We start from the raw sequence: 279,323 nt of genomic DNA, 5'->3' as shown, positions 1-279,323 counted from the left end.
ATCATTTGTTCATGTTTTTGTTTGTTGTGGTTGCACCCGATTCAATAGCCGCCTGGCTCACAGGGCTGTACGTAATAAATGAACTGAATGAAAGGACCTCCACAACCTTTTACCGTCTTAACCTAGTGTCCTTTCCCCCTCTGTTCTGTAGCCACATCACTTTACCTCTTCTAAAAATAACCTCCATTTATTTAGACGCTACAGAATTCCAATATGTATCATACATTTAATTGATATGATAATCACGAGCCCCACCACCAGTCTCACCACCAGACCCGTTCGTCAATCCACTGCTGGATGAGGGCCTTCCCACACCGTGCTGGTCTTGGCAGTCGTCGGAACAAACTTCCCGTGCTGGTTGGTGAAGGTGGTGAACACAGACCTGGAAAGAGCAGCACAGCACAATGGGTGCACTACCCACTGCTACCCACAACGCAGCAGCGCCGCGGCTGCCCTGCGACGACGCGTGCACGTGCTCGCCCATCCGAGCGCTGTCCAGGATCAGCACCGCTTCGCTTGCGAGCTGTGATGAGGCCGGGCGCGTTCCGGGTAATGAATTCAGATTCAAATGTGGGCTGACGGCGCCCATCATTGCGTGATTACTGTGGGCACGGCCAGGGGATTGGCACTGCAGTTGGCGTCTTCACCACGACCTTAAACGGGGAATGGCGGTGACAGGGTTAAGTCGAGGGGAAAGAGCCCTCGTGCACTCATGCAATACAATTGGCTGCTGCGGTATTTTTCAGAGCTGGCGGTGTTTTCGCGCGGCAGCCCACGGGGACAGTGCGGCCCCACTAAACACAGCGTTATTTTCGTGCAGTCGCCTTAATTGGTGTGCGCTAATTAATTATTAAACCAGAGTTGACAGGGTGTGAGGGTGAGGAATACGGCGAGGCATACGGGGGGTGGTTCCAATGAGTAATCGGACTGTGCGTGGCTATCGAGTGCTGCGCAGGCGGTGCAACTGCGCCGAGACCCACGGGTCGGAGGGGCCGAGGCGCGGGTCGACGGACAGACAAGGGGGAGGAGTGGTGGGGAAATTGGACAGCGCCACTCCAATTCCTTGCTCCAGGAGCCGTGCACCAACCACGCAATTCCACTGGTGAGGGGTGAGGGTTAGGTGAGTAGTGTGAGAGGGTAAGTGGAGTTATTGGTGAGGAGTATGGTTAGGAATATGATGATACATTGGCTTAGGGTGATGAATGTGAGCCAGGCGTAGTCGTAAGGGTGAGGGGCAGGCTTAGCACAAGGACTCGGGGTGAGTTGTATTTAATTAAATATAGCCAGCAGGGTCAAGGGTTATGTGTTAAGGTTCGGGGTAAGAAGTGACAGTGAGTTTCGTTGTGAGGCGTAGGAGCATGATGCGGGTTAGGGTTAGTGGTTAGGGTAAGGAGTAGAAGGCAAGGGTGAGTAGAGTTTGTGGTGAGCATGATCACTGGTGACCGTGGGGTTTTAGAGCAGACGTGTACTACCAGGGTGAGGGTTATGTTGAGGGTTTAGGGTGATCGGCCAGGCTGTTCAATATCAGTGCTGCACCAGCCGTCTGTGCAGACAAGAAACTCATTCCATCAGAGGCGGCAATGATCCCTGTCGTGCCAGACCCAAGGCGCTGAATATGTTGACTCGGAGATAAAACCCCAAAGCGGGCGTCTGTATCACTCGGCATTCCTCCACGCCAGGGTTAATGATTCCGCGAGTCGAGCAAGCAAAGTCCGATGACCCCGCATTCCTTCCGCCTCCACGGACGTTGGGAGGGCGGCACGGTGATCGGTGCCAATTCACCTCGGCGCCGCGTCGTGTCACAAACCGCGAGTTGCGTCATCGCAGCAGCGGCAGGAGCGCAGCGAGGAAGTAACGCAACTCACGTCGCAAGCCGGTGGCAAGATACTGTGGTGGGCCGGCGATATCCTTACACAAGACACTTCGCGAAGATCCGACCCAAGAATTAACCTGTTTCTGCTGCTGCTGCCGGACCGCCCTCGACCGCGGTGGAAACCCACAACTCACGGGAGCAAATACTCAACCAGGACCGTAACTCAGAGAACAACCATGTCCACCTTCGTCATCACCCCCTCGGGTGATGACGTTTTCTTTTACATGAATTCACTCATGACTGGAAAGGGTCAAATATATCAACAATGCAGGACCTTCCTAAACATGAGTCTTGAGCCTCAGTAAGAGCCGGCATGAGTATGAGTATTGATTATTATTGTTGTTCTGGCCCCACTGTTGACTTGCCGCAGAGTGGCTCTCGTGCTGCTGATCCCGGAGCTCACACCGCCGGCTGCCTCGCTCTGGCCGCCCTCTCGACGCTGCGTGACGCCATCCCCATCCACTTCACAATTCTCCGCGTCCTTCTCCACGTCACATGTCCTCGTGTCGCTTTCTCCATTCCTCTCTGCGTCTCGCCATAGCTTTCGCACTCCGTGTGTATGGCGTTCAAGCAGCAGGCGGCAGTGGTGTGTTGGATGTTGGAAGCCATTCCACGACACCCGGGGGTGGTAGCCGAGTAAGTCCGCTTGCTGCACCAGAGTGCGCGTGTGTTTGGCAGTCGCCGGCAATAGATGCGCCTGATGGTTTGCACCTCATCGCATTCGCAGTTTGGTGGAGTCCTTGATCTTCCATCAATCGAGGAAATATCCCACAACTTCTTCCTCCACGTGTTGTTGTTGGGACGCGGTCGACAGCGGTCTCCACTGTCATCGGGGCAGCAGAGAGAAGCCAGGGCTGTCTCCGCGTCAGCTCTTCCGTAACGTTCTTGTTCGGGACACCGCTGGTGTGCCATTAACTGCCATCATGGCATCTTCGTGGCGTGTGCTATGCTGCAGAGGCGTCGCGTGGTTGGCATGAGCCTTCACCCGTGGACACCTGTGCAGTTGCACCACCTGCACACTCGATCGCCACGCCACTGCGCTCCACTGCCGTGCGCAAAGTACAGCCGACGTCCACGCGACTCCGACCTGGACGGCCGATTGCCAGAACCGACTCGGCTGAAGGTCGTGGGCCATCGGACACGGGCCCAGGAATTACATCATCATCACGATCCATGGGCAGATAGTCCGTAGGTGTCCTCTGCACATTTCGTCATTCTTTCCACTTTTCTCTGTCAGGAATTACGTAACAAAATATTTAACTTGCGACGCGATCCCAAGTCCCGCATGGGTGAGTTTCACGCTCGCTCGCGTCAGCCCGCGCCGCCGACGCGGCGTGGCCGGTGGCACCGCGGTCCGGGCCCTTGAGTTGCACGCTCAGCCGGTTCCGCCGAGGCCCCCTCTGCTCACCGTTACCCGCTCGCCCCGAAGCCGCTTCTGACTGGCTTGAGGAATGGGATGATTGCGTTTGTGAGTAGAAGCGAGTTTTCTGCTTGCGAGCTGCATTTTTTTTACCCGGATGAGGGCAGCTCCCCGCGCAGCGCTTCGCTGAAGTGCGATGATTCAACGATTCCAGGATTACACAACAATGTGTCTCACGCTCCACCGCGCAGCGTCCCTCCGCGCGGATTATCACTCTTGTTCGCTTCCATCCTGCGCTTACCTTTCTGTCTGTGGATCTTCTCATCATGCACAGAGCGGTGCATGTTGGTTTATTGTGGCCCTGAGGCAGTGGCCACACTTGCCCAGGGATCATGGGGGGGGGGGGGGGGGCTTGGGCACGCGAAGCCCAAAAGTTGTGATGCGCTGTCTCTGCAACTCCATTCCAGGTCGCATCGGGAATTTCTGGCACAATCAAATCTGTTCAGTAAAATGCGAGACTATATGAGCTTGTGTCGGCTCATGTCTGAGCTGGATTGATTCACCAATGGCTTGCAGGTGTTTTTGTACAGCACCCTCGGCGTTGGAGAAAAGCCAACCACCTTGTATGTCAGTGACAAAGTCGCGTTTTTCCTCCTGCGATTCACGACTGCTGTTAAAAGTGCACGCTTGCGTGTGCAGAGCCGCGGCCACAATTGGCAGGAGCTGCCAGCGCTCATCTCGGTCAGAGACCCAAAAGTGCGGTTATCCGGTTGATCATGTTTCTCCCCCCATGCACCTCGTCACCCCAACCACTGTCGTAATATCAGCCGACTCATGTCGCACTTTTATCGCTCCACCACCACCGCGATTACTGTTCTCATGAACTTCACGCATTGTTACCTGTCCACAGCCTGTTCTACCAGTTTTAACGGTTTCCTCTACAGTGCTTTCATACTGCACTCAACCTCCATTGATGGTGCAGGAAATAAAGTTCGTCTCTCTCATTTTCTCACACACGTCAACTTTAGATCTCCCTGCCATCGTCCTCCATCCCGAGTTCATACAACCCCGCCTAATTGAGAAGACGTGCTGGTTCATTGCTGGTCGCTCAGCACTAGAGCAATCGCAAACTGTTTAACATGGCTGCTAGAAGCATCTGCCAATCCGCTGCCTGCAGCAAGACCCACACAGCGGTGACACTCGACAGCAGGACTGACATCACATCCTCACCCTGCAGGTTTCGTGAGTGAAATGTTGGGCCGACCCAAGTACAAAACATTGGCTTGGGGTCCCCACAATGTAAATACAAACTCATATTGTATGCAATTTGATGCGGGGGGTGGGGGGCTACGGAGTTTGGGGCCCCAGTAAAGTTGAACCCCTTTTAACCCCTCCCCCCCGAACCTTTCGTCAGGCACATCCAGACCCGACAACAAGCCACAACCATCAACCACGCTCTCGAAAAGTCTCAGCCAAGGCTTGGGTTTGTGTCCTGCAAGCAGCCTGAATTTAGCCTCGTCGACGATCTAGTTACAAGCCACCAGAGACGAACAATCAACCAGCACAGCAGGGTTTGCTCGTCTGGCTTCGTGCAATACACGTCATGCAACAGGCCCGAGAGATTCAGCGCCATGCCCTTACACAGGAGAGGCCACGCTCTCATTAAGGACACGCTCATGCCCTTAGGGAGCAGCTTTGCCCCATGAAGTAGAATACACACGTGTGTGCTCGGTGCCCTTTAAGAACGGGGACACTTACATCACACTGGGCCACAGGGCTTGCATTTCTGACCGAATCGTTTATGCGTCGCCAGCCGACTGGAGTAGGTGACACGTGATAAATAGTAGCCACGGATATCGCGAGGTATACTCGATGTGGTATGCCGGGTGTAAAAATAAGCCCTGCCTGAACATCCTGTATCACTGTGTGGAAGACTGCTTCCCTACATCTGCAGGAGTGTGCAACAGCGAGGAGGTACAGTATATTGTTAATTTTATTGAAATATTAAAACTCACAAAGCAAACTGGAATAAGGCTGGTGGCGTTTGTGTGTGGGCTGTATTGCATCCTGTGTGGTGATGGTGGGTTGGTGATGGTGGGTTGTTGATATCACTGTCACATTCCTGTACAGGTGAGAGACATTACGTACAGGTGAGGCATCACGTACAGGTGAGGCATCACGTACAGGTGAGAGACATTGCGTATAGGTGAGGCATCACGTGCGGGTGAGAGAGGCACCAGGTACAGGATTGTGCGGGATTGACAGCCTGGCTGGGCGCACCTGCATCGTCCGGTGGCACCTTGCACCTCAAGCGAACAGCAGTGAGAATTCTAAGGAGCGAGGCGCATGCAGCAGCTGCTGAATAGTCTGGCGGGGCTCCTCAAGGTGACGCCACGTGGACCAGGCGAGTCGGCAGCGTCTTCACGGCGGATAAAGGTGGCGAGGGCAGTCGGCGAGACGAGCCTGAGTTGCGGGGTGAGAAGCTAAAAGTGGTGAATGGAGTGATGATACGGGTGAGGTGGGGGTGAGGTGGAGGTGATGAGGGTGAGTGGTGGGTGAGTGGAGGTGAGGAAGAACGTTTAGAGTGAGTAGGGGGGTGAGTTGTAAATTCAGTACAAGGTGGTGAGGAGAGGTGAGGGTGTGTGGGCTGATGAGTGTGCGTGGAGATGAGTGGGGACGAGAAGAGAGTGAGTGGAGAAAGATGGCGATATGGTGATGGTTGCGATGGAGGCGCTGGGAGTCATGACGGATGAGTAAAGAGAGCGAATGAGAGGGCTGCGGTGAGAGGGAGTGAGGAAACAGGTGGCGTGGCAACGCGACGAGATAGATGGAGACGAGTCGAGGGTATTACAGTACAATGAGATGGGTGAGCGCCAAGTCGTGCTAGCCGACCCCGATCCGCTACTCCGCAAAAACGTCTCCATCCGCGTGGAGTTCATGATCCACACAATCCGGGCAGTGCTCCATGGCCACCGCGCTCCTTCACGATCCCATCTCTGGAGATCCACGCGGCATCAGCCCTCGCCTCACGCCGCGGCCACTTGGTGCCCCACTCGCACCTCGGGTGGGCCGACCGCGCGTCCCGCTACCGCCAACGGCCCGTGGAGGCGATGGTTGCGGCGTTGTTGTTGCTGTTGGACGACGACGATGTGGATGACGCGGTGCTGGTGGGGGCCGTCATTTCGTGGAGGCATCGCTGCCTGCCGAGGCGCTCGAGTCTCCGCTTCTCCAGCACCAGGTCCTCCAGGCTGTGGAACTGCAGCGCGTGGCTCTCGGCGCCGCGCAGGTGAAGGCGCAGGGCGTAGGGGCCGCGGCCGTCGCTGCGGCGCTCGCTGCCGCTCTTGAACTGCCGCCTCCCGTAGCGGCACCAGGCGGCGAAGCACTCCGAGTTGGCCCAGCACAGCAGCTGCCCGGCGGCGCCCACTTGCTCCACGGCGCAGCGCACGATCGCGTCCGCGGCCAGAGCCTCAAACTGGTAGCAGGAGGACACGAGGCGCACGGAGCGACCGCCGCCCGCGGCCTCCACCGTCTCGTTCCTCACCGCCTCATCCCTCAGGCTCACGCAGTAGCCGTCTCCCACGAACACCACCCACAGGGACACCTCGCCCGGTGCCGAGAACTCCAGCAGGTCCCCTGGCAGGCAGCGCGGCAGCAGTTCGGACAGGGCTCCCAGCGGCTCCACGGTGCCCCGCGAATTCCGTGGCCCCGCCAGGGTCTTGTTCAGGATGCACTCGTCAATGTGGAAGGCGGACAGCTCCACCTCGTTTGTGCTCAATTGTCCACCTCTCTCCTCTTCCTCTTCTTCTCCTCCACTTGCTCGCCCGCGCGCCTTGGGGGGCCCCTTTCCTCCATGACTTTTACCACCATCGCCACCTCCTCCCGCACTTCGCCTTCCTCCGCCTCGTCCTCCATCTTTGCCGTCGTCGCCCTCGTCCTCCTCGTCGTCCGTGAAGATGTAGGCCACCGCGGAGCCGGGCACGCCGTCCCCGTCGTGGTTCGCCGCGTCCGCCGTGGGTACCTCGAGGTAGTGAGCGTGCGTGAGCCGCTCCACCTGGTTCCCCATCACCATGGCTCCCGGGCCCGGAGCTCGAGCTGCGGGGATGAAAGGGGCTCGGCGCAGGTGGAGTGGCGGGAGGAAGCAGGAGACGCACGAAGGTCGGCTCCGGTCACCCCCCGTTGGTGTTAGAGAGGGGGTCCAGAGGGATCCCCGACTCGGCAGGGTCTCGCCTCAGCGGGGGGTCGCCTCAATGACGAACTTCGCGAGCCGAGGCAGATACTGGCGAGATAGTCTAATGGTGGAGGAGCGGCGCTCCCTCCAGGTACGACTCCTGCTTGCCTCTCCCCTCTCCCCTCCAGGTGAAGCTCCTCCCAGTGAAGCCACGCCCCTCCGGGTGAGACTCCACCTTGCCCCTCCCCTCCAGGTGAAGCCCCTCCCCTCCAGGTGAAGCTCCTCCCGGTCAGGCCACGCCCCTCCGGGTGAGACTCCTCCTCTTGCCCCTCCTGTGCCAGGAATATTCCTCTCGCCCGGCAGGTGAAGCCGCCACGTGCTGCAGGTGTAGAGGAGGAGGAGGCGGCGCTGCTGCTGCTGCGGCAGCTGCAGCTGAGCGCCGCGAGTGGGAAGCGCTGCCCGGGTCTCGCGTTTCGCCTCGTCACGGAAAAATGCGTGGGCCCCCTCCGTGGTGGCGAGAGGGGAGGGAGTGGGACGGAGGGGGCGGGAGAGAGGAGGGGGAGGGGATATTTGGAGGATTCATTGGCGTGGCGGGAGGGAAGTCGTGGCACCTGGATTGCTCGAGTGCCGTGCGATGAGATGGAGTCCAGTGTCCTGTGGAACGCTGGGACTGTGAGATAGTTCTATGCCGCGTGTGGTGCTCTTCTACATGGGGGTGTATTCCCCGAGTTGTGATGTTGTGTTTACGTTGGGTGTGACCGATATGGGTGTGCTTTATCGGCTCTGATCATTCTCCAGACGATGTGTGCCGTCCAGCGTTGTGAGATGCCGTGTGCGAAGGGCCTGCGTTGTTCTCTGGACCCCGGGGTGCCCGGGCAGAGCAGATGGCGCCTCTTGGTGCCCCCGTGTCTCTGTGTCCCGAGTGCGCAAAGCTTCGGCGGTGCTGTGTGACAGCCTCTGGCTCTTGTCCAGACACCGTCTCCGCGACTCACAAATCGCTCAGCGATGCAATGAAACCCCTCATTGCTATTTCACTTGATATAAATGCAACGCAGTTTATAATGAAGTCATCGCGTATTCTCATTACACTGTAATTGCAAATGCGTTGAGTTATTTGTGGTTATGCACTAATGTCAACGAAGAATCGAAATTATAATTTTTTAAAATCTATAAATGGTTAATCCCGTGCAAGATTCGCATCGGGGGCAAGACGCAACGCGCGCGCGTGCGAGTGTCGGCATGGAACGCGCCAGGCGATATCGTCCCCCCCGCTACGGACAGACGCGCGCATTGGCGAGGACGGCTGCCCCGGAAACAGCGCGAGGAGAAGAGACCGATTGAGCTCTCGTGACGTGGCAGCTGAGTGACTTGGGGATTAACCTGCGATAGCAGCACTCAGAGACCCAGTCCCAAACGTGCCTCTCTCTGTTCAACTGGGAAATGGGGCCTTGAGCCACTTAAGAGACATTCCACATTGCTATGACGGAGGTCAATATAGTCAACTCTCGATTACTCCAGGGTAAACAGTGGGAGGGATTTACCCCGACAATACAAATACATGTTCCTACCTACCTGCCTATGTCAGCTGTTATTTACGACTCTGTGTCTCTCTCTTAGATCTCCCATGCTCACATGCCCTTTGGATTGCGCTCTCATACTCACATGCCCTTTGGATTGCACCCGTTGGGTTACATACTAATTTCTTACATTGACATCACTAGCCCCGACCACTTCTTTATGATCCTTGGGCTACACCCATTTCAAACCTTATAAAAGTCTGCCTCAGCAGCAGACCAATGCTTCCCCATCTGATGACGGACACTTGTGTTGCGCCCGAAACGTCGTGATTTATTTTCTACCTACGTGACTTTACCGAAAGAACCAAAGAGTATGAATTACTGCAGTCACGAAAGCTTCAAATCAAGATTAATACAAATACAGATTATGCAAAAGCTTTGCAAATGAGGGTATAAATCCACATTTGCATGGAATGGAGGTGAAAGTACAAAATTGTCATCTGTCCTTCTTGGCTTCTTGAAGTCATCTCTCACCAGGTCACGGGCAAGGAGGAGCAGTCGCAGTCAAATAATCCATGGCACGGTGGATTGCGACTTTTAGATATTTTCCTCTTTGTATCATAAGCACAGTTAATCCACACGGATAATCGAGAGGACAACCTATGTGTTGACTTCTCACAAAGGGGTACTCATGTTATCAGCTCAGGAGGGATGGTCGAATTGACCCAGAGATTTTCTGCATCCTGGCCACTTCACTTGAATGCATGTGGTCGGGGGCTTAGGCGAGTTGAGTTGGGAGGGGGAGGAGGGCAAACCTCTGTGGCGAGCGGCACAATTGGCACGGACGCTAACCGGGGCTGACAGACGCACATCTTGCCAGGGATCGCCCGCCTAATCAGGCGTGCCCGGAGCCCGCAGGACATCGGGGAAAAGGTCGTGCGCAAGGGGCATAGCCACGCCAGGGTTTTCACCGGATCGGCTGTAAGATTCAAACCCATGAGGAGGTGGCCCCCGCGCCCAACACATCTTCACGCAGCCGTCACGTCGGACACAAACAGGAGCCGCGTGTCGCTCGCCCAAACCTCTCGTATTTCCCGAGGCCCCACGAGTCTATGGGCCCTGTAGACGCAGGTTCTGCTGGCAGAGGCTGCTCCTACGCTCTGTAGCGACTCGGTCGAGTGATCTTTATTCCTGCGGAAAATCGAGTTTTGCGGTGTGCCGCACCGCGGCTTGTGCCGATGTCAACACATAAGCTCTGCTGATGCGAGCAGTAGCAGAATTTCACAAAGACAACAAATATGAAATTGCCCGACCCAAGCCCGTGTTCTGGGCTGGTACAAAAACTCACCGGCCACACACGTTGCTGTTCTGTCGGATAAACACGTACAGTATATTTTATTTTAACAGTGGCACACGATTCAGCCAACATTACACATTGTCTTCAAGTGTCCACATTTCATGCCATTACGTGTACTTACGCATAGACATGCGCATCCGCTTTACAAAATAACTAACACTGGATCCATTTATGTTATTCAAGATTAAACACATGCCGACCATATCACACGGCTGGCTCATTATAAATTCTGTTAACATTACATTAGATTACTCCACTTTTCGATAATAGCTAACTCGTCACACGCGAGCCAACGCCATTGCTCCCTGCGCTTCCTGGTACCAGGACAGCGACACCACCAGAGCTCTGGCATGAAGAACTTCGATTTGACAACTTCATTTGCCACGGGATCACTATCTCCGTCAGTCGTCTGGGTATCACTCGCTCCGCTTGAAGTCGTCAGCCCTGGAGCCACTGCTTGAGGAAGCTGGCGGCGGCGTTGAATGTGCCAAGCGCCGGCGGCGTGCGTCTGTGCGCCATCACGAGCGAGGCGGCCTCCATCCCATGCCCAGCGGCCTTCAGCTCTGCCGCCACCTCCTCCACGTCCCAGCTCTCTGTCTCCCAGTTGGACAGGAGGTGGCCAATCAGGTGCGGGTACAGGGTGGTGGGCAGGCAGGCAACGGCCAGGCCCTGTGTCAGCAGCAGGCCGAGCAGCTCGGGGTCACAGTTGGAATGGTCGACCTTCGGAGGACACAATAGAGGGAGTGGAGTGTTGCACAGCGCACATGGCATGACACACAGGACACGCACTAAAAAACGTAACTGGCAAAACATCAGAAATAAGCATCCTGAAAAAAGTCCATGACTGCACGGTGCTCAGTATTGACCGGTCTGCAGTTGCGCTTGAGCTGGGCTACCAGATTATTTAAGGAATTGATAACTCTACCGATTATCGGTTTAATTGTTCGACTCATCGTGTAACACGGAAAAGGTTGAGACTTTCTTTCTCAGATTTGTTTCCAAGTGTATCGCTGAATGGGATGTGATGGGCGGGGCTTCATGACAACATGGCCATCATCAGCTGAGTCGCACTCGGTGTGGCTTGGAGGGGGTTTCCCACCTTCAGGAAGCAGGATGTCAGGATGGCTGCCATGTTTAGAGGAGGTCATGTAATCGACCACAAATAAAATTAGCCGATTACAATTTGTGGTCGATTGAGTAACTTAACCACGTCGCGGAGACCGTGACGGTGAAACGGCCTTGCCTTGCAAGTGCAGACGGACTCGTGATCTGCTAAAGTTGTAATTGCGTAACTCGTAATAATTGTATGTATGTTGAACTTCGTACCGTACGTAGCCAACTGTGCTCATCGGAGTTGCAGGGGGGGAAGGACAACAAACTAAACACAAGAAGCAGTTCTAAAGAAATGAGTAATCACAATATAATTGCGATTTGGGCCATCAATGTTGCTGTTATTAATATAACCGATGATTTGAGGCTGGGGTGGCTGGGCCAGCCACGCGCACCTCAGTGACCGCGGTGGTAATGAGGCCGATCGCGCGCTCGTGCAGCTGCACATCTCCACCGTCCAGCGCCAGCTTCAGCGCCGGCAGCAACAGGGAGCGCTCCAGCAGCAGATCCAGCAGTTGCTCCACGCACTGCAGCCAGGTGCACACACACACACAAGAGGCAGACACACACAGGGGCAGACACACACACACACAAGGTGCACACACACACACAAGGTGCACACACACACACAAGGTGCACACACACACAAGGGGGAGACACACACACACAGCAGCACACACACACACGGTGCACACACACAGCGGCACACACACAAGGGGCACACACACACAAGGGGCACACACACACAAGGGGCAGACACACACACACACAAAAGGTGCAAACACGCACACAAGGGGCACACACACACAAGGGGCAGACACACACACACACAAGGTGCAAACACGCACACAAGGGGTACACACACACAAGGGGCAGACACACACACACACAAGGTGCAAACACGCACACAAGGGGGAGACACACACACACAAGGGGGAGACGCACACAAGGGGGAGACGCACACACACACACACAAGGTGCAAACACACACACACAAGGGGGGGACGCATACACACACACAAGGGGGAGACACACACACACACACACAAGGGGGAGACACACACACACACAAGGGGCACACACACACAGGGGCACACACACACAGGGGCACACACACACACAGGGGCAGACACACACAGGGGCAGATGCACACACACAAGGTGCAAACACACACAAGAGGCAGACACACACAAGGGGGAGACACACACACACACACAAGGGGGAGATGCACACACACAAGGGGGAGACACACACACACACACAAGGTGCAAACACACACACAAGAGGGAGACGCACACACACACAGCGGCAGACACATACAAGGGGCACACACACACAAGGGGGAGACACACACACACAGCGGCAGACACACACAAGGGGGAGACGCACGCACACACACAAGGGGGAGACACACACACAAGGGGGAGACACACAGAAGCGGCAGACACACACAAGGGGGAGCCACACACACAGAAGGGGCACACACACACAAGGGGGAGACACACACACAAGGGGGAGACACACAAGGGGGCAGACACACACAAGGCCAGAGAGGCTCAAAGTTGTCACCATGGACGGTGAGATCTGTGCTGCTACGTGCTAATGCCGGACAAGGGCAAAGAGCCTTCAATCCCATGACAGGCCATTCAGGCTGAACAGATCTCAAATAGTTTCTCAAGTCGATCTTTGAACGCTTTATGACCTACTCTTTGGTTCTTTCGGTAAAGTCACGTAGAAAGAAAATAAATTAAATAATAGAATACGACGTTTCGATTGCAACACAAGCAGTCGGCATCAGGTAGAACTAAATTTGAGAGAGAGACAAAACACAGACATGGAGACACACAGACAGACACACAAGCAGAGAGAGACAACACAGAGACACAGAGAGAGACACACACAACATAGACACACAGAGACACAATGCCTCTGTGCTTTATGACCTGAACGTGGGTGTGAGCCAGACCGACACCAGGACCAGGAGGGATTTCCACCTGGGTAAATTAATCTCCCAATGCGTGTATTGTTACACTCATTTGTGTGCAGCTTGCGCTCGGCTTTCTCGCCGTTCATTGTCGCCCCCAGGCAGTGGCCACGCTCTCCCCACAGTGGGACTGGCAAAGGAGGTCCCATGATGTCGATGCTCACCCCGAGCTCTCATTACTCTGATAGTGCGTTGTCTTTGTGCTGTACGCCTTTTGGCGTCCTCTGGTCTAACACCGTTTGAGACGAGGAAAGCTGTCTCTGGTGTGGACCAATCAGTTTCAAAGACAATGCATATATTAGAGTATTTTTTTGTTTGCATTTTGACCACAAGTATTGTGGTTAATGCAGACAAGATTCCTTGTAAAAGGTTTCAGTTAGGTGTTTTAACAACTTAACACCTGTTTTGTTGCCAGATAAAAGGGGAAAAATCTATTCTCATATTTTGGTACTGGCAAAGGAGGTGCCATGATGATAATGATAATCATCGGTGCTTTTTCATTTATTGTCATGCCAACACACCTCATCTCACAACGCCGCACCATCCGCAGCACGCGGAGGTGAGCCCCGGAGGCACAAGGCGGCAGCAGAGGCAATGATGGCCGAACTGTGCTGATGATTCCTAACAGGGACAAACCCAGAGTGCATAGATCCCCTTGTCTTGCGCTGATGCTGCTCTCTAAATTAACACGGCCACAATTTGTACCCTTTACAGTTGGTCTAAAACACAGCAGTGCGGTGATGTCACATGAGACACAAGGCACGCTGGAAGGACCGGTACTATGTTCACAATGGTGACTTTCCAACAACACAGCTGTAACTCCCAGTGTTGGTGGCGACGTGAAGGATTGGCCGCTGGTGGCACCGTAAGCGCCGCGTGGCGTGCCGTGCACAGCCCAGCCCCGTACCGGCGTTGGCAGCGCGTGCCGCGTGCCACGCAGCGACCGCGAGATTCCCAGGACCGTGGCACCGGCCTCGACTGTCCCGGCAGGAGAGGAGCTCGCCGACAGCACCGCCGCCGCCAGATGCAGCCAGGGGCAAGCGTCACGGCTTGCTCTGCACGCAGCAACCAACATCACACGTGGATGTATTTGCACTGCATAGTTTACTTCCAGTTTACTTGCCAAAATAGATAATCGCTTGCAAATAAAGTGAAAATCTTTCTTGGTTTGGCTGCACATATCCAAATGTCCAACAATAAAATAGCAAATCCAGCCCAGTGTAGTTGTGTTTTTCTTTGTCTGTCTGAACATACTGTGCTTTCCAGGTGTTATTTGCAATTTACGTGCAAATCATTTTCATAAATGAAAACAAATTCTTCCATGCAGGATTCAATGCACATATCGTGAGCATACATATAGATTTTGATCACCGAATCGATGAATCATTTAACTCGGTGGGTCCGTTGTCTATTCAGTCGTGCCTGAGAATGCAGTTTCCCAGCAACACGGTTGCAAGGTTGCCGAGCTGCCACTCACAGTGCGGTGTCGGACATCGGCGGCCAGGCCTGCAGCAGCAGCATGAGGTGCGTCACGAGGGGCGGCGTCACGCCGGCGCCGAGCAGCTCCTCAAAGAGACGCAGCCGCCCCTCCTCGTCACGCACCTCTGCCATGTCCAGCTGCAACAGACGCCATCGATCAGCACCAATACAATGGCAGAAGAGCAGCGATACTGCTTTTCCACCGTAGACCAAAGCTGCGCCAGCGCCTGACGCAGCTCAGGAGGCGCTAGGCTGTTTTTCAACTGTGAAAGGAAAGACTGTTGATGTCACACGCGATGCATGTCGGTGACGCTGTGTCCTCACGGTTTGGTATGACAAACAGCCGGTGGAAAACCAGCCACGCTCGTGCAGCTCTGGTGTGCCAGTGGAAAAGGGGTATAAGTGATCCGCCAGCACTAGAAGCCACGTATTGTGAATACCATCGGATCAGCAGCCCGACCAGAATAGCAGTAATACATCCAGCAGCACTGCCAAAATAGAACCACTGGTCCCTTAGCCGGAACCCAGCAGGGACAGCGACATCACTCACCGTCCGGTGGGGCCAGGCGTCCGTCAGCACGGCCTGCGTGCGGTAGAAGGCAAGGAGGTGGCCCTCCTCGTCCCCAAGCCGGAACGCCTGCTCCAGGATCTGCAGCACGGCGACGCGAGGACGCACCGGCAGCGCCGCGTCGGTGCAGAAGGGGCGCAGCCACGAAAGCAGGTTGTCGGCGCTCACCAGCTTCCCCCTGCACACAGCGAGACACCAGCAGGGATCAAGAAACTAGTGGCGACAGCCACACTGCTACTTCTCGATTATCAGTCGGCGAATTATCCAAGTTGTATCGCTTTGCCTGACGTAACCATCCAGTAATTTAGAAGAGTCCAGTGCGACTGCCAACATCGTAATGCCACTGCCCACTTTGATTATTTGCCGACGGCATTTTAGAAGTTCACCAGGCCACTCCTGAAGCCGTCCACCGGCTCACTCGCCAACCACCATATTGACGTAGAAGCATTCTGATGAACTGGCCAACGCGCAAATGAGGAAGGGCCAACCGGCTCCCAGGCCCGACCTAAAATACCAGGGGGCAGCTCTCATGGGCTCCCTGTGTCACGGCGCCTTACCCGTCCTCGGAGTGGGAGCGCACGGCCGACACGATCCCCTCCAGCGCCTCCAGCGGCGCCTTCCCGCCCAGCGGCTCCACGGCCTCCGGCCGCTCCCTGCAGAGAAGGAGGCACGGGTGAGCGGCTCAGCGCGACCTCATGGCGCTCTCCGTCACAATTCCCAAGTGTGACTCTTGCGCGTAGGGCGGCTCGGCCGCTTGTATTCCGAATGCGGTGCTCCTGGTTAGGCTGCGCGGCGAGAGTGTTTCTGTCAGGTTGTCGCCACGCACTGCTGCGGGTATCTGCAGACGTTGACTCTTTGACATACGTTGACTTTGACTACTCTTCAACTTCTCCTTAAATTCCTGACGATGCCTGGAGTCGTGCGTGGTGGAGAAAGCTTGAGAGAAGCAACGCTCAAAACACGATCCAACTCAGAAGATCACACTTGGTACAGTAGCCATGACTTGTGGTAAAAAAGAAAGTTTCCTGTAAAGAACTCTCGCTACGTGCGACATTGATACAGACAACTGGGAGAGGGCACTGAGAGACCGTGGTACACATTGTCGCAGACAGTTTGTATCAGCCTTGGATTCGAGGCCAAGCCGGGGCCAAAGCCAGGTGCATCTTAGTTTGAGACCAGTCAAAGCCAGCCAAGGTCTGGTGCTCTCGGCCAAAGCCATGTTAAGGATCGCAGCTCTCAGCCAAGTCCTGGGACCGAGGCCAAGGTCAAGCCCCGAGGGAATGAGACCTCTAGCCGGCCTTGAGGCTGAGGGGCAGTCTCGAGGAACCAAGACTGAGGGCTCGCCCCTTGCAGCCCCTCCGACTACGTCATCGGCGCCGTACGACGTGGCAAAGGGAGGGTGGTGGCAGTTACTGGAGCGCGTCGACGATTGTGAGGACAGCTCGGTGAATGGCGTCGCGCACGCGGTCGCGACGCTCGCCCAGCGCCGCGCGCAGCACGCCGTGCACGCAGGGCAGCGGCCGCCCGTCCAGCGCCAAGCGCAGAGCCAGCTGCAGCACCGCCTTCTCCTCCGAGCACGCCAGGTCGAAGGCGCGCGCGTAGGCGCGCTCTTGCTCCTGTGAGGGTGAGCACGTGTGAGTGCATTGTACACAAATGTACCGACGCGTGCGTGGCTACGTTGCCCATTAAACACGCTTGTTTTCCTGCATCAACTAGAGTAAGCCTGGAAGCGCAGTGAAGCACAAAAATAGCAAGATACAAATTCAAAAAGATACTAAGTCACGAAAATGTTTTATTGCAGCAAACCGAGCAGAGAAAGGCAAACTTATGAACTTGCATACAAGTGCTCCAAGGTGCCACCACTTCAGCGCTGATGTAACTGGGCGCAGGAGGAGCAAATTGAGCTACTGTAACTTTACATCGCGGCAGCCGTACCGCGTGCCCAGGAAAGAGAGATCTCGTACCTGCTCGCTGTGTCGAAGCGCCGCGATGGCATCGTCCCGCAGGGACTGCAGGTGCTTCCGCACAGCGTGCAGTCGACTCACGACGTCGTCCAGCGTGCGCGCGCCGTCCTCGCACGCGGCATCTGCCGCCGCCGCCTCCTCGCCATCGCCCACGGAGCCCCCGCCGCCCCCCCCTTTCTTGCGGGAGGCGGGCCGCCCCTTGAGCTTCTCCACGAACGCGGCGGCGCGCTCCGCCGTGTCCACCCGCGCCTTGATCGGCAGCTGAAAGGGAGGACAGCTCCTTGGCGACACGGGCCGGGGGCTTGCTCGAGGGGCACTCACACAGAGCGACCACTGCGCTTATCTCATCGTCCGCCTTCTGGCTCGTGCACCAAGCTGGGGGGAACCTTTCCCATCAGGTGACTGAATAGGACTTAAACATACCTTTGAAAATCCAAAGACACACACCGAAGTGGAACGCAATAACAACACCAAAAACCACGTGCTTGTCAACCGTGTGTGAAGAGGCTCTTGGAGTGACATAAGGAACTGAGCGCGGTGCTAAAATTAGAAATGGTGTTGTTGCCAGGTCTACAATACCCCCTTCTAGGGGTGCAGCTAATTTTCTTGCAGTGACAGATAAATATTGGTCACAGGCCATATCCGAGTGGTAAGTCACGAAGTGTAGCCTTGGTACAAATGCTGCACACATCACCAATGGACTCAAACGAGAGGGTAACCGTCCAAAAGAACCACAAACATAAACACGGCGAGAACAACACACACAGCGGGACAGGGTCGAGAGTAGTGGCCTTGCCTGATCGACGGCGTCTGCGGAGACGGTGACCTCCTGAAGAAAGGCGTCCAGGTCAGGCGGGGAGAGTCTGCCCAGGAGCTGCTCACAGTCGCGGTAGCGCCTGCCCCAGTCCACCTCGTCGCCATCTTTTCCGGTGCCGTTCCAGAACAGCCGGCGCAGCCACGTGGCAAACACGGCGCTCTGTGTCAGCCCGCCCGCCGTGGGCAGTTTGGGCACCAGCTTGGCCACCGTGGTGACGTTCTGGGACGTGAGCACGGGCCGCAGCGCGTCCAGCGGGTTGGCGCTCGTGTCCATCAGCTTCTTGTAGTCGAGGTCTGGTGTGGCACAGAGTGGGATAAGAGTTACTGCCAGCGATCGCCACATGCGGCCGCGCACCAGGGCTTCATCTTCTCACCGAATATTTTTGCTGGTGAGACCGGGAGGAGGCATGCGACTAGAATCCATAGTCAGAGGTACTGCTTGGTTTGTGCTCTGGTGCAACCAAAAGGGCCCCCCTTTCTGTCTGCATTCCCTCTCTCTGCATAGCCCGGCACATTGGGCGCCTCCGGTCCATGGGCTAGGTTCAGTCGAACCGCCTGCACACTCGGTAGCGAACACCGCCGCTGGGTCACGTACGGGTGAGCAATATCATCATTTAAGGCACCATGGGAACACCGCGTCCCGCTTGGCCCGCGCTTGGCCTTGCGCGACACTGACCAGGCGTGGTGGACCGCAGCTTCTTGAGCAGCTGCAGGTGGGCGCCTGGCTTGCCAGGATGGGCGCCGTCGTCGCCGCAGCCGCAGCTCTCCAGCAGGCCAAAGTAGCAGAGCAGTCGTGCGTGGTCACCGCCCGGCACGCCGGGGTACACGTATTTGGTCATGTGATCGAGCACGCCGGCCGGGTCGGCCTTCAACTCCGACACGAGCCCCAACGCCGCCACGCGCTGCTCCACCTGCCGCGTCGCCAACCTGGGCACGCGCACGGGGTGCCAGCAGCGTGGGGGAGTCGGTGGCGCGCGGACTCCAAGAGTGTTTCAATCGATGTGGGGCGCAGACACTGAAACGCACAGTTGTGGTATCGCTATTCTACATCCGTGCCACGTTTTTATTAATGCCTATTGCACAATTATTTCTATTTCATTTACAACTTTTACATGAAAAATACGACAATTTTAGAGTAATTTTGATTTTTCAAAATATGTTATTGGCGATACACGCTGGGGTGGGTAGCCACTGTAAGACATCCGTGGGTGTTGTGGCACGCAACGAGATGGGGCGCTGTGTTTGGTGCTTCACCCGCTATCCGTGAACAGGAACTCGAGGTGCGTCATGTAGAGCTCCCACAGCGGCATCTCGTAGCGCCGCGCCAGCGACATGGACAGCTCGTAGGTGGCGTCGTCCAGGGTCCTAAGGCAGCACAACAACGGCACAACATGCACTAGTCGACACGTACGGACGGCGTCACCCGTGACATCAAACACGACTCACATGCATGACATGTCACCCACGGTGACACACGACATCACATGTGATAGCAAAGGCACGGCATTACAGACAAAATGGTACGCACGTTGCCACACATGGTGTCAAGCATGACAGCATCGCATAAGGGAGACAGAAGACGCAACACGAGCAGACAGAAAACGCACGACGGGACACACAAAACGACACGACACGTACACAATGTTAGACGGCAAATGCGGGGAGACACCAAGACAGCACGCGGGGTGCCATGCGGTGCCACGCACAATGGCGCACACGCAGTGCGACAGACGAGACGTCACGCGCACCCGGGTGCGAGACCCGTGAGTGTGACCCGTCAGAGAGGCCCGTGTGCGTGCGAACGCCCGAACGCGTCTCCCGCGTCGCGTGCCGCACTCGACTAGGCCGAGGATGGTCCCGCGCTTGTACTGGGCGTCCACGGCGAAGCGCTGCACGTCCACACCGGCGCCAAGGCTGCGCAACGTCTGCGCCTGCGTTAGGTCGGCGAGCCGCTCGCCGTAGAGGCGCAGCCGCCCCTCCAGCACGGCCAGCTCCTCGGGGCGCGCGGCCACAGCCGGCGCCGAGCCTCCTGCCTCCGCCATCCACTCACTCGCACGGGCCACCACCTCGCCCGGGTCGGCCTGGGGGGACGCACAGCGCCAGCCACTCACGTCTAGCAGCTGCAGCAAGGCAGCTCGATCTTCATGAAGACAAAGTTCATTGCATTATGCTTGGTCTGCATGTGTGCGTGCTGGCCACGTGTGTGTTCTGCTTAACGTGTGCGAGTGTGTATACTGCTCACGTGTAAGTGGAGCCTGGTGTGTTACCAGCCCTGTGCATTACCTATTGGTGTTTGTGTGCGAGTAGCCTGTGCCTCAGTGTGTGTGTGTATGTACGTCTGAGAATGTCCCAGTGTGCATTAGACGAGCCTGGTTTTCACTTGTGAGGGTGACTATCCTGATGTGTGTGTGCACGACTAGTTTTGAGCCTGTTGTGAGCGTATGCGCGAGCGGGTAGCCTCGAGCCCGGTGCGAGACTTGCCCAGTAGACTGAGTCGGGCCGGCCGCTGCTGGGCTGCAGGCGCACGTGGATCTGCAGCGCGTAGTAGTAGACCGCAAGCTGCAGCGACAGTGCCGTCGCACTCTGCCTCTCAAAGCAGACGTCCGCTTCCAGGGGCTGCACGGACACGACGGGCGACAGGAGCGTTACGCACACAGGCCCTCGCTCAGGCTGCCATGCCCTCCAACGCTCCCATAATCGTTGACACAATCACATTTTCATCACATAGAAACCCCACGTTCACGGTCCCTAACACTCTCCCTCATCCCCTTAACACTCCCCGTCACTTCTTCACGAACCGACTCTCCGTAAAACCCCAAGTAAACATTCCCCACATGTACATGCCAGCCGCTTGTCAATCCACTGCTGGACGGGGCTTCCCCGTGCCTGTGCGGCTGACGGTTATTTGATCATACTTCACCAACCTGCTCTGTGCGGGTTGGTGAAGGCAGCAAGTACAGATGTGGGAGTGTAGAGGTACAGCACAACATTATATTTGGCTGCTCTGCCTCCAAAGAGGGTGGTTTCTCTACTGCGGTTTCATAGAAATCTCCAAGCCCTCGCTGCACAAGCGACTGAGCGTCGGTGCTTACGTCGGACAGTGCCAGCAGGTAGGCGAGCGCCAGCGTTGTGTCGGTGGACATTGTCTCGCTTGCCAATTCCAGCAAGACTGCGCACGGTGACACGAGGAGACAGGAGGTGATGAGAGGTGATGCAAGGAGACGTGGGATACATGGGGGGCCACACTGATACACGAGGGACACAGGGAGACACAGAGAGAAACAGGGACACCCAGGGCGCAAGTTGGCAAGACGCAGTGAGGAACGCCACCATACGGCAAACGAATCGGAAGCGCAGGATACGTGGCTCCGAAATGTGCACAATACAAATTGTGACCAGATGTGAGATCGCACACGGAGCGGACGTCTCGAGCCGCACGGAGGAGCTGCCTGGAGGTGCTGATCTAGCGATGGGCATTGGTCTCTTGAAACTTTTTCTGGACGTGCGGCCCTCGTTATCGTGCGTGCGGCACGTACCCTGAGAAGCCGGGAAGGGGTGGAGCCCCCCTCCGCTCGTCTCCAGCAGCTTCCCGGCCTGCAGGTGCAGCTCCGCCTGCCGCACCGGCGCCACTGCCCAGTCCGGGTAGAGCTCCCCTCCCTGCAGCACGCACGCCCAGTGCAAACGTTGCATCAATACAGTCCTCTCCAAAGTGGAATGGTGCATGATGGGACACCGAGAGCCGGTGCATCTTTGAGTGCTCTGGCACTTTTTGGAGTTGTTGTTTTTGGTGGTGCTGCTTGATCCTGGGCTTGTGCCGTGGTGTTGCAGTCTACCCCGACGACTCCTTTCTCCCCTGCTATCCACGAGTTTGACTCCCTGGCTCCGTTCACGTCCACGTTGTTGACCTTCCTTTTCTCCTTGGTCTACGGCTTCCTGTCTCTCTCTTATAAAACAATTATTTCCACTTTTTCTGCACGGTGCCTTGACATGCAGTTGCATTTAGGTGCAGGTGCTGTAAAAAAACTAATCTCGTTGTTGCTTTTGTTGTGTGGAGGTGTAGACGGGTGAACGTGTTCCCGCCATCGAGCGCCTGCTTGCCTTGTGTCCCGCGCCGTCCGCACCCAGCGAGGCGTAGAAAGGGTGCCACGCTTGTCTCTCTGGGGCCGCCCTGCCCCGGGCCTCGGGAGCCTCGTCATTCTCTGCGGCCGTCTGCCAAATCACCGACGGCACGCAAGGTCACGGCGTGGACGCACGGCGCCCCGGCAACGGCTCACCGAGGCACGCGCAGCAGGGCACACGACGGGATGGCAGCTCACGCGAATGCCGGCCAAAGCGTCTTTTCCACGCGTCACCGTGTTAGGAGTGAACGTTTGCGAACGGAGATGGACAGAAAGAGAAAAGAGGATGTTCTAGAGCGGGTTCAGGGGGAGAGAAGGGTAATGATCCAGAAAAGGCAAAGGATGTGGATTGGGCAACATTCTCAGTTGTTGGAGAGCTCGATGAAGTTCTTCTCAAACGAAGGAAGTTGGGAAAGAGGCAGAAAAAGAAAGATGCTGCTTGGTGTCTTAAATGAAGAAAGGTGGGTAGAGTGAATTGAGTGAGAAAACTCAATATGAGATCAAGTGGAGGGAGTTTGAGGCAAAGATCTGCCACTGAGCAGAGGACTAAACGTGACCATGTCAGGACCGGGGGCTTGGTGGGGATAGGGGTCAAGGGCACCTGCAGTGGGCGCAGGTACGAGAGGGACTTGGCCCAGAGGTGCGGCTGGGCGATGGCATGCAGGGCGACGCGCGTGCCGTGCGTGGTGCTCGCGATGACGCCGGCGGTCAGCGCCGACGTCTTCTGCAGGAGGCCTCCCCTGTCCAGCTCCTCCAGCTGGATTCGACGTGGTGACGAGTGGGAGCACGTGGCGGCACGCGCATGACACACGCGCAAGGGACGTGGCACGCGTCGTGAGCGCACGGTACACGCGCGGCGACTCGTGCGTGTGTGTGCGGGCGTGTATGCGGGCGTGTATGCGGGCGTGTGTGCGTGTGTGCGTGTGTGCGTGCGTGCGTGTGAGTGAGTGACGGCGGCGAGCAGAGCGAGTGCAGCCCGCGTTGTTGTGTTGGTGCTGCGGCCACACCTGGACGTGCTGCTCACTCGAGTTGTTCCTCATGGTCTCCCCGTGCCCATCCACACTCTCGTACAGCATCTATGAGGAGTTAAAGACAGGCACCGTATTCTAGAGGCTCACACATGGGTATGGGGAGGGTGCAAGGCAGGGAGGGAGGGACAGACCTGAGCTCGCAGGCTGCAGCTGGCCGCCAGCAGGGATTGGATGGTGTCGGCGGGGCAGTGCGTGAGCGCGAACGCCAGCAGCTCCTGACGCTCGGGGAGCTCGAGCGCTCCGTGACACTGCGCCAACGAGCTGCACACGGACCAGCCGCCTCCGTAGGCTGCACACCCATAGCACCGTATGAGTACCCATGGCGCGGTAACCGCACGCAGCAGCACAGCGCCTGCACAAAGCCTCCTTGTGCGTGCACAGAGCGCATGATGATATCGCTGCCACCTGTAGACTGAAGTCACCTTGAAAAGGAGACTCGTTCTCTCAATGGGTTATTGCTTGGTTATGAATCAATAACATATCCCGACTCACAAAAAATGTAATCTATGCACCCACCCCGATTTTTATAGACGTTCGTAGGAGAACTTTTGTGTAAGAGGTGGGTGGGCTGCGTGCATTGCGGTGGGTCCGGTACCCTCGGAGATGATCTGGTGGCACAGCCGGGCGGTCGATCGGTAATCGTGCGCCTGCAGCGCCTGCTCCGCCAGCAGCGTGAGCACCTGGCCACTCCGCTCCGTGCGGTCCGAGCCTGCACGCGGACAGAACGCGGCAGCACGCGGTCGACAGGTTGCCGCGTCAACACCAAACTCGCCCGTTCCGACACGGAGCCCGACGGCGAGGGGAGGCCACAGCGGTGACCCCAAAGGGAGCCGCTGAGCTTGTGAAACGAGAGGGAGCTGGAACGGGAGATGAAAAAGCGAAGTGCGAGAAAGACGAGGCACCTCTCTGACCATTTAAGCCAGGGTGCTTCAAGTGACGGCACCTCCTGCAGTGGCCTGCCAAACTACGTCCCGCTAAGAGAGGTGTAGATGAGAGAGCTGTATGAAACAGATACAGATAGTGAGATGAGATGAGAGAGCTGAATAGAAGAGATCTAGATTAGCAGTTAAATTAACAGATTCTGTGATGTCAAAATAACATGTGACATCTGCTCGCACACGCTACGTAAGTAAGTTGAGTAGCCAACCGTGCTAATTGGAGGCGCTACGATAATGGTGCCACAGTGACGACAGCCACCAGAACCATACGCGGCTCCACCACCACTGGCCAGAAGTCGCCCTTCTGATTCTTGGGGTGAGGAGCGAGCCTGTGGGTGACCTGCGAGGCAGCTGGGAGGACGTACCGGCCACACGCAGCAAGCTGGCCAGGTGCAGCATCTTGCTGGGGTACTTGTATGCCCAGGAAGACTGCTCCATCACCTTCTTGATGAGGGACAGCCGGTCCTGGCACAAGCGTACTGCACGGGCAAGGAAGGGAGTTACACAGCCGCGGCCGCCTGTACATGTGCCATGCCACTTGTGCGCTGCTTGCCGAGCGAGGGGTGACGATGATAGTGGCCTCTGAATGCGGATTCCTTGCAGGATATGTACAGCAGAATGCGGCTTACACAGCGTCCTATGCGACGGCATCCCAAGATGCTGTATAAACAGAGGATCACTATTAAAGAAACAAGGCAATTTGAATGAGGTCAATTATTGAGATTATTTTCAGATGGGGGAGGAAACTAGAGCAGGGCGGGAAATCAGGTATCTCAGAGACAGCCTTTGGGAGAAAAGATAGACGTTGTGGTGGTGTAATCATGAAGATGATTGTGGTAGAGACAGTGGTGGGTGTAATGACGATAACAGTGGCGGCAACAATGGTGGTGGTGACGATGATTGCAATGGTGATAAAGATGTTGGCGGTGGTACCAATGATGCTGGTGGTAGTCACGACGATGGTGGTGGTGATGGGAAGGAGGAAGCAACCGATTTTACACTGCTCTCTCACCCTCCAGGGAGATTTAACAACACATGAAGGAAGGCACTACTCTCATCATGCCATGCATATCATGTGACCACCACACTGCATGTCCAGCACTCTCATCCTACCCTCCAGGGGCAGCATCTCCAACTTAAACTCTTCCAGCAGTGCAAGCGCCGACATGAGATCCAGCTCCTCCTGCACTCTGGGGGGTGCGTCCGTGATCAGCTTCAGACACTCCCTACACACACACAGACAAAGACAACCCCCCCCCCCCCATAGCTTTAAGAGACAGGTGGGGCAAGTATTGTTAGCCAGCATCTATAAAAGCCAACACAGCACACGAGGGGGAGGTGTGGCTAGTGCCACAGCTGATCACCTAATATAAATAAAAACATAAAAACGAGACAAAAATAACAGGATCGTTGAACGTGACCTCAATTTACAACAATCCACCAAATCACTCAGAAGACGGCGGCAAGCGAATCGCTGCAGGCCTCGTGGTCAAGGTCTTGTGAGGTCACGGCCACCCACCTGGCTACGTCCATGCTGTCGTCCGCCAGCGACTTGGAGGCGTTGAAGTACTCGCGTGCGGCGCCCAGCACCAGCTCCAGGCTGCGGGCGTACGCCAGGCGCTGGCCGGGCTGCAGGCGTCCCGGCCCGGCGGCCGTGAGAGGCCGCACCGGCTGCACGGCGCTACACTGCACCATGCGAGCGGCCAGCTGCAGCGTCTCGGTCCGGCCCGAGCACAGCAGGCTCTCGGTGAAGACCTGCGGGCGCGGGCACATGCTCTCCTCCGCTCGTGCCATCGCAAAGCGACGTTTCAACTATGCCAACTGAAAATCTGAAGTGAGCTGGCACCACTGAGATGCTGGGCTTGAGTCTAGGCAGCCACCTGCGAGTGCACTGGGTTCTCAAGTGAAGTAAGTTGATGTGCTGAGTCTGGACCTGAACTGGCAGAGTCTATGGGTCTCTATGTGAATCTACTGTTCTCTGCGAGTCAATACAACTAAATTCGGATGTATGCATCTCAATGTGACTGCATCTAAAGAGGCTATAGAGCAACAGTGGCTACGTGTTTCATAGCAGAGACAGAAACGTGCAGTCATTCATAGGTTTAGGAGAAGAGGAAAGTCTTGAGCCTGGCCTTCAACAGGGGCAGGAGGCCAACAGCACAGATGGCTGGGAGAAGGGAGGTCCACACGATTTGGGCAGGAGAGGAGAACGAGCGACCTCTCCCTGAGCAAAGGTCGCAGCAGCACCAGCAGCCTTGCGACACACGGAGAGTCCTGACATTGGTGCGCGTGCTCGAGCCCAAGGTGGCTTTGACAACCACGCTACACCGCGGGCCATCGCTAGCGCAGGAGACGCCACACACCTCGTAGCATGTCTCCTCGTCCAGGCACTTGTACACGGTCTTCTGCATCTCCAGAATGTCCTCCAGCAAGCTCTTCCACTTCTCCTCCGACAACGGCGGAACCCTACGCACAGCGGGACGGCGACTTCGCTAGTCTCGACCGCGCGGCCGCTTCGCGAACGGCACTGCCGGCGTGTGCCGTGCGGCGCAGATCCTGCCGGGCTGGCCGTCGCCGCGGTTACCTGCGTCCGGCTTGGCGTGTGAGTCGCGTGAGGAGTTTCACCGCCTCCTCGCGACTGCCCTGTGAGTCGCGAACGAAGCTGATGGGCTTCGGCACGCCGTGCTTCTCCAGGATCTCTGCCACGCTGGACACATGGGCAGCTCGTTCGCTCTGGCGACAAGACTCGTGCACAACAATCTGTCTCTCATTCACTACAATCTGTGTCTCATTCACCACAATCTGTCTCTCATTCACCACAATCTGTCTCATTCACTACAATCTGGTTTCTCATTCACAACAATCTGTGTCTCATTCACTACAATCTGTCTCTCATTCACTACAATCTCATTCACTACAATCTGTCTCTCATTCACTACAATTCACAACAATCTGTCTATCATTCACTACAATCTGTCTCATTCACAACAATCTGTCTCTCATTCACAACAATCTGTCTCTCATTTCATTAAAAACAATCTGATGATTCATGCACTCCGTTGGATTTCATTGCGACTTGGTCAGCATCGCTCACCTCAGGTGCTGCTCCATGACATCTACTTGGTCATGCAGGTCCCTAGTCACATCAGTTTCTTGCCTGAAGGATGGCAGACACATCAATACACACGCACGCACGCAGATACAGATCCCCATGCAGCCATAACAGACTGCTGGAGCAAGTGCTGTCATCGCAGCAGGAGGTAGCCAGCAACATGCACAGCAGACATTGTCTCCCGAGTGGCGACATTTGCACTTCATAGCAGGTGTCCATTTAAGGCTGAGTTAACCTAGGGGATGCCCAGGACCAATTGGCGTATTCGTAACCCGTGTTGGTTCCGAGCGGGAAGTGAACTGGGGTTTGTCACCAGGCTCGTTGACGTAGTGTGCTAACCACTGCGCCACCGCTCCCCACAACACGTGGGCAAACGCACGAAACATCTCGACCCATCTCTCTCGTGAGAATCACGGCAGATCATGAATCCTTGCCCCTCCCTTCACCCCTGTGCCAGACGACTTGGGATGGCCCAATTCGCTGCTGTAGTCATGGTGATGCCCCTCAGTAGGTTTCTTAACGGCACTTGCTGCGAGTGTGCAGTGTCGTTACCCAGATCCCCGCTGAGGCAGACACTCCAGGATGTCGTAGCAGAGCGACAGCTGGTCGTCGCGCGTGCAGCTGTAGGTGCACTCCAGGGCGACCCTCATGAGCTCGTCGTTGTCTGGAATGATGCGCTGGGAAAGCTGCACACATCACCATCATCACCAACATCGTCAGCCTCAGCATGGTCATCGAGCATAGCCATTACCGTAGGTACCATCATCATCGTCATCACCATTATCGTTGTTGTCACTATCGTCTTGGCAATCATCAATCTCCCCATTGTACAATCACAATCATCATAGCCACTATCACGGCTACCATCGCAATTATCGTTTCATTGTTATCCTTGTTATTACCATCTTCAGCTGCACCGATTTCACCATTATCATCACCACAACCATCACCAATGGTGGTTACCAATGTAATCACTACCTCCCCCCTAATTATAATCAGCCTAATCGCCACCATTACCATCATTAACATCACCATTGTCACGTTAAGAGAATTACCATAACTGCACAGGTCACCACTACAATTGATGTCATCAGGCATTCACCATCATCATCATCATCAAAAACACCGCCATTGGGAACGTAGTCACCATCATCATGATATCACCACCAGGACGGACACAGCAGCATGCTCGCTCATCTGCCTGCGGTTACCGACATTTAAACAACTTTACTGCAGACCCATTTCACAGCAACAATTGCATCAAATTGCAAACTGTTTACACGAAGTGTACGACTATCTTTGAATATCGGCGTGCGGTAAAGGGTTCAACTACAGGGAGCCTGCCGCGTACGTCAGCAGCACTGCTGTGAGCCTGTGGTGGCGCGCGGACTGCCGCGGGAGCGCCTGGGGGCATCGCGTGGCGTGCTGCCCGTGCGGGCTGCTCGCCTGCGGCTTGGAATGCTGGAAGATCTGCAGCGGAGGCGCGAGGTCGCTCTGGGCCAGGCCCACGAGGTACTCGCGGAGCAGCGGTGCCGCCGCAGAACCGCCGCAAGCCGTCTCCAGGCGCTGCAGGAACGGCACAAGCCAGCGCAGGGCATCCTGCACGTACCGCTCCGCTGGGGACTGGCGCCCGAGCCCACGCACAAACGGGGAAGGAGATAGATCGCACGCACACGTGGATTCGTAACAATTTCCGACGCGCGTTTGTCCTCGGAAGTGTTTAATCGGCAACGTTCGTGACATATCGCGACCTGCACTAAGAGACGACGTCACACGCGCGCACACGCTCTCGCTCGTGCACGGCTCAACTAAATGATACTAATAGTAGAACGACAACAATCTAAATTAAAAGGGGAAGCAGAAGACCACTTGTGTTGCGATCGAAACGTCGTGGGTTTTTTGCTTTTAATTTAGATTTTAGTTTTCTATCTACGTGACTTTAACGAAAGAACCAAAAATATGAATTCCTGCAGTCACGAAAGTTTTAAGTCTAAATTTAATCGTAGAACATAACTCCATATGTTGGGTTAGTTGATGTGGTTGGTTAAAGAGTAGGTCCTTCTGCCTCTTCAAAGTTGTTTGGCCAGCGTGGAAGAGTAGGCCAAATACTCTCTAAAGAACAGGACTCTAGAGCTCGCTTCAAGTATGGAGCAAGAAAACCCTGGCGGACAGCCCCGGCTCCTCCCGCAAGCGCCCACCTTGCTCATGAGCAGGCGTAGGCGGGCCAGGCTGTGCATGGCCTGCAGGTCGTGCAGGGTCAGCGTGGGGTCGATGTTGGCCTCGTACACCAGCGTGTCCAGCAGCATCAGGTCATCCAGCAGGGGCTCCAGCCCCGGCACCAGCTTCTCCTGGCCCAGCCGCACGAGCGACAGCGCGCTGTCCACCTGGCACGCGCGCACAGGCAGCTCGTGACGACCTTCTATCCCTTTACCTGCACCATCACCTCTTGTGTCCTCTCATCTACACAGACTTGTACGGATTCACCTGTCTGTGCCCTCACCTGTACAAGTCCATTTGTATAATAACCCCGGTCTCTCCTCCCACCTGTACAGAGGCTTAATTGGTCCCACTCACCTGTACCCACCTGCCTGTCCTTTCACCTGTGCAGACATGCTCACTCTCCCCTCTCCCACGCGTGTAAAGTAAAGGTGTATTTGCGCGTGTCCTCCCTCACCTGGCGGGAGAGGCTCTCAATGTCGTGCGCTCGCTGCTGGTACCACTGGGACAGCAGGGCCACGGAGGGATCGCGCGTGCGGAATCGCCGCAGCTCCGGCTGCTCCTCGTACAGGAAGTCGCCCAAGTCCACGCGGCCCACGTCCGCCCCGCTCCTGTCGCCACCATCGAGACCTCAACGTACGCCCCGCGGCTCCACCCGCACGCTTGCCCGTGGCGCCAGACAAGGCGGCGGGAACGTAGACGTGCGTCGCGGGCTGCCGGCAGCGCTGGCTTCAACGGAGCTGCGCTGATGACAGCCGCTTCCCCGCCATGCCTGCACCATCTCTACCCGTGTCCCCTCGCTTGCCCCGCTTCGTCCCGCGTCCTAGTACCTGCACTGCGGGTCCTCGCACCAGTCCGTGTCCCGGTGCCGGCTCTCGTGCAGCGGAACGACGACCAGCTCCCCCTTGTCGTTCTGCCTGTGTGGTGGAACAGCACGAGATGATGTGACACAGGATGTGGTGGTGCCGTGTAGCGGTGTTGGGGGATACAAAGTGGTGTGTGGTGGGTGTTGGTTAGCGTGCAATTGTATTGAGTCAAATGTGGTTGCATAACAGAGTGTGGGTAGCTGTTGCGGTGGGCTATGGGCTCTGCGGTGCTGCTCGGATGCTGTATAAAAGAGCTGCCACATGAGTGGAGGAATTGAATTATTCAACGAAGAATTGTATTGGACTGTTTTCTTCTGTGGCTGCCCTCACTTCCTGCCTCGCAAAGGTGGGAAAACCCTGACAAGCCACACTCTGGTTGATCACGATGTCACCAAACCCCGCTATTTGGACTTCTCCTAGGTCAATTCAGCCTTAAATGAGTACCTGGTGCTGTGTGTAAACATCGGCACTGCGGCCGGGCATGGTGCTCGCCACCACACCACCCCTTTTGTGCGCTTTGTCGGCCTTCATAGGCGCTCGCTAACCACACTTCGGTCTGTTAAGGCTGCATGGGTGACCGTTGCCTTTGTGTTCGTGTATAGACACGCGTACGTGTCTTCGTGTTGGCATGAAGTGCATCGTACTGGGCCTCGGGCAGCAGGTAGCGGTACTCGTGAGGCGACGTGGTCTCCAGGAAATTGGAGAGGATGGGCAGGCGGTGAGTGAGCAGGTCCTCGCTGTGGTAGCGGAAGAGGATCTCGAGGGCCTGCCAGTCACTTTCCTGCACGACCACACGCAGTGGGCGCCCCCTTCCCGTCATCACCGCAACACTTCCACTGGCCACTCAGGTTGCTGCGATGTGGCAATACTAGGATATCGCGCATGATGTTGGCAAGCTTCCACGCTGTCATGGCGAGCAAACTGAACTTGCAACCCCGATGTCGCCGGTTCGGTTCGATTCAGGATCAACTTTGCTCGTTTTATTTCCTTAAAATAAAGTTATCACTTAACAAACATGAAAATCAAAGGCATTATGTTATGGAAAAGCGATATCACGATGATAATCATCACAACAGATTTAATATCGTGAAAAAATATACCACAGCAACCGCAATGGACACCAAATTAGAGGCCGGAACACAAACTGCGAGCTGGTTACCCGAGCGTAGTTCCTGGCCGACAGCACGAGGTTCTGGCTCCTGAAGCTCTTGAAGAACTCGGTGTTGTACCTCTGCTCTGCTGCGTGGGGGCCCCCCAGGATTTCCTGTACGAGATCAGACAGAAGATAACGCTGGGGGCATGGTAAAGGCAATGCGAGGCACACAGAACATGTGGCCATGAGGACACGAGACAGATACCTAATAATTATAATTACAATACTTATTTACCCTGAAAAGCCACACCGAGACAAAATACTTTTTTCAGGAGGGTCCTGCTACATTGCGATGTTGGGCCAACAGTGATGACATTGTATGTTTTTAGAGGTGGGAAACAGAACGGTGGCCAAATGCAGACCAAGGTAAGCCACCACAGAGGCCCAAGAAGGGGCAGCGTCACCATTCGCCCCGATGACGGGAAGTGGCGGTGCCCGTACCTCGTAGGTGGCGAGGCGGTCCAGGTACGTCAGCAGGCGCAGGCGGCTGCGGCACAAGTCTTTCTGCTCCACCGTCAGCCTGGAACCGCGCAGGGCCGGCGAGAGGGTCAGGCTTGGGGTTCACGTCGGGGTGAGAGAGCGCGTGCAAGGACCAGCGCAGCGTTCTCTTCATCAGCGGTTTAGATCTCAGTCGTAGTCTCAGTATCGTCAACAACAGGCTCTAGAGTTTTCAACAAAGCTTAGTCTGGGTATTGTTTTTGGTTGCAGTCTACGTCTTGGCGACTGAAGCAGTCAATCGTTCGTAAACTCTTTTGGTAGAGAAACGTTGATGTGCAGTTTCCCCCACCCCAATATTATCAGCTAATCAGTGAATGTCGTCAATCTGTGTATATACAGATGCAGTGACATAGAATGGGTCACTAGGGCGTGTAGCGCTGGTTACTGGCTGAGAGGGGGATGTGTGGGTGTAGCAGCCCGGTCTGCCAGCAGGGCACGTGATAGGCCGGAGAAAGGCATGTAGGGCAAGGTGACGGAGGGGACACGTGAGGTGAAGCCCAGACCCTTCTGGTAGGTTCCAGGAGCCATGGCCGAGGGCGGAGCCCGGCCACGCTGGAGGGATAAAAGGGAGGCCCCGACTCTGGGTCGGGGCTGTTTTCTGGAATGGAACCCGTCGTGCTTCGTCTTCACCTCCTCGGCGTTGTTGGTCAGGCAGTGTGCCGGCTGTCCTGACCAAGTATAGAGTTATCCCCTGTGATGGCTGGAATAAACGAGAGTGCCTCCTACTGCTGAAGTGATTCACTACACATATACAGCCAATGACCATATTTGGTCTTCCTCGGTGCACTGCAGTCTTTAATAATGTTCCCTAATTCAGATCAGTTTGCATCGTCAGTCAGACTCGGTAACTCCATCTCATCACAGTCACGGCTCGTCACAGTTATTGCCGCGCTGGATGATTTTTGTTCACCCATGGTCATCGGCGACTGAGATAAAAAAAAAAATGCTTTGTTGGAGAATTTCCATCACAGATTTTACAGACGAAATGAACACGGGAGGTCGATCAACCGCACCTAGTGAAGTTCACCAGCTCCTGCAGCTCCTTCCTGCGCTGCTCCTCCTTCTCCGTCCTCCTCTCGAGCTCCTCCTCAGGGCTCATGTCTTCGTACGGAAACTCCTCGATGTCCACGTCTCCGGCCTCGATGAATCTGCGACATTGGGAGGCACGGTCAATCATAACCATTACCTGCTGCTCTACGAAAGGAGAAGTCGGGACCTGGTGCTTATCGAGGGCCGAATTCGACTCTCAGACGCCACTGGTGTGCCACACATCAATGCACATGAGTGATAGAATGCACTAAAATTAGAAACATAGTGTTGCTGCCAGGTCAGAAATATTCTCCACTAGTTCCCGATTCGTGCGGTGCAGATGCTTTCAGTGCTGAATACGTATCGGTACAGGACCGTTCTTAAAGTGGCGAGCATCCTGTGGTCACGGTCCGTACGAAACGAGGCTGCTGGTCATGCACCTTCCTGCCCGTGGTCTAAATCGTCACTTACAAAACCTACTGAGCATATCCGTAGGAGTGAGTCCTGAGAGTGTGCAATGTAGGATTTCACAGCCACTCGTAATCCACATGTGGTTTTCCGAGCTGGACCGCGGCTTGAGCACTACCCTTCCATGATTCAAGCTTTCGCCACGTACTCCTGGGGCACCTTCACTTCAGCTTCTTTACCTCTCGAAGCTCAATGGTATATGAGCTGCACGTTACGGCACCTTCTTGCGCGAGGTTGCAGGATCATCATACCGGCCAGCGAGTAGAGAGGAGCAAGCGGCCGACGTACGTACATATGTTCAACTTCTCTCGCACTGTACATAGCCAACCATGCAAATCGGGATGTGCGGACATTCAAGAAGCGTCCGCACGTACCTTCCGTCGTCCCCGCGGCCGATGGCCAGCAGGGCCTCCAGGCCGGTGCCCTTGAGGCCGTATTGCAGCAGCTCCTTGGCGGCATCCACGCTGTCCGCCAGCCGCTCCAGACACTCGTGCAGAACCCACGAGCGCTTCTTGATCTTGCTCTGTGGCGTGGCCACACAACGGAGTCTGTTGTCAGGGTCTCGGTTTCTCGGGCACCGAGGTGAGGTGAGCAGTGGTGATGCTGGGTGAGCAACCGTGGGGGTGCAAGTGGAGGTACCAGGTAGTCCTGGATGGAGGCGATGTTGACCGGGGACTTCCTCCACTGTCGTTGGTAAACCAGGTCCGTGTCCAGCCCGTACGCCTGCGCCAGCAGCAGCGCCTCCCCGTACTCCTCGCTGTCAATCTTGGCACGTGGACACGGGGGATACCGGAGGTTGAGCAGACATGCACAGGGGCTCCGAGGCGGCGGTGCGTTGGTGTGGGTTTGGTGTGGTGGTAGGTGATGGCTTGTAGTGGTGCGGTTGATGCGGCGTAGTGTTTCATAGTGTGTGCTGGTGTGGAACAGCATGCGTGTGGTGGTGTGGTGTTGGGTGGTATGCAGTGGGATGTGGTCATGAGTGCAATTGTATAAGGCGGTGTAGGTAAGTGTGCAACACTGTGGCCCTGTGTGGTGATTTGGTGGTGCGAGGTGACTTGCTTGGTTGATGCCGGTTCTGGCCTGCGGTGGAATGTGAATATTTTGTGTTGCTGTAGGTGGCATGAGCTGTGTTTAGCACTGTGGTGTGGAGTAGTATGTGGCGATATTTGTACATAATGTTGTAATGTCGGTGGTAATGGCTGTTGATGTGTGTAACCTGTAGGATTGTGCTAACGGCGAGAATACAACAACATAGATAAGAGGCCAAATGTCTCTTCCATACATCTGCCCTTCATAGATTTCCGCATAAAAATAAAAGCATTTTTTACGCAATTCATGAGCCACACGGCCTTCTGGGAGCACATGATTTCAGCAGCATTGGTTCAATACAAGAAAACTCTGGACAGATGCACGGGGCGGACAAATCGTCTGCTGCTCAATTTTGTAGCAGTGCGGGGTCGCGTGCGGTGCTGAACGGACGCCGCACGAATTGCGCAGAGCAGCGCTGCCGTTAGTACAGGGCGATATTGGGCGCACACGGCACTCGCGGCACGGGCGGCACGACCCCCACCTTCCGCTGGTAGAGCTCCTCCGGCGTGGTGGAGCGCAGGCTCACGAGCCGGTACGTCTTGACGAGGTTGCGCGGACGCTTGCGGGGCGGCGCGAAGCGCTCCGACTCGGTGAGGAGGTAGAGGCCGCGGCGGACGACGCGGCCCGAGCGGCCCAGGAGCGAGGCCTCGCCGTCGGCCTCCTCCTCGTCGTTGCTCTCGTCGCCCCCCTCGTCGCGCGCCGGCCCCACCTCGTCCGCGCGTGGCCTCTTCAGGGACACCTGCTTTACTTCGCACTGGCGGCGCGACGGGACACGAATTCCCGTCATCGGCAGTGGAGGTAACAGTGGCAGAAGCCGTGTCTAAGTTAGCAAATAAACAACATCGGCCGGCCTACATCGGAGAACAAGAGCAGCCAGTAAAGCCGTAGAGAGGGAAACGTGAGCTGCACATTTAAGCTGCTGAAGAAGCTCCCAGCACGTGGAGCGAAATGTCAGACAAAGTAGTGAACAGAACAGGGCGCAACTCGAAAACACATTAGGAAGTGCTACGCAGCACCATTTCGAAAACTGCGCAGCGATATGTCTTCTGCGTTGATAATCTGAACAGAGTGAGTATTGATGGAAGGGTTAGGGATGGAAGCTGCACCTCGAGCGCCAATAAGCCTCCGTTGTGTGCGGCCGTGACGAGTGGCGCCGGCTCGAACCACTCGGCCGACGGGCCCAGGAGGTTGCTGAGGGTGCGCGCCGACGAGACGGTGAGCGAGCCCGAGCAGCGGGCCAGGATCAGAGCGCCGTCCGCCCACCAGTTCACATCGGCCAGCGAGCAGAGCCACCACTTGTCTACAGCGGCAGCACACGCATGCTCACGTTGGTACACACACACACACACACTTACACAGGCTCACACAAATACAAAGGCTGTTGGGGCAAGTGCTGTTCGAGAGTAGCACCTATGAAGGCTGGCACGACACACGAGGGGGTGGGTGGCCAGCACCACGCCCGGCCGCCTTTGTAAACCACAACAGGTACTCATTTTAGGCTGAGTCAATCAAAATAAATCCCAAAACGGTTTCAAATATCATCCGTGACGAATATTAGCTATGGCCAAGAATCGAACTCAAGTCACCAGGATCATAGCGCAGTATGTGAACCACGGCTCCCCATACTTGTACACAGACGGGTACACACACACGGGAATACACGTGTTACAACAAGCACATTCATAAAGTTTCACTTAAACAATCTCACACACTCACAAATACATGTGCTCGCATTATCAAATGCACAAACCGACCTAGGTTTGCAAGCACTCACATCATCGCATTCTCACAGGAACACGTGCGGACACTCGCTGACTCTCACACACGACTCTTGTTTAATGCAAAGGAACCCTTCGGATGCTACAGATGCAGCTGCACCCACATCGCATGCTCACCCTTCATCTTCCTCTTCCTGTCCACAGAGGTCACCCACTGTGGATTCACCTCGTCGTACCCGGGCTGGAACGACACACGGCGGGCCCACGTTTACACACTGCGACCGGAAAACACCGGCTCACCGCTCCATGCCGTGGAGACCAAGGTTCACCCGGGGCCCGCGAGCACCGTGACGTCGCGTTCACGAACGTGACGTCACATTCGCCGAGTTTCCACGCGACTCTCTTGGCTTGCGGGGAACCACGAGATTGTCGATGCCGGAAAAAGCAAATGCGGAACCGCACGTGATTTTCCACGCCAGGCCTGTGGCCAGCACCACCAGCGGCGACGTGCAGACTGACCTGCTGCTCCTGACTCCACGCCTGCTTCAGGCTAAGCGATGGGACCTCCCAGATCGACAGCTTCCCCGAGAAGTGCACGGCCGCCAGCACGGATGCATCCGGAGATAGCGAGAGCTTATAGATTCCGTCCTGTGTCCACGCATGCACACACAAACGCACGCACACACGATTAGCATGGAGAGGTCGCTGAGAGCGCGGCGAGCTGGGTGTAAGGGGGATGAGCGATCCACATCGCGGAGTGTGAAACGGGTTTATTTTTTGAAAACCACGTTGCATTACTTAACCCCGAGAAGTCCCATCATTCCCAAGGTCCACGTGCAACATTTGACCAATTTAATCGAGTCACGTCACGGTGCTGCTTCAGGGGGCTAAGACCAGGTCAGAGCACTGAGCCAGCGCCGCTGAGAACCTGGGCTTAAATCTCGGATTAGTCACCTGTGATTAAAGCGAACTGAGAAACGTAGCGACTTGATGTCTAGTAACCAATGGTTGCACGCAAAACACAACGTATAAAGTTTAGTTCTGAATTTATTTTATTTAGGCTCTGAGAATTAAACATGACAGATGACTGCCATATGACCATCACTTTTTGCAGTGCACTTATAACAAACCACTGGTGCTCCCTGTGAGTGTGAGTGGGACCCCGGAGGTCACGCGAGCGACTACCTGGTCACGCCCCACCCTGCCCCACCGAGGGAGACCAGGCAGCCGGGTCAGCAGACGGCTCCGTTGCAGGCCCTGCATCACGCGTCACGCGGCACGCACGATTCACGCGCACAGACCTTCACGTCACAACGTTGCTTCGTAGGTCAATGGGTCACAGGGTGAGTGGCGGCAGTGAAGCTCGTACGGCGGCAGCAGCGTTGGCTCACCATGCCCAGGTCGTCGCTGATGCTGGTGACCTGCTTGTAGTGGGGGCTGCTCGACAGCACGCGCCACGCCGTGAGCCCGTTCGCTGCCGCCGAGCCAGCCTCGAAATCTCCGCTCTCGCAGCCGCCCACCAGCAGCAGCCTACGGCGTCGCGGCGGTACACGGGTAGGTATGGCCACACGTGGAAACCGTCATGCATCATGCAACTAATAGCTACACAAGTGTGCGTGGAACTGCCACTCGTATATCCACCCCAAAGGCAGCAGCCAGCAGTATGTTCGTGTGCGTCACTGGTAGCCCCGGAGGCATGCTGTCGCACCTGTGCGTGTGCTGGTACACCACCGCCGTGATGCCGTGGGGGTAGTGCGGGGTGAAGCTGAACTTGTGGTTTTCTTGGTAGCCCTGGTTCGTGTTGAGGCTGCCAAAGGTCACACACGGCACGGCCGTCACCTTCGCCGCGGAGTCACGGGGATGGCTGCGCCATGGGGCAAAACAGCTACGTGCAGAGGGTGGAGCGCCCAGGGGGCGAGCGGGCGGCTCACCTAACGAGGTAGCTGGTGAGGTGTCCGGCGTAGTTGATGACGAGCAGCTCAGCCGACCACTGCGCACTCGCCGTGTACTCCAGGAAGACGAGCCCTGCCACCGCCAGGCCCAGGTCCCCGGAGCTGCCCGCCGCCTGTGAATGCGGCCACACTCAAGACGTTCACAACCAACTACAAGCAGTTCACGACCAACTACACCTACCTGTGCTATGGCGGGGGTAGTGCACTGCGATAGGCAGCAGGGCGATGGCTTCAAGGGTACAGAGCTACGTTCCATCAAGCCATTGGTTTTGGTTAAGGTTATGTTTTTACACATTTGCTGCGCACTGGCCTGATAGGCCCAAAACATCAACAGCGCTAATTGAGTTGGAATAGATAACAGTTAACACATCTCTTGAATAGAGCAAGGTTACAAGAGCTTGGGAAAATAAATGACAAGGGGGGGCACAGAAGTGATTATACTCCGGTGCAGGTTGTGATGGTCATACAATGTCGTGGATATGAAGGAGGTAAACTTAGAGGTAGAGACTAGTTTAATAATAACGATGATGATAATACTATCTGGTGATTACAAAGCAGAGTCTCGTCGAGTCTCAATATTCTTTTCATGCAGGGGGCACAGAGGTTATGACAGCACGGGTAGAGAACGATGTTAAAGCCCACTGCTGTGGACACTGAGGTCACAATATGACCGGTGCCAGCTGGTGTGGCACAGTGCAACGGGTAAGGCGGTGGCGGAGCGAGAGGTGGCACGGACCTGTGAGATGGTGAACAGGTGGGTGCCCATGAGGTCAAAGACATGCACGGTCCCAGAGCTCTCGGCGATCGCCAGCAGTGTGCAGTCGTGGCTCCACGCCACGCGGCGCCACTGCGGGAACGCGTCCCGCGAAACTAGAAGGGGCACGCACACGGGGTCGCGAGCGAGGTCACGGCCAAAGCGCATTCGTTCACATCACATCGCGACGGTGCAGCGCCTTCGACTTCCCATGCAGCAGCAGCCGTCGTCAATTGGTTTGGGGTGGGGACCCCAGGTCCAATTCAGATATCAGTCGCCACTGATGTTAGCCGTCTTCCATCCCAATTCCCGAACTCTGATGTGATGCTTAGGCCCCTCCCTATGGTGTAAGAACACGACACGCAGCTCGTTTGCTCTCGGCCACTCGACCTCTCTTGCGTCCATGCGGCGTGAAGAAGGGCTACTGCCCAAAACACAGTTTTGAGGTTTTTTTGCAAATTGTAAATTTAGGGTGAAGTAAACAAAACTGTCCAATCGAGACTGTGCGATGAAATATACAACACAAATGCAGACGAGGAGAGAATGGGACAATAAATAATCGCTTCTTGAATTGAATCGCAACAAGCTCATGCTAAGCTACCTTTCTAGATCAACACAGTCGGTCCAGATAAAGACAGAACTGCTCTTGAATTGAATCGCCACTTCAATTTATGAAACATTCATCATTTTTCAAGGGGAGTGAATGTTTATATAACTCAAGTCATCATCATCTTATTTTCTATTTATAGAACACCTTTGATCAAGGCACTTAACATAACTTAAAAACAGTATAAACAAATTATTAATTTGATGGCAGGGCAATGCAAGGGATGAGGAATGGGTGACCAGGATAAAGGGTAATTAGGGGTTAGGGAAAGGAAGGGGAGGAGAGGGAAGACATGGAGGGGCGGGGCAGGGTAGAGATTGGGCAGAGTCAATCCACTACTGAGTACAATGCTATGGAGAGCTCACAATGCACACACGTGCCGGAGTGCAAGTGTGTGCAGACAGACGCATCAGCGTGTGGCATGTCCCCCCGCACGTACTTGTACATTTTCCGATCGTTGCTGAAAAGTCATCCTTTGCCGACCTGCACACACCGAGTACCGACTTAGTATCCGAGTCTGTTTATATTTTAGAGGCGACAATGACAGGAGCCCATTACTTGGGTTTTTGCTCGAGTGCTTTCACAGCAAGACCTGGCTCCAACCTCACACAACATGCTGAGGCATCTGCCCTCTTCACAATTATATTCACACACCAAGCCAAAAAGGCTTTATTTCTTAGTTGAATAAACTCATCACATTTAGGTCATCATTGTTAAAATGTGACTTGAAAATATGCAAAGCAAGTTTAATCGTGGTTATGAAGGTTTATATAACCAGATAATAAATTCGGCCGACATGGGTTCTTGTGGAAGATCAACCTGCTCACGCTGGCCATGCAAAGTGTTCACAAGTCACGAGGAGCATGAACACAAGTGCCATGACAGGGTGACACCTGTCGGCCGGGAGTGGTAATTACGGTCACGGCTGCATTACATAATAATGCCGGAGATGGGGCCACGTGTAAGGATCGCCTATGTGTAGCTGCGTTACACAATGTATCGCCCAGTGTGCTCTTAATAAAAAAGAAACCTTCTACTCGACGTGTCTCAGAAGTTGCTCATTACACAAGCAAAGAAGGCATTTAAAATTATCATTAACACAGATGTACAATCTTCTTCTTTCGTATGGCTGATGTGTATGCGGAGCAACAACTAAGGCATAATAAGGGTCCTGCATTGGGATGTGTCGTTGTTTCTCTTGTGAAAATGAGTGTTTTACATTTGGGAGGAAACAGGAGTACTCGGAGAAAACACAGGAGGGAAGAGCACTCACGGACAGACAACAAAGATCCCCCGTATGGTCTTAACAGATTGTTAGGGCATGTGCTGTTCACGAGCTCCTATGAAGGCTGACACATGCCCGGCCGCCTTAGTCTCCCCAGTGGTGATGTTTACACATCACACCAGGTACTCGTTTGAGGCTGAGTCGACCTACGGGAGGTCCAGAATCGATTCAGATGATTGTCACTGGTGTTGGCCGTGAGCGGGAAGGGAACTCGGGTCACCATGTTGGTAGCGCAGCGCGCTAACAGCTGCACTACCACTCACCAAAGACAGACAACACACGCAGTGAAACCCACCGGATCTCGATGCACGCGTCTTGCACGACTGCCAGGAGATTCCCATTGCTGCGGCCAAAATACAGCACACGTGAGGTTCCAATAACACAACACAAGCCCAACGCCTCGCACACTTAGTTAACTCAGCGCTATGTCACCGGTAACTCGGGGTGACGGGTGACATGGCACTGGTGCTGTATCCTCAGCTGGCAGGAATGGCCTGGTTGCCATTGCTCATGAGACACACAAGGCACAGCTGACTGCCGTAAGTCAGGATGAAGTCCTCTGTTTGGGAGGTGCCGAGCGACGTGATCATGATGTGTAACATGTTGCTCCATGTGCTGGGAGCTTCTTTATGCAGTTCCTCAAGAAGCTTCCAGCCCATAGAGCGAAACGTCAGACATCATGCCAACCCACACGCAGTACAACCCGAAAACCCAATGGACAGCTATGAATCACGACCACAAAAACCGACGTTGAAGTTCTCTCTGCTAGCGCCGCTGAGTTGTGCGTGTGCCCTGATCAACATAACAACAGCCCACGCACCTGGAGAGCACAACCTGCCAGTTGACCTGCCGGCTCAGCAGCTGCACCAGCCCCGGCGGCAAGGAGCAGCATGGGGAGGAGCTGGAGGCACCGGGCAGGGAGACGCCACGGTTACGGGATGCTCGGGGTTAACAAACCGCAGTATTCATTTGTGCAGGTGCCGTGCATGCGTTGAAACTTACCTGCAGCGGGCGTACTGCACAACAAGCCAGAGGGGAGCTGTGGAGGGAAATGTTACAAAGTCACTCGATGCCCAAATCCCGTGAATGTGTCGTATCGTGAGGGTTCGCGAGCACGAGTCGTGCCGTACCCGTAAGAGCCGAGGCTGCCTTCTTCGCGAAGCTTTTGTGAGCGATATCCAAGTCCCTGGATCCACGAGGCTGAATAAGGAAAATGACAGAAGCGGCTACGTTTAAACTTTTATATTTTGAAAAACAGTGCTCACTCGCGTTTGAACGTGCACACTTGCGGTGAGGATTAAGATTTAAAAACAAAATACAAATGAATGCAAATAGGACGGGACCGCACTGTATCGAAACGTGCAGGCAGCATCACAGTCAGGATGTACAATCTGAGCATGCAAGGGATCTTTCCACGATGATTGACACAATAAAGGGTTAAGTCCATTGACGGATGCATTTGTTGCACCATTTCTCCTGTCTTGTTCTATCTCGTGTGTATTATTAGCCACAGATGCATTGACACATCCACAGGAAGCTCTGCAGCCCTTTCGCCAATCCACTGCTGGACGAGGTTATGTGACCACACTTCACCACGCTGCTCGGTCTGGGCGGAGGGCCGGGAGCAGAGAGTGGGGTGCACGAACAGCGAGCGCCACTGGCCCCTGCTGCACGGCCCTCTGCTGTCTGCGACGTAGCCCTGCAAGTAGCCAACATCGCCTGTTGCTGAGATGGGTCTCCCATCTCAGCAACAGGCTGCTCAAGCCACTGCAGTCTGATTACAATGGGCGCATTACGAGTGATTTGGCCGAAGGAAATCAACAAGTAACTGGCATAAACCTTGAAAACTGTAACCGATGGTGACGAATGAATGCAATGTAAACATCTGTAACTGAGTCACTGTTATTTGCTTAGTAACAGAACACGGTTGTCAACACGGCTATAACGCGGGATTTACTTAGAGGCAGATGGTACCGCATTGAGACACGGATCTCTTGAGTTTGGAGTGTGTCGCGAGCCATCAGGTGCTCGATAACAGCACTTGCCCCAAAAGTCTGTTCAGGATATTCGTGGATTTGTGTCTTTGTGGTGTGAGGTGTTTAGGTGACGACTGTACGTTGCCTGGTGAGTGGTTTTTGGTGAGCGTTTGGTGTGTATTGTGGTGTGAGGCGTTTGGCCAGTGTGAGGAGAGGTCGTATGTGGTCTGAGATGACCGGTGCCTGAGGCGTTGTGCCTGGTGTCGTGCGAGGTGAGTGTGGCGAGTGAGGTGTGTGATGAGTGCAGAGTGTTTAATGAGTTGTGGAGTCGCGTGTCTGGCGAGTGTGTTGTTTGGTTGAACGTGCAGTGTTGAGTCAAGTGAGGTGAGTGTGGTGAGGAGTGGTGAGGGTGGGTGGTGACGTGTCTGCTCAATGTGGTGGTATGCGGCGAGTGGGGTCTTTGCATGAGGTCTCATGACAGCCGAGTGAGACGAGTTCGAGCTGAGCCTCACTCACCTCTCACTCACCACCACACTCACCACCACACTCACGACCACACTCACCTCTCACTCACCTCTCACTCACCTCTCACTCACCTCTCACTCACCTCTCACTCACTCACCATCACACTCACCACCACACTCACCTCTCACTCACCACCACACTCACCTCTCACTCACTCACTCACCACCACACTCACCACCACACTCACCTCTCACTCACTCACCATCACACTCACCATCACACTCACCACCACACTCACCTCTCACTCACCACCACACTCACCACCACACTCACCACCACACTCACCACCACACTCACCACCACACTCACCTCTCACTCACCACCACACTCACCTCTCACTCACTCACTCACCACCACACTCACCACCACACTCACCTCTCACTCACTCACCATCACACTCACCACCACACTCACCTCTCACTCACCACCACACTCACCACCACACTCACCACCACACTCACCTCTCACTCACTCACCATCACACTCACCACCACACTCACCTCTCACTCACCACCACACTCACTACCACACTCACCACCACACTCACCTCTCACTCACTCACCATCACACTCACCTCTCACTTACCACCACGCTCACCACCACACTCACCACCACACTCACCTCTCACTCACCACCACACTCACCACCACACTCACCTCTCACTCACTCACCATCACACTCACCACCACACTCACCTCTCACTCACCACCACACTCACTACCACACTCACCACCACACTCACCTCTCACTCACTCACCATCACACTCACCTCTCACTTACCACCACGCTCACCACCACACTCACCACCACACTCACCTCTCACTCACTCACCATCACACTCACCTCTCACTCACCACCACACTCACCACCACACTCACCTCTCACTCACCTCTCACTCACCACCACACTCACCACCACACTCACCTCTTACTCACCACCACACTCACCTCTCACTCACCACCACACTCACCTCTCACTCACCACCACATTCACCACCACACTCACCACCACACTCACTCACCACCTACTCACCACCACACTCACCTCTCACTCACCACCACACTCACCTCTCACTCACCACCACACTGACCACCACACTCACCTCTCACTCACCACCACACTCACCACCACACTCACCACCATACTCACTTCTCACTCACCACCACACTCACCACCACACTCCCCTCTCACTCACCACCACACTCACCACCACACTCACCTCTCATTCACCACCACACTCACCACCACACTCACCACCACACTCACCTCTCACTCACCACCACACTCACCACCACTCACCACCACACTCACCACCACACTCACCATCACACTCACCACCACACTCACCATCACACTCACCTCTCACTCACCACCACCACACTCACCACCACACTCACCACCACACTCACTACTACACTCACCACCACACTCACCACCACACTCACCTCTCACTCACCACCACACTCACCTCTCACTCACCACCACACTCACCACCACACTTACCTCTCACTCACCACCACACTCACCTCTCACTCACCACCACACTCACTTCTCACTCACCACCACACTCACCACCACACTCACCACCACACTCACCACCACACTCACCTCTCACTCACCACCACACTCACCACCACACTCACCTCTAACTCACCACCACACTCACCTCTCAATCACCACCACACTCACCACCACACTCACCTCTCACTCACCACCACGCTCACCACCACACTTACCACCACACTCACCACCACACTCACCTCTCACTCACCACCACACTCACTACCACACTCATCTCTCACTCACCACCACACTCACCACCACACTCATCTCTCACTCACCACCACACTCACCACCACACTCACCACCACACTCACCACCACACTCACCTCTCACTCACCACCACACTCACTTCTCACTCACCACCACACTCACTCACCACCACACTCACCACCACACTCACCACCACACTCACCACCACACTCACCACAACACTCACCACAACACTCACCACCACACTCACCACCACACTCACCTCTCACTCACCACCACAGTCACCTCTCAATCACCACCACACTCACCTCTCACTCACCACCACACTCACCACCACACTCACCACCACACTCACCACCACACTCACCTCTCACTCACCACCACACTCACTCACCACCACACTCACCACCACACTCACCACCACACTCACCACAACACTCACCACCACACTCACCTCTCACTCACCACCACACTCACTCACCACCACACTCACCACCACACTCACCACCACACTCACCACCACACTCACCACCACACTCACCTCTCACTCACCACCACACTCACCACCACACTCACCACCACACTCACCACCACACTCACCACCACACTCACCACCACACTCACCTCTCACTCACCACCACACTCACCACCTCACTCACCACCACACTCACCACCACACTCACCACCACACTCACCACCACACTCACCACCACACTCACCACCACACTCACCTCTCACTCACCACCACACTCACCACCACACTCACCACCACACTCACCACCACACTCACCTCTCACTCACCACCACACTCACCACCACACTCACCACCACACTCACCACCACACTCACCACCACACTCACCTCTCACTCACCACCACACTCACCACCACACTCACCACCACACTCACCACCACACTCACCTCTCACTCACCACCACACTCACCCCCACACTCACCACCACACTCACCACCACACTCACCACTCACTCACCACCACACTCACCACCACACTCACCACCACACTCACCACCCACTCCACCACCACACTCACCACCACACTCACCACCACACTCACCACCACACTCACCACCACACTCACCTCTCACTCACCACCACACTCACCACCACACTCACCACCACACTCACCACCACACTCACCACCACACTCACCACCACACTCACCTCTCACTCACCACCACACTCACCACCACACTCACCACCACACTCACCACCACACTCACCACCACACTCACCACAACACTCACCACCACACTCACCACCACACTCACCTCTCACTCACCACCACACTCACTCACCACCACACTCACCACCACACTCACCACCACACTCACCACCACACTCACCACCACACTCACCACCACACTCACCTCTCACTCACCACCACACTCACCACCACACTCACCACCACACTCACCACCACACTCACCTCTCACTCACCACCTCACTCACCACCACACTCACCACCACACTCACCACCACACTCACCACCACACTCACCACCACACTCACCTCTCACTCACCACCACACTCACCACCACACTCACCACCACACTCACCACCACACTCACCACCACACTCACCTCTCACTCACCACCACACTCACCACCACACTCACCACCACACTCACCACCACACTCACCACCACACTCACCTCTCACTCACCACCACACTCACCACCACACTCACCACCACACTCACCACCACACTCACCACCACACTCACCACCACACTCACCACCACACTCACCACCACACTCACCACCACACTCACCTCTCACTCACCACCACACTCACCACCACACTCACCACCACACTCACCACCACACTCACCTCTCACTCACCACCACACTCACCACCACACTCACCACCACACTCACCTCTCACTCACCACCACACTCACCACCACACTCACCACCACACTCACCACCACACTCACCACCACACTCACCTCTCACTCACCACCACACTCACCACCACACTCACCACCACACTCACCACCACACTCACCACCACACTCACCACCACACTCACCACCACACTCACCACCACACTCACCTCTCACTCACCACCACACTCACCACCACACTCACCACCACACTCACCACCACACTCACCACCACACTCACCACCACACTCACCACCACACTCACCTCTCACTCACCACCACACTCACCACCACACTCACCACCACACTCACCACCACACTCACCACCACACTCACCTCTCACTCACCACCACACTCACCACCACACTCACCACCACACTCACCACCACACTCACCACCACACTCACCTCTCACTCACCACCACACTCACCACCACACTCACCACCACACTCACCACCACACTCACCACCACACTCACCTCTCACTCACCACCACACTCACCACCACACTCACCACCACACTCACCACCACACTCACCACCACACTCACCACCACACTCACCTCTCACTCACCTCTCACTCACCACCACACTCACCACCACACTCACCACCACACTCACCACCACACTCACCACCACACTCACCACCACACTCACCTCTCACTCACCACCACACTCACCACCACACTCACCACCACACTCACCACCACACTCACCACCACACTCACCTCTCACTCACCACCACACTCACCACCACACTCACCACCACACTCACCACCACACTCACCTCTCACTCACCACCACACTCACCACCACACTCACCACCACACTCACCACTCACTCACCACCACACTCACCACCACACTCACCACGACACTCACCACCACACTCACCACCACACTCACCACCACACTCACCACCACACTCACCACCACACTCACCACCACACTCACCACCACACTCACCACCACACTCACCACCACACTCACCACCACACTCACCACCACACTCACCTCTCACTCACCACCACACTCACCACCACACTCACCACCACACTCACCACCACACTCACCTCTCACTCACCACCACACTCACCACCACACTCACCACCACACTCACCACCACACTCACCTCTCACTCACCACCACACTCACCACCACACTCACCACCAAACTTCACAATCCCCATACTTCACTATTGACGTGTCAGGAACCGCTCTTTACATTTCCCAGCGCCCTTGGGCTCCGAGGTGGTCGAGGCCGCGTACGATTGGTCAAGACGAACGGCGCGCGGCCTTTAAAGGCGACCACGTGACGGAACCAACCAATCAGAGCGCGCGCTCGGAGACTGCTCGCCTAATCGGTCTATGAACTCAAATGCGGATCTGCAAACGTCCCTGAAAGCGAGTCGCCTCGCGTGACAGCACGGACGAGGGGCCGTGAGGGGGCGAGGGGTACCGAGGGGATCGAGGGGGTACGAGAGGGGGTACGAGAGGGGGCGAGGGCACTCACGGCGAGCTCGCTCTCGGGCGGCCACTCGGCGTGGACGAGCAAGTCGTACAGGATGACGTCCTCCCCGGCCTCCATGCTGGCGGCTCTGTCGCGCCTACGGGAGCCGAGACGCACCTTGGCCATAAGGGATTTACCAAACGCGAAAACGCGTGGTCGTGACAGCCACGCGTCTTAGAATGGGTCGTAATGTCGACTACTTAATCGATTGTTGTCGATTGTTTCGTCGCTGGGTTGTGGCGCTATTTCTCTAATGCTGTCCTCTAGCTCCTTCACTCTTTTAAACAAATTATTCCTTGTAAAAGGTTTCAGTTTGGTGTTTTAACATCTTAACACAGCTGTTTTGTTCCCAGAAAAGGGGAAAACCTATTATCATATGTTGGTACTGGCAAAAGGAGGTCCCATGACGCTCATAACTTGCTGACTAATATAATTAATTATAGATTATTATGCGTGCGAATTGATAAATGCGCGAGACGCCAGTTAATCGATGAGCTGATGCAACAATGTATTGGTGACACATTGCGGCATTGTGCTTATACATGTGTCTTGAGGATGCTCCATCGAGCAGTGGATTGACGCCGACTCGCAAATGCTCGAGCAGCCGACAGATGGCGCCAGACAACCCTTGGCCCTTGACACTCCTTAAATAAAGTCTCAGGACTTTAAATGTATTGTGCCCGATGTCCACTCAACCCCCAATCAACACGCAAGACGAGGTCAGGAGGGTGACGATGCTGTGGTCTCACATCTCCTGGGTTAAATCTTGACTTAGAGCTTTCGTGACTGCAGGGATTATTTGGGTCTTTAGGCAAAGTCAGGTAGCGGTCGTTGTGTTGCGATCGAAACGTAGTTTTTTTGGTTATTTTCTTTGAACCGATCTACGCGACTTTACCGAAAGACCCAAAGCTTATTTCCTGGGTTTACGAATCAATTTACACAATTAAATAAAATCTCACAATGCGGCCCGTACGGGGATCGAACCCTTGACGTCACCACGCTCTGACCAGCTGAGCTCAGCGGCCCCACGGGGGCTTCGTCGCCTCGCGTGTCAGGGGCGGGCAGATCAGAGCCTGGACAATGCTGGGATTGGCGAGAACTATTTCTCGTCGTACTGTTCGTTGTCACATGCTGACCCTCCAGACTGGATATCTGTGAAAAAGAGCTTCACAGCTCATCGGATTTCTCCTGCCTAAATGAAGATCACGATTCTATACTGTGGGCTTCGTGGTCGGCAGGTGGCAGTGCAGCAAACTCAGCAATGTTGACTCCACCGCACTTCGTCAAGCGCATGTTGATGTAGAGCAACAGCGGTAATTGCACATTGAGGTCAGACTATTGCATCAGGAGTAGGGGAGTGGTGTGTGGACATGGTGACGCCTCCTCCTGCTGCTGCGCATTTGTGAGTCGGACACTTGAGTCGTTGTGTGTCCCGTGGCTCTGTTCTGGGTGGTGACCACAGTCTCGCACACTGACGGGGGAGTTTGTGATATTCTATTTGTGCATCAGCATCATCATCATCACTCAGTTTCAGTATCTGCCATGGTTTGTGCGGCGGATCAGGTTTCGGGTTGCCCATAGGGTTGACCAGCGTGGTGAAGTACAGAGTCTAACACCCCTACGGGCCTTGCACCGTGACCCCGGGAGGTTCTCATCCGAGCCGTGGACCGCACATTGACGCCACTGCCCGCCACGATCGATATCCGGCAGCGTGACAGGTATGATCAGTGTGTGAGCCTGTGGATGGCTGATATCCACCGGCTCACACACTCGCCAACCTCCACCGTGGTGGGCAGATGCCCACATCGCGGATCCCAACTCGCCGGGACATTCTGCGACAGGAGAGTCTCGGGCCAGGCAGCAGGAGGCGCCGTCGCCTCAAGGGCGAAGCGAGCGGCGCTCCTGATGATCTGCGCCCGGCGGTGGGGCGCGAGAAACCAACGAGTGGCTGGTGGCACGTGGCGCCTCCGTGTCACGAGGGGACACGTGTCTGCTGCTGCTGCTGAGCTGCCAAGTTGACCTTGACTTTCACGGCCCCCGTCTCCCTCCCTCTCTCCCGGGGTGGTGGAAACACGCGGCGAGGTGACTGTATCGTGGTCGTCACCTGACCCCCCTCCACGCTCCCCCCGTCACGAGACTCGCAGTGGGGCCCTCCTGCTGCCCAAGGGTGTTGATGGGGTCACGGGCAACGGGAGCCGAGGCCGCGCTCCAGACGGCGGCGGTGGAGTCAGCCCGGTGACCAAACCGAGATGGCATTACGACGAATTTTATATTATTCGTGAAACAAAAACAATCGTGACACCCCCCCCCCCGGCAGTAGACAACAACTCCACACGTTTGGCAAAAACCCAACAAGCATAGAACGTTGCTCCAACGTTGCTCCAACGGTTCCAGCCATGGGCCAACGTTGGCTCAACGTCGCATGTTGACTGGGAACACCGCCCTTGGTTCACTGACATGCAGGGGGATTCGTCCGTCTTGAGTGTGTTTGTTGAACTTTTTTCGCGCCGTACACAGCCAACCGTGATAATCGGGAGCGCGGTGGAAGGACAGCAAAGTAAGCACCTGAAGTTTGATGAACATGACCGCGATGCCGGGATTACTTGTGACCACCTCACCAGGAGTGAGCACGATATCGGAAGCTGAGCACAGTGACAACTGGGTCGAGTGTGACGTGGATAAGTTGGTGGAGGCAGCTGTCGCAGTAGCGACGCTTGTCAGCAGAGGGCGGTGCAGCAAACCCCATGGTTGTACTGCACGTGTATGCTCCCACATACAGTATATGCCCCCTCCCTGCCTTTAACAACCCGCACTAACGAGTGTGACACACTCTGTTCAAGTAGCCGGTTCAAGCGGCTCCCTAGAGATTCTTCCACCAGCAGTGGACTGCGAAAGTAATTTTTGGGATCCACACGTGTGGAGTTTAAGTTGTGTTGGTGTTTCACCAACGTCGAGTGGTTCATGATCCGGACCGGCCAAGAGGGAGACCCTCGTGATATCCCTGGATGGCGGTGGGGAGTGCCTCTCGACCCACCTGGTTGGTTGGCAAAGACATTCCCGTGAGATGACAGAGGGACATGAGCAGATCATTAACAATGCAAATCCACAGCTCTGCTTATTGCCCGCAGATTCCTTTTAAATGACGTATTTTGATTTCCGCTAAAATGTACTTTTACGTAATGTATGTGTCTTTTCCCCTGCTAAAATATGTTTTAAATATTTTTCATCTGTCTTTGATCACTTGAATCAGGATGTCGCGCTACCACAACTGGGTCAGCTCCATACGCTTTGTCATATCTCTCACTTTGATCCACTCCGGATTTTTTATTCTTCAAAAAATCGGATCCGATTTCGATTTTGAACCAATTCGATGTTCCACACCGCATGGTCACGGATTCAGGCGAAGAAAGCGAAACGCACGAGGCAGAGATCTTTCCCAGAGACCACAGAAATTTTGTCACCCACGCCACATCACACTTTTGTTCCCATCTCATTTTAGACCAACAACAACAGCAGCCACGGTCATTCCACTGCTGGACGAAGGCCTCATTCTCCAGTCCGCCGCTACCTCTCACGACCTTGCAACGTAATAATCCACCAAGCGACTTCAACATAATCACGGATTGCTAAGCATATGCCCAACATGCTGAGCAGCCAGCAACAATCAGCACCATTGATGTAATCGCTGCCCCATCTCCTATTATGGACCGACTCTCGTCACGATATACTAGATATAAATACATACGTCGCGTGGCTGTGTGTGTGTGTTTCCTTCCAAGGTCTGCTGGGAGGCGACCCACTGGGATGTTGCCGATCGACCGCGTTCCCCGCGGCGCACCGTGGATCGGGAATCAGGGCCCCACAGTGGACCAGCCCCACCACCACTGCCCCACCTCGCTGCTCCTCCCACGAGACAAACCTTTCCTGGGACCACAGACGCGGCCGTCGCGACTCCTCACGCCTGGCTCAGGTCTGGGGCCGCTAATGACAGAAGCGGCCGCGAGTTATTACAGGGCTCGGCGTCGACTGTCCTCGCTAATTGCGGGGATGTTTCCGTGACCCGAGGAGCGTCTCTGTTTTCGCGTGCGTGGGAAGCGCCCCCATTAACCTGCAAATGAGCGGCGGTTGCGGCGAGAGTGTGGGATAAGCCGATCCTACGTAGCAGAGGCCGCGTCTCTCCCGCGCCACTTCTACAGAAGCCAAAATACAATTGACCTCGCCCCCTGGCCTCCCTCACTGACTGGGTCGCTCCACTGCCCTTGGGGACCCTTGACATGGCAGCTCAGCGGACGCGCGGCGAGACGGTGGCGGCGTGCGCTTGCGATGCTGCGCGTCGGAGGCGAGGGTTGGTGGAACCCGTAAAGAGAATGCGCGACTTGCCAATCAAACCTCACAGTGCCAGCAAGTGTGGGTGGCCTGCCAGCGAATGGCCCGCGGTGGTCGCTGGGCAGATGACAGAAGGAATTCTTGAAGTTCCCCTCCCAATGTACTGAGAAGAGGAGCTGCACTGTGGTTATACTGACTCTACATCACGACTGCAGGCGACTGAATCAGAAGCTTTGTAGATAATCCTCCGACGCTATCTAGACCCCTAACCCGGGACACATTAACGGGAGAAGTGATTCTAAAATCCTGGCCACGCAGGTCGTGACGGCAGTCCAGTGATGGCGCTGCAATGCCACTCACACTCCCGTCGAAGCAGCGGCAGCACAAGCCCACTCGAGGACTAGAATCCGCTTGGCTTCCAGTGGAGCCCCTGGCAGTGGTTTTAAAGTCTTTTTTGTTACTCTTTCCAATACAGTTTTTGTTTTTGTTAAGATTAATTTTCATGTAATTTCTGTACTTAATTGTAATTAACTTTTATCCTTTCGGTGACCCAGGTCGCTGTTGAACGAGCCTTCGGGCTGGCGAAACGAAGGGAATTTGGTAGACAGAGTGAAGAAGGCCTGAGCCGTGTCCGTCCCTCTCGAGCTGGGGGCCACGGCCAGTGTCACGTGACCTTGACCCCACGACAATGACCCAAACCAGAGCAATAGAGGACAATTTGCGACTTGAGAGCCGTCGGCTTCCGTACGGCTAAATGTGATGATTCGTAAGACCGCGGGTATTGATAAGCCCTGCGTGATCCATGAGAGTGATTGATCTACTGCCGAACTCCCTCCTCACGAACACCATCCACACCCGCGCGGGACAGCCCTGGACACGCACGGCCCCGTATCTCTCCCGCGATAGCTGCTGGATTTTATTTCGTCTTTAAGTCAGTGGTGCCGCAGGACCAGAATGTGTCCAAGACGGACATGCACCGTGGAGACGGAGCAATGAAATCAGCCCGTGTGCGGATGCTGGTAGATCAGGATGACATCGCGGGATCGTACGAGATGGCGGAGCCTTGGGGAGGCTTTCATCCAGCAGTAGACTGAACATGGCTGTTAATGATGGCTGTGGCCACTCGTCACGTGCCACCTTCTCAAGTCGACCAGAGGACCCGGGACATATTCAGTGTGAAATGAAGCCCTCCGACTCGCTCCATGGAGCAAACGCAATGCCCTCAATGAAGTTGCTTTACTGATCTCAGGAGAGAGCCAAGGGGTTTCGAGTACTCGAGTGGTTTTATGAAACCTGGCCCTGGGTCACTACCCAGAGACGTTCCCACAACAAGAGCTGCTCGGGATTTGTGTCGATTGGACGCTGCGACGGACTCTACATTTCTGGAGGAAGGGGCCATGAGCAAAGAGGGGTGAGTTCTCAATGACTCTGGGGCAGCAGCGGCAGCAGCAGTCGGCAGCCGTTGCATAACCCCGAACTTTGCCCGAAATCTCCAAGGAGACAGGAATTCCGGCTATGCCACTCGAGCGGCGCTGGAGGCGCAGTGCGTGGGTGGCTCGACCGCGCTGGGGCACGAGGCGGCTCGGGCCAAGCTCCCCTCCCGTCCCGACACCGCTCCCCTGCGCCCGTCCCAGCTCACAACACCACCCCGTGTCCTCACGCCACTCTCGCTCAGCACCTCCGTAATCATCACACGAATGCTGATGTGGCGACTGCTGCTATTGCTTTGGCAGTGGGGCACACAACTGCGCTATCGTGTTCGTCAACCACCTTGCGGCGCTGTAGGAAAGTTAATTATAGATTTGAAGTTTTCGTGACTGCAAGGGTTCATACTCTTTGGGTTTTCGGTAAAGTCACGTAGGTAAAAAATGTATATAAATTAAATCACGACGTTTCGGAGGCAACACAAGCTTCCGTCTTCAGGTGGAACCGTCACAGCAAAATTACTGTATCATACTGTATCACTTCATACAGTAATTTTGCTGTGACGGTTCCACATGAAGACGGAAACTTGTGTTGCCTCCGAAACGTCGTGATGACATTTATTTTCCTTTTTTTATTTACGTGACTTTACCAAAAAAACAAAGAGTATGTAGAAAAGTTGTTAAGAGGCAAAGCTTCGTGTCATGCTCCCTCCTCCTCTGCTATGAAAGACCATTGCGTGAGACGTCACCTGTCACAGACATGTTCCTTACTGCTCCGTATGTGACCGGGCGTGGTAGCGATGGTGGCACGCGCCTGGCCACCCGGCGCTTGGGAGGCAAGGGTTGGTGAATCACGCCGAGACTTGTGAAACTCATAAACGCTGCTGGGCTGTGAGGCGGTGCCCAAGGGAATGGCAGTGCAGCAGGTGGGTTGTGAACCCGCGGATGTGGAGCAGATTTGAGTAACATCCCCTCGTACGCATCGGGGGATCTACGCGCAACCCGGTTTCTTTCCGCAAGCTGAACGCGCATTACCAATCAATTCGCCAAACATCCCAAGTTAGCAGAACCCTCCTGACAGACAGGAGTCTTGAGGCCCATTGATGAATCCATCTCACGGCCATTGTTACGAGCAGGGGGGGAGAGTACGAGTGTGGTGCCAGGCCTCGCGGCTGGTTCGGCTTTGGAGCTCCATCCGCCAATCGCTTTCCCCCCTCCATCCTCTCACCCCCTCGTCGGCTCGTGGCCGATATTCGCCGACGCGTCGCATCGCTGGCTGACAGGTTATTTTCCTCCCCGGCCGAGCGAGGCTGCACGGGTCCACGTGGATTTGACACGCGTGAAGGTGACACGTGTGGGGGTGGCACGCGCGGGGGGTGGCACGCGCGGGGGGTGGCGCGCGTGGAATTTCAATATTTTCTTCCCCGGCCACACGCTGGCACAGAGATGAGAGCCCGGATGGGGCCCATGCCGCACGGCCGTCTCGGTCGGTGGCCGCGCGCGTGCTCCCACGGAGGCCACGCCGCTCGCTGGAACGTGTGGAGCGGTGGGACGGGGGCCGCTGAGCGGGTTGCCCACTCTGGCGTCTCGCAGCGTGGAGTTGGTTGGGGTTGGAGAGGTGGCGTGCGGCTTTCCCTGGAGGGCCTGGTGCGTGTACGTCGTTGAGTGCGGCGAGCGGTGGTGCAATGGTTTGCGCGCTGCGCTACGAACCCGGCGACCCGAGTACGAATCCTACTCACGACCAACACCAGTGGCGATAATCTGAATCGTTCCTGGGCCTCCCCTAGGTTGACTCAACCTCAAATAACTAACTGGTGCGACGTGTAAACATCGCCACTGGAGAGATAAAGGCGGCCGGGCGTGGTGCTAGCCACCTCGTATGCCGTGACGGCCTTCATAGGTGCTCGCTAACAAGAACTTGTCTTCAGCCTGTTAAAGACTCGACGGGGGAACTTTGCCTGTTTTTTTTATTGAACATTAAATTACTCGTGTACATTTCGTAACAAAGAATCCGTGACTCACTCTCCGGGAAACATTCGCCAGGGGAAATTGGCTACATGAAGTTTTTTCAGTTACCAAACGCGCGTGCGTTTTTGAATTCCGTGCCATGATTAATGCGCAAATCGCGACTGCCTTGCTGCCCAATAGGGCCCCCCACTCTGTCTACCAGCGCGACTGCCTAATCGGGCCCCCCACTCTGTCTGCCAGCGCGACTGCCTTGTTGCCCAAGAGGGCCCCCCACTCTGTCTGCCAGCGCGATGAGACGCGAGCCTCCCACGTGGCCATGCTCGGCTCGTTTCTCCAACTCGGCGAGCGCACGTGGCCGAGAAACTTCTCCGTTGTGCAGACTCGCAGAGGAGCTATCGAGAGTCGGTGGACTGCCGTGGAAATGCGGCGAGGAGCAAAACCCCCAACGCCCCTCCCCCATGGCGTGCCTCCCCACACGATCCCCTCTGTGTTCACGGTTGCATAGAGGTGCTTCCTTCCACAAGGACAAGGTCACTTGGTCAATCGAAGTTGCGAATGTTTAATCCCTGCCTGGGAAAATGTTTGTGTCTCATCCTTAAAATCTGCACTCGTTCACAGGACACTGCAACTCAGTGTCCGGTGAAATTTGGTTCTGCACTTACCTTGAGCGCATTCCAGCCCTGAGAATTATACAATGGGTTGATTGTCCCGTGACGGACATGACTCTCATATGGCAGAGCTGGTGGGAAAGTGCTGCCATCTACTCTGCGGAACAGAGGTCACTTTAAGGGTCTCTCAGAGCTACTTCTGTGATATCCTCTTCCGTGGGTCCAGGCAGCATATCCCCGCGAGAGCTCCGTGTCGAGACGTTTTCTCAAGACACCGACAGCACAGTCGGAAGGTAACTGCAGAAAGTACGACAAATGGAGCAATCGTGGCATCGTAATCAGCCATGCCCCGTGGCCCCCAGACCGAGCGCTGTCGGTCACGGGGAATTTGGGCCCGATCATTCGCGGCGATTGCCCCACGTCCCGGCCCGCAGAGGCCAATGCGGCCGCCGTTTCCCAAACCGCGACCGCCCAGGCAGCCCCTATCGCGCCGTGGCCTTGCCACATCGCGCCCCGTTTCCACGGAACGCGAGGCTGCCGCTGTCAGTCAGAGAGCCGGGCCCGGCCCCCGATAACCCCGCGCCGCCGCCGCCTCTCACAGAATTCGCGACGGCTTCCGAGAAGCGGCCCGAGCGCGACAGCGTGCGGCGAGACGATAGCCGCAGCCCCCACCGAGATACTGCCCACGAAGAGCCAAGCCACCCGGCACGGGCCCCATCTCGTCAGAACCCTGACGAGCAGCAGGGCCGAGCCTGCGCATTGTTTGCGTGGAGGGGCGACCGCTACGCAAGGCGGGGTTGACGTGCGGGCTCACCGATCATTTTAATTCTCAGCCGGAATTCATAAAATTTGTTATATTTCGTGTGCGGTCACACGGCGACTTTGCTGCACTCACTCCACCGGAGAACTCAACTCCGCCTGTGTGAAAGGCGCAGATACGTGTCCGTGCAACGGGTCTCGAAGCGAGTCTGTCGAGAAGTCGTTGATGGTCGGGCTGAGTTCATCAACTCGCTACACGTGAGAATCCGGTTAAATCACAAGCAATGGCTGGAGCTGGACTCAATCTCAGGGCATCAGTGGTGCCGCTCCGCGCTCTGACCTCGTAGCCACCGGGTCACCTCGGGTACTTTGGCTCACGCCGTGAGCGATATGACCGCTGCGATCCGGGCACGAACCTTGACCCCCAGCACAGCAACTCGGCCACCCCTCCTCTGACTTGCATTTCTCTTCTCGTCGCTGGGGTTCCCACTGCCCACTCAAGGAGTGTCACTGCAGCTGGGCCGGCTCACGAGTTCAACTCTGGGCCCTGGGTATCAGGGGAGTGGCGTTACGGGCCCTAATCCCTCTCCGCCTGAGCCAGGACAAGCAGCTGGCCGTGAGAGACCCCAGCTCCCAAGGCACCAAGGTGGCTCCTGCTCCTGGGCGCCGTGACACACACACACCGCCGTGTCTCAACTCAAAAAGGGGCATTGCCTGAAACGTCAGCCTACGACTGCCGCGGGCTATGATAACGATGCGTCGATTCTTCAAATCACCGCGATGGTGTGCGTGAGAATTTATCCCGTGGTCTATCCTCAGCTCGGGTTCGATCCGAGTACCGGTTCTGTCTCGCGCTGTTACCGTTTCACTCGTGTTGTTGATATTGACTTCTCATTTGCATATACATAAAAAAACATACAAATTCTGCCTTTTGTCGCACTACTGTTGGATGAAGGCCTCCCCATGCCGCGTAGACCATGGCGGTTGCGTGACCATGCTTCATCACTCGCCACGAATGTGAGCCGTGGCTGGATATCAAACTCGGGGCACGGAGTTCAGAGCGCAATGCTCCACCATCCATCCATTCAGTTGATAAATCGACGATTGCATCGCGAGTTGAACAATCAGGTCCATTGCAATCGCCGAGTCTCTGTGCAGTGTGAGGGAGCTCAAGGCACTCACCGCATCGCGGCGTTACGGTGCGACCCGCGTCTGTGAATCAACGGGGGAGCTGACAGGCGGTGAGGCCAGGGCAGCAGCCGAGACAGCCGCGTCAGCACGACGCCGACCGTGGCACACGGAAAGCAGTTCAACATACAGGAGGTGCGTGCAAGCGAGGAGGAGGGCCTGGAGTAGTGAAGAGGGGGATTGGGGGAGTAATGAGGTGCAGGGAGGAGTGAGGAGATGGAAGGAGCAGGCGCGAGGAGGTGGAGGGAGGAGGGAGGTTGCGAGGAGGCGCAGGAGGCAGGAGGAGTGAGGAACAGAAGGGAGGATCAGGAGTGAATTCACGAGGTCACGAGGGAGGCTGCAGAGCTGAGAGTTTCCCTGCTATTCCAGTCAAAGGAATTCACTCCACTGGCACCAACTCCAATCATATTCGCCTTCTGATCCACTGCGTCCTCGCATGATGGAACACGCCACGAAGGAACCGTTCCATCGCCGAGTGGGAATCCCGCGTAGAGGATGCGCGCTCATGAACGTCCCTCCACCGATTACACGCGCGGTGATTTAATCAAAGCCACCCACCAGATGGGGACTGCAGCAGCAGCATCATCACTTCCTCCCCCTCCCTCTCCCCACTGTCCTCCTTTCCCATTCTCCCCCTGTCGCTCTCTCCTTCCTCTCTCACGTCTCACTCTCTTCTCCATCCTCCCCACCCCCTCCCAGCTCACATTCTCTCCCCCCGTCCCACTCCCCGCCTACTCACCCTCTCCCTGCTCTCTCACTCAAACCTTTCATTCCTCTCATTTCTCCGCTCCAATCTACAGTAATTCCCTTTCCCCTCCCCCTCACTCAGTGTCGCGGCCCCAGCTGCTGCTCAGCTGTGCGCGGCTGGGATGGGATGGGTGCCGTTGGGGTTCGGCTTGGCCCTCTGACCCCCTTACTCACGGGGGCCCCGCAGGGTCCACGAGCAGACCCGCTTCCTGGCATGGCAAGGATGCGTGTCGCTGGTCCCCGCCGACTCAGCGATCGCGCATCCCCACGAGCCGAAGAATGCCGCACGAGGGAAATGTTTGTCACGTTACAGTCAAACTGATCATTCTCAGGGCTGGGATTTAGTGCAGAACCAAACGTAAAGTGATGTTGTTCAGACATTGGCGACCGCACTGAGACCAACTCGCGACACCATGAGAACCCAACTTAATCGCAGGTGGCTGGCACCTGGACTCGAACTCAGGCCTCAGTGGTTCGAGCTCAGCGGCAACTCAGCTGCAGGGAGCACGCGACCGCGGTTTCCGAGGCTCTGGATTCTCACGAATTCTGTGGAAATGCCCAAGGCCCTGGGGCCCAACGAATGCACTCTGTGTGGCGTGACAGCAGCTTCGACACCACGGGAGATCCACCAGGTGACGGGAACACCACGGGGAGATCACCAGGTGACGGGAACACCACAGGGAGATCCACCAGGTGATGGGAACACCACGGGGAGATCCAGCAGGTGACGGGAACACCACGGGGAGATCCACCAGGTGACGGGAACACCACAGGGAGATCCACCAGGTGACGGGAACACCACGGGGAGATCCACCAGGTCACAGGAACACCACGGGGAGATCCACCAGGTAACGGGGACACCACGGGGAGATCCACCAGGTGACGGTAACACCACAGGGAGATCCACCAGGTAACAGGAACACCACAGGGAGATCCACCAGGTAACAGGAACACCACGGGGAGATCCACCAGGTGACAGGAACACCACGGGGAGATCCACCAGGTGACGGGAACACCACAGGGAGATCCACCAGGTGACGGGAACACCACGGGGAGATCCACCAGGTGACGGGAACACCACAGGGAGATCCACCAGGTGACGGGAACACCACAGGGAGATCCACCAGGTGACGGGAACACCACGGGGAGATCACCAGGTGACGGGAACACCACAGGGAGATCCACCAGGTGATGGGAACACCACGGGGAGATCCACCAGGTGACGGGAACACCACGGGGAGATCCAGCAGGTGACGGGAACACCACGGGGAGATCCACCAGGTGACGGGAACACCACAGGGAGATCCACCAGGTGACGGGAACACCACGGGGAGATCCACCAGGTCACAGGAACACCACGGGGAGATCCACCAGGTAACGGGGACACCACGGGGAGATCCACCAGGTGACGGTAACACCACAGGGAGATCCACCAGGTAACAGGAACACCACAGGGAGATCCACCAGGTGACGGGAACACCACGAGGAGATCCACCAGGTGACGGGAACACCACAGGGAGATCCACCAGGTGACGGGAACACCACAGGGAGATCCACCAGGTGACAGGAACACCACAGGGAGATCCACCAGGTAACAGGAACACCACGGGGAGATCCACCAGGTGACGGGAACACCACAGGGAGATCCACCAGGTGACGGGAACACCACGGGGAGATCCACCAGGTGACGGGAACACCACAGGGAGATCCACCAGGTGACGGGAACACCACAGGGAGATCCACCAGGTGACGGGAACACCACAGGGAGATCCACCAGGTGACGGGAACACCACGGGGAGATCCACCAGGTAACAGGAACACCACGGGGAGATCCACCAGGTGACGGGAACACCACGGGGAGATCCACCAGGTGACGGGAACACCACGGGGAGATCCACCAGGCGACGGGAACACCACGGGGAGATCCACCAGGTGACGGGGACACCACGGGGAGATCCACCAGGTGACGGGAACACCACGGGGAGATCCACCAGGCGACGGGAACACCACGGGGAGATCCACCAGGTGACAGGAACCCCACGGGGTGATCCACCAGGTGACGGGAACACCACGGGGTGATCCACCAGGTGACGGGAACACCACGGGGAGATCCACCAGGTGACAGGAACACCACGGGGAGATCCACCAGGTGATGGGAACACCACGGGGAGATCCACCAGGTGATGGGAACTGGCGAGTGCCGCGTTCCTCTCCCACGCGCCAGCGACTCTCACCCCGTGGTCAAAGTTCACAATAGCAGGAACCCGCGACGCATCGGGACCAACGTGGGCCCTCCTCGACAACTTTGCGAGGGCGCTTCGAGACCAGCGCCGGGGTTGAGGTGCTGCCCGGTCGAGCCCAACGCAGGTGTCCAGCCATCTGCCCAACAGCTTCCACACGCGCGGCCAGATTCCAAGCGAGCAATTCTCCTTATTCTTTCTGCGGTTGCGGTCACAGGCTCGAGGACGCCTCGTCCTCAGGTCTCCGTCGTCGGCCTTGGCCCTCGCAGCGTAGACGACATCCGCGGACCCGGCTTCCCGCCCCGGCCTCGACACCGGCCGCGTGTGGCTGCTGCCGGTATTCACCTCCACCTCGGCCCTCACAGCATTCGGCCGTAAACCCAAGTCTGCGTCGACAGGCACGATTTAGCTCGCTAATCGGATCGCGGTGCTCGAACCCCAAGCAGCAGCAGCAGCCGTCTGCTGCTCCACCCGCCCCACGGACGGCGCGAGGAGCCACACCGAGCCCGCTCGGCTGACTCCCCAACCCCCCCCCCGTACGCCACTGCAATTAGCGGCGCTCCACGCACTTCGTATTGATTGGTGGTGGGGGGGGGAGCTGGGGTCCTGACCCGCGTCGCCCCCGCCGCCGTCCCACTCCCGTGACATTTAAAATGCCACTCACGCGGACCCTGCTCGGATTTATAAGAATTATAATAACCATCACGATACGAGGGCTTTTTTCCTTCAAAATTTAATCTCGCAAAATCCGTATATACACAGCATATATATACAGTATATATATAAATTGCTTCCTCGCATTATTATTCTTCGCCGGTCTCCACGGAAACCCCGCGTCTGTCTTCCCGACACCTTCAACGTGAATGCGTCTCGACGTCTAGACGTCGAGACGCATTCACAATCGCCCGGCCCTCTCTGACGCCATCGAGGCCGGCCAGGAGAGCGGACGGCCCGCAGGACGCGGGGTGGGGGACAGCGTAACCATTATGATGATGATGAGTACAATGCCTTATTATTCCCTGCATTCGCACAAGAGCGATACCCGAGCAGATTCTCTTTCGGGAGGGTCCTGCATTATTGGGATGTTTGTACAATTAATTTTATTAAGATAATAAGTTAATGTAATTTGCCCGGGAGAGCATCGCTGTGCCCTGCGACTCCACAATGAGGCTGCGTAACTGGAATGTTTGGCCGATTCCACGACTGAGAGTGACGTATCGGATGTAACGTGCAGCCCTTTGTCAATCCACTGCTGGATGAAGGCCTCCCCATGCCGGCCGAGTTCTTTCACCATAATTCACCACAATGGTCGCCAGTGCGACGGTAGCCGTGGATGCGAACCGGGACGCTTTTCAAATCCCACGAACGCGGCCGCAGAGAGAACCGCAGCACCGGGGACCCCGTGCATATGTGGGCGTAACACTTAAAGCTCCGCACGGAAGGATTCAAGAATCCGTGTACTGTGCTCCCATCTCCTTACAAGCCCAGCAGGTGTTGGGAGTTTCACGACCCTCTGGTGCACAAAGCCCCGTCTCGATTGGTGGACCACAGCCACGTGCTGCTTGTGCTGTGCGAGGGGTAAGGAGACGTTCCTGTCAAGAGGGGGGGAGTGGCGAGGTTCGTGAATGGGTGGCGAGGGTGCGTGTTGAGTGAGGAGTGAATGTGCGTTGTGTGCCATGTCTGGCGAGTGCGGCGAGTCTCCAGGGCAGGTGTGGCGAGTGTTGGTTTAGTGAACATGCGGTGAGGGTGTGGCAATATTGCTTGATGTGCCAAGTGTGGTGAGCGTGGTGGTGATGTCGCACACGAATATCCCGATGCAGCCTTCATACTGCTGGGACAAGTGCTGTTAGCGAGCACCTATTAAGACCGGCACACGAGGGGGTGCTGTTGTCCACCGCACCAGGTGCTTATTTGACACAAGGAGCAGGCCACACCGGTTCAGCTCGTCGGGTTCGTAGCGCAGCACGCGAACCGCTGCACTCCCGCTCACCACGCAGCATCACACACAGTGGCACCACGCAGCCTCAGCACGCAGCCTCACCACGCTGCCGCACACAGTGCCACCACGCAGCCTCACCACGCTGCCGCACACAGTGCCACCACGCAGCCTCACCACGCTGCCGCACACAGTGCCACCACGCAGCCTCACCACGCTGCCGCACACGCAGCTGCACACACAGACGTCACCCCCCAGCTCCGGGTGGCAGTCTCACCCAAGCACACCCCACTCCCACCTCGTGCACTAATCGGGGATTTTCTGGCAGAGCGGCCTAATTAGTGGGGATTTCCTCCCCAGGGGGCGGCGCCCGCAACCTCTCCAGGTCTTGCTCGAGTGACCCGGCAGCCTCCGTCAACCGCGACCTCCAGCCGGACGTCCCGTCTAAGCATAACGACACCGACCACAAATGGCTAAAAATGTAACTGGCGCTTTATTTTTAGCCGGCAGGGATAACGGGGAGCCGGCGTTAAAAACGAATGTAGGTTTTTCCACGGTAACCCTCCTCACACGCACGTGCTTCCCGAGTGGCGTCGACAGCAATCACGTCATCTCTACCGAGGACAAACACAGGTCTCCAGCAAGCACTGGTCGGTAGCACCCCCACTGCACAAAGCTCCAGCAACGAGCCCAGCAGATCCGCAGAAGCTTCACCAAGTGACGTGCCCCCTGCCCCCGTGAACCCTGTGCATCGGACATCTCTCGCGAGGCACGGCATGGACCGGGTGGGGTGGGGCTCCACGTTGCAGGCGGCTGTACCGGGTGCTCAGTGCCGTGTCGGCGACTCCGTCGTGCCGCGTTCCCGCGCCGTGCGGGAGTACGGCTCCACCCGCCGAGCTTCCTCAATTCCTTCGTGCCGAGCGTGCGGGACGTGTGCCCGTGTGTGGTTTCATTTACAAGACCTCGGCTCATCCTTAACTTCGCGGTCGCGAGCCAGGCCCATCGTAAAACCACCATTTAATCGGCTCTCGCGGCCGCAAGGCTTTCAACGCGCTCCAAAATAAAAGGCACACCGTGTGAACGCGGTCTAAAATGTCAAGGAGACCTCGACAAGTCTGGAACGGAGAGCGGTGCACGTGGTCGCGTGAACTCGTCTCGGGTTTTGTCTCCGGTGAAGCGGCATGGCGTGGTGCGGAAGTCGGCGCTAGGAGGTAGCCGTGACCTCGGTGAGCGGCGTCACAGGGGGAGTCGCCGCGCTGTCGTGCGCTCGCCCGCGATCACCGTGAGGGTTCCTCTCTCGCCGCAAGTGGTGCTGGTGGCCCTTGGACTTGAGGTGCGCTGGACAGAGATGGGGGGGGAGGGGGGACATTAACGTCACGAAGCACCGCGGTGCAGAAGGAACGACGCCACCCGTGAGAAATGCCCTGGCGTGGCACCGATAATATCAATTAGCACCACCGGTTTATAAAAGAACAGCATATAGTCTTAATCTTTGCAACGTGGCGCAGGGATAACATCACGTATCGCGACGATTCAGCGAGAAAACAACACTGCTTTCAACTTTCTGACGTGGGGCACACCGATAAAATCACCAAGCCACATGGTAGAGAGAAAACAACAAAAGCAACACCAATGTCTTAAACCTTCAGACACGATAGCACCTAGAGAATACATGGAGCAGTTGGTTTAATGGAGCAGGTGGTTTAATGTCGACGTGACGTCACGAATCGCCCTTCTGCGACCGTGTCCGACTTTGGTTTTTGAGCCGTTCCGTCCGTTCGTCGTGGCAGGGGTGGCACGATAAATTGTAAGAAGTTGATCCAATATCACCTAAACTCAAGAGTGGAGTTGTGTAGCGATGTGGGACTCACCGCAAAAAACCAGCCACGGTGACCATAATCGGCCAAAGCCGAGCGATTTAAGAGAGCACTCAAAGGGAAAAGCCTTGTCGACCAACGCGGTGAGATCACGCGCGTGACGTCACCTCGCTGTGCGGCCCAGAACGAGTCGTCATCACAGCCAATTGGTGCTTCCGCCGACCAACGCACGTTGGAAGCCGTGACAGAATCTGTGCGTGCGAGTCGTCGTCCTTGTTAGTTTGGGCGGAGTGGCCGTTGGGAACGATGTGGGGGGGGGGGGGGATGGGGGTGCCTCACCTCGCCACGGCTCGTCCCCCATCACCACGCGGCCGCACGCAGAGCAATCGTGGCGTCGTCGTTTGGAGCCCGGCTCCACCGGCTCCCGGCAAAGGGGCTCCACCGGCGGTGTCTCACTCTACAGCGCCGCGCGTGCACACACACACAAAGGTCCCCTGTATAGCCTCAATGGACTGTTGGGGCAAGTGCCGTTAGCGAGCACCTATGAAGGCCGGCATGGGGCGCGAAGGGGTGGTGTGAAAAGCACCGCACTGTGCCATCTTTGTCTCCCCAGGTTCTCATTGAAGTCTAATTCAACCAAGGCAAGGCCCATGACCGCTTCAGATAATCACCGCTGACACGAGTCATGGCCAGGAATTGCACTTGGGATGTTGGGTTCATAGCGTGGCGCGCAACCACAAAAAGACATTCGCATGCCCACGAGGGTTTTCCTCAGACGGAGCAGCGTTCGTCAAGACGGCGCAAGTCGTGGGGTCCGAGAGGTCGTGGGCGCCGACCTTCACGATGCTGCTCAGCATGCGCAGCGCAGGCTCCAGCACCGTGTCCTCCCAGCGAGACACGTCCGTTACGTCCACCCCGTACACGGGCGGCACCGCGGGGCCGGGCCCTACGGGGTCGGGGGTCGCGAGGAGAGGGCGAGGTCAGCGGCCTCGTCGGTGATGCAACGGGGCTCAACAACAACGGTCGCTTCTGCTCGAGAGGGAGACGCAATCCAAATACGAGGAAGAAAAATCGAGCACTTGCACGGACTCTGTCACGCTTTCCAAACGAGAGCGGTAATGACGTTACCTTCAGAGCCGCGTTGACAAGACGACGTGCGATGACGTCACAGGGAGGCGATGCGTGCACGCGATATCGTCACTCTGCCAGCCGATTCGTTTCACGCTGGATTTGCATTGCCAAATTTTGGCAGATAACCCTTTGATCAATGCGGCTGGCATTCTACAGGGTAAGTCTTTATGGCGATGCAACTTTATACTAAAAGGTAATTGATATCGGGTCATCTTTTCCAAAGTTATTGTGAGCCTGCACTACATATAGACAGAGCTAATGCATGAGCACTCTTTTGACCTTGGTTGTAAAACAGAAAAAAAAACACGTAATTTATTTATTATATAAGCTTTACCAAGTCTCAAGATTGTTTCCGGAAAGGTTCTGCCATGCTTGTGAAAATCAACTAAATCGTCCGGAGAAAACCGACAAAACCAGAGGAGATAATTCAGAGCTCCGCACGGATGACTTTCCTGAAGGGTATGTGTACATACAGCTAACGTTTACATAAAAACACCAAAGTCATGTTTACGTGCAAGTACTCGACACACGATATGTATGCACGTACACACACTGCTATACATATGTAATGCAGGGGAAACCGGTCCACACACACGCCAACTTGCATGTGGCACTGTGTATATGTAAACACAGAGGCACTCCTTTCTCTACACGCGATGGCAGCAGCAGCAGCGAGGATGCGGGCACCCTCCTCACCGACGAGCGAGAATGCAGCGCGCGTGGACACGCCCGCACGGCAACACACGCGGCACTGTTTACATGTAAACACAGCAGCGCGTTCGAGCAACGGAGCGCGACCGACACGCGTGCAGGGGGAAGTCTCGGGACGATGCTGGTCCCCCGCCCCCTTGCGCTCGCCTTCCGCGGCGCTACAAGACACTGTGCGTGTCTACGCGACGCGGACCCACACGGCGCGTAAACGCGACTGTGCGAAGATCGGTGGGCGTATTTATTCTTTAGAGGAAGAAGCGATGGAGTTGTATTTCTCCACGTAAATCTATGTATGGGTTCCTGTAAAACCGTACGAGTATACAGCACAGTACACACTGCGCTGGTTCTTGAATTTAATTGTCACCCCGAATCGTGGCAATTCATAATATAGCCGGGAGAGGGAGGGCGTGAATTATTCAATCCCTACTTGAAACCACACCAAGAACTACTGCAGAGTAACAAAGGCCCCTGATCTGAAGAGAGACAGAGGCGACCCCAGGCACCCGGCGCCCAGGACAAACCCCGACGTACGCACGTCGGGAGAACATTTTGAGCAACGCCGTAGGTTGAAAAGCACCGTAACGCACTCCACACTCGGAGGCGAGGGGGCGGCACGTCGATATCCCTGCCAATCAAAGTCTGCCTTGCCGTATTGGAATTACACGGAGCGACAGGAGGAGGGGCGTGCGGATCCGAAAACATACGCAAGTTAGAGAGACGCCATTGCCTGTTAAGGACAAGTAGGGGGGGCTAGGGTGGGACACGTCACCCTACAAGGGACGGATGATGGCCGGTGGTCGAGGCCAAGGATGGAATGGCAGCCAAAGGCAAGAACACGGATGAGACTACATCCACGAAGCGGTGAAATCAGCTTGTCTGCAGGAGCTAGATTGTTGCATTGTGAGATGGACATGGGCGATGGCTTGGGTAGGCTTTCATCCAGCAGTCGGTTAATCATGGCTAATGATGACTAATACAAATCGGTTTAAAGCAACCGTTTTAATCGATAAAAGAAAGAACTGTCCCTTGAAACAGGTAAAAACTGGCAACGTTGTAAGAAACTAAATCCGATAAATGAATTGGAGCAGTCAAACAGTGATGACTGCATGACACTATTAACCTGTCGACATGAGCCCGATTCTCAACTCCGGCTCGCACAATTAGTGGCGAGTGACATCTTAATTGGGCCTGGCTCCCTTACCGGCATGATGAAGTACAGTCAACAAAACCCATAACTCAGCAGGCGGTGTGGGGCTTAACTCAATAGCGGAGTGACCGTGGCCAGTAAGTCAACACCTCTTTCCGAATAGTTTTTGTCCTGATTCAACAAGAGCGGGTTGGTCAAGCGAGTCGCACTACTATTTCCCTTGGTGCAAAACCAGTGAGGGAGGCAGGAGGAGCGATGGAACCAGGCCAGCAGGCGCTCCTCCCACCTGCGACACGTACACACAAACTATGACCGCCCCTTCGGTCGCGCCGGCACGGAGACGTCGTTGTGAGCAACGCACAGCTCTAAGCCACGAGCAGATCTCATCACGAGAAGTGCCGTCAACTCTCGATTGTCTGGGGCTATGGGATGGGGGGTCAGGGGGGTGGCCCAGAAATATAGAGACGACGCAAAAACGGGAATTGGGCTAAAACGCGCAATGGTTTACGTTCACAGGACAGAGCTGAAGACGTACAATATTTTGTCCGCCTTTAGTGAACTTGAACAACAGTAAGGACATAAAAAGAATATATAGAAGAGTGATGGCGCAGTGGATAGCGCACCACGCTAAGAAGCCGGCGACGCGAGTTCGATTCCCATTGACGGCTCACGTCCGCGGCGAGCGTGGGGTAACCGAACCGGTGGTGGGGGTCCTCGCGCCCCGGGCACCCGCGTGTAACGTGCAGGCAGCGTACGTTTGAGGAAGCGGTTCTTCACCCACTTGTTCTGCTTGCGCGCGTAGCGCCGTGTCGCCAGTTTGAGCGCCTCAACACCTGCAAGGGACAGGGGGTGGGGGTGATGGGTGGGAGAGAAGGAAGAACGCTTAGTGTCAATCCAGCCGGAACCTCGCACTTTCACTGAGCCAATCTCCCTCCGTAGGCCGATTCCTTTGGGCCCAGCACACAGCCAGATTGAGTGGGGCATAACACGGAGGCAGCTTGAAAGGGGCCCAGGAGGGAGTTGGCTTCACCGAGGCCCATGACGGAGCTCTTGGGAGTCCAGGACAGAGCCAGCTCCGTTGGGGTCCACAATGAGGCGTATTCCACTGGGACCCAGGATGAAGGAGACTCCCGTGAGATTAACACAGACGTGATTCACCTGGAGTCCAGGATGAGGTAGCGCTGATGGGGCCCAGGATGGGGCTAATTCTCATGCACACAGGATGCGGCCAGCTTCCCTTTGGCCCAGGACAGAGCTGACTCCAAGTTTTCTTGGGGGCCAGAACACGGGAGTCTAAACTGGTGACCAAGAATTACAAGGCGATGCTCGTGGGGGCCAGGTCAGCGTCTCCATGGCTGCACGTAATCGCCAGGAGGCAAATCACGGCGTGACAGCCAGCCGAGCCGGTTCGGAAGGCGGCGACCGCACCCCCCCACCCTTCTTCTCATCAGGCGGCGCGAGTCGGTGACACGACTTGTGACTGCGAAGCTGCAGAACGAAATTTCTGATTTCCCTGCCTCATTTGAAAACCCCCAAGGCACTTCTGCTTATGCGATGGGGGGAAGAATCAAACGATTGTATTCCTAACAGAGGTCGAGACTCTGGCCGAGTGCAGCGTGGGGTGGAGGCGGGGTGAGGAGAGCGACTACAAAAACCTCAACTCGATCGCACACGAACAGAATGTGGAAAGCTTTCCCGTGTCGCAATAAAACCACTTCTGCCTGCCGAGACCACAACACTCGCAAAAAAAAACCACATTGGGGCGTGAATCTGATACACATCCCGATGCGAGAATGGTTTTGCTCAACCGCATAAACCGTTCCAGAAAGCTCCCTCACGCGTGCAACAACTTGGTTTTTCAAGAGACCAATCATTGTAAAGGCGCATCGACAAAGATCACCATTCAGCCTTTCAGACTACAGGGCAGCTGGTGGCCAGCGGGTACCTACAAAGGCTGGCACGGCACACAAACAAGCGGTGTGGTCAGCACCACATTTCCGACATTTACACACTGCACCAGGTACTCATTTAAGGCTGAACCGACTCAGGAGAGGCCCACGACCACATCAGATAACCTCCACTGATCTTAGCCGCACCCGGCAATGAAACCCGGGTCACTGGGCTCGCATGCAACAAACCACTGCCTCAATAATTCCCACACAAGCTTTTATTGTACCTAAAATATGCCTTCCTAATTAACGATGGAAAGACATTCACAGCCACCTTGACCCGGAGCCATCCGCACCTCCCCCCCCATTGCGTGATGCACGAGCACGCTCCCACTGGCTCCCACTGGCTCCCACTGGCTCCTGCTGGCTCCCGCTGGCTCCCACAGGCTCCCACTGGGCCCCACTGGGCCCCACTGGCTCCCACTGGCTCCCACTGGCTCCCACTGGCTCCCACTGGCTCCCACTGGCTCCCACTGGGCCCCACTGGGCCCCACTGGGCCCCACTGGCTCCCACTGGCTCCCACTGGCTCCCACTGGCTCCCACTGGCTCCCACTGGGCCCCACTGGCTCCCACTGCGCTGCTGCGAGGCAGCCATGCGAGCTGCCCGCAGAGAGCGCTGGGGTGGAGACGCCTCCCACGTGCCTTCCCACACGGGGCACCCGGCCGGGCGTGGCATCGGCCACCCGGCCCCACCGCCTCCGCACCTCCTGCTTGATCAAACCCTCGTGCCGTTGGTAGCTCCTGTCCTCCCTGCTACGCTCAGTAAGTTGTAAATGGGTCCCCACTATCATCATCAACCTCAATAATTTCACTGCTAGATCAAGGCCTCCCCAGCCGCCACGAACCTGCGACGTCGTGAGGCCAAAATCATCTCCAGAGGTGCTCCCGAGAGCTCCCTTTAGCGGAGGCTCATTCACAAACTGTGGCTCGAGCTGTTGCAGGCCTGTAATGTAAATAACAATGCAACGATGCGCATTGTTGTTCACGCAATAATGCATTAGCGATGATGAACTTTATTCAGTGAACGCATGTGCGCACTTAGGCTCCCGTTTTATTGTTGGTTAATGGAGATAAACGGTCACCGTTTATGAGCGCCGGGAGCAGCGCAGTCTGCAACGTTGGGCTGCTGGGACCTGCGCCACAGTCGCCGTCGCAGGGGTGGAAAATCATCGTTGATGCGAACACCGTGCAGATGTTCCGGCTCTGAGTCAGCTTGACCCTGCTAGGACTGGCAGCCTCCAAATGTCAGTGGCTCCCAAGCAACTCGAGCGAGTGCACCCCTCCCCCCCACTCCTCCCTCCCTCCCCCCTCTTCCTCCCTCCGCTTCACCATATCCATCCGCAGTCACCGCTCATTTCCAGATAAGTCTTCTGCCCCCGTTGATGTCACCGCGACTCTTGCGCAATTCACGGCATTGCTTAGCTATCGTAAAATGACTAATTTTTATTTTCAGCTGCTCTGTCAATGAAATTCTAAACGATGGCATCCATCACACCAGGTCAGTCGTACTCCACCACACTTGCCGATGTGAGTCGGCGAAGGCGGGGAGCAGAGTCGTTGAAGCAAAGCACAGTACAATAATAGATCTTGCCGCACTGCCGCCTTGACAACGTAGCTCACGGTAGCCCACGACACTCATTTTACGCACGGCGGTCACTCATCCGAGCGCTGTCCAGGCAAGTTGGTCACGGGAGTTGTTTGACCATACTTCGCCGCGCCGGTCAATGCGGGCTGGTGAAGTGGTTCAGGTGTCACTCGTCACGGGCAGACAGCGCGGCGGTCACTGCACCACCACTCCACCCGCAGTAACACGCCGCGATTCCCTCGATTTTGTGCTGATGTGCATCTGCATCCCACATCCGGTCGTGCCCGGTGACATAGGAGACTGAAAGTTTCTCAGATGGACCCCCCCCGTCTTCCCCTTGGTCCACCGATCTTGGACTGCCCATCCCTGTGTCGCTCCACTGCCTCCACCCCCTCTCCCTCCCCTCCCCTCCCTCCCCCTCCTCCACCTAACAATCGCCACGTTGTTATTATGCTCGTTTAAACTGATCCCAAGGATGCGAAATGCAATGGAAGGTGCGAGAGCTGGAGATCACCTTGCTGCAGTAGGACCGCCTCCTGCTCGGGCCTGCACTCCGCTGGCCGCGTCAGAAATCCGTGGAACTCCTTGAAGCCGATCGACTGGAAGAGGCCGTGTTCATAGTCGTGGCTGCGGGGACACGCGGGCGCCATCACGGTCTCGGTCACATCGCAGTGAGGCGCGTGGCGCGACACGAACCGGCGGCCAAGCGAGGGGGGAGGGAGCGGGCCGGGTGGGTGGGGGGGGTGGCGGTAAAGGAAGTGGCAGGGCAAGTGGGCGCAAGGGTGGCTGGGATACAGCGATGTTACGATACGTCGTGCGTTATAAGGCCTACAATAATCGTGCTCCGAACCCGAAGATCCGAGTTCGAGTTCACTTTATGGCTAACGTCAGTGGCGAGTGATATTTGGGCACTCGGTGAGGTGAGGTGCGATCAAACACCCCCACTCGGAAAACATAGCGACGACATCAACGCGTGTGCAGGTGCTACATGGATTATTACAGACTACATCGCGGGTTCCTCATGATGACGGCCGCTTGGAGAGGCCTTCATCCAGCAGTAGACTGAACAAGGCTGATAATGATGGTCAAAAATGAAATCTCGGGAACCTTGGCAGGCACGAGACCATGCGCTCATGGTGGGTGACACTTGGCCTGGGTGGCACGCGGCATGGTTTACACGCGTGTTCCACGTTTCACCATTTTCGAGCGCGCACACGCGGTCGAGCAGAGTAGAGACGCCGCGCGAGCGGAGCACACGTTCCTGCTTTGCGTGGTCACTGCTCACGCGCAGCTCGGAGAGGACTGTTGAGAAGCGGCGGTCACCGCTTCCTGGTGGCACGAGGTGAACCCAGGCGAAAGTGTGCAGTTTCAAAACAAGTCTTGCTGACCGCGGCTTCAGAAGCGTGTGACTCACCTCCCCTGAGCAAGATGTCCTTGTTCTGCTATAGTTCAACAACCAAGGCTCAACTACAACAGCACCTGTGTTTGTTTAAGTGCAGTCGCTTTAGCGAACTCCTGCACAGGAAAGCTGAACTTTTGTTAGCGCCTAATGATGCTCAGCGTAATCTCCAGCCAAACTTTGTTTCGAAAAAAGTTGTCAAATATTTTATTCGGATTTTCAACATTACACCGGTTTTCCTGATAAACCAAATAAAATGTGATATTTGCCCTAAGATGTGACAACCTGATTTCATTGGCTCTGTCGGGTGGTGGAGATTTAGTTAAACATTAGCATGATACCTACACAATCAAATAAAAAAATAAACCAATTATGAATCGTACAGGAGAGCAACTGCTTGCAGGAGAGCAAATATCACTGTGGGAAAGGCTGCAGGGATGTAGGAAGAGAGTTCACAACGCCGCCACGATGCCGCCACGACCCCGGAGCGGAACAGGCGCTCGCACGCTGTGGCCAAGCACAATCACAGCTCACGAGCGGAAGCCACGCGTGGTGGCGGAGCGACGCCACCAGCCCTTTTTATTACAGCTGCAAAGCCAGAGGCAAGCGTCGCGCGCCGTGCACGGGTACCGCGTCCTCGCAGCTGGCTGGCGCGACTCCCACCGAGGTCTCGGGGCGAGGCAGGCGACGAGTCACAACGAGCCGCTAGCGACGTTTTCAATGTAACTTAGTTTACTGCACAAGCGTTGGTTTGGTTTTTCAAGTCAAACAGGTTTCCTGCATAAATTAATATTGAGGCAGTGGTGTTCATCTCCTGTTTGCGGTGGAAATTCCACAAACTTATGGATAGGGTCAGGTCTAACCATAGGACAACCACTGTTGACTTCGCCACAAAGTAGTTCCAATTTTATCGACACCAGGAGGGAGGGATGATGGGCCGAGTCAACCCCAGCCAGGAATGGAACTCGCAACCATCCTATTCAGAGCCGCTCGCTCTACCGCCGAGCCACCGATGTGCAACGCGTGCGCCGGTGCATGCAATGTTATCACCGGTGGTCTAGAAAACGTGTTGCGCTTCGAGCTTCATGCGTGCTGCTACCTGTGCTACCTGTGCTACCTGTGCCCAGTGCTCTCCTCACTTGTGCTGATTGAATTAGCAACAGTCTGGGACTTGCTTTACACCCATGTGAGGTATGAAATAAATTAATAAAAGATGCTGCTGCTGGTCCTGCTGCTGCACCAAGCAGCTGCTGCCAAGGCTGACACGCACCTGCCTGGCGCTGCACAGGCAAGCTGATGCGGCCGGCTGTTGCCATGGCGACCGAGTAAACATGCCAACGCACCGCACTCCCCACACCAACCCCCATCCCACCCACATCTCATTCAAATATCGCAATTACGGAATATAAATGAATTAAACAATTTGTCCGAAGGTGCACAAAACAGACGGCACGCGAGGGGGCCGTAGAGAAGCGGCGCCATCGTCGCTCGGCGGTGTAAACATCTTCGACCGGTCCAACGCCCGGGTTCCCAGAACCATCCTCTCATTGAGGCGACCATTGTAGGAAATCTGTCAGTCTTCCCAGGACGTCAAAAATCCCAGTTTTATTGCGTTGCGTAGTAACAATAACGCACCGCTGGAGACCATTCATTTACGTGTACAGGAGTTATCCCCTATCCTGGTATTGTGAGAAATTCTTCTTCGTGCCACATGTCCTCGTTTATTTTGCACCATAGAGGCAGCGACCCTCCGTGATACTGCCGGTCGTCAGTGAATCCGCAGCGGCGTGGCTTGAGACACCTTCCGTAGGCGGCGGGAACAATCGGAGCGGTGGGGCGCGGAAGCCCACAGACGGCCCGCTCGGCTCCACGTGGTCGCGTAAAGACGCGGGCCGGGTGGCCGCGTCCCCGTGACGGGCGCGGGAATGTGGGTGCAGCGCGGATCAGTGGCCAAGTAACGCACTCAGCGCACGCCTCCTACGCTTCTCCCCCTGCCAAGTTTACTATGCGGGTGTTGCACAACCCCTTTGCTCACTGGGGAAGAAATGCAAATTAGATTTTGCTTCCTTTGGATTGACTTTCATAACAAAATGGTGATTGTGACGAGGAGGAAGAGGGGAGGAGGAGTGGAGGAGCAACGATTGTTATCGAGACAGAGTATGGAGTGGTGGAAGATGCAATAGCAGATATAGAATTATACAAACATTGGCACTGGACTGACCCTTGCACTCGATAATGAACTCATTAGACAGAAAGGTGAGTGCAACCTGGATATGAATAAGAGTAACAGCATCGCACACAAACAGGGATTCCTACACAGTAAATGGTGCGATTGTGACCACTGCATCAGTCCTCCTATCATGCCTTGCATGCCACGTGACATCACGACACCGCATGTATAATGCACACAGCCTTGTTTTGTACCACCAACTCATAAGCAAAAGTTGACCGTGAAGAAAAGTGTGCGGCCAATGGTCAAATATAATAACGGAGTGGCAGGCAAGGAACGGAATGAATCTGAGAGAATGACCACCGGGGAGATGGAGCGATGAGATCAGTTTGATAGTGCAGTTTATTGCTGGCTGCTTGAGGTTGTGTGTTAATGAACAAAGGTGTACACAAACAATAACGCAACGATGCGTATAAAGCCTCTGCCCGAATAACAAATTGCAGACGTGAATGTTAACTTTTTATCGTTTCATGAAAAAGTATATCATGGAAACCCTAGCCACGGTGTCATCCGTCCCGGCCGGCTCTGATTACCGAGCTGTGCGTGTGCACGCGCGTGCCCCGGGCTTGGCCTACCTGCCACTGGCGAGTCGCTGCTGGTTGTGGCGCTGGTGGAAGAGCGACAGCTCCGATAAGAGGCCCTGGGACATCATCTGCTCCACGCGCGCATCCAGACGTTCTCCGAGCACTGCCCAAGCACCCCGCGAGGGATGTGTGTGTGTTTGTGTGCACAAGCACACAAAGGCAAAGGTTCCCCATACAGCCTTAAAAAACTGTTTGGGCAAGTTCTGTTAGCAAGCACCTATAACAGCCAGCATGGCACACGAAGAGGTGGCTGGACAGCATCACGCCCGGTTTCCTTTGCCCCCTCATTCTGATGTTTTTAAACCACAGAAGGTATTTATTTAAGATTGAGTAGACCTAGGGGTGGCACTCATGCCAACACACACCCGTGGCATTGAGATGCTCCTCGCATTGAGCTGCTGAGCGAATGCGGACAAATAGCTCTTGGAGAGGTGCATGTGTGTGGTGCGTCTCACTCCTCTCCCCCTCTGTCCATACTCGTGGGATGTGGCAGGCATGGTTGAACCCTTGAAACATTGTCTTAATTAGAGCGCAAGATAACAGCATCAATTCAATCCAATTAAAAGCGGTCTCGTCGTAATACTCAATAATTAAAACCGATTAAGCGAGCATCTATTAGCACGGGCGATTACTCATTAAAGCATCATTGTTCCATAGGGCGGGTGATTATTTATTTAAGAGCAAGGCCCCGATGACAATTAGCCGGGATTACAGGCGGTCCCATCACAGGCGTGGCTGGAGGCGTCCTCCACAAGCGGCGGTGTTTCTGGGGACAGCTGGGAGGCCCCGGGGCTAGAGATGCCTGGAGCTTCTTTCTCTTGGTAACATTCTTCTTTCACTTTCCCCAATATTATCGAGATTGCACAATCAGCCTCGCATGATGAGATCAAGAGTCCATTCAGATCTCTTGAACAGCAGCGCAGCCCTTCGTGTTGACAACATCCCACAGAAGCAGATATCACAGAGCTACCTCCAAGTGCCCACTTTCCCACCAGCTATGCCACCAATATTAACATTCATCGCAAGAGTCAAAAGCAATGTGTTTAATTCTCAGACTTGGAATTTAGCCAAGTTAAGTACTGAACCATTTTTTGTGAAGCGCTTTTTGCATACAGTCAGTCATGTGTGAGCCGGCTGAAACGATGAACTCACTACACCTGAAAACCTGGTTTAATCAGAGATCTCTACGAGTCTATCGGTCTCTCTGTAATTCTATAGCTCTCTGCAAATCCATCCAAGTCTATGAAAGTCAAAGGTTCTCGATAGAAGTCACTGGTGACCGGGTTGCAACCAACATCTCACTGCACTTGAGAATCCGATTTCAATTAGGATTTGTACCTTGGTATAAACTGCCGTTTGTAGTTGGTGTCGCCGTCCACTCGACTTGTTTGTTATCATTATGCACATTAGCGATCCCCGAAGGGCCGTGGGACGCACGCTTTCTGCACCGCGCTGCGCGGCCAGGAGGGAATTGCTAATGGTAATTATATTCTATTCCTGTCCATGGCGATATGTTAAGAAGTTAGATGGCAACGTTGAGGTCTGCTAGCCACAAAACAGCTTCAGGAGAGAGTTTATGTAGTTCTGCTATTCCTCCGTTGAAGGAGCGCAGACTACAGCAGTTTACTATGTGGTGGATAGTTTGGGTTACATGGCCACAGTTGCACGACTGTGGCTTGTGCCTTCAACCCAGGATCTCAGAAATGCTGGTTCGGCACCTCTCATCTCAGAGCAAATCAACTCCCCCCCCCCCCCCCGTGCTCCCCTCTTACCATCCTGCTGCGCATGCAGCCACAGGATGCAGGTGAGGGGGAACCTCAGCGGCCCACCGAGTGGGCCCCCTCCCTCCTCCAGCTGCTGTCTGAGCAGCAGCTCACTGTGCGGGACTCCCAGCTCCTCGTACACCTGCAGGCTCCTGCACAATCGCACGAGCAATGTCACTTGGGTGTCCAATTAAAATGTTTTTGTTCGAATCAGTGGTTTCATCACCATAATCATCAGCCACGACCAATCCACGGCTGAATGATGAGCTCCTAAAACCGCTGCCGTCTCTCTCGATCTTGCGGTGCAACAATCCACCCAACACCTGCGCTGCACTCTCTAGAGGCTGCCACTCAGTCACTACTCTTGACCCATTGGCCCGCTCACTTTTATTAACAGTTTGAATGATGTCACCAACTTGCGTGTCATCTCTCATCCACATGTTTCTTTGTGCTTCTCAATGTCATTCCAGGCGAGTATCTTATTACGCTTATTTGTGCCCTTCTCACTTTTGGTTCCTGTTTCTGTGATACCGCTGCTCTACTTTGCATGAAAAATATTAATCATTTCCCAAAACGTGTCAGCAGAGCTGCCCTGGACGAGCGGAAGAGCCACGGTGCAAACATCCCAAGCGGAAAAACGACCGGTGAAATATTAACAACCGGCCCCACGGCTTAAGTGGAGTGCTCTGCCGGATAACAGTCGCAACACAGAAGCAGCAGCAGCATTTGTTTTAAGTTGATTTTGTTTAACCAGGTGAGCGCACAAGAGACAAGTAGGAGTCAAATATTAGTGACCAAGGATTTTAAACAGGCCTGATTGCCGATTATTATTTTATTATTATGTTTGTTTACCCAGGAAAGCCTCACAGAGTTTCAATACCCTTTTGCTGAAGGGTCCTCCCAAGTTTTAACAGAAGGGGCTGTTGTTGCTATATTCAATCCCATTTTAATGAGTAATTTCTCAGCGCTGTGATGTTTGGCCAAATACCAGTTACATTGTACTGGGTTCTTTTATCCATGGGAGGAAACCAAAAAACCCAGAGGAAGCCCATGCACAGCACAGAAAGAGAACTTAGAAACTCCGCACAGAAAGGTGCCCGAGTCGGGAATTGAACCCCGACGCTTCTTGCCGAGGCATGAATGTTATCACTGGGCCACCCTGATGCTGATGCGACCCTGAAGGTCGACACCCATCTAGTTTGTCGCTGCTTAAATTCATGCTTGTCATCTGTCTGGAAGACCAGTAGGTACATGGACTGATACATTTACTTCACGTGCAGATGGATTTTCACCCGCTTGCTTATTTATTACTTAGAACCTGACATGACTGCTCACAATGAACTTTTATGCCCAGGATGTCTGCCTTTTAAGAGTGATAAAGAGTCATAAAGGGTCTGCTGCCAAGACAAATGAAAATGTATGCAATATGGAACAAGGACCCTAACAAAGAACCGTTCAACAAGAAATGAGCGCGACCTACTGAAGTAAAAGTGTAAAATTAATCAGCCATTTATTTAATTTTAACGCAGCAATTTCAACGTGCAGCTCATGTATTAGCGAGAGCCCTGTGAGCCATTCGGCTCTTGACTCGGGTGCAACCGCAACAAACAAAAACACGAACAAGAAACATCTTAAAGTGACTACGCGCAACAGAAAAATCCTGGAAAAAACAGCAAAGTCTTCCAGAAAAAGCACCGTAATATCAACGCTGTTTGCAAAAAATCCCAGTGGGAATCATCGTGGGACATCGGCACGTGACAAATGATGCATCCTCAAAGTCCAGCGTGTAGCATCACATGACTGACAACGTGTGTGCGTATCAAGGTGAAGGCGATTATGCAATTTTAAAAAACATGGTTAATTCGTGCAATAAGCCAACTACGTGGCACGTGCCTGAAAGACAACGCACCACCAGCATCCCGGCACTAGAAGAAACAAATCGAAGATGGAGCATCCAACACCATGGCGTTTTGTGAGCAATTTTCCCTCTTACAAAGAGAGGTGAAAAAAGGCGTTATCCAATTGCAGGCCTGGTTGGTTGTTTGTGCACTGTGATTCTCAGCACCCCTGCGCTCCTTCACCGGCCTGGCCGATGCCCTGGCTGGTCGATCCAGAGCTGCTGCGGGACTGAGGACTGTGATTTAGGTGCGTCGGTCATGGGCGGTGGGGGGAATGTGAGCATATTTAACCGCGCTGGTTGTTTTTTCTCGCCTCTATTGAGTACCTGACCCGTATGGTATGGATCCTGTGGGCGACCCACGTCCACATGGCACTCAAACGTCTTTGCCACAGCATGGCAGCGCTATGTTACAGGATATACTATACCCAAGTAAAAATACACTTTATGATTATACCAATCAATACCCACACCTTTAAAGTGTCCGACATGTACTGCAAAATTAGTTCTGTAGAGTAATTGACAACGACTGAGGAAACGCTCTACGAGGCAGCTAGACCTCTCTGCACGCCGGCACGGGTACAAAGATGTGAATAGTGGGTCATGGGTCCGAGAGGAGATGGGTGGCAAAGGTGGGCTCTCTGTGCCCTTCTCAAAAGCACTCTCTGCGCATGGTTCCCATGCCCGTGGGGAACTCTTTATGCATAGGAACAGGAAGAGTCTTGTGGGTGCCAACACCCATAAATAGAACCGTGGAACTGCCCCGGCCAGGTTTCTATGCCAGGGCGCGTGGAGTACGGCGAGTTGGCAGGCCCGGGGTGGACAGTGAGCAACACGAGGGAGCGCGTGGGGAGACTCGCACCGTGCCAACTTGCGCACATCGTGGGGGTGGATGCGGGCGGCCATGGCGGGGTCGACCTTAGACAGCATCCGATGGAGTTCCGTGGGGTCGCTCCTCTCCAGAGCCTCCTTCCGGTCTTCGCGCCAACCATCGCTGCCACCCTCCTCCGCCGTGGCTCGGTCGACCTGCAACAAGGGTTGGCGCACCGCTCACAACCGTGATCGCAACAAACGGGAGCGATGCTACATCTGCGTGGCACTTGTATGTTGAACTTATTTCGCACCGTACGTAGACGACCATGCTAAACATCCCTGGCGTCTGGGTGAACTTTAATTATGATTTATTACATTGGTGGAGTGGTGGCGCAGTCCTGCCCCACTCCCGCCATGCGACTTCACCAACCCGAACTGACCAGTGTGGTAAGGTATGCTCCAACAATCCCCCAGCAGCTGTGTGGCAGCTGCGGTTGTTAGGTGCCTACATTTCAGCTTTGCGAATTAAAAATATCGATGTAACAAACATTACTCTCTGTAGCAGGGCAGGTGGAAAAGTGCTGACCCCGAGTATGTCAACCAGACGTAACTTGAAGGGATCTCTCCAGTAGCTCTGATATGCGCTTTGGTGGACGTTCCCACACTAAACAGTAAGTTTGGATTCGTGACATATTGGGCAACAATTATACTTGAAAATAATGATGCTTATTTAAGACAGGTGCGTTCCCATCACCTGCACGCCCGACTGGTGCAGTGCCTTACCTTCGAGTCAAGCAGCACCTTCCACAGCAGGGCCTCGATGTAGTAGTTGGTTCCTCCCACCACGATGGGCAGCTTCCTCTTTGCAAAGAGGCCTTCAATGTGGCAGAGTCAAGGAGTCTTGATTGTTTGTAAAATGTTACGGTTTGCTCAGGTAGGACAGAACGTTTTTTTTGCATTTCAAGAATGGGAGGTGATCACGGCTGAAGCCGTGATGCCACATTGCACCTCGCCAGCGCTTTCTCCCCTCCATCAGACCCCGCAGCTGCTGCAGGGTCGGGCATGCGACTTCCAAGACCTGCCCTCTTACCATCTGCTCTGAATTCCGTTTGTCCATTTGTCCATCAACAAAATTATAAGAGGCTTGCAGAAGTCCAAAAAGTTATAGAAAGTGGGGGGTAAATAGGTGATTAAAAGGTTTCTGAAAATTGTCGACCCACCCCCTCTCAAAAAATGTTTTTATCCCCGCATAGGCATATACACCTACACACCCCACATACAATAGAGTGAGTAGTATCTACTGACTCCATAGTCGTATCTGCTGACTCTGTAGTTGTAGCTGACTGTACAGTAGTATATCCTGAGCCCAGTAGTAGCTACTGACTGGATTATAGTATCTACTGACTATAGTCATAACTACTAATTCGAAATCAGTATCTACCGATTCTATAACAGTAACTACTGACTCTACAGTAGTATCTACTGAATCTATAGTAGTATCTACTGACTATAATCGTAACTACTAATTCTATATCAGTATCTGCTGACTCTATAGCAGAATCTACTGACTCTACAGTAGCATCTACCGAATATTCAGTAGTATCTACCGATTCTATAATAGGATATACCAACTCTAGAATAGGATCTAGTAAGTATACAAAGTGTCATTGTGAGGCCTAGTCCCGTGCAGAGCCCCCGGCCTCGCCTAGATTGCCCAGCCGGCCGAGGTGGCACCTTGGCAAGTTGCGTCCACAGACGCACAGACCCACAAACAGACGCACAGACAGACAAAACATTACTTTTATAGGTAATATTCTGCTTATGGGACGCATGGCGTGTAGGCAGCCCCTCTCTCCGTCCTTCTACATGGCCACGCCCACTCAGCCACTAGCACCGTCCTCACTGTGAATGGCCGCCTCATGGATCTTCCCGATGTCAGCCTCACGCGATGTCAGCCTCACGCGATGTCAGCTTCATCCACTACTCAGATAGCTCTCTACCCTTTGCTCATATTATGAGTCAAGCACAAGGACTGTACATTTTAAACTGGGGACAAAATCCCAATTTTCATAAAAGTTGATGTTCTGGAACCACTTGGACCCATGCTGGCCAATCCTGTAGGTTTGGCAGCTTAAGACGTACGGCACGACGGATATGATGGGCAGCGCTTTGTTGCGGAAGTCGGTGACGGTGTAGTTGGTGACGAGGGGATCCACGAAGCTGATCATGTGGTGAGGACACATCTTCTGCTCCTCTTCCGTCACCTTGTTAGTGATGATGTCCAGGCCTCGGTAAACCTGCAGTGACCAAAACCCGGCAAAGGGGACTTAATGGCGGCAGCAGAGAATCCCCCCGGAGCAGGTCGCGTGTGCGGGAGACAACAAACACCTTTCCACTGCTGGCAGATGTGCCTCCATCACAGAGCTCTGCAGAGCCCCTCGAGAGGGTATTTGACCTACTCGTCAACGCTGGCCACACACGGCTTGGCCATCAGTAATAACAACAATGACAATTCCCTTCGTGTACCCAGGATAGTCTTGGCGGGTTCGTCCCATTGATGCACATCTTATCCAAATATTAGCCGAGAAGGAACACTGGTCAAGAACACTTGAAAATGACAATACATCTTCGGTTAAAATTCACATTGTGTTTTAAATTATGAAGTTAAGGCCGTCAAATGAATCCCTTTGCTTATTGAGAAAAGGCTCACCGAGTCTCAGCTTCCCACCACTGTGTCTCTTCACGCGATACATTTCCCGTACCTCCGATTAGGACGGTTGGCTACGTATGGCGAAATAAGTTGAACATAAATACAATTGTGAGCTCTGCATTGCGTCAATGACCGATGAGCAAGGATTTTTAGTTTGTGGTGACATTCTCAATCAGGGAGGTGGCCAGGTGGCTCAGAGGTCGAGCGTTTAGCTGGTGGTGGCGCCGCCTCGAACTCAGCACTGTGGAGGTAGTGAGGGTCGGTGGATCACGTAAACGACAAATGTCTTGCAAGACTCCTTTCCCACGGGCATGGAGCTGCCATAACCCTGGCTTGCCAGCAAGATACAGTCCGATATCATCCATCACTTCTGCATGGGATAGAGTGTTGTCTCTTGGCATGTGTCGTTCTTTTACGGGTGCTCTGGTTTCCTCTCACGTGCATAATAAAACACTAACTAATTATCTGAAAAGAACTTAATATATAATGAACTGCAGAGAAATTGTTGGTAGCGCTGGCTCACTGCCTGGCAGCCTTCCAGCTTGTCTGTGGTCCCAGCTTGTCTGTGAGACACAATTTGCATGAACATTGTTATATAAAAGATATCATTATACATTTTTTGTACTGCTGAGATCCCAGATTCAAATCCAGACAGCTGCCTATGCTTAAAGTGGGTTTTCGGAAGACAGATCAATGAGACCGTGCGTTTGAATCCAGGTTTTAGCCACAGGTTTATTCACAAGTACCAGATTGCTTGACCATTCTAAGGAGTTTAACACGTAGGATTTAATGACCAATGTTATTCATAATAAAGGTTTTTGGGTTAGATCGCGTGAGTATAACACGTAAGGACTTTATATATCCATACACTTGACACACTTTCAACACGGTCTCATGCTAACATTAGGGTTGACAACGTAGTTTAAATATAACCCAAGCGGGTAGCGATGGAGCTCGGAAACTTTTCCAGGGTTCGGCATTCGTCTGGTCATGGTGACCCACCCGCTGGAACTTCAAACGTCGCGACTGCGCCAAATCCACGCACCTCCCACAGGGCGTTCCCTGCCCCCACGTAGACCGACGGATCCCCTGTGCCCGCCACGGTACCCCCACGGCGATTCCTAGCACTGCGGTCGTGTGCCATGGATGCTTTTCACGGTGAGCGGAGCACAGGTGTCAAGTTAAGGTGGCACACGGGATGGGCAGCATCTTAACTTTGTGACAACTTTTTAAAGACTGCAAGGATCATGTGACACGAACGTAACGCTCACATGGCACTCGCTAAGCATTCGCCACTCGTCTAATCCTCACCAGTTTAAACAATGAGATTAAACTGCTCACCTAGCCACCCGCACACGTATGTCGAACTTCTTTCGCACTGTACGTAGCCAACCTATCTGTTGTACGAGTTGTATAGGGGGATTACGTCAAGTGCCAAGTTACTGTAAATGGTAGAGCAGTTACATATCACCTGTTCCTTCAAATGTGCACACTGCAGTGAGAACGCCAGTCAGTGTTGTTACGAGTGGACCCACTCACTCATTCACGCATGCCAATGAACGCCTCATATCTCAGTCTCAACAAAGCAGAAAGAAACAATTAAGGCAGGTTTACTGTAATTATGCAACGGGCGCTACAGTCACACTGTCAGATTGACATCTTGATCGATTGGCCAAGATGCAGCGTCATCGCCCGGGTGCTTTGTCTGTATTGATGACAATGATGAAATAGGGGCATTTTTACCTGAAGTGGGAGATTTAAGTGTATACGCTCCGAGGCTCACTCGAGCAATCGGCCGAGGGCTGAGAAGACTGCCAATTGTTATGGCAGGAACGGCTCCACTCGTGAGACGTCCACCATTGATTTTTCAGGTTATTTTTTGGCAATGGGCTAATCGATAACCTAGAATGCACCCGATCATCAGATATTGGAAGCTAAGTAGGTCTGAACCTGGATAGTGCTTGGATGGGTGACAACCTTGCAAGATGGGATTTTAATGGCTGTGTATAAAAAATAAATCTATCATTGTACTGTACTTCTCTGTACCCACTCTCATCTCCTTTCTTTGACAATCCCAAACTGACCAGTGCTGTGAAGCACGGTCACACAACCCCCAGAAATTAGAGAATCCCCATGACCCGCACGGCATGGGGAAGCCCGAATCCAGCAGTGGAGTGACAAAATGACTTTGCGTTTACTGACTATCACTCTGCCAACTTACAAGACGTTCAAGAAGATGCATATTGATTGTACAACTGCCGCACATTTTATGCTCTTCATCAGAAGGAATGAATTTCAGACGGGTGTCTGATTTGGTGACCCGGAAAATATTTCTGTGCCCTGCACACCACATCCATAATACCTCTCACTTTGGCTAGATGGCTACTCTGGTCCATTCTACCAGCGATCCATAAAATATTAAGTGAGAAATGAAGCCCCTAACATTGTCATCGATCATAATCAACGTTATTGGGTTTAGATCGCGTTATTTATAAATGTGTCGTAACCCTCCACCACCCGACACGGCCAATCAGTAAAAAAGTGTCACGTTGACAAAAGACAAATAGTTCACTGCTTTAGCCCACCGGTGTGTTGAAGCGTGAAACCACAACATTTACAATTTGAGTACGACGTTTCGCTGGTAATTGCATCCAGCATCATCGGGCAATCACCATTCTGGCGAATTGCCCGATGATGCTGGATGCAATTACCAGCGAAACGTCGTGCTACTCAAATTGTAAATGTTGTGGTTTCACGCTTCAACACACCGGTGGGCTAAAGCAGTGAACTATTTGTCTTTTGTCAACGTGACACTTTTTTACTGATTGGCCGTGTCGGGTGGTGGAGGGTTACGACACATTTATAAATAACGCGATCTAAACCCAAAAACGTTGATTATGAATATTGGTCGCGAAAGCCTACGTGTTAAATTGTCATCGATGGTGGTTGTTCTTCACGTCAAGCCCTGAGAGCTCAGGAGTGCTTCCATCGCTCACACCCAGGTACAGCCACGCAGACCACACAACTACAGTGCCAACAGCACCATAAACGAGCGGGAATGCATCACACGCATAATCCGCTGGGCTCTCAGCTAATTGACGAGACTGTGTGCGTGTCTATGTATGCGACTTAGTGTGTGTAGCTGTGTGGGTGTGCACACGTGTTCATGCGTGTGGTGTTTGGTGGATTGGTGATGTATCGGTTAGCCAAGTCGACCTAAAGGAGGTCCAGAACTGCTTCAGTTATCACTTGCCACTGATGTTAGCCGTGGTCGGCAATTTTAATTAAAATATTCTTTGGTTCTTTCGGTAAAGTCACGTAGATAGAAGAAAAAAAAAACTAACGACGTTTCGATCGCAACACGCCCATTTTAAACCTTTATAAACAGTTGCATTAAGAGGCTTAACCCCCCTTTTCTCTCCGCCTGATGTCGACCGCTTGTGTTGAGATCGAAACGTCTACGTGACTTTACTGAAAGAACCAAAGAGTATTAATTTCTGCAGTCACGAAAGTTTTAAGTAATTTTTTTATTAAAATGTCAACAGTTTTGTAGCACGCCAACTACTGCACCACTGTTCCACACCACTCCTCATTTATACAAACATACACAAAGACAAACACAGGCACACATGTTAATGCAGATCCCACGCACACAAAAATTGTCATTGCAAACAATCCCTATTTAATTATAACTGATTAATGATGACTACCGTGTGAAATGCATTTTTAAGTTCATGCCATGAAAACAATTGCAACCTGGTGCATTGTCATAACAGCCTATTGTGCGCAACTCGACACAATATTGGTCGTGAAGTCGTGTGGACACTTGTAAGCATTGCTCACACACAGCAGATCGGCCCTCTGTTCTTCACGCCGACTATGGAGAAAAGCTCCCTGCGGCCCGACGCTCATAAAGAACCGCAGAACCCCCCCCACCCCGCGTTGCGCGCGCCACATGCACCGTACAATGCGTCATCATTGACTTTTCACTTTCTAGCATTTGGTGGTGCAACTGCGCTGTCACATCCCTCGGAGGGATTTAAAGCGGCGCTCCTGGCTTTATTCAGCCACCATCTTTGACGAGCAAAGCAGCGTGGGTAGCGGCACAGTGGTGGCTTTTAAAGCAGGGACAGGGCCCTTACGGTGACAGGGCCCTTACGGTGACAGGGCCCTTACGGTGCCCGATGGCCGAGCCCTGGGCCTGTGGGCTGCAGTAAGCCACGTCGCATTTCAAGAGTCGGCCAGGGAAACCCGGGTATGCGGTTGGGCTGCCCACACATTCCCCGACACGGCAAGGTGTTCCTCAGCACTGTTTACAATCAACTCCTGCCAACTGCTTTAAAGACATTTAAATACATCTGTCACGATTCAGCGATTATGAGTTAAAAACTGACTTTTACACTCGCGCAATGGGAAAGGTGGAAAGAGAAAGACAAAACAAACGAGAGATCCAACTGAAATGAGTCGTAAAAACAAAACCGACAATGCGAGATTTTCACGTACATGAGACAAACACAGTACCAATGATACAGACAGCAAAGCTCAGAGAAATCAGGTAGTACAAACAACACAATGCAAACAAGACACACACACTGAATCAACGCTGGAATTGAACTAACCACAAAAGCTGACAATTGCTCCAGGGTGGGAGGATGGATGCCTAAACGGAACTACCGCTGGATGGAACGCCCGTGCCAGCATTGTCGCCCCTCCGGTGAGCGTGCGGCCCTCCCTGCTCCTCCGCGAGAATCCACCCTGAGCGTCACCTGTCAAGCCCGACAGCCCCGGCAGCTTTATGCAACCGACATTATGGCAGCGTTTGAACAGCATGTTCCGCCGCGCCCAAAACCAGTTCATTTTTTTGGCAACGAGCTCGGCTCGTTATTGCACGGCAAGTCTGGACAGAGAAGGTTGTTCGCTCTGGCACTTACGTCAGATGCCATCACCTGAGCTCACTGCCGATAAATAGGGGAGAGTAGCCTTTAGCGAGTCTCAAACGACTGAGGTTATGCCTGGGGAAAGTACCCATGTTCCCAGCTCTCTCTTAACCGACTCGTTTGTTTAATTACAGTGACTGAGTGAATGTATTAATGCATGGGGGTGGGTGAAATGGCACTCCCACACCTGGCACTCCAACTTGACATTTTGGCACGCAAACTTGAGGCCACCAGAGCTACTTCCATCTTGGTCACAACTCTTGTTTGGCAGTGCATGAACGGATTATCTCAACTAAAAACATTTCTCTCAAATGTAAATATTATTAGTGACAGTTAGCCAGTAATTTACTCAGAGTTAAACATTGATTGGGAAATTAAGGGTTTACTTAAAATTTTATTAATACTGCACGGGTCATTGCAAAACATGAAATCGGGCCACAGGAATTTGTAAAAATATATTCCTTTGGCCAAAATATGAGCTGAAGGACAATGACCCGTTTCCGAAAATCAATGTATTCCCCACGTACGATTTCACCACTATCACAACAGAACCTGGCATGAGAAGCCATGGCAGCCATGGGAACGCCCTCCTCCACTCCCCCCCATCAAAGTTTCAGCCGAGCCCCCAGCCAAGAAACCAAACCAAGAACGCACTAAAAAACAGAAACACGGCGCGTTTTGTGTTAGGGCTGAAGCAAAAGCGCCGTTTGATAACGCGTGGCTCGTGTCACGATCCCCGGCCAGGGCGGGAAGCGAGGCCTCCGCATCGGCATTGGGTCCTGGCCTGCCGCCACGCGCACGAGCATGTTGGTCCCTCCGGCCCCAGGTGACGTTCTTGACGGGATGCCACAGGCTGCGGCCGCCGGGAAGAACTAACCCATTTTCCCCCACGTCCGGTCACGCCGACCGACCCCGTCCGGTAAACCGAGAGAAGCACGGCGTTTTTACGATGGAACGATCGTAGCATGGCGAGTGCAAGGCCGGTGTTGGCGGACGTGCTGGCGGACGAGCGCACGGCGCCGAGCACCGGGCACCACTCCCTTTAGAGGCGACTGCACTCCGGCAAGTAGGGGAAATCTTGGCAGACGACGTAGCGGAGGCTCGGGAAGGGAGGGGAGGATGAGCACGATGAGCCTCTGCCAGGGCTGGCCGAGCCAGAAATAAGGTGTGGCTCAGCTGGCAAGAAGGGCTTCTGGAGGGATCATTGTTTTTGTGAACAATGTTGAAACAAAGGGGAGCAAAATTGTGATTTAAAAAAAAGTATTGTTTATATAAAACCACGTCAGGCTTTGGGATTCTGCCGAAAGCACGTGCAACATAAAAACAAGTTAAGCACGAGGAGAATAACAAAGATCGCAAAAACTGAGAATAAAGCGAGATGCGAGAGCCACCGCATGAGCTGCCATGCCTGGTTGCGCTGGGCCTGACACAGCGCCGTCTCACGGGGAGACTGGGCACGTTCTACGCTTGGAAACCTCGAGTCACGCGCACAGTTGAGAAATTCCGGACAAACCGGAATGAGCGCTGCCCGCTCGCTCCGGATCCGGGCTGCTGCCCGGGCACGCACGACCGCCCAACGCTGAGCACAATCACTCTCCCCCACGTGCTCCTTCCCTCTCGGGTCTCGCTTCTCTTCTCCCAAAACTTACCGGGCCAGTAGGTGAAAGGTTTCTTTATAGCCAGAGTCACACCAGAAGGCATGGTGCAATTAATAGGGTTAGCGCGCGAGCTGGCAGCCCGGCGTGCACTGGGGGAGATGGCACGTCCCAGCAGTAACGCATTCGCCGCTTGTTGCAGAGGTCTGCGGTGCAAACCGAGCGTCTGCACTGGTCAATACTGCACGGGTGTATCAACCACGATATACTATTGTGACATCTCCTTCACGATGCATGTTGCAGATCCTGTGATGCCATTCAAAAAAGATTAGGTAATTGTGTGCCGGCACTACGGTCCAAGTTTTCCAAATTTCAAATATTACACCGCAAATAACTTAATTGGGATTAACACAACAAACATCACCTCCCAATGCAAACATTTTGTAGGACCCTCGTCAAAGTTTTGAGACTCAGGCTTTCCTGGGTAAACAACCGTAATCATAATAATAACAGAGGGTATGCAGTGACACTCATAAATATTCTACAAAGATTTCCCAAAAAAACAATTCACCGATGATCATGATCAGACCACTACAGACCAGAAGCGTGGGTGTTGGGCAGTAATTAATGATGAAAATCAACTCATTCACACGCCCAAGGATGTGGAGGAGGCCAGGCACAGGACGGTTGCGGTGCGTTAGGAATGAACACGATCAGCTCCGGACACGTCCTCCCCCCCGCCTAGGAGCGTCTCAACACTAAACAGCCGCTTTCCCGGCAATGAAGCCTTCGCATTCTCGCTCCCACGTCAGCGCCACATCGCCCACGTTCATCGCAAGTCAAGGTTTCTCTCACGGGAAAACATTCATGCAGCAGTTTTCCCTTCCAGGTTTCAACACACTAACTCCCTTGTACCGCTGGAGAGAGTTTTTGCAGTTGCATAGCCTCTCCGATGTGCGTTCGGGCTGTATGGACGGCTGTTCTCTGGCTCATCGTCCGATGTTTCGCTCCATGAGATGGGAGCTCCGGAAGAAGCTCCCAGCACGTGGAGCAAAACGTCGGACATCATGCAGTACAACCCGATAATACGTGGGAGAGCTATGCAAACCGTCTCGTCGACCCGCACGGCCAAGAACAAGACTTGAAGATTAACTATGGCAGGGTCGCCGTTACGCAAGAGGCCCCTACGACAAATATCGCACGAGTGGGTGTCACGTTGCCGCTCGGCTCAAGATTCAGGACTAAAAGCAGACGCCGGCTGCCAAGCGCCCGCGCCCAGCAGGAGCTGCCCCTGGTTGAGTTCAAAGTTCGGGATCGGATTTCGGAGAAGACCCTCGTCCCCCTCTGACAGGAATTCCACGGGCGGCACCAGCGGGGCGAAGCGAGACCCCGGTGGTGGGGAAGGGGGAGGACAGTTGTGCAGAATGGCACGCGGTGCGCGCCGAAACGCACCGCCGCGATTACTTTCGGCGGCCTTTATTTAGCCCCCCGCAGCTACCGCCGTCGTATTAAAGCGTTTTGTGTAACCAAGGCCGATTGTGGGGATGTTTTCCCTGCACCTTGCCACCAACACGTAGAGTTTCGCACGGCCTTGCCGTGGGGGAGTTCAGTCACGCTCGCACGTGCTCGTCGTACGTAACGTTCACACAGACAAATATATAAATAAGTTATAATTCACAGCCAACTGTCAATACACTCCTGTAAGAGGGCCTCTCTCCACACCATGATGGTTGCAAAGGTCACTTGACCATACTTCCACCCTCTCAAATACAACGCAGTGGATTAATATAGTGGCGTGTAATGCGACCACTTCGCAAGATGCAGCACAGATTCGGTGAGCGTATTTACTTCACAGACAGAAGCTCTCAGGCCTGGACTTAAACAGCGGCAGGGAGTTAACGGCAGAGGAGAATCAGCGAAGATTGACTGGGGACTTCAATGGAATGCTCTGGTCGCTGTTGCGGAGTGCGTGGAAGGAATTAAATGAATGACAGGGGAGAGGTAGGAAAGTGTGTGGAGGGTGAGATGATAGGGAAGAGATACAATAGTGTATATGAAAGAGAGCAGAATGAAATGAGGGAGGAGTGGAGCTAGATGACAGGGTGGTCGTGTGACGGGCGAGGCCATGCAGGATCTTCAAGACGTACCCGCAATAAGGGCATTCGGGGCTCCGCACCGGATAACGGACAGCATCACGAGGTCCCATTCTTCTTCAACACCTGGTCATTTGTGGCGGGCCCGCGGAAATCGTTAGTCGATCGCGAGTTGCCATGCCGAGCAGCACGCACCAGGGACCGCCCCTTCGTGAGACGACCAGCCCCTGGGTGGGGGGGGGACATCCACTACGTGAGCCCAGATATGCAAAGCAGGAGGAGGAAGAAGAGCAGCGATATCCCGTTAAAACCGGCCGTCCCAGCTGGATCGAACAACCCTCGTCTCATCCCAGCTCCAGATCTCAGAGGACTCGAGTGGGAGATTATGAAACACGCCGAGCCCATAGGTTCCTGTTTTTTTATTTTTGGTGCAAAATCCTCCTACGTCTCCATCAACGACAATGAGGAAAATCACCCAGGCAGCGATGCGTCCCGCCGTTCTGTCAACATGCACGCGAGGCTGTTTGCACAAACTCTAAGTCACTTTTTCCATGGAACATGTTCATATTTAACTTGCAAACTAAGAGTAAAGGTAAACAGGCAAAGGTGAAGTCCTGCCATTGCTTGCTCACACCACTGCTGGCAGAATGGCCTCGACTAGATTTGAAGGCATTTCTTGGCCTCCTCTTCCACGCTAGCCAGATGTCCTAGAAGAGGTGAGAGTAACCACCTTGCCCGATCCACTTGACGGATAAATTAATGGTAGACAAATGACAAATTCCACTCAGGTTGTTGGATGTAACTGGCCACTGGCCTGTAGCCCACATCATTAGGGTGTGCATGTGAGCGGTTCGACAGCAACCTGGCAAAACCAGGACAAGCGAGCTCGAGAGAGGAGCGAGCGCGAGAGAATCCCGAGCGCACCTGGCTAGTGGGGTCAGCGCCGCCACGATGCGCTTTATTCAGCATCATCAGCGACCAAAGCCACTTCCAGTTGCCACCATCCACCACGCAGCTTGCAGCGCCGGGTTCTTATTTCAGACAGCTTGAGCCAGTCCATGCGGGTCATGGGGAGTTCTTGACCATATTTCACCACGCCGGTTGGTGCCGTTTTGTGAAGGCGGGGAACGTGCACTGCCCTCTGCTGCCCACCGCATAGCACGAGTCTTTATAATTACAAAAAACAATTAGTTGTTCTTTTTTCAGGAGGGTTCTGTGATACTGGTCTGCATGCCCAATTCCAATCACACGGTTCTGGTATTTGGGAGGAAAGCAGAGAACGTGGAGAAACCCAGACAACGTATCGGAGGGGATTATACCCAGCACAGCCATCTCCTAGCCTACACCTCCCAACCCCACCCCTATAACCCCCGGCAAGCCCTGGTGGTTCACCATGCAAGTACTCTGGAATTAAACTTCTGAAGTACGAATCAGGCTTTCATCATCCCAATGTTCTGTCCACTCGACTGGCTCCCAATCGACCCTTGGATCAATTTAAAGAGTGCACCAACCCCTGCTGGCCTCACACCTCTCATCTCACTACTTTCCGCTCCAGTGACCAAAGGGCTTCCGTTGAAGCCCACGGCCAATCCTTGCTCAGCGGGGCAGGTCACTCGTTCGCCTTTGCTACCTCCTTAGCCTGTAACTCTCTTCCCCCAGCCATTCGTGCTGTTGACTCGCTCGTCCTGTTCAAGTGCAGGATCAGGATCCCCCTTCTTTCCTCTACCTATGTCTGTACAGAACCCTGAGATGCGCAAGCACTGGGACGCTGTGTCGTAAGCGCCATGTTCTGCTGGGGCCCGTGCGGGGAGAAGGTTGCGTGCGGGAGGGGCGGTACCGATGTTCCCCTCCACCTCCATCCCCCCCCCCCACAGGGTGTGCACAGGTGCGCCAGGAAGTGCATCCTGGCAGGCATCCACACACCCACGCTGCTGCCACCTATGCTTACGTGGATTAGCGGCCAGATCTGTTCAAATGCGCTTCCCACGTGACGAACCACAACTCTGCGAGTCCACCACTAAGCTATCCCCATGAAGAGGATCAATAATTTAGGCTCGTCTTTCTCCCCAATTTCATGCCGCTTGTGCTACCGGTGTCGCATCAGCGGACTGAGGAGCCCGTCTGGCTCGGTGGCAAAGAGGCGTGCAATACGCGGGGAATGGGGTGAGAGACAAGGGGGGGGGGGGCAGGGTGGGGCAGCGGCTTCCTCGCGGAGACGCGCGCGTGAGCAACAAATCCGCACAACCCTCAACACGGCTAATCTCAAGGTTGTATCCTTCAAACCGGGTCACGTCAACCCATGAGCCCGGTGCTCACGCATTTGTGATGTCGCGCACCCCAGAGGGGCCCACAGACGACGACTCCCACCATGACGCTCGCGAACCCAAGTCGTTGGAGACGTCTCTGGGGGGTGGTCGGCGAGCGTGTAATCGTTCATCGATTTCAAGTGATTCTGACACTTGTAGACGTGCTGAATGTGTGTGGATCCTTTAACAATGTGTGTCAATTGTACACAAAATAAACCTCCGAGCGAATGTAATTAAGCAGACAGAACAAATGAGGCAGGCAGTGCATGCTCCTGCACAGCAGCCCTTTTTGTCCAGACTACAGAGGCAGTGGAGAAGGATGAGCCACCTACCATTGAGTAAAAGTTACCTGGGGGCTCTGACAGAAGACATTGACTGCTGGAGCAGAGATTGCGTGGAGAGAAGTAGAACGAGATGACGGGGGAGAGGTAGGTGAGCGAGTGGAGAGGAACGGTGAGACAAGAGGGCAGAGCATGTGGAGGGGAGTAGAGTGAGATGAGAGGGAAAAGGGAGTCCATGGAGGATCTTGAAAATGGTGAGTGCCATCTTGAATTGATTCTGGATTGGACTGGAAGCTGGTGGCATGATCGGAGTTTGGGTGCGATGTGGTTTTGTTCACGGGGACGCGCGGGAAGTCTGGCAGCGGCATTCTGCGGATTGTCTGGTGCGGCACGTGTCTCTGCGAGTCCTTGCGTTCGTGAGCCAGCTAGCACCGCGGTCGCCATTCCAATCTTACGTAAGCTCTTCTCGCAGCTGCAGCCCTTCTCATGGAAGACTTTCTCCGAGGTGGGGGAGGGGTTGGGGGAGGGAGGGGAGGGGACCCTGTGAAGCAGGAACACCCGAGCACTCTGCCCCCTCGTCAAATGAGGCCCCGCTACGGGGGAATGCAGCCGGGCTGGGCCAGTGCGCTCGCCCGCTCAGCCCTCCCCTTATCCGCGCACGAACCGTAACGACAGAGATGGCCTCAGAACACGGCTGCGATCTGATAAAGCAGCGATCTGCACCTGATGGTGCTGCTCCGCTGTAAAGTCGGGGCGGTAGCGCTTCAACACAAAGGAAAGCTTCTTTCCCTGGGGCAGTTTGTTTATTTTTTACAGCCACTCTCTCCAGTGCAACTACGGCTGCTATCAATTGCCCTAATCCAGTCCCTGGTAGCATCCTCCTCAAAGAACTTTTGTCGGCTCGAAGGAGCGAGCAGAGAGCATAACCATTAACTGAGATCAACCGTGCAGAGTCAAACCCCCACCAACGGCTGAACCCCAGCGTCTCTCAGTCAAAACACACGAATAAATACGAAAAAGGACACATGCGAACACTTTGGCCTCCCAGCCGCTCTGCCCAACGCGGGGTTAGGATTAGAGCTCGAGTAAGGGCCAGTGTTAGGGCCAGGGATGGGGAACCTATAGCCCATGGACCAGTTTGGTCCTTTGACTTCATTCCATATGACCTACAGCCACACAAGGCCTACCACTTAAAAACAGTCGACAAATTATATTAACCCTGTCACGGGTACCAGAGGGGAAATTTTTGAAGCTGACAACACCGAGTTTCTAATTTTAGCACGCTCCGTCACCTGTTGTAGTTCAAGTGGTTCTCAGCACACGGTCGATGCGTACAGTCCTAGCGTGATCAGACGGCTTTAGTGGCAAATAATGTGCGGTTGCCCACCAAAGGTTTCTGAAAGTCCTAATGGGCACACGGCGGGTTGAGGGAGCGCTGCCCCAGCCCGAGGTCGGGGTAAGGACTAACGCAGCGCCTGACAATCGGTCGCCCGTTCACATCGGGAAGGCAGCGCAGAAGACACGGGGCGCACCGAGAGACAGGAACACGTGGACCAAGAGTGCGTCACGTTTCGCCGCTGGCCCACGTTCACGGAAACCGGGAAGGGAAGCAATGCATCTTTATACGAGCAGTCGTGAGCACTCACTTGCGACTGCTTACCCGCCACGGTGGACACGACTCGCTGGCAGGGGGTCGGTCCCTTTAGACCAGGGGTGGGGAACCTTTTTTCTGCCAAGGGCCATTTGGATATTTATAACATCATTCGCGGGCCATACAAAATTATCAACTTCAAAATTTGCCTGTTATATTTGCTCAATTAACTCACCCCTAATGTGATGGCTGGAACTGCTTCTCTTTGATGAGGTGTGTGATGTTAGCTGGTATTGATGATGCTTTTCCAGGTTTGCTCCTAGATTTATTAAATTTCGAGTCCCGCCTGCGGTTGCCTTGGCAGGGCCACACCAAATGATTTCGCGGGCCGGACGTTCCCCATCCCTGCTTTAGACAAACCAGGTTGACCAAGAGCGCGCAGTGACATCACTCGTGATTACAACCCCTCGTGCGACAACGCTGCGAAACGTCGCATGAACAGGTGCAGTCCTTTCGTCAATCCCCTGCTGGACGAGGGCCTCCCCACGTCGTGTGTGTCATTGGGTTGTTTGACCATATTTCACCACGCTGGTAGTGCGGGCTGGTGAAGGTGGGAAGCGGAGAAGTTGGAGAATGGTGTAGAACAACAGAAGTTTGCTTCACCGTTCTGTGTTCACAATGTAGCGCTGCAGCTTGCGCATGGCTGGATGAACAGCAACTGATAAGTCCATGCGTACATGAGTAGCCTGTCAGGAAAAGGCTTCAGTGGATGCGAGGTGGATTGCGTCGGTGCCCTCGTTGAATACTCAGCCTTCACACAGCGGTTCATCACCGTGTGGTCCATCGTCTCGTCGGTGTTACCTCCACCTGGGTTCTCTCGGAATGCCCACTCGTGATGGACGTAGCGGGTGGATTTGCTGTGAGCTGTGCAGATCTAATTTCACGTGGACTAATGTCATGAGGTAGAGGTTAAATCCTGGAGGCTCTCCAGTGAGAACAGCAATAGAGTGCTTGTACAGCATAGTTGTTCGCCTGAATCTGTCGCCATTTCTCAGAGTTGTGAAATCTGCATTGACAGGGGCTCTGGCTCTGCGATGTCAGGCACATTACTGCTGCACGGAGAGACAGAAAGAGGAACACGTGCATTCACGAGTGTGGTGATTTTTGTTCTATTTTAGCACTGGATTTGGACCAATTTGCATGGCGCCTAAGCAGACGGGTAGGTCAGGGCACTGCCCGAATATCTTAATATCGTAAGACCACATTACGCTGCACAGCCTCCGCACACAAGTGAAAGGCGACGTGACTGCAACAACTGGCGGATGGCTAAGGGGACGTGGCGGTGGCTTCAAGTGGCAGCGGCTGGCCTCCGAGCAATGTTGCAGTGCCACTCTCGGCCTTGCTGCCATCGCCACTGCATGCCACTGAGTTCCACTGCTGCTGTGGTGGACATGGAGGCCCTGCCAATCTCAGCAGACACATTTGGAGTCAGCCACCCAAGCAACAGTCCTGACAGCTATCGTTTACAGAGATACTCGACTGGGAAAATGTACTTGTACTATGCTGGTAAAAGTAAAAAAACTATCGATATTTATTTCAGGCGCAACTAAAATGAAATCATATGGATCTTATTTCACACAGGAGTTCTCATGCTGTGTATACTGGGCTCTTCAATGTGAGTTTAAACCTTTATTAGACAGAGAAAGTAGACTTAAGTTTGTGAGATCACTTCAGCTGCAGCACTCTCATTCCGACATCACGGCGTTGTGCGTTCTGTATGTTTACCCAGTTACTGCTGTAACATCACAAAGGTATTTCTCAAAGCGAGCTCTAATCTCCTCTTTATTTATTGACAAAGCTTCATACCCATGTAGGACGACCTGGGGCACACAGCCATAACAGGCAACTTCAAAAACTTTCTACATTTTGGGGATCCTCCCTCCACTGTTCAAGCCAACTTCCTTGTTTTGAATTAGAAAATACTGGAATACACGAACCATGAAGGTCTAGGTAGGGAGTTAGCCCAGGCAACCAACGTTGTGTCTCTCTGGCTGTTGACTGATGTCCTTCTAGAAAGACCACCGGCGCTTCGACATCTTAGAATACAACTGGACGCTCGCCTGGAATTCAGATGCCATAAAAATAGCCTGGTGAGCAAAGCGTTCGGCCGGGTGACCTCTTCAGAAATAAACCCCGACGCGTCCTCCCGAGTTGTCGCCCACTGCCTTTCGGGGCCTACGTCGGCGATATTCTTACCGAGTGCCGAGGCAGACGCGTTGCACAACGGCATCTGTTGTCTCGTGCTCTGGTGCGACAGGACCGCGCCGGCCAATCGGCTCTCGTTATTGAGCGGGCAACGTTGCCGATCGGGGACGCGGAGTGTTCGGAGCGCCGAAACGGCTATTCGCCGGGTGATGCCAAGGAGCGCAGGTTGACCGATCGGCGCAGCGATCTTGCCAAATGGATGCAACAGCTGGAGGCAGCCTGAAACGCCGGCGCGCCGCGTGGTTGCGAGCTCGCATTACCGCTGGCTACACCAGAGCTGTGGGTAACGCTGATCACGAGGCTTTGTTGGGTGATGTGTCGCGTTACGCGACTCGAGACGGCCGCACACGAACTCTTGCGCAAGACACCGCCAGTGCGAGGGCCCGGTGAGGCTGGCACGGGCCTGGCAGAGAAATGGAGCTGCCACTGTCCGATTTCCCACTCCCTCTCTTCATAGCCCAGCTCCTTGGGCCATGGGCCCAGATGCAGGTGCACTGCCTGCACTGTCGAGTTGCACTGTCGAGTTACACCACTGGTGTCCAGTGGCCTCCACCTCACCACCTCTGTGAGACGCTGGTAGGAGGAGAGCTACCCAACCCCTCTTGGCCAAACACAGGGACACAGCCGAGCACCCAGCACAGCCGAGCACCCAGCACAGCCGAGCACCCAGGGCAGTTGATCACAGGGGGACACAGCCGAGTAGCGGAGCAGCCAGGGCAGTTGATCATAGGGGGGCAGCCGAGCAGCACCCCGAGTAGCGGAGCAGTCAGGGCAGCCGAGCACCCCGGGTATCTAATCACTAGAGGCAGCTAGCTACGCACTCAGGGCAGTTTAACACCTAGTAGGAGGCTTTCACGACCAATATCATCCATAATAGAGGTTTTTTGGGTTAGATCACGTGTCGGGTGGTGGCGAGTTTTCACGACACATTTATATATTTACGCTATCTAACCCAAAACAACCTCTATTATGTACTCCGGGCAGTTGCTCAGGGGGCAGCAGAACACCCGGGGCAGGCTGAGTACATGGGAGAGCTGATCACATGAGCCACTGAGCATCCAGGGCAGCTGATCACATGAGCCACTGAGCATCCGGGGCAGTTGATCGCAGGGGGCAGCTGATCACAGGGGGTAGATACCATCAAGGGGCAGCTTCCTTATTCCTCCACGCAGCGCAGTCACGGATGATGCCGGCTGCCAAAGCACCCACGCACACCATCGCGTGCACACGGGTGTGAGTGGGCACGTCACGGGTAAATGAATTCCGGCAAAAGAGCACGAGTACATTTGATCGTCCATTCCCTCTGTTTGCAAGCAGGTGGTAATCCGAGGAGAATGCGTGTGTTTTTGTGGGGAGGAGGAAGTATACAAAACTTATTTTGCTTTTATACAACAGATCCCATAACACCTCAAAGCTCTCCCCCTGGCGACCTGTGGCGTGCCAATAGGCCAACATCACAACCCCCATCACGGACCGCAGGGCAGGTGACGGGGAGCCGTAAAGGTTTCGCAATTCTCACAGTAAAACGTAACAGCGCCCAAGTACCTTTCACTGAAGCACGCTCTCTTCACGTGCCTGTCAATGAATGCACAATAAAAGACACGAGGGAGTGACTGGTGCGCGAGGGGGGGGGTGTACGGGCAATTGCAACACGTTCTGTGAATGGGGAGAGTGATTTGTCAGCCAGAAATGGCTTGAAACAAAGTCCAAGATGATCTCCTGTTTATATTCCTAAGCGAGTGGGGAACATTCTGCTTCCCTGTGGTGGGGCGAGTCTCTCTATATGACATCCATTGTGGACTTCCCCCACAAAATGGTACGTATTTTATCGACCCTGAAGGGAAGGATAATGCGCTGAATAAACGACTCAACTAGGATTTGAACTCGCAACCCTTATGATTGCGAGCCGTTTGCTCTAACGATGAGCTACGTGGCCGGGAAATAAATAATAGTAATACCAATACGCGCGACTTGGGATTTGCAGACAGCACAAGCCAAGGTTGTAACCATTCTATCAGTCCTCCCACAATGCCTTGCATGTCACGTGACAACATCTCTGGGAGTATAACGCACACCAACTCGGCTGTCGCAGGAACGCGTGCATGGGCCACGTGGACGGGCAGCAGTGGAATGCGCGTCGGGTCAGAGATCCCGCTCGGACTTGCCCGGCGTTTTATTTCCAGATTAAATCCTGGCGAGGCACGCGCCCAACGCATTGACGGATTACGGCGCGCGCCGTTCACACGGTGTTAATGACAGGGGCCGGCCTACGCCGCGGGTCCGGCTAAGGGGGCACCGCCTCTCAAGGGCCAGGCCTCGGCACGCCGCTATGCCACCACAGCCACCGGAACAGCAGCCAAAAACTAGGGTCTCGCTCTGAGATCTGCGTAATTGCTCAGAGCAGCGGCAAGGTAGCCAATACGGCGAATGAGGCAGTCCCGGAAGAGGGAGGAGCCGGGAAGCGATGGAGCGACCTGCATAATGGTAAAGTTTTACGGAGAGAGAGGGCCAGGCTGAAAATGTATAGGAGGCATGAGTTGGTAGATCACTGAGAGATGTGTACAACTCCCAAAGGTGCGAGGCGTCAAGGTTGGATCGGGGATGGCAGCAGAGGAAGTAGTGGGTGCTTGCGAGCTTGATGTTTCGCGTGAGCCGTTGAGTGTTATCCCTTGTCAGTACTTATTTTCTCTGCTTACTATCTTTCTGCCAAATGCGGAACTCCTGAAAAAGGAATATGTCAGACGTCCCATTGCAGGACTCTTCTGAAAACAGCCTCCTGACTCAGTGAGAGCTTCCTGCATAAGTTGTTATTGTTATGAACAAAAGGAAATGTTTTGGTATTGTGAACACGAGACCCGAATATTATTATTATTCCTATATACAGAGTTCTTTTAGCACAGAATGCGATGCAAGGTGGTGGTCAGCTCTGTCCTGTCTAGGCAGGTTACAAAATTCCAGCAAGTTCATCACAGAGCTAGAACAGCCATTCTTCTTGCTTTGCATTTAAAAAAATTGTACGCACAAACATCAGGCACAAAAATGTTGAATGTCAGTCATATATCCTGGCAGGGTGGCAAAACTCGTGCCTCACATCAACACGGATCTTTTCATGCTCATTTGAGCAGGAAATCACCTTTTTGTGCTCATTCTCTGCTGCTGCGAGCATTAACATTTCCTATGGTCATCCGCACTGCATGGAGGACTGTCCCATCATTCCAGTCCAGGCTTAAGATCATCCATTTCCCTCTGCCTGTGTATTAAATAAAAGTGCTCTCTGTTTCTGTGCAGCGTGATCATGAGATGCGGTCAGATTTGTATGCAATATAAACCAAAAAGGGCATTGTATTGTTCATTGAGAGTTAACATGCTCTCCACAAATCAACATTCCAGGGTTTTAATTTGTGTGGAAGTGCAGGGGGTTGGTTTGCTTTTTCTTTTCATTTTATAATCATCCGCCTCCCGTGGACTTCAAATAGCGGCGTCCCACTTAGCGGGCCTGCGTCGTCGTCACTGCTATTATGTCGTCGTCGCAGCTATTACACTTAAGCAGATCACCTAATTCATTAACGCATGCCACGCGCATGACGCACGCCTCTGGCACTGGGAAGCAGCACTCGCAAGGCTAATTGCCGACAAGATAAGCAGGCTAATGAGCTGTGGGTGAGGACTGAAGGCCGGCCCGTCAATGGGTTGGGGCAGACGTGACGGCACCGCACGGTGAAAATATGCCGCCAGACTCTGTTTTTTAAAATATTATTGTCTTTCTAATTTTCTACCCCAATTGTGCGATCGCCATCGTGAGCCGAAGTACGCATTCGGATCTCTCGCAGAGCAGTGCAACGCTTTGTGTTCGAGAACAGCCTGCAGAAGTGCATTTTGTAGAACTACTACTGAGAACCCTTCAACCAACCTCTGGTTCTCACGGTAGAGGGCAGCACTTTCCGCGCACGCTCAGTCAACACAAGTGACGTTAATTCAACGTGACGATAGAACCGAGCAGTTTATGACGCTTAATAAAAATGCATTGTTATGTTCGCCGTATACGCATGGAATCATGGAACCATGAGTGCGAAAATTCATTGATGCAGCTAGGACTTCAATGTAGCACATAGAGGTGCCAGAACACAGATGCACTTGCGATAACTACTCGGCAAGGGAGTAATCGAAGACAAAATACGACATTTAGAAACAGCACAGCTAGATAATACAGCCAACAAATGAAAATAAAACAATTTAAAAGCTAAACTGTGCTTGAATCACTCCACGCGTAAGGGCCACCCCCATAAACAATGGCGCATAAACAAATCAAGTTTGAATGGCGCAAGCACCAAGTGTTTTTCCTGCAGGACCGCTGATAGTGCTGCGATAAACACATCAACACGTTTTGGGCAACGTGTGGCAGCCGGCAATAAGGGGCACACCGAGCTGGATCCTGGCAGCATGGGTCACGGGAGGTGAGGCCCCCTCGCACACAAAACCCGTCAACAACAAAACTCTCGTTTCGACGAAAACTATTTGTCCTCTTCAAGCGCCGCTGATGAGAATCAGACCGTGCCAGCAGCACGTGGCTCAACGGGGGCAGAGGGAACTGGACTTAAATGGCACAACATGAAACAAACAGTCGACGAGCATGGGTTTGTCGCGGGCTGTGAAGGCCACGATGCGAGATCGCAGGCAAGAGCAGACGGAGACAAACAAAAGGACAAGCAAACACGAACGCGACGCCAAGGCACGGCGCCCTCGCAGAGAGGGCACGGCGGCCCACGGGCTTGCGCGCTCGCTCGTTCGACCGCCGATCACGCTCTCGCATCCACTGCAGGCTCAACCACGTGCTCACATTCTCATTGATCGTACCTTTATATGGATCATACCGGCTGTAGTAGTCGAGACAGCCACAGCACGATGTGAAAATGTAACGAATCATGAGATCAATGTCTACTCCTGGCGCCTTCCACTGGCTCACCTCACCAGCCTCGACATGAACATATAAATGTTGCTCATCAAACTTTCTGCCCTGCATGCGAAGAATATATGCTCTTTCTCACTCTCCCATGAGCGGATCCACTCGCTCTTTCTCACCCAGCTTTCCTGTGTCTCCCACCAACTCGGTCCCACTCAACAGTGAATTCACCATCTCACTTTCCCACGTGCTCACCCTCTCACTCACTCTCCCATGAGCTGACCCTGTAACTTTCCTGCCTCTCCCACATTCCGGGTCTCCCACATTCCCACCCTCCCGCCTGTCTCTCCCGATTAAAAAAAATGATCAAACTGACATTCACCGAGACAATTACTTCCTTCCTCTGCGACCCCAGTAATGAAGCTTGAGAGACTGAGGTCTGTGGCTGTATGTGTGTGAGTGGCCATAAAACTGGTGAACAAACTGCATCAGCCGAATGGAAGACAAAGTGAACCCGATCGCAAACACAGCCTCCTCGGGAGTCTCACAATCAACGCTCTAAACGAGCGCTACTGCTCACTGCAGAAACGCATCCCGGGAGTCGAAAACTTGGCCAGGATTGCAACCATTTCTCACTCGCTTGTCCGTAGACACCCACGCACAGTTGACTCAGCTCTATGAACATCATCTTTACGCAGAAATAAACAAAATAATACGACAAGATGTAACCAGGCTACAGCGACCAGCGGGGCCCGGCAGGGCCGGAGCCGAGGCTGCGTGATTGCTTACGGGAAACCCCTTCACGGACGCCCAGTGAGGTCGAGGCCCTCCCGCTGCCACGCGCCACCCACGGCTCCATCTACTTCGCTTATTTAATGGTACGGTGACGCAACAATGCTTGCTGGCCTGCTAGACAGCGTACTTGCTTCCCCGCTCGCTTGCCCATCCACCTACCCGATGACCCACAATCGTGTTGGTTGACCTCCTTGCTCGCTCACTTTCTAGTTCATAACCTCATTCCCATACCCGCCCGTTCGCTTGCTCACCCACTTACTCACTTGTTAGCCCACCCACTTGCTAGCCTGCTTGCCAACATCGTAAGCTGCGAACATCTGTGTCAGATCACACAGAGCAAAAAATACCAAGCTGGGTCCCATGTGTCCTGGATGCTGGACTTTGGAAAGATGGGCGACTACACATGCCTCAAAAAAAGGGGAAAATTAAAGACCAGGAGTCTGCTAGCACGGTCACAACCAGTAAGCCAAAAGAGGTTACAGACACCTTATCCACATAGGAGGTGTGAGCTGGGCTCCAGGAGATCTTGCAATGCCTCTTCGACAGGAAAGCATCCGAGGGAATAACAACAAGAGTGCCTTAAACGAAGCTGCATGGAAGCCCCATCGCTTACGACACAATTGATAACATATTTATATATATAAATCATAACGACCCCTAAAGGCGTCACTCGGTTTCCAGACCTTGAAAAGCGCCATGGCAGGAGATACGTGCGACGTCAACGGCCGTGTGTCTAAAACGGGCGACAGGGAGACTTGGTTGCCGCCACAGCGACGGCTGGCGCTTGATGTGGCAGGGCCTCTCACCCCAATGCCCTCGAAGAACTGGCGACAGAATCAGGCAGATGGCAATCGGGGCACGTGGCGGGGGGGGGTAGCCACAGCGTGACTCGCCGCCAATGCCACTTTGTACCGAGGCCTTCTTCCCATCCACTCTCTGCTCACCATCGTGATTCATTTGAAAAAACTGCCTATCTCACTTCCTGTCTCGCGGAGCGCACGGCTGTGAACGTGCAAACTGGCAGAGGGCTACTGGAATTGAAACACGTGTCGTCGGGCAATCCACTCACCAGCTGCCTGGTGGTTGTGAGCGTGAACCTCCAACCCACACATCCGTTTCCTCTGGGATACAGCTGAGACCGAGACGCTCTGAGACACATCGCATAAGCACGGAGGAAATCCTTAAACCGCGTCTCACAAATCGCCCCACCGCACTGCGGGCGCACACGAGTAGCAAGCGCCAAGCCGAACAACTAAGCACACCGGCTGTAGGCTTCCTTGGCAAATTCTCGTTATTTTTCTATACTGTGGTAAAATGGACCTATGGTGTTCATGGAATGCTTTTTTTGCCTCGTACATCGGGCAACCCCACGGCATCAGTTTAACAGGCCACACTGCTGATGAGACTCTGAAAGTCTAAATGGGGTCTAGAGTTTGCTGCTGAAACTAATGCTGCTCGAATCAACTTGGACCAACGTGTTAATGACTGTATCCCTATCAGCGTTCAACGTGCAACACACCTTTCTGTCTAACGAGTTCGTCATCGTTTATAGACAGCTCTAGAGCTGGTTTACTGACGACCCTGTCCCCAACGTGATCGATGTGCGTAGTTACAATGTGCTGATGATTAAGAACAAGAATTAGACCTGTATGGAGTTGTAACATTATCTTGCTGCTGTCTAACTTCGTTTGGCCATCACTTTCACTCTATTGAGATAAAAGGCTGCTTGCGTTACACACGCAGTAAGTCTGGTGATGCCACGTGACATGTGAGGCATCATGGGAGGACCAGTTTAACAATCCGTGCCTTTTGCCGTTTAGAAATATTTTTTAAAGGCAGTTGTGTTCACACAATGTCACTTATTTCCAGTTGTTGCTCTTCACTGCCAAGAGTCCATATAAACTACGGGCCCATCGTCCAAACGGGCAAAGTGCAGCTGTGAGTTTGAGTTATCACATCGCCATTCAGGGTACAAAAGAGATAAAATCCCACGAATCACAATGAATAATTAACATATAGACAGAGATAGCACAAGAGGACTTGGGTCTACTCCACGTGGTTATATGACAATACCATCAACAAAACAACACAGCACCGCCCTGGAAGGACCGAGAATAAATGGATCACTTATTTACGAGAGCAAACACCTCTAGGTGCAATTAGCACTTTGCACAATACCCCACTCTGTTCGAAAATAAACCTGCAAAAAAAGACAATTTACTTTCCCGCTGCCGCCACCCGGATGCATATCGATCAACCTGCCACAGCAGCTCAGTCTGGTTCAGCCAGTTCTACGCTGCCCCCAGAACGCAAACGGTGCGAAAGAAGCGACCCGGCCGAGTCCAGAGTTTATTAACAAGGGAGCGATAAGATGTGAACCCCTGCACGTGCGGGGGGCACCAAGGGTCACATGCGCACACCTACACACCCCACTTCCCTACCCAGGCAACTCCGGCACCTGTGCCATAAACGCCGTGGGTGATTGCGACACGTACAACCACGCAGGTTGGCGCAGTTGTACCGTTTCGCTATTTGAAGTTGTGCCGCGTGCTGTTCGGCACGACGTTTGATGTTTCACTCCGCGTTAGGGCGGCAGGGTTGGTGGTGCAGAGGTAACGCTCGTGCCTCGCAGCAAGAAACGACTGGGTTTGATTCCGGACTCGGGCACCTTTCTCTGTGAAGTTTACACTTTCTCCCTTCTGTAGTTTCCTCCCATAGCTAAGAGCAAATACAATGCAAGTGGTGTTGACCAAAACACCGCTTTCTGCAGCACGTAGAAAATCACTGCGAACGTTTTTCTATGTTTTGGTTTTATTAATCCCTTCTCATTTGCAGCGTCACAAGAGAAAACGCAGAGCATAAGCACTTGGCTAAAAATCACCCCTATTGCCCCATGCAGACTGCATTTGTCAAAGAGAAAAACAAAGATCCCCCTCAAGCCCACACAAACTGTTGGGAGAGTGCTGTCAGCAAGCACCTATTAAGGCCTGCATGGCATGATGGGGAGGTGTGGACAGTACCATACCTGCCTTCCTTTGACTCCCCAATGCTGACGAGTGCCAGAGAGTGAATAGTCACGCTTGGTAACGATCATTTAAGGCTTTGTCGACCTTTCAGAAGACCAGGAACTGGAACAGACAATTACTCCACCGATGGTATCGATGGGCAGGAATTGAACTTTCTGAGTATGAGGTGCACACATACTGTTAGCGCGCACCTATGAAGACCAGCACAGCAGACGAGGGGGTGGGTGGCCAGCACCACACAAAGCCGCGTTTGTCTCTCCAGTGCCGATGTTTTAAACACTGCACCAGGTACTCATTTAAGCCTGAGTTGACTCAGGAAAGGCCCAGGACCAGTTCAGACTTCCGTTACTGATGTTGGTTGTGAGCGGAAATCGAACCCGAGGCGCTGGGTTCATAGGGCAGCACGCTAATCACGACACTACCGCTCCCCACACATACACACAACAACCACCATTCGCCACTAAGTGGCGGTGACGTCACCACGACACTTGTGCCAGGCTATGTGCACGCTGAGGCCACGTGAAGTGTCGAACGCCCGCTGGCACGAGGTCACAGGACAGACCCAGGTGCCACGGGTCGACTGACTGCGCTTTAGCCACCCGGCGCTCCGCTCGTTGTTGTGAGCATCACTCCTCCACCCTCCGTTGTTGTTGGAGGGCGACTGCCTCCAACTGCCCAGTAGCGTCCTTCACAAGCCTCCTCCACAGAGGCCAATCTTGACACCGCTGGTACCAGTCATCGGCAAGTCCACTCAGCTCCACATCCTCCTGTACCACATCACTCCATCTCTTCTCTAGCCCATGTCACGCCCGTTTAGCCCCCTCGATCCGGCCAAACAAAAGCTGTTTAGGCATGCGGTGGCTGGGCATGCGGGCTACATGACCCAGCCAACGCAGCCTTGCCTGCCGGAAGAGCTCAACGATGGAACTTTGTCCAGATCTTTCAAGGATTTGTGAGCTCCTCACACAATCCAGCCTGGTTAAACCGAGGATGGATCGTAGGCAGGCCAACCTAAATGTTTCTAACCGGCGAAGATGTTCAATTAGGGGGGGTCCATTTTTCGCAAGCGTAGAGAAGGGAGGGAATGACTGTGGCCGAGAAGACCCGAAGCTTCATGTGGAGCGACGACTAGATAGCTTCCATACAGCGTTACGCAACCGATGAAAAGATATTGTCGCTCGACTGATTCGGAGTGAGACCTCTGCTGTCAAACCGGAGCCGGTCATGAGCACACTGCCTAGGTATGGGGAACTCTCCACTCTCTCCACAACTGCCACATCACCACTTGGAAGTTGTGGGGGTGAAGTGTTCGATGGTACAAAATATCCAGGCAGGTGCTTAGTTTTGGTGGGGCTGATGTTAAGGCCCCACCTCTTCGGGACGTAACCGGGGTTCGTCGGGGGTAGGAGTGGAGACCCGGGGTAGGAAATCCGCACACGGGGCTAGGGGAGGCTACTCCGCCCGACCAGCCGAGGTTGAGGTAGTCCTGGCCCAGGGCAGGGAGGAGAGCCGAGTTAGCCGGGGTTGTAGGGATCACAGTCCCCTGTCCCCTGGGGAGTTATAGGCTAGGGGGTTTTGGTTCGGCGTAAGCCCTTAATAAACTTGGCGTGAGCCCCTAACGGAACAAATGCCCACATACACATAGGCTGCTGAACGCACACACACACGGATGGACACTAGCCTGTACAAAACACACGCAATTATACCGCCATGTCTGTCTTCACTGCATGTCTGCACATAACACCATAAAAATCCTCCTTAATTGGCTTTCTTTAACCCTAGAATCATGTAAACAGTTACTGCTAATCGCTAAATTACTCCACGTATCATCCGACAGCACTTAAGTTTCAACGGTGGTTGAGGTTAGAATAACGTTGGGCTGCAACCAGTGACTGCCAGCTATCGCTTATGGATCAGAAATATGCACATGACAAGGAAAACATATAAACTAATAAGTTTATAAACAAGCGTGGATAGATGCAAGATTGGAATTACACTGAGAGCCAGAAAAAGGAACACATGGATCAGGGAACAAACTAAAATCAGTCTTCATATTGACAATAAAGAAAGTAAATGGGCTTCGGTAGAGCACATTACTCAGCAGGCTGATGATCAAGACTGGTGGCAGAATGGTAGCTAACGGACGGAACGCATCCCAATGGACAATCATTGCGGAGATGGAGTGATATAATCCACTCGTGTGCAGGATGGATTGTCGCATCGCATTACGGTGATTGAGGGAGATAGCGTGGGGAGCCCTTCATCCAGTCGTGGCGAGACAACAGCTGACGGTGATGATCACGAGAGTAAAAGTGGAGCATGAGGCCCATGCCACTTGGAATAATAGCTCCAATGTATCCAAGCAGTCAACTTTGGTGAGATGACTCACGAGTCTATGACGGAGAACCCTCGCATCGCCAGGTGCCGAGCCGTTGGGCATGCAAGATTACACCCGCGACTGCTTCCAAACTAAGCGTGGCGCTACCGCATATCGGTCTGGGCCGCCAGAGAGATGGGGCACGTCTGCGCAGCACGCAGACAAACACCTCTCAGGAACGTTGCGGCCAAAGCTGAGTTCGCAGCAGAATCGATAACGAGACCGACTTAACTCTCCTTCCAGAACCAGATGTCGAGTAGATGCCGTTGCCTGCAGTAATAACCACAGAATGCAGTGTACGCGGGCTTTGAAGAGGGCAATGGGCACATTGGTACCGAGTTTAGGGGCCTGTATCGGGGTCTCATGGGGCCACCTGGGGACGACACACTGTGAACCCAAGTAAAAATAACCTAATTTGCACTGCGTTAGGTTCGTATGTGCGGCAACACTAGTCAGCCTGGGTGTATTACCCCAACAACAATTTTGTAACAGCTGCGAAATGTGCAAGCTCAGTTGACCACTGAGGCAATTGAAAACCAAACCTCCATATCCTGCATGCCTTGAAGGAGAATTCCGCAGATCAAGAGAAACAAAAATAAGAATATGTAAATAAACGTGTCTCGCTAAACAAGCGAGATATGTTATGAGAAAATTCGTTAAACGATCATTGTTTTCCCATGGACTCACATGTTAAAAGTCGGGTTACGTTTCAGCCTCAACCTTTTTCACTCTTAAACAACTTTTTTAACCTGTGAAATACAAATTATAATTTTAAAAGAGTGATAAAACATCAAACGTAACACTTACTCTGATAATAGATGCATTGCCTTCTGGCGTATTCTGGTCTAACACCGTTTTGAGACTCAAAAGAAAGCTGTCTCTGGTGTGGACCAATTAGTTTCAAAGACAATGCATTTATTATCAGAGTATGTTTTTTGTTTGCATTCTGACCACAAGTATCGTGGTTAATGCAGACATGGTTCCTTGTAAAAGGTTTCAGTTTGGTGTTTTAACATCTTAACACCTGTTTTGTTGCCAGAAAAAAGGGGGAAACCTATTCTCACTTACTACACATTAAGAACCACAGCGCTTGCACGTACCTGTCCTCAGCGTCTGCAATTAATTAGTGCCGCCTACCCCCCCACCTCTACCACCCCTCTCTCCCCACCCATTTGTGCCAGCACGAGGCCCCTCTCCCCGCACACCACGAATCACACGCAGCGCACGCAGCGCAGCACAACCGGTGAACAAATTGCGGGCCTGCTTTGCGCCCCCTGCTGCCACAACGCATTCGATCGATTGGTCTCCGCTCTTTAAGAGAACATTTGCTCATTTTGCGAACAAATTGGTCTAAAATACAAATTACTCGATATAGCTAATTCTTGTAGAAAGAACGCCCGTTAAGCGAGACACGCCTGTGTAGACCACATAACAACATGCCTCGGTGCTTGGGCCGGCACGGGGAGCGGTTGCCCACGCAGGTGGAGCCGACGGCATGAGCCACGGCGCCGGCAGAGGTTCCCAGCGTGCCACGCCACTCATTATCATCATCATCAGCCAGGATAAATCCACTGCTGGATTAAGGCTGCCCCGAAGCCGCTGCTACTTCTCATGGTTCGCCGAATTGAACACGCAGCTGCCCACACTGTGAATGTCTCTGTTGGTCGCGTTCCCTTCCTTGGCTGCCACTCGGCTGTAAGCCTCCACCACCGGCCATCATCCCCTTCCAGCGACGTTTCCTGCCCATGTCAACCCACGTTCTTGAGTCTTAATGATACCTCAGACGTGTGTATATTCTTGACTTCGCGTGTTCCTGTTCTGTATCTCAATGCAATTCCAAGTATCTCACAGCTGCGATTAGCACAATTGGCTCCGAGTACGGTGCAAACGAAATTAAACATACATACTCGCATGCATCCATCCTTCCATGCTTCTATGTGTGCTTTTACCAAATGGAACAAAACTGGAAAAGCAACTCAAAAAGTCCCTGACATTTCACTGCATAAGTCCTTGCAGATATTTCACGAGTCAGTACCACCAAAGGCAGAACAAGTCCAGTGGTACCAATTTTTGTACACGGCCAATTCATGCAAGTTACAGAACGTTTTAAAATGAGCGATTCTCACATTTCACCGGCGAATAGAGTTTGATGCCTAGCCACAACTAACATCAGTGATGAGTGAGATCCGAACTGGTCCTGGAGCCTGCCACTTCACCAACCCTCACTGACTAGCTTGGTGACCAGTGTACAATCAAACAAACCCAGTGACCGACATGGCGCAAGGAGGCCTTCATCCAGCAGTGGATTAACCAATGGGCTCCATGTAAATTGTTCCAATTGTTTACCCAGGGCGGCCTCACCAAGTCTTAACTCTTTTTCAGGAGAGTTCTGCAGAGATTTTGCAGTAGGGGGCGATGATAGGCACATTTCCCAATTAAGTAATTTGCAAGTAATTTTTCACATTTGGTAAATCTGCACAATGACAGAGGCACAAATTTTCCTACTCTTTGTTAAACGTCACGGGATCTTTAACGTCCATCGTGATGCAGACAGCGCGTAATATTTTAACGTTTATTCGCCTGCCACAGTAACAAGGGCGGCCTGCCGGATACGTGGACTTATTCAATATGAAAAAGGCGATGACGAACGCTGGCAGCTGCGGAGACCGGCGCAATTATCGTGGCGGCAGCAAAAAGCAGCGCCGGTGGTCACTAAGCGTGCCGGGATCCCCAGCCCCAGTCCCCTTGGTGATCGAGGAAAAGCACAGCTCCTGGCCAAGACGTCAAAAACAGCCCTGACCAAGCGCTCCTACAGGATGGCAGATTCATTTCCGTTGAGACAAAGGAAGGCAGGCACCCTCCGGGCACGATGCTGCAAGTCGTGCAGGTCGCATACACGGAAACGTAAAGTGGAAATCTATATTTTTGTTGCCGGCACCTTGTTGGGGGAAAAACCACCCACCAGGCAAGCGAACCTTCCTCTGCACGGTTTGAATAATGCTTGTGTGCGCACCCCCCGCCCCACTGCCACAGCAGGAAATAGATCGTAGTTGTGCTTTTATAGTTCATGCCTAGCAAACACCAAACACGTGTTTAACCCAGTGAAGATTAACAATGGGGAATTGTTCACCTGCCATCACAGAGCATATTAATCAAAGGTTTAGAAGATGCCACCCAAACAATGAAAGGGCCGGTCTTGTTATTTTGTAATGGAGTACGCGAACTGGAATGAAAATGGAAAAACATTGAAAAGTGTGCAAAAAGGCATGGAGGGAAAGTGCACTGGCAGACAGAATGAAGAACACATGAGATAAGATTGCACATACAAATAAAAAGAGGCATCACATCGACTGCTAAGGGCATTACGCTTGAGTTGGACAGTCACTCGCAAAGACAATGAGCTGGTGGTTCAGTCAAATTATGGAGTGGGAGCCAAAGGGGATTCAAATGCATGGAAGACAACCCAGGACAATTGTCCCAGGTACCGATCGACTTAGTATTAGCTATGGTCCATCCACTGCTGGATGGAGATCTGCCCCAGCTGTCACCATCGCTCATGGCCGTGTGATGCCACAATCCATCTCACTCCTGCGGATGAGCTGATCTCATCACTCCATCTCCACAGTCGTCATCTTCCAGCGAGTGTTTTATTTTTGCTAAGGCTGTTATTCCATCACCAGGTTTAATCACTGGTCTTCATCCCTTATAGTGATAGGTCTTTCCCAAACGCACTTATCTTATTAGTCATAATGACACCTATTGACTCTCCTGGCATTATACAAATGATACTGACTGATAGAATCGTCATCATCATCGTGACTGCAGCTCTTGACAAAAGGGGAGCGGATACTTCTCACTGCATGCTTTCAGAACGATTTCTTGCTCTCACACGGCAGAGGAATGACAGCATTACTCATTTCTGACCTGGCTCTTTGTTCATCCCAGATTAGCGCTGCATTAATGGGGATTGTAAAGAGTGCCAATCTCGCGTAAACGTCTGTATGTGCGAGTGTATGGTATGGGGAGCTGTTGGGTATCAGTTATCGCACCGCGCTGCGAACACGGAAACCCACGTTCGATTTTCACTCACGGCCAACACCAGTGTGGATTATCTGAACCATTCCTGGGCTTCCCCTAGGTCGACTCAGCCTCAAACGTAGTGTGGTGCATAAACATTGCCGCTCAGGAGCAAAAAAAACGGTCGGGCGTGGTACCTTCATAGGTGCTCGCTAACAGCACTTTCCCCACAAGTCTGTTAAGGCTATAGGGGGGATCTTTGTCTCTGATGGTATGGGGAGGGGGATGTGCATCACCACCACAGCTTCCCAGAACACCGCATTCCATGGCCGTTGACTCAGCCAGCTAATTTACTACAGTGCGGAGCAGCAGGGCCGACCTGTGATTCGTAAGACTTTTGCTAAATCGCAGGCTCGCTCACTCATGGTGACTAAACCATGACGGCGGCACTCACAATCCTATTTGCTGTGAATCACCGATGACCGCTTGTGGGCAAGAAGGCTGGCTGGCGCTACCTCCACAACCCATGTGAGTCACGGTGCTGGCAGGAGCACCCAGAGCCCCCGGTGGCTCCCGGCTGAGCCACGACCTTGTGTAATACATAATCCATGGAAGAACGCGGACACATTCAGATAAATGTCTCCAAATGTCTGGGCAGAATACACCTCCGATTAGCACGGTTGGCTGCGTACGGTGCGAAGGAAGTTCAACACACATACATAAAGGTGCTGCCCTGTAATCTCCTACTCATGCCACTGCTGGGGGAGCTCGAGATGGTATTTTTGTGATATTCTTCTTTGCTGGTTAGACTTGTTTGTCGAGGTGCGAGTAGTACCCACACTTTACTCTACGACGCGTGACCTGCCTATAACCTTAACTGTGGTATACTCACTAATACCCCTGGGTGTTAAGCAGTGGGAAAAATCAGTTTCAACTGCAGTGAGATCGAACTGGTGACCTCTGGATTGTAAGAGTGCTAACCGGTACACCATGGCAGCATTGCCAAATGCGTTAAATGATATCGAACTCGTGAATTAGTTAATTTAGTAAGCATATGTTTGAGCTGCTCCTTTCCTCCGTCAATCCACCTCTTGCAGTGGACAGACTCTGCCTCTTGCTCCTCCCGCATGGCGGTGACACAGCCTAGAGGTTCATGGTTCTAATCCAGCGGCCGGCCAGATTATTGTCGAGGGTGTAATAACCACGATAAGAGTATGCACCGCCCGCTTCACAGTGTACGTCACATATCCCGTGACGTAATTGGCAAAGGTAAATTATTGCGAGAGATTCTATCCTGGTCTCTTGACCAGGTAAGAGTTAAACACCTGGTTAAGCAAAGTAAACTTGGAGCTTGAAGGCATGTAAATCATCTATTGTAATTGACTCTTACAACCACGATACATGCACTGAATCGTTTGTGTAAGAACTGATTATTTACAATGTATTATGCATATTATACACACAATTTTTCTCTAGGCTAATTGATCTAAGGAGGCTACAAGTTAGAACAAAGGAGACAGTCGATACAAACGAGACACTACGAATTAGTCTAAAATTCTGACCCTAAAAGACAACTCGTGGGGGCGAGGGGGTTAATTGTTAAATCGTTAAATGCCTGCTACACACAGGGACGCACAGATCAATAATGGCGCGTGTACACAGCTGATGGCGAGACGGCAAGCAGCTTCGCTCGTTGCAGCATTAGATACTAGATGTACAGGTAGCTGCATTTCAAAAACAGTCATTATAAAACATGTACCATTACCTACGCTCTTCAATGTAACTTTTAACTAAAATTCGATCTCATCCTCTGGGTCACTGCTGGATTGTTGAAGCCAGGCTGCTGGTCGGAGTGGGCCAATCACCCAACTTACTGACCACGTCTGGGACACAGCACAACAATCAACATGCACAGTCGTTCGCTTTTTATGGCAGCAGCAACGGCTATCAGCCAAATGACTAAGTACCTAATGAACGTCTAATGTTGCATCCGCAGGTAATATTTCCTTTCATTGTGTACGACGCAAATTCGCAGAGCGGGTGTACGTGGAGGTGTATCCTGTTTACAAGTGTGCGCCGATTTCATAAGAAAACATCAATTGGTGTGTATTGTCAGAGGGGGGGGTGGTGAAACCTTGTACCGCGTCAGCTGAGATCGTGTGAAAGTACAGCGCTTGTTTACACTCGCCGCTTATCTCTGCGCTTCGGGGCAAGAGGGAAATTACATCCGATAAAGCCACGAACACGCGGCTCAAGGCTGTTGTGCACGCACAGACTCCTAACCACGGTAAACGCGTTTACGACACCGTATTGTGACCCCCATGGATATATGACCTCGGAGTCAAAACTCCCCTCGGCTAGTTTGGGTCACTCTTCTTTTCTAATAACTGTGATGATGCTGGGAATTAGCCTATAATTCCTGTGTGAAATAATGATAATATTACTTCGTAAGATGTGACCGCCGTCACCAGAGCCAGATCATGGATCACATGATCCAATACCGCCCCGGGGAATACCACATCCAGCAAGCCTCCACCATGGGTCTTGAATGACATTATGTCCTCAATATACACATAAAACGTTGCCGATCCACCTCCGATTAACACGGTTGGCTATGTACGGTGCTAAAAAAGTTCAACATACACACCAGGAATGTAGACACAAGCCAACATAGATTACTTTTTTAAGAATCCTTCAGTAAACACCCTAACCCAAAGGTAACCTTAACCATAGCTTAAGCCTATATGGTATCCAACCCAGGAGGGGTACATTTTCCATGGGGAGGGGAGGGGGGGAATCTACATTGCTAGACCATAATTTGGACCCCAGAGTTCAAATAATATTTAGCATTCAGATTCCTTCACCAAATTTATATCGGGTCAAAATACTCTCACGCTGAGGCCCACTCATAACAACCCTGCTGGTGTGGGGTGCACCTCTTCCCAGGCTCCACCGAGACGACGCATATCCAGGTGGCTGCGAGTGAGGTAGCGATGATGCCACAGCCACCAATGCCAAGGGCGGCTCTGCCACCACCAAAACCCCCGTCTTTTATTAGCAGAAGTAATTGCTGCTATTACCCAAGTCACTTCTTTATGCCACTATGATCTTGGAAAATAAGAACAGGTGTTGCAGGCTGCTATGGGGCTAAGTTGTGGGCAGGGGGCAAAGTAGCAACATTCAATGTGGTACTGTACTATGTTCTGACGTCTATGCTACCCGCCTTCACCAATCCGCGCTGATTAATGTGCTAATAGTGAAATAACAACCTCCATAAGACCTGTCAGCAGGGCATGAGGCGGCCCTCATCCAGCAATGGATTGGCAAAAGAGTTATACATATGCATGTACGAACATGTCCAAATCAAAACAAGCTCACCAATGTTATCATTCGAAAAGGACAATACTGAAGGGAATGGCCCTCCTACCGATGTGGGAGAGAGGACAGATTGACTGGCTTGTAGTTATAGACCACAGACTTTGCATTGTGACATTGAAAACTCATGAAAATTTTAAAGAAAGTTGACACATGTACGGATTTGTAATTGACATACGGGCAGTTTTCATTAGCTAATGCATGCATGACAAAGGAACGGAGTAGTTTTGATTCGTGCCTGTATGCCACTGCCAAAACAGTTCATTGAATCCCTATTTGAATACACCTGTGTCACGGTGGCACAATCTCACACCTCATCTCAACAAAAGTACAGTTTTTTTTCTAAAAACCTGTTTCAAGGACAATAAACATACTGGATGTAAGAGTGGTTAGTTTGACAGGCAAATATATTTAAGGCCTCGACACAGTGGCGTTGTTTCTCTGTGTGCCTATGTAAATGTCTCTCTCTGTGTGTCTCTGTGTTATATCTCTCTGCTTGTGTGTCTGTCTATGTGTCTCCGTGTCTGTGTTTTGTCTCTCTCTCAAATTTAGCAATCTTTGGAAGAACGTAATCAACCAGGTAGAGTGTTGACTTATGTTAGCCGACTCTCTGTGTTGTATTCATATTCTTAGGTTTGTTGTGTTGTATTGCATTATATTTCTACTAGGTTTGTTTTATCTTTCATTCGTAGCTGATGATGATTGCTTGTGTTGCAATCGAAACGTCGTATCCTATTATTTAATTTATTTTTCTTTCTACGTGACTTTACCGAAAGAACCAAAAAGGCAAATATATTTTAACTGAGTATGCTTGATTTGCATCCAATTACATTCTTGAACGGCATCACGTTAGCAATCGTCTTTCAAAAACATAACACTTTCATTTTTCATAAGATACACGTAGCAGGGGATTCTGGCAAACATCAGATCGTGCACTTGACATTTTTTATTAAATCTTTAAATCAAGATTTTTTTACAAGGCTTTATCTGGGCTGATAAGTGCGCGCAAATGAGATTTCTGGCCATACTGAAGTCACCACGAGGAAAGAAACATGCACCCACCGCTCAAGTATAGCATTAAGGTCAACGACGTCATATTCAACATTTCTAATAACAGGGGCTGACACGTATTGTTTATATCTCTACATTTTAAACAATGGACGTGAAAGAGCAGGCGATGGCGAGGCGCACCGGATGGATTTTATGGTTTATTTTCAATAGCCTGTGTGTTGCATTATGTGAATTAGAGTGCTTAGCTGTTGCTGGGCAACGAAAGCTATCTCAACATTTCCTGTAATCTGTGGCGAAAAAAAAGAACAGCTTTCACAAATGCTACATGAGGCATGATGGCCAAAGGGCCTCGTACATGTATCAGACTATCTCCAACTAGACCAGCAGCTCATCACCAATGAACAAGCGTGTGCACCTCAATCACTCCTCGACACGAGGCGCCATCTCATTATCAATGAACGAGGTGAAAAATTCATCGTTATAGATCACATCAAAGATGAAATTCAAATCAAGAATGAAATTAATCGTCAATGAACATGAGAATACACTTCAGCACTGAACAGGGCAATATCACCTCATCACGACACGCAAGACGACACCTCGCCACTTACTGGTACTACTCACCACTTGAGTCTATACATTATCAGCAAACAGCTCGTCATCAATAACCATCATCAAGATGCTTTCGCTTATAACGACGAATCACTCGAGGATGTAAATTGATTATCGCAGTCATCAGCGATTGTGTATCCACTGCTAGATAAAGGCCGTCACCATCTAGCACGGTACTGTGCTGCTACCATCCATCTCACTCACGCACATTGACTAATTCTCATCGCTCCATCTCCGCGGTGGTCGTCCTCTTAGACGCGTTCTCTCATTTGGTGCTTATCGTCCATAATCCTCTCTAGCCACGATGTGGTCTGCCCAAACCCCTTCCGCTTTCTGACCAATGAGTACAAAACGACACTTCGCCACTTGCTGTTGAACTTCACCTAACGTGTCTTCAGCTCATCCAGCTGACACTCAGACCCAGTAAAGGGGTCTGCGGATATAAAAAACATCGTTGGACTGCACTTCTACGCTCCGGCGCCTCTGCTGCCCTGTCGTCACCAGCACGCAATGGCAAGCGTCAAATTATTTCACACGACCCGCACGCACTGCGTGGGGTAGCCCCCATTCAGCAGTGGATTGCCAAAAGGGCTGTCGCCTTGTTGGCTGTAGCTGTTGTTCTTGTGGCAGGACACATCAAGCGAATTCCGACGGGAATGCCGCCAATGCCTGGGGGAGATAACCTACGGCTCTTTAAGGACTGCTTCGTGATGTTATATATCAAGGGCCGTCTCGTGTTCAAATGCAACGGCGGCTTACTCGAAAAAAAATGTCTATTCTTATTATTTAGGATGGCAACCCCTGTCCATGACCGTATCACCCGGAATGCGCCCGACCCCGTCAGCCTTGGGAAGCCAAGTAGGTTACAGCCTGGCTATGGATTCCGTGGGCGACCACGAAGCACTAAAACAGGCCGTATGAGTAGTCGACCCACGACCACAGCGGCATGGGTAGCCGTCATCCAGCAGTGGACTGTCAACACGTGCTATACACAGAGACACGAATACCCCCCCTCCCCCTACCACGCGGGAGGCCTAGCCTAGGGCCGCGGCTAAATTTCCAGGCGAGACCGGTGCGGTCTCGGCTTCGGGGTGGGGGGCGGGGTAACTCCACGGCAGCGGTGAACGCTGTGGTCGTCAGGACGCGTGCTACCTGCATGGAGTCGGCGCTGATGACCTCCCCGCCGAACCTCCTCGCCATTTCGATGGCGAGCTTCGACTTGCCGGTCCCCGTGGCGCCCAGAATGACGAGGAGAGGGAGGCGCCCGGGCCCTGCCACGGCGGCCGTCATTGCAGCCTCCGCCCCACGTGATCCGCGCGCCGAGCACGTGACCGCGGTGACCGCCTCCACACTGAGCAGGAGCCGATTGATCGACCCCACGTTGGGTCACCGTGGGGTCAGCGTGGTGTGGCTTGGTGAGCCAGATAATTGGGTCAGAAGTGGCGGTGTATCGCTGTTGATGATGCCTCCTCCAAAATAGATCTTCTTCGTATGAGACTCCCGTTATCTGTGTGATATGTGAATCAATCGATATTTGCCTGAGTCGAATTGTCTCTGTGCGAGTCTATGGGTTTCCGTGTTCATCATCTGAATATCGTTGTATTCTTTGTTTGGCTGATGTTGAGAAAGAGCAATAACTGTAATTTTATACGGAGGTTGTTGAGCCAGATAATTGCATCGGGAGTCGTGGAGTGGTGTGTGGCTGTGATGACGCCTCCTCCTACGACGTATTTGTGAGTCAGACACGGAGTCGTTGTGTGCCCCGTGGCTCTGTTCTGGGTGGTGACGGAGTAGCGGCCAACGAGTGTACCGCTTTGAGAGCAGTACATCCACACTCAGGAGACGGAACGACGAACTCTGCTCACGTGCAGATGCTTAGGTGGACGACGACACCACGAGTGTGAGAGATGGCAACAGATTGGGGAGACTTTCATCCATCAGTGAATTGCTCGTTGCTGATGACGATATTGAACGGTTCTCTGGATGATTGGAATCCGTGCCGTCGCCTGCCTCTGGGAGTGGCCCAGCCTGGTGGTGTCTGTCGCGACGTGGAGAGGTCACGGAGCCTCCCGAGCGGTGTCAGCTTGACCCCAACGCGGCGGCGGCTCGCTGACGCTAACGAGCACACAGCCTCCTCCTCCTGGCAGACGGCCGTCGTGCCACGCGCCGTGCCACGCGCCGTGACATTATCATGAACACGATGTGTGGCGTTTCTTATTCTCTGTTTAATAATAATATTATCCATAATAGAGGGATTTTATTTAGTTAGATCGCGTAAATATAAACGTGTCATTAAACCCACCACCACCCAACACGGGCAATTAATGATGTTTGTCCCGTAAACAGAACATGCCAACTCGTGACGAGTACAGCACTACACCGGTGTGTTGCAGAGCAAAGCCATAACATTTACAATTTGAGTTTGACGTTTCGCCAGTAATTGCAACTAGCATCATTAGGCGACAGCCTGATTTGTGGAGAAATCCTTCTGTTTCATTCTTAAATTCCTCATTGTCAAACCTTGTTTGTGGTGATGCTGCACTGCCCTGTAGGGGAGATGTTGTATAATGGGTGAGTGTTTGGGCACTCTCCCTTCTAGATAGCAGAGGTAAGAGAGGCCACAGATATTGAGTGAATAACACCTGGGGATCAACCCCAATACAAATTTGATCCTAATGTTTCTAAGATTAAAGATATTTAGCTACAAGCCCATACAAACAATTAAATCCATAAACGACTTTGTATTGATACTAAAATTATACTAATTTTACTGATGAATTGCATCGTGTTTAGCCATGATGCAGTGTGGTATCTTATTCCTCCTGATGTTGCTGGTACATCTGCAATAATGAGTACACTTCATCAAAACGCTCACAAGTCGTGTAACCGCAGTTTACCACACGTTAGTGTGGACTCAGGTTTGCAGACAAAACCATGGCCCTGGCTTCTTGCCCTTGATGACTTCATTCGCCGTCGGCCTGTGTCGGCCTGTGTCCTGAAGTCCCGTCACAGCCACAGATGCACTTGTTTATTTAGCCTGCATCGTCCCGATAACGGATCACGCTGCAGGTGACTTAGGGGTCGTCCATAAATGACGTCACGCGATTTTGGACGATTTTTGACCCCCCCCCTAGTCACACGGTGTCACAAAAAGTCAGACCCCCCCTCAAATATGACGTCACAATGCTCTGCCCCCCCCCCAAAAGAGATAATACATGCTTCAAATCGCTTTAAACTATTGTCATTGTAGTGCGTATTTAATGTGGCGCTGCAATCTGATGTTGTAGGAGAACACATTTATTAAAAAGTCTATTTAATTAAGTAGAACGTGTTGTCTATATTTATTTAAAGTTGCGCAGTTTGATGTGACGTCACATTTCTCAACCCCCCCCCTCGTCACACATCGTCACAAATATCTGACCCCCCCCCTAGGTGCGTGACGTCATTTATGGACGACCCCTTACTTCAAAAAAATCCATGAAACGGAGCGAGACCCAATCAGAACGAACTAAATAAAACCCCACAACGGCTGCAACTGGGGGAGGCTGGAGAGGTTGGGGGCTGCGGTGTCGTGTTCCGATTGCTCCTTAATCAGTTTACTCGCAGATGTTTGCGCTCAAGTGGGCAGTCAGCGACCCTCGACGAATGCGGAGCAGCTAATAATTCACCTGGCGCGCAAAAAGAATGCATCTTGGCGAGCACGGTGAACCTTGGACGCAGACAACCCGCACACGGATAGGCGCTTTAACTGTACAGCGCTCCAATTATTTGTCAAATTTCCCAGCGCAACGCCATCGCTTCCAAAGTGACGTTGCATGTGTCCACGATGGTCACGGATGTTCGTGGGCGTGCCACTCTATTCCGGGACACACACACACCTTTACCTGGCTTCACCCCGCAGGCAGGCAACAGCAGGTGTCACTCCACATTGACACTTGGGTGCTTTTCATTCACACCTTGACAACCGCAAAAAATGCGAGCGGATCTTTTGAAGTGGCCTAACAATGTGAAGTCCGGGGCGAGACCAGGCTGAGGTGCATCAACCGGTTTCACCATTTTAAGTCTTCAACAACCACTGGGTTCATGTTTTTTCACTTGTCGCCGGCAGGCAGCCACCTTATCACTGCTGTAACTACGAGTTACATTCAAGCACTCATTCCCTCCACCAATGTTGAGTACTGGGTCTACCCAACTGTTCAACCACCACACTGCAAGTCACAACACACTCACCGATGCACCCACTCGCCAGACAGCAGGTCACACCACTCACCCGGTTTCTTTCCTCGAACGGAGCCACTTTGGAATCCCCTCCTATCGCCACTTTTCACAAGTGTTTGCAACTTTGCTCATTTCAAGCAACGCATTAACTCTTGATCTTTAATAGTTACTTGTTGCTGGCCGCTTGCCTTCTTGGGCCTTTCGGCTTGTGCTCAGTAACCATGACAAATACATAAATAACCCACCGCACTACCTGTAAGGAATAGTGCAATGTAGGGTTGCCACCTGCCCCGCTTTTCCCAGGTTCATCATGCTGTGGAGTTAGCTGCTGTACTAGGAAGTCACCCCAGGACATTACAAGTCCCGGGTTTTGTCAGTTGTATAACAAGGCGCGGCTGGAGACCCGTTCCATTCCGTGCAGCAACGCCGCCCCCCCCCCCTCTTTTGGAATGACGAGATATCTTGCTTTGCCGTCACACGTCCCAGTTTCTTTCGGACCTCAAGGAGGTGGCAAACCGAGTGCAATGTGACGCATGTGCGTGTGCGCGCGCGACGGGTTGCACAGACACACCGGGACTCGCGCAGACACACCGGGACTCGCGTGGGTTCCGAACTCAAGTCACTTTTATTTTGTTCTATGGGAAATAAAATAAAGTGCTCATGAAAAAAGAATCGACTGTCAAGAACAGCGAGAGCAAATTAATTAGAAAAAATTAACTTCCAACCAGACACAAACGCAACGATCTAAAAAACACACAAAACAAACCACATCCAGATGCAGTTGCATTTTTAAGCATTTTTCGTATAAAATATGAAAAATAATCTTAAAACCCTGAATTGTGAAACAGGAATTTTTTTAACGCGAAATGGTATTTCATTAATCTTTAAAAAGTACTCATTGTTAGAACCAGGCAGTGACACATTCGACTAGAACGACAATAAAACACAAATAGCTTTAAATATTTAAAGTAATTCAATATTTAAAATTATGCAATATTCAATCCATCCAAAAAAAGGCAACAATTGTTTACTTTGAAATGTCAAGCCCCAAGTTTTACACACAATGGCTATATTCTGGTAGAGTCATCGTCGTCATCACCATTATTATAGATTTGCTCAGCACTGAACACGGCCATCATCAGTTAATTCTGTTATGCAAATTTGAGAAATAAAGTGTCAGCAGTTGTGCAGGAGTTAAGTCTCTTCCTCTGCCGATTGGCGCTCTCTCTCTCCCGAGCCAGCGCGGCCTTGACGACGACCCGCATAGTGGTCCACGGCATGGGTAGGTGGGTGGAGGGGTGGAGAGGGTGGGTGGGTGGAGAGGTGGAGGGGAGGGGGGTGCCGCATACCCCCTGTGCAAGCGGCAAGACCCGCACTGGCACCGGACTTACCCCGACGTCACACCCGGACTTTCAGGGCTGGCTCTGAGCTGCCAGCTGTGACTAACTACAGTCCTGACGGACACCTGAAGCGACCGCGTACACAGGAAAACAAACTGTCCAGTCTGCTGCAGCGCAGCGGGAAAATGTACAAGTGGGGGGGGGGGCATTGCATTTATGTTAAGAGCCAGAAACTGTACGGGGATGGTGCGGGGATCCACGATGAAGATGGTGGAATGGCGCGGTTCTCTGTGGCCCACAACGTGCAATTCCACACTGGAGGATGGCGGCGCGAGCGCTTCCCATGCTTCCCAAGAGAGCAAATAATGTTTCGGTAGCGGTGGCGAACGGACGGACGGGATTTAGCGCTTGAGCGATTCGATCTTTCTAAGCAGCTGGTGCTGCCTCGCCTCCGCCTGTCGCTTCTCCAACAGCAGCCGGTGCTCCTCGGCCACGAGCCGTTTGGCGTACTCGCCGGCCTTGCGCAAAATCATCACCTTGGCCGCCTTGTCGTTCCTAGACAGCTCCGGGATGACGTCACGCAGCCCGAGGAAGCTGGAGCGCAGCCCGTCGCGCCTCTGCCTCTCCAGGATATTGTGCGTGCGCCGCCGCTCGCTCTCCTCCGAATCGGAGCTGCTCGTGCTGTTTCCGCTGCTAGTCAGCCGCCCCCCCGCCCCGCCATTGCCGCTGCCGCCAGCGCCGCCGTACCGGGCGAGTGCGGGGAGCCGCGTCGGCTCTCCGCGCGCCGCGCCGCGCACGGCCACCGCCGTCGCGGCGGCCTCGGTCCTCCAGCGCTTGGTGGGCGGCGGGCTGGGAGGGGAGGGCGCGGCATAGTTGTGCTGCTGGTGGATGGGGAAATGGCAGCGCTTGAGCGCGTGGTCGCACGGTTCGGACTGCAGGCGCACGCCTGCCGTGTTGGTGTTGCTGCTCGCGGAGATGGCACCTGCGTCGCCCGGCGTCACCGCCGGTCTCTTCTCCACCGTCACCACGTCGATCTCCTCTTCTTCTGTTCAAACGGAAACACGGGGGGGTCAGCGGGGAACGCGTGTGCGACGTTATGACTAAAACTGCCAAACGTCTGGGACACGTGGTGAGAACATTTTAAGCCGGAGACAAAATCTTGATGTTCACAGATACTTTGCGATACTGGGAAAGACTGCCACTGAGAAGGTCCTGGAAAGCTGCTCAGTAGCTTTCATCACAGGATCGACAGACACAGCCGCTAGCCACCGGCCACGCTGAATAAACACACGTGCTGCCACCCTCAGGTCACTGCCATTTGGCCGACAGAAATGCGATAGCTTTGCTCGCAAACTTTTCACAAAAAGGTTCAAACCGACAAGCGTCACCACTTCCATCGCGCGCAAACCTCGTGCTCAATATTTCGAACGAATAAACGTGGACAATGCATAAAAAACATCCCTCGCCTCTCTCGTTCCCGTCACGTCTACTCGTAGCGAGAATCGTTAAATCCCTCGCGTGGGTCGGACAAAAACCACAAGTCGCAGGACCCAAGCAAAACGTGACGCGTTTACTTTAATTACACTAAACCCCGTCTCACTCTGAAGCGCAATTTCAATAAGCTGACATTTCCCAAAGAATTACGACGGATTGTCTTTGTGATGCTGTTACATTTGCCGGTTCATCTCACGGCCCCGGGGTTATCGCCGCAAGAGTTAAAAAAACCCCTGCAGCTGACATCACAGGCTCCGCGCGTGCAGCTGACGTCAAAGCAAGGGCGTTGGTGCGATGGCGCTCCACGGGTCCTGGAACGACGCCGGGAAGGGTGGCGAACCCGTGCACCGGCTCCCGCCGGGCGGGCTGTGGTCACCAGCGTGGGCGACACGGTCACAATGGGGGTGGTATGGGTTTATTGACACAGGGGACTAAAATCAACTCCGAGCCCGTGTGCAGTTGGCGACGCTGTAACAGCAGCTACCACCGCCGGAGGCTGCCACTGGCAGGGTGGCCGCCAACTCGCATGAGCGAGCAAGGTGACAGCGCGGTCCACTCTCGACAGCCCGGAACAAAAAGTGCGCTTCTCTAAATTTACACTCTCACATCCTCCTCCCTCATACGCCCTCCACGATACAGCCGCTGACGTTTACCAAATGAACTGACACGTGTGTTGCTGCGCTGCTAGTGAGTCCACTTGGCGTGGTTAGAGATTGATTGAAAGGAGGCCCTGATTTGGGACACGGGGCCACCACGCAGCAAGCACCGTTATCGGGACTGCTTCCCGTGCGCTAGGTAAGTGCGGACTGAAAGATTCCATGGTTGTGCTGCACTACGGTCCCACGTCTATGCTCCCCTGCATTCAGCAACCCGCAGCGGCCAGCGTTACATATGATCGAATGAACTTTCCTGAACCGCACACCGCAACGCGGGGAGGCCCTCGAACAGCAGTGGATCGACAAAAGCACGGAAGGCGCGGCGACGATGTCGTCGTCGTCGTCATCGCCGTGCGCGTTCCCTTTGTGAGCGCGATACCGCGCGGCCGGAATGAATGGATGGGATTCCCGCAGATTTCTACAGCTCCATCCCCAGGTCCGTCGCAGCTGCGAACAGCCTCGCGTGTGCACGCGTGTGTGCGCGTGTGTGCACGCGTGTGTGTGTGTGCGGGGAGGGGCCGCAGACGACTCCCCCTCCCCGCCAGCCCCTCCCCCCCAGCTCGGGCTGCAGTCTGCACCCTGCGCATGATGCAAGCCGCCGCAACCGCCCCACCGCCCCCCACCCACCGCCGCCGCCGCCGCTGACCTACAAAACGGCATCAACATCTTAAAGGGGACGCGGCGACTTTTCCGAACGCCCCTTTCGGCCGCGACCTGCCGGCAACGACTGCCACTTTCACTGGGGCGGGCGGGCGGCATCGCTAGGCCACGCCCTTCAAGCAAGGCCCTCTTCTGCGCCGTCTGGAGAAATGAAACCGATGGAGCAGGCGCACATCGTTACTGCCAAATCTAACCAGTCCCATTTTGTATGAAAGCCCCCCGCCTCCCAAGGCATCGCCAACTCTCACGGTCCTGCGGGGTCACAGCCCACCCAGAACCCGCAAAACGATCCGATTTTAGTGCCGAATCTCTGCGGTGGGGCGCTTTTTCGTGCGCGTTCCCGCCTCTGGCTGCTATTCCGTTGTCATTCTCGCCCCCCAGAAATGATCGCCTCGAGCAACGGTCCTGCCCAGTCCACCTACCTTTCTTGAGAGCACTTTAACAATCTCTTGCAATTTGTTTGTCACCTGTCCGCATGTCATGACGATCACAAAGCCACCAAGCCTTGCGCACATGCGCGTGTGTCCAAGGACACATCTGTGTGTGTGTCTAAGGAAGAGACGTTTACACTCCGTGTCAAAGCGCCGACATGTCAGCCGCTACGATGACGGGCACCACCGCGCGCTCGTCAACGACACCGGAAGAGGCCTTCGAGTGCCCTCTGCTAAATCTGCCGACGGTGCAAAGTCCCCAACGCCCTCGTCGTGCTGCCGCGGCGCTGCAGAGCCGCCGACTTATCCGCCACGGACGGGGCCGGGAGCGGCGACTCGCGGCCCGCGGTGTAGGCGGCCACACGCGAGAGCGTGACAGAGAGGGAGGAGGGAGGGAGAGGGCATTGGCTGCCCCCCCTTTCATCAGAGTACAGTGGCCGGTACACGTGTGGCAGCGGCAGCAGCAGCGGCATCGCGTTACTGCCACGTCCACCACCTCGCAATGCGCGTCTCGAACCCTCCCCGTCACCGCCGCACTACCAGCATCGGTGGCCCGGTTAACGCCCGCTACCAGATCCTAATTATAGCCACCAATGACGAGCGTAAAGAAAAGTGAAGTGGGCTTGCCGGGCAGGGCACGCCGCTGGAAGGGATGGGCGAGAAAAAACATCTCGACACCGACTCCAGTGGCAGCCAAATGAAAGAAAGCGACCGAGGAGCGTCGGTCATCACGGAGATGGAGCAAAGAGATTGGCTTGTGCAGCAGCGAGGTGATGGGTTATTGCATCGTGGGACAGGGAGGTATGACAACGGCTTTGGGGAGGCCTTCATTCAGCGACGGGTCGAGATCACGGCTGATCGTGACGGCGATTCAAACCACCACGAGTAATCACGCGCAAGCTGCCACGTCGTCATACTTTCCCCTGAATCACACTCGCTTAACTCAATTACCCGCACCAGCGGCTGTACATGCAGAACATACAAATCATGTCACGCCGACGAGGTCTGGCCAGCAGCCAATGAGTCTCCGGGCAGCGAGCGACACCCCAGCCGGCGTCCGCCGTTCAACGTGGTGCCCAGAATAGCCGGGCATCATTCATCATCATCTCCTCGATTACCACCACCACGAGTAATCGTATAGTCACACCACACTTTCCAAATTGTGCAAGTTTCTTAAAGCGCCGACTGCCGCTCCTGTCCACTCAGCAATATCACTGGGTGACACGACAGTTACGCAGTCGGAAGGTTGCGTACAATGGGGTAAAGCGTGGGGACTTACAGCTCCTTCCAAGACGTCAGGCCAGCGTGAAAGAGAGCGGGCCTCTCGCGAGCTCCCTCGAGTATAGACCCTTCCGCTAGCAGTGGCACGAGCAAGCGGTTGCAGGTCCGCACCTTTACCTTGTAATATTTCACCACGCCCCCCCCCACCCCTCCTCCCTTGCAGCACAGAAACATCTCTCATCTCTACTCGCTCCTTACCGGAATCGCTCGGCGTCTCGAGTCCCGCGGTCCGCGGGGAGAATCTGGGCTGCAGGTCCAGGCCATGCGTGCCTCTGCCCTCCGTGGAGCCGTAGTCCAGCTCCGAGTCGCTATCCGAACCGCTGCCGCTGCTGCTGCTGCTGCTACTGCTGCTACTGCTGCTGCTCTCGCTCAGCCTCCTCGACTGCCCCCCTGGGCTATCGCCGGGAGACGGTGGCGCCACGTAGCCCCCGCGCAGAAGAGCCACGCGCTGGCCCATGCGCTGGCCCATCATCTTCTCGAGCTTCTCGTGAGCGTTGAAGCCGCTCCACATGCAGTCCTGCTTGATGACGGTCTCCTCCTCCTCCAGGGCATCGCAGAAGAAGCTCTCGCTCACGGCCCGATCGGTCAGCAGGCCCGACACGAGCAGGTCGAGGGTCTTGGCGCTCGGCAAGAAGATTTCGGGCCCCGGGTCCCAGCCGTCGCGCGAGAGAAGGCAGTCGAGTTCGAGGCGTCCCGGCGACAGCGGAGGAGTCGGCAGCAGCTCGAACTTCTTCCAGATGTCCTCGCTGGGAGCAGTGGACTGGTAGAAGCTTCCATCCTCGAGCTCCTCCGAGTAGAAGAAGAGCTGGTGCGAGTCCAGCATGGCGTAGTCGCGTGTGCTGCAGTTCTCAGAGGCCATCGTGCCAAACATCCCCAACACCTGTGTCAGCGAACAGATAACAGGCACCGTCATCATCACGATCCATCCCTCATCGTCATCATCATCTTTATCACCAAGAACCAGCAGTGTCCTCTGGCTCAAGTACCCCGGTCGATTCCTGACCGGGACACATCGAGGAAAGAAACCCTCGTGCGTGACAGTCGCACCTCGCACACCCCAAGGCGCTTGGCAATATCCGTCTCCTGCTCCCAGCCCGTGTGTGTCTGTCCAGCACGCCCCCTGTGCGTGCAGCAGCACTGTGCGTGCGGCTCCCTGTGCGTGCGGCTCCCTGTGCGTGCAGCAGCACTGTGGCCGTGTCCACCATCGGGCCCGCGTGTCTCATCAGCGCTGCGGTTGCCGCATGAACGTGCGCGGGGTGCATGCCGAGTCGTGTACACCACACAGACACACAGACTCTCTTCACACACACACATAGACAATCTTCACACACACACACAGACTATCTTCACACACACACACAGACAGACACACAGACTCTCTTCACACACATATACACACACACAGACTCTCTTCACACACATAGACACACACAGACCATCTTCACACACACAGACAGACACACACATACTATATTCACACACATAGACACACACAGACTATCTTCACACACACAGACTATCTTCACACACACAGACAGACACACTCAGACTCTCTTCACACACACACATAGACACACACAGACTCTCTTCACACACACACACAGACTCTCTTCACACACACACATAGACACACACAGACTCTCTTCACACACACACACAGACTCTCTTCACACACGCACACAGACTCTCTTCACACACGCACACACACAGACTCTCTTTACACACACACACAGACAATCTTCACACACACACAGACTCTCTTTACACACACACACAGACAATCTTCACACACACACAGACTCTCTTCACACACATAGACACACACAGACTCTCTTCACACACATAGACACACACAGACTCTCTTCACACACAGACAATCTTCACACACACAGACTCTCTTCCCACACAAACACACACAGACTCTCTTCACACACACAGACAGACACACAGACTCTCTTCACACACACAGACAGACACACAGATTCTCTTCACACACACACAGATTCTCTTCACACACACACACACAGACTCTCTTCACACACACACACAGACTCTCTTCACACACACACACAGACTCTCTTCACACACACACAGACATACACACAGACACACGCTCTATCCACTGCTCAGCGCAGCTATCATCGGCGCTGCACGCTGCTGGAGGAGGAGGAGGGGCGTGCCGTGCCGGGACCCGGCGAAGGCCGCCACCCCCCCCGCCCCCAGCAGGCGCAGCGCTTCCTCCTCCTCCTTCCTCTTCCTTCCCTCTCCGCTTCCTGCGCCGTTAATTAAAACCCGCTCATTAATACAACTGCTGGTCGGCCAGCTGTGTGGACGAGCGGTCCGCCAGCCCAATGAGCAATTAGCTATTAGCAATTAGCTAAGCGAGTCTCATTTAGACGGCATCCGAGACATGGCGACCGCGCCCTGCCGCGGGCAATCCGCGCCCCACACCACCACCACCACCCCCCCGCCACCACCATCACCCCGCCACCACCACCACCCCGCAATCAATCAAGGCGACTGCCGCTCTCCATCCCTGCCTCTCCCCCGCACACACTCGCGCGTCCCGCTCACCTGGTGAGGGTGAGCAGCTGATTGATTGTCCGGCTGGTGGCGTTCAGAGCAGAAGGAGGTGTGGAGGAGTGGACGTGTGACGGGTTCAGTGTCCGAACAGCCGCAGCAGCAGCGGTGGAGCTCTGGTGGACCCCGGTGGAGCTCTGGTGGACCCCGGTGGAGCTCAGGAGGACCCCGGTGGAGCTCTGGAGGACCCCGGTGGAGCTCTGGAGGACCCCGGTGGAGCCGGATGCAAAGTCCGGGTTATGACCTCGACAAAGCGCCGCGGTGCAGCTCTGGTGGACCCCTAGAGGAGCGCGAAAGGACCCTGGTGGAACCCTGTTGAACCCCGGTGTAGCTGGGTGGAGACTCGGAGCTCCAGGTACCGACGTAAGCGATGCGCTACAGCCTGGTGGAGCGAGACGCGCAGTCTCCCACGCCACTCTCTATAAGTACCCGCCAAAAAAAACACATGGCGCCACGCCCCCTTGGGGCCGAGCGACCTCGTGACGGCAAGTTCGGCCGCCTGATTGGCTGAGCCCGCCGGGGTGCATTAACATTACGTGTCTCGTGGTGGGTGGGGGCCATGCGGCGTGGCTGCTGCGCCGCATTTTTCCCGCCAAATTTTTTTTGCTAATACGTGTACACTTTACGCGTCCTGCGCACTGTATTATATATTAAATTATTAGCACTGTATACATTTTTACGCATCTCTGATGTGGGCCGCACAACGTCGACAGTCTCATGATGGTTTTTAGTTCACGCTGGTGACCCTTGCACCGACCCGAGCAGTAATAGCGAATGAATGAATGGAAAGTGAAGCTGGCTAATTGGATACTTGAATGAATGATTTAGGTGCGTAAATCTTGGGGGTTAACCATACTCCACCACCCTAGTCAGTGCGAGTTTGTGAAAAGGGTGTCAACTGAGGAGATTGAGCGATGAATTCAGTTCGTATGCAGATGTTAGGTGGATTAATAACATCGCTGGCTTGGGGAGGCTTTCATCCAGCAGTGTACTGATCATGACTGATGAATGAATGGAGGAAGGAAGTCAGTGAGGAAGGGATATAACCCGCTTCCCCTTACGTGGAGACTGCCCAGGAGCGAGAGTGATGAGCGAGCGATCGCTGAGGGCAGCGACATCGGCTGTTGCACGGCTCGACTCCGCTTATCGGATGAACTGAAGTTCACAACGCGTACGACGAATGTGGTGCCATAAGTCGATGCATGTGAATCACCACCGTCATCAGCTTTGCCAAATCCACTAATAATTGCACACGAGCTGATTTAATCGTTCCGTCTCCTCGGTATGGTGGAACTTCTCGGACGCGTTGCGTTCCTGAGGTGCCAAAGTTAGTCTTGACTATTGGGCATCAGCCCTTCTTCTAGCCGTGACGTGTTTTGCCCAAGCCACTCTCAGTCATTAACATATGCAGGTGTAGAACTCGCTGAATAAGTTAGCATTGCGTATGTCCTCTAATCCGTGTGTTCTTTTTTTCTGTATCTCAATGCATTACGGCCCAATGTCGCATCTGCACGTAAAGCCCTCTTGTCAATCCACTGTCGCATGAGGGCCTCCCCATGTCTTGCAGGCAGTGAGAGTTTTTTTACCATACTTCACCACGCTGGTCATTGCGGGTTTACGAAGGCAGGTGCGTATGTCGATGCATTTCAAGACGCTGCACAGAAACAATGGGTGTAGAGTTTTTTTTTATAGAAAGGGGAAGTCAGTCATACGCAGGGGAGAAGGGGAAGGTCTTGAACATGGACGTGAATAGGCCAAATGAGTCGACAGCACGGATTCCTGGGGGAAGGGAGTCCCCAAGACTATTACTTTGACAAAAAAGGGACCATTCTCGACCTTCACCAATGCTCACCTGTACCCTGCACCGGTACTGGGTCATAACCCGTGTAACATGAACATGTTATGTCCATGTCCTACTCACCACCCATTCCATTTTCCGAAAACATCTATTGTCGCTGTGGATGATATTGACGCAAGCGTGCTGCCTCGTCCGACTCCCCTTTTAAAGTGTACTCTGTGTGGTGCTTTCTTCACGCAATCTCAGTTGTGGCTCAGATGATGACCCATAATCATCAGCCACGATTTATCCACTGCTAGGTGAATGTTTGCACAAACCACTACCATCTCTCTCGGTCTTAATTATGCAACGCTCTTAGCACCCGCACGCGAGATGATTCCATCGCTCCCGACTTCTGAGCCAATATGCTGTCCTATCACACAGACAAATACAATCTCCCTCCCTCCGTACGCACTCGTTCTGATGCCGTGGAACCAGTGTCTCTCCTCCAGCCGTATCAATACCTGCAGTTTCCCGGGTGGAGGAACTCATGAGGCAGTGGGCAGGAGGGAAAGAGGGAGAAACCCATATCATGCAGAGATGGGCTGGATCATGATTATTTAAATTACATGTAAATTTAAAATGTTATTTCATTACATTTATAATTCGTATCAAAATCACATTACTCCGGTGACATGTAATGTTTTTGCCTATATTCGCGGCGTGTATTCCAACCTAAAAGTGGCCTCTCTGACGAGCCCACTTTTGCTACAACCAGAGCTTGATTTCAGCTGGGTCTGTCTGGGTCAGCGACCCAGGAAATATTTATGCATCCGCCTCACCACATCCAGTATAACTCTCGCTACGGCTCTGTGGCTGCAAGGTTGATCAGATATGAATCCCTTGTCTTTGACTCAATTCAATGTTTATTTGTTACATGGAAAATCTCGTTTAGCCAGTTACCTAGCAAGCATAGAACAAGAACAATATCAAAGTGATACTCAACATAGGCCCCCATGGATGCTTGCCCCACCCGCCCCCCAAACACCCCCCCCCCCCACCTACGTCCCAAATATATCAACATCACTGCCACAAAGCTGATCAAATGTGACCAAAATACGTACATCGATCCTCATTAAATCCATCAAAACAAATTACCCGTGTCATTTACCCGGCGCGCCCTCAACCCACACTATGACCAGCAGCTGGACCCAGTCAAAGTTCAACATTTACAGGGCCATGTAAACGGCGGAGATAACGTTAATACACAACAACGAACCAATGGCAAACGGGGCAATTGGTAGGGAGGCTCGTAAAGTCCAGAGGAAATCGTTTCTCTGTTGAAACAGGTAAACGTCTCACTGGCTCAGGTGTTCACGCTCGGGGTAAGGCAGCCCCCACGTGGGGTCTTCACGGCAAGGTCATGACGTGCACACACCTGTGTACACACCCTGCACACACCTGCACACTGTGCAGCTTTTATTGAGCTGCCAGAGGTGGGACCTGCGTGTTTGTAGATTAATCTGGTACAAGACCACGTTTCGCAATGCTCCATACCGGAATCTAGCGTTACATTTGCGGGTGAGATAATTTACATGAATAATAATGACAAAACAGACAGTTTGTTTTTCTTACTCAATGGAATTCCGCTTTCCAAGTGCAGCAGATCGGAGACGAACGAGAGTGATTCAATAGCTCAATATGTTCAAATCTCGCGTGTATCTTAATCCCCCTACCTCTCTCCATCCAGCAGTATGAATGGGTTCACCACAGTTAGTAGATCGCCAGGTCATGTGTCATGGGGTAAAGTTGGGTACTCCCACCTCTTCTGAGATGTCTGGCGAGTGTGAATGAGAAGGCGAAACTTCCCCTCTACAGTTGCAGGGCCGCACCTTTACGTCTTGCTGGCTTTCACTTAGCAACAGCGCACAGCTCGTTTTGTAAAACCATTGCTGGACGAGGGGCCTCCCCACACCGAGCGAGTCGTGGGGGTTATTTAACCATACTTCACCATGATGGTCAGTGCGGGTTGGGGAAGGCGGGGAGTATAGAACCACAGGCTTACACATAGACAAATAGACAAATAGATTCACGCAGAGACCCACAGATTTGCCCTGACGGCATACAACCACCATCTGGCCTGAGGTCTACTCTTTCCCTAGATCGCCACAATCATATCGACCATTCAGGTACCTGCTTCGGCAATCGACCCTCCCCCATGCTGAACAAGTCCCACCCAGCGCAACCGTTTTTTGTAATCATATCTATATCACCCACCTGATTGCGTGACATTCAACACATACCCCACACCGCATGACCTGGATTTTACCATCAACCCCAGCCGCACCAGAAGTAAATACACCAGGGTTATACAGCCCGTATAGTGTGATATGGCACGCTATTGTAAATATAGCGCCCCTGACCATAGCATGGATCACACACACAGAATGCTCGCTGATAGGACCAAATATATAACATTTCCATTGCCATCACTCACCTGATGAGGCTCAACGACTCGCGGCATTAAGTAGTGGCAGGAAGGTAGGAGGAAAGAAGCCGTGGGGGACCAGGTCAAGGAGACAGGGGATCATGTCTCTTCCAACCTATTAAAAAGTGTGAAGTATGTCAGCGTGGTGAAGTCTGGTCAAATATTCCCATGCCCCTCGCGACGTGGGGAGGCCCTCATTCACCAGTGGATTTGCAAAAGGCCTTTAAATGTTATTTAGGCGTGTATATTATAGCGAATGGGAAGAAAGTCACAGCAGCCATCAGAAAGCAGTGGGGCATCTATAAATGGGTCACCCTGCATCATATTGTAACCGGCAACCTACCAAACCCACCCAGACACAGGCAATCGTGATGTCACACTGCTGCAATCCTTGCCGGCACTGACGGGGTCGGCTTATGTCAGAGCTACCATACCTAACAAATCAATATCACTTTTTCAAGAACAGCCCTTGCCATGAATGTGTGAATACGAGACTCGGACGCACAGGAACCACTTATATTCCCTCTGGAACTCTAATTACACATCCTGGCGGGAAGGGATAATGAATCAAGATGGTGATGGCCCGTGATCAAGGCTAACCACAGAGTGGCAGCCAAAGGAGATAATGCACCCGTGAGGTCCTACGTGGAGATGGAGGGATGGGTAACACGTGACATCGTCTATTCGTCTGGTGTTCCACGGATTGTTGCATCGCAGGACCGCGGTGTGGTGGTTGTTTGGGGAAGCGTTCCTCCAGTAGTGGCTAGATCATGGCTGATGATGAGTGTAATTATAGCGCAGTCCTTAATTAAAAACATCAAAAAACGACGAGGCACGGCTCGCTTATAAAATAGTTATCGTCTGGGACATTTATTACCCAACACTGCCACACCGTGTTACAGCACAAGACTGCAGCGAGCATCGTGTGGCGACATTTGTTTTATTACTACGCGAGTTTAACCTTTTGGCGGTACCCCGGGGTACCAGAGCACCATAGCACTCCGTGATGCAGTCATTTTTACTCTGTTGATGGTCGGCGATGCGGCAATCGACTTATCTCGACGAGCTGTACACGATGATGCACCACTACGGTGCGTACGAGCGTTCAGGGTTTCAGCGCAATCCTCCTCGATGCGTTTCGACATCGCGGAGTAGCACTGATTTTGGATTGATTGGTACCCCAGTCGCGGAGTTAAGTACACCCCTGGAAAAAATAGTGTCCCAGAAATAAAATCTTTAATTGCCTCGCCCATTTTGTATTATTGGGTACCCCGGAGTTCCGCCATAAGGATCAGTTAACCGAGAAAAGCCTCAAGCAGTCTCACGACTCTTTTTCAGGAGGGTCCTGTCAAGTTGGCGCAGTAGGGGGCGATGATATCGTGTCATCACAATTCAGAATTTGCCGGTAACTTTACAAATTTTAAAACTTTGGATCATTTCGCCGGCACGCAATGGCCTACGCTTGCGAATTATGACACGGGATCTTGGACGTCCGCGTATGGTATGGTGAACACAATATGGTCTGGTGAACACATTACACCCGCAATAATAACCAGGGCGGCTGCCGTAAATCGACCCGTGAACATCTGCGACAATCTGTGAACACGCTCACGCCAGGCCACGCCACTACCCCAATACACTGCCACTCCTACCTCTCGTCTCACTCTCCTACCTCCCCCCATATTACCTCCCAGGCACTCACCTACCTCTCCCTCCCTCTCATCTCAGTGTGTTGTATGTTCTGGCAGACGCGATGCGCGTGACCCCTTGTGGCCACCGCGTGCAAATTGTTTTTAGACTCAAAAATGCAGAAAGGGTTGGCCTAATTATTTTGGCATTGGTTGCCACGTGTGATACGATTGCACGAGATAACACAGATGGATTAGGTCATGTTCCTTTCTGTTGCATTGCATTGAATGGATATAGGTAATATTTAGGGTAATAATTGTAACCATTAGTTCATCATATGCACATTCAATAAAAACTATCATTTTGCCCGTCCAAGGACGGGTGTATTGTAGTAAATCTAAAACTTGCAAGCGAAAAGCAGACCGCGACGTGATATATACATTCGTGTGCAATTTGTAAGGCCGCGGTGACACAGACGTATTTCATTTAAAGGTTATAACCTCCCTTGTTGATCAGACGTCCTTTTTACTTCGATGTCTCAACAGCGTCACGGAGATGGCGTGACGTGAGGGTTCTGCCTTTGTCGTGAGGGTTGTAAGTGACGCCGAGGAGGGGGGAGGAGGCGCCTCGCCCCCCATGTGGAGTGACGTCAGCCGTTAATTATTATGGATAGGGGGTCGATTTCGAGGACTTCACCTTATAATGATTATTAATGAGGGGGGCTGTTCGATGTGGAGTGACGTCACCTGCTCATGATTATTAATGAGGGGGTTCTCCATGTGGAGTGACGTCACCGGCTCATGATTATGTATGAGGGGGCGGGGTCCATGTGGAGGACGTAACCTGTTCATGATTATTAATGAGGGGGGCTGATCGACGTGGAGTGACGTCACGCGCGGGACACAGACATTCTTGGCTCATCAAAGTAGTAAATAATCAGCAGCAGCAGCAGCTCTTCCCCTCTCCCTTGACCAATCACTTTTCCGCCACGACCCACGCTTGCCGGATTCACTTGTTTAACACTTGAAAAATCCGACCGCTTACTTCTACCTCTGCTGCAAAACTCCTCATCCATTCCCTTATCCATAATCGTCTGAACTCTTATGCTTGGTCTTTCCATTTACTATTTTGCCCCCCTTCAACAAATCCAAAACACCTCTGCACGTATCATATTCAGCCTTCCCGACAATTCTCAGACCTCGACTCTCCTCGCTCAACTACAGTACATTGGCTCCGTGTACTACCGTTACCTGTTCAAAATCTCCACCCTGGTCTGCAAATCCCTTCATGGTATTGCCCCACCATATCTTACCACTCTAATAACCTTCTATGTCCCTTCTCGCCCTCTACGTTCTCAATCTTTGTCCTCTCTCTATGTTCCTCCTCTTGCTTCTGCTCAACCTACGCTTTCGCTTTCTCTATTCTTACCCCCTTCACTGGAACAAACTTCCCCTCCACATTAAGCAGTCATCTTTGCTCACTCGTTTCCGCTCCGTCAAAACTCACTTTTTTTTCTAGCTCACCAAATAATCCCTTAAGATCCCCCTTATAAGCACTACCGTACCCGCGGCCTCTTCATAATCTCATTATATTGCTACCACTCATTCATTAAAACCATTCTTTCATGATCATCATTTGCTTTCATCAATTTGTATTTTACCTAATTCACGCATCATATTCGCCCATTACTTCCTCTCACCTATTTTCTTGACCTCATCTCCACCATTACATTCATATGTATCATTCTTAATTATCTGTAACACGCCTTGGTCAAGGCGCTATATAAATGATGTTAAGATAAGATAAACCGCCATGCTATTTCTATTGTTGGATGAAGGACTGCCCAAGTCATCACCATCCCTCGCGTTCTCGTGATGCAATAAGTTATCTAGATCCAAATGGATAAACACGTGTTCCAAAACCTGGACACACAAACCAGCGTTAAAGGACTATTTGCAAACATGGAAGGACTTGGATAGGGGTAGGGCGTCAACAGTACAGACTGCTGGGGAAATGGAGTTCCAAATCATTGGGGCAGAAAAGGAGAATGATCGACCTTCCACTGAGGACTGGGGGTATCAGCAGCAGGTCTTAGTGCGTAGAGGGGAGTAGTGAGACGAGCGGGAAGTGTTTTACCCTGAAGGCTCGGGGCCGTCCATAAATGACGTCACGCACCTAGGGGGGGGGGTCAGACATTTGTGACGATGTGTGACGAGGGGGGGGGGGTTTAGAAATGTGACGTCACGTAAAATTGCGCAACTTTAAATAAATATAAACAACACGTTCTACTTAATAAAATAGACTTTTTAATAAATGTTTTATCCTACATCAGAGTGCAGCGGCACATTAAATACGCACTACAATGACAATAGTTTAAAGTGATTTGAAAAGCATGTTTTATTTTTTTGGGGGGGGGGGCAGAGCTTTGTGACGTCATATTTGAGGGGGGGGGGTCTGACTTTTTGTGACGCCGTGTGACGAGGGGGGGGGTCAAAAATCGTCCAAAATCGCGTGACGTCATTCATGGACGGCCCCCTACCCATCAGCTTCCATTAGATAAGAATAGGGTTATCCCCTTTTTTATGGCAACAAAACTGAAACTTTTTTACAAGGAATCATGTCTGCATTAACCACAATACTTGTGGTCAGAATGGATTTTTTTTTTCAGAGCTCCCTTATATGCGCCTGAGCGTGGCCTGGCTCCGCCCACGGCCACGCCCCCTTCTTGATCCGACCAGAAGGTTCTCGGCTGCATGTCACGTGTCCCGTTCGCCCCCCTCGGGCCCCCCTCGCTACCCTGTCCTGGTCACGTGCCCTCTCGGGTTCACCCATGTCCTGGCAAGCCCTCTCTCTGCCCGTTACCGGAACCATGCCCCCTAGGGGCCCCTTCCATGGCATACACACCCTGGTGCCAGAGAGAGGCGATAACACGCGTAGTTCCTCTCTATTCTCAAGAGCTGACGCTAAGCGCCGTAGTGACTCAATATATGTCACTAAAAGGGTTTGAAAAATCAATAAAATGGATAAAAACACCAAGACCAGGAAAAATGATTTGTGTTCTTATAATTATTTCGTAATAATGTATTTAGCACAGGGAATGCAGAGGGGAAACATTTAAAGCATTTTATTTTGTAATTTTCCAAAAAAATGTAACAAATGGTATATTAAAATATTGTAACAAGGTCCAAAACATGGTACAACAGATCAAAATTGACATATGTCCTAACTGTTGACCTTCCACCACACCTCCGATTAGCACGGTTGGCTTCGTACGGTGCGAAAATAAGTCAACATAATACATACATTGAGATCTAATACGTGGACGGTGAGATGGCCCAGCGGGAGCGTATTCACCGCTTGTTGTGGAGGTTTTACGGTTTGAATCCAGTGGCCTCCCTGATTAATATTGTGGGCATATAAGCCATAAATATACCGTACGACATGTCGTCTGCTTCACAGTGGATGTAAAAAATTTAGTGATGTCATTAATTCACAAGAGTAGGCTATTGTGTGTCAGCTTAATGGTCTAACACGTAGGCTTTCGCGACGAATATTATCCATAACAATGGTGTTTTTGGGTTAAAGTAAAGGTGATGTCATCACAATGTACATTAAACGACACATTTATATTTAGTCGATATAGTAAAAAAAACATTTTAGTATGGTTAATGGTCTAAATTTGTCACAATTTTAAAATGTACGCAAATTATTCACCATTGTTGCGAAGATATGGCACGACCCTCCTGAAAAAGTCATGAAACTCAGTAAGGCTCTCCAAGGTAAAATAGCATGTTAAAGGATTAATTATTTAAATAATAATGGGATAAGTGTAACATGAATAAAACACCACAAAACGACATCATGAGAAGTATATGAATATATGGATTAACGCTTCAAGATAATGCAACAAGAAATAAAGAGATCATTATTTCCACACTATACTGTATCCACATTACTTATGTCTAATGAAAATGTGTTTTTAATTTCACAAGCACATTTTGCTACTTGTACTTGTACATCCAGTAAATGCTGTTCAATTCTAGCTTATGGGAGAAAATGATCTGACCGAGAATGTCCACAACTTCACACAGAAAGAGCATTTGAAAACAGGTCTGCTGGTCACTCACAATATATGGAATGCAGAAAATATAAATCTGGGTCTAGAGCCACTAAAGAGAGTGTAAAGTAGAGAATAATATTAGTTGAGGTATGGATGCAGCCGTTTTACTTTTGCGTATTTGGATAAGCCTAGTCGGCGGAGTCCAGTGCAAGTGTTTAGCGGAGCAACTCTATTCACCGGTACATCTTCTTTTGGCAAAGTTCCTGTGTTAAAAGAATATTGCAAAATTAATAAACAGCAATGGGTAAGTGATCTAGCAGCTGCACGTAGTAGTACAGTATGAGCACTCTGCTGAACCATGTTTCCCAGTATGGTGTTCCCCAAGATTTTCATTGACCTGAATGGTTTCCAGAGGAGAGGCGGTCTCACGGGCAATTTTTAAATGACCACACAGCTTCAACATTCAATGAACCGATCATCAATGTGGAATTTTGTGTACAAGTAATTTTGAACAGTGATACTTGAACATTGATATTTGCACTTGCGGCTGTGGCAGATTTCATATAAAATCCCTCACATTTTCAACTTCTCACTTACCGAAGGTACATTTCCACTAGAGTGGAAATCTGGTCTTATTTGTCCAGTATATAAAAATGGCTCCAAAGAAGACCCTAACAATTATTTTACAGACCAATCTCTATTATTTTACCATTTACTAAAATATTCGAAAAAATTATTGAATCACAAATGAACTGATACCTAAAAAGTCATAATCGCTTACATAGTAGACAGTCTGGTTTTCATGGGGATTACTGCGCTATCACAGCAATGTATGTATATGTTGACCTTCGTTCACACCGTACATCACCAACCATGCTAATCAGGGGTGCGCGGGAAGAAAGCAATGATGGATGTATTAAGTTTTCTCTTCAGTGACCTAGATTAAGCCCACTACTGCCATGCACTATTCCTGGACTTGTCAAAAGAGTTACCTTTCAAACCGTGCTCAAAAGGTACACAGTGAAAACATCTCGTCCACAAATATTAAAATAACAAAAGGTGTTCCGCAAGGTTCTGTGCTCAGTCCAATTCTGGTCTCCTTATATTTAATTAATCTAGGGCTAATCGTAAATCGCTTAGAACTTGCTGATGACACTGTCATGCTCGTATCGGGTAAGTCAAACAGAATCTCCAACACGATTTCAACTTAATTCAATAGCAAACGTCAACATTAAAATTGCTCATAAATCACTCAAAAACGAAGATCATGTTCTTTCTTTCAACAAAAATCCAGTTTCATTCCCTTCACCTGTTATAGATATCAGAAACAACATCATTCAACAAACGGAGTGCTTAAAATGCTTGAGTTTACTGATTGATTAGTAAACCGAAAAACTTGGGTTTACTGATCCCCCCCCACTTTGCGCAAGAGCACAGCAGTGTGGTCACCACATCTACGCCTCTATATAAGAAACGAAACAGGAGGACTTCTCCACAAATCTGTCTGTCGCCTGATAAAACTAGTTGCAATTACTGGCGAAACGTCGTACTCAGATTGTAAATGTTGTGGCTTGGCTCTCCAACACACCGGTGTGCTGCACTTGTGACGAATTGGCATGTTCTGTTTACATGACAACCCTTACTAGTTGGCTGTGTCGGGTGGTGGCGGGTTTTAACGACACATTTATATATTTACGCGATCTAACCCAAAAAACCTCTTATGGATGAAAAAAGACCTTCATAGCTCGTCAGATTCCTCTAGTTTAAGTAAAGATTCTGATTTACTTTCATTTACATTGTTTTGCAAATGTAGAGGCATTTTGTCGATTAAATGCTGGACGAGGTGCTCCCCTCGCTGTGCGAGTCATAGTGGTTATTTGACCATACTTCACCACGCTGTTTCAGTGTGGTTTGTGAAAGTAGGGGCATAGACACGGAAGGTTATACAACACACTACTTTTGCTATGCTCTCCTCTATGCCAGCCATACAGGAGAGCAAGTGTTATTCATGCACATTGTGGTCATCTTTCCCAATACCATCCAGGCTCAACCATAATTAGCTTACGAGATCTGGCATGATCGGGTGCATTTCAGGTGATTTGGTCATAGATTACACCATTTTAATAGTAACTTTATAAAGTGTACTGACAAATTTGGTTCGTACCTGTACACAAAGGCTGTTGATGATCATCATATGCAGGTGATGTAAAGGAATATGCTGATTTCCATTGGTGGTCTCCTTGACAAAAGCAAATGAAACATATTGAGTTTGTGACAAAATTGTATATGTAAAATGGCAATGATGAGTTTTACATTAAACCTCATCCACACTGTTCTTGGTAGAAAATCCACGTCATTGCTTCTGAAAAGCATACCTATAGTCTATGATTACCTGCAAGTCCACACAGCAACCGCCGCTAAGCCTGTCAGGTTTGTGGTGGTAGTTTATGCCAATTATAAAATAGTAATGCCAACTCACAGCCCCTTGTCAATCCATTGCCGTTTGACCATACTTTACCATACTTGTCAGTGCAGGCTGTAGAAGGGGGGAAACCCAGGACTTGTTCAGATATTCCTCGTCACTGGTGTTAACCATGGCAAACAATAAAACTTAGGTCACTGTGTTCAATGCACAGTGTATACTAACCATTCACTTTGCCACCATTCCCACCTAACCCTATAATTTTCATTTAAAAAAACTGAGAAAATGTATACTTTTAGTGCACATTAATAACACTGATACAAAACATCTCAGATCACCATTTAGTGTGAATTAATTTAAAAGTTTACCTAAAATTATCATCCACTGCAAAATATGTTGCTGATGATTATTTAAGGGCAATAGTTGCAGGAATGGTATCAAGATTAGCTGCAGTTGAATATGCAGCAGCTTATTTATATTGTTAAAATAAATAAATTATTATATGGCTCCTGCCAGAGGCATATTTAACTGTCACCATTGTTCATGCTCAAATACGTTGGCAAAGCATACGTTGGTAAATGTAATCTTTTGTACAATTTTTTACAAAGATGTTTTAATGTTTCCATTACATAAGGGCGAAATGTTTTGGTTATTTTAAGGTGTGTCTCAAAGATCATCTGCGCATGTTCCAAAAAAATGTATATTCTTTAGCCACTCCACTGCTGGATGAAAGCCTCATCATATCGTGTCAGTTATGGGGCTTGTTTGACTATGCTTCACCATCACTCGTCAGTTTAGTGAAGGAGTCCCGGAAATGGTTTAAGATATCATTCACCGCTCATGCTAGCCATGGTCAGGATCACTTGAGACACAGAGTTCAAAGTGCTGTGCGTTAAACACTCTAGTACCCTCCAACCCCATCACATACAATACATTATGTTAATACAATGACAGACAGTTGTGTTGTCAATAAATGATACTGATTACAATCAGTAGTCAACTATGTTGGAAACATTCACAGTCTCACTTACTTGCTATAAAGAGTAAAAACCATTCACCTTTGATAGGAGAGAACACATTACTTGCATCATCTTCCTGTCCGGACAGATCACATGTCAGCGGTGACACTGTAGAAACGGTGGCTCTGGGTTTCCTGTCCAAGCCAAAATGCTCCACGTCTGGCAGGGTGGCTTCTGGCTGTTGCACACGGCTGCACTCTGCTGTTATTGAGTAACTACGAGTGGTATCAATAAAAGATGCATCTTCTGTGGTTGCTGCGGATGCTTGCTCGGATTCATTGCGCTGCATTTCATTGTTCGCTTCATGAAAGTGTTTCAGCTCTTCAATGACAATATTAAATAATTTCTTATACTGATAGCACGGTTGTGTTTTGCCCAGATGATCGCATTCATCTATTGGTAACATGTCTTTTATAATGGGAGGGTCCATTCTTAAGGTATTGTTGCACTTGTCATTTTTTCCATTTTCATTAATGCATTCTTTTGTATCAGGGTTAATAAAAAGCGTGTTTATTGGTGAATATTGATTCGACTCTGCATTGTTTGCTGGTGCACAAAGAGTTTCTGAACACTCTGAATCATAGCTTGGTACAATCTGTTCATGGTTCGATGCTGCATCATTTATTGGTGCGCTGGGAGTTTCCAAAGGAGAATTATGGTATGGAAAAATCCGTGTAATTTCTTCATTCGTGTCCAAAATAAACGCTTCCCTCACTTCTAATGAATCATCGGGGTGTAACTGTATACAATCGGTTCTTGCGTGTGGTGTATGCTGTAAGCCAGGTTCTGTCATGCCTTTTGCCTCCGAGTCACTCCCTCTAATGATACTGCCAGTTGAAAATATGTTGTTATTCGTATAATTTATTGACAGTTTGGTAATATCTGTATGCCTTGTGAAAGCATAATCGTTTATTATTTTAGTGTTGTAGTCATAAATACAGGATTCATCTATAAAATTGTCATCAAGTTGATATGACAAACACAAATTGTCAAACCCAATTATTTTAATGTTCTTGTTTTTCAATTTTAAATCTGATGTATGTGTGTTCACTTCTGTACTGCCGATAGGATCACTGTAAACCTCATTCACATCACTGGGTTCGATTTCTCCATCTGAAATGCTACTCTTTGTGGGATTTTGTTTTTGGACTAAATATACTTCATGAAGCTCTTGGTTTAAATAATCAACATATTTTGCACGATTAATTGGATCCGTTTCATTTCTATCTGCACCGGATAAGACAATGTTTTTGCTGTGATCGTTGCGTTTCATAAAATCGTATCTTGTGCTCCCGCCTTCTTGTTCATGTACTGCTTCTTTGGTTTCCAAAAACGTGTGAGTGTTTGTACCCGATGTTAACCCTTCAATGTGCATTTCTCTTTGTCCTCCAGTTGTGTTCCTATCATCCACATCTCTGAATTTTATTGCGCAAGATATATCTAATTTATCTTTCACACATACCACTTGACATGAAGTCATATCTTCAGGATCTACTTTGTAAAGTTTACTTTGATCACTCAAAGGAGGGACATTTTTTACACAGGAACTGCATATGCTTTTTAAGTTTAAGTCAGGTAAACACTTACAACTTTGGATAGCAACACTCTTGTTCTGGGCAATTTGCGTCACACTCACATTGTTAAGATCCGTATTACTCAGAGTGAGTAATTTAGCGTGGTTGGACTCATGGCAGATCTCTCCTTCACAATCTTCAGCACATATAGCTGCTTTGTTGGAATCCTGTGCAAATAAAAAATCTGAGTTTAAATCTTCCGCGTTGTGCATGACGAAGTGGTCACCTACGAGATGCCATGGGTTTACATTTGCATTGATACATCCGCCGTTTAACTTAGTGCTACGGTAAAAACTTGACGTATTATTTATTAATGCATTTTTATTCACAAAGTCACATCGTATGTTGTTTTCATTAACCAGGTATGGTGATGTTTTACCCACATAAATGTTGCCTGTTGAATAACCGGAACTCACACTGCAGTCCACATCTTCATGAGCTTCGTCGATATTGACATCTTTACAGAGGTCTGTTGTGATGGGTTTTAAGTTGATATCATTTTGTTCAGCCACACTTATATCATCAATGCTTTCAGAGAGTGAGTTGCTGTTATTGTTTGAAGTAGTTACATCAGGGTCTTTGCTGGTGACCAAGATGTTTTCTTGCTCCACAGTGTTTGATGGATGAGCATTTTTTTTCTCAAAATTTAGAGTGAGAATTGGAACACGAGTCACGCTACATGATGGAATAAATATGTTATCTTGACTGCAGTATCGTTCACTTAGATTTGATGGCAATTCCACTTTAAGCTGTCCAAGTTCTTGAATAGGCTTGTTTTGGTCTTTTGTATATTTAATATCAATTATTTTCGGTATATCGGTAATACCCATATGTGTTTTAGACATAAATAAGCTAACTGAACTGATTGCAGCAGCATCAGCAGATTTATCATGTAGCTGTTTGCACACTTTTTCATCATCCACTTGATGTGTTTTGTTGACACGATCAAGTCCATTTATTTGGGCTTCCTTGCCACTTTGGTTCTGGTTTGACCCATTGGTAACTGTGTTGGTTTCCATATTAACAGATGATGTAGAAATACGGTCTTGTGGTGAAATTGTGGGTGCCCTTGGCTCCTGTGATGCTGTACAAATATCTGCGCTGTCAGGCAGGCAACAACTTTTGCTGTAATTTTCGTCAGCAATATTTACATTACCAGTTTCTTGTTTACTGGAAAACATGTTGTCTTTTGCATTATCGTTTCCTTTTTCAGAAAGTTGTAAACCATTTCCACCACCCTGTGTGAAGTTACTGTTTATGATACTTTCAGTAGATGCATCGATCTGACCCTCGTATTTTGTTTGTGTTTCATCATGCACTGCTTCTATTTTACATTTCACTTCTGGAAACTCATTTGTTTCAGGTAGGTTCCAAATGATGTGACTAGACTGTGTGCCCTTGTTGTCTTGTAAACGTTTCTCTCCGCTTGCCTCTATATAGTGCTTATAAATTATTTTGCAAATGTGCAACATTTGCCTGGTGTCTTCAGGCATAGGTGCAGTGCTGCGGCCAGGCCAGAACTTGACAGCGTCACGAGGTTCTTCAGTCACGTGCTTGCACAGTTTCACAGCATCACCTATTTTACCCATAAAATTTGTAGTTTTAACTGCGTCACACATTGCATCTGTCTTAGAGTCTTTGGGGGGTTCAGCTTTTGGAAGGCTGGAGACGTGTGAATGTGTTCTGCAGGTCACATCACAGCAACCATTGCCATCGGTTGCAATCTCCAGTCTTTGTCTTTTACACTCCGTGTGGATGACAAAGTCGTCTTCTTTGTCCATTCTGCAAGTGAGGGAAATAAATAATTTTTTAAAGAAATCGCAGTCCTGTGATACTCTATCTCATTGCCTCAATCTATGACTGCAATTCATACGCACTCAAATGCCATTTCACGTGAACGTGGTCACTCCTGCTCAAACAAGCCGTGCTCATCTATATCAGTAGCCCGGAGCAAGTGGTCACAATCCCACATTCACATAGCAGCGGGGCTTCAGTTCACAGAAAACTAATTACGTAAGCATGGAACTAGATAATTATTAAAGGCTGCGCACTTAGTCGATGCTTATTTTCAACTACCAAATTCTAAAGCATAAATTCGATCATATATGGCATATACCTGCACTATACTGCATACACAATAGACATGATTTACAGTATCTTATACGTGAGTGTTGGCAAACAATCCCCATTACCAGCACGGTGTAGGAGGGCCTTCATCCAGGAGTGTAAATTATCAATTAGCATAAGTCTATGGACTTTACCTGCAGTGTACAAATTAGTTTACTGCATCCATAATCAATACTCTGGATGGATGCATCAGTCGCTTTGGTATACAACTATACACAAATATAACGATGATTCTTGACTTAAAGTTTTCGTGATTGCAGGAATTCATATTCTTTGGGTCTTTCGGTAAAGCCACGTAGATATACAAATGATGAAAATATCGACGTTTCGATCGCAACACAAGCAATCGTCTTCAGGTGCAATCGAAACGCCGTGATTTTGATGATTTTTCTATCTACGTGGCTTTACCGAAAGACCCAAAGAATATAACGACGACGAGGAGTTACATCACCATTATTAGCCTTGTCTGGAGTTAATCACATCCTGTGGACTTCATCTCGCCTGCCAGTGGCGTCACTAATGGTCATTAATTAATGTCGGTGATGATTAATAATGATGAACAATTACTGTGGCGGAGATAATTAGCGGTGATGTTCAATCGTGAGGTTATTCAGAGGTAATGCACATCAGAGTACGACTTAACAAGGTGTTCCAGATGTCTTGTGACCCCATTTGATTATCTAAAACGTAATGTTTCGTGTGTACCAATGAGTGTGAACACAAATCAATGTGCAAAAGAAAGAAGTTTGCAGCCGATTAATTGGGGGTCACAAGACATCTGGAGCACCCTGCGCTGTGATTTATGGTTTTAAACGCTTAAACATCGTGAAAACTGCACAAAACACGACAAACATCACATTACCTCGTGAACACTCCCAGAATAGGATAATATAATAAAACTGCAAACACACATACATACATGCACAAAGGCACAAGACAAATACACGCAACATAAAAGTATACCTCAACAATACACAAAACAATACCTTATAATAAAAACCCAACATAAACTTACCTCATAAACACACAGGAGACACGAAGTAAACACCTCACAATATTCAAAACATTGCAAACGCTCTAAAAAAACACCCAACAGTAGTTTATGACCAAATAAAATACCCTTAAACTCCTCACACACAAAAGTACCTAACAAATACTCAAAAACAAATCTTCATTACACGTCGCAGTAATAAAATTACCTCACGAATTACGCAACAGCAGCAGCAGCACCACCCTGTTGTGTGGCGGGTGCAAGGGGGGGATGGGGGGTGGGGGGGGAATGGGGGGGGCGGGGGAATGGGGGGGGGGCGGGGGAAGGGGAGGGAATGGGGGGGGTATGGGGGGGATGGGGGGGATATGGGGGGTGGAATGGGGGGGTCGCGCGACGAACAAGCGCGGGAAGTTCGAGCGCGCGCTGTGGAGGGGGGGGATAGGGAAGGGGGTATGGGGGTTAGGAGGGGGGAGGGGCTGTTGGACAATCGGTGCCCGCTGGTTGTGATGAGCTCATTGCGCTGGTGCAGAGGGCGGAGCGGTGGTGCAGCGGTTAGCGCGCTGCGCAACGTTACGAACTCGGCCACCCGAATTCGATTCCCGCTCACGGACAACACTGGTCACGATTATTATAGAACCGATGCGGGCCTCCCTTAGTTAGACTCAGCCTCAAATGAGTACCTGGCGTGGTGTGTAAACATCCCCACTAGAAAGACAAAGGCGGTCGGGGCTGGTTCTGGCCACCCACCCTCACGGCGACCGTTCCGGCCTTCACAGGTGATCGCGAACGGCACCAGTTCCAAAATATGTTCAGACTATATCTGAGTCTTTTGGTGATATTCTCAAAATGCATTTCCACGAACGCAAAAGCGTCGTGGGGCAGAGGGGGGCGGATTATTTGACCATACTTCACCAAGCGGGTCAGTGCGGGATCGTGGAGAGGGGCGAGTGGGTGAGGAGAGCGGTGTTAGCCGTGGCTGGATATCCAACTCGGGTCGTTGGGCTTCTGTTGCAGTTCGCTCACCACCGATCCCTGTGCATGTGTTGACTGTATTAGTGTAGAATTCACCGTGAGAGGCGCCCTTGACCATTATCCATCGGGTGGAGAGGTAATGCGTGGCGTTACCGTGAGGGCGTCGCAGCAGTTTGGGGAAGTGTTCATCCAGCCAGTGCCGGATTATTATCCCAGTAGCAACAGTAGCTACTACACCATGTGTACTACACCATGTGTAGTAGCTACTCCATGTGTAGTAGCTACTCCATGTGTAGTAGCTACTCCATGTGTAGTAGCTACTACACGTGTAGTAGCTACTACACATGTGTAGTGTAGCAGCTACACATATGTAGTAGCTACATATATAGTAGCTACGGGTCCCGCACTTTTAAGGGCCTCGCGCTAAATGCTTTCAGCTATCAATTCAGGTTTAGTGATTCTGCACTTGCTCTATTACCATAGTACTATACTGCCTTCAACTTTTATGAACGACTGGGTGTTTAAGGTTAGCGATTTGTCGTATTATCTGGCTGTATAGCAAATGCAAAAATACAATTACTTTACTATGCAAGTAAAACAATTGTGTTTTAATATTCATGTTTAAAAAAAAATTAGGGCCCCTTTATAACATATGCTACAAGCACTGCACTAGCTTAATCCGGCACTGCATCCAGCGGTGGATAAATCATGTCTGAGTAAATGTACTCTGATAAAAATGCTCCACGTAACTGTAATAAACATGTATTTAATCCATAGCCCAGGGGCAAAACTCCAAACCAAGGAATCGTGCTGGTTGGATGTTGTACAGCGGTCTTGACACACGCGGGCGGTGCCCAGCCTCCAATCCCACCCCACTGGTTCGACCACTCACCAGCCTCACCAGGAGACAGCAGCCTCACCAAACACCCACAAGATTCCCACCAGACACTCACCAGACCCTCGCCATCCTCACCAGACAACATCTGCTCCCACTAGGGAGCTGGCACGGCCAGGTTAGCGTCCGGGGTGAGGCTGCCGCCTTAAGCCCCCCACCCCCCCCGAGGCGCAGGCGCCCCTCCCCGTCACGCGCCCCTCCCCGTCACGCATCACCGAACTTCCCAATGCGGTGCTTTTGCGCAATATGCAAATCTTGCCAATGTTCTTGGCACAGGGAGTTGACGGAACGGATGTTTACGACACTTAAAAAATAACGTATCAGCCCCGGTGACGTGGAGATGTTATTTCTCATGGCCTGGTAACGAACATTCAGGACCCTGTCGATGCGTGTGGAATATTTTGAGTCGACATGATCTCTCCCCGTGGTGGATGTGTGGATGCCCCCCCCCTCTACTGTTTACATTTAGGAAAACGCGTTTAGTTTAGTTGGCTACAAATATAAATTTCCACGTGATATGCCACTTCGATGAACTAACATGTGTGGCCAGGTCGCCTCAGAAAATATTTAAAAGCTCTGTGGGCTTTGTCTGGTAAATAGAATAGTGTGGTGTTAGTTTAGGAGAGGGCATCCGTCTCTTTAAATCACGAGTATTCCACCAGTCTCATGACAGCTGTAATGAATGCATATTACCTGTCATGGTACCTGGATCAGAAACACGGACAAGAGCTGGAACACATGCTGTACAAGAGCACAACAGAGCACAAAGGGGCGAATGCCTGAGATAGCATTGAGAGAAAGAAAGAACAACAACGTGAAATAGAGAACATATGTTTCATGAGGTTACAAACGTAAATAATATCGACGGTTAAGCGAAGGATCTGAGCACGGGCAGAACGCGCCGCTAGATTGTTAGCCGGGTCGGTGAGAATAAAAGAAGGGGCAGCAAGAGACGGGAACGCACCACAGAGGACGTGCACAGTGAGAGACGGAGCGACGAAGTTGGGTCGCGTGCAGGTGACTTGTTACATCGCGGGACCGTGTAAAATGGTGACGGGTTGGGGTCAGTCTTTATCTAGTAGCGGATTGATCATGCCTGGTGATGACAATTAATCGAAAGGCGTAGAGCAAATACATATGACCTTTCTCGTGACAAATTGTAGTCCCACTCACGTGTGTTGGTTACTGCAGACATGACCACACTCTGCTGACGAGGCTCAGAGAAATCGAGACCAACGTAGGGATTGACTGCTTCAACACATTCTGCTGGAAAATATGCATCGGTTCAGAAGACCAATAGGTCGTTGGACTCACATATTCGTTTAATACATAAGCTCTCACGACCAATATCATCCATAATCGATGTTTTTTGGTTAGATCGCATAAATGCACACCGGAGTGCTCGATGGGCAACGACTTGGCAAGTTCTGTTCACGTGACAGACCTTGCTCATTGACTGTGTCGGGTGTTTGCGGGTTTAACTACACGTTCTTATTTAGGCGATCTAACCCCAAAAAACTCTTATGGATAACATATTCGCGTTTCATTTTTAACGGAGTGAATTAGAACTTTGCCTCATACTATTTACAGACCTCTTTGACTGACCACTGCTGAATAAGGGCTTCCCCACATCATTGCCGTTGTGTGGGGAGGGGGTTTACGTGACCGTACTTCAGCACGCGGGGTTGGTGAAGGTGGGGAGCATCGACGCGGGGCCATAGAGCGTACAGTACAACAATGGGTGCGGCTGAGCAGCGCTCTGCTGAAAAATAAGAATAGGTTTTACCCTGTGTGGCAATACAAGAGGGAACCGCTGAAGGACAACGGTAGATGGTCTCGCACAATGTGGTACCAGGATGATGGGTTGAGCAGGGCTCGCCGATATGTTCAGAATATTCAAATCATGTCCGGATTGCGATGGGGCACCGCGCGTTCTGCAATCGGAAGCGCTGACCAAAGGGGAACTGAGGTTGAGTGATACCGCAGAGGATATGTGTTTACCACGCTGCCAAGGCCACGGTCAGATCGTCCTCGCCATCGTGGCCATGCTCATCAGTCGCGAAGCTATAGAGTGTGCAGGTAGCACAACTACACTATCAAATAAAATTAAAATTCAATGCAGCATTCGCCAAGAAAACATTCCCAAAAGGAACAAATATACATGTAATAGGCGATGCTTCGGGCAATGGTACTATGAAAATGGAAAACCTTGAAAAGAGAGATGATGTACTATTACCCAACCATCACCACCACCACTGTTGTCCGCTGTCGTCACAACTGGGCTGGGTAGGGCTCTCAATTCTCACCCCCTCCATTTCTCCCCACAGCTGCTGATGATAGATTTATATATATACAGGGTGGAATAAAAGTCAAGACACATAGGGTTATTATATTTATTTTAACAAATCACATAGGGTTATATAATTTATTTCAACAAATGTTCAAACCGACTACCAATTGACATGAATGCATGCATTTTTGAAATTAATTTAGGACTTTTTAAGATTACAGCTGCCCGCTTCACCATACATACATACTAAGTGAACACATTGATCTTTAGGCAATTTACTTTCCATTTTTAAATGTCACCTGTAAGGGAAGGAGAACACATTTATATTAAGCATTGTAAGAAATAGAATATTAATTGAAATCATAAAACAATTAAAATGTTCTAATGCCAGTGTTAAAAGAAATGAAATAACCCTATTGTTAACCCTATTTAATTTGTTTATATTTCCTTTACTGTCAGTGTTCTTGATGAATGCGTTGAGTGCTTGTGAATGACCACGATGCTCCTCGTCACCTCGCGTGAGCTGCGTGAGCTGTGGTGGTGGTGGTGGGAGCTCGTGGATGGGCCTCACGCAGGCGGTAATCTGTGCGCGTCAACATGACTGCACATGTGTGGACAGGCTTGCTAACTTATCGAGTTGGCGAGTACAATTGTTTACATGCCTGATAATGTGTATATTTTAAAGTATTTCCCCGTTAAGTGTTTTACATTTTCATACATATTAACAGCCTATTAACCATATACAAGTTAACTAGTAAATAGGTAACTTCATATGGCAATTTAAAAACCGGAAGTCTGGAAACATTAAAATGTAAATCACTTCAGACCCCATGGTCTAAACAAGCGCATTCTCCAACTCCTTTCATACCTTTGGTATCTCTACCAGCCTCTCTATTCACGTGCTACGAAGAAGGGCCATTGCCCGAAACGTCGCCTATTCTATATTTGTTTTTCTTTTATTGGCACGGGACGTGTTGAGTTTGTTCATTGGGCTTGTGCACCACTGCCAAAGCATCATCATTGCCACATAAGTCGTTTAATTAGATATCACACGTGCTGCTATTCACGAATGTTTGGAGCTTGTTGTATATACCTATCAGTTACGTGGAAAAAATAGTTACTAGATTAATTTAATGAGTGAATTTAACAATGTTATTAGAACGATGAGAACGATCAGCTTTACATATTATAAGTATTTGAAGGAGAGCTGAAATTTGGCGCCTTATTTTGACACGAATCTGGGCACCCCTTGATCCACTTGGGGGACCTCAGCTCTTGCTTGGGTTGCCGATGGCTGGCGCTGCCATCTCTGTGCATGCGACAATTAATTGCAAGAAGGCGAGGTAACTGGTTTACAACAGCTACCAAGGGGCGTTGGCTTTTGGAAAAGAGGCAAAGCAGAGAAAATTTTACGACGGGAGATTGCGCAACCCCCCACCTCACCCTGTTACGTGACGTAACAGACCTGGACTGGCTGCCCGTTTAAATTCTCCCACCCCCCGAGCCACCACCGCCGCTCTATATAAACAGGAAACAGCGGGAGGCGAGTTCACCTTTGCACACCGCGAGGCGCGCATCTGTCCACAGCTCTGCTTGCTCCGCAAGGACTCAGCCAGGACAGAGGCTCCAACCGTTCCCCTGAAGGCTCCGCGGTGAGATAAGTCGCTGATGAAGCGGGTGGTGGTGCTACGGGGAGACGAAGCCTGAATACGCCCGATCTCGGAAGCTAAGCAGCGGTTGGAAGGGCACAACAAGTAACAGGTGGTAGAGGTGGCTTCTGGGATGGGATGCTATCTGGTTGCGCAAGCGGGCAGTGAAGCAATATCATTGTTGTACTGTGCTTCTACGCTCTCGAGTCTCTATTTGCCTTCCCCCCTTCACCAACCATGCCCTGACCAGCGTGGTGAAGTACGGTCAACGATTTGTTCCATTGTTGCTGGAGGAGGTGGAGGAGGAGGGGAGAATCTCGGGGCGTTTTCTGCCAAATTCGTTGCACGGCAAGGACCTCTCGCGAGGATGGGAATGCGGCTAAAGTCGGTGCCAAGTCGCCTTGCGCGTGGAATGTGTGGCACGGATCGAGCGTGGTCACAGTGGCCAGCCCGTCTGCGGAGAGACTGTCAAGTTAGACTTCAGCGAGAGAGATGAATTATTATTGATTGTGCTTTGCGCGCGCGCGCGTGTGAAAACCTTACCGGTGAAGATTGTGCTCTGGAGATGGTTATTTTGTGCCGCTATCACGTGATGAGATATAGAAACTCGAAAAGAACATCCTGGTAATGAACAGTTTTTACTGACGAGCGATGGCTGTCGAGGCAGAGGAGCGGTGAGAGCCCAGGCGCTCGACAGACCGCACTGCGCCTTTCCCTGCGTCGCTCTGCCCGTGCCGGCGTGCCTACTCGGTCTGTGCGTATTGGTGTCTCTTGTGTGTGAGCGAGATCGTCCGCCTTTGTACATCCATCTCATTACGTAAGTTGAACTTCTTTCGCATATTACGTAGTCAACCGTGTTCATCGGAGATGCGTCTGTGTGTGTCTCCGTCTGTAGATCTATGTATTTGTACAAGTCTCCTCTTATTTTAATGTATACAGTGCCTTGGCCAAGGCGCTGCACAACGATGAGCTCTGTCTGCAGCAGGACAGTGTGGTGAGATGCGTCGATGGGAGGGGTGTTAGTACATAGATGTGGTGATGTGTGACATAGACGATGATGAAAGTGACAATGAGTGTTCAACGACGGGTGAGTAATGGATGGGGGCCGTCCATAAATGACGTCACGCACCGAGGGGGGGGGGGGTCAGACATTTGAGAAATGTGGCGTCGCATCAAAATGCGCAACTTTAAATACATATTAATTAAATATAATTGTTATAACAACACTAATTTTGATTAATTTTCATTAAAGATTTGATTATTTACATTTACTAAGGTCACCTTTTATTTATTCCATGAAGGAGCATTTTGCTTCTCCATGGGAGAATGGAGAAGCATAAATTTTGTAAAATGTTTTAATGATTATTAAACTTATCTATTGTAATGATTCTACTGGGGCTTTTCATTCCGTGAAATGAATATGTGATTGTTATAATTGTACTCTCCATTTTTCTTCGTTCTACTACAAAGTTTCAAGTATTTTTGTATAGTTATAATTACTTTTAATATTTTATAATTATAAGAGAATTTCAATATAATATTCTGAACATCTGCAGTTTTAGTTAGACGTTGAATATTTTCAAGTAAATTTTATGCAAAATTTCAGCTTTCCAACGCCTCCTTTTTAATATTTTCTCCTACATCAGAGTGCAACGCCACATTAAATACGCACTACAATGACAATAGTTTAAAGCGATTTGAAGCAAGTTTTATTTTCAAAATGAAATATAGTTTTGGGGGGGGGGGGGGCAGAGCTTTGTGACGTCATATTTGAGGGGGGGGGGTCCTGACTTTTTGTGACGCCGTGTGACGAGGGGGGTCAAAAATCGGCCAAAATCGCGTGACGTCATTTATGGACGTTCGCCATGGGTAGGGACGTTGGGAAATGGGATGGAGTTGGTGATGGAAGGGAGGGGCTGTGGGCGCGTGTCTGTCTCGAGTGGGAGGTGGTGGCGGAGTGGGTAGCGTGCTGCGCTACGAACCCGGCGACCCGAGTTCGATTCCTGCTCACGACCAACGACAGTGGCGAATATTTGAACTGGTCCTGGGCCTCCACTAGGTCGACTGCCTCAAATGCGTACCTGGTGTGGAGCGTGAATATCACCACTAGGGAGACAAAGGCGGCCGGGCGTGGTGCTGGCCCCCCACCCCCTCGTGTGCCGTGCCGGCTCGCTAACAGCACTTGTCCCAACAGTCGATTAAGGATATGCGGGGAGTCTTTGTCGTCTCTCCCTGTGTGTCGCGTCTCACTCCGTGTCCGTCTCCGTGTTGTCGATCTAGGCACTCGAGATGCGTCTCTTCTTCCTGCTGACGCTTTCGGTCGCCGTGGCCAATGGGTGAGACCTCCACCTCGTCACCTCACACCATCTCGTCATCCACACCTCACTCCTCATCTACTCCTCCTCTTGCCAGTGCATGCAAACTTGTCGGCATTGCCAAGGCACGGATGGGAGGCGACCCTTTAACCTGTGACCTGATCATTGAAGTCTGTGGCAGATCCAAGCTGGGGGAGGGGGGGGAAGCAATTGCCGCCCCCTGAGACCCCAAAATATAATTAATAAGAATTAATTTTAATATAGCATCGTTAACGCGACTGCGTATCACAACGCTGTAAAAGACAACGGTGCAAATATATATTGTCCCTCGCAAGACCCAGAGCACACCCAAACCAATGTCAACTCAATGAAATGCTGCAGTAAACATTTTCTTAAAATTGGGACAAAAATAGTGGAAGGGATTTAATTTGGTGAATATGGAGTGGGAGCGCATTCCACTCTTGAGATTTACCAGAGAAAATAGATTGGCTGTGTTTGTATTATTGTTGTTAATGCAGGGGCCTGTTTTAAAACCGTTGACAAATGTGGGGCGACTACCCCTCTTGAAGCATCGAGATCCACCTGTGGTTGAGGAGTATAAATCCGTGCGTTAATCGCCGCTCGCGAACTCTGCCAATTGCGCCCGTCCCCGCCAGCACATACCTCGTCACCTACCCGCGCAAGTGGAGCAGCGGCGACTTCACGATGGCCGTCTCCCTGCTGCGGATCAACGGCAGCCAGACCCAAGCGGACGTGACCCTGCAGCTTCAGCCCAACGGCACCCGCAAGGAGCTTAGCGGCCTGCGCGTGGGTAAGCGACTGCCTGACCCCTCATCGGCGGGCGACCCTGGCACGCAAACCCTCCAGCGACACGTGCACCGTGGTCGTGGGGCATTATTCACACCGCGCCTACCACGCGGAACAGGTCGAGGTGGGTGGCTGGTAACTCCCCACCACCGGGGTGAAGGCCTCCCCAAATATCTTCCCAATCCCCTCTTTTTTTTCTGCTTCTCCTCCCTACTCTTGGTCTCTGCTCCAACGGAATTCGTTTCCTCTCTCATCTCTCGCCAGCTGTTCTCTTGGGGAGTGCTACCCAATTGCACTCGATTTCATTGGCATTAACAACAGCAGCATCTGTGAGCCCTGTTTGTTTCCCTAATGCTTGCAGACCATTTACGATGCTCCTAAACATTGCACTTTAGACAAGACGGTATATAAAAAATACGTAAAATACGTAAAATATGTAAGCTGTGTGTGGAACTCTTCCTTTATTGATTGCGCACATTCCAGTGGTGCAGGGAGTAACGTGGCGATTTGTCTCCTCAGGTTCAACCAGAACGGTGACCTTCAGTGAGGTGAGTTTTCTCTTCACATTCCACCCTCCTCGAGAGCGTGAGACGTGGTCCTTGGGGGGACCACGGCGGGATGTTCTCCTCGAAGCGTGACCAACGATGGGCCTCTTGCCCTCCTCGCTCAGGACAAACAAAAAAAACAATCCTCAGAACTACTTACGAGATGCCCCGATGTGCCCTGGGTCAGCCACATCGTGAGGCTGTGCACCTTGAGACTGCCATGTTTCGTCTGAAATATTTGTGTTTGGGCACCGTTTTCAATTTTCTTCTGTAATGCGGTTGTTCTTGCGCTGAAGTCTGTTTGGCATCATTGCTATATTTGTTTTTACTTTACTGCTTTTGTCATTGTGGTGATCCAGGTCACGCTTGCAAATGAGACTCCTATTTTGGTCTCTTGTGGCCACACCTTAAACAAATAAAGAGGAAGCTTAAATAGCAGGTTGGGGCTGCTTTTGAAAATTGTATCTGAAGGAGGAGTCACGTGGCCGCTGCAGGAGCTCCACTGAGAGATGGAGGAGGAGAGACGGGAAGAAGAGAGACGGAGGAGGTTCTAATGACACGGCCGCTATCGACGTCGCGCGGTTGCGCAGCACGCACGAGGGCCCCCTGCTGCTTCCCGTGACCCCTCCGTGCGTTCTCGCTTGCGCAGGCCGAGATCCTGACAGGTAACACCAGAGACTACGACATAACCGTCACAGGCAAGGCCGACGGCGGCGAGCTTTTCTTCACGCGGCTGCGCGGCCATGTGGCCCCACGGGACGTAGGCATCTTGGTGCAGTTGGAGCGCTTGGTCTACGCGCCGGGCGACGTGGTGCACTTCCAAGTGATCGGCTTCCACTGGAACCTCTTGCCCTACCACGGTTCTTTCAACGTCTCCGTGTGGGTACGTGCACCTGAGTGTGCGTCTGCATGTGTGCGCGCCGCGCTACGAACCCAGGGAGCGGAGTTTGATTGTTGTTCAACACTCACATTGGTGACGAATGTCCTAACCGGCCAAGGGCCTCCCCTAAGTCAACTCGACCTTAAATGAATACCTGGCGCTGGGTATGAGCCTGACCACTGGGGAGAGAAAGGAGGCAAGGTGTGGAGCTAGCCACACAGACCCCTCGTGTGCCGTGCCGGCCTTCGTAGGTGCTCGTTAACAGCCCTAAAAGTCTGTTAAGGCTATACGGGGGATCTTTTTCTTTGCAGAACCCAGTGATGTTGCTGGTGCAGTCGTGGAAGGACGTGCAAGCAAAGAACGGCGCCATCTCCCTGCGCTTCCCTCTGTCCGTGCAGGCGAAAGAAGACCAATGGAGAATACACGTGCAGGCCGAGGCGAGTGTCAGGGGTGGGGGTGGCACGGTCAGTGGAATAGCAGTGGGGGAGGGGGCAGCACATATGTGCGCTGCTAATGACGAGGTTGTCCCAATGCTAATAACTTATTTTTCCATTGCACAATCGAGTCGTGCTGAGCCAGTCTAGCACTGCTCAGGAGCCTTTGGGTTATTTCTCCACTGCAGAGGTGGAGCCGGGCCGCTGTCGTCGCGTGCGGTGAACGAGTGGAGACTTGCGCAGATGACGCTTTGTCTTTGTAACGGTGGTGATCCATCCGATGGCAGCGTTCTCGCCTCCTGGGTTGATAGTGCGATGAGCGGATCGCACTTCAGAAAGTTCACGAGGGTGCAGCGTGGTTTGCTTGAATAGATTTAAAGACGATGTTGTGTGACGCCGTTTTTGTTGTTTTTGTCTGTGTGTAGAGGTTCCAGACTGATGTCCAGTTCACAGTTAACAACAACGGTAAGTGCTGATCGCAGTTCACTCAACTCAAATCAAATCGGGAGTGCGTTTTGGTGTTTGCTCCATTCTTATAGTCAGTCCCTCCAGAAAAACGCGATTATGCGATCGCAAGATTTCACGCAAAATCAGCCAAAGTCCGCATATTTATGCGGGGGGCGCGTTTTTTCAAATACGCCGCACTTTCGCCGCATAAATTGCAGATTTCCGCGCGCAAAATATGCGGGCTTGCATGATTTCATAATCCATGCATTTTCGTTGCAAAAAGTCACATATATCTTAGCAGAAAGTTGAAAAATGTTGCGTTTACTTCACACAAGCGCAGCCATTTCCCCTGTTGCCATGGGAACGTTATGAAGTGACGTCACTCATTACGCGACATCATTGAAAAGCTGCAAACCCCGCGATGCCAATGAAACCATGATGAAGCCCGCAAATCTTTCTCATTTGCCAACAAACATAAGCGCAAAAGACCGCGCTAAGCAGTTCCCCAGTGTGTTACATGACAGTGGAGGCAAATTATTTTGCATAGCTACCTCTGTAAAACAGGAAGCACACATTTTATTTTTTAATATTTTATTTATTCATTTTTACAGAAGTTGTAGCATATTCATTTTGTAAAGCTACAGAACTTGTTCGACTCAATGTTTTGTAAGTTTGAGCCATCTGTTTGTTAAGGTCTGAAATAAAACAAGATGAGAACTTAAATATTCCCAGCACTTTCTGTGATGTAGTATGCTTGCTTATCATAGGAAGTAATAAGAAATGACTCTTTACATTAAAGTAGTAGCCTAGTGAATAGGGTGTTGGGGGAATCACTTTTTTTTCTCTTTTTCATCAAACCGCAGTTTTTGCAAGTTCCCGCAATTTTTGCAAGTTCCCGCAATTTAATCGCATAAAATTGCATAAATATCCCGCATATTCCATCGCATTTTTTAAGAAAACGTGCCGCATAATCAACGATTTTTGCCCGCAACAATCACCAAAAAACTCCGCGTTTTTCTGGAGGGACTGTATAGTGCAAGGCGATCATCACACTGCTGTGTTTCACAATGTGTAATCCCAATTTTGCGGATAAATTTGACAAATGTGGACCATGATGCGGGCGCACAATCATCTATTCTTCTTTGCATATCAGTGGTCCTCAATGTCCATTGTGAAGCAGACTGCACGTAGCTTTCTAGGGTGAATACATCCACAGTATTAACCAGTGCTACCGGCTGGACTTGAACTGCAAACCTATGTTAAGAGTCAAACGATTTAGGTTCCAAAGCCGAGGATTATACCCGTGTCATGTAACAAGTACTAGTGCCATCGATTGGTAGAGATAGTTCTGTTTTTAATGAATCCGTTCTGAGGTCTCTGATTTTTATTTGCCGTGAACCATTGCTGTGTGCTTTTGATGGATGTCATTGTTTGCTATGATTGGTCCTGAGATCCACGACAACATCTTTTGCGATACACGTAATGGCCACCACTGTTCGAGAGCAACAGCAACGCTCGATCACCGTCGCCCCTTTCGTGACAAACCTGCGGCATTCGTACCACGACCACCACCACGTTCGCATGTGCACGCGCGATGTAATTCCGAATCGTGATTGTGAACCGCTTGCGAAGTGTGTGTCTGTCGCGGTGGCAACCGACCCAGTTGACCACTCCAGGCGGACCAGAGTCGAACTTGCCAGCTGCCGCCCGCATTTGGGAGCGATCATGGAGCTCTCAGCCGCGGTGTCATCCCCCCCCCCCACCTTTGTCCACCGAGCAGCTCACAGCACCAACGAGTTGATCGTCGAGCTCCCCAGCTACTTCTCCCTCGATGGCAGCGATGATGCTTCTGTGACGATAACTGCAAGGTGAGGGCGAGTGCTGATTTTACACCCCGCACCAGGTTCTCATTTGAGGCCGAGTCATCCTAGAGGAGGTCTAGGACTGGGGTTGGAGGGTGGGGGGTCAGAGGGGGCTGGACACGATGCAGCAATTGGAACCACGAGGTGATGAGCGTCGCGGTTGTTCCCCGTACACACACTGCAGTGGGAGCCAGAGCTGGGCGCACGGCCAGACGTGAGCAGTACGCGTCGCTAGGCATCCTCTTTAACTTGTAACATTTGTGCGGATTTTGCGACACGCTGGCTGTGTCGTAGCCCCATATGTTCTGTAAGGTCGCACCACTGCGTTCATTCTAAAAGTAGCTGTCGCGTGCAGGAGCCGAGGTCGGCCTTGGCAAGGCATCGCACAAGTCACCGTCGGCACGGTTTTCATAGAAGCACCCATCAGGATGAACGTAACGGTATGTGACACGTCACGTTTGCACCGTGTACATCTGCGCGCTCTGTCTGTGGTATGTGCTTGTCCATATGTTGAATCGCTGCACTGGCTTCCTGTTAAGTTCAATATTTTAATTTTTTTTGAAGTAATTTCAAGGCTCGACTCTGTATTGCACCTTTATATTTACAGAAACCATTGACATATTTGTGCTCCGCACTTTGAGATCCGTGAGTGAACTCTTGGTGTTTCCTATAATTTGAAGTAAAACTGAGTTGTGCGGCTCCCTGCCTCGGGAACTCTACTCGGAGTCATCGGGAACGCTGGCACAGTCAAATATTTTGAAATGAAGTTGAAACACACGTGTGGAGTTAGCCCAGTGAGGTTGTAAAGTTCACAAATGTGCTTGATCAAGGATTGCCACCCATCCCACTGACCAAACCTGGAGAGACATCTCAATCAACGCTTGACTGTGATAAAGTTCAATACAACAAGAGTACCGGATCTTGGTACAAACTAATTCCTGCTGCCTGAACTGTCTGCATCAAACCTGGATAGGTTGCAACCCGATCATGATCCCCCAACCCTTCCCCTAAATCACTGTGGTATTCAGTGGCGTGGCTATCGAGTTTACAGGCGGGGGACAGGGGGGTGAGGGGAACCACATGATGTTTTAGGATTCCCGATAACACGACGTTTTTAGTTGCAGATTTCTGGAACGACAAACTTCACCATCAGACGTAATGACATCCTGACCCTGCTCAACAATTATCCGTGGAATCAGGAGGGTCGTAGAGAATTGGATGTCACCGTTGAGGTCAAGGATGACCAGACAGGTAGGGCCGGGGCCTGTTGTTCAACGCGATTCAAACCTGACCCCTGACCTCTGACCCCTGACCCATGCGTTCCCCCTCATCTTTTGGGACCCTCATCTGGAAAGATATGTATGTTGTACTCTCGCACTGTACATAGCCAACCGTGCTAATTTACTTGGGTGTAATGCTCTTGTGGGAACGACTGAAGAGGAGACGTGGGCCGGAACGTCGTCTCGCAAAGAGCGCACGCCTAGTGTGCCGTCGTATACTTTGCTGGCACAAGCACTCCCAAGGAAGGACGTGTGGACCTCTTTTACACGAACACAATAACTTGAACGCAACATGACGCACACTCCTTACTAACACCAAACACACGGTACACAACATACAACACTTGCAAGACGAACACCAAACACACGGCGTACAACATACAACACTCACACGACTAACACCAAACACCCGGCGTACAACATACAACACTCGCACGACTAACACCAAACACACGGCGTACAACATACAACACTCACACGACTAACACCAAACACACGGCGTACAACATACAACACTCACACGACTAACACCAAACACACGGCGTACAACATACAACACTCACACGACTAACACCAAACACACGGCGTACAACATACAACACTCACACGACTAACACCAAACACACGGTACACAACATACAACACTCACACGACTAACACCAAACACACGGTACACAACATACAACACTCGCACGACTAACGGCAAACACACGGCGTACAACATACAACACTCGCACGACTAACACCAAACACACGGCGTACAACATACAACACTCACACGACTAACACCAAACACACGGCGTACAACATACAACACTCACACGACTAACACCAAACACACGGCGTACAACATACAACACTCACACGACTAACACCAAACACACGGTACACAACATACAACACTCGCACGACTAACGGCAAACACACGGCGTACAACATACAACACTCGCACGACTAACACCAAACACACGGCGTACAACATACAACACTCACACGACTAACACCAAACACACGGCGTACAACATACAACACTCGCACGACTAACACCAAACACACGGCGTACAACATACAACACTCACACGACTAACACCAAACACACGGTACACAACATACAACACTCGCACGACTAACGGCAAACACACGGCGTACAACATACAACACTCGCACGACTAACACCAAACACACGGCGTACAACATACAACACTCACACGACTAACACCAAACACACGGCGTACAACATACAACACTCGCACGACTAACACCAAACACACGGCGTACAACATACAACACTCACACGACTAACACTAAACACACGGCGTACAACATACAACACTCACACGACTAACACTAAACACACGGCGTACAACATACAACACTCGCACGACTAACACTAAACACACGGCGTACAACATACAACACTCACACGACTAACACCAAACACACGGCGTACAACATACAACACTCGCACGACTAACACTAAACACACGGCGTACAACATACAACACTCACACGACTAACACCAAACACACGGCGTACAACATACAACACTCACACGACTAACACCAAACACACGGCGTACAACATACAACACTCGCACGACTAACACCAAACACACGGCGTACAACATACAACACTCGCACGACTAACACCAAACACACGGCGTACAACATACAACACTCACACGACTAACACCAAACACACGGCGTACAACATACAACACTCGCACGACTAACACCAAACACACGGCGTACAACATACAACACTCGCACGACTAACACCAAACACACGGTACACAACATACAACACTCGCACGACTAACACCAAACACACGGCGTACAACATACAACACTCGCACGACTAACACCAAACACACGGCGTACAACATACAACACTCACACGACTAACACCAAACACACGGCGTACAACATACAACACTCACACGACTAACACCAAACACACGGCGTACAACATACAACACTCACACGACTAACACCAAACACACGGCGTACAACATACAACACTCACACGACTAACACCAAACACACGGCGTACAACATACAACACTCACACGACTAACACCAAACACACGGCGCACAACATACAACACTCACACGACTAACACCAAACACACGGCGTACAACATACAACACTCACACGACTAACACCAAACACACGGCGTACAACATACAACACTCACACGACTAACACCAAACACACGGCGTACAACATACAACACTCGCACGACTAACACCAAACACACGGCGTACAACATACAACTTCTGGTGCCCTGGTGGCACACGTCACCTCTCACCGGTTCCGTTTGATCTCCCGGCACGGCAGTAAAACATTTGGCATGTTGCTAAAACAAAAAAAACCCTCCACCTACTTCCATTCATGAGTATAAATAGGTACACCGCAGTTAGGGGGCAGGCCACATGCCACGTGTGGTGTGGTAAAGTGTAGATCTTCTAAAACATCTGACTACCATGAGAGAGTAAGGGCATAACTCCTGATCCCGAGGGGCTGTCTGGAGCCGTGCAATCGAATGGGTGCGGCCCAGGTGCCTCCTGCAGAATCTTTGTTTAGCCTGCGGGAATCTGATTTAGCTATGAAGCTGTTGTTCACGGGTGACTCGTTCCTGTCGAGATTAAGTTTCTCACTCTGACCTGATGAGCTTCTAAAAAGTGGACAGAGTTTATCACACCGAGTCATTGACCCCCCATGTGCGTGGCCTTCCCAAAGGCTTTGTTCTTTGACGACGATTCTGCATGATGGGTGTCCGTACCTTCTTCTGTTGTGCTGCATGTCTGTGACGCTACCCACTGCCTGGGATGCTGCTTGGGGCTGTGCGGCGCCCAGGCAGCCGTGCGCTGCTTGCGTTTCTCTGGCGGGGGCTGTGTTGAAGTCCAGCCTCGACATCATTGCTTGCTTTCACCTTCGCTGCGCTAAACCAGCTTCTCTCGCTGTTTTTTAGTCTTTTCCTCTCCTTGGCCGATTATATTTTTGTGATTTACAGCATCTGAGCACTTTGTAGAAAGGTGTTTTATAAATGTAATGTATTAATTTATTTTGTCGTTGTGATTGACTCCTCTTCCTGTTCACTTTGTTTGTGGCTCCTAAGCCAGGACAGTCGTCCGCACAGACGGAATCCGCTTTGTACAACATAGAGTGCAGCTCACCAATTTGGACGGCTCGCTTTTCAAGCCGGGTCTTCATTACCACAGTGAAGTAAGTGCATGACAAAATATTTTTACTTATTTTTTTTAGGTGGTCGGTCGATCAGAGGGCTGATACTAGACCAGATCCATAAAGCTAACTCCCCCGTGAAGCTGGGCTCAATTAGAGAGTTCTGTTACCTGTGTTGTTAAACCAGCTTCTCACAAGTAGTGAGTTGACCATCTTAGCCTGGTCCCCAATGTGTGACATCCATTGGTGTTAGTTCTGGGTTTGGAGGGCAGCGTTCGACCTCCAATCTTTTACCAAGCTGGGTCCAGGTCAGAGATTTAGAGACTTGGTTCCCCTTTGTTGATTGGCTCTCAATCCCATCCTTTTCCCCATTTGGTGAATCTAACCGGATATACCCCACGCCCTTCTCCGTATCACGTGATCTCCCCTCCTGTCATTCTCCCTCTGTCTTGTGACACCCCCTCGTTAGCTTCTCCATTTGGCTTCCCAGACCTGGGATTCCCACACAGGGGGCTCACCCCTTGACTGTGTAACTCGGTCCCATACATTTGTTGTTGTTGTTGACAAGCGTACATGGCGTGTATATATGGAAAAAAGAGGCGCTGATTGCTTTAGGACCACAGTCACAGTGCATGACAAATGTCCGGTGTTTTCCAGATCGGTGTATCTCTCGCAGATGGCCAGCCACTCACGGCCCAGGATCTAGGCACAAAGCTCATGGTGACGGTAATTCAGGCCTCCACATTTGAGCCTATTGATGGGTGCCAGTTTCTCAACCAATCTTTGAACGACCAAAAAACTCAAAGAAATTACACGGTCCCTGCCAGCGGCGTCGTTTCTGTGGACGTACCGACGTCTCGCGACTCCATCATGCTCCTCGTGCAGGTAAAAGCCATGGGTTCCGTCTTCTCCCACGTTTCACTCGAACGTCGCCCTGCCAAGCATTCTCCCTGCAGGTGCGGGACCCGGCTCGTCACCGAGCGCGGAGCCAAAGGCCCCACATGCTAAGTGGACGGCAACAAAGAGCGCTTGAATAAACGTAATCTTAGATAAATAGTGTAACGCTATTTTCTGATTGAGCGAGATTATTTTGGAGGCTTGACGATGGGTGGGAATTCCAAAGTGGAGCGGTGCGAGGGGGAAGAAGCCGAGGGAGAGGAGTGAGGCGACCTGCAGTGTGGTGGTTGCGTGAGTGAGTTGTGGCGACCTGCAGTGTGGTGGTTGCGTGAGTGAGTTGTTGCAGTGTGGTGGTGCAATGGAGTGTGGATGAGGATGAAGGTGCGGGGAGTGCAGAACAGCAACGGATTTCACTGCGCGCCGGTCTTGGTACACATGCTGGCCAACGGGCCCAATTCAGGCTCAACCCGCTTACACGCAGTGCTGTGAGATCTTCTCGCAATGTCCCGCTCTTTTTGTATCTCAGGGGGCAAACCCAGCCCGGACGCCGCTGCTGCTGCTGCTGCTACTAACGGCGCGATGTCTGTGTGTTCATATGTCTCCGTGTCTGTGCGTGACTAGGCTCGATTTGGAGAGGTCGAATTTTGTCATTGGGTGCATATGGACAGGAATTCCCATCTCGGCCACAGCTTGGATATCACCGCCAATCAGTCCGTCGCCAGGGTGAGAACCTCCTGCCACGCAGTACCACACGGTGCCCCATGTTCCACGCAGTGCAGCCTCATGCCCGACTCGCAATACAGGTGAAAGGTGGGGCAACCCAAGTAGTGGGCAGAGCCAGCGTCGGGCCACTCCCTGTATTGGTGGGGCTAGTGCCCGAGTGGGTGTGGATATGTAAAATAGGTGGGGGGGGGGGGGGGTGGGGGTTGTGCCTGAGGGAGGGGGCTGTCATTTCAGCAGTGTCCTGGCTGGGCCATCAAAACCGACGCGGGCTCTGTGGTGCTCCTGCCGCTGGGTTGAACCGGTGCGATGCCGGGAGCCAGGTGCTGCTCTGGCTTGGGTGGCGTCCCCTGTAACTGCAGGGTGGGTGTGTGCCGTGTCTCCAGGTTGGGATGCCGGTTGCCTTCACGGTGGAAACTCTGGATATCATCACAGAGGTGTCCTACCAGGTAACGCTTGCGCCCAACACGGCCATTACCACAGAAGGCACCAGCTAGAGCAGGGGCAGGGAGTCCGATGTGTCGCTGTGCAAGTCTACAGGCCTGTGCATGGATCTCTGTGTGCATCCTATATGTCTCCCTCTGCTCCCCTCCATACTCTATTGGCTCTCTCATCTCAGTCTACTCCCCTTCACGCACTTGTTGAAGACCTCGGAACAACCTTCGCACAGTGGGAGGTCACTGGTTCTCCTCTCCTGCCAATTCTCAGCAACTCCCTTCCCCCAGCCGTCTGTGCTGTTGACTCCCTGCCCCCGTTCCAGTCCAGGCTCCAGACCTCCTCTGCCTATTTCTGACCGCCCCCCCCCCCCCTATTCTCTCGCTGTATAAAGAACGAGGCTCATGGGTTCTGGACGGTGCCTTGAGACGTAGTACTTGCGCTTGGACGCTGCTGCGTGCGCACGCCTTGCTTTTGCCTTGCACGGAAGAGAGGACTTTGGCGTAGAGCAGCGGCACCTGGCTTGCGTCTCCGGGAGCGCGCGTTGTGAACGTAGCGCTCATTTGCCGAGTGGCGGACGTCCCCGCGTGCCAGGTGGTGTCGAGGGGCCAACTGGTGGAGGCTGGCACGGCGGCCATGCCGCGATTCTTGCTGACGCCGACACGGGCCTGGGGCCCCATGGCCCACGTTATCGCGTACTACGCAGAGAGCAGCAACCTCATCGTCAACAACATGGTCTCGCTGCCAGTGCTGGGTTACCTCCTCAACGAAGTGAGTGCGAGCGTGGCGATGACAGGCGTCCCTCCCCCTCACGTTGCGGTCGGGCCGTGCGGCTCTCACGGTTTTTGACGATTCTCGCTACAAGGAGAGGCGTGGCAGGAACGAGAGAGGGGAGGGATGTTTTATGACGCATTGTCCTCGTTTACTGGTTCGGAATTTCGAGTGCGAGGTTTGCGCGCGTTGGAAGTGGTGACGCACGTCGGTTCGATGAACCGTTTATGACCAAAGCTATCGCATTTATATCGGCCAAATGGAAGTGACCGAGAGTGGCATCACGTGTGTTTATTGAGTGACCGTCTTCCTGTACAGCAGTTGTGGTGTCTTGAGCGTGTGGCTAAAGCTACAAAAAGTCCCGGTTCACCTAGGACAGTCCCGGTAGTTTCGAAAAGTCTGTTTTATTTTTCATCCTGATATTTTTGAGTTGTTTGATTGTTTTGTCCCTGTTTTAACATTTCCTGGCCTCCTGCTCAACTGGTGATGCAGGAAAAGGGCGCTATCCGTGGGTGGAGCTGATGGGTGGGCAGGGCCTCTGGGCAGTAGGTGGAACAAACTCGAAGGATTGAGAAGGCCGCTCCCTGTGTGCGTGGAGCTTGTGGCCGAGTAGGCGTGGCTATACATAAGTAGGCGGTGCTGACGAAGGCAGAGGCTGACAGATGCTCGGCTGTCTTGGTTGATATTTGACAGCTTTATCTTTTTGACTTTGGTGAAGAGCCAGGGGTGTCGGCGGTGGTGGCGGTGCTGGTGGATGTGTGGCGCCGTGAACGTGTTTGTGCTCTTCTGACAGGTGAACGTGACCTGGAGCAGGGCCACGGCTATGCCTGGAGATAATGTGAGCCTGGAGGCGAGGGCCTCTGACCCCGGGTCGTTTGTGAGCGTTGCCGTGTCCCCGTACTCCGCTGACGGAAGGGCAAGTAACTTGGACATGGAGAATACGGTGAGCAATCGTCATCCATCCACTGTTGGCTGAAGGCCTTCCCAAGCCATTGCCATAAGTAATCCATCTAGCGCTTGCGCACGAGACTCTTTCATCGCTCCGTTCCTACGGTGGATGTTCTCTTGGGCGTTCCCTCCTCCGACTGCTGCTCGGTCGTTAGTCTTGGTCATCGGCCATTGTCATTTCGAGCAACGCTTTTGGCCGGACGTTTTCACAAATTCATATCTCTCCACGTAATATCAAGCATGCACCTCTCTCTGCTTCTTACATACTTTGATCTTCGGTCACATTTATTTAAGAGGTGGCTCTTCTTGTTTAGTCCTCTGCCAAATGGCAAGTAGTACTTCAAGTTAACTTGAAACAGCTAAGAACTCAAGAGACCAGGATGAGTCTCATTTACAAGAGGTTCCTGGGGCATTAGTCTGCCAGTAGGAGGCAATAATTACTACGTTGAGTCCCAGTTGAGTAATTTGTGGCATGCCCTTGGGTCAAGCTCCCGCCATCCTTTCTGACCTTTAGCTGAAAAAGTTGCGCCAGACAAAATTCAACGAGCGAAGATAATTTGAACGGCATGTCGTTAGGCATTGTTTTGTTGCTGTCTGTCGTTGGGACTGCGGTCTGTTGTGGTGTGATAGAGCCATGGGAGCAGAGGCTCCCAGGGGCTGTGTGCACACCTGAGTTTCACATTTGAAAACCTTCCAAAGAAAAGGATGAAAGTGCGAATACGTTCACTTCCTCCGTCCGCATATATATACTCTCAAGTTGTTCTACTAATAATTACATTATTAGCGCAACATTCTATCGCTCAAAAGACCGGGCAAATGAATCGGAGTGCATTTGCTTGTACGATATGTTAAATCTGAGATAATGGATAACCCCTTTTTCGGCGAAGGTGATGTCACACACCATGCACGTGCCTGGCCGCCTCTCCCGGTGACGCCGTCACGAGCTGGCGTCGCTACGTCTCACGCCGTCCCATAGCGAGCTGGCGTCGCTACGTCTCACGCCGTCCCATAGCGAGCTGGCGTCGCTACGTCTCACGCCGTCCCATAGCGAGCTGGCGTCGCTACGTCTCACGCCGTCCCATAGCGAGCTGGCGTCGCTACGTCTCACGCCGTCCCATAGTGAGCTGGCGTCGCTACGTCTCACGCCGTCCCATAGCGAGCTGGCGTCGCTACGTCTCACGCCGTCCCATAGCGAGCTGGCGTCGCTACGTCTCACGCCGTCCCATAGCGAGCTGGCGTCGCTACGTCTCACGCCGTCCCATAGCGAGCTGGCGTCGCTACGTCTCACGCCGTCCCATAGCGAGCTGGCGTCGCTACGTCTCACGCCGTCCCATAGTGAGCTGGCGTCGCTACGTCTCACGCCGTCCCATAGTGAGCTGGCGTCGCTACGTCTCACGCCGTCCCATAGCGAGCTGGCGTCGCTACGTCTCACGCCGTCCCATAGCGAGCTGGCGTCGCTACGTCTCACGCCGTCCCGTAGCGAGCTGGCGTCGCTACGTCTCACGCCGTCCCATAGCGAGCTGGCGTCGCTATGTCTCACGCCGTCCCATAGCGAGCTGGCGTCGCTACGTCTCACGCCGTCCCATAGTGAGCTGGCGTCGCTACGTCTCACGCCGTCCCATAGCGAGCTGGCGTCGCTACGTCTCACGCCGTCCCATAGCGAGCTGGCGTCGCTACGTCTCACGCCGTCCCGTAGCGAGCTGGCGTCGCTACGTCTCACGCCGTCCCATAGCGAGCTGGCGTCGCTACGTCTCACGCCGTCCCATAGCGAGCTGGCGTCGCTACGTCTCACGCCGTCCCATAGCGAGCTGGCGTCGCTACGTCTCACGCCGTCCCATAGCGAGCTGGCGTTGCTACGAGACGGTGCTACGGGACGGTGCTAGATGAGCTGGCGCCGCTACGTCTTGCGCTGTCCCGTCGCGCCGCTCAGAAGCCAGCGCCGTGTCACGAATCGTACACCCCCACCGAGGATGAGCGCGCACGATGTCCATGAGTGCGCTTCGTTTGATTTCTTTAATAATACACACATTCTACACGCTTAGTCAATAATACTGCCTGGAAAAGAAAACGTGTTGCCAAATGGTTGTGTTTACAAATGCATAATTTGGTGACGAAACATCTACTTTTGTGTTGTCTTCTGCTCCTGCCATCAGGTTATCAATCAGCTGGACTCTGACTTTCAAGGCTGGCTGCAGGTCAAGTTCAAGGTAAGGCCGCTCCACAAGACCGCCTCTGCTCGCGGGTTGCCTCTCCCGGCCCCTCGCCGCCCCGCCTCTCCGGCTGGGCAATGCTGCAATCACAATTCGGAGGGGGCGCATCATTATAGGGGACACCGATCAACCGCTTGAGGTTTCATTGCCCAGCACCGCACACCCCGCGGTGGAAACGCCGAGGTGCCAGGCTCCGTAATTCGCACACCCCCGCCGCCTCTCTCCACCCATCGGTGTACGTGGGAATGTGGTGGGGTTAAGTGTGGGTGCTCCCGCGTCTTTCCGAGAGACGTCCGGCCAGCATGGAAGAGTAGGCCAAGCGCCCTTCAGATCGAGCTCTCGGGAGCTCCCTCGTGTGGGTCGACAGCGGGGGATTCAAAGACCTCGCCCCGTCGTTTCAGCTACCGTGCAGAGAGATGGAATCGAAGCAGCGACCTCTGGATTGCATGCACAGGGCGACAGACGCTTCACCTCGGCACTGATCGACGAGCGATGGGATGGGGACGATGACCGTTGACCGTTTGTGTTGCCGCCGTCTCCCCACAGGCGGCCGGCCTGGAATACCTCTCGGACGGGGACCTGCGGGACTGGGGTGAGTGACGTGGCCGTGGGGCGGCTGCCTCAACCGTTTCTTCTCTGCACCACCGGCTTCTGTTAAATGTCCGTTCAAGAGAAAATTGGACGAAAAATGGACTCGTCTTGAACAAATGCAACCCGGTTCTGAGAAATGAGTGGAGAGTTGTGGTGAGAGCTCTGCTTGCTGTTGTAATCTTCACAAGATTGCTTTGCTTTTGTTTGCTCTACAAAATAAGAGTAACGTTTATCGCACGATGGTCAAACTGAGTTGTATAATTCTCAGACCAGTTTTTTTGTGTGCAGTCATTTGTGAACAGCCTGATACCATCAACTCGCTGCCCTAAAGAGCCCGGTTTTAATCAAAGGTGGCTGTAGTCTGGCTCCTGTGGTGCTGGCTGGGCTCTCTTCTATCCCAGGCTCTGAGCCCATACCCATAGGCCTATACAGAGATTCGTAGGCTTACAGAGACCCAGAAACTTCCATAGGAAAGCATAGACTTACGTAGAGACCTTGCATACAGAGGCGTAGATGGACAGATGGCCTTCGCAAGACGGGAGACAGCCCACAGAGACACGTGGAGTTGGGTGGGCGAACAACGACCTTGTCTCGTGACCTCGTCGTCTTCCCCCCCTGCAGGCGTTGAAAGTCGTGCAGCAGACATGGTGGTGGCACCTCCACCGGACTTTCAGGTCTACAACTCGGAGTTTTGGTTGTGGCAGACGGGCATTCTGGGGTAAGTCCTTAACAGAGCGTCGTGGAGGGTGGGAGACAATGAGGGAGGGGGCGGTGATGTCACCGCCTTGGCTGAAGAGGCTCTTTCACTCTCACCGATTGTTTTTTTTTATGCCCAAGATTCGGGCATTAACGGTTCTATCGTGTTTTTCCTGGGTTTCAACAGGGGTAAGTTGCTACTGCAACGTTATCCTGTCATTACAGTTATCTTGGATGGAATATTCATCAACAAAGCTTCCTGTTCACCATTGGAGTGCTTTCTTGTTTTAGCCGCGATGGTAATGAGCGGCTAAGAGAAAAGTCTCGAGATGCAGACAGAGAAAGTTTATCAACACGATTAGAGACTCCGGTGCACTAAGGCAGGGGAGGACTTCATCCAACAGTGGATGGATCCTGGCTGATGAGGATAAGAGTTATTATTTTGCCTTGTAATGCGCCGCACGGTATCTGCTCACTCTTGTGGACTGAAAAGGACTCGCAAGCGTGAGGAGGAAGCACAAATGAGTGGGAAGGTAGCATCCAGGATGAGCCAGCACAAAATTCCCTCCAAAGATTTGTGGTCCCCGATTATAGAGGTGTTATCAGACAATTAATTAGCAATTACATGTTGGTGAGAAATGGAAAAGCCATGCGTGCGAGGGGGCAACACTCTATCCCATGCAAATGGAATGGGTGGAGTCCACATTTGCTCTCCCGCTTTCTCCTGGAAAGCCAGGGTATGGCCCCTCCTCGAAGTCCACGTATAAAGAGTTTCACAAAGTTTGCGTAGTCCACCACCGCCCGGGCATCATCATCATCATCTGTGATGATAGATTCATAACCCATATTATGGCCACTCATTTTAGCAGTGGAATCGTAGAGGGAGGGGATCATCGATGTCCCGAGTGAAAACGTCGCAGAAAGACTCGTCCGTGGATGGACGCCCTTGGTGCTGACTTGAGACTGCACCCCCCCGCCCCCGCCCCTCTTGTGTCCAGACCTAACAGGAGGAGCACGTTCACAGATACCGTCCCGGGAATCAGCAGAGTGTGGCAGGGCTACGCCCTGTCCATGTCCAATACCAGTGGCCTCGGCCTGGCAAAGACTGGCACCCAGGTACAGCAACCTCTCGCCTACCCACAAAGCTGTGCTCGCACACAGCTGCTGCCGCTTCTTCCGTACAGGTATGGATTGAGTACCTCCGCTACAAATCGAGACGTCTTGCCGCTGCCTCCGTGGGATGGCGCGCGTGAACCACCCACGCCTCGAGACCCAGAGACTCGCGCGGAGAGACTGCGGGGGCGTACGAAGCGATCCGCCACTCGTCGCCGTGTGCCGCAGTCGTGTTGGGGTCGCTCCTCTCGCTCTGTTTACGTAGAAGGCGGGAGAGCACCCGCCGTGGAGGGTGCGGTGCAAGGCGGAGTTCGCCGCTCACGTGGACGACTCCCATCATGCCTTGCGCGCGTGTCATGTGACCCCCACGTTGCACGTACTAGGCGAGGCTTGAAGCATCGTCTCTGCAACTTGGCGTCGCGCAACGACCGACGCGTTTGTGGAAGAGGGCGTGCGATACATTGTTGACGATGATGATGATGTTGTTGTTGTAGCTGAAGGTATTTTCGCCGTTGCACATCTCCATGAATGTTCCGAAAGTCGCCATTCTGGGAGAGGAGTTCATCGTGGTGGCCACCGTCTTCAACAACCAAGAGACGGGGGCGGCCACGGTAACGTAACGTGACGAAGTGGGGGGGGGGGGGGGGTGTGCAAGGGGGTAGTGTTGGGGGGAGGGGAATGCATCCTCCTTGCAGTCGTGGGTGGTGTTGCCAGCGAGGGCCTTGTTTAAACTTCATGCAGCAGGGCCTATGCCACCCCAGAACCTCTAACGATAAAATAGTGTAAAATTTAAAGTTCAAATGACTCAACCAAAGCACCCGTGTCCAGTCTCGCCAGATCTTGAAAGCTAAGCGGATTTTGTTTGGGTGAGTGATGACCTTGCATGGCAACATGCTACGTGGTGGGACCAGTGCAACAAATGCTCCAGTTGTGGTGCACTACTACGCTGCCACCCTTGTGCTCCCCGCCTTCACCGATCGGCACTGAACAGCGTGGTGGGGGGAGGCCCTCATCCAGCAGTAGATTGACACCAGAGGCCCGGTGCAGATCGTGCGCTCACTCTCCCTAACCTGGAGCTCGGTCGATCGCCGCCTCCGCAGGTCGTGGCGACGCTGCAGGAGAGCGAGGCCAACTTCACCGTGCTCTTCCCGTCGGCCGGCACCGTCGCCAACCAGCGCGGCCTCGTGGTGCCCGCTGGCGAGTTCAGGACCGCGTCGTTCGCCGTGTCGCTGCTCGCCGTGGGCGAGGTCTCCTTCACCGTGGTCGTCTCCTACCAGGGCATCAACTACACCGTGACGGCGCACGTCGTCGTGAAGGTGAGCTGGCGTGGACACCGCCGTCATCATCGCGAGCCGTGAGCCGCTTGCCGGCACGCATCATCGGTTTGGGTGGCAGATTTGTGCCAGAAAGGCACCACGTGTCAACGGAAAAAAAATTGCCATGACATGCCATCCCAAAGTGCGCCATCTCGCATCATCGCACGTTTTCGCACCACCCTTCCTCTCACCCGCTGAGCAGCTGGTGCCTAGTGGCTCATGGTATCGATTAACGTTTTGAGTGGTGTTGCTGATGATGAGAGTCGGGCGGTGGTGGCTATGCACGTGGCCTGTAACCAGCACTGCGGAGGAGGCGAGGGTTGGTGGAAGCTCCCTTCCCATAGGTGTTATGGAGGCACCCTACCTTTGCTCTCAAGGAAAATGCAGTCGAGGAAAAATGTGGACCTCATTCGTTCCATCTGTATGGGATGGAGGGTTGCCCCGTGCACCGGTGGGTTTTCTCTGGGTGCTCCGGTTTCCTCCCATATGTGAATGCTCTTTAATTGGCGGAAAACAATTTAACATATCAGGGACTGCAGAGCTTGGGCAATGTTGTTAGTGCCGGTTCACCGCGTAGCTGCTGCCTTCCAGCTCGTCTGTGGTTCATCCTCGCGCCTCAGAGTTGTCCTCTCTCTCTACGCGAGCGGATAAGTGGTGGCACGTTACGAGTTGCATTGACGCTCCCCCGATCCCGATCGATTGGATCGTCGCGATATGGGGAGCCACGATTCCATTCATGACTCGCGATGGTGGTGGGGGGTTGGGTCTCGTTGGTCTCCGCAGTTCGCCGGATTCCCACAGACTCACTCGCAGAGCGTGATGATCATTCTGTCGCCCACCAATGCCACCTTCAACTTCCTCTTCGTCTTCCCGTCCAACTTCGTGAGCGGCAGCGGCACCGCCATCATCTACATCTACAGTGAGGGCGAGCGGGCGTGGGGGGGCGTGTGCATGTCTTCTGAAGCGCAAAAGATTCTGCTTTTCTTTGTTCCTTGGGGGTAATTCACTCCTTCTCGACTTCTGCTCCCGTTGTCTTTGTTCATGTCCATGGCACCAAATGTTTTTTCTCTGGTGAAGCATGTGGAGACGCGGTTGCGTTTTAGATGCTGCCATACAAATGGAAGTTGTGTTACTTTGCATTTATCGATTCTGTCCACAATGGACCAATGCCCGGTGGTGAACAAGAACGCGCGTAATCCAAATGCACGGCGTGTAAATGTGGTGGGCCACCAAACTTATCCGAGAAGTCCTGTGAGGCGCTCGGTCGGGAAAAGGTTCCGCACCCCTCTCCTTAACCCTTCCACACGACTCCCGGCCGCCTCGATGATGGCGGCCCGTAGTCGCACGTGTGCGGGTACGGCATCGTCTCCCATTCTGACTCGCCTTCTTCCTCCCCAGCCAGCATCATGGGGCCGTCGATAATCGGACTCGAGAACCTGCTGCAAATGCCGTGCGGCTGCGGCGAGCAGACCATGATCTACTTAGCTCCCGGGATCTACATCCGCATCTACCTGGAGCTCACGATGCAGATCACGATCTCCGTCCGGGAGAAGTCGCAGGACTACATGACGTCAGGTGACAGGCGGGCGGCGTGGGGATCGTGAGACAAGACGGGGGGGGGGGGGTGGGGGTCATATTCTTGTTTTTTTCAGTAAAGTCACGTAGAAGAAAAATAATAATAATAAAAATATAAAACAATAACATTTTTCACGACGTTTCGACTGCAACACAAGCAATCACCATCAGCTGTGAAACCCAATGCGGCTCGCCAGGAGCCAGCTGGCGAGCGGTGCCCTCCGACCGTCGCCGAGTCGTCGTATTTGACGCAATCCGCGACGACCGACCGCTCACCGATGGCGTCGAGGCAGGAATGCTCCCCGCATGGAGGCACAGGCTCCCTGCGCAATGTGCGCCAACCCCCTCTGCCGTGTGTGGCCCCGTGGCCTGGCTCCTCTGCCAGGAGTTTTACGCCAGATCCGTCGCGAGAAGAGCGTCCGTCGACGTTGCGAGCGCATCGCCTGTGCTACGTGATTTAGCCAGTGAACAGAGTACACCGTTCTTCTTCTTATCATTTATTAACATCACTGTATCCTGAGCAAAGGACAGAAGTATCCTGAGCAAAGGACAGAAGGCCCAAAACGCCAAGTACACCGTTCTTCTTCTTATCATTTATTAACATCACTGTATCCTGAGCAAAGGACAGAAGTATCCTGAGCAAAGGACAGAAGGCCCAAAACGCCAAGTAGCGACCCACAAACAGCACTGTCAGAGTTGCAATGGACGAGAGTGTTCTGACCTGCAGCGTGGTGGTTGAACAGTGCGGATGAAACCAGCCTGTAAATCTGGGAGAGAGTCCTCAACATGGGTGCAGTGAAGCTCACGGGAGCAGTAACCATGGTAGCAGTAGCAATAGAAGAGTGACAAGGAGGTGACTGACCGCTGGCGAGCAAGTGACGAGTGAAGTCAGTGAGTGCAGGATCGCCAATCATAATTACGTTGCAGAGTGTGCCATCCCTTGGGGGATCCTTTCACTGAAGGTGTGATGCAGACATGAATCTAGTTTGTCAAGTTCCATGATGCTAACATGGATGTTTTCGCAACCGATATTTTGATTCATAAGGGCCACATATAGAGAAACGTCGGTGGTCATGTGCTGGCTAACGGACCGGTATATGTTAGTGTGGAGAGCGGTGGTGCAGCGGTTAGGGTGCTGCCCTACGAACCCGGTAACCTGAGTAACCTCCTCAGGCAACAGCTCCTATGCCTATCCTAGGCTGACCCGGTCTCAAATGAGTAGCTGGTGCGGTGTGTGAGTATCGGCACTGGGGAGATAAAGGCAGCCGCACGTGGTACTGGCCACCCACCCCCTCGTGTGCCATGCGGGCCTTCATAGGCCTTAACAGTATTTCCTCAAAGGCTGCTGCTGCTAAATGGTGGGGTTCTTTGTCTTTGTTCTTGTAGGCTACCAGCGTGAGCTCACCTACGCGAGGACCGACGGGTCCTTCAGCGCCTTTGGAAACAGGGACCGCGTGGGCAGCACATGGCAAGTGGTGGCGTGCGCAGGCGCCCGACCGCACCACGGGACCCTAGGGGTGGAGCGGCGCTCGCGTCAATTCTCCAAGCTGGCGAAACGCGCGGCGAATTGTGCGACTCAGAACCGCCCCTCTCGATCCGTACGCGGAGTGATGGGGCAGTGGTTGGCCCACTGGGCAAACAAACCCCATTTCCGGCCACAGATACCTCCGCGCTCCACACGGCGTGAGGTGCCTTCACCCAGCGATGGATTGACCCAAGGCGCTGTACATTTGTATTGGTTCAAATGACCCCACGCAGCCACTAGAGGCCGCTATATTCACCAGAATGTAAAAATATTTTTTTATTATTGCATCCATGGCATTGCGCTTCGGTTCATTGAGGTGCCACCGGGGCGTCGAATCGCTACTCCCCCGGTGGCCACGCACCTCGCCGCCATCCCAGAACGTCGTCGCTGTTTAAACCGGCGCTCGCTCCGTCTCTGCGCCACCTCTCCCCCTCCGCCTCATCCCGCCTGCGCAGGCTCACGGCGTTCGTCCTGCGGAGTTTCATGCAGGCCCGGCGCTACATCTCGGTGGACGAGCAGGTGGTCTCTCGGGCCCGCGCCTTCCTGCTGGGCGCCTTGCAGCCATCTGGGGAGTTCGTGGAGCGTGGCAACGTCATCCACAAAGAGCTGCAGGGCGGCTCCGCCGGGCCCCTCAGTCTCACGGCCTACACGCTGCTCGCCTTCCTGGAGGACCCCACGGTACATGGCGCACTGACCCAGGGAGCGGGGCCCGCACGCGTCGCTCACTCGTAAAATAGATGTGTCCTGGTCGGGCTCTCGCTTGCTCGTTAAGTGAATTTGTGAACTGCACACGCAGGTAGATTTCGCAGCCAAATGTGAGTGATCCTTAATTGAGTTTTTAAAGTTCTTTCAGAAAACCTTTCCCCGAGCTGTTTTGAGGCAGTTTCAAGCGAAACGTCGTGCGTCTGGGCGCTGCTGAACTCGGCGGTGGTGGAGTTGATTTTAGTAACTGGCGAATTGTTAGACGCTTGTATGCCGCGTAACAATTTTTATTTGCTTGACTGTGTCGGGTGGTGGAGGGTAATGCAACAGAAATTTGGCCGGATCATTACCAATGCAACCTAACCAAACAATCAATCGACTGTGAAGTTAAGTTGTGCTTGACAGACTTCCCTCTACAATTTACAATCACGATTTGGAAATTCGCCTTGACCATGGCGGCGGTGGCAGTTCGAGCGCTCGTCGTACAAAGCGCTCGTCTGTTTTGGATTTGACATTGATCGGGCGTCGCTGCTGACATTGTCGTTTTTTTCTTCCTGCGCGTGTCCACGTGGCAGGCCAACCCGGCCACGTACGCGAGCGCCGTTCAATTCCTGGAGGGGAATGTCACCGGGGGCGGCGCAGCGGCGAACCTTCCCCTGGCGCTCACCGCGTACGCCCTGGCGCTTGCCAAAAGCAGCAATGCCGGCGCGGCGCTGGCGCTGCTCAACGCGCGCGCTACCGAAAGAGGTGAGGCCCTGGGGCGGTTCCCTTGCCGGCTCCCGCGGGACACGCGACGTTTAAAACCAGGGGTGGGGAAGCTGCGGCCCGCGACTTCATTTCACGCGGCCCTGTGACTTGGCTGCAAATGGCCCGTGGCCACGTGAGGCCTAGCACTCGGAACGGGCCCACACATTCAATTTGTGTGTCACTCAATTGGGTGCGAGAGGGGAATATTTCCAACAGTTTCCAACCTCGGTGCGCTAGGTTGCCTGATACTCGATGGAAGTCGTGACCGACTTTTGTTTGTTGGAGAGCGTCGCGATGGAGTTGTGCCAACTCGGCCCGTATGTTCTGGCAGATGGCCTCAAGTTTTGGGAGGACACGACTTCGGGTCAGCTGCAGTACTCGTGGCAGCCGTCGGCCGTCACCATTGAGGCCACGGCGTACGCGCTGCTCGCTCACCTGCACCAGGGCAAGGTCACCGAAGGAATTCCCATCATGAAGTGGCTGAGTCAGCAGCGGAACCACCTGGGAGGATACTCCTCCACGCAGGTGAGGGCCGTACTCTGTGCTTACAGGCTCCACCATCGGCAGAATCGACTTTGCTTTTTAGAAGGGAGGATCGCGCAAACACAAATCCACCGTGATGTTTGTCGTGCCAGAACAAAGTTGGCGGTGTCTTCCATCGCACGGTGCCCACGGTGCTCGTATCGCCACTTCTGGAAAATATTGCGCAAGGATCGATTATAGGCTCTGCTCACGTTGATCGTCGCGTCTCTTCCAGGACACGGTCGTGGCGCTGCAGGCCCTGTCGGAGTTCACGGTGGCATCGTCGAGGCAGGCGTCCGGCGTGGTGACGGTGTCGGCGCCGGGCCTGGGCGTCCCGCACACCTTTAACCTCACTGGCACGAGCGTCACGGAGAGACACAGCATTGAGGTGTGCGCGGTGCCGCAGTGCCCTCGCTCTGCAGACGCGGCGGAGATTTCCCCCTGTGCGATGGCACAACCGCCACTGCCCCGCCTGGGTCTTTTAAGTCTGTGGGTCTCTGCGAGTCTGCGGTGGTCTAAGTCTCTGTATTAAACCGTGGACCATGTAGCAGCAACGCCATTGCCTGCTCTGATCATTCACGGGCAGCATCTCGGATATTCACTGGGCTGCCCCTGAAGCCATCGACTGGTCCATTCACTAACCTCGACATGGATATATCAAAGCTGTTGATCAACTCCCCACCGTATCACAGGATAAATGTGTGAGTCTGTGGGAGTCTATTCTGTGGTTCTGCACTTAATTTGGCTAAATTCCAGCTCTGAAAGTTATAAATATCCATCCGCCGTTCATGCCATGGGCGTGGCAGGCGTGTGAATGCTGCCCCCTACTGTGTGTGGACCAGACGGCACTCGAGGGAATATCAGTAGCTCTTCGATGTGCGCTTCCACGGGTCGTGATCCAACACGAAGGGCCGCACTGCTCTGCGAGAGATCCGAGAGGATTCTTTTTCTCGTGATACGTCGCTAATTGCACAATTGGGATGACGTTGGTGGAAAAAGATGAAATGATGAATAATTATATTTTTTATTTGTGTTGCAAAAACAGCTACACACTGAGCAGCGGTGTCAGTCTGGAATTCTCTAATTCTTCTTCCTTCACAAAGCCGGTTTAGGTTACAAACGTCTCTAATTCCTTTGTTATATTTTTCACTAGATTCCCCCAAGACCCAACATGAACGTGACGCTGTCCACGAATGGTTCTGCCAGTATCATCGCGCAGGTACGAGACGGCATGACACGGGTTAAGCTCGCGCCTAAACGAACGGTAGCTCAAGACGCCGTACGGAATCGGTGGACGCGTGTTTCCTGGATGAAGATCGAGGGGACGTGTAAATGTTTTAGAGGGAGATGGTCAAGAAATAGAGGCGAGGCCTTGAGCCTGGACTTGAACAGGGGCAAGGAGTTGACAGCACGGGCGGCTGGGGGGGAAACTGGGGGCTTGTCACAGTTTAGGGGATGGGGGGGCACAGTCAAACTGGCGCCAAAAACGATTCATCTTCGGTGGCCCCCCCTCGGGCCAACAACCGCGAGCTTACGCGCGTGCGCATCGCTCATAGTCCACCCGGCGCGACCGTGCTCTCTCCGCAGCTGAACGTATTCTACAACGTGTACCCTGCGGTGGCTCGGCGCAGCGCCCGCGCCGCGGCTCCCGTCCCAAGCTTCGAGCTGATGGTGGAGCTCGACGACAGGCATGCCAACGGCTCCATCGGGGAGATGATGCAGCTGAAGGTGTGCACGAGGTATGGGCTCCACGTGCGCGCGGGCGGGCAGATGGGGGGGAGGAGGGCAGCTTTCATCTTTTTTCCGCTGCACAGCCGAACGATGCCACGTGGAGCTGGAATGGCCGAGGGAGGCACCCAGTGGGAGTCTAGCCGTGCCGCTGACGTCGGACGCAATGAACGTGTGACGTCCGTGTCACGCGTTCACCTCCGATTTTAGCATGGTTGCCTACGTACGGTGGGAAATATGCTCTCCGTACATATGTACGTTCAACGTGCGACGGAAAGTCGTTGCTCTGCTTTGCCTCAGGCCACATTTTAGGTGTCTGAGGTTTGGTTCTGGACCGGCTTGGAAAATGATCCGTGGTAAACCCACCCCGTACCATGAGAGCCACACGCTGGCTTGGCTTGGACGTGCCAGGTGGGCAAGTGCTACCATATCCTATGAATTATGAGATGCTCTGTAAATATGCACCTCGATCTTGTACCCAGTGTCCATAAATCTATACAAATCTGCGCTATAAACATCCCCCATGTAACCTTAACGAACTGCTGGGGCGAGTGCTGTTAGCGAAGCTCTTTATAAAGGCCTGCACAGAACACGAGATGGGTGGCCAGCACCATGCACAGCCACCTTTGTCTCCCGAGTGGCGAAGTTTACACCGCACCAGGTATTCGTGAGGCCGAGCCAACCTAGGGGAGGCCCAGGACCGGGACCTGTTTAGATAATCGTCATCGATGTTTGCTGCGAGCAGTAATACAGCTCTGCTCGCCAACTGCTATACCACAGCTCCACACAACAAATCTGATCGCATGCACGTGTCTATGGGATTGAGATGCATTTCCAACTTTTGATTTAAAATTACGAGCCTTCCAGAAGCGAGCGAGGTTTGCAACGCGGCTGTGATGGCGCGTGCGGTGCTCGTCCGGGTCGGCAGTCGTTCTTGAGCTGCGCCACCTCGCGGTGCTGGGTTTACCGTGCGTGTCCCCTCACCGCCATGACCCCGTGTCCCCACACCAGCTGGAAGGGCGAGGGCGAGTCCGGCATGGTGCTCATGGAGGTGAACCTGCTCAGTGGCTTCGTGGCGGCCAAGGACCTGATAGTGATGATCAGTAACCTCAAGCTGGTGGAGGAATCTCCGGGGAAGCTCTACCTCTACTTGGAGAAAGTACGTTACGAGCACGCGGAACGCGTGGCGTGTGTGACCCTGGTTGCGCGAGGAGCGGCAGGAGGTCACGGTCGTGCTGCTGTGCAGCTCTCCGCTGTTTTTCCGGCCATGACGCATGTCTTTGCTCGGCGCGATGTCCGACGTTTTGCTACGCGCGCAGGGAGCTTCTTCAGGAACCAAGGGAAGCCCGTCGGAGAGCCGTACATGCAGATGTTTCGGCGTGATGCATTCATAGATTCTCTTCCCCCCCTCCCCACCGAAACGATCGGGATAAATGATATAGATAACAACATCCTGTTTTTAAAGCTTCTACACGTGTCCCACCAATCATCTCCTGTTTACATCCACGAGCCAGCGGTGGAAATTCCCAATTCCTATGGAGAGGGCGAGTCTATCCATAGTACAACGTGGTTATCGACTTCCCTGCAATTGAACTCGCAGAGTTTCGATTGCGAGCCGCTCGCTCTACCGCTGGGCCACCCGGCCAATCGCAATGCACGTGTTCAATCGCGAACCCTCTCTTGCTTGCATTTGTCCAGCACAGCTGCCGCGATGTGGTTGCGACATTAGAACGCAGTGCACAAGCTTGAGGCAATTAATATATTGTACTCTTTAGAGTTTGAGCAAAGAAAAAAACAGTGATTTTCTTTACATTGGATGTTTATGCAGGGTGTTTCTGGTTGCGTTTTCAGCTGACGGCCAGCCAGACGTGCGTGTTCATCCCACATTACCGAGTGGCCTTCGTAGCCAAAGCCAAGGAGGGATCTGTTGCCATCAGCGATTACTACGAACCAAGTGAGTGCATACACCCTGGCGGGTAGCACAAGGCTAACGCACTCATGCCTCACCGCAAGCGTGGACTGGGTTTCATTCCTGACTCGGGTGCCTTTTCTGCGCAAGGTGGAAATGTTCTCCCCAGTCCTGCATGGGTATCCTCTGGGTTCTCAGACTTGGACAAACATCCCAATGCTGAAAATGAACCTGCAGATTACTCTCTTATGATTTAACGTTCAGCAGCACCCTCCAAAAAAGTCTCGAGACTTGAAACGCAATGACAATTGAACGTCGTCATTGGCCACGATCCATCCACTGCTGGATTATGATGGCCTCCCAAAGCCACCCGGCACCTGCACACGATCCGATGTAATCGCTCCGTCTCCGTGGTGAACGCCCTCTCAGGGACACATTCTCACCTTCGACCGCCACTCCATAGTGAATTCTCGACCGCCGTGCCGTCGTTCCTCGGAGCGACGCGTCCCGGCACAATCCCATTTGCTCTCCCTTCCACGGCGTCGCCGACTGGCACGGGAATCCGTGCCTCCCCACCCCCGCCGGCGCCGTCCCCGCTCACGCCGCGCCGCTCCCCGTGTCGCCCCCCCCCCCCCAGGGCGCCGGGTGGAGCAGGTGTACTCGTCGGCGCCGCTCTCCATGCTCGGGACGTGCTCGCTGTGCGGCCCCGACTGCGCCAGGTGCAAGAGCAACGTGAAAGGCGGCGGGGTTTCTGCAGCCGTGCCACTGCCCCCCGCCGCCGTGGTGTGGGTGGTCGCGCTCGCGGCCCTCGGCCAGGCCTGGCTCGGCCTCTGAACGTCGACGGCCGCTCCACCGTTTGGCCCTTGGGGCGACCGTTGCTCGGTGACTGCGTTTTTAATAAAAGTCATCATAACTTGATCGTGATATTTTAACGTTCTCTAATCTTATTGTTTTGCTATTTTCTTTGCCATCTTAAGTTGTACAGCAAGTTACTAGTTAGGCAATTGGCAGGTTGTGTGTGGTGGGGTGGTAAAGTGTGGGTACCCCCACATTGACTGAAGCTTCTGCCCAGCTTGGAATAGCTGGACAAACACCTCCAGCAAGGCTCCCTCCAGCTCCTGGGCGTGCAGGGCTGTGCCTTTACCTCTTATCACAAGTGCTGGTGAGAGAGAGAGGGAGGGAGAAGTACAAATCGGCTGCGAAGGTCAAAGGGGCCCCATTTCATCTAGCGTCATTCATACCAACAGGCATCCCACATTGCTGTACATTAATTAAGGACCAAATCCCACATCTGTGGTTGGCTGTGTACCACGCGAAAGTTATTCTTACAAACGTCTGCTGTGTGGTTGTGATGAACCGTGGCCCTGTTGCTTTGTGTAAATAAAGGATTTTGATTTGATGCGATGCCGCTCTGTTGTTCTGCTGGATCCGTGTTGGGTGGGGAGCGTGCACACCAGGGACGTGCCGTCAGGGAGGCAGAGCCTCACCCGGCATACTCCAATGAAAACAGCTGTTACGAAAAGTAAAAAAAAATCAAATAAAAGAAATATTAAGATTTTTCCACTGATCTGTGTTATAAATGTCATTTTTGTATGATTCCAATCATTTTTATAGTCAAATACAGGAAGAGACTAGAGGTGAGGCAGCGACGAGCTCAGCCTCCCCTCTGATTGTGCAACCCCTCAATAACTGAATTAAGCGTGTGCCTGTTACTATCTCAGTATGTCACCAATGTAATGTTTGTAGACCCCTTCATTTCATGTCCTCGCCTTCCATACTCCAGGTAACTTATTTCACGTATGTGTATAAAGATATTGAGGCTCGCTGGTCTCGTCATGAAACTGCAATTAAAAAGCACCAGGGGAGGCAGCTATCACATCTGCCTCACTGAGGGGGACGCGTCTAACACGCCCCCTCCGTGAGGACACGCCCCTCAGTGAGGACACGCCCCCCTCGGTGTGTGAATCTGGCTCAGACACGAGCCAGTGCCTCCCCAGCCATTGACCTCACCGCACGTCACTGCTTCCCACTGGTGCACACCACCCCCATTCGGAGTGTGGCATGGTTTGGGCAGGTGTGCTGTGCTTCTGGAAAACAATATCTCGTTTTAATTCACCGTCGACCATGAGCGATCTGCTGCTGGGTGGAGGTTTTATGAAAGTCGTGAGGTCTCAGCCCTGCGCACGAGCCGCTTCCATCGCTGCGCGAGTTTTCGGGTTGTGCCACCGCGTGCGGTTCGGCACGGTGTCTGACGTTTTGCTGCACGCGCTGTAAGCTTCTTCAGAGCCGTTTAAATGCAACTGCGTTTCAGCAGCAGGAATGCTCCCACGATGCGTGTTTGTGTGTTCGTGCCTCGTAAACTACTAATGGCAAGTTGGGACGCTGTCTATAGGAAAGCCACCCACACGGATTCCTATCTAAAGCTTGACTCCCACCACCATCCAGACAAAAGAATTCCCTCATCAAAACACTACACCATAGGGCCCGTTGCATCTCCGACCAGCACCACCGAGCCAGTGAGCTTGAACACGTATGCCAGGCTCTCAGGAGGAATGGATATTGTGACCGCACAATCCGCAAAGCTGCATCCCCAACCATCGGTAGAGAACCATCTGAGGACTCAATCAAAACCATCACCTTACCATACATAGCAGGGGTTACCAAAAGGATTGCCAAAATCTTTAACAAACACAAGATCCAAGTTCGGTTCAATATAGTACACACAATCCGTGATTTGATCCCATCGGTGAAGGATGCGATTCCAGACATGCAATGTCCTGGTGTCTATCAGCTGAGTTGTGTCTGCGGCAGCAATCACATTGGTGACACGAAGCGACGTGTCTCAGACCGGGTTCGCGAACACAAAGCGGATTTGAAACACGGCAGATCCAACACCTCGGCGGTGGCGGATTATTCTTTCAACGCTGTGGGCACACGCGGTGACATCGTGTTCTCCGAGACCAAGGTGCTCTGCAAACCCTCGGGCCACCATCAGAGATTGGTCCATGAAGCCATCCAGATATACAAACACAGACAAAACTTTAATCGAGAAGATGGATTCAGATTGAGCAATCATTGGAATGACGAGATAAACCGCGCCAAGTTTTAACTGCTGTGATTTTCACTCGCCCACCCGGTTGTCGTCGTCAGATTACTAATTCGAGCTCCTTTACCTGCTAATTTCTCCAGCCCACCCGTCCCTACACGCCACAACCCCCTCTCTCCCCCGTGAACTCCGACAGCCACGACTCGACAACACTCCTTCCCCCCCCCTTTCCCACCCCTCACGTGCCTATATAAAGCCACCACAGCAAATCATTTTCTCACCTGAAGACGGACGCTTGTGTTGCGACCGAAACGTCGTGTTTTCTTTTATTATTTTTTCTATCTACGTGACTTCACCGAAAGAACCAGAGAGAATTGTTAAATCTGTCTGTGCGGAGCTTTCAGCGTCACCCCTCCTATGCTTGGTGGATTGTTACCGTATCCCCCCCCCCCTACCACAGGAACCGAAAATCTCTAATCTGTGGATTTGACCAGACATCCCACAGTCGTAGCAGGACCCTGGCAGTGCCGGCCATGGGATGTCGCTGGGCCATGCTTCACCACGCTGGGCAGTGTGGGTTGGCGACGTCTTTTAATGAAATACCCGCCCAACAGGAAACCTGGCCACTCGCTCCCTGCCAGCAGCTGTCGTTGCAGCCGCTGGTGGTGGTGATGATTGGTCGTTCATGAGTTATACGCGCCGCGATGCCGAGGGGATATTATCGCTCGCACCTGGTAGGAAGGAGGCAGGTTCACCTCTGACAAAAGAGCGCACAGCTCCCGTGGGCTTTAGCCGGCAAATATCGAGTGAAGTGATGGGTCTGCGCATTCCATTGCAGTCGGAGCTTAATAACTCGCAGAATAAATTGAGTCCTCACCCTTCAACAACCTCTCCGAACCCCAGTGATGATTCTGATGATGACCACGTTCCCCATGGCGACGGGCGTGGTGATGACGATAATTGGTGATTGGGATGTTGATTGACGTGCACGTGACGCGACGCAGGCAGAGGTGGTGGTGCTGACTGACGCGCACACACCCCGCACACTCTCCCACTCCCCCCCCACACTCCCCCCCCCCCACACTCTCCCACTCCGCCCCACACACCCCGCACACTCTCCCACTCCCCCCCCACACACCCCCCCACACACCCCTCCACACACCCCTCCACACACCCCGCACACTCTCCCACTCCCCCCCACACACCCCGCACACTCTCCCACTCCTCCCCCACACCCCCCCCCCAACACACCCCTCCACACACCCCTCCACACACCCCGCACACTCTCCCACTCCCCCCCCACACACCCCTCCACACACCCCTCCACACACCCCGCACACTCTCCCACTCCCCCCCCACACACCCCCCCACACACCCCTCCACACACCCCTCCACACACCCCGCACACTCTCCCACTCCCCCCCACACACCCCGCACACTCTCCCACTCCCCCCCCCACACCCCCCCCCCACACACCCCTCCACACACCCCTCCACACACCCCGCACACTCTCCCACTCCCCCCCACACACCCCGCACACTCTCCCACTCCCCCCCCACACCCCCCCCACACACCCCTCCACACACCCCGCACACTCTCCCACTCCTCCCCCACACCCCCCCCCAAACACCCCTCCACACACCCCTCCACACACCCCGCACACTCTCCCACTCCCCCCCCACACCCCCCCCCCACACCCCTCCACACACCCCGCACACTCTCCCACTCCCCCCCACACTCTCCCACTCTCCCCCACACACCCTCCACACACACCCCAACAACCGCCATTTGCCACTAAGTGGCGGTGACGTCACCACGACGCTTGTGCCAGGCCATGTGCACCTTGAGGCCACGTGAAGTGTCGAACGCCCGCTGGCAGGAGGTCACGGGACATAATCAGATGCCAGAGGTCGACTGACTGAGACGACTGGCTGATGCACCACCTGTGCCTTCTTAAAGAGAGGGACCACCAGGGCATCCTTCCAATCCTGCGGAACCCGTCCAGTGGTCCAGACTGTTGTTATGATGTCATATAGGGCAGTCTGTGCACAAACGCCACCCTCCCTCCGCATTTCGCTTGGGAGATCATCTCTGCCGGGTGCCTTTCCTAGTCTTAGACTCCGGATCGCCTTCAGTACTTCCTCAACAGATGGCACCTCAGCCAGCCACTCACAGGGGGTGACTTCCTCCTCCAATATTTGAGGCACCGCAGCCTCAGCAGGGTCATCCCCACTTTGTGCCACGATGTTTTCCTGGCTGAGGGTTTTACCCTCCCCCAGGCCCTCACAGAAATGCTCAGCAAATCTGCAAACCTGCTCCTGGGGGTTGGAGATTGGATCACCGTTCTTTCCCCTAATGATGGTAATCGGTGTGGCGCTGCACATTCCCCCGCACACACTCCCCCCCCACACACCCCCCCCCCACACAACCCCCCCCCCACACAACCCCCCCCCCCACACAACCCCCCCCCCCACACAACCCCCCCCCCCCACACAACCCCCCCCCACACAACCCCCCCCCCCACACAACCCCCCCCACACACGCCCGGGGGGGGGGGAGTTCCGCTCCGGCTGAGTGGGCGTCTCAGCCTCCCCTTCCTCCTCCTTCATAGGCGAGTCGCGTTGGCGCCACCCTCCTCACAGCTCGCAGTGAAGAGCAGCAGCAGCAGCAGCCGCGGCGGCCACTTAGTCAGGGACTTGCAGCAGCAGCAGCGTCGCCTCCTCGCAACAGGGGTGAGTGGTGAGTAGCTGACTGGCTGGTGAGTGGTGAGTAGCTGACTGGCTGGTGAGTGGTGAGTAGCTGACTGGCTGGTGAGTGGTGAGTAGCTGACTGGCTGGTGAGTGGTGAGTAGCTGACTGGCTGGTGAGTGGTGAGTGGCTGACTGGCTGGTGAGTGGTGAGTAGCTGACTGGCTGGTGAGTGGTGAGTAGCTGACTGGCTGGTGAGTGGTGAGTAGCTGACTGGCTGGTGAGTGGTGAGTGGCTGACTGGCTGGTGAGTGGTGAGTAGCTGACTGGCTGGTGAGTGGTGAGTAGCTGACTGGCTGGTGAGTGGTGAGTAGCTGACTGGCTGGTGAGTGGTGAGTGGCTGACTGGCTGGTGAGTGGTGAGTAGCTGACTGGCTGGTGAGTGGTGAGTAGCTGACTGGCTGGTGAGTGGTGAGTAGCTGACTGGCTGGTGAGTGGTGAGTGGCTGACTGGCTGGTGAGTGGTGAGTAGCTGACTGGCTGGTGAGTGGTGAGTAGCTGACTGGCTGGTGAGTGGTGAGTAGCTGACTGGCTGGTGAGTGGTGAGTAGCTGACTGGCTGGTGAGTGGTGAGTAGCTGACTGGCTGGTGAGTGGTGAGTAGCTGACTGGCTGGTGAGTGGTGAGTAGCTGACTGGCTGGTGAGTGGCTGGTGAGTGGTGAGTAGCTGACTGGCTGGTGAGTGGTGAGTGGTGAGTGACTGACTGGCTGGTGAGTGGTGAGTGGCTGGTGAGTGGTGAGTAGCTGACTGGCTGGTGAGTGGTGAGTAGCTGACTGGCTGGTGAATGGTGAGTAGCTGACTGGCTGGTGAGTGGTGAGTAGCTGACTGGCTGGTGAGTGGTGAGTGGTGAGTGACTGACTGGCTGGTGAGTGGTGAGTGGCTGGTGAGTGGTGAGTAGCTGACTGGCTGGTGAGTGGTGAGTAGCTGACTGGCTGGTGAATGGTGAGTAGCTGACTGGCTGGTGAGTGGTGAGTAGCTGACTGGCTGGTGAGTGGTGAGTGGTGAGTAGCTGACTGGCTGGTGAGTGGTGAGTAGCTGACTGGCTGGTGAGTGGTGAGTAGCTGACTGGCTGGTGAGTGGTGAGTGGCTGACTGGCTGGTGAGTGGTGAGTGGCTGACTGGCTGGTGAGTGGTGAGTAGCTGACTGGCTGGTGAGTGGTGAGTAGCTGACTGGCTGGTGAGTGGTGAGTAGCTGACTGGCTGGTGAGTGGTGAGTAGCTGACTGGCTGGTGAGTGGTGAGTAGCTGACTGGCTGGTGAGTGGCTGGTGAGTGGTGAGTAGCTGACTGGCTGGTGAGTGGTGAGTGGTGAGTGACTGACTGGCTGGTGAGTGGTGAGTGGCTGGTGAGTGGTGAGTAGCTGACTGGCTGGTGAGTGGTGAGTAGCTGACTGGCTGGTGAATGGTGAGTAGCTGACTGGCTGGTGAGTGGTGAGTAGCTGACTGGCTGGTGAGTGGTGAGTGACTGACTGGCTGGTGAGTGGTGAGTGGCTGGTGAGTGGTGAGTAGCTGACTGGCTGGTGAGTGGTGAGTAGCTGACTGGCTGGTGAGTGGTGAGTGGCTGACTGGCTGGTGAGTGGTGAGTAGCTGACTGGCTGGTGAGTGGTGAGTAGCTGACTGGCTGGTGAGTGGTGAGTGGCTGACTGGCTGGTGAGTGGTGAGTAGCTGACTGGCTGGTGAGTGGTGAGTAGCTGACTGGCTGGTGAGTGGTGAGTAGCTGACTGGCTGGTGAGTGGTGAGTAGCTGACTGGCTGGTGAGTGGTGAGTAGCTGACTGGCTGGTGAGTGGTGAGTAGCTGACTGGCTGGTGAGTGGTGAGTAGCTGACTGGCTGGTGAGTGGCTGGTGAGTGGTGAGTAGCTGACTGGCTGGTGAGTGGTGAGTGGTGAGTGACTGACTGGCTGGTGAGTGGTGAGTGGCTGGTGAGTGGTGAGTAGCTGACTGGCTGGTGAGTGGTGAGTAGCTGACTGGCTGGTGAATGGTGAGTAGCTGACTGGCTGGTGAGTGGTGAGTAGCTGACTGGCTGGTGAGTGGTGAGTGACTGACTGGCTGGTGAGTGGTGAGTGGCTGGTGAGTGGTGAGTAGCTGACTGGCTGGTGAGTGGTGAGTAGCTGACTGGCTGGTGAATGGTGAGTAGCTGACTGGCTGGTGAGTGGTGAGTAGCTGACTGGCTGGTGAGTGGTGAGTGGTGAGTAGCTGACTGGCTGGTGAGTGGTGAGTAGCTGACTGGCTGGTGAGTGGTGAGTAGCTGACTGGCTGGTGAGTGGTGAGTGGCTGACTGGCTGGTGAGTGGTGAGTGGCTGACTGGCTGGTGAGTGGTGAGTAGCTGACTGGCTGGTGAGTGGTGAGTAGCTGACTGGCTGGTGAGTGGTGAGTAGCTGACTGGCTGGTGAGTGGTGAGTAGCTGACTGGCTGGTGAGTGGTGAGTAGCTGACTGGCTGGTGAGTGGCTGGTGAGTGGTGAGTAGCTGACTGGCTGGTGAGTGGTGAGTGGTGAGTGACTGACTGGCTGGTGAGTGGTGAGTGGCTGGTGAGTGGTGAGTAGCTGACTGGCTGGTGAGTGGTGAGTAGCTGACTGGCTGGTGAATGGTGAGTAGCTGACTGGCTGGTGAGTGGTGAGTAGCTGACTGGCTGGTGAGTGGTGAGTGGTGAGTGACTGACTGGCTGGTGAGTGGTGAGTGGCTGGTGAGTGGTGAGTAGCTGACTGGCTGGTGAGTGGTGAGTAGCTGACTGGCTGGTGAATGGTGAGTAGCTGACTGGCTGGTGAGTGGTGAGTAGCTGACTGGCTGGTGAGTGGTGAGTGGTGAGTAGCTGACTGGCTGGTGAGTGGTGAGTAGCTGACTGGCTGGTGAGTGGTGAGTAGCTGACTGGCTGGTGAGTGGTGAGTAGCTGACTGGCTGGTGAGTGGTGAGTAGCTGACTGGCTGGTGAGTGGTGAGTAGCTGACTGGCTGGTGAGTGGCTGGTGAGTGGTGAGTAGCTGACTGGCTGGTGAGTGGTGAGTGGTGAGTGACTGACTGGCTGGTGAGTGGTGAGTGGCTGGTGAGTGGTGAGTAGCTGACTGGCTGGTGAGTGGTGAGTAGCTGACTGGCTGGTGAATGGTGAGTAGCTGACTGGCTGGTGAGTGGTGAGTAGCTGACTGGCTGGTGAGTGGTGAGTGGTGAGTAGCTGACTGGCTGGTGAGTGGTGAGTAGCTGACTGGCTGGTGAGTGGTGAGTAGCTGACTGGCTGGTGAGTGGTGAGTAGCTGACTGGCTGGTGAGTGGTGAGTAGCTGACTGGCTGGTGAGTGGTGAGTGGCTGACTGGCTGGTGAGTGGTGAGTAGCTGACTGGCTGGTGAGTGGTGAGTAGCTGACTGGCTGGTGAGTGGTGAGTAGCTGACTGGCTGGTGAGTGGTGAGTGGCTGGTGAGTGGTGAGTAGCTGACTGGCTGGTGAGTGGTGAGTGGCTGACTGGCTGGTGAGTGGTGAGTGGCTGACTGGCTGGTGAGTGGTGAGTAGCTGACTGGCTGGTGAGTGGTGAGTAGCTGACTGGCTGGTGAGTGGTGAGTAGCTGACTGGCTGGTGAGTGGTGAGTAGCTGACTGGCTGGTGAGTGGTGAGTAGCTGACTGGCTGGTGAGTGGTGAGTGGCTGGTGAGTGGTGAGTAGCTGACTGGCTGGTGAGTAGTGAGTGCACGCAGCAGGCTCGCTTCTCTCCACACGCCGCTTTCGCATGACGCGTCTGGCCAAACTCTTCCCAACAACAACGCTGCCACTGGATAGACTCCTGGTGGCTGTGGTGGTGGTGTTCTCACGAGACAGAGTGTCCCTGCAATAGCAAGCTACTGGTGGCTGTGGTGGTGGTGGTTGGTGGTGGTGGTTGGTGGTGGTGGTTGGTGGTGGTGGTTGGTGGTGGTGGTGGTTGGTGGTGGTGGTTGGTGGTGGTGGTGTTCTCACGAGACAGAGGGTCCCTGCAATAGCACGCGAAACGGCTCGCGTCTAGCAGCGCATCGACCGCACATCACGGTCGTGTTTTATCGGGGGACAATTCCCCAGCGATCGTCGCAATCATCGAGGCTTGACCAGGAGACGTTGCTGGACGTTTGGTGCCCAGCGGCAAGCGCACTGGACTTGCAATCCAGAAGTCGACTCGATCTCCCGGGGCGGCAGTTGAGACAATGGAGCGTGTGTCCTTAAACGCCCCAACCCCTCCCTCTGCTTCGCGAGCAGTATACATCTGAACAACGGTGTCAATTGGCAGGCGGTGTGTGGTGGGGTAAAGTGTGGGAACTCTCACCTCTTCCAAGACGCCTGGCCAGGATACCCTCATCGCGAGGCGAACAGTGGAGGCTCTTCTGCCAGCAGTGGCGTGAGCTGGACATTGTAGGGCTGCGCAGATGTAGGCTTTAAACTGAGCTGTGCTGCACTTCGTTCGAGTGACCTGTCTGCATTCTTGATGCACACTGTCCTATTCTGAGTGGAGGTAATCATCGGTGGCGATTGTCTATTCTCTTGCCCCGTCTGTTCTTGGGGTCTGTGAATCGGCGTTCATTTTCCGTGCCAATCCTGGTTTCCGAGTCGTGGTTTTTGAACGCAATTGGTGACGGAAATATCCTTGCAATCGGCAGTTCGCCGGTTTTATTCTTTCTCCCGACGCAGCAATTGAAACGCTCGGCAAGGTGTATTCAATCTTCCCCACCCCTTCCCCAAGACGCGCATGGCCTGTGTGGCAGCGGGGACCGATTTCCCTCCAGAGCGGCTCTATTGACCTCTCGCTAGTGGAGCTCCTTCTGCCAGCAGTAGCAATTGCAGGTCTGCACCTTTACCCTTGTTTATACAACTCTCCCACCCTAAACAGTATGCAGTGGAATTCTCATTGTTGATTTTATTCTTAACTGTGAGCTTGCAAGTGATGTGGATTCCTTCAAGGCGGGCCTGGACATTCTGGCCTGTGCCAGCATCTGCGCGCAGCAACCCTGCTGTGGTTTGTTGTGGAACAGAAGACGCCTTTTGACGATGACGACGACGAGGAAGAGACCGGGGAAGTTGCCGATGACGGCTGTGGTCACGTCGTCGTAAATACCAAACGGTGCTCGTAAACTCGCTGCCGTGTGCTCTGCCCGCAGAAAACCATGAAGGTCGCTCTCGTCGTCGTCGTCTTGCTGGCCCTCCTGGAGCCCAGCCACGCGTCAAAGTACGTAACCCTTGACCCTTGATGTGACCCCTAAACTAACCCCCTGCCCCTCCACGCACTTATTTACAAACTATTTTCCTTCCGAAAGTTTGTGCCACTCGTGCCACATTTATAGACCACTAGCAGGAAGTACCCGGCTTTACCTGGGGGAAAATATATTTCAAAACTTGTATTATGAACACGTCGGCTTTCGCCACCAATATCATCCATAATAGAGGTTTTGGGTTTACGTGATCTACCCCAAAACCTCTATGATGGAAAACTTTTCTTCTCTTAAAAAACATAACATATCCACAAATACTAAGATATCGTGAATGCCGGGCGTTCTGTTTGTCTGCCCATTTGTCCGTCAACAAAATTATAAGAGCCTTTCAGAATTCTTGGTTCTTTCGGTAAAGTCACGTAGAAGGGAATATTTTATTACTTCCCTTCTACGTGACTTTACCGAAAGAACCAAGAAGATGAATCCCTGCAGTCACGAAAGCTTTAAATCGAAATTTAGCCTTTCAGAAGTAAGAAGTTATAGAAAGTGGGGGGCAAATAGTTGATCTAAAAGGTTTCCATTAATTGTCAACCCCTCCCCCCTCAAAACATTGTTTTACCCCCTCCCCCCACCAATTTTTTATTTTGTAGGCATATGTACCGACACACCCTACATACAATAGTCAGTAGTATCTACTGGCTCTAAAGTAGTCTCTATTGGCTCTGCAGTCGTATCTACTGACTGTAATAGTATCTACTGACTATAGTAGTATCTACTGACTGTAATAGTATCTACTGACTATCGTAGTATCTACTGCCTCCATAGTAGTAACTGCACACATTGGGGTGGGGCGGACATCACACTGTTCAGGATTTACCACAGCATGTGGTTGTGCAGCAATAACTGTCGTTGATGTTTATATTTTTGGCATTTTTTACACGAATTAGAACCTCCCTCCCATCAGCGAGCTCGTTTGCTTTGCTAGGGGCAACTGCGATTCGGTGTTTCCGCGCATGCGCAGATGCGTGCTTGATCAGCGTACATTGTGACAAAGTGTGACTTTTCTTAGCTTACATATAATTGGACCAAGGGCAAAAACAAATAGCGAGTTTTCATCCGGGGGCTTGGTTTGTTGTATCTGTGTACTTTGTTAAAACGTAGACCCAACAGTTTGACAGTCAAAAGCGTTACAAGGATAGGCGTCCACACACAGACAGACACAGACAAAAAATACTTTTATAGGTAAGAAGTGGACAACGTTCGACTCTTCCAAAATAAAATGTGCAGACTATGCGAGCGACCGTGCATCATCGAGCCCACGTGTAAATGTGACCTCCCTCCCTCCCCGCAGTGCCACGTTCTTTATCACGGCGCCCTCGACCATCCGGCCCGGGCAGGGCCTCGCCTTGAGCATCTCCCTCCTGAACGGCGGCGGCGGCAAAGGGGACGTCACTGTAGTGGCCAACGTCACCGCCGACGGCAAAGAGGTCCTAAGGAAGCAGGCCGTGCTCCCCAGAGGTTAGCAGCTGTGGCCCTCCAAGGCTCGTTGCCGTCCTGTCTGGGGGCTCTATGCCGTCGTCTTGTGGTTCGTTGCTGCTCAGTGTCAAGATTCTAAGCGCTGTGCGAGGCTCCTCGTGACCTATCGTACCGCCCAGAGGGCTCGTTATTCCCTTACGGGTTCGTCGTTAATGAAACTGTTTAATTAAAACCAGGTCAGATGCCGTTGAGAACCAGATATTCTTTTTGCTGAATTGGGGGTAGGGGTTGGCGCAGCAAGCTGCGTGCCGTCGGTGTTTGGCTTCGGCGAGCGGGGAATGTCCTCTCTCACCGCGGCAGCCTGCGACGCTTCGTCAGCCTTCACCATGAATCCGCCCAAGCAGGGGTCGTCTTGTTGGCCAAATTTCGTTCGTGAAAAATACTTCCCAACCATGTTTGTTGCTATGGCTGCCACCCACCACAAGGCCGACGCGCGGCGATGACGGCACGACGTTAGCGCGTCTGAGTAGGCAGACGGAGATAATCTGCTCGCTTTATTAGAGACCGCAGTGCATGGAGGAAGACCATACATGGTAATTGCTAAGCTTTGCTGTGAATCAGAATCTTTATTTCAAAGATGCTGTTTTTTTAAGGCGAGACCTGCATGGAAAGTTTGGCCAGATGATTTTTCGGCGTAGGAGCTGAAACCGGTGCCCCTCAAGAACCGACGCACGAGATGACGCCACCCAAATGGGTCCGCACAAACCCACTTCCTGTACTGCCACGTCCTGGTCGCCTCGCAAGCTTGGTGGCTACCAAGTCTCTCCGTGACCCACCCCCCCAACCCTTGCCCCCTCAAAGCGCTGGAGGGCAAGCGCATGCCGCTGGCCCCCGGCTCGTGGGTGCCCGTGGAGCCGCGAGTCCCATGGCATGTTCGTGGCGCCGCCTGCCTCGCCTCGGGTGGCACTGGTGGAGTGGCGCGCTCGCCACGGGCCCCGCTGCGAAGGATGAACGATGCCCACTGGAACATTTGTCCCCTCTGTTCCTAGCTCGGCACCTTCTGGGCCCCTCCGTCCCGTGTGCCCTGGTGCAGTTGCACCGCCTGCACACTCGATGACTATGCTGGTGCGTCCGCGTTGGGGCATTGCCGGTTGAGTTTTTAAAACCCGGGGCGTGTGGGCGAGGCGCTTTGAAGGGACTATGAATGTTGGCACGGTTTAACCAGAAATGGCCCGCGGCTGTTTATGGGCGACATAATGGGTATTTGTTAGGTGTGGCGAGATAACAAAAGAGGCAGCCGCGAGCAGATGCACGACTTGATTTGGCTCTTCACCGCAAGCCGCAAACAACCATGTTTACTTAACAGAGGTTGCTGTGAGAGGAAACTTGATGCAGCGAGTCGCTTCAATGACACTACAACGTATAATATGCTCACGTGTCATGTGATGTAATGGGTTCGTGTGATCACGAGAGGTGCTCCCATTGGCCGCGATGTTAAAACAAATCTAATTTGGAAACTCGCTCCTGAAGAAGCTCCCAGCACGGGGAGCGACGCGTCGGCCGTCGTTCCGAACAATGCTCTGTACGACCAACTCGCGCTGACCAGCGTGGTGAAATATGCTCGAAATGATCCCCACGACTGACGCGGCGTGAGGAGACATCATCCTCGTGCATGTTACCTGGGGAAGCCTCGCAGATCCGGACCTTGGGAGGCTGCACGAGCCCATTGGAGGGACTCTGCTGGCCACAGGCTGGGACCCACCGCTCTGGTGTGCCAGTTTGTCCACCTGTCCACATTTCTTAGTTTTCTGCAGGCAAAAATATTTTGAAAGCATCTGTGTAATGTCGACCGTCAGGATTGTTGGTTCTTCATCTTCCCGTGACGCGGCGAGAGCTGTGGTTTTGGTTTGAGGGGTGGTGGTGGGGTGGTGGTGGGGTGGTGGGGTGGTGGTGGTGGGGGGTCTAAAGGAGAAATGCGGCGCGTGTGTCAAGGCTGCCGTTACGGGCACCGAGCGCTGCGCGTAAACACTCGCACAACGCTCTCCGCTGTTCTTAGACTTTCACAATCTTGCGTTTCACTGTACGACTCCCAATAATAATTTCAACTTGTAACGTGCCACTGCGCTGTTCACTCGCTGTCCTGTTCAGAGCGAGGAAGAACGAGCGAGCTCACTCTGAGCTCACGTCGGAGTGAGCTCGCTCGGAGTGAGCTCGCTCTGAGCTCAAGTCGGAGTGAGCTCGCTCGGAGTGAGCTCGCTCTGAGCTCAAGTCGGAGTGAGCTCGCTCGGAGTGAGCTCGCTCTGAGCTCAAGTCGGAGTGAGCTCGCTCGGAGTGAGCTCGCTCGGAGTGAGCTCGCTCGGAGTGAGCTCGCTCGGAGTGAGCTCGGGCACCATTTGTTGCTAGAAGGGTATAATCGCAGATTTGGCCAGGAATTGCAGAATAGCCACTAAGAATGGAACGTGCCCAAGATTCAAGTTCAAGTTCATTTATTAGGTATAGCCCTGTGAGCCATTCGGCTTTTGAATCGGGTGCAACCGCAACAAACAAAAAATAAAAACACGAACAAAAAACATCTTAAAGTGAATATGTGACTGTCCTTCTTGGGGTGCTAGAGCGATGAAATTTGCAAGGGTGCAGTAGCTGAAAGGACAATAACATGACAGGGTTGTGGTGGTGGCTTGGGGAGGCAATCGTCCAGCATTGGTTCTACCATGGCTGATGACGACTGTCAACGACGCAAACGCCCGTCTTGTGAAGATGCACTACAAGTCTGTGTGTAATTTCTGGCGTCGATGGCTGGAGCTCGCCCTCTGTTCGGCAGCTCGCGAGACACACGGTTGGCTGCCTCTGCTACGGTGGAAGGATGGGGTCGCCGGTTCGCAAGATCATAATTGCGAGTGTTGCGGCTCTGCTCCTTTGTGCCACGCCGGGGAAACTCAAAACCCGTCGGCGCTGCCGCTGCAAGATGAGTGTCCAGTTACTCATGCGCCCGGAGCGGTGTGCCCGCTCGTGTGTGGTCGCCCGTACAAATGCAGTCCGCCCAGGATGGAGATTGGCATGGGAATGTTTGATCCCTCCCATCCCAATTGACGATCTCTACCCTTAGGGTGCTTGCTCCTTCGTCTGGCAGGTTTTCGTTTTCAGGGCGATCCGGGACAGGCAGCGCTCACTCCACACTGTGCCTCCCTAGCTTGTACCCTACGCACAGTAAGCAACGTGTGTTATGCGAGTAGAACTCTGGCGTGGTGTAACAGTCTGTGCGCTGGACTTTGAATCCAGGGGGTGGCCGGTTCGATTGCATCTCCTTGGCGTTGCAGTTGAACAACACGGCGTGTTTCTTAAATTTCCTCCACCACCTATTCCAACATATCTGGTCAACGTGGAAATAATGGAACCTCTCTCATGTTTACTCCAGTACAGGCCATCGGCAAATTCTTACATACATGCAGTGCATCCGACCGACCTAGTTGTCCTGTGTTTTTGTTTTTAATCCCCTTTGTGCGCATTGTTGGCACTGCCTGTGGTGCCGAACTGCACTCGGAACAGGGCTGTGTCATCGCGCAGGACACGAGCCTCTGCTCGTGAACAGCTGTACACAACTTGTGTTTTGGAATGCCTCCTACCTACCTGATGACAAACGGCTACTTCATCAATCCACTGCTGGATTGAGGCGTCCCGGTGTCGTGTCTCTATACCGTAATAATTTGGCATTACTTTTCTTTTAAACAATTAACTTTCTTCAAAATCTTTTTCACGTTGCACAATTGTTTCTATTATCCCAGATTTTGTAATTGCTCAATTATTTTTTTTCATATTTGCGAGTTGAGCTGTAGGGTTGCACCGATGCCAGAGTTTGTTTGTGGCCTCCACCCCCTCCCCATCCCCTGGGAGGACTGAGTCCTGGCACGAGCGCCATTTTGAAATTCTCATGCTTGGTGAGCGCCCGGCTTGTGAGGGTGGCGCGGAGCCGGCACCGCTGGCCACCTGGGTTCGAGTCCAGGCTTCAGCTGTCCGTGCTGAAACTGGGTTCTCAAGTGTACGAGGTTGATGGGTCTCGGGCCAGTTCACCAATGACTATACAATAATAACCTCCATATTGAAGTTGAATTGTCACTGTGGCTAAATTCGCAGCTGAGAATTGGATTGGCTACCATGCAGAAACATCTCCTATAGCAGGCCACGTGGGAGGGTACAATACCCCTCTTGTGGATAACAGGTCACTTTGAAGGGGTCACGGAGGTAGTTCTGTAATATCCACTTCCATGGGCCGTTTGCTAACACCAAGGGTGCACTGTTCTGCGAGAGATCTGAATGGATTCTTTGTCTCGTGACGTGAGACCCTGATGGCATGATTTGGATAACTTTGTGTAAGAAAGTGGAATGAGTCCTGCTTATTTGCACGTTGGTGTTCAATCCCGGAGTCGTTGTTCTGGCCATAATGGATCGTTGCAGGGGTGCAACAAGTACAGAGGTGATGCTGTCAGATTCTAATAGAGGTGGTGACGCTTGCACGGGTGGTGCTGGTGGCGTCATCTCAAGTTTGTTTTTGCCCTGTGTATAAACTCGCCCCCCGCCTAATGAACTGTGTGATTTATCAAATATTTTCGTCAAAGGGCTCTCAGTGACGCAGGCTGCCGTGATATTAATATTCGGCTTGCCACCTCAGGGCGAAGCCCGTGTACGTGGCTCCACCCAAGGCTGCCCCCTCCGCACGTCCCAAACCACAAGCGGGCGGCAATTACCCCCTTGGGCGCCCAGAGGCCGAAAGCGATTGCTACATTTTGGCGTTCGTGCCATTCTCACGGCACAAGTCTGTCGTGAAGACGCAAGTGGCGTTGAGCGGATGATTTGTGGGGCTGCACCTTTTTCTTATCGTAGCATCGTGAGAAATTCTACGCTGGCCACGCGGATTCACACCGCTGTGGCCAATTGAGGCTTGTGGTGACAGGCGACCGGCATGGGAGCGGCGGCCTTGTGCATCACTGGTGCTGTTGCTCATAATTGACAATGTTACATTGTTGCAATGTGAATCAATGAAATTGGTTCGTGCTTGTTTAAGAATGTTAGGCTCATCACCATGGCTGATATTTTTATTCTGTGCACAGGCCTCTTAATAGGACTATGACTACCCGTGTCCGTTTATATCGCGGCTTGTCGATTTTTATGGAGTTGCGTACGCGACACGCCCGTGTCCACCTCTCGCCACACTCGCCAAAACACACGCGGCTCTTGACACGCCCACGAGCAATGACGCCCACCGACGGCTACGCACGTGGGTGACGACTGGTACGCACGTGGGTGACGACGGCTACGCACGTGGGTGACGACTGGTGCGCACGTGGGTGACGACTTCTACGCACGTGGATGACGACTGGTACGCACGTGGGTGACGACGGCTACGCACGTGGGTGACGACTGTTGCGCACGTGGGTGACGACGGGTACGCACGTGGGTGACGACTGTTGCGCACGTGGGTGACGACGGCTACGCACGTGGGTGACGACTGGTACGCACGTGGGTGACGACGGGTACGCACGTGGGTGACGACGGGTGCGCACGTGGGTGACGACTGGTACGCACGTGGGTGACGACTGGTGCGCACGTGGGTGACGACGGGTACGCACGTGGGTGACGACTGGTGCGCACGTGGGTGACGACGGCTACGCACGTGGGTGACGACTGGTACGCACGTGGGTGACGACTGGTGCGCACGTGGGTGACGACTGGTACGCACGTGGGTGACGACGGCTACGCACGTGGGTGACGACTGGTACGCACGTGGGTGACGACGGGTACGCACGTGGGTGACGACTGGTACGCACGTGGGTGACGACTGGTACGCACGTGGGTGACGACTGGTACGCACGTGGGTGACGACGGGTACGCACGTGGGTGACGACGGCTAAGCACGTGGGTGACGACTGGTGCGCACGTGGGTGACGACTGGTGCGCACGTGGGTGACGACTGGTGCGCACGTGGGTGACGACTGGTACGCACGTGGGTGACGACGGCTACGCACGTGGGTGACGACGGGTACGCACGTGGGTGACGACTGGTACGCACGTGGGTGACGACTGGTACGCACGTGGGTGACGACTGGTACGCACGTGGGTGACGACTGGTACGCACGTGGGTGACGACTGGTACGCACGTGGGTGACGACGGGTACGCACGTGGGTGACGACGGCTACGCACGTGGGTGACGACGGCTACGCACGTGGGTGACGACTGGTACGCACGTGGGTGACGACTGGTGCGCACGTGGGTGACGACTGCTACGCACGTGGGTGACGACGGGTACGCACGTGGGTGACGACTGCTACGCACGTGGGTGACGACGGGTACGCACGTGGGTGACGACTGCTACGCACGTGGGTGACGACGGGTACGCACGTGGGTGACGACTGCTGCGCACGTGGGTGACGACTGGTGCACACGTGGGTGACGACGGGTGCGCACGTGGGTGACGACGGGTACGCACGTGGGTGACGACGGGTGCGCACGTGGGTGACGACGGGTGCGCACGTGGGTGACGACGGGTACGCACGTGGGTGACGACTGCTACGCACGTGGGTGACGACGGGTACGCACGTGGGTGACGACGGGTACGCACGTGGGTGACGAGCGTTAGCGGAGACCCCTGCGCCGATGCCACCCGCGATGCGGTGACCGTGCATGCGTCGCGATGCCGTGGGAGCGCCTTGCGGCAGTGGTTTTTGTTTTGGAGCACGGGTACCTACCTGCATTTGGCGTTTGAAATGTGTGCGCTCCTGTGGTGCGTGTGTGTGTGTGCACCAAACCAAAAAGTAATTTTTAGTTCTCGGCCTGTTTGCTTTTCGGACGTGTCAAACGGTGTGTTTTTTTAACAAACCCGACTGCTGGTGAGACCAAGAAGTTTGAAACAACAGGCCAGGGGCGGTGGGTAAGCAAATGCTGCTGTGGTGCCGGATGTCATTGCAAGAGGGGGGGGGGCAGATACCCTGTTTAATGCAACATAATTGTGCATATTTTAGTTTTAATTGGGTTTTTGTGCTTGTTTTTTTTCAGGCACCACGACTGCCCTCGTCCTTCCTGCGGTGCGTATTGTCTACTGCTGCTACTCTCCATGCCCCGTGACTGTGTGGAATATAACCTTAAAAATCCGTAAAGCGGAGCAACCCTCCGTGATGGAGTGGCCGCCAAACGTGGATATCGCAGAAATTAGCTTTTTCTGAGATCCCTTCAAGTGACCTTTGATCCACTTGGTAGAGGGCAGCACTCCCCCAAATGCTCTGCCGATAAGAGAGGAATGTTTGTTGCCTCACCGTCAAACCAATATTTAATTCTCGGTGCTGGAATTTTTACTAAATTAAGTTCCAAACCCGAATTATTTAAATGTGGTTGGTTTTGTGTGACCCATTCATGACCGGGCTGAGACCGAACTCCCTTGCACTCGAGCCTGGTTCAATCGCAGGCAGTGGAATTGAAGCCAGAATCTTGGTGGCGTGAGCTCTGCGCTCCGAGCCACCCGGCCTCCTCCCACTCGGGTGTTTCGCAGCACGGCTGACGCTGCCTGCCGCAGGCGTGCGATGCGCCCCCACCCATTATAAATTGCCACGTTCATCACCGCTGGCTTGTAGTGTTGATCTGTGCTAGGGAAGGAGTTTCCCCGGTGCCCCTTGTGACAAAACACAGGCCTGGGCAGGCAGACGGGGCGTGGAGGGCTGCTTGACCACAAAGCAGGATCCGCAAAGTGGCCTTGCGAATTAAAAACGATAGAGCCGGTATGAGTGGTTTTGGGAACCTGAACTGCCAAAAGTTATAAATTTTTGTACACGACCACCTGACGCATGGATGGGTACAATGGCGTTCACAATCAGTCCCAAGGATGGCACGGAGGAGCGGGCTGCGTGGATTCGAACCTTCGCAAGGTCGCACGTCGCGCTGACCCTGAAGGAGAAGCGGGCGGCTTGGGCCAGGAGCGTCGGTAGAAGTGGTGGCGGCCGGCAGTGGAGACAAATGACAGTGGCAGCTTAGAGACAACTCAAACGCATCTGGCAATGCACGATGAAGGGCCATTGCCCGAAACGTTCCCGATATTCTTTCTTTTACGGCCACCACTCGAATTGACAGATGTGAGCTGCAGGAGTCTGCCACGGGGCTTCCTCTCTCTTGGCGGCCGGACTTTGGTGTAGACGGGAAGTACTCTCCGACCGGCGTCTGGAGATTGTTGTTGTATGTTCTTAATGGAGTGGGTGCTGCTGCCTTGGCTTGCGAGGATGGGTACATCAGGGGGGCGGGGGGGGGGGCGCACAGCACCAGGAGGGTGGGAAGACGAAAGAGCCTTTGGGGTCATAAATATCTGTTGCGTTGCGCTGGTAATGAGCGCAACCCCTCGGTGATTCTGCCCAAACGCCTTGGCAGGGGCAGGGCCCCTTTGTACGGAAACCTCCCGCCCCACCCCCGCTATTAGGGGCCCCCGTGCAAGGGGCCTCGTCTGTACGTGTCCTGTACGTGTCCTGTGCTGTGGGGTGGGGGAGCGCGTCTCCGCGGTCCACATCACCGCACCCGTACAGAGCCGCCTTCAAAACCCAAGACGTCGCATTGTCGATGGCCGTGGTCCCATCCACTGCTTGCACGAGGGTGCCCTCAATTAGCCATCCTCTCTCTACGATGTTGCCGCGTGACTAACGCTGATTATAATTGCTTCCCATATCCAGTTTTGGAAGTGCTCTCTGTTTGTTCCGTTCTCTCTTTGCCCGTCGGCCGTCCCCGCTTCGAGCTGTGTCGTGTGCTGCCCACGGCCACGGCCGCTCGAGCGATCCCGCTCGCCACGTTCTGCTCCCCGATCCACGCGTCGCTTCGTGTAGCCGCAACTCTAAAGCCGGCATCTCCCTCCCACTTTATTTCTCACACGCATGTTACATTTTATTGTTCAGTGTCCATGTTTCTGATACGTGTCATCGCAGGTAGGACTATGTTGTTTTTGAACCTCAGCCCGTTGTGCGTTAATCCGTCGCAGTTGGGTTCGTGAGACGCTTGCAAAAGGAACGACAACCCGCTGTGGGTCGTGTTTTTCACTCGACGCTTCCCCCGGAGTAAACCTCCCTCTGCCGGGCACCGCAGCACAGCGGGGGGCGCTCTGTCGGCATCGCATTGCCAGGCTGTGGCAGCTGCCACCATCGACGCTCGTGCCGTTGACCCCTCTCTTCTCCTCCTGCTCGCCGTCCCCGCTCGCTCACCCGCCCATTCCTGGCTGCGACTAAAAGCGTGGAGTCATCGAATAGAAATGCCCCGAGTCGTCATCGGTTGGTGTCTGGCAGCCTCCTGCCTGATGCCCGCCAAAGCCTCCCTTGGCCACGGCGCTACAGCCATCGTTGTTGTTGTTGTTGTAGGCGTTCTCTCTCTGTCTCGCGGCGAGCTGCTAACAACTCGATTGCTCACGGTCCAAAAATGTTTTCCCCTCAACCAACGCAAGAAGCTGCCCCACCCTATGAGTGTGTGGACGTTGCTACGCCCGGCCATGTTATTTCTCTCCAGTGCTCATCTTCACACATCGTACATATGGCCTAGTGGACCTAGGGGAGCGCCAGAACCAGTTCAGTTATTTGCCACTGTTAGCCACGAGAGGGTTTCTAATGCTGGGGTCCCAAGCGCCGTTTCTCCCCCACCCACACGCGTAGCTATCCACCCACAGCCTGCGTGTTTAAACATAGCTATCCACATACGCACGGCCTCGTGTGAGAGTCGGTTCTTGCCTGGGTGGGGGGTGCTGCGTGCGTCTTGGGAGTTCACCGAGGGGCAGCTGCTCCTGCCGCCGTGCGTGTGACCAGAAACGGCGGCCTCCTGTAATTAGCCCAGGCGGCCTCTGTTGTTTGTTTTAATTCGCGTGCGGTCTGTAATGCCTCCCACGACCCGCGCGGCTTGGGGAGGCCCTCATCCAGCAGTGGATCGATAGAATCGCTTGCTCGCCCGGCGGTCAGTCGTCACCTCCGTATCGCCCTTCCATCGCGACTACGATGGCTGCCGATCCCCTGGAGTTAAATCATTGCATCCCCTCTTCCACCCATGTGGAGGACTCGGTCTGTTGCGGACACTCATCTCATCCAGATGGCATTCGGGCAACACGCCGCAGGCTCACCGCACTTCTCTTTCAATCGCCTCCCTCGCACTGCTCCGCTTGGGAATTCCCTCCTCCCGTCGTCTCTCCGTTCCCCAAAGTTTTTAGAATAACTTTGTCTCAATTCTCTAAGCGTATACGCTACCTCTTTAACGACGCTGCTTGTCGCTGGCCATTTGACGCTGCGGGCCGGCGCTCGGGCAGGTCACCGTGCGGAGCTCTCGGTGCCGAGGGAGCCCTGCGGTGATGGTGGCGCTTGGTGATGGTGGTGTTGGTGGTGGTGATGATGGTGCTGGTGGTGATGCGTGAGCTCTAAATTCATCGGCGTTGACCGCGCGACCACGCCTAATGCCGCGCACCCGGGATGGGCTGCCGGCACATTGCGAACGCCGCTGGGCAGGGCGCGAGCCCGGACACTCCCACGATTCTGTCGAGTTGAGATGGAACATGTGAATAAACCTGCAGGCAAGAAGTGTGTTTTTGCTGTTGTATTATTGCAATGTCTGCTGGCTGTGATTGACAGCTGGTTTACATAAAAAAATCCCAACCTCTTTTACACGAATTCTAGAGCGCAGGACGAGGTCCTGGGATAAAACACCTGAGCTGAATGTTTGCATGAAGCTCAAAATAATGTTTATTTCGTGTAGAAACCTGAATGATGCTTGTATTCATCGTGATTAAAAATAAATAGCTGTTCAGATCACGATGCTTGCATTGAATAGTAGGATTTTGACGGCTTTATTATCCCACGCTTGTGATACGTTTTACTTCTCCCCTGCACCCAGTAGAGGTGTTAAAATTCACCACATTGTTCAAATGAATTGAACCGTGAGACTTGCTAGCATTGCTGTGGTAGGGGGTGAATAGTTGTACCCTGAATGTGGCACGGTGTGGGGACTTACCTCGACTCGTCTGGATTCCTTTCCAGAATCTCGACTTGCGCAGCGTTTCTGCGCATCGCTTTCTCAACCGTTGGCCGCAGGTCTCGCCGTGTGCATTTCATGGCTTCATCCCGGCATCCCGCACTGTTCGTTGGGCACCAGTAGCGAGCGGTGTAGAGGGGTTGGCATGGGCCCTGGTGCAGGGGTCAACATTGGAGGGGGGGGGGGGGGAGTTCCCGTGTGTGACGCTCTCCGCCGTGGCCGCTCGCTCGCTCGTTCTCTCGCCGTAGCTGCCTCTCACGGCCAGCCCGGGGTCCTACGAGCTGCAGGTCCACGGAGTCGACTCCTCGGGGCTCCTCTTCGTCAACAGTTCCACGCTGATCTTCGACAGCCGAGCGCTGCTGCTCTTCGTGCAGACGGACAAGGCCGTCTACAAGCCGGGGCAGACGGTGCACTTCCGCGCGTTCTCCGTGGACTCTAGTCTGCGGCCTCACCTCGGCGGTGCCTACGACATCGAGATTCAGGTGTGGTGGGGACCGGGGGAAGTTGAAGGTGCAGCCCTGCTACTGCTCGCTCGCTCGACATGTAGCCCTGCCGCACGACGGGAGCTTATTGCAGGGATATGCAGTTCGAATCTTGGTGGACCCTCCTGGTTAACGCCGCAGCGCGGTTAATTGCCCCTAAAAAATACTACGCACAGTCGGCCTCGCGGTGGACGTTAAAGGTCTGTGATGCTATTCGCAGAAGAAAAGTCGGCCAGTCTTGATTTAAAGCTTTCGTGACTGCAGGAATCCTCAAGATAGACGCTTGTGTTGCGATCGAAACGTCGTGTTTTCTTTTATTATTTTTTCTATTTACGTAACTTTACCAAAAGAACCAGAGAGTAAAAAATAGGCCAATGTGTCGGCCTCGTTGAGAACGGCTCTATTTGAGAAACGCAGCGAGCATCGTCCCTGATAGAATGTTTGCCTTGCCCTTGCCCCGGTCAAACTAAGGAAAAAACAAGCGCAAACAGTAAATCGTGCACGCCCTATAAGTCAATCTTAATTTTCGCCCTATAAGTCAGCATTAAAGATTGTGTGGTGTTTCCAAAACTACTGTGGTGCTTTTTTATCCGCTGGAAAACCACTTCGCTCTCACGGTGTCAACATTTGGAGGGTAAATTACTCCGGTCCTGAACCTGATGTGGAGTGCCCGGTGCCACCACCCGTGTGGTGCTCTACTTCTCTCGGGCGTCCCTCTGCCGTGCCGCTCTCTGAGTGCCGCCACCCTGCCCGTGCCGCCACCCTGTGCTCACCTCCCACGCAGGACCCAGTGAGCAACCGGGTGCAGCAGTGGCGTGGCCTGACTTCTGCCAGCGGTGTGGTGAGCGCGGACTTCCCGGTGTCCGACCAGCCCCTGCTGGGGCAGTGGAAGATCATTGTGCACGGCGAGGTGAGGGACAAGCACCGTGCCCTTGCCCACCCCCGCTTGGCGGTGGGATGGCCGTGATTCACATGCCGATGCGAGGGATCTGGACAAATCCATGTGGGAGGAAGGGGGGGGCAGTGGGACTTCAATCACTCTTTTGCCAGGCCCACACTGTCACTGCAAGGGCCTATTGTATTGACAGAAGTGACTGTCAATACAAGTCAATGCGAGTTATAAATGGTGTCATTGTCAATATCAGTGATTTTCGGTTTGGATGATCATTGAGGCATTGGTGCCCATCTATTTTCAGCCATGAGCCACTGATCAACTTCAGATTCATATGGCACCGTTGATTTCCCTACAGTAGTATTTGTCTTATAGACCCTGGAGGGATGATGGGCTGAGTCGTCCCCCAACCAGAATTTGAAATCTCATGATTCGCGAGCTGCTCTCTGTACTGCACTTCCTGGGCTGCTGCTCTATGTACTGTACTGCTGACACCCTGGCTATATCGGTGCTGTCTCCAGGTGGCAAACATTCCCTCCCCGGTACGTGAGCAGTGCAGCTGAGATGCTCGCAGTGACGGTTCGTTGTTGTTTGTGGAAGTTTTGAAAGTGGTAGGCCTCGTGCGCCTGCGGGCCCCGTGAAGTGAATTCGTGGAGGCCGTAGGTTGGCACCTCGGGGTAAATGATGGGAGATTATACAAACAAAATCGATTACTTGAATAAAATTTGATAAATTAGTTGCTGAGCACAGGCCTGAATCTTAAAACAGCCAGCAACAAGCAGCACTTCCAAAGTTGTAATAAATAACAGTTAACTTTTTTGTTGAAATTGCGCAAGCTTGAAGTGCTTTGGGAGAGGAGGTGATGGGAAGCCTTTCCAAAGTGAAGAGCAGTGAGAAGTAAGATGCAGAGAGAGAAGTGTGGCGGGTGGGGTGTGTTGTTGTGACCTGCAGTGTGGTGGTTGAACAGTAACCATGCCAGTAGCAACGAGGAGGCGACTGACCATGGTGAGCATGTGACCTGAAGTGAATTGGGTTGTGTTTTTGCGTGGCGTGTTTCTGAATTAAGTTTATAACACTATGCTAATGAGATCACTGTGGCTGGAACTGATGCCAAACCTTTACATTGCCAAGTGCTGCGCGGTAGTAACGGTGTCTCTTCTGCTGCAGGGGGTGGACAAAGAGCAGCCCTTCACCGTGGCGGAGTACGGTGAGTGAGGGACATGGTGGTGGTGCTGGGAGTTGTTGTTGGTGGTGTGGCACTGCTGCTGTGGTGGGGCTCTGGCTTCATCGCGGTAACTGCCAGTCGCGTGCGTTGGCGTAACGTTGCGTGCTGTGCCCGGAGAGCCGGTGTCCGGGATGGAGCAGCAAAGGAGTGATTTTTCTGATTTGAGCCTCTCCACCACCCCTCCCCAACCCCACCTTGCCCCATGTTCTCCTCCACCTCGTCCCGTCTGGGTGCGACTGCAGTGCTGCCCAAGTTCGAGGTGCTTCTCGAGCTGCCGTCGTTCGTGGCCAGGGAGGACGGCCAAGGGGTTTCTGGGACTGTCGTGGCCAAGTGAGAGGGCACGCACGCACCCGGTCCTTCCTCTGCAATCGCGCAGTGTCCTGGCGATGTTGGCTATGTTAGGCCGGGCAAAAAGTCTCGATTCACAAGAGTTAAGCTGGTGTGCAGAGGGCACATGTGGACACGCGTGTGTGTGTGTGTGCGCGTTCATGTTCCCCGAAGGTACACGTACGGCAAGATGGTGCGAGGAAATGCAACCGTCACCCTCATTGTTGGGAATTCGTCGCCCTGGGGGTGGCAGCCGAGCTTGAACCTCACCATTAGGAACTTGAAGGTGACAAAACATGAACTCTGGTGTGGGTGCGGACGCGTAATGTGTGCACGAGGGATGCATCTACCGGTCAACTCGCCCAGTCAACCTTTAACACTTGGGTGTGTCTCGTCGTCACCTGCCAGTGCGAGCCTCTTGGCATTTCACGCTGCCTCCCAAGCGGCCCTCTAGCTTGGTAGCAGCGCTGACGTAGCCGCCTCTTAGTGGCGAATGGCGGCTGGTGTGGTGCTTCTGCCCCGGTCTGCGGTGCAGTCACTGCACCGCGCCACGGCCCTGGCGACAAGAGTTTGATTTCTGTCCACGGACGGATAACAGTGGCGAGCAATATCGGAGTCAGTCCTGGGTATCCACCCCCTACGTTGACTCGGCCTTGAATGAGCACCTGATGCAGTGTAAACATCAGCACTGGGAAGACCAGGGCAGCCGCATGTGGTGCCGGCAACACCACCCTCTTGTGTGTCATCCTGGCCTTGATAGGTGCTCGCTAACAGCACCTTGCCTGTATGGACTGTAAGGCTTCATGGAGGTTTTTCCATCTTTGTCTGCATATTAGTGATGCGACCGCAAAGGTGTCAGTTTTTTTTAATGCTTTTCAATGAAGGTTCCAAGCGTTTTTGCCTTAGTGGAGTCTGTCTGTAAATGGGGGTCGCCACGTTTTTCGCAAAGATGAACCGAGAGGACTGAAAGTGTAGGATGAAGTTGCATTGCTCTCATGGACTTGGCCTCGAGCACTGGCCACGTTTATCAAAGCACTGCCGCCCCCCCAACCCGCTCCCTCCTCCTCGGCAGAGGCGCTGTCCAATCGCGGCCGCCCCTCGCGTTATCGGTTTGACACTCGAGCACGTTGGGATGTTTGCTCACGGATTCCGCGCACGTGTGTGGTTTTTCCTCCTTTTTGTTGTGATCCCAGCTGGATGGGAACGCCAGCTTCGCGTTCTCCTCGGACGAGGTGAAGGCACTCGTCGCCGAAAGCCTTGTGCCCGACACCTACACCATCGAGGCCCACGTCACGGAGCTGCTGACCGGTGGGTGTCTTCCTCCTCCTCTTCTTCCCCGTTTTCATTTTTGGGAGACTTTGATCCCACCGTGGGTCGATCACGGATAGTGATGATGGTGATGCCAGGCTGGGCCGCACGTTGCTGTCGGACGGACTCGCTGGCGCGGTCGGTGACGACCCCGAATTTGAGAGCATTTTTACTTTTTTTCTTTTTCTGGCCACAAGGCCAACCATGGAAAATGGCCAGCTGCAAAGGGCACTATTGATGGTGTTGTAATAGAGAACGGGAAATGAGACAACGGTGACAGGGAAGTCGGAAGTGGAGCAGTAGTTGACTTGGGAATCACCATCAGGCCCGCGGATACCGACCTGATAGTGATCGCTGCTTTTTGCAAAAACGAACGAAACGGTTCCCCGTGCACCTTGTGCCGTGGCATCGCCGGGACCGCGACGCCCTTCAATGCTTCCCCCCCCGGCCACCGTGGGTGTGCAGGCATCACGCAGAGCGGAGGGGGCACGGTGAAAACGCCCGAGTTCCGCGTCGACGTGAAGTTCGTCAACTCGCCGGTCTCCTTCAAGGCCGGCCTCAACTACACGGCCTACGTGAGGAGCGCAGCCCCCCCGCCCCCCGGTCGCACACGGCTCTCCCTGAAGCGCGCTCGGCACCCTCTGGGTCCGGCGGTGTACCTGGTGGTGAACCTGCATTGACGTGCGCGTGTGCGGGGCGTTGTGGTGCAGTGGTTAGCGCGTTGGCGCACTGTGCAACGAACCCAGCGAGAGGAGTTTGATTCCTGTAGTAATAATACGAATAGGAATTTAATAATAATGTACTTCAATCTTGACTTAAAGCTTTCGTGACTGCACGAATTCATATTCTTTGGGTCTTTCGGTAAAGTCTCGTAGATAGGTTAAAATTAATAAAAATAAAATAGTAAAAAAAACTACGATGTTTTGATCACAACACAAGCGATCGTCCTCCTGATGCCGATCGCTTGTGTTGTGATCAAAACGTCTTGGTTTATTTTATTTTTTATTAATTTGAACCTATTTACGTGACTTTACTGAAAGACCCAAATAATCATAATTTACTTATTTATCTAGCAGAGCCACAATGAGTTGGAGGTTTATTTTTTTTCAGGAAGGTCCTACATTCATTGGGTTTTTATTTTGTTAAGATTTCGGACAATTAATGTGCGATTCAAAAATAAATAAATGACGAGGTGACTGCCACGCCATCTCCTCCAGTGAACGTTGATGATCCTATGACATTGTTTTAAAAAGCTTAGGCCAATTTGGTGAATTTTACTTGCAAATGATGTAAATGGTAAAACCACAAAGCAACATCACCCCCTATGGGCAGCCCTAATGTCAACCTGCTGGGCCATTTTTCCATGTTTCCCTTGTGCCTCATACGGATAGCTGCCACTGGGGGTCCCCCCTACCCCAGGGCGCCTCTGAACAGCACGGGAGGTGCGGTGTAAATATTAAGTGGTGACGATGAGCGGACTTAATAATTCGGTGCCGGACCATCGTTCGACCGGCATGGGAGATTGTCGTCTGCGTGCGCCTGCGCTTGGATCCAGGTTCACCTGTCCCTGCCAGACGACTCTCCGCTGCTGCCCAAGGACCTGGAGTCACCGCTGCTGGTGCAGGTGTCGCAGACCAACCAGTCGTCGGCGCTGCTGTCGAGCTGGAAGCAGAACTACAACGTCACCGCCAGCGGCGTCGTGGCCGTGCACTTCTCGGTGTTGCCCGACGCTGGTTCCGTCCACGTGAACGTGAGCGCTGCCCGCTAGCTAGCGGCCGGGTTCTCCGGCCTGGGAGAAGGGCCGGCGGGCGTGACCCTTGGTTGAGGTCTGAGCTCCCCGAGCTTTTCAATTCCTCTAGAATGATTCCGAGGCGTGGGAAACCACAGACAGTCGGGAAGGCCGCCGGAGCTGGTGCCTACCAATTGACTACGCTTTTCGGTTATATAATTGGGATGTTTTGCCAACCCCTGGAGTTGGTGTGGATCATTCTGCTTGTGGCTTGAGCAGTTTGGTGGCATCTAAAGCTGCGCCTTCTGATTTTAAGTAACACAAATAATTGTAAGCGTCGGTATGGGAATGTAAGAAACAAAGTGAATAAGCAGACCCTTCTCATTTGGCCCGTATCTGTCCCCCCACATGAACACGTGCATTTGTTTTTTACAAACCCATTATTAGCGTGACCTTCTGGGAATGACTTTTGCTCCTTAAAAGTGTTAAGTTAATGGAGTGCTCATTGGATTACTCGACCAATCTGGCAACTTGAATAGCAACCTTCTTGTGCGCCCTCCAACTGTCGTCTGTAGATCTGGCTTTGTCGCCGATGCCCAGCGCTCCCTCTAGGGGAGGCGCTTCCACCAGCAGACAATTGTAGGGCTGCGCCTTCGCATCTGCATTTTTTACAACCTTCAAAACTTCAGACCAGTTTCAGTCTTTGCGGTCTCATCAGAAGAGCTGGAGCTGCTAAATTGCTGGAGGATTTTCAGACGTCGTAGGGGCGTCGGTTTCGCTCGGCGCCGTGTGGGCGACGCGGCTGCCGGTGCTCGCGCTCACGACGGCTTCTCTCGCCAGGTCGTCTACAAGCAGCAGGGAAACGATCTGTACCTGAACAAGGAGAGCAGCACCAGGTCGGGGGAGTCCATTCAGCTCTCGTCGGCAAACTCCAAAGCGCAGGTGCAAATCCGGGTGCTCGTTCTCGTCGATTTGGGCCACGTTTTTGTGTTTTCCAGGCCAGACGGAGGTTGATGTCCCCGTATGCACGCAACTATAGACGGATAGCAATCATTGCACACTCCTGCAAAAACTTGGCAGGGCCCTCTTGAAACAGTCATGAGGCTTTGTAAAGCTTGCATGGCTAAACAAATAAAATAATATGAATGAAGTTAAATCCACTGCAGCATCAAGGCATCTCAACACTTATTCATGGGGGTGGTTCGACCATATTTGACCATGCTGGTCAAGTGGAGGCTCGGAATGGTTTGGATATCGCTCGCTACTGATGTTAGCCGTGGCGAGGAATTGGGTTGCTGGGATCGCAACCTGCTGACCGCTGCTCTACCCAAAAGCATCGGTCGACCAATGGCAGGTTGTGTTTTTAATGCTTTACAAGCAAGCGTTGAATGCATTGTGTTGTCTGTCTGTTTATCGGTCCATAACAGCCACTCGTAACGATGGTCCAAGACGGAAGAAGGTTCGGTGTGAGGTTGTGCTGCTATGAGGGAGTTGTCTTGTTGAACGTCAGCCACGTTGACCAAAGCCTTGCTCAGACTTGGGGCGACAACCCCAAAGCAGACTCTGCAAATATACCGGGTCTCTGGTTTACGATGGTGCAATTTTACGGATGTTTATTTAATGCCAGCGTGGATTGATTTACGACGCATCTTCTGACACGACTCCGAACACATTTGAACAGAGTCGGTCTGGGTTTCCGATGTGTGACTTGGCATGGAGCTTTTGTTATTCTCAAGTGTTTTTGTGGCTTTTCACCTATTAAGCCCCGCTCAATATGGCTGATTAAAAGGAGAAACACATTGGCAATTGTTTACGCCGTTTCTACAGTCTATGTGAAAATGGGGTCCGATTTTATGACGGGGTTTACAGGAATGCGCTTTGTCGTAAAAGTGGGGAGCGCCTGGAGCAAACGCGTGTTGCTCTAACGGCTACCTCGCCGGCTTCCACACTGCCGCTGAAATACTTGCTCGGAGCGTGGCGCGATCCGCGCATGTGCGCAAGTGTTCTCCTAACTTGCCGAATGCGTGGGGTCGCACGTGGTGTAAACGTGGGCGTGTGCGCATCTCGTTCCAGGCTGGAGAGCCCCTGCAGTTTTCTGTGACCAGCACAGAGCACGTGGAGGAGTTTTTTTACCAGGTACGGAGCCCCGACGTCGCTTTCAGCGATGCGTCATGCATTTGTCCAAATATTTTATTCTCTTTCTTCACTCAACCGGAATGTTGTCCGGCTTGTGGGTGGCACGTAGCAGCCATTGCGAGAGGTATTCTGGATTTGGTTGTGCCGGGTGCAGAATTATATTTCGGCTCTGTGATTCAGGCTCCTGCTGCATATTGTGAGTGCTCGCGAGCGTGGCTTCTGTAACCCGCAAGCAAGTGTCTTGGTGGCGGGGAGCATGGCATTGAAACTGCACCTCTTCCGTGTAATAACGTGCACACAGTAGGGAGGGGCGGCCCTTTTGAAAATCGCATCTCACGCCCGCCCCCAATGGATCACATGTCACGAGAAAACAGCACCTAGGAAATTTCGAGGACATTGAGGCTTATTTACCGGTGCCTCCACAGGGGCCAAAAGTCAATCGTAACGTTTGAAGCTTTTGTTTTCCGGTTGAACAGGGGTCAGAGGTGAGTTTGGATAATCATTAATCCCTCCAAGTACGCAGCCATGCTTGAGACCACAATTTCAGACTCAAATATATGGCCATATTTCTACAGCTGTGTCTCTGTGTTGTTGGGAGTTTGAATAATGTTCAAGAATTGAGATTCGGTTTCTGAAGAAGGTCCCGGCACATTGAGCGAAACGTCGGACGTCGTGCCGAACGACGCCACGTGGCACGGCCCTGGAAATTCCTCGGAGAGTTTGATGTTTGGTCGGTGTGGTTGTGTTTTTTTATCGCCAGGTGGTTTCCCGCGGGAATGTAGTGGCGACGGGCAAGGTGAACTCTAACACCTTCCAGCTGGTGCCGACGAGCGCGTGGGCGCCCAGCGCGCACGTGGTGGTGCACTACGTGCGCGACGACGGCGAGGTCGTGCCCGCCTCCGTCACGTTCAACGTCGACGGGATTTTTGAGAACAAGGTGATCGGGGCGGGGGGAGGGTGATGGAGCTTGAGGTGTGGATTTGTGTGGCCCTGCAGTGCAGCCCATGAATCGCTCGTCAATAGGGGCAGGGAACCTCTGGTCTGCACCGATTTGGCCAGATTGCTACGTGCGGTCTAACCCAAAATAAAAAAAAGTATCGTTAATTTGAGCGATGACGATGATCGTCGTTTCTGTCAGGTGGTGCTCAACTGGACCGCGGAGACATCGACCCCAGCCAGCTCGGTGTCTCTGAAGGTGTCGACGTCCGATGCCCAGGCCTTCGTCGGCGTGTTGGTGGTGGACAAGAGCGTTCTGCTCCTCAAGACCGGGAACGACATCACGGCTGACTCGGTGAGCTGCTGCACGCTCCGTCGGTGGCTTTGTCGGTGGCTCTGTCTATGCGCCGTCACAGTCGGCCCCTATTGTGGCAGGACGCTCATTTGCCTGGGGACTGATGCATGAATCATTCACTGGTAAAGCTGGTTGTGAACGCGTTTGGCTCCGGTGTGTTTTCCAAATGCTTTGCTCACCCTGTACGCTTTATTTGTGGATGCTGTGATTGAGTTGCGGTTTTTTGGTTCTCCCGGTTGATGCTAATGCTCGTTAACTGCGTTTGTGATGAGAAATAAATACACTCTTGGCGTACGGCTCCCATGTGACCACACACGCGTCGACAAGTAATCTGATTCCTTTAAGAATCAATTAAACCAGATAACAACACGTTCTATATCTTCTAAATTCTAAAACCTGGCAAGCTGGAAATATCACCAGCTCCTCATCTAGCGGTACTCGTGGATTATTCGTGTTTTTGTTTTATCCGAGCGACACCCCCAACCCCATTTTACCCCGGACAATAGGAGTTGACCGAACATCCCCGACAAGTAACTCAAGGGTCTGACTTGGCAATGCTGCCGCCGTCACGGCCTGTCTGATCTCTCGCCGCTGTGCAGGTGACATCTGCCGTGTCGGCCATGGCAAGCAGCAGCCGTGGGGGGCCGCTCGATGCCGCCCCCTGGGGCCGCTTCATGCCGCTCTTCTGGCTGCCCAACCCCTCCGACTCGCTGTCCACATTCACCGTAAGCCCAGCGCCCGCCCGCGGCTCCTCTTCCTCCTCCCGCCCTCCGTCGTGGATCCCGTGCCAGCAGGGGTGCGGTGCGGCCGGGCGGTGGCGCTCGCTAAGGGCGGCTTGCCGTTGGGCTACCGGCGGCCACCCTGGTTTAGACTGCTGGGACGGTAGCCACGAATTACGCGCTGAGGGAGATGATGCAAAAGAGTTGGCCATTGCGTGCCAGCGCCGCAGTCCAATGTGCCAAATATGTAAAATTATTCGCAAATTAATTACTTGGGTAAACAGTGCGGCAATATTGCCCCCTACTGGTTGATTGTACTCCCCTGTGGAGTGAGTCAAGGTGGTTTCTTGATCAAATGAGAATTTACAAATTGGTTCTCATCTCCCATTTTACAGCCTTGAGCCAGTGGTAGAAATTCAACGTTGCAATGGCAGGGGAGAGTGGTCCATTTCTAGGCCGTGACCTGGCAACGTTGCGATTGCGAGTCGCTCGCTCTGCCGCTGGGCCTCGCGGCTGTTTGAAGCTGCAGCTGCACGACGTGCGTGGAGCCCTGACCGCGTGTTCGCTGTTTACAGGAAGCCGGCCTCGTGGTTCTGACCGATGCCTACGTGCACCACCCCGAATTCTTCTACTATTACAAAGAAGGTGAGAGTGGCGCTCGGGCCTCGCGAACCACGGCGGATTGACGCCGCGCAGCCGTCCCCGCGGCGTCGCGCTTACTGCCGTGCCCGACGCAGGCGACGGGCTGCCGATCGTTCCGCTCTGACATCCCTGGGGAGAAAATGCAAGCCTCGTGGCCGGGGTAGCATGCGTCACGCGTCGCATTCGCGTTTGTGCAAGCGGTTGCCGACTGTTAACGTATACGTATCCGCCGGTGGTGTTGACCGTGTGTTTGCGTGCCGACTGGGTGCGGTGTGCGTGGTGTGTACGTGTACATTGAGCGTGCGTGCCTGCTGACGGGCGTTGCGAAGCGGAGTGGGCACCCTACACCCGGGGGCGTGCGGACCTCCACGGCGACTGCGCTTCTGCTCGGTCTGACACGACCGGCGGCGGTGCCCACCACGTGTTTTGTCGCGAGCGCCGCGCCTCTGCCTGCTGCCTCTGCTCTCCCTCCTCGCAGAATTCCACCCACTGGGTGACGGCGTGATGAACATGGTGCCTGTCGCCGCGCCCGCCGGTGCCGCCGCGGGCGCTGGTGCCGCCGCGGCGGAGAGAGTCCGGACGCTCTTCCCTGAGACGTGGATCTGGGCTGACGGCGAGACGGGGTGAGCCCAGTCCTGGATTTCTCCTGGGCAGTGAAAACCCCTTCGTGTGAGAACAGCCCGTGGAAGTGGTTATCACCGAACAACCCCAGATTCTATTTTAGTGACCTCTGGTCCCCATATGCAGGGCGGGTGGGAAAGTGCTTTGGATACGAGTGTGAGATTCGTCACGCCACGATCAAACCGCTCTTGAATTTTCAGAGATGGAATTGAGCGCAGAATGAAATTCAAGAGATGGGTTTTTGTTTAGTAATTTTGAGATCGGGCTGAGACCAAAAACCGACCTGGATTTGGAAAACTTGTATTTAATCGCTGGCAACTTGAGGCCTGGGGTTAAATGGAGGATCTCATCGGTGCCAGCTCGGCACTTTGACCTCCAATCCAGGCGACGTGCGTGTGCAACGTGTGTGCAACGCGTGTGCAACGTGTGTGACTCTCGCTCTCTTTTGACAGCAACAATCGGTCAAAGACGTTCACAGCCACGGTGCCCGACTCCATCACCTCTTGGGTCGCCTCGGCCTTCTCGGTCTCGAGCAGCTTGGGGCTCGGTGTGGCCGACACTGCCCAGGTGAGGCGTGCGTCTCGTGCGTCTCGCGCGACTCGTGATTCCGGCGTGCTCGTGGCGTGTGCGCGCGAGCGTCCCGCCGCCTTGGCGAGCGTCCCGCCGCCTTGGCGAGCGTCCCCGCGCCGATGCGCCCGGCGCGCTCCCGAGTCGTTCGGGGGGTGCGACCGCGGTGCCGTTGGCGCCGCGCGTGACTCTCTGCGTGCGTTCCCGTTGCAGCTGCGCGCGTTCCAGCCGTTCTTCGTGTCGCTGAACCTGCCGTACTCGGTGGTGCGTGGGGAGCAATTCGTCGTGCAGGCCCTGGTGTTCAACTACCTGGACACGGACCTGCAGGTGCCGCCTTCCAACCCTCCCTCCCTTCCTCCCCATGTGTTCACCCCCATTCCACGTAGATGCTGCTTCATAACAATTATATAATAAAGTTAATCAATAATTATGGTTTAAATGTGCCACTGTAATGAATTCTGTGGGTAATTTGGTAGACAGAAACCATGAGGTCGCTACTTGTATCATCTGCTGTGGGCTAAATTAAAATAATATTTGTTCGTGTTAACATCATTAGACCTCCTTTGCCAGTACCAAAATATAATAATAGGGTTTTCCCCTTTTTTCTAGAGGACGCCTTTTGGCCGAGCACCAATTGGGTCGAGGCTCAAAAGGAAGCCGTCCCTGGTGTGGACTAATCAGTTTCAAAGACAATGCATATATTATCACAGTGTGTTTTTTGTTTGCATTTTGACTGCAAGTATTGTGGTTAATGCAGACATGAATCCTTGTAAAAAGGTTTCAGTTTTTTTTGCCAGAAAAAAGGGGGAAACCCTATTATTATGTACTTTTCAACTTTGACTGACAATGCGTGTCACGCCGACCCCAGGTGCGCGTGACCCTTGACCCAAGCGACGCGTACGTGGTCCTCGTGGACACCAACGAGGTGGGCGCCATCCCCAACGAGCAGCTGGTGACCGTGCGCAGCCAGGACGCCGCCACGGTCTCCTTCCCCGTGTCGCCGGCGCTGCTCGGCCTCGTGCCCATCACCGTGCGCGCTCGCGCCGCCACCGCCGCCGATGCCGTGACGCAGCAGCTCCTCGTCAAGGTGCGCGGGGGTGGGGTGGTGTGTTCAGTGTGTGTGGGCAGTGAGCGGTGGTGTAGCTGTTAGCGCGCCGCGCTACGAACCCGGGTTCGATTCCCGTTCAGGGCCAACACCACGGTGACGAATACCGGTCCTGGGCCTTCCCCTAGGTCGACTCAGCCTTATGAGTACCTGGTGCGGTGTGTAAACATCGCCACTGGGGAGACAAAAGCGGCCGGGCGTGGTGCTGGCCACTCACGCCCTCTTGTGCCGTGCCGGCCTTCATAGGTGCTTGCTAACAGCACTTGCCCCAACAGTCTGTTTAGGCTACACGGGGGGTGTCTTTGTCTTTGTGGGCAGGGAGCCGTGGCACAGCGGGTAGCGCATTGTGCGACCCGAGTTTGATTCCCGCTCATCGCCAACAAAAGTGTCGCTTTATCTGTATCGATGCTGGGCCTCCCCTTGGTCGATTTGGCCTCCAATGAGTACCTGGCGTGTAAACATGGCCACTGGGGAGACAAAGGTGGCCTGTTTTGGTGCCGGTTACCCACGTCCCCATGTGCCGTACCGGACTTTTAAATTTGTTCGCTTAACATCACTTGCCCCAAACGTCTGTTAAGGCTGTACGGGGGGCTTTGTCTTTGTGCGTCTGCGCCACAGGCGGAAGGGGTGGAGCGCTCGTTCTCGAAGACGCTGCTGCTGCAGCGCTCGGGCGGCGACGCCGTCACCCAGGGCTCGCTGGCGTTCACTTTCCCGAGCGGCGTGGTCGAGGGCAGCCAGAGGGCTACGCTCACCGTCATCGGTGCGCCACGCTCACCGCCCCTGCCTCCATCGCTCACCGCCCCTGCCTCCACTGCCCCTGCCTCCGCCACTGCACACTGTCCCTGCCTTCACCGTTGATGCCACCCAAATACGCGCTGATCAATAATCGCAGTGTGATAAAAAAAAAAACTGTAACCTAATGTGGCTCTCATTTGTGTTGGCAGCATTAATTTCTGCCGTGATTTTCCTAATCCAGGTCCATCTCAAGATCGTGGGATGGCGACGACTTGCGATGTGGGAGGCCTTCTTATCCACCAGTAAAGAGATCGTGTCTAATGCTGTCGCAGCATTAAGATAAATTGTTCAAATTGGGATTACATGGGGTTATTATCGCTCGCTGCTGGCACGCTATTACCGTTTGCAGGCCACTCGCATTGTGCCCACAAGGACAGCTGCCCCTGGGGGTGCTCTTTTTAAATGCTTGATGAGACGCAAGTGTCTTTTCGCTTGTTAAGCGCTCCAGAGACGCCGCGACCGGGCCGTGACCGTTCTCGTTGCCGCACGCGTGCAGGCGACATCATGGGTCCGTCCATCTCGGGGTTGGAGCGCCTGGTGCAGATGCCGTACGGCTGCGGGGAACAGAACATGATCAACTTCGCTCCCAACATCTACGTCATCAAGTACCTGACGGCCACGGGCCAGGGCGGAGGGGAGATCAAGCAGAGGGCGCTCTCCTTCATGAACACCGGTGCGCGATCGCCGCGCGCGCGGACATTCGATTGCCGAATGGAGCCGTGACGGGCCTTGCGTGGGTGTGGTTGCGGGCCGACGTCCTCGACCACTTTGTGGCGGGGGAGTCAATCGGCGACGTTTGTCTGTTCACGTCGAGGGGGGTTTGAGCCGGCGGACGGCTTCAGGAGCGGCCTCGTGCGAGAATGTCTGAAACGCCGGGGTCGAATGATCGAAACGGGCGGCGGCGTTGCTGCCACGGTGCCCGCGGTTTGAGACCGGTGGCCACGGTCGCGACGTTGGGCTCCACTCTTCTTTGTGTTCCCGTGCGCGGTGTTGGACACGCCACCTCGGCCCGCGTGACACGGGCGTCTCTCCCTGCAGGCTACCAGCGGGAGCTGACCTACCAGAGGTCGGACGGCTCCTTCAGTGCCTTTGGGAACGAAGACGCTTCCGGCAGCACGTGGTGAGTTCCTCCGGACGCACCTTGTCCCCCGACCCTCGGTGAGGAGGCCCGGTTTGACTTGGCCGCTCCCGCCACTGCTTTCAGACTGTGGACCCAGGGTCTGGAAGAATTGGGGATTTTTTTCCTTCTTTTTTTTCCCTCGTTTAAAACCGTGGCACTTCAGCAAAACTTGTTTTTGTATTTATACACTCCCAGTGAGATGTCCACAAAATAGAGATGTGAGATTAGAGCTAGAGATTAGAATGAACATTAAAGATGTCGATTGCCTTTTAGTTAACTTGCATTTTAGGTTCATGAGGAATTGAATTGAGCTGATTTTAGTTTCGTGCTCTTTTTTGTTTGTTTGTTGATGAATTCGGAGCCCTTTGAGCTGCCTTGGGCCCCTACGCTTTGCCTTTGCTTTGACCCACCGGCACCGCTCCATCCTCCGGTTCAAGGACTTTACCCGCAACGTCGTCGTCATCTTTCTTGCTGAGCTGCCACGTCGGTCGTGTTGACGTTTGGGCGGCGTGCGGTGTGGTGCGCGCAGGCTGTCCGCGTTCGTGCTGCGCTGCTTCCTGCAGGCGCTGCCGCACGTCTTCATCGACCCCGTTGTGGTGGCCCAGACGCACGTCTGGCTGATGTCCCAGCTCGACAGCAGCACAGGGGTGTTTGCCGAGCCGGGCCGCGTCATCCACGTCGACATGCAGGGCGGCTCGTCGGGCCCGCTCAGCCTCACGGCCTACGCCCTCGTGGCCCTGCTGGAGCAGCCCTCCCACATGGTACGCGCGCCGGGAGAGCGCAGCTTCCCCCGCTTTGTGCGCCGCCGTGTCTCCGAGTTGTTGTTGTTGTTGCCACTTGTAGTCGGCGCAGAGTGGCGGGTTTTTTCAACTAAACAGTACGTGCCATTTCGTTACTAGTACCGCAAAGCCACAACATTTACAATCTGAGTACGACGTTTCACCAGTAATTACAACTAGCTTCATCAGGCTACAGCCAGGTTTGTGGAGAAATCTTCCTGTTTCGTTCCTTAAATAGAGGGGTAGATGTGGTGACAACACTTGTGTGCTATTCATGCGGTCTAATCCAAAAAAACCTGTTTTGTGGATGATATTGGTCGCGAAAGCCGACGTGTTAAACCAAAATATATGCCACTCTGCCATTCCTTGCCTGGACAACTGTTGGCAGAAGTGCCTCCGCTACGAGAGGGAGCTCTCGCGCCCCTCTAGAGAGGGCATTGCCACAGACTCCTGCGCACTGGGTGGCTCTCTTAGAAGGTGTTGGTGGTGTATCCACACTTGACCCCATCACTCGCAACCGACTAATTGTGTGCGAGATGGGATTTAATAAAAACACATGACTCCCCCGCACTCCTTCACGCAGTGGTGAGCGCGTGATGTCGTCGAGCGACCCTCTGGGGGGGCACTCCGCCTCGACGTCTTTAGAACGAAGCCGTCGCTCCTCTCGCCCGTCCCCTTTCCGCCGAGCGCAGGCCTCGCAGCCGCAGAGCGACGTGTCGGCCAGCGTGCGCTTCCTGGAGACGAGCCTGAGGGCCGGCATCGCGGCAAACCACACGCTGGCGCTCACCGCCTACGCGCTCTCGCTCGCCAACAGCATGGCCGCCCCCGCCGCGCTGCAGGCCCTCAACAGCCGCGCCGCCACCACAGGCACGGCCGCTCGCCGGCGCGACCCCGGGGGACCGTTGTCTCGCGAGTTGTGACGGCGCTCACCGCTTTGAGCCGGCGCTGACGAAGCGCGCAGATTTGTTTTGCCGCTGTAGCCGTGTCGCTCCTGCCACGTGGGTCTCCGACTGTTACTTGCATTTCCCTGTCAATTTACTCCCACTTTGCAATGATCGCCCCCTACTGGCAGCCTGGGATCCCAAGTCAACTTGAAACGCGACTTCTCTGTCTATGTCCTTTGAAGAAAGCCCATTGCCCAAAACATTTTATAAAAACGCACTCTTGTATACATTTTCTTTTTGGACAGTGTTATTGATGAATGTGACTTTACCACCATAGATGGGAACACGTTTGTAAATGCATAGAGATGAGTTTTGGACATTTTTATTCCCAATTTCAGATTTCTCTTTTTAGACTTTTATATATAGAGTTGACGAGCGTCGATTATGTATGCAGTAAATGTGATTGGTTTACTAATCTTACATAGTCAATAGTTATTGACTAATTCTCAACACGACACTAAATCCATCTCCGAACACCGCTGCTGTACACAATACGGAACCATTGCTACCCAACATTCAATCGGCTGTTAAGGAGAAAGTCGGAGGGTCAGCGAGATTCACCTGGGCATCGTAGATACATCCACCCCATACGTTGTGGTCACTTCCAGCATGGGACGGGGCAGTTGTGATATTGCCAGGACGTGCTGAGTGCATTCTACGTTTGCGCGAGTGAAACTGTGGCTCGCGGACTTGTGGCAATGTCCGTTCTTTGCCGCGTGCGTGACCCCAGGTGAGGTCAAGTTCTGGACGGCTCCCATGTCCAGCGAGTTCGAGGAGATGTGGCAGCCTCGCTCGGCCGACATCGAGATGACGTCGTACGCGCTGCTCGCTTACTTGCACCAGGGCAATGTCACCGAAGGGATTCCCATAATGAAGTGGCTGAGTCAGCAGCGGAACCACCTGGGAGGATACTCCTCCACACAGGTAAGAGATGCACACCTGTGTATGCCACTATTCCTTGTACATTCCTCCCACAGATAATAAAGAGGCACACCTCTATACGATGCGACACATTTACGTGACATCTACGCTGCGTTTCCACGGGCGACTTAATATCGGATGCGTGCCGGGCTGTTCTTGAACGGCATTTTCACGTTTATAATGTTGATGTGGATTTTGGTTTTGTTCTCGCCAGGACACGGTGGTAGGCCTGCAAGCCCTCTCCGAGTTTGCCGCCCGCACGACCGGGAGTCGCTCCGACCTGCAGGTCCGGGCCACCTCCAAACTGCTCACAGGGCCGCTGTCGTTCACCGTCAACTCGGCCAACGCCCTGGTCCTGCAGCGAGCAGAGGTGAAGGCGTGCGGAGGCTGGGGAGCGGTGCCGCAGCGGTCGGCGCTCCACACTACCAACTCGGCTACCCCCGAGTTCAATTCTCACTAGCGGCCAATGCACCGGTCACGATTAACTGATCCGGTCCTGGGTCTCCCCGAGGTCGATTTGGTCTCAAATGAGTATCTGGTGCGATTTTAATAGACATTGCCCCTAGGGAGACAAAAGGCGGCCGGACGTGGTGCTGGCCCACTCAGCCCCTCATGCCGGCCTAGCATAGGTACTACTCGTGAACAGCACTTGCCCCAACAGTCTGTTAAGGCTGTGCAGGGAGGTCTCTGTCATTTTCTTTGAATGTGTAGTGACATAGAATCGGTCACGTAGCAGCATAGCGCTGGCTGCTGGCAGGGAAGGGGTTCTGCAGCTCACGCCAGTCAGGCAGTCTACCAGCTTTCTTGACTGGGAACTTTAGTTACTAAGTGTTACTGTCAGGCCGTGTTTATAAACAGAGTGCCTCCTACTCTTAGTGACTCAGTCACAACACATGTGCTTCATGTGCCACAGTGAGGAGCCCATCTGGTGAATCTGACATCCCTTGTCCATTAACTCATAGCACCTGGGTCTGACCAGCAATCTGCCATGCTAGCCTTCCACACTTTACGGGAGGCCTAATTTTTGTTCTTTTTTATTTGGACGATGACACGGCACAATATGGCCGACTCTTTGGACGTTCACTGGGAATCCCACAGCGCGTATTTGACGGTTAATGCACACGCAGTAGTGACCAGGGCGGCCTGCTTGCCAGTATGGAACTGCGAATCTCTGTGCACTCTCGTAGGATGCAGAATCTTTCCGCGCGTAGCTTTGGTTTTAAAATCCTGCTTTTTATTTCAGATCCCGGTTTCGCCAGAGATCAACGTAGCCCTCTCTGCAACGGGCGCCGGCTTTGCTGTTGCGCAGGTACGGTGGTGAACGCGTGACGTTTCTCTCGCTTGACTATTGCGATGATGGTCTTCACTCCACAACTTATTTTTCTATTTGTCGTACGGGAATACTTTTGACCTCTGTTTTCAGAAAATACTTGCAAGTTTTTTTTTTTTTTGCCGGGAGTTTCTTCACGAAGTTAATTAAATGTGGTCCGTGCACGGCGCGTAAAAAACCTCAGCCCCGGTACAACCGGATGACACGTATGGAGAGTCGCACAGCGCGAGTGCGAGAACCCTGCGCGGGGGAAGTTCTGACCGTCGTTGCTCTGTCGTGTCGCAGCTGAACGTGTTTTACAATCTCAAGATGTCCGGCGGTCGTGCTAAACGCTCGGTCGACCAGACTGACGCCTTCGAGCTGACCATCGACCCCCACATCCTGGACCTGAACAACGTGGATGTCACCGTGTGTGTCCGGTAAGGCCTGGCGGTTAGGCCGAGGTGGCGGGGGCATCCCCCCTGGGCCGGGGTTTGCGCGCCTGGCTTGCAGCGCCGACCCACGGGCTGATGGGCAATGCAGAGCGGTCGCTCCGCAAGCGAGCTCCTTCGTCCCAACAGCGACTCGCACTCTCCCCCTGGGGTGCCTGGGTGGCCTGACAGCAGCAGGGTGGCAGCGCAGTGGGAACGTTTGTGTTCTGCAGCAAGAAGCGCCCGGGTTCCATTCCCAACTCGGGCGCCTTGCTGTGCGGAGTTTGTAAGCTTGTAAGTTCTCCCCCTGTGCTGCATGGGTTTCCACCAGGCTCTCTGGTTTGCTCCCATGGCTAAAACAAAACCCATGCACTCGTAACTGTTATAGGGCAAACACCTCACGACCTCGTCCTGCGTGAAGCTGTCCCAGCTTCCTGACAACCGCCTCGCCGTGACTCCCCCCCCCCCCCCAACTCCGCAGCTGGACTGGAGCAGGCAGCAGCGGCATGGCTCTGCTGCAGGTGAACATGCTGAGCGGGTTCGTGGCCGACTCCGACTTCCCCAAGCCCCAGGCGGTGAAGCGTGTGGAGGTGGATGGAGGCAAAGTGACCCTCTACCTGGACTCGGTGAGGGGGACGCCGCCCGCTTCCGCTGTTGTGTAAACCCTCTCGCTGTGCACGGCCCAGAGGCCCCCAAGTGTGAGGTGGCCAGCAACACACGGCTCTCTCAAAGTTGTAATCACGAGAGTCGAGAGGTGTTTTTAAATCTGACGCAAAATTGTAGAAATATCCCAGTTCAGGTTCATCTTGGAGAGGCGTCCAGAGACTTGGTGGCATTTGTCACGATTTAAGAGGTGCACGTTACTGGCAAGTATGTACACCGCTGTTTAAGAAATCGGCACTGCCGTGTGCATGGCACGCTGCTATGGACCCCGTTAGATGCCCATTCACGGCTAATATCGGCAACGCATATCCAAGCCGGTCCTGGGTCTCCCATGGGTTAACTCGGCCTTCATATGAATTATGTAGCTGGTGCAGTTTGAACATCAGCACTGGGTGGGGTCCAAGACGGCCGGGCGTGGTGCTGGCCACTCACCCCCTCCGGCACCGTAGGTGCTCGCTGACGGCACTTGCCCCAGCAGTCTGTTAAGGCTATACGGGGGATCTTTGTCACGAACTGAACTGTCTTGTGTTGTGACATTCTACACCTCTGTGCTGTCAGTTGTAGACGTGAGTCATCTCGTATGTGTACTGCGCCTCGTGCCAATGGCCGGCTTTGTCTGGTGTGTGATTTTCTGAGCTGCTTGTCTGCTGTGCGTCCGTGCGCGTCTGACCCGATGCTCCTGTTTTTGCGTTCCCACTGCAGCTGAACGGGACGTCCATGTGCGTCACCATCCGGAGCACTCGCGTGCAGACGGTCGGCAGTGCGCAGGAGGCGCAGGTGTCCATCACCGACTACTACGAGCCACGTGAGTTTCCATCGAGCTCGCGCATCGACATATTCCAGCGGTACCCACTCGGTCCCCACGAACCTCCCCAGCAGTTAGAGAACGGCGACGGCACCAAGAAGAAGTCCCTCCATCTTTCTCTTCTCTCCCAGCTGTTGCTTCAGACACTCGCACTTGTTCAACGTCACTCTGAACGACATCGGTCCCCCTCACCCATGGTCTCCCTTTGTTCCTCCTCCGTGTACTCGAACGTGGCCACCCACGGTCGCGGTGTCCTCGCTGCATTCGGCGGCACAGCTTTTTGTACCCTCCTACAAACCCAGCCGTGGCAACTGGCGGTTTGCCAGCCGGGGGTGGTGCCGGCCACACCACTCCTTGTGCGCCGTGCCGGTCTGAGTAGCCCCTTCTTTAGAACAGCACCCACACTACGGTGGGAGCGCCTCCTCCTCCTCCGCCTACACGGGGGGGTTCTCTGTGCGCCGTGCAGGGCGGAGGACCGAGCGCTCCTACTCCTCCGGCTACCTGGCGTCCGTCTCCGTGTGCGAGCTGTGCGGCGCCAACTGCAAGCGCTGCAACGAGAAGCTGGCGGGCGGCGGCGGCGCCCGCACTGCCGCCCTCTCCGCCGCCTCCCTCCTCGCCGTCCTGTTCTCCGTCTTCCTCCTGGACTAGCGCCCTCCTCCTCCCCCTCGCGCTGGCGCTGCCCGCCAGCTGACGGCGACGGAGGGGGGGGACCGCGTGGCCTGCTCCGCTCGGTCCGTGGGGAGCCGAACGCCGCTGTGCTTTGCCGCGTGCTCGCCGTGCCGGTCCGCGCGTGGGGTCCTCGTTTCCCCACAATTTTGTACGAGACTTTCCGGGCGGTTTGCGAGCGAGTGGTGAGCGTAAGAGGTGCTTGGCACCTGGGCCCGGGGAGCAAGCCATGCGGCTGTCTCTCAGAAGTTTTACATTGTCGAGTGATCGGTCGGTTCCCCCTCCCCCACATCTGCGTGGCGACTGTGTGCGTGTTGACAATGTCCGCTGTGTTTTTTTGTTGCTGTGGGTTTTGGCGTTCTGATTTCGTGATGCCGGTGTTGAGTGTCCTGTGACTGGCGCTGCCGCCTTTGTGCTGCCTGTCCGGCTTTACTGGACGAGCTGTTGGCCCCAGCACGTCTGTGGTGGTACTGGCAGAAATTATATTGGAGGGGGTAGGTGACCCCTCCCCCTCCCCCACTTCCAACTTCAACACTCCTGGTGTGACGAAAGACACGGATTCAGTGAGAACATAGAAATGTGTTAATTACCAGGCTCCATACAAGTTCGAGATAATGATGATGAGTCATTTAGTTGTCATCTGTATGTGTCAAGCTTAGTGCATCTCTATTTGCGTGACTCCAAGGCTCTTGACCTCCTTGGGGGCCCGAAGCTTTGCTTGGCTTTTGCTTCCGCTGAGTGCCGCCACGGCCCTCCGTAAGGTGCGTGTTGGCCAACCCATTCACGTGAAACCGTGAAACGTTCATTCAATATTATCCAGCAGCAATTTATTTTGGCGAGCACACTCCAGACCGTTTGACCACCTGGGTCTCATCAGCAGGCCGCACTTGTCAAACAAATGCCGCTGGGGTGCCAGAAGTTATTGGCAAGAGCCCGCTATCTAAACAGTGGATCCCTGTACATGATAAATGCATGTTGTATAGACACTTCTGTGGCGGTGTTGGGTAGCCCTTCTGAGTCTCGATTTCATAAATAAAATAATGTTTTAGACCTCTGCATTTTTTCTTGCCAGAGCAATGCTGCTGCACGGTAGCACGTGATGAGTCTGTGTGCGGGCAGCACCGCGGTGAATGTTCCCTCTCTGGGTGTCGTCCCCTCTCCGCTCATCGCCGCAAACGATTCCTGAATGTACCCTCGCTTTGGGCTGCAGAGTCCGTTGCGTTTTTAATCTTCACAGAATTGTTACGATTGTCAGATACTGGGTATTCTCAGCCTCTTAGTAACAAACACGGAGAATTCTAGCTCTGAGCACGCGTGGGTTAGTGAGCAAGGGTTGTTTGTGGCGACTTCTCGTCTCCAAGCACCTTTGGAGTTGTACGTTTTTTGACAAATTCCTCGCGTTATTCTCTCCACTTTTATTGTCGTTTTTACACGGAGAGCTGGGACTGTGCACTGGACGTCAATAAATTTATTTGAAACGACCGTGATTCACATTCTCTGTCTGTGTGGGTGCTGCACACAAACTACCCCCCCTGGGTGATCGCCCCCCCCTCTCGACGCCACTCCTAAAGACCCAAAACACGAGTACTGTATTTCATATTTGCCAGAGAAAAATACATCGACTGGGGTCGGCGTTGCTGCTAGAATGGGTCGCGTCGCCACGCGTCGCAGTCACCGCCGCGACCCAGCGCGACGCGGGATCTGCTCGCTCGAGCCGCGACCCACCGCGCCGTCGGCTCCGGTCGATCTCCCGTCGCGGCAGTCGGAACGGTGGGGGAAGGTTTCTTAAACCCCTCCTCTCTGTCCCTCCGTCCAGCCGATCATCCGAGCAGCGGGTCACGTGTGGTGGGGTTGACTTTGGGCACTCTCACCTCCTTCCAACACGTCTGGCCAGCATAACAAAGTCGACCTGATGCGCCCTACAACGGCTCTGTAGAGCTCCTGCTAGTGGCGGCCCTTCCACCAGCAGTGCTATTAGCGAGCCATTGCGCAGCTGCACCTGACCATGCTGACGCGATGGGGCTCTGCTGGGCAGCAGAGGTCGGTACAGTACAGCAAATCGCATTCTTGCACTGTACTCTGTTCCCACCGATGGTGCAATTGGGCCAAAAGTTTGTTTTTGTGAATTAAATCCCACGAGGAAGAGAGGGGGCGCAGTGGTTGGTGCACGGTGACCCGAGTTCAACTCCCGGCCATGGTTCACCTCGGTGGCAAACGCTTCAACACGGCCCTGACCAGCGTAGCGAAGTATGGTGAAAGACATGGAGAGCGCCTTTACCATCCACCAGTGTATTTACACTGGTGGATGGTAACGGGCCTACTGTATATACATCGCGATAAGATAAGACAAGGAGCTGCTGTGTTCCCGTCTAAAGTGGGTCGCTGCACTTTGAAACGTCTTGCTGCTGCTGCTGTCCGGAGGGCATCTCCAGAACGCCGCGCTCGCTGTGCCGCGTGGCTCCCCAGGGCTGGGCCAAAGCGCGTGGCCTGCCTCGCGCACAGCGAGGATCCAAGCGGAGTCTGCGCCATGGCCCACACCGAACCCGTGTCGACATCTTCGTGGAAACTGACTCGATCCCCCAACCCAGAGCTCCAGCGTAAAGCTCCACCTCAGGGGTTCCCAGTCTCGGCGAGGGCGGGGGGCGGGGGGTGTAACACGCAGGTAGAACTCGTGGATAATTCTAAGCGAGGTAACTTGTGGTGGTGTAGACACACCATGGCTGGGGTCTCTGAGTCCATGAGTCTCGAGGAATATGGGCCGCGTTGTGATGGTGGCGATGATTCCGTGCCAGTGCTGCCCTCCACCAGAACGTTTCTCCTGGCAAGCAGCGTGTGCCCGTCTCCTGGAGGAAGCGCTCACGATGAAGCCACATTTCACGTTCTCGGTGGGGCTCTGCGCAAGTCTGGGGACCTCTGTACGAGAGTGCCGAGTCGTATTGGTGCATGTGCGAGTCCTATTGGTCTCTTCGTGAGTGATGACGAACCCGATTTCCAGTGCCACTATTCTCTCGATGAGTTAATTCATCTGCTCGCGACACCCGAGGCTGTGAAAACCGCGAGGCAGACTTTGCAACCTCCTCAAGCTGGAGCCACCTGCCACGGCTGAAGACGCCTGGGCACGTGTGTTTGTGTGTGTGCAACAGGCTGACGATGGAACAACGAGCCGGTGTTGTGACAACTCTACCCACGTGTGAATGTCTACGCGCAGAGAGGCTCGCTGCTGCGACTCGCTGTGTCCGTGCGGAGATCGCGTTACGTAGCGATGTGATGTCGCAACGTGTGCGCTTGTTTGAACATCTGCTTTCAATGTCGGCCCACATCTTGCGCACAAACAACACTTGTCACTTACTCATTTAGCTCACAGTGCAACCACTGCAAAATCGTTATTTCTTACATTAATACATTTTTATACTTCCCAATGTTTGTCAAAAATGTATCCGTGTATTCCCAATTGTACTGTCTGTGTTGTGTCAAAGAACGATTACTATTTGGATCTCGTATTGGAGAGTGGTCCACAGAAGCGGATACCATATATCTACTTCTGAGACCCCTTTAAAATGGCCTCTGGTCCACAGGGTAAGGGCGGAGCACTTTGCCACGCGCTCTGCAATGAGAGTATTGTTCATCGAATGACGGTCACACGGATCTCTTACACTTTCACCGCTGGAATTAAGTGCAGAACACATTTTAACGTGATGTTTGTTTTTTGCAGTCATGGTTGACCCACCACAAGCCTTGAACCCGAGTTAATCACAACTCCACCTCTGAGTCTCCGGTAGCCCGTAGAAGTCTCAGTGGGGAGCGGTGGCTTCGTGAGCCGAGTCTCATTTCACCCTCACGACCAATATCATTGGCGAATATCTGCTCCGGTCCTGGGACTTTCCTAGGTCGACTCGGCTTGCAATGAGTACCTGGGTCGTGTAGACATCAGCGCTCGGGACACAAGGGCAGCTGAATGTGGTGTTAGCCACGTTCCCTTCCGTCGTGTGACGGCCTTCATAGGCGATCGCGAACAGCACTTGCCCCAGCGGTCTGTTAAAGGCTACACGAGGGATGTTTGTCATGAATGCAGGTCTATGTTCCGGTAGGCATGAGTCTCGAAGTCTAAGCAAGAGTTGCAGTCCCAGCCAGTGGGTCTCGACGTGAGGCTGCGCATCTGTGAGAGTCGAGGAAGCTCGACGTGAAACTGAGTCACTGGTGGTGACCGCGCTGAGAAGGCAGCAGTGTCGTCACAGAGAGCAGGCAGTGGCTGAACTCCAGACGCGAAGCCAGGACCTCAGCGGGGCCAGCTCAGCACTCTGACCTCTGAGGGACCCCCCCCCCTCCACCAGTAAGTTCACAACCACTGCAAAGAGCCCAGCGCTGCTCGACCTGCGATATTTACACTGCGTGCGTGTGCGCGTGTGTGTGTGTGCGCATATATGTGCGTTTGTGTGTGCGCATGCGCGCGTGCGCATGTGCGCATGTATGTGCGCGCGTGTATGTGTGTGTGCGTGTGTGCGCATGTGTGCGCATGTATGTGCGCGTGTGTGTGTGCATGTATGTGCGCGTGTGTGTGTGTGTGCGTGTGCGAAAATCTGCGGGCAGGGCGCGGTGGGCGGGTTGGTTGCACATCTCGTCCGATCGCAGCTGCCCTCCTGCTCGTTATTGGCAGGGCGCGCTAATGATTACCGAGTTGGGGGGGGGCTTGATCGTTGACTGGTGGCGCCACGCGCGCGATACCAACCGCGTGACGCCGTGGAGGGCTACCCCAGTGGCCATTCGCCATAACCCCACATACCCCCCCACCCCCCGTGCCCCCGTAGCGGGGTGGGGGGACCGAGGAGGTGCTGCCGGTTATTAGCGACCGCGTGGCGCGTCTCGCGGTGATCCTCCTCGTGCTGCTCTCCCCGGTGGTGGTGCCCCCCCCATCACACACAGACCATGGACCCGGACGAGGTGGTGCCCCCCCCCCATCACACACAGACCATGGACCCGGACGAGGTGGTGCCCCCCCCCCATCACACACAGACCATGGACCCGGACGAGGTGGTGCCCCCCCCCCCATCACACACAGACCATGGACCCGGACGAGGTGGTGCCCCCCCCCCACCGAGCTGTCTCGAGGCGCCCACGTGCGCAGCCTGGGGCAGTACGCCGAGATGTACGCGAGGTCCATCCAACAGCCGAGTGCGGGAGGTAACGGACTGGATGACGGCGAGCCGCTCACCCACCCACCCACTCACCCTCGCTCACCCACCCACTCACCCTCGCTCACCCACCCACCCTCGCTCACCCACCCACTCACCCTCGCTCACCCACCCACTCACCCACCCACTCACCCTCGCTCACCCACCCACCCTCGCTCACCCACCCACTCACCCTCGCTCGCTCACCCACCCACTCACCCTCGCTCACCCACCCACTCACCCTCGCTCACCCACCCACTCACCCTCGCTCACCGACCCACTCACCCTCGCTCACCCACTCACCCTCAAGCTGCCTCTGGTGTGGACCAATCAGTTTCAAAGACAATGCATCATATACTACCAGAGCGTATTTTTAGTTTTGTTTGCATGTTCACCACAAGTCTATGTGGTTAATGCAGACAAGATTTCTTGCACAAGGTTTCAGTTTGGTGTTTTGACATCTTAACGCAATTGTTTTATTGCCAGAAAGGGTAACACCTATTATTATGCGCTTGATGCTGTATCGCGGACGATGACTCCCCACCGCCTGCTGAAGGTGGTGATTTGCTCACCGTCTGCGCCAGAGTTTTGGAAGGAGATCGCGAGGGAGTTCCACTGGGAGCGATGGCCGCCGCAGGAGGACGTCCTCAGCTACAACTTCGACGTGCGGCGCGGCCGCGTGTTCGTCGAGTGGTTCGCCGGGGGGCTGACGAACGTCTGCTACAACCTCCTGGACAGGAACGTGCTGCAGAAGGGACTCGGGGACCGCGTGGCCTTCTACTGGTACGCGGACGCACCGCCCGAGGTCGCCCGGACGTCGCGTTCTCGGCACGGCGCAGGGCGATGTCGATGTTTGTGTTGTTCCGTCGGTGCCGTTCTGTTGAACGAGGTGAGAGAGAAGTCAAGAGGCCGGGGCTAGAGTCTCAGTTGCAAGGGGTGAGCCCTGGGGCATGAGTGTGCTGGCAGTAGAGGGCCATGATTGATACTGCTGCTGCCGTGAGTATAATTGAGCGATTTGCGGCGCGGTTTTAGAATAAGGCAAATTTCAGCGGGCCCCTGACACCGGTACACGATGGCCAACTCTTGCGAGTGACATCAGGGGTGGGGGGGGGGTTAATGTCCACTGCGAGTGAAGCTCACGGCGCGTCGTGGTGCGGTGGTTGGTCCCGCACTGCCCACGTGGGCCCGCAGTCGCGACCTCCTGTTTACCTGTTTATTGTTGTTCATTTTAACCTTCAGCAGCGTTGCCAGCCAAACGGATCCTCTTTGTACCCCAGCCTCGCCAGCTGCTGTCGCTACAATTGATGTCCCTCCCAGACACGGCGCCGTCGGCTCCAGGTCTCGATGGGATCTCGATACGAAGGCGACAGCGAGGTCGCCGCGGCAGCTTTTCAAACTGGGGCACCCCGTGGGGCGTTTAACCTCGAATATTGGTTGGTAGGAAGAGGCAAAGGCCCCAACGTGATGTGGAGCTTTCACCGAGCATGACAATACATCAGTAGTTTGTCTAATAGCGACACCAAGAGTTCTCCCCGCGGTGGACACTGCCTACAGTTAGAGTCTGCCTGGGGTGGACACTGCTCGTGGTGGACACGAGTAGCATGTGTCGCCTGAGGTGCAAACCGTCCAGTAAGTAGTTGCGGTGCCCAGCTCTACGATGCGTTTCCAGGTCGTGCCGCGTGATGTTCGGCACAGCGTCCGACGCTTCGCTCCATGTGCCGGGGCGCTTCTTGAGTATTCGTACGAATTCAGTTTGGGAGAGAAGTTCCCAGCGGCACGTGGAGTGAGGAGCCGGCCGGCACGTCATGCCGCGCTGCGTGGAATGGCGGCGTTTTAGGGCCGCGTCGGGCTTGGCAGCGCCGATCTCGCGGCCAGTGCCGGATGACGCGAGTGCGGGGCCTGGAGCATTTGTTGTTATAAAGGGGCCCTAAATAAATAAATACCATGAATATTAAAACACAATTGTTTTACTTGCACAGTAAAGTAATTGTATTTTTGCATTTGCTATACAGCCAGATAATACGACAAATCGATAACCTTAAACGCCCAGCCGTTCATAAAAGTTGAAGGCAGTATAGTACTATGGTAATAGAGCAAGTGCAGAATCACTGAACCGGAATTGATAGCTTGAAAGCATTTAGCGCGGGGCCCTTGAAAGTGCGGGGCCCGTAGCTACTACATATGTAGCTACTACACGTGTAGCTACTATACGTGTAACTACGTGTAGCAGCTGCTACACGTGTAGCAGCTGCTACACGTAGTTACACAGCTGCTACACGTGCTACTGGGATAATAATCCGGCACTGCTCGTGGCCTCGCTGACTGAGCACGGGGCCGACTCGAGGCCCACTCGAAGCTCCGCGCGTGTCTTTCAGGGAAGGCAATCGCCCTGATGAGAGTTCACAGATCACCTACGCCGAACTCCTCGCCGAGGTCTGCAAGTTTTCCAACGTCCTACTTGCCAAAGGTAACCTGTCGGAGCGGCGCTCCTCGATTTGTTCATTTCGGCATCGCAGCTCTCGCACCGCACTGCGGCATTGATCGATGACTTCGTTTGGGTCAATGGAGAGCAACTCTCGGTGCTCTGGTGAAGGGTGCGCTGCTACGAGACGGTGTTTATACGGAGCGTGCCGCTGCGGTGAGCGGTATCGCGTGCCAGTGCTCCACTGCTGTGCGCTGTTCCACTGCTGTGCGCTGTTCCACTGCTGTGCGCTGCTCCACTGCTGTGCGCTGTTCCACTGCTGTGCGCTGCTCCACTGCTGTGCGCTGCTCCACTGCTGTGCGCTGCTCCACTGCTGTGCGCTGCTCCACTGCTGTGCGCTGCTCCAGGCGTGCGGAAGGGCGACCGAGTGGCCGTGTACCTCCCCATGGTGCTGGAGTTGGTGGTGGCCATGCTCGCCTGCGCCAGGCTGGGCGCCGTGCACTCCGTCGTGGTTTGTTATCCCACCCATCGCCACGGCCACTCACCACACTCACTCACCACACTCACTCACCACACTCACCACACTCACCACACTCACTTACCACACTCTCCACACTCACTCACCACACTCACCACACTCAACACACTCACTCACCACACTCACTCACTCACCACACTCACCACATTCACTCACCACACTCACCACACTCACCACACTCACTCACTCACTCACCACACTCACCACACTCACCACACTCACTCACCACACTCACCGCACTCACTCACCACACTCACTCACCACACTCACCACACTCACTCACCACACTCACTCACCACACTCACTCACCACACTCACTCACCACACTCACTCACCACACTCACCACACTCACACACCACTCACACACCACTCGCTGGGCCACGGCGGGTGCAGTGGTGACACCGTGTGTGAGAGGGCCATGCGGTGGACGTGCGCTCTAGCGAGCGACAGACGACGATGTCTCTGTTTTGGGTTTCCGTGTCGTCTGTGCGAAGTTCGCGGGGTTCTCCGCGGACGCTCTCCACGACCGCATCGCGGACTCGCAGTGCCGCCTCCTGATCACGGCCGGTGAGTCCCCGGGCCCACGGCTCCACTCGCACGTCGCACGCACGGCGTAGAGATGCCGCTCAAAGGGATGTCCTGAGCCGGTGGTGGAAATTCCTCGTGCCTATGGCAGGGGCTGGTCTGTCCGTAGGACGACCAGTGCTGATTTCCTCACAACGTGGTATTCATATCATTGTCCCTGGAGAGATGATGACGGGCTGAGTCTACCCCCCAACCGGGATGTGACCTCGCGACCTTGCGACCTCGAGCCGCTCGCGACCTCGTGACCTCGCGACCTCGCGACCTCGAGCCGCTCGCTCTGCCGCCCGGCCACCGCGTGCCGGACGTCGCCTCGCCCGGCGTCGCCGGCACGCGCCCGGCGGGAGGGCCGAGGCTGCGACCGGGGGGGTCACGGAGCAGAGGCCCTGCGCTCCCCCCCCCCACCCCGGGGCCCTGTTTGTAAGATGACAGGAGGCGGCCGCTCTGCGTCAACACGATCAGGGCGACAGGTGCCCGAGTGATCCGCTCGCTCTGGCCGACGTCTCGTGGATTCCCGCGGGGGTATTTATACTCGCGCTCGCGCGCCCTCGTAACTCCGACCCGACCTTCGGGCGGTGGAAATGCAATTCATCCACTCTGGCTTCTCGCCTTCGCGAGTTTTCCGGTAATTAGCACGCGCCCAGGGTGGTGAGCGGTTGCCCAGAGACTGCTGCGAGAATTAAAACGAGGAACGGAAACGGAGAGGTTTTGATGAGCGCACGCAGAACGGCTCCAGCAGCGTTTGCCGCGGGGAGCCAAGAACTACGATGCGGTGGGCCAGGCGGCAGCGGCGGCGCTGCCGCTGCTGCTGCTGCCACCGCCGCTGCTGCTGCTGCTGGGCCTGCTGCGATCACGAAACGAGCAAGGAGACTCCCCCGTGGCGTCGCGAGTGATGAGCTCCAAGGCCATCATTGGCGAATGTGCATCGTCGGATGTGTGCGTGTGTACGTGTGTGTGTGCATGTGTGGTGTATGGTGCATCGGCCAGTTAGCTCAAGTCAACCCATGGCACCTGGGTCTGTCCCGTGACCAGAGGCGTAGCTAGGATATTTTGCGCCCGGGGACAAACTATAAAATTGGCGCCCCTCCCGTTTAATCACATTTTCCTATTACATCGAATAAGGAATAACAATTTAAATTTTAATGAAACATTGTATTTAAAGAAGCAAATTTATAGAAATTATATTACATGGCTCACTCAGTCACTGTCGTAGACTGGTTGACATTCTACAAAAGAACATTTTTTCTTGATTTCACTGTCGCAAACTGGTCAATCACGTAATCAAAATCTGTTTTTTCCAATGTTTCTCTTTCAACGCTAAGAAGAGCAAGATCGCTGACACGATCTTATCCCATTGAAGCTGAACGACCGCTCACAGCTTGCAATTGAAACTACTAATGTTAATAACATTTGCAGTGAAATTCGCAAATTCGGAAATATGTCGTCTCCATAAAACACAATAAAAACAAGAAGATCCAAAGGGGTTTCTGGTAGAACTTCATTCCGGTTACTGAGCAGCATTTTGCAATCTCCAATTTCTGTGAAAAGTTCGTGGCCATTGATGTCGATGTAATAGACATTTCCAAAATCTGTGCAATTTCGACGAATTGCATCGACATCTGTGTCGGATAGAAGAGTTTTGACGTCCAGCAGAAATCCAAATTTTGTGTTCAGGTCTTTTAGTCGTAAAAACCGTGTTGACATCTCCAGTTGAAGTCGATAAAATACGCTCTTCATAACGCGCACAATTTCTTCTTCTGCTGAAAGTCCTGCATCTCTTGCCAGTTCTCCTGGCATCTTCTTCTGTCCACATCGATCCCCCAGGCTGTGCATCTTGTTTTGGCGTTTTCTACAGCAACTTGGCTCAAATCATCACGAAGCTTGACAAATGCATGCTCCAAAGATTAAAGATCAGTTGCTGCTTCCTTGAAATTCATAGTAGGATCCTGTAACCGCTTCTGAACACGATCAATTTTTCCAAGAATGACATTCCAGAAATGTAATAAAACTATTAAGTTAAAATTTAATACGCATGCCTGTAACTGTTCTGCATCACTTCTGGTTTGAGGCATCATAGTTACGTCCTCCGATAATTTGTCTAACAGCCCTACTAGTTCATCCAGTCCTTCATAGATAGCTTTAACAGCTTTTGATCGTGCACTCCAGCGTGTTTCAGGCCGTCGTAGTTTCTGCCACCAAAAAACAGGCCAGTGACTAAGGCTGAAAGACTGCGCCTGTCTGTTGTTTGGGACGTTCTTCCATGTAAGTTCTTAATAGGCGCGCGTACCAAAATGTAATTACATGACATGTAGGCTGTGTGTGGCGGGATATATAAACTTTTAGGTTGAGGTGTAGATTTGTGCAGTAGTTTCAGGCTGCCGCGCCCGCCGCAATAAGTTATAATGTAACATTGTAAGCCTCATTTTGGCGCCCCTTTACCTTGGCGCCCGGGGACAGATGTACCCCCCTGCCCCCCCCTAGCTACGCCTCTGCCCGTGACCTCCTGCCAGCGGGCGTTGGATACTTCACGTGGCCTTAAAGTACACGTAGCCTGGCACAAGCGTCGTGGTGACGACACCGCCACTTAGTGGCGAATGGCGGTTGTTGTGTGTGTGTGTGTGGGGAGTGGTGGCGCAGTGATTAGCATGCCGCGATGAGAACCAAGGTGACCCGCGACTCCCGCTTATGACAAATACCTAAACCTGTCTTGGGCCTCCTCTAGGTTGACTCAGCCTTTAAGGGAGTACAGTACCTGACGCAGTGCAAAACATCAGCACCGGGGAGACAAAAGCAGCCGAGCGTGGTGCTGGCCACCCACCTCCTCGTGTACCGTGCCGGCCTTCATAGGTGCTCGCTAACAGCACTTGCCCAAAGCGTCTGTTCGCGGCTATACGAGGGATCTTTGCATGTGTGTGTGTGTGCGTGCATCCAGATGGATTCCAGCGCGGGGACAAGTCGATCAACCTGAAAGAGATCGTAGACGAGGCCTTGAAGAAGAACGCGGAGGAGTGAGTGGCGCGTGCGGCGCTCTGACGCTGCTCCCATGACAGGCAGAGGAGAGGTGGCGTGAGATGAGCCCAGCGTAGACGAGTGGCGGACGGAACTGGATGAGAGAGATGCAGGCAATGTGGAGGCGAGATATGAATGAGCTTGTTTATGTGAATTAGCTCGCTATATTTGTTCATATGTGAATTTGAGATGTTATCCGACGCGCCCGATACGTCATCCGTGGATCCGGCACCTACTTGGGGCTCTCGGCGCTCCGTGCCGCCACCGCCGGTGAACCTCGCTGGGTCACGGTTGGCTCCGCCGCCGCGGCATCACCAGAACCGAGGGCTCCCGTGTGCTTATTTATTAATTAATGTGTGTTTCTTTACCCGGAAAAACCTTACTGCGTCTCAAGGCTCTCTTTCGACTGGCTCCTGCCAAGTTTTTAGAAATTTGCAGGATAATTGTTAATATTGGGATGTCACACATTGGGATGTCACACTGTATGTGAGCTGTGGGAGGAAGCCAGAGAACCCATGCAGAGCAGGAGGAGAGCGTGCAGATTCCACACCGCAAGGCTCCCGAGTTGGGAATCGAACCCAGGATCTTCTTGTCACTGGGTCCCTCTGTGGGCTCCATGTTAGTGGCTTTAAGCGGAGTCGGCGTCTCTCTGTGGGCTCGCAGGGACGACGTGAAGGTGGAGCACTGCATCGTGGTGAGGAGGCTCGGCGAGCAGCAGAGCGGAGTGGCGAGCGAGGCCCCCGTGGTGAGCTCGCCGCCCCGCTGGGCCGCCGACGTGCTCACGCTCACGCCACGCTCCACACACGCGGCGGCAGACTTCGCGTCGCTACCACCCCGGTTGATGTTGCGGGTGCATCAACCCCGATCTCGTGTTGGCATCATCGTCCAAGTTCAACAGAATACCACCTGTACTCGTAAATGGCCGAATTTGGGTAAAGCCACATGGCAACGTCGCCTCCTTCTGCGCAACGACTGCGGACGTCACACCCTACGTGATAGCCTCGCGCTCCGGCAATGTGCTGGAAAATGAATGCCGTGACCAGTGAGCGTAGAGTCGTCATGGTTACAGCGAATTCACTCTGGCTGCGCCTAAAGCAGGAGGGGGAAGGTGATCTTGCGGATGCGTAAATCGGACGCGCGTCAATTGAAATCGACCGGGGTTTGAGCGCGTAGACAATGAGGGGCCAGCGCGGCAGTTCAACAGCCGCCGCCTCCTTCACCGACGAACTAACGGGGCGAGGAAGACGACGGGCGATCGTGACGGGGCGCGGGGTTCCGTGCTGCCTCACCCAGGTGCCGTGGACGAGCGGACGGGACAGCTGGTGGCACGAGCTGATGCGCGGGGTGAGCGCCGCGTGCGAGCCCGCGTGGTGCGACGCCGAAGACCCGCTCTTCGTCCTCTACACCAGCGGCTCCACCGGCAAGCCCAAGGTGGTGCCCCACGCGCCGGGTTTCGCGGTGAAACTCGGGCCCACACGTCGCGGTCACGCAGCTTCCTCAATGTCTTATTTGCTTGCTTAATTCAAGAAACCGGTGAACTCTTATCGATTAAACCTTCAATCGTGCTTTTGTTGCTGGCCGCTGGGCATTGTTGAGCCCTGTTGGCAAGTGCTGCTCCTGCTGTGTGGAACAGAGGTCACTTGAAGGGGTCTCAGGGGTAGCTCAGCGATATCCGTTTCTGCGGGTCGAATTGGTGCGTCTTCCTGCGCTGCTACGCTGGTTAAATATTGCTTGCGCCGTTTGGAAGCGTGTCCTCGAACCGTAAGGATCCCGGTGACGTCGTCGCGACGTCTTCCGCAGGGGGTGCTCCACACCACCGCGGGCTACCTGCTCTTCGTGGCCACCACGCACAAGCTCGTGTTCGACATTCGGCCGCAGGACGTGTACTGGTGCACGGCCGACATCGGCTGGATCACCGGCCACTCCTACATCGTCTACGGACCCCTGGCCAACGGCGTCACGAGCGTGCTGGTTCGACTCCCCACCTCCCTGCCCTCCCGCTTCATTGGTCCTTTGCTCGAGACGGCGCTGCATTCGCCTAGCGTCGCACAGGGACAGCTGCCACCGGGGGTCCCCTGAACGAGACTAAAAGCACCGCCTTGCGAGATGCCAGGCGGTGCTTTTAGTTGCGGAGGAAGTTACGCTGGCGCCGCTACGTCGGTGGCACGGCAGTTAGCGCACAAATCAGAACCGGTCCTGAACCTCCCCAAGGTCGACTAAGTAATAACCGTGGTGTTATAATAGCAGCATTTAGGGAGACAAAGGCGGCCGGGCGTGGTGCTGGTCACACCAGCCCCTCGTGCGCCGCTCCACAACCTTTAAGAGGTGCTCGCTAACGGAAACTGCCCCGGCTGTCCGCACGGCCAGAGGGGGACCTCGTGTGCACGTGCCGTGCTTGTGACAAGATCAGCCAGAACGCACAGCTGATCTCACGAAGCCTCAGTTCGCACCCCTGATGAGCCATGGTTGGCTACATACGGTGCGAAAGAAGTTCATCATGCATCGACGCTCAGCGGGTTGGGCCCGGGTCGGTGTGTTGGGGATGCGGCGGAGATTAACGCGAGCGCCGCCGCCGTGTTGCCCTGCAGTTCGAAGGCATCCCGACGTTCCCGGACGCGGGGCGGTTCTGGCAGACGGTAGAGAAGTACGCGGTGAGCAAATTCTACACGGCGCCCACCGCCATCCGGCTCCTCATGAAGCACGGAGACGCCTTTGTGCTCAAGTGGGTCGCGCTCCGTCGCCGCCATTGGCAGCAGCAGCAGCATCCATTTCCTGCATCATCATCTTCGTTATAATCATCATCATCCATCATCGTCATCACCATCGCCACAACCATGATCTTGTTAGCAGCGCCACTTTCAACCTTGTGCGGAAAGTTGTTGATTTTACGATTTTCCTTGCAGCACTTTCAAGCAATTCCCCAAAAATATCCAGAATTCTCAAGGATTCACCGAATCCTTCTAACGCTATCTCCTAACCTCACCTCATAACCCTCTCCGCTCACCATAACCCTAATCCTGTGCGAAGTCCTCACTAGCGCTCTTGCGACGTTCCAATCTACCGGCACCTGCACACGGCCTGATTTCGTCACTCCGTCTCCGCGGCGGCGGCGTTCCTTGGGCACATCACCGAGCACTCTCCGCCCTCTCCTCAGCGCCGTGTCACTGCGCGAGGTGGTTTTCGGAGCGGCCCCCCACCCCCACCCCGCCTCTCTCGCGAGACAGACACAGCCGCAGCTCCCTGCGAGTGCTGGGCACCGTCGGGGAGCCCATCAACCCCGAGGCCTGGCGCTGGCTCCACGGCGTCGTCGGAGGCGGCCGCTGCCCCATCGTCGACACGTTCTGGCAGACGGAGACCGTACGCTCGCGCCGCCGCACTCACTCAGCCACCACCCATTCACCACTCACTCACCACCCACTCACCACTCAGCCATTCACTCACCACCCACTCACCACTCACTCACCACCCACTCACCATTCAGCCATTCACTCACCACACTGCAGGTCACAACTACTTACTCACTCCCCCACCCACTCACCACTCACTCACCACCCACTCACCACCCACTCACCACCCACTCATCACCCACCCACTCACCACTTACTCACTCACTCACCACTCACTCACTCACCACCCACCCACTCACCACCCACTCACCACACTGCAGGTCACCACACTGCTCTTGCTGCTTCTTCCCTTGCACTGCTGCACTGTGGAATTCCGTCCTCCCATCGTCGCCTCTCTCCCAGCCCTTTACAGTAACATTGCTCAATTGAAAAACCCGGGTGAACTGTTACCAATTACAACTCTAACAGTGCTGTTTGGTGCTGACCGCGTGGCGTTTTGAGCCTCTGCTCAGCAATAGGGATTTAAAACTCCGTCTCAAAGTTGCTGTCGGTGGCGACGGTGCCGGTTACACCGTCGCACGGCCGGTCGAGACGCCTCCGCCACGGCCCCGTGGCACTGCGGCGCGTGACCCGCCACCGCCGTCATCACCCTTGACAGCAGCTGCGATCGATCCGCCGCTGGATGAAGGCCTCCCAAATCCACTGCCGTCTCTCGCGGCCTCGCGATGCCACGATCCTGCGCACGAGGCCGATGTCAACGCTGCATCTCTGTAAAATCGAATCCCTTGGAATCCCTCTCCTGACCGGACGTCCCCTGTGTGCGTCTGCAGGGAGGGCACGTGCTGACGCCGCTCCCGGGCGCCACGCCACTCAAGCCGGGCTCCGCGGTGAGCATCGCGGGGACGGCGACGCGCGGACACGGCACCCGCATCACCGCGGTCGCGACGTCGCGTCACGCGCTTCATCTCCGCCCCCCGCCTCTGTCCCCTCCGCTCCCCACCCCCTTCCCGTGCCCTCCGCTACCCTGCGACGACGCCGCCGTGTCCCGGCGGCGTCCGCGTCCCGTCCAGACGCTGCCGTTCTTCGGCGTGGAGCCGGCGATCCTGGACGAGCGCGGGGAGGAGCTGGCGGGCGAGGCCGAGGGCTTCCTGGTGAGGCGACCCCCGTCGGCTCGACGAGGCGCCGGCCGCGCGGGGCGGGCGGGCGTTCGTCCGGCGGTGGCGGCGGACACACAGCGCGCGCGTGCGTCTCCCCGCAGGTGTTCAAGCGGCCGTGGCCCGGGATCCTGCGCACGCTGTTCGGCGACCACGAGCGGCTGGAGGCGACGTACTTCGGGAAGTTCCCCGGCTACTACGCGACGGGGGACGGTGCGTGACGCGGCCGTCGACGGCGCGCCGCGATACAAAAACCCGCCGCTCCGATTTGGGTTCCGCACCGCGGCCGATACGAGTGGCAAACGTCGGAATCGGTCCTGCGCATCCCCTCGGCCTTCCAATGAGTCCCTCTCGCTGTGCGTGAACATCGGCGCTGAAGAGACGCGGTGCTGGCCACCCACCCCCTCGATGTGCCGTGCAGGACTTCGTAGGTGCTCGCACTTGCCCCAACGGGTTTGTTAAGGTTTTGCGTGGGATCTTTGTCTTTGTGTGTGGATTGCAGGCTGCAGGAGGGATAAAGACGGATATTACTGGATCACTGGCCGCACAGACGACATGTTGAACGTGTCCGGTGAGCGTGCCGAGTCGTGGTCGCCGTTACCTTCCGCTGCAAACGATCGGCTGAGCTCCTCGCTCCGGCGGGCGCCTCCTCAGCGTTCTCCCTGCGGCTCGGACATCGCACGGCCGCTCACTACGTTAGCCGCGAGGAGTTTCGGCGTGAGCGGTTGTTTTGACGAAAGTTAAAAACGCTCGGCGAGTCGCCTCTCAGATACGAGCCGGGCTGCTCTCGAGCTTCCTAAACAAAGAAAACACTTCCCAGAGGAGGTGGTCCCGTGGCTCAGAGGCCAGAGCTGAATTCCAAAATTAAGATGTGGCTTTTGCCGGCATGAGCCTCTATCGCGGGGCAGGCGCGAACGTGCCGCCCTTTACTGCGTGGACCGGTGGCCACTTGGAAGCGATCTCAGAGGCAACTCTACGGTGTCCACTTCTGCGGGCCGTCGATCGATGGCAATTGTCTGGGGAGACCTCCACCCAGTAGCCGCTTGATCGCAGCTGCGGAGCGATCGCCACGGCCGGGCGATCGCTCCGACTGGAAGCTTCATCTCGTGCCCCGGACGACCCCTCGGGATCGCACGTCGGCCCCCCGCCCCCCCCCCGTTGAGCGTGCCCCGTGCCCTCCCAGGCCACCTGCTGAGCACGGCGGAGGTGGAGTCGGCGCTGCTGTCCCACGGCGCCGTGGCCGAGGCGGCCGTGGTGGGGCGTCCGCACGCGCTCAAGGGCGAGAGCCTCTACTGCTTCGTGACGCTCAACCGCGGCCTGGAGCTCAACCCGAGCCTCGCCGCCGAGCTCAAGAAGCGAGGTGCCCCACCCACCGACCCCCCCACCCGCCGACCCTGAGTCCGGTTGGTTCGTAATTAGATGTCAACACGTGGGTGACGTCGCACGACCGACAGTCACTTGTTCGCCCTGGTCACCCGCTCCGGCACGCGTGCACGGTGTCGTCGTCGTCGTCGGGGGAGCACGACAAACCCTCCCCTCCCCGAGAGAGACGCTGACTCCGCTAAGAGCCACTCACAGGGAGCTCGAGAGGAACGCAGTGACAAGAAGCGCCTGGGTTCCATTCCCAACTCGGGTGCCTTTCCGTGTGGAGTTTGTTTGTTTTCCACGCTCCGCATGGGCTCTCTGGTTTCCTCCCATCGCTGAAAACAGTCGAAATAAAGCCGATACAGACGCAGCTCCACTCTGCGTCTCCACGTGTAAATACCAATTTTTGAAATCCCTTGACCAATTCGCTTTCCAGTCCTGTATTATCAAACGGAATGTGTTTAAGCTCGCATACTCTGGATGGGTTTCGGCAATCTGGGTCTCATCGGCAGTCAGCCTTGTTTACGTTTGGCTGCGTCAAAACGCAAATGGTGTGACGTGGTCGCGGCAGCGCTGATGGCCTGGGTTCCCGTCTCATCTCAAATCTGGGATCACGGCTGAAACCCGGCCGCCACAAGGTGGCGTTGGGATACAAATCGGAAGAGAGAGAGAAAGCGAGACGATATAAATAGAGATGGAGACCAGAGGGAGAGAGATGAGAGAGACGGAGGGAGACGGAGAGGGATGGAGAGTTGAGCGAGATGGCAGCGAGATCGATGGTCTCCGCTGTTGCTGGAGGCGTCGTCACGCTGGGCCCGCTTGGGAACGTCGTCACGTCCACATGGCAGTGTCGCCCGAGCGAGCGTCTGACCGCCGCGTTTGTGTTGCAGTGAGAGAAAGAATCGGTCCGATCGCCACGCCCGACTTCATCCAGAGCGCGCCGTCGCTGCCGAAAACGCGCTCAGGTAACGCGCGGCGGGAAACGTCTCTCCCGCTGACTCGAGTGCGCGTGCACCTCGCGTCTCCCCCCTCGTTCTCGGCTCTCGTCGACAAGCTGCAACAAAAGGCACCGCTGGATTATTTCGGCTCGAGACGAGTTTGAGCGTTGACCCCTCCCCACCTCCCCCTCCCTCCCCCGTTGAATAAATCTTCCCCACAGGGAAGATCATGAGACGGTTGCTGCGCAAGATCGCGCAGGACGACTCGGACTTTGGGGATTTGTCGACGTTGGCGGACCCAGCGGTGGTGCAGCTGCTCTACAGCTCGCGCTGCGTCAACGGCCACTAGAGCCAGCGTGGAGACACCACACAGAGACACACAGAGACACACAGAGAGACACAGACACACAGAGACACAGAGACACACAGAGCACAGAGACTCACAGAGACACACAGATACACACAGAGACACACACAGAGACACACAGAGACACACGGAGAGACACAGCACAGAGACACACAGAGAGACACAGAGACACACAGAGCACAGAGACACACAGAGCGACACAGAGCACAGAAACACACAGAAACACACAGAGACACACAGAGACACACAGAGACACCGCCCAGAGACACACAGAGACACACAGAGAGACACACAGAGCACAGCGACACACAGAGACACACAGAGACACACAGAGAGACACACAGAGACGCACGGAGACACACAGAGACACACAGAGACACACAGAGCACAGAGACACACAGAGAACACAGCGACACACAGAGACACACAGAGACACACAGAGAGACACACAGAGACGCACGGAGACACACAGAGACACACAGAGACACACAGAGCACAGAGACACACAGAGAACACAGAGACACACAGAGACACACAGAGAGACACACAGAGACGCACGGAGACACACAGAGACACACAGAGACACACAGAGCACAGAGACACACAGAGAACACAGAGACACACAGAGACACACAGAGATACACAGAGACACACAGATCACAGAGATAGTCTGGGACGTGGAGTGTGAGAGTCCGGCGAACGCGGAAAGCCGGAGTACGGGGTGGGAAAGGAAGTTGGAGCAAGCGGCAGCGGCGGCAGCAGCGGCAGCAGCAGCAGTAGCGCTTCCTGGACGAGCGGGGTGGAGTCCTCGTGCCACAGTGGTGGAGCTCAGCGCGCGACTTCACCACGTCCATGCCGGCGGCGTCACTGAAACTGAAGCCACCCAAAGGGCATCCGCAGCATGACCCGGCGTGAAAACAATTGAATAAACGATCTCGATGAGAACCTGACGGTTTTTTTGCGGTTGTGCTGCTGCGGAGCGCTGCGACGGTGTTTCGGGTCGTGCCGCGCGGTGCTCGACGTCAAGTCCGACGTTTCGATCGCCGCACTGGGAGCTTTTTATTCGGAGCGAGACGACGGAACGTCGTGCCGAACGAGACGGAGCCGTATAACCAGAGAACCCATCGGAGCGCTGGTCCGGAGTTTATATTTGACACCGAATGTTGCTCGGGATGGTTGCGCTGCATGTGCTACTCTTGTTCCTGGGTGGCGGCTCTGCGATAGAGACAGAGAGAGACAGAGAGAGAGACAGAGAGAGAGACAGAGAGAGAGACAGAGAGAGAGACAGAGAGACAGAGAGGGGAGAGGCACGGGGAGAGGCACGGCGAGAGGCACGGCCGGCGCTGCGGCTCGCGCCCTGCGGCGGCTGACCTCCGGTGGGCCAGGGTCAGGGGGTCAGGGGGTCAGAGGGGCGCACGACACAGTCGATGTTAATCGTCGGACAAGGTGGGAGGATCGAACAAACGTCGTGATTCTCATCGCACTCGACCCAGGAAAGCCCCACCGAGGCTCACGACTCTTGCCAGGAGGGTCCTGCCAAGGTCACGCAGGAGGGGGCGACGATCGCCAACCGTAAACAGTACTCCCATTTAAGTGTTTGGAAGAGTGGCAGATTTGGATGGGGAGGTGGCGTGGAACCGGTGCACGCGAGACATCACGCCTCCACCACCCAGTTTAGTCTCGATGCCGGAGGGAACAGACGGGGGGCCCCTATTTTAGTGGCCGCGATGTCGCCCTCAATTTAGCCGGCAGCACTGGGCTAACTCTGTCGCTTCTACTTTGGCCACGGCCACCACCACCACCCCCCCCCCCGAGGGGATCGTTTCCACCGCGGGGTGGGGGGGAGAATGTGACCCCGGCTTTATGCGTCGCTGGGAGCTCGCGACAAAAGCGCCGCGGCGCGAGAGTGGAATCGACGCCGATGTGGAAACGGTGTCCGCGCGTCACTCCGCGCGCGTGCCGCACGATCCCAGTGCCGGGCACTCGCCACTTTACCCGGTCACTCGCTCACTCGCTCTTCTCTCACAATTACCACGATGACTGGTCCAGGTGAACTTCACCGATCCCTCCTCTCATGTCGAGGACTATCGGGCTGTTGTTGAATTCATCTCAACGTGTACAACCACCAACCCTGCAGGCCACAACCACACACCACTCACTCACCACACGGTAGACCACAACAACTGACGCACTCGCCACACTGCACGTCACACCGCTCCTGCTCCATCCCTCGCACCACTTTGGAATTCCATCTCATCGTCTATTTTCCAAAATCTTACGCAACTTTTCTGAATGCAATAGTCGTGTGAACTCGTCTACCACAACTGCTGGCCCCTTGGCATTTGGTGCCTTTGGGCCCTGTGCTGGGCGGCCGTGATGAACAAAGAGAGCGCTTTGTGGGCTTTGTTGGCGCGTGCCAACAAAGCCACCTCGGCCCACGCACCGCAGCGTGGGCCGAGGTGGCTGTGGGCTGGTTTTGGTGCTCGCACTGCGGTGGCTGCGTGAGAGGAGAGGCGTCGAGGCGGCGTCGCTGCTTCACATTCCCGTCTCGAGAGGCTGCACCCAGCAGCTGCCGTCGCTGCTGCTGGGCGCCCGTGGGGTTCGCCGAGGCGGCGCGGGCGACGTGGGCGTTGTGCCCGGGGGCGGTGGCGGACGCTCGGGGACAAGGGGTCCGCAAAGCCGTGCCGGTGGCCGCGGTGGCCGTCCCGCGTGAACCGCTCGCGACTTCCCAGACGCGGCGAGGAGGGCCCCAGGGGTTGGGGGCCGTGCCACCCCTTGCACCGGGGCTGCTGCCAACCGGCGCGGACCGCTCGCGTGACTCTTCCGCCACGTTCGTTCTCGCGTCTCGGCGATGTCGGTTGGGTGTGGGGACGGGACAGCGCTGGGCCGAACGGGAAAAAAACCCCGCTAATTGTTCACTCGTTGCAGCGCCAAGACCGCTAATTGCTATTTACCATTAACACCAATTACACAGTTAATTTAGAGACTAAATCCGAACTTTTTAAGAGCCGTTTAAATGACGCTGTTAAACATCTCAGCATGGATTTGTGAAGCTTAAAAAAAAAGGACGAGTGCTCTTCAGCCTTGGAGAAAGTGACGTTTTATTTTTTAATCTTAAAACATACGAGAGATTTGTGTGCAAGTGATTTCGGTAACAAATCAGTGTTCATACAAAAGAGCATTATCCATCTGCGGATTGGTGTTCTGCACATGGTGGCAACTTTGTGGTTCACAAACAATCACAACACGTTGGTCAATAACACTGTTGGCCTTCACAGGAAAAGTGTGTGGTCTGCTATGTGCCATCACAAAGGGCCATTTCCCGCAACGTCACCCATTATATTCGTCCTGTACCAACGACAACGTTGAGTTGTTTGTCGTTTGTGCACCGCTGCCGGCGTGGAGTGACCGTGGCGGCGTTGGGGAAATCTTGCGCCGAACGCGAGGACGCCGACGCGGCGCCGTCGGGCACCTCACAGCGCGAGCGAGCGAGCGAGCGATTCCACCCACGTGGCCACTCGTTCACCACTCGTTCACCACTCGTTCACCACTCGTTCACCGTCGGTGGACGTAAACGCTTCGTCACCGGTGCGAGCGCCACACCTGGCTGCTGTCCTCCAGGAGGATCTCCAGGACGAGCAGAGGGTCGTCTATCCGGTGCGGTGGCCCCGGGGCCGCCGGGACCGCCGGGGCCTGTGGATCGCCGGGCTGCGCCGCGTCCGGACCGGGCGGCGCCGACACGGGGCGCGGAGCCCAGCGAGATGGGGGCCGCTGGCGGCACGGGCGCGCCGGCCGGGGGAAGTTCGACTCGAGCGACGGCGCCGGGTACGTGACCGCCACGGATGTCTGCGGGGGGAGCCGGCACGGGGAAGGGAGAGACGGCGTTAGCATCGTCGTAATCGCGTCGTCGTATCGCCTCGGGGACATGCCAACTGAAGTAACAGTCGTGTCAAGATACATTGACATGTTAATCTCTGATTTTACATTAACAGGTTAAATGTCTCACACTACACAGGCGCCGTTGCTCGTGTCCTCGAGGTGGTGGTGGCGCTGCGATCTTACATTGACTTGCTCATCTCTTAGTACAATGGCCACCTCCATGCCCTCGTCGTGGAGGTAGCTCTCCGATCTTACATTCACATGCAAATTTCTCACTTTAACATCAATAGCCCCGCCCACTTCGTTTATGACCCTTGGGCGACACCCATTTAAAACCTTTAGAAGCAGGCTGTCTCAGCAGCTTTCCCCCTCTTTTTTCTTCTGATGACGATTGCTTGTGTTGCGATCGAAACGTCGTGATATTTTTATTATTTTTTCTATCTAAGTGACTTTACCGAAAGACCCAAAGAATATGAATTCCTGCAGTCACGAAAGCTTTAAGTCAAGATTTATTCGTGTCATGGTTTAAGCAACGAGAAATGTATTAAGATTTCTTCTACTGGATCACCTGGATAGCACCTGAATGGGCGATCACCATGCTGCATTTTGGGCAGCCGAGAGCAGTTGTACTCCATGCTCCTCACCTTCACTAAATCTCGCCGACCAGGGTGATGAAGTCTGGTCAAGTGGCGTGGGCAGACCTTCATCCGTTGGGGGATTGCAAATGGCTAGAGGTTATTTTGAGCCACCTGACTCTCACGACTCCCAACAAGATGGCTGGCAGAAGCTCACATGAGTAGCACTTCATGTGGAAGTCAACAGTGGCTCTCTTATGGATTGCCTCGCCCCCACCATTAGAATGTGGAATTTCCACCATTGGCTCAGGGCTATAAATGGAAAATGAGAACCGATGCCCGAATGCTGATTTGAGCAGCAGGAAACTCTCTTTTGACATTTTTTTTCGTGGTGCTACAGGACGCGTGTGATTCATATCACGGTGAGCTGTGGGTGGGTCCTTGCCAGGGGCTGAGCTGTGCCGGGCGCCGCCAGCTGCCACCGCTGCCACCGCTGCTCGCCGTGGCTATCAGGGACGGGCGCCCGGTTTGCGGGGCCCGGCTGCTTCCCCACCGCGATCGGCTTCGCTGGCTCCCGCTCGCCGCCTGGTTCTCCCTCCGCCCCGCACACCCAGGCCACGCCATCCGGCGCGCTGCCCAGGATCCTCCGAATGACGCCGAAGTTGGAACGGGACTCCGCCGCCCGCGGCCGTGCCGTGGCCCGCCCGGCCCTTCCGCCGTCGCCCGGCGAGGTCGCGCGACCCGCGAGTCGCACGCCGCCCTCCAGTTGCCCAGGCAACGACACGGCGCCTCCGCTCGTCGGGGTCCCGCGCTGGAACAGCGCGACGTCCCCGGCCACGTGGCGTAAGCTGTTCCGGGGGTGCGCGTGCCAATCCGCGTTCGTCTCGCTCCTGGCCTTGTTCTTCTGCTGGAGGCTCAAGAGCCGCTGCTTGCAGGAGGCGCTGAAGAGTCCCGGCAAGCTCTGCCCCCGGTTGCCCTTGGGAGAAGCCGTCGCTCCGGCACTCTTCTTCCCGTCGCCGCTTCGGTAGAACTTGGAGAAGTCTATGATCTTTACGTACGTGTTTCTACTCCCGCCGACGCCACCGTGCCATGCCGCTCCTGACGATGTGCCCTCGCCCTCGCCTCTGCGCGTGCTCCACGCCACCGCCGTCGTGATGTCGCCACGCTCTTTGGCAGTGGGACCAGCGGCGTCATCGCTCTCCTCACGCGAGGCCGCGCCGGCGAATGCGCCACGTGTCGGGTTCGCCGCGGCGCGCCGCGCATTGACGATAGCCGACTTGTGCTCCGCGACCATCCTCCGGAATGCCGCGTCGCCGCCAAACTCCGTCAGAGCGGCGCTGCGCGTGTCCGAGACCCGCGTCTCGCTTACCGTTCGCCGCCCTTCTGCGCCGGCGGAAATGGCCGGCGGCCGCGAGGCCGCTCGGGCCTCCGTGCCGAAGCTCGCCTCCAGCTCGGCCTGTTGGATCTTGCTCAGGTCGCACGACCACCGAACGCGCGGACCGTTGAGCTCATTCACCGGCGGCACCGTGGCATTCTGGGAAATGGCTGGTGCGCTTGCTCGGACCGGGCCACACTTTCCCGATAGACCGTCTGGCTCGGCGCCGCCAAACGTCGTCGCCAGGTCACCCGAGGAGGAGGAGTTGTCGCTGGGCGACGGGGGCCATGAGGTCGTCCTGGGCGGCACGGGGGGCGCTCCAACCCGGAGGTGGCGCGGCTCCCCCGTTCCCGGCATGGGGGGCGACTCGGCGATGCTGTCGAGGTCGAGCGAGTTGCACCAGTTGTTGCGTCGTTTGTTGGTCTCGCTGGGGCGCCGCTTGCTGCTGGCGCTGGGCAAGTGGAGCAGCGACGCGGTGGATTGGGCCCTGGCCGGCTGCCAGGAGCCCTCGCAGGATCCCTGCTCCAAGGTCGCAGTCGCAGATTTGGGTCTGGGGAAAGAAGAAAAGGGTGATGGGAATTATGTATATTCTTATTATTTTAAAGACAATTTCTGACAGAGAGTCTAAAGGTCCAAATTGTCATGCTGTCAGCAACAAACAGCATGGTCAAAGTTGTTAATCGATGTGAGTATAACACGTTTCACAAATTGAACAAGGTTGAGAAGTTTGATCTCCAATGTGTTCACGGGTCGTACCGTGTGTGGCTTAGCAACACTACCGGCCCGTGGGGTGAAACATCGGATATCGTGCTGAACAGTACATGGGACAACCCGAAAACGCATTGGAGAGCCCACATCCAGGGGTCTTCATCCAGGAGAGTAAAGACCACGGCCAATTGAGTTAATAACCGCAAAGACGGTAGTTTCTGAGCAGTGATGCTGCGTGGATCATGAGTTAATGTGGCCTGACCCGAGTGGGCGAGCCGCGTGGTGAGCTGAGGGAAGTACCGTGGTGGTCGGGCCTTCCTGCGCACCTCGTCCTGGTAGCCGCACAGCTCCTGGCTCACCCTCGTGATCTCGCACAGCGCCTGCATGGCCGACACGACACCGCCCGCGTCTCGTGTTGGTTCTCGGCTTTGAAAACGACGCCAGGATCTAAATGACCCAACGGCGGGATTGCGTTGGCAGTGACGCCCACGCTCGAGCCCCCCACGAGCCGCCGCACTCGACGTCCACAGGCCTACGCGCTCAGTTCACAGTGTCTGAGGAGTGGCCACCACGCCTGCCCCACTAAATACTCTAAAAACCTACACGGTCCAAAATTATAACCTGCTACGTGTGTACTTGTATTTGTACACACGTAGCCTGCGATTACTTTTTCCTGTCGTGTACAAGTACAACCATTTTGTAAATACACAATGTAATCAGCCAAATGATTACATCGTGTTAACGTCCGTTGAGAGTTCACCACCGAGCGTGCGCGCGTCGTCACCTCGTTCAGGCACGAGCTCCTCGCCCCCTCTCCCTCGTCGCCCCCCCTCGCGGCGTCGTCTTCTTCCGCAGGCGCCGTCGCCTCCAGGTCCCTGAGCACGTCGGACACCAGCGCATCGAGCAGCGCCTCGGCCTCTCGCTCCCTGGCGCCCGGCGTCCCCGGCGCCGTGCCCGAGGCGCCCGCGGCGACCTCGCGCCCTCGCGGGGGGCGGCCCGACGTGGACTCGTCGCCCGCCTCCGCTTCTGGGACGTCCTCCAGCGGGGACTTGGCCGGGGGGTCTGGCCGGCTCGGTGAGAAGCTGTCTCCGAAGCCGCTGTCTCGGAGACGGATGTCTCTCTGCAGCTGCGGAGGCACGGAGGGTGTGGGAAGAGAGAAGTTCGCCACCCGTGCCCAGGGGATGCAATGGTCGTCCTCTTGCAGAGGAAGGTGCAGCCCGAGCAGGGGAGAGCTTTACTGGACGCCTGGCGGGACCTTGCAGCTTGTTGATGGCCAGGCAGAGGTGGCCATGTTACAAAAAGTTAAATGTGCAGCGTAACTGGCATTGGCCAAACGTCCCATTGCTGACCTGCAACATATTAAACTGGGATTGGACATAGCAACATCGCTCCCTACTGCAGAAATCTGGCAGAAGCCTCCTGCCAAGTAGCGCGTCCTGGACAAACAAAGTGTAAAATATTGAACAATAATAAAGCGGCGAGATGGCATCACAGAAGTCGGAGGTCACGATTGGACAGGAGAGGCTAGGGAAAGGAAGCAATGGGAGAGAATGGGGGATGCCTTTACCCGGCGGTGGGGAGTTACTGATCGATAACAACAATGACCCAAGAAATGCCAAACCCTGTCGACGCCAGTGGGCGCGGGTCGTCGTGCCTGCTCGACGCGGCGCTGCATGCGGCGCAGCTGCAGCTGCCAGTCGCGCCGCTCGCGCTCCAGACGCTCCGCCAGGTCGCGCCGCTCGCGCTCCCAGCGCCTCTCGCTGCCCTGCAGCTGGCGCCGCAGGTCGAGGGCGGCGCCGTGCGTGTCGGCCAACAGGCGCCGCTGCTCGTCGCGCTCGAGCTGGGAGGGCGGCCGCTCGGGGCCGTCCCTCTCCTTGGCGCCGCAGGCCCCGTCCGCCAGCGGGGAGTCGGTGCGCGCCTCCAGCTGCGCGCCCGTTCGGAGGAGACGGAGGGATGGAGGTGGAGTGGGGGATAGGAAGGGGAGGACATCGTGACTGCCACGCTCATCGCCCACACCCCCGAATGAGGCCACATCAGCCCAATACTCGCATCCCTCCACTCACTCCCAGTCCAGAATCTATTTCAAGATTGCACTCACCATCTTCAAGATGCTGCATGGACTGGCTCCTGCCTACATCTCACCTTACTCTTCTCCGTCCACACAAACTCTCCGCTCTAGACACCAAGGCTTTCTGTCAAAGTCTCTGGTCAACCTTTGCTCAGTGGAAGGTCGCTCATTCTCCACTGCTGCCCACATGGTGTGGAACTCGCTTCCCCCAGCAATCCGCACTGCCGACTCCCTGCCCCTGGATAAATACAATTTGCTCTACGAACCCGGCAGCTCTAGTTCGATTCCCGCTCACGGCCAACACCAGTGAAAATAATCTGCACCGGTTATCTGTACCGGTCCCGGGCCTCCCCTAGGTCGACTCAGGTTAAAATGAGTACAGAACTTGGTGTGGTTTGTAAACATCACCACGAGGGCGTGTTGCTGGCCAGCCATTCCCTCTTGTGCCGTGCCGACCTCCGTAGGTGCTCGCTAACGGCACTTGCCCCGACAGTCTGTCGAGGCTACGCAGGGGATCTTTGTCTCGCGTCCCTCGTGGCTCACGGTGGCGGTCACTCGCCTGCGTGAGGCGGCCCCTCAGCTCGGCGCGCTCCGCGTCCCAGGCGGTCTTGTCGGAGTGGTAGCGTCCGCTCAGCTCCCCCCTGCGCTGCTCCGCGCCCCTGAGGTCCAGCCGCAGCTCCTCCAGCTGCTGCCTCAGCTCCAGCAGCAGCCGCCGGTTCTCCACGGCCTGCGCCACCGCGGACGGCACAGGCAGCCGGCCGGGTCGGTGAAACGACGGCGACGCGGGGCGACGAGGTCCCCCGGCTGCGCCGCTCGACTGCCCCGGCCGTGTCGCCGTGCGCCAGCGGCTGGTTGATGGCCGGGCATGTCGCTAACAACCTCCCGTCACGATCCTGCCCGAATTATATGATCTCACGTTGACTGTTACACAATGTAGGTGTGCATGTTAATTGTGTACGTAGGCTATCACGACCGATGTTGTGAGTCATAGTTACATTTCGGTTGCGTCGTGTTGGTATCACGCCAATGTTCAGCTACTCGACAGAGCCAATCATATGAAGGCATCACGTGGCCAAATACTGTGTGCCCATTGACTTCGTTTTTCAGCAAAATTGGAATGTTGAAAAGCAAGCACACGTGTAGCCACGAGTGCAGATTGCCTGCTGTGGAGCATGGAACATAAACACTGACACTGAACACGAAGGTGTCACAGCAATGAGAGATGCTTCTTCGTGGAGACACGTGGAGCAGGAGTCAAGATTGGACCCAGTGACTGTGGGCAGGACACCAACAGGAGGGGCGATGGAGCGGTGGCTGAGATTCGCGGCAGCCAGCGGCAGGGGCGTGCCCGATAGGAGCCGCGCACCACGGAGATGGAGCGATGAAATCGACGACGAAACGTGCAGGGGGTTTACATCGCGAGGCAGTGTGAGATGACGATGGGGAAAGCGTGACAAAGGTGATTGTTCCTGTTCAGCTTGAAGTTAATGTTGCAGCGGTGTCCCGAGACGGATCTTTAAATGGATCGTGATGCGACTGGTCATTCCCTTGACGGCGTGTGTTCGTTTTTCACCAACTTAACACCTTTGTTGAATCTGGAGGACGAAGTGCATGAATCAATGGCAACGCTGGACCGTGGCGGCACGTGTGCGTGCTGGGTGGTCACAACACACACACGTGAATTCACACACACACACACACGTGCCTTCACACACACACACGTGAATTCACACACACACACACACGTGCCTTCACACACACACACGTGAATTCACACACACACACACGTGCCTTCACACACACACACGTGAATTCACACACACACACACACACGTGTCTTCACACACACACACGTGAATTCACACACACACACACACGTGCCTTCACACACACACACGTGAATTCACACACACACACACACACGTGCCTTCACACACACACACGTGAATTCACACACACACACACACACGTGCCTTCACACACACACACGTGAATTCACACACACACACACACACACGTGCCTTCACACACACACACGTGAATTCACACACACACACACACGTGACTTCACACACACACACGTGAATTCACACACACACACACACACACGTGCCTTCACACACACACACGTGAATTCACACACACACACGTGCCTTCACACACACACACGTGAATTCACACACACACACACACGTGACTTCACACACACACACGTGAATTCACACACACACGTGACTTCACACACACTCACGTGAATACACACACACACGCACGGTGTGACTGGTGGGAGACAAACATCCCAGTGCTGAAAAATCACCTGCAAATTACTCAATTGGGATCACACACACAGCAGCAGCAGCAACAACATGCCTCCCCAGCTCATTGACAAATAATACTGAGACTCGGCGAGGCATTCCTGGGTAAACAGGCGAAATAAAACAATAGGTACATCCCTCATTCATTCCACTGCTTAGACGAGTAACTTTCCAAGCCCATGCGTTTCGGTGCGGATTGAAAGATGGCGAGCATAGACATGGACGCATAGAAGTACAGTGCAATGCACTTTGCTGCCACTGCCCTCTGCTGCTCTTCACGTAGCCCCACAGTCCTATAGCACATGTTATGCATGGTGGTGACGCCCCCATCCAAGCACTATCCATGCGCAACTTTGCTTAGCTTCCGAGATAGGAAGATATGCGCATTGCGGCCGATTTGGTCAGAGCGGGAACGTTGTTTTAATGTAAAAAAAAACATTTCCGGTAAATCAGGATTCATGGTTATGCGGTTGTGAAGTGAACTTCGTCAGTAGTGATCTACGGAGAGAACATTAAAACACTCCCTCTCTGCTTACGCTAAAGCATCACCCAAGTTGTAACGTTGCTATGTGAACATGAGAGCATTAAAAAGCACGCGGCTTCTGCAAAACACCGCGTTGACCCGACGTCTTGTAAGGGGTGAAAGTACCCACACTTTACCCCACCACACGCGACCTGCAGATCCATTGGCTGTGGTGAGCCCAGGCACACGGCTGGGTGGACAGAGGCATTTGGGGAGGCTTTAAGGAACGTGCCACCATCGTTCCAGCTGCCGCGCAGGGAGATCGAATCGATTCGGCGACCTCTGCACTGCTAATCCAGTGTGCTGACTGCTACACTGATTTTTCTGAAAGCCAATTTATTTTCCATTGCAATCTCCTTCAAGTGACCGCGATAGTCTAATTTGCAAGACAGACCTGGGGCATTCGTCTGCCAGTAGGGGGCGATAATCGTCTCCATGCGTGCAGTAGAATCCCGATAGAGAAGTTTGTGGCGCAATTTTCGAATGAGCCAAATTTGAATCGTTGTTTGTGAGAGACGGAGAGCTTTCCATTTTAACGGTGTTGATCATTTCCGTGCCACAAGTAGAACATTACATCCGAATTCGAGAAGGAGGCGAGTACTGAGAGCGAGGGGGATGAGAATTTGTGGCCGGAGAGGCGGGGCCCATCACCACCACCGACGGCTCCTTCAAGCGTGGCCACGACTGCGAGGGCGGGACGCGCCACGCACCAGAACCCAACTCGGACATCGCAAGACGCGGCGTCGTGCGCGGCCACGTGGCTCCATGTGCTCACGTGTATCTCGGCCACCTCCCGCAAGAGGACCTCCTTCTCCTTCACCCACAGCAGCTTCTCTTGCTCGTAGCGCTGCTTCAGCTCCTCAAACCTCTTGCGCAAGCACAGGTGGTGGTGGCAGATCTCCTGGACGCTCCCGCCGGGCTTGTGAGCTCCGCACTTCGATGAAGTCGCATGGCCCTGCGTCCAGTCTGGCCTCCCTGCGGCGTGGTGGCTCTCCGCCGTGACATTCAGGGGGCTCCGACTGCGCTCCCTCAGCCCCAGCAGCGGCCTGGCTCCGCATCGCTCCTTCACGTCAAAAGCCCTCGGGCGCACGGCCCCACAACGCTGAGCCATCTCCTCCACCTCGCTTCCAGCCGGACTGCTCCATGACGATAACATCATCTGGGTCACGCGCTCCTCGCGCAAACTGCCGACCCACGCCGCGGTTTGGACGTCTCGCGCATGCTTCTCGAGGTCTTCGGCAAGAGAACCTGCGCATCTCCGGCTGGATCTCGTCTTGGGCTTCGAGATCTCGCCGCGTGTGCCGAGTCCAGCAGAAGTCCCAGGAGAGGCGGCTACCGCGCGTCGTCGCGATGTGGCATCCAGATGACGGCTGCCCGTGACCTGGGCCCGTGAACCTGGCTACCAAAATAGACGTTTAAAGAAGAGCGCCGTCTCTTTGTTTTTAAATCTCGCACGGGACGAGTGAAGGTCGAGCGGAAAAGCTCTGCGACGGTCTGAGAGCACCGATACTCGACGTGAAGTTGACGGAAAGTCGCGACGAGGCCGTGCGTCTATAACAACGTTCTCCCCCGGGACGGGGAGGAGGAGGAGGCAACGCGCGGTGGTGCTGGAGCCGTAATGTCACCAGGCGCGCGGGGACGGCGAGTGTGAGTGCGCGCATGGGGGAGGTGTGTGTGCATGGGGGTAGTGTGTGTGTGTGTGCATGGGGGGTAGTGTGTGTGTGTGCATGAGGGGTAGTGTGTGTGTGCATGTGGGTAGTGTGTGTGTATGTTTGCATGGGGGTAGTGTGTGTGTGTGCATGGGGGTATTGTGTGTGTGTGCGCATGGGGGTGGTGGTGAGTGTGTGCATGATTGGTAGTGTGTGTGTGTGTGCATGCATGCATGGGGGGTAGTGTGTGTGTGTGTGTGCATGGGGGGTAGTGTGAGTGTGTGTGGCACGGGTAGGATGCCACGTGGGAGCGAATTAGCGAGACTAAAGATAGCGAGAACCCAACTGGGTAGTGGTCTGGCCCAGTTGTAGGGGGTAGAGAGAGACGACTTTGCCGCTGTTTCCATGACCTGTGCATAGAAAATAGAGCCGGGATATCCAATGATTTAAGTAATCGAATATTACCTACCGATTATGGGTTCAAATTTCTCGTCCAATCGTTGAGGAAAAATAAAGTCTCCATTTGAGGATTTGCGATCATACTATCATCACCCAGGAATGTCCTGAACGCTCGTGGCGTCACTCCACATCGACCAGCCCCCTCATTAATATTCATGAGCAGGTGACGTCACTCCACATGGAGCACCGCCCCCCCCTCATTAATAATCATGAGCAGGTGACGTCATTCCATCGAACAGCCCCCCTCATTAATAATCATAAGGTGACGTCATTCTACATGGGGGGGCGAGGCGCCTCCTCCCCCCCCCTCGGCGTCAACTCACAACCCTCACGACAAAGGCAGAACCCTTACGTCACGTGATCTCCGTGACGCTGTTGAGACATCGAAGTAAAAAGAACGTCGTGATCAACAAGGGATTATAAACTTTACGTGTAATACGTCTGTGTCACCGCGCCTTTACAAATTGCACACGAATTGATGCAATGAATATCACGTCGCGGTCTGCGTTTTGCTTGCAAGTTTCAGATTTACTGCCATACACCCGTCCTTGGTGGTTACTCTACCGATTATCGGTTCGATCAGTTCTCGACTCATCTGATAGCATGGACGTAGGTGGGGAACAAACATCCTCGCCTCTCTTCCTAGGTGTGCCGCTGGACGGGGCGTGATGGGCGTGGCTTGGTGATTTGAAGCAGTCGATTGTAATTATTGTTAAATCAATCGACTGCATTGTCCAATCATCCCATCTCGAATGACAATGATGACGAGTCTTACAGCTTTTCGTCAATCCACTGCTGGATGAAGTCGTCCCACGCCGTGTCGGACGTGGGGGGCGAGTCGTTTGACCATACTTCACCACGCTGGTCATCGTGGGGTGGTGAAGGCGTTGGGCCCTCCGAGTGGCCGCGTGGAACGTGAGCCGCACTAACGTCGCCTTAATGTGTCCACGTGCACGCGGCCTGCAGGAGATGCGAGTGTGTAAATATAGAGGCGCATTTACCACCGACGGAGGAGGCTAAACGCCGAAAAGCATTACTTGAGAACGCTGCTTCTTCTTCTTTCATAGCTGATGTGGAGCAGCAGCGATCACTTGACAGTGAGCCGCTGGAGTGAGTGAGCTGCTGGAGTGAGCTGCTGGAGTGAGTGAGCTGCTGGAGTGAGCTGCTGGAGTGAGCTGCTGGAGTGAGCTGCTGGAGTGAGTGAGCTGCTGGAGTGAGCTGCTGGAGTGAGCTGCTGGAGTGAGCTGCTGGAGTGAGTGAGCTGCTGGAGTGAGCCGCTGGAGTGAGTGAGCTGCTGGAGTGAGCTGCTGGAGTGAGCCGCTGGAGTGAGCCGCTGGAGTGAGCTGCTGGAGTGAGCTGCTGGAGTGAGCTGCTGGAGTGAGCCGCTGGAGTGGAGTGAGCTGCTGGAGTGAGCTGCTGGAGTGAGCTGCTGGAGTGAGCTGCTGGAGTGAGCTGCTGGAGTGAGCTGCTGGAGTGAGCTGCTGGAGAGAGCTGATGGAGTGAGCTGCTGGAGTGAGCTGCTGGAGTGAGCTGCTGGAGTGAGCTGCTGGAGTGAGCTGCTGGAGTGAGCTGCTGGAGTGGAGTGAGCTGATGGAGAGAGCTGATGGAGTGAGCTGCTGGAGTGAGCCGCTGGAGTGAGCTGCTGGAGAGAGCTGCTGGAGTGAGCTGCTGGAGTGAGCTGCTGGAGTGAGCTGCTGGAGTGAGCTGATGGAGTGAGCTGCTGGAGTGAGCTGCTGCAGTGAGCTGATGGAGTGAGCTGATGGAGAGCTGCTGGAGTGAGCCGCTGGAGTGAGCTGCTGGAGTGAGCTGCTGGAGTGAGCTGCTGGAGTGAGCTGATGGAGTGAGCTGCTGGATTGGAGTGAGCTGCTGGAGTGAGCTGCTGGAGTGAGCTGCTGGAGTGAGCCGCTGGAGTGAGCTGCTGGAGTGAGCTGCTGGAGTGAGCTGCTGGATTGGAGTGAGCTGCTGGAGTGAGCTGCTGGAGTGAGCTGCTGGAGTGAGCCGCTGGAGTGAGCCGCTGGAGAGAGCTGCTGGAGTGAGCTGCTGGAGTGAGTGAGCTGCTGGAGTGAGCTGCTGGAGTGAGCTGCTGGAGTGAGCTGCTGGAGTGAGCTGCTGGAGTGGAGTGAGCTGCTGGAGTGAGCCGCTGGAGTGAGCCGCTGGAGTGAGCCGCTGGAGTGAGCTGCTGGAGTGAGCTGCTGGAGTGAGCTGCTGGAGTGGAGTGAGCTGCTGGAGTGAGCTGCTGGAGTGAGCTGCTGGAGTGGAGTGAGCCGCTGCAGTGAGCTGCTGGAGTGAGCTGCTGGAGTGAGCCGCTGGAGTGAGCCGCTGGAGTGAGCTGCTGGAGTGAGCCGCTGGAGTGAGCTGCTGGAGTGAGCTGATGGAGTGAGCTGCTGGAGTGAGCTGATGGAGTGAGCTGCTGGAGTGAGCCGCTGGAGTGAGCCGCTGGAGTGAGCTGATGGAGTGAGCTGCTGGAGTGAGCTGATGGAGTGAGCTGCTGGAGTGGAGTGAGCTGCGGGAGTGAGCTGCTGGAGTGAGCTGCTGGAGTGAGCCGCTGGAGTGAGCTGCTGGAGTGGAGTGAGCTGCTGGAGTGAGCTGCTGGAGTGAGCTGCTGGAGTGAGCTGCTGGAGTGGAGTGAGCTGCTGGAGTGAGCTGCTGGAGTGGAGTTAGCTGATGGAGTGAGCTGATGGAGTGAGCTGCTGGAGTGAGCTGCTGGAGTGAGCTGCTGGAGTGAGCCGCTGGAGTGAGTGAGCTGCTGGAGTGAGCTGCTGAAGTGAGCTGCTGGAGTGAGCCGCTGGAGTGAGTGAGCTGCTGGAGTGAGCTGCTGGAGTGAGCCGCTGGAGTGAGCTGCTGGAGTGAGCTGCTGGAGTGAGCCGCTGGAGTGAGCTGCTGGAGTGGAGTGAGCTGCTGGAGTGAGCCGCTGGAGTGAGCTGCTGAAGTGAGCTGCTGGAGTGAGCTGCTGGAGTGGAGTGAGCTGCTGGAGTGAGCCGCTGGAGTGAGCTGCTGAAGTGAGCTGCTGGAGTGAGCTGCTGGAATGAGTGAGCTGCTGGAGTGAGTGAGCTGCTGGAGTGAGCTGCTGGAGTGAGCTGCTGGAGTGAGCTGCTGGAGCCAGACGATTGCATCGGGAGTTGCGGGAGTGGCGCATCGCTCCGGTGGTGCCACCTTTGTACAGATCTATGTGAGTTTATGAGTCTCTTTGCGAGTGTGGTTCTGTATTTGAATAAATATTTCTACGTGTGAATCTATGGGTGTCCATGTTGGTCTATCGGTCGCAGCGTTAATCTATAGATCTCCGTCTTCTTCGTATGGCTTATGTTGATGCAGAGGAAGGGCTACCATTTTACATTGAGCTGCTGGAGCCAGACGATTGCATCGGGAGTAGTGGAGTGGTGAATCGCCGTGGTGACGCTTCCTCCTGCTACGCACTATCGAGTCGGACACGGAGTCGCTGTGCGTCCCGTGGCTCTGTTCTGGGTGGTGACTGCAGTCGCCGCACACTTTGACCGGAGAGTTTATTATTTATTCACTTTCCATCTGTGCATCATCGTCGAGTCTCCACATGTTTTGTGCGGTGGATGAGGCTCAGGGGTTGTGGCCCAGAAGCTTCAGGGCATGAGCTCGAAGCCAGAGACCTTCTGCTGCGTAGGCTCTCCAGGAGGACGGCGAGGAATGCGAACACTGCGATGTGCCGTGCCGGCCTTCATAGGTGCTCGCTAACAGCACTTGCCCCAACAGTCAGTGAAGGCTACACGGGGTGGTCTTTGTTGTGTTTATGTAAATGCACCGGCACAACCCTCTTACCCACCCGCTCCTCCCCATGGGGGCTGTTTGACCATACTTCACCACGTTGGCCAGTAGGGTTTGGTGAAGACGGTGGAGGGGGATCATAGGACGTGGAAGCATAGCAGTGCAGTACAACCGTGTATCGTATCTGTTGACGACGAAGCCACGCAGCAGCTGATAACACCTGTTTTATGCGCGTTCTAAATTTACAGGCCAGTCGAAAATGTTGGTGGAATATTTCACGCCATTGGCAGCCATCCCTCGTCTCATGCCCGCAGGGGGTGGGAAGCCAGAGGAGAATGCACGATACGCGCGGACCCCGTCTCATCACTCATTGTGCTCGGCGATTAACATTCGTCTAACATCCACTGTGTCTCCACCACCACCACCTTGAACCAAGGACGCGCTGGGGGTTTGCCACATCCTCTAGTGTGTTGTTTTATTTACTAATTGCGTTTAATTTTAGGGACACTATTTTCATTTGTTTAGAAAAATGCCCCATTCGCTGTGCAGGAAAACACGGAGATGGAGTGAACACCGGCGATGAGTGGGAGCAGCGTTCAGCTCCGATCCGATGTCCCTGGCTATGCGATGTCTCGCCCATTTTTAGAACGGCAGCGCCACTTTTAGAGGCCACAGCATTTCTGTGAACACATCCTTATTCAAGAACGCCGCGGGCAAACACAGTGCAACAATGCGGCCGTCCAGAATAAACGCAACATTCGAGACCCAAACATCATCGCATCTCCTGGCTTTGGCATTCTTCCTCGAATACACTGAAGGTGCAAGCATGAACCGCATCAGAACATCAACAGGCCGAGTTGGCACATCTCCTCCATGAATGGGTAGTTAAAGACACCAGCCACAGGAGCGCAATTGTGGACATGCATCCCAATCTGTGAACCATGAAGTAGAACCACCGCAGTCTGCGCTCCTTCAACGGAGGAACAGCATTCTGAAGCAAACCCACACCAGCATGGAAATACTGAATAGCGACAAAAGTTGCCTTTTGACAATGCATACATAACGCAGGTCCCGTGTGGTGGGGTACAATGTGGGTCTTCCAACCTCATCTAGCCATCGTGGAAGAGTGACATCACGTTCTCTACACAGAGTAGAGCTAATTAATACAACTCGAAGTGACAGTACCTGCACATACCGTTAGCACGAATGTGTGTGCATATTTGTGGCATGTTTGAGGCATGTTTGTGTGTATGCACAACACTCAGCAGCAGCCTGCATTGTGTCCCGTTACCTCATTACGCTTCCCTTGACATCCGTTCTCTTCTCCCAGCTGGCTCGGGTTCCTTGCAATGGGGCAGCCACTTTTGGCCGGGTTCCGACGCCTAAAGACGACGGCCTTCGCGGTGTCAGATCGCTTGCGCCAATCTAATCCCCAGCCACGGTCCGTCCGAGTCGTGTTGCCAATACCTCGGCCCCCTCCCACGCCTCCTCTCCTATCCCCTTCCCGGTCAACAGCCCCCAGGAATAGCTGCACCCCGAGCTGATGTCATCTACACTCCTGCCAGCCACCAATTACTTAGCAGACAGCTCGTGTGTGTGTGTCCGTTCTTGTGCCTCTCCATTTCATCATCAGCAGCCATGGTCAATCCACAGCTGGATGAAGTCCTCCCCATTGCCGCGTTGGCCGTGGAGGTGATTGACGATACTTCACCATGCTGATCAGTGTGTGTTGGAGTATAAAGTACAAAACAATACATTTTGCGCCACTTTTTCTGCGGCCCATACCACATCTCTGCAGAAGCCGATAACAGCTGTGCTGTGCATGGCGGCCACCTACCCAAGCACTATCCGGTCTCGAACCTGCTTAGCTTCTGAGATGCGACGAGATCGTGCGTCAGCCAGGCACCTCATCTCGCTCGCACCAACGGGGTGTGCAGCTGTTGGATCTCCGTTATTATCGATCCATCATCTCCGTCATTCAGCATTCTGATTCCACCCAAACAAGTCTGAAGGACGAGCGACGCGTGGGGCCCACGTGTTGGGGAGGTTGTCGCTGCCGAGTGCTGCTGGGGAGCGGTGGGGCAGCGGTTAGCGCGCTGCACTATGAACCCGGCAACCTGGGTTCGATTCCCGCTCACGGCCAACACCGGTGACGATTATCTGAACCGGGCATGGGCCTCCCCTAGGTAGACTCAGCCTCAAATGAGTACCTGGTGCGGTGTGTAAACATCGCCACTGGGGAGACAAAGGCGGTCGGGCGTGGTGCTGGCCACCCACCTCCTCGTGTACCGTTCCGGCCTTCATAGGTGCTCGCTAACAGCACTTGCCCCTACAGTCTGTTAAGGCTATACGGGGGATCTTCGTCTTTGTTAAACTTTATACGAATGTTAAACGCTCAACAGAACGATCTGTGTGTCTAATTGGACTAATTGATCCATTTTGCACAAAAACATCAAAAGGTTATTCCAGCAGTACGCGCGTGTGTGTGTGAGCAGTCATTGCAAAGCATGTTTGTAACCCAGTCAATATTAAGATCTATAAGGGGGGGGCACATCGTCTTGATCAGTGGGGGGACGCAGCCCTCTGGACGCTCCGGCGTAGAGGAACAGTGGCACGGCCGCTGTGGAATGGAGCCCAGAAGTGCTCCACTGTCCGTGCGGCCGCTGCGCAAGCGACCAGGCGCAGGGAGACGCGATCCCAACTTGGGTTGTTGGCACTGCGCGAGCCCCAACGATGGCGACACGACGCTGCAATGATACCCGATGAGTACTCGTCACGCGTGGGGTTAACACGCGGGGTTAACACGCGTGAGGTTAACACGCGGGGTTAACACGTGTGAGGTTAACACACGGGGTTAACACGCGAGGTTAACGTGTCTGGCTGCGTGACGGTGAGCAGTTGCGCGCGGCTGTTGGGGGCCCATGCGTGATCCCGCCGTGCATGCGACACTTTGTGTGTCGCCGTTTTGCCCAACATAGGACGACGCGAAACTGCGGCCGAGTCCAGGGGCCGCGTGTGGAGCCCTGGCGAGCCGGGCGACTACAGTGGAGCGATTGTGCGGCGGAGAGGAGGAGTCGCAGCCAGTCCCCAGAGCGAGCAACGTGAGACCCCCCACCTAGCGCTGCCAAACGGCGCTCGGAGCCAAGAACAACGCCTCTCCACCACCACCACCACCACCACCTTCCTGCCGCGCCGCTCGCAGACCCAACCAGCGCACCGGCCGACCATGAGGGCGGCCACGCGGCTTCTGCTCGCAGCGATGTTGCCGTGGGCGGCGGCGGTGGTGGCCGAAGAGGGCCCCGGCTCGGCAGTCGCGGGGCTGCCGCCGCTGTGGCCTCTCGTGCCGGAGCTGTGGCGCGAGGGGCCGGCGTCGACGCCGCAGGTCGAGCTGGACCCCTGGAGCTACCTGCACCGCATGGCCATGTACAAGGCTCTGCTCGCTCGCACGGCGCCCCACACGGAGGCGCTGGGGCCCAACAACACGGGGAACCCGCTGTGGGGCCTCGCCATGCAGCACGGCTGGCAGATGGCATCAGGTGAGGAGCAGGAGGAGCAGGCAGTGGTGGTGGTGGTGGCATCGCGCACCGAGTGGTGAACGCACACAGCCGTGTTTCAGACCACCACCAATATAAAAGAGCCACAATTGTGGCCGTGTTAATTTGGACAGCAGCAGAAGCAGCAGGACAAGGAGACCTCTGCACACCGGGTTTGTTCCCGTTAGGAATCGTCAGCACAGCTCGGCCATCATTGCCTCTACTGCCGCCTTGTGCCTCCGGGGCTCACCTCCGCGTGCGGCGTTGCGAGATGAGGTTTGCCGGCATGCCGACAAATGAAAAAGCCCCGACGATTATCATTATCATGAATGTGGACAAGCCCTGCTGCCCGACCACTGTGGGGACAGCAGCGTGGCCACGGTCTGCGCGCGACAATGAACCACTCGAGCGCCCTCTGTGAGCGGCGGGGACCTCGTGAGACGCGAGGGCGCGTGCAGGATGTGGACACGCGGCTCGTGCGGTCGCTGCTGCCGGAGGCGAGGCGCTGTGACGGCGACGCTGCGCGGGGTCAAATTCACCCTCGCGGGAACTTTGCTCGCATCCACGCAGAGCGGCACCCCCCCCCCCCCCCCATGGACGTGGCGCAATCCGCCAGCGGCGCTGCTGGCTCCATCTCGAGAGTCCATGGGCCGGGTGAGAGGGGGCAGGGCGGTGCCAATTGGCAGCTCGTGGCCCCTGTTGGGGCAGGGGTTGCCAACCAAAATAACAGTCTGGCATTTTTTTCCAATTCGGTAATAACCTCAATATGTCTCGAGCCGCAATGCAATGTGAATGACGTCACGAGGCAGTTCCTTATAGAGCCGCGAGCGGCTCCGGAGCCGCAGGTCGCCGACCCCTGGGTTGAGGGGTTCGACTTCGACCCCTGGGTTGAGGGGTTCGACTTCGACCCCTGGGTTCAGGGGTTCGACTTCGACCCCTGGGTTCAGGGGTTCGACTTCGACCCCTGGGTTCAGGGGTTCGACTTCGACCCCTGGGTTCAGGGGTTCGACTTCGACCCCTGGGTTCAGGGGTTCGACTTCGACCCCTGGGTTGAGGGGTTCGACTTCGACCCCTGGGTTCAGGGGTTCGACTTTGACCTCTGGGTTGAGGGGTTCGACTTCGACCCCTGGGTTGAGGGGTTCGACTTCGACCCCTGGGTTCAGGGGTTCGACTTCGACCCCTGCCTCCCGGTGTTCTAGACTCAAGTGACGCAGCACGTGGACTTGCCACTGGAACAAGGACCGCGTGCACCAACGACGCCTCGGCGCTGACGAGCTCCACCTCGACGAGGCCCCCGGGGACGCTGCGTGGGCTGCGGGAAGTGCTGATCGAGCCACGCCAGCGCATTCCAGTTGCTCGGCGCACTCCCTGTGCGAGTGTGCGAGTTGGGAGGTCTCCATGCGAGCCTATGGGTCTTTGTGAGGACTGTATATTGGTCTCTATGTCAGTCTATGGGATTCTATGTGCACAGGCACCGATGTTAAAGCCACTGCCAGACCATTCGCTTTCGCAGGGAATCCCCAAGACGGAAGTTGTCATCCGACCATAACTGGAGCCTTGAGTTGCCAAGGACCACCACAGCCCCGTCCTCTCAACCGGTGACCAGCGTGAAGTATGGTCGGATCACCCCCCTCTAGCCACACGGCGTCGCTAGGCTCCTCATGCAGCAGTGGACTGACAAGAGGGGCCGTGGCCGCGTGTAAGCTCCTAGAAGCACACAGAGCGAGAGAGAAGCAGAGAGAACGTCCTCGTCTGTCGTGGCGACTCGCGCCGCGTTCACGTGGACAGCTGCGAGTGAGACGACGGCGGTGGCGCCTCGTGCCTCGCCCGGCCGCTGCGGCGCTCGCCGAGCTCGGCGCGTCTCGCCGTGACGCGAGACGCGGCCAGCAGCAGCAGTAGCAGCAGCAGTAGCTGCTGCTGCTGCTGCTGCCGGTGCAGTAGGCACGGGTGTGGGCACCACCACCACCCACCAACCACCACCACCCACCGTGCCGGAACGGCATCACCGCCATCACGATTGTAACGAGAGCACCGGGGTTCCTCGGGGTTCCTTTACAGGCTCTCAGAAAGTGCAATAAAACGTCGGACATCGTGCCGAACCAGCATGCGCGGTACGACCCGAAAAGCCAAAAAACCTGCACAGCAGAAAACTGAATCTGCATTCACTCAGCTACCTATATTGGTAGCACTCAGCTACCCGACTGAGCAGCACTCGGCTACCCGACTGAGCAGCACTCTGGAAACTTGAGTCCGGTGCGACTGCTCGCGAACTTTGTGGGATTACAATGACCCCGTCCCGGTGCGCCCGCTCGCTAACTCGCTCGCTAACTCGCTAACTCGCTCGTGGTCGATCGGCAGGCCGCCTGGAGGACCCCCTGAACGCCACCGTCTCCTGCAGCCGCACGGGGGCCCCAGGACCCTGCATCTCCCCGCGCAGCTGGTGGGGAAGTAAGGACGACGCGTGGACGTGCGACTCGAGAGGCACAGGGATGCGACGTCGACCCCAGGCCGCGTGCGTGTGTTTGTGTGTCTGTGCGAGTGTGTCTGTGCGAGTGCGTGTGTGTGCGAGTGTGTGTGTCTGTGTGTGTGCGCGAGTGCGTGTGTGTTTGTGTGTCTGTGCGAGTGTGTCTGTGTGAGTGCGTGTGTGCGAATGTGTCTGTGTGCGAGTGTGTGAGGGCGTCTGTGTGTGTCTGTGTGAGTGTCCGTGTGAGTGTGTGAGCGAGTGTGTGCGAGCCTGTGTGTGGTGAGCGATTGCGTAGCGGTTAGCGCGCTGCGCTACGAACCTGGCGACCCGGATTTGATTCTCACTCACGGCCACCAACACCAGTGACAATTGAGTTTAACACGTAGCAGGCTTTCGCGAGCAGTATTATTCATAATAAAGGTTTGTGGGTTAGAGCGCGTTATTTATGTCGCAACCCTCCACCACCCGACACGGCCAATCAGTAAAGTGGCCGTCCTCAGACGGAAACATAATCCAGCAGTGGAACTGTTGACTTTACCGAAAGAACCAAAGAGTATAAAAGACAAATAGTTCACTACTTTAGCCCACCGGTGTGTTGAAGAGTGAATCCACAACATTTACAAGATGTTTCGCTGGAAATCACATCCAGCATCTTCAGGCGATGTGCGAGAATAGCGAAGCCATCCACCTCTTTCCGGTCTTAAATAGTGCAGGATGACGTCATCGTTGTTGAACCCCATCACAATTTGAGATCAGAGGCAGAGGCGGGGGTGGGGGTGAATGCAATTATGTAATAGATCACTAATCAGCCACTGAGCATGTGACTCATCTGTAAGGAATTGCAATGTGTGTTGTGTATTACTTAATAATACGCTTCCAGGTTGCGCTGAGTCTGTAGCTATCACAGAGGTTGAGATTATTTGAATTCTTCTCAATTTCTATTGATTCTCTAACTAGTCTTAACACATTCCTGCGGAGGGAGCTGGTAGGAACGTTGGGTTGCTCGGTCAATGGTCAGGGTCAACGGCGGCGTGGTGTATTCCGCAAATATGCCCGACTGTGAGGGCGGGCACAAGCCGGCGCGAGTAGGTTAAACGTTGTTCCTACCAGTATTATGACCAGTGACGATTATCTGAACCCGTCCTGGGCCTCTCCTACGTCGACTCAGCCTCAAATGAGTACCTGGTGCGATGTGTAAACATCGCCACTAGGGAGACAAAGGCGACCGGGCGTGGTGTTGGCCACCCACCTCCTCGTGTGCCGTGCCGGCCCTTATAGGTGCTCGCTAACAGCACTTGCCCCAACAGCCTGTTAAGGCTATACGGGGCATCTTTGACTTTGCGCACAGGTACAGCCCACTGCTGGATTGCCCCCCCTCATGCTGGGGGGTTATTTGACGATACTTCACCGCCGCGGGTCAGTGCAGGTTGGTGTGGGGAGCAGGCGCAGTCCGTGCAGATTCCACCGCTCTGACCTCTTGCCCACAGCCGAACCCTGCGAGCCCCATTGACAAAGGTCACTGGCATTCAAGCACCGGCCAGGCTCCAGCCTGCTGAGCTTCCGACGTCTAATGAGATCATCGAATTCTCAGTTATGTGGTCCTTGCCAATGAATGCGCAGTGCGGGTGATGAAACCGCTTATTTTGAGTAACTTATTGACAGGAGGATTTCAAACGCACACATGCGTCGTTTGTGTACCTTCTCTCGGAAATTAAAAGTACATGCGTGCGCTTTGAAACGCCAGGTGTGTGCGTGAATGCATGTGGGGAGCGGTGGCGCAGCGGAGGGCGCACTGCGCGTCCATTCATCTTTGGCTAAAACAAACCTGAACTTCACTGACAGATGTTCCCGTCGCTGGTTTTGTCAACTAAATTACCACTGTTGTGCACGGGGTATAATTAGTACATCGCAGGGTCGTGAGAGGTGTCGGTGGCCTGAGGAGGCCTTCATCCAGCAGTGGACTGACCATGGCTCGTGACGACGCTAGGTATGAACTATTACCTGTCGGTGCTTCCCTACCTGGCTGCGGCGGACGCGGGCCTGTTTGGGGAGGGGCGAGCGGCGCGGCCCAGAGTGGCCCAAGCGGGCGAGTGGCCCGAGGAATACTGCACCAGCGCGGCCTCCTGCTCCCTGGCCGCCCCGGCTGCCATGGCCGCCTGGAAGGACTTTTTTGAGGTGACCACCGCCGCTGTCTCTGCGGCATCGTGGCCTCGTTATCATCACCCTGACCTCGTCATCATCACCCTGACCTCATCATCATCACCCTGACCTCGTCATCATCACCCTGACACCGTCATCATCACCCTGACCTCGTCATCATCACCCTGGCCTCGTCATCATCACCCTGACACCGTCATCATCACCCTGAAATGAGCTTCCTAATCTCCCTCATCTCCCCCATTAACACAACTGACGTGCTTGCGTGCGGGGATGGAATTCCTTTTCAGCTCAGACCCCGCCTGCTTGCCCTTCGCCAACATATACAACCTCTTGTTGTAACAGCTTTCTCGCTGTGGTCTTCCTGATTCAGCAGTTCCACTGCTGGATTATTGTTTCCGCCTGAGGACGACCGCTTGTGTGGCGATCGAAACATCGTGAAATATTATTTTTCTACCTACGCGACTTTACCGAAAGAACCAAAGATTATGAATTCCTGCAGTCACGAAAGCTTCACATCAAGATGTGTAATCAAGTACATTGGTTTGTCATTTCCTGGTTTGCCAGAGTATGATGGCAGTACAGCAAGTGGATTCATTTGCATCTGCGTTCAATCTTCATCGGGATTGAGTGGAGTGCCGCAGTGACGAATATCTTATCTCCCTTGCCTGGAACGCATTTGCTTGTAGGTTCGACTCCAACCTTGACTGACGCCTCGATATTTGGACTTCCCATGTTCTCCCCGTGGATCTTTCTCCGTGTACTCCGGTTCCCTCCCACATGGAGTTGACCAAACATCGCAAAATTGGACCGCAGAGCTCGGGAAATTGTTGGTGCCGGTTACTTGTCTGTGGATTCCCACGCCTTTGAATCACTCTCTGTCGCTCTCCCTAAAGGTGAAAAAAACCCGCGCGTTTTGAATAAAAAAACCCATACTTTCAAAAGTCACGAACGTCTCGCGCACTGCGCGATGACTACGGGGAGGCCCTAATCCTGGGCTGGGCGTTGGTCCTGACGAGCCGCCAGCCCCCCCACCGCGGCCTCACCGCGGCTGGGCGGCCTGCACCGAGCAGCAGCAGCAGCAGCGGCGGTTGTTGTTCACGGGCGGCGTGTGAACCTCCCGCCCCAGTACGTGAACAGCTCCGACAAGCCCGAGCGGACCAACGCGGAGGAGGAGATTCTGCGCTACCTCTGGAGCGCCCACCAGGCGTCGCTGGAGGCAGCTCTCCCCCGGTTCTCCTCCAGGTGCTTGTGACAGGTTCAATTTACCCGTTTTCACGCATTGACGAATTGTGGCTCTCGCATTGGTCGTCAGAGTGGATGTTTAAATAGTTTCATCCATTTTCTCCAGGTTAAAGTGCCATTGCAATTAACTTGTTTTGGGGAGTGGGTTATTCACAACCCATGCCACTCCACTGCTGGATAACGACTTCCCAGCACCGTATCGTTCATTGAGGTTGTTGGACCATACCTCACCCCGCTGGTCAGGCTGGTGAAGGGTGGGAGACCCGGTTAAAATATCACGTGACACTGGTCTTAGCCATGATCTAAAATCGAACTCAGGTCGCTGGGTTAATAGCACGATGTGCTACCCACTGCACCACGCAGGGCCGCTTCCCGCCGTACAGGTGTGGTGTGTGCATGTGTGTGGGGTGTGGTGTGTGTGGGGTGTAATGTGTGCATGTGTGTGGGGTGTGTTGTGTGCATGTGTGTGGTGTGGTGTGTGCATGTGTGTGGGGTGTGTGGGGTGTGTGGGGTGTGTTGTGTGCATGTGTGTGGGGTGTGGTGTGTGCATGTGTGTGGGGTGAGGTGGCGCACTGCACTATGGACCTGGCAGCTTGTTGTTGTTCGATTCCTGGCCATGGCTAACAGCAGTGGCAACTGGGGTCTGAAATATGACATTTGACATACACGGCCTTTTGTAAATCCACTGCTGGATCAGGGCCTAACCACACCGTGCAGGTGATGAAGGTTACTGGCATGGGTAGCTCTAGAATATCTGTGAACAAATCTCCTTTCAGGCTGGCCTTCCTGCCAGGACCGGAGGCCACGTTTGGCCAGGACTGGGCCGCCATGGTGGCGTTCGTGGCAGCACTGCAATTTCCCACAAACCAGGAGGCGACTCGCCGCTTCCAGACGCTGTTGCCCCCCCGGGTCCTCCGAGTCGGCGACTCTCCCCCCGACGTGGCCGACCTCAGCCCGCAGGCCAACCGGGCCCTGCAGGCCTTCAGTCGACTGCGGTGGGCCAACGACCTCGTCGGTACGTCGCACTGCCGACGGCGTAGCCCGGTCGGTGACACGGCCAGGCCCCGCTGCGGTATGCGTGCTGGGTGCTGGTCGTGGCTGTGCTGCACGTGACCCGTCGTCCGGTGCTGTGGAAGCGGGTGCCTGGGGGATCTCACAGACCTCGTGAAACTCCCTTCACGTGGAGGTCGTGGAGGGGCCATATGCTGGCGCGCCAGTAGAAGACGGTGCAACAAGTTGACTAATCGCCATCTGTGTCCATCCGTACGGGGATAGTGATTTGCTCCCCTCGTGCGCGTGGGTTTTCTCCGGGTGCTCCGATTTCCTCCCACATTTATAATAACACTCATCATGAATTTGCTGAAAACGTCTTAAACAAAAAAACCCAATGAAGCACGACCCTCTTGAAAGAGAGTCATACAACTCAGTGTGGCTTTCCTGGATGAGTAAATTATTATTATACTGGCTGCTGGCTGGTGTTTAAAGGTGTACAAACGAAAAGGGTGGCTCTTTTAACATTTTTATTTACCAGAATATAAACATGTTTAAGTTATTTTAGGTGGGACGCCACACTGATACCCCATGCGAACCAACGCCACAACCAGTTGGTGGCGTTTTAGATCGCATCAGCATCGAATGACCGGGTAGTAATTCTTCATAGCCATGCGTGAGACAGAATTCTACTGTGTTCAATTGCATTAAATTACCGTAATCCTTCCTGGCAATGGGGGATAATTCTACGGTGTAGACTCACGCGTCTCTCTCTCTGTGTGGAGTTTGTATGGTCTCCCCCTGTTCTGCATGGGTTTACTCTGGGTTTTCTGGTTTCCTCCCAATGAAAATAACCCCCCCCCCCGATATTAGTGCCAATTGCATCTCAACACTCTATAGAGTTTATAATGTGCAGGTATTCTTCACGGAGGCATGGGAAACCACAGTCACGTGGGAAAGCAGCCAGACCGGGTGCCAACAATTGCTCAAAATCTTTGGGCAACTTCACTCACTCGTGTGTTGAGTTGCTGCCGTGTGAGTGGCGTGCACGAAAACCGAGGCTAATCCCTGCCTTGGCGCTTCGCAGGTGGCCTCTTGGACAAGGTGTTTCGTGACGTCGTGTGCAGGAAGGAGGACCGCCAAGTGGTCCTCGATGCTGTGGAGAAACTCCTGGCTGACGACGAAGTCCACGCACTGCCGGATCTGGTGCTGAGCGTGGCAAGCAGCGCCGTGTTTTCTGCTCTGCGCGGCCACCGCGCGCCTTGCTCCCCCGCGCGACCTCGCCCATAGAGTCGGACGATTTACTGCGAAGGGAATGAATATATTTGGACGAGAGGAGGAAATTCAAAAATGTTAAAGCACGTGCCCGCTCTCTATAGTGCGGACATTAATCGAAGCGAATTAAAAACACCGCTAGGCTGATCTTGTCCTTGAGTGGCAAATTGTATTAAATCAGAACGCACAATTACAATCTCTCACCCACCATGTGTCCATTCACGTCCCTTTAAGAAATGATTCGTGATAAAGGATTATACACATTTAGTAACCTGAAGGTTGCGTGTAGAGGGGTAAGGTGTTGGTACTTCCAGCTATTCTTAGATGCACGGCCAGCGTGGAAGAGTAGGCCGAACTGCTCTCTAGAGCTTCCTATATTGGAGGGCCTTCCCACAGGAGTGGCGTGGGCAGTACATTTCAGGGCTGCACCTTTACCTTTACGATTGTCTCTCATACATATTGATTCACGAAGAATGAATGAGTAATAAACGATCATACACATGGTCACGTGGACAGATATACTGTCGCGTTGCTTGCCGTGCTTGTGTTGCGTGCACGAGGGATGCCGATGAGACGATACACAGGACTGGGAAGCAGCCTTCCGTCCGATCAGTTATCGGGTTGTACCGCGTGAACCAAGTCCGACGTTCCGCTGCGCATTGCGGATGAACTTCTGCAGGAACTGAATATCTCATGAAGATCCCAGGACGTGGTGTGAAACGTCGAACATCGTTGCGTGCAACACGCGGTACAACCCGAAAACAAATCGGAGAGCTGCGTAGCATCACCTGCAGTGCGACACTGGCGTCTTCGGCATTGCGAGGTTGTGAGCGTGGCCGCCTTGAAGTCCACTAGAGGGGGCAGTCCTCCTGCTGCCGTGAACTGTTCATCAACGCTCTATTAAGCCATTCGTCACGGCTCCTTGCGAGTAAACCTGCTGCATTCATTGACATTGATGCTTAGCGACAACTCTTAAGCAAAGAGCTGTAACGTCGCAGATGTGTTAACCTCTTAACGGCATCGTAAT

At 53.9% G+C, this 279,323-nt stretch overlaps 8 protein-coding genes and 1 long non-coding RNA gene across 17 annotated transcripts; 4 read left to right on the top strand and 5 right to left on the bottom strand.

Moving 5' to 3' along the window:
• Positions 1-5,283: 5,283 nt before the first annotated feature.
• Positions 5,284-7,714, bottom strand: LOC144938648 (protein LRATD2-like). Its single transcript, XM_078866630.1, has one exon. It carries the CDS (start codon positions 7,300-7,302, stop codon positions 6,319-6,321), a length of 984 nt encoding a protein of 327 aa, XP_078722756.1. The 5' UTR covers positions 7,303-7,714; the 3' UTR covers positions 5,284-6,318.
• Positions 7,715-10,278: 2,564 nt separating this feature from the next.
• Positions 10,279-48,841, bottom strand: NBAS (NBAS subunit of NRZ tethering complex). Of its 2 annotated transcripts, XM_078866555.1 has the most exons (52): positions 48,719-48,841; positions 42,162-42,231; positions 42,034-42,070; positions 41,852-41,932; positions 41,327-41,374; positions 40,186-40,229; positions 39,122-39,255; positions 38,365-38,498; positions 38,142-38,240; positions 37,825-37,963; positions 37,619-37,690; positions 36,953-37,081; positions 36,611-36,674; positions 35,822-36,015; positions 35,197-35,469; positions 34,266-34,391; positions 34,001-34,149; positions 33,143-33,277; positions 32,073-32,151; positions 31,638-31,742; positions 31,123-31,259; positions 30,443-30,529; positions 30,070-30,223; positions 29,594-29,779; positions 28,842-29,018; positions 27,948-28,081; positions 27,378-27,440; positions 26,868-26,990; positions 26,647-26,749; positions 25,803-26,038; positions 25,397-25,509; positions 24,649-24,762; positions 23,941-24,054; positions 23,477-23,634; positions 23,322-23,390; positions 22,916-23,071; positions 22,295-22,405; positions 21,733-21,853; positions 21,289-21,365; positions 20,678-20,812; positions 20,033-20,277; positions 19,451-19,561; positions 18,873-19,123; positions 18,177-18,490; positions 17,381-17,641; positions 16,830-17,032; positions 15,974-16,069; positions 15,399-15,594; positions 14,847-14,986; positions 14,277-14,424; positions 11,781-11,912; positions 10,279-10,995 (listed from the first exon to the last, which is right to left on the bottom strand). In XM_078866555.1, the coding sequence occupies exons 1-52, from the start codon at positions 48,839-48,841 to the stop codon at positions 10,714-10,716; spliced, it is 7,182 nt and encodes a 2,393-aa protein (XP_078722681.1). In that variant the 3' UTR covers positions 10,279-10,713. The 2 variants fall into 2 exon arrangements, with proteins under 2 accessions (XP_078722681.1, XP_078722682.1); XM_078866556.1 differs by lacking the exons at positions 40,186-40,229; positions 42,162-42,231; positions 48,719-48,841 and having other exon boundaries at positions 42,034-42,074.
• Positions 48,842-64,385: 15,544 nt separating this feature from the next.
• Positions 64,386-120,145, bottom strand: TRIT1 (tRNA isopentenyltransferase 1). Of its 2 annotated transcripts, XM_078866554.1 has the most exons (12): positions 119,982-120,104; positions 92,328-92,500; positions 83,096-83,235; positions 81,722-81,821; positions 80,988-81,151; positions 78,238-78,380; positions 76,457-76,568; positions 72,767-72,879; positions 69,473-69,550; positions 66,565-66,674; positions 66,068-66,185; positions 64,386-65,249 (listed from the first exon to the last, which is right to left on the bottom strand). In XM_078866554.1, the coding sequence occupies exons 2-12, from the start codon at positions 92,340-92,342 to the stop codon at positions 65,116-65,118; spliced, it is 1,227 nt and encodes a 408-aa protein (XP_078722680.1). In that variant the 5' UTR covers positions 92,343-92,500; positions 119,982-120,104; the 3' UTR covers positions 64,386-65,115. The 2 variants fall into 2 exon arrangements, with proteins under 2 accessions (XP_078722680.1, XP_078722679.1); XM_078866553.1 differs by lacking the exon at positions 92,328-92,500 and having other exon boundaries at positions 119,982-120,145.
• Positions 120,146-123,659: 3,514 nt separating this feature from the next.
• Positions 123,660-131,892, bottom strand: LOC144938582 (protein L-Myc-1b-like). 3 transcript variants are annotated; one of them, XM_078866552.1, is made up of 3 exons: positions 131,484-131,892; positions 129,108-129,789; positions 123,660-125,432 (listed from the first exon to the last, which is right to left on the bottom strand). In XM_078866552.1, exons 2-3 carry the CDS (start codon positions 129,778-129,780, stop codon positions 124,789-124,791), a joined length of 1,317 nt encoding a protein of 438 aa, XP_078722678.1. In that variant the 5' UTR covers positions 129,781-129,789; positions 131,484-131,892; the 3' UTR covers positions 123,660-124,788. The 3 variants fall into 3 exon arrangements, with proteins under 3 accessions (XP_078722678.1, XP_078722676.1, XP_078722677.1); XM_078866550.1 differs by lacking the exon at positions 131,484-131,892 and having other exon boundaries at positions 129,108-129,848; XM_078866551.1 differs by lacking the exon at positions 131,484-131,892 and having other exon boundaries at positions 123,660-125,429; positions 129,108-129,848.
• Positions 131,893-140,651: 8,759 nt separating this feature from the next.
• Positions 140,652-148,232, bottom strand: LOC144938647 (uncharacterized). Its single transcript, XR_013637869.1, has 3 exons — positions 144,924-148,232; positions 143,608-143,679; positions 140,652-141,706 (listed from the first exon to the last, which is right to left on the bottom strand). It is a non-coding gene; the product is annotated as an uncharacterized LOC144938647 (long non-coding RNA).
• Positions 148,233-155,266: 7,034 nt separating this feature from the next.
• On the top strand, positions 155,267-186,942 carry LOC144938581 (CD109 antigen-like). Of its 4 annotated transcripts, none has more exons than XM_078866547.1 (34): positions 155,267-155,385; positions 157,663-157,718; positions 158,354-158,508; positions 159,024-159,052; positions 159,699-159,932; positions 160,241-160,366; positions 160,789-160,828; positions 162,591-162,678; positions 163,028-163,112; positions 163,791-163,923; positions 167,074-167,180; positions 167,796-168,023; positions 168,657-168,758; positions 169,142-169,204; positions 169,785-169,961; positions 170,755-170,904; positions 173,063-173,116; positions 173,666-173,711; positions 174,332-174,428; positions 175,405-175,522; positions 176,014-176,130; positions 176,620-176,835; positions 177,619-177,754; positions 178,234-178,410; positions 179,797-179,878; positions 180,391-180,613; positions 181,213-181,384; positions 181,716-181,909; positions 182,142-182,294; positions 183,060-183,125; positions 183,494-183,645; positions 184,646-184,793; positions 185,486-185,588; positions 186,181-186,942. In XM_078866547.1, exons 2-34 carry the CDS (start codon positions 157,672-157,674, stop codon positions 186,375-186,377), a joined length of 4,215 nt encoding a protein of 1,404 aa, XP_078722673.1. In that variant the 5' UTR covers positions 155,267-155,385; positions 157,663-157,671; the 3' UTR covers positions 186,378-186,942. The 4 variants fall into 4 exon arrangements, with proteins under 4 accessions (XP_078722673.1, XP_078722675.1, XP_078722674.1 ...); XM_078866549.1 differs by lacking the exon at positions 155,267-155,385 and adding an exon at positions 155,864-156,006; XM_078866548.1 differs by lacking the exon at positions 155,267-155,385 and adding an exon at positions 155,864-156,136.
• A 4,262-nt stretch (positions 186,943-191,204) lies between these two features.
• Positions 191,205-231,933, top strand: CD109 (CD109 molecule). 2 transcript variants are annotated; one of them, XM_078866543.1, is made up of 34 exons: positions 191,205-191,328; positions 196,426-196,493; positions 197,828-197,994; positions 205,001-205,029; positions 209,224-209,457; positions 210,242-210,367; positions 211,517-211,556; positions 211,817-211,904; positions 212,076-212,187; positions 213,095-213,209; positions 213,675-213,784; positions 214,765-214,959; positions 215,779-215,880; positions 217,012-217,074; positions 217,835-218,011; positions 218,213-218,365; positions 218,965-219,090; positions 219,660-219,729; positions 220,205-220,349; positions 220,800-220,914; positions 221,128-221,241; positions 221,783-222,001; positions 222,638-222,779; positions 223,311-223,487; positions 223,853-223,934; positions 224,464-224,695; positions 225,406-225,580; positions 226,388-226,581; positions 226,793-226,948; positions 227,822-227,887; positions 228,194-228,327; positions 228,800-228,944; positions 229,684-229,786; positions 230,253-231,933. In XM_078866543.1, the coding sequence occupies exons 2-34, from the start codon at positions 196,432-196,434 to the stop codon at positions 230,432-230,434; spliced, it is 4,350 nt and encodes a 1,449-aa protein (XP_078722669.1). In that variant the 5' UTR covers positions 191,205-191,328; positions 196,426-196,431; the 3' UTR covers positions 230,435-231,933. The 2 variants fall into 2 exon arrangements, with proteins under 2 accessions (XP_078722669.1, XP_078722671.1); XM_078866545.1 differs by having other exon boundaries at positions 191,206-191,321.
• Positions 231,934-232,646: 713 nt separating this feature from the next.
• On the top strand, positions 232,647-250,275 carry LOC144938435 (acetyl-coenzyme A synthetase, cytoplasmic-like). The gene is made up of 23 exons (XM_078866216.1): positions 232,647-232,699; positions 232,919-233,114; positions 233,302-233,375; positions 233,517-233,568; positions 235,258-235,350; positions 235,549-235,630; positions 236,205-236,403; positions 237,996-238,087; positions 238,450-238,553; positions 239,076-239,148; positions 242,096-242,171; positions 242,836-242,917; positions 243,466-243,603; positions 243,973-244,143; positions 244,761-244,894; positions 245,397-245,529; positions 246,350-246,406; positions 246,590-246,670; positions 246,778-246,886; positions 247,176-247,244; positions 247,857-248,033; positions 248,929-249,003; positions 249,198-250,275. The coding sequence occupies exons 1-23, from the start codon at positions 232,647-232,649 to the stop codon at positions 249,323-249,325; spliced, it is 2,448 nt and encodes an 815-aa protein (XP_078722342.1). The 3' UTR covers positions 249,326-250,275.
• A 19,541-nt stretch (positions 250,276-269,816) lies between these two features.
• On the top strand, positions 269,817-278,622 carry C22H6orf58 (chromosome 22 C6orf58 homolog). The gene is made up of 6 exons (XM_078866629.1): positions 269,817-270,168; positions 272,524-272,613; positions 274,617-274,804; positions 275,916-276,031; positions 276,808-277,046; positions 278,109-278,622. Exons 1-6 carry the CDS (start codon positions 269,859-269,861, stop codon positions 278,309-278,311), a joined length of 1,146 nt encoding a protein of 381 aa, XP_078722755.1. The 5' UTR covers positions 269,817-269,858; the 3' UTR covers positions 278,312-278,622.
• Positions 278,623-279,323: the final 701 nt, after the last annotated feature.

This window comes from Lampetra fluviatilis, chromosome 22 (genome assembly GCF_964198595.1).
Source record: "Lampetra fluviatilis chromosome 22, kcLamFluv1.1, whole genome shotgun sequence".
Classification (NCBI taxonomy): Eukaryota; Metazoa; Chordata; class Hyperoartia; order Petromyzontiformes; family Petromyzontidae; genus Lampetra; species Lampetra fluviatilis.
Note: the sequence above shows the minus strand (reverse complement) of the source record. Positions and strands in the feature narration are given on the sequence as shown.

Bases quoted from the DNA above. Each gene is read 5' to 3' on its own strand.
- LOC144938648 (XM_078866630.1), bottom strand. From the start codon at position 7,302: ATGGTGATGGGGAACCAGGTGGAGCGGCTCACGCACGCTCACTACCTC.
- NBAS (XM_078866555.1), bottom strand. From the start codon at position 48,841: ATGGCCAAGGTGCGTCTCGGCTCCCGTAGGCGCGACAGAGCCGCCAGC. The intron at 33,278-34,000 runs GTACGTGCGGAC...CCAATGTCGCAG, and splicing joins GGCCGCGGGGACGACGGAAG to ATTCATCGAGGCCGGAGACG. The intron at 31,260-31,637 runs GTAACCAGCTCG...GTGGTCGTGCAG, and splicing joins CGGCCAGGAACTACGCTCGG to GAAAGTGACTGGCAGGCCCT.
- TRIT1 (XM_078866553.1), bottom strand. From the start codon at position 120,119: ATGACGGCCGCCGTGGCAGGGCCCGGGCGCCTCCCTCTCCTCGTCATT. The intron at 76,569-78,237 runs GTAAGAGGGGAG...GTGCTTGGGCAG, and splicing joins GCTGCATGCGCAGCAGGATG to TGCTCGGAGAACGTCTGGAT. The intron at 65,250-66,067 runs GTGAGGCACCCC...ATCTCTGTCCAG, and splicing joins GGGGGACGAGCCGTGGCGAG to CGCACCTCAAGTCCAAGGGC.
- LOC144938582 (XM_078866550.1), bottom strand. From the start codon at position 129,825: ATGATGACGGTGCCTGTTATCTGTTCGCTGACACAGGTGTTGGGGATG. The intron at 125,433-129,107 runs GTAAGGAGCGAG...CCGTTTGAACAG, and splicing joins CGAGACGCCGAGCGATTCCG to AAGAAGAGGAGATCGACGTG.
- LOC144938581 (XM_078866547.1), top strand. From the start codon at position 157,672: ATGCGTCTCTTCTTCCTGCTGACGCTTTCGGTCGCCGTGGCCAATGG. The intron at 176,131-176,619 runs GTAACGTAACGT...CCGCCTCCGCAG, and splicing joins AAGAGACGGGGGCGGCCACG to GTCGTGGCGACGCTGCAGGA. The intron at 181,910-182,141 runs GTGAGGGCCGTA...CGTCTCTTCCAG, and splicing joins GAGGATACTCCTCCACGCAG to GACACGGTCGTGGCGCTGCA.
- CD109 (XM_078866543.1), top strand. From the start codon at position 196,432: ATGAAGGTCGCTCTCGTCGTCGTCGTCTTGCTGGCCCTCCTGGAGCCC. The intron at 209,458-210,241 runs GTGTGGTGGGGA...CCTCCCACGCAG, and splicing joins CCTACGACATCGAGATTCAG to GACCCAGTGAGCAACCGGGT. The intron at 211,557-211,816 runs GTGAGTGAGGGA...GTGCGACTGCAG, and splicing joins CTTCACCGTGGCGGAGTACG to TGCTGCCCAAGTTCGAGGTG.
- LOC144938435 (XM_078866216.1), top strand. From the start codon at position 232,647: ATGGTTCACCTCGGTGGCAAACGCTTCAACACGGCCCTGACCAGCGTA. The intron at 244,144-244,760 runs GTTCGACTCCCC...GTTGCCCTGCAG, and splicing joins ACGGCGTCACGAGCGTGCTG to TTCGAAGGCATCCCGACGTT. The intron at 249,004-249,197 runs GTAACGCGCGGC...TCTTCCCCACAG, and splicing joins GCTGCCGAAAACGCGCTCAG to GGAAGATCATGAGACGGTTG.
- C22H6orf58 (XM_078866629.1), top strand. From the start codon at position 269,859: ATGAGGGCGGCCACGCGGCTTCTGCTCGCAGCGATGTTGCCGTGGGCG. The intron at 270,169-272,523 runs GTGAGGAGCAGG...GTCGATCGGCAG, and splicing joins CGGCTGGCAGATGGCATCAG to GCCGCCTGGAGGACCCCCTG. The intron at 276,032-276,807 runs GTGCTTGTGACA...ATCTCCTTTCAG, and splicing joins CTCCCCCGGTTCTCCTCCAG to GCTGGCCTTCCTGCCAGGAC.